Here is a 288,358-nt window from a genome sequence, read left to right on the forward strand (position 1 = left end):
CGTCTTCGCTCAAAATCGTTTTTTGTATACAATGATAGGTATAATATCATTGGATTCAAATTTAATTCCATCCATTACAGTAACCTACTGTACAGCAGAGCGACATACACGACTTACCCGCTTTTTTTTTTACTTCTATAAGTACCCATATGAATAAAAGCAATTTAAGGGCCTATTTAAGTGAACAATTCCAATGATTTTAGTACATAAATACGTGCATATTTTGATAATTTATAGTGCATAATATACTTTTGGGCCCTAGACTAATAAGTAATAAAAATATAATATTATAAGGTACATACTATATAATTTAATATAACACATAGATACCTTATTTTATATTAATTGTCGGATGTCAGCAGCCGCGCTATTCGTTGGAAATACAAAATATACGATGACAATACTACGATTTAGAAAATTTTAGTGAAATGTTCCTACGCGAGTGGTTCAAAAATACACTATTTATGCATGATTAAAAAAATATCTGTAGAGACGGATGCCACCAACCGGTGCCAAGGAAAAAAGTAAAAATGACTACGCCTCAGGGGCCACAATAACATTTTACATAACATACCAATATACAATATTATACACTAATTTTACGAGTATACCTGGGTTGATTGACGCTGTGAAATAAGGTATAACTGGTGAGCTCTTATAAAGTCCCACCGCGGTAATAGTCTATACCACATTACCTATGTGGCCATGCGTCTATAATATATTGGACAGACGGACAGACAGCCGACAGGCGACAGCTTTCACGCCAAATGCACATCGCGCGTCACGTGGATAACTACAAGGCTACAACTTTAAAGAATGCTACAGTGCTACATACATATTTATTTACTGTTGTCTACACCTTACAAGTACGTAACATAACAAATTGACGTTTAGCAGATCATGTTTAATTCCGTTAGTTTAAAAATTAGAGTAAATTAACCTAGTATAAAACTTGATGGTAAGAACATCATCTGTGTTTGTAAGTGGGTTTTTACGATAACTTAGTTTTTAAGTGAGTTATGAGCATTTTTAATTTAAGCCTTTTTATATATCTACGCATGAGTTATGTGTAGCAAGTTGCTACAAAATTTAAATATCGTAAAAATGTTTTTAACATCAAGTTTCAATAGTTTCATAACTAATCAATTCACTCTAATATTTAAACTAACGGAGCTAAGTGTGACCTGCTAAACGTAAATTTGATATGTTATGCACTTGTAAGACTGAGACAACAAATGGTTGTGTAGCGTCCTCTTAATAGTTTTTGCGGGGGTAAGAAGCACATAAATTAATATTATAATAAAATAAAAAGGACATCACACTCGCATGTGTTTCTACGGTTGAATACTTAGACTCACATTTTTTTTTAGGGAGGGAGTGAAATTATTGAGGGTTAATATTGCCCCCCTCCAAAAAAAAACATAATAGGTACATCTCATGTAAAATAAATTCTTTAAAATTAAGGGGAGAGGGATAATTAAAGTAATTAAAGGGTAAAATGTAAGAACTTTATTTAATTTATTTTTATTTTTAAAATTAAATGCCAAAACGCACTTGTTGTGAATTACTATAAGTAGAATATAAATAAAAAATGTACAATAATAAAGGTTGCAACAAAAATCAAGTATAATGAAATAGAATAGAAAATATATCACTTATTTACTCAATCTTTCAATGCTAAATTTCAAAAACCACAAAACTTTCAAATTCGCAATTTAGAATTATTATGATTTCTCTATAATGATCTATACGTGCGATAAGAGGATTTTAAAGAGATTAGGTTAGATTTATTTTTATTTTGTACAAACTCAAATCGGCTTATGACCTATACAAGAAAAAAGTGTGGAGATAGCTGAATGCTGATTGATGTAAAAACCAGTATTACATTAAATGAAAAATTAACATTTTAGTACAGCGTTTGTGTGTTTACAAACAAGTCAAAGGTTAGATGAATAGTAGATTCATAGATCTTTAATATAGTGGAGGCACAAAGAAGCAACATTTTGTTGATATTATAATAGAATTATCTGTTTTTTCACGGTGTTTTACAATATTTAAAAAACACTTCTAGCCAAAGAATATGTTGCTAATTTTGAGTTTGATAATAAGTAGTCAAAAAAGAATATTAAAAATATTAAGACCAAAATAATTTATTTTTTTTAATTCTACTAAATTAACTAGACACAATGAATATTTATTAAAGTATGTTAATAATTGGTTTTACTCAAGGTACATCATTATTTTCAAAACAAAATGTAATATGTTTAAAACTGTTTAAAATGAGATTAAACAAACATAATATTTAAATTTAAATATAATAAGCTATTAAAGCCACATAAACAATATCTGCAAAAACATAGTCTCAAATTATACAAGCAACAATAAAATTCTAATTTATATATATAACAGAACATACCAAAAAAAAAAAAAAAAAAAAATGAAATCAATAATAATTATTAAAAAAAAAAAATACTTAAAAAAATGTTCATAACGATAAAAATTGAAATTTATAATGGGACAATACATTATATGAATGTTATCTCTAAACCGAAGGTTTAAGTCTTAATTTTACTTTCTATAAAAATATTAGGTATTCATATTATTATGTTTGTATTTTTATATAAAATGTAGCAATGAAACATAATAAGTACACTTTGAAAAATAAACTGATCAGTGTCCCATTTTAATAACATAACCTGATCAATAAGGTTAAATAATATGTAATATAAATGAAAAAAAATCACCAAAATGAGATTGCTTGTAAACAGTAGAAAATTATCGATAATAATGACTTGTAATAATTTACACATAACTCAATAGTAAATGATTAGATTAAATCACTGGTTTTGAATAAAATTTAAAAATTATAAAATAAAAATGAAAATGACCAAAATGTATTAACATCAGTCTTATTTTGTTTTAATGTTGTCTGCAAGTTAAACAATCAATTTAGTAGGATGGTGAATCATAAAAATGTAAAGTATGTTAATATTGTTTATAATATTACACCCAGTATAAAAGATAATAGAAACAAATAAAGGAATATGTTTACATTAAAATTTCAATGAAAAAATAATTTCAATAAATTAATAGAAAAACACAACGATAAAACAAAAGCAAGATAATATAATGTTAATAAACGGAAAAGTAAAAAATCAATGATACGCATGTTTTGTACCTAAATTAATAACATTAATTAAATACATTCAAATATATTTAATTATTAATTAATGATTAACATTTAAAAAAATATACTCATATAGATATAATATGATTTCATAGACATAGTCAATTATTAGCGTTAGAAAATGTTTGCCAAAAATAAGTAGAAATAGTTGGATATAATGATAATCCCAATAGTTTTGTTTTAGGATTATGCAAGTTCCCATATTATTATTCATTATAAATGTAATAAAATAAGATTTCTAAATAATTATTCTTACCAACTATATAATGGACCATGCATTTTAACATGTTTTACTGTATTAGTATATTAAATTTGACTGTATAAACCATGTATTATGTATAGAATTTATTTTATTAAAATTGCTTACGTTATGAAACAATTTAATTTTAACAAAAGATATAAGATAAATAATAAATAATACATGAGTATGTATAATAGTCAAATTAAAAATAGAAATTAATTTAAACATAAACCATACTAAAACAAAAAATAAATAAATTTGATAATGTAAAATTATCTCAAAACAATTAAATGAAGGTTACATGTAATGTAAAATTATTAGACATTTAAAAAAATATATCACAAACAGACCATGAAAAATATGCTATTATGATAAATGCAGTGATGAAAATCATATGTACAAACAAAATAACTTATTAAGTCTACCACTACCAGTCAGAATTATTTGGCCGCATTAGTAGAAAATTACATTATACAGACAAATTGTTTATCTTCTATCATAGCAGTACAATAATAATTTTTTGAATAAAATAACAATAATAATGAATAGTTAATAGTATGTATTTAATAACATATCTTAAATTCAAAGCTTAATATACTTTAAAAATCTAATATACAATTAGACAATTACTTATCAACCATCATTAAAAAATAATAATAATAACCAACAGTAGAAGTTATAAAATTATTAATAATTAAAAAGAATTAAAATTGTTCAATACATTATAACATAAAATAAGAACAGGAAGTGAAGTCGAATCCATCACCAAAATGCAATTTTAGCCCAAACAAATAATTTACTTGGGGAGCAATATACTATAAATGTTGAAACTAAACATCTGAATACGGAATTTGTATAAAATATTGTAGTTTTAAAATCCGAAATCAATTGTAATTTTTAAAAAATAAAAAATTCATCACAATAGCTGAAACTCATTGTACTATTAAAAAAAACACCATACTGTCACCTGTGCACATTAGACAAGTTGTACCAGCGTGTAGTCTCTGAATTCAGATCAATATCATGGAGTTCTATGATAATGCCACCCAAAAACTCATTTTCTTGTAATGAGTCATGACTCCACACAGTAGCTTGCAAAATTTTATACCTAACCACATCCAATGGCATTCTATACTCTAACTGAAAATATGCAAAATACATTTTTTAATATTAAATAACTACTGGAATAAAATAAGTAACCTAAACATTAAAAAAAAATTAAGTAGACTAAATTTAACATCCAATGGTAAATTTAGAAAAACATAATTTCATATAGTCAATTCACAATTTTAGTGAGTATTAAGCTAAAATAATAGTAACAATTTATTTTTATATCATGATAAATTATAATTAATAAATCAAATGAAAATTTATATAAAACTATAAATCAATTATTGTTGAAATTTCAATATTTTTTGGCAGTTTGTGGAAGTGTTGATTGTGTATACTTTATTAATTTTTCTAAATACCTACTTTTATCTTAGATCTCACTAAATTTAAAAGAAGTAAGGTATGATATTTTTTCTATATTACCCATTGGAGACACTAAGACTAGACATCTTACCATTTCCATGAATGATGGATAGCAATTTTTTTTAACGACTTTTGTTTTGCGTTTAGTGGCTTTGGAGTGATCAGGTAACAAGTATACTTTTACGTATGTCGATGGTTCCTGATTTCCTGCTATGCGTGGCAAGTCTTTGGCATGATGTACCATAATCTAAGTAAAAGCAATACATTATTTTTAGTTAAAAATGGGTATTAATATTATAGTTTTAATATAGTAGAATTTACAAAATAATTTACTCTCACTTGACATAAGTGCAAACCTAATTGTACAAAATTTTCACAGAGTACAACAATTAAAATAGCTAGGTGTCCCTCTTAACTCAGGACAATGACTTAAAGGTACAATTGCCAAACAATTGCTATTTTGGTATGGGAAATCTACAAAAATCTAAATCGATACCTCTAAATTTGAAAATTTAAATGTACATGACATTAATATGCCCCATCATCTTATATGGATCAGAAACTTGTACACCAAGAAAGATAGAGGAAATACGATTAGACACATTTAAAAGAAAAGTCCTAACACAAATCTATGGTCCCTATTTCGACTCAAGAACCAGAGAATGGAGAATTCGAACCAATGAGGAACTTTTGAACATGTTCCAAAGACCATGTTTATCAAGGGAAGTCGCAAAAAGAAGACTGATATGGACCAGATACGTCTGGAGAAAAAAAGGACACAATGATAAATTCAGTAATTAAAGAGGAACGGGAAGGAAAAAGACCATTAGGCAGACCAAAACTTAGATGGGAAGACTGTGTGAAGGGAAAAGTTAAGGAAGTAAACTCAGGAACAAATTGAAGAGAAGTGGCAGAAAATAGGGAGAGATGGCGGGAAATTTATTGTACGGGATGATCTTAAAGGCCGGAAAAACCCCCTCAAAAACAAAAATAATATATATATATATATATATATATATATATATATATATAATATATATATTATAAATATTATTACTCACCATGAATGCTCCACGCTGATAATGTAATGTCAATTTTAATTGACCTAATATACGATTTTCTCTGACATAACCTTGTTGCTTTGGTTCTACAAATACAATAATTATTAATAGACAATAAATTATAATCAGATAATTTGTTGCCAACAATCTTAATTCTTCAATTAACTTAAGAGGACGTCGCACTCGCATATGTTTTCTCTGTCTTATATGCATACGATATAGCAAATTGTACGCTCAGCAAAACACGTGTAGCTCCGTTAGTTTAAAAATTATAGTGAATTTACCTCTTATAAAATCTACAAGGCAAGATTATTATCTAGACAACCTCATAAGCTTTTTGTTATATTTTAATTTTAAAGCGAGTTAAGACTATTTCAAGATGTACAAACAATTTACAATGTTAAAATGCTCATAACTCACTTTAAAATAAAAATATAATAAAAAGCCTATGAGGTTGTCTAGATAACAATCTTGCCTTTAGATTTTATAAGAGGTAAATTAACTCCAATTCTTAAACTAACGGAGCTACACGTGTTCTGCTGAGCGTACAATTTGATATGTCGTACGCATGTAAGACGGAGACAACATATGGGGGTGAGACGTCCACTTAAGTCATAAAATAGAATAAACTTTATCTAAAATCTTTTACTTCTTTATGTATTCCATTATTATGATGAAATCAAGATATTTACCTTTTAGTTTAGTATCTTCGATACTAGCTTCTTGCTGGTCTCTTAGAAGAGGATGGAAAAAAGTATATACTAAATCTGAATGGCTTACTTCAGGTGCCATTTGAAATAATGTATTCAAAAAATTTTGTATTTCCACGCGTCTTTTCTCTGCTACTTGCTTAATATGTGATCGTCCCATATGAATACTAGTGTTCAATAAACTATAAAAAGACCATTGATTTATTATGTTATGCTACATTGAAAATGTAATATTCAATGTCATAATAAATAAATTCACCTTAAAAATTTTGCTAATGGAAATAATAGTAGTAGTTTTTGTTGGAATTCAGATAATTCTTTATAAGACCTAAACAGATATGAAGGATCCCTTTGGTTTTCCCGAAAAACTTTTAAAATATACACATAATATTTTTCAGGATCATATCGCTTTTGGCATCCATACACTTCAACACAAACAATCTTTCCTTCTTGTGCCATCCTATGGCAATCATAAAACCATAACATTGATCAAATATAAGCTTTTAAAAGCTTAAATATTAACCAATAAAATTACTTACGTGTACACTTTTGGAACAAAACTTAACAATTCGGTACCATTTTGTTCATTATTAAATCTCATTTGAGCCAAGTTATGTAAGAAGAAATTAAACTGAGTAAAACGAGATTTTATTGAATTTTCAATCATTCGAGCAAAAGAAGCGGCTGCTTCTGGATTAGACAGTTCTGGGAGAAGAGCTTTCTGTACATAATTCACAGCATCCATTGTAACCCCAGGTATCCCAGATGATGCCATCTATAAAATGTTGAATTATAATTTATCGCTTTAATTTTTATTAATTATTTGTTGTCAATACTCAATAGAATAATAATATATTACCAATCCAAATAAATTCAACAGTAAATTTCCATGTTTGCGAACAATATTAAATGCCTGAACGCATGTATCGACAAAATGTTGAAACTTTGTAGATGGTTTATCGCCACCATTTATCACATATACCATATCAGAAGTCAAAACAAACGGGGTGCGATCTCTGTAAAAAAAAAATTATAAATAGAAAAAAAAATGCAAATGTATACATAAATATAAAATATATATAATAAAACCTTTTGAAGTTCCCAAATGTTTGTGCATCTCCTAAAAATTTGCCAAAATCAATGTGAAACAGATGCCCAGTAGTCTTCATCATTATGTTATCATTGTGACGATCACATATTCCAAGAATATATGTAGCAACACTATATCCAGCACATGATGCTAAGACATGTAATAACTAGTTAATAAATTTTAAATAATGACCAACTTTATTATGCTTTTTACCTGTAAAATTTGCAACTGCTCTTTCGTATTCCAGAGCAGATGGATTGTGTTTAGCCAACCATTCAGCTATAGGTCTATCTTTAAATGAACCAGTTAATCCTAATTCAATTTGTATTTTTCTTAAAGTTTCTGCATTTGTGACCATTTCAATCATACCTGAAATTTTAATAGAAGTAATTGTAAAATAATAAAACATCAAAAAAATTATTTTTTAAACATAATAATCATATAGTTGTAATACCTCTCTTTTCACCAGTTGGAACACAAGCAAATGTTACCATTTTTAGGTCCAGCCCTTCTTTTAGCCATAATTTGTCCATTAACCTTATAATCTGAATGGTTAACATATCTTGTTGTAGATCATCGCCTACCTGTAAAAAAAATAGTAAATAATATTACCATGTAGATAACATATTATATTGCATTGATATAATTAAATATAGTATACTCTATTCGGAATGATATCGTACCTCGGCGGCCGACTTCTGCGCATGGGCGTGGCTTCGTTCCGCAGTGATAGTCTGAAATAAATCTAATCTGGGGGAAGCGTCTGACCCTTTGCAGACCAAAAACTGGTTGACGCCAAGGTATGATCTCATTCCGAATAGAGTATAGGTTCTACTATATTTAAGTAGGACAAGAAGAAACAAATAACAATAAGAAACCAATTTTTGATTTTTGTGAGCAAAACATACACAAGCCAAATTTTGTACATAAAATTAAAATAGTAGGCATAGCAATAGACATTTTATCCATAAGTAATTTTATCACAATGTAGTTTATATATATATATTATATATATAATATATACTAGGGAATAGTAAGCGGGTGGCTGTATTACTTGACCCAGGCTCAAAATGTATCTTATTTCAGTTTTGCTTCAGTTGAAATGAATATTAAAACACAATCACAAAAGTTAATATTTATGAATTTATTTAAAAAAAAACCAAAGACAGTTTCAACTAATACTTAAGAGGACGCTACACCCGCATGTGTTGTCTCCGTCTTACAAGTGCGTAACATTGCAAAAACTGTTTCGCACGGGAAAGAACCAAGAAAGCTACAGTTATAACTCAGAAACGGAATTTTCACCACATAAAAAGAAGAATTTTGTCACGGCAATAGCGTTTTTATTTTTTCGATAACAGAACTACAAAAAAAAGTTATTCATGCTTAAAAAACATAAAATTAATGTATTATAAAACAATAAGAATTTTTTTTGTATAAGTGATATCGAAAAAATAAAAACGATATTGCACAGACAAAATTCTCCTTTTTATGTGGTGAAAATTTTGTTTCTTAGTTATAACTGTAGCTTTCTCGGTTCTTTCCCGCGCGAAACAGTTTCTGCAATGTTACGCCCTTGTAAGACGGAGACAACACATACGGGTGTAGCATCCTCTTAAATCCAATGTTAATCTAATGTAATAAACATTAGAATTCGTTTTAATGAGTTAACATCAAAGATAATATGTAAAAGTAATAAATTAAATTTTGTTCGTAAATATTTTATTTTAAGATTTCTTTAGAAAAAATACATTTGTAGACTTTTGAATATGCTATATTTATACAAATTATAATGAGTAGTAATATATTAAGTAGACAAAAAGATACCTAATAGCAACCTATAAGTGTAAAGTTAATAAGCTATAATAATCTTCAGTCTCAAATATTTCATTGATATAACTTTTATTAATTATTGAAAACAATTCTATATTTTATAAATCTATAATGTATAAAGAAACAAAGAAACAAAGAAATAATATATATACGAGTAAATGTATAGAAAATAAATATACATGTCTAAATTATGGTAAAACATTTGGTACAGCCTATAGGCAGGGCCTCCACAGGTGGATTGTTGGAGTTGGAGTTCAGGGACTTAACCATTTTAGAGGCCCATAGAAGTGAATTTGTTAGAGATTTTAAAATTTAGATGGAATACTTATTTTATAGAGCCCGCAAAAGCATTTAGTATAGTGGTCTAAAATTTGATGATGTGGGTTTGCCTATAGATCTTTGAACATATATTATGGATGCAGCCACAGCGTATTACACCAATACAAAAGAATGAAGCCAATATTAGCGATGAGTCATTGAATTAAGTGTTCAATATGTTCATGCGCAATATAATTTGTCCCTTATTTACCCATATGTTATATTGTTATATTTTGACCTTGGATACAGCCTATGGATAATTATACGTCGTAATAAATCGCACATACGCATATCGAACAGGTTAGGTACCTAACCTCGCTAATATCCGCTTCAAAATAATACGCTGTAACTCCATCCATAGTTAATTATCTAAGCTAAAGAGTTATCTTATGAACAATGGTAGATAAACTATAGATATCCAAAAGTGATAAAAATGAGATTGGTAAATCTACCTAGTGGATTTCCATTTTATTTTAATATTTTGAATTGACAATTTTAGTTAAATAGATATAAGAAATAAAAATGAAATACAATATTGCACAAGAAAATTAATTATATATTTCAATAATTTGCATTTTAGACTTTTTGTCCAACTTTTTTGAAAATTGTTGTTTTGTTAGACTTTTAATGTATTTGACTTTATATCCAGCATTGTATTAAATCATATTATATTGATATATTGTATCTTTTAGTTATTAACAAAAAGTTAGAAATTTCTATAATTTGATTTTGATTAATTCTATATTTCTATTAAATAGTAAATGCTATCTATATAATATATTTATACATTATTTAATTATGATTTTATTAATATTGGAGAAGATTCTTACCTTAAAAATAGCCGAAATTGAAACATTTGGTTCCAAGCAATTAAAATTGATTTTTAGTGGTAAAGTATTGGAAGGAAAATAATAACATGATTTTATTTGAATGCCACACACTTGCATACTTGGACTAAGTGGTAGACAAGTAGGAATATCCCTTAAACTTTGGTCAATATTAGTTAAATCTTGGATCAGTACTTTAAGTCTGTGAGATTCTTTGCTGACTTTAACATTTTCTGCAGTGTCATATAATTCCTGCAAACAAAAAGATAAGTATTTAAGATATTCATTATAATAATAAGTTTTATAATTCATTTATACCTTCATTAAAAGCTGTTGAGACAAAAAACACTTTCTAAGTGCTTCACCACAAGTTGCAATTAATGCCCTCAACAACAATTGCAATCTTCTATAATAACGTGACTCGCTCACTGTTTTATCATCAGGACTATGAATGTCGTAAGAATTCTAAGTTATCAAAATATATAATTTAAATTTTTAAACATATTTTATTTAAAACTTGAATTTGATGTACTAGCAGAAATAATTAACAGTACAATGTACAAAAAATAAAAATTTAATTTTCATTTAAAACAAACCTGAGGTGATTGTCCAGGAAGTGGCTGAATGAGAAACCAATAAAGATTGTGTGCAATAGTAGGTGATGACAGAGCTTTTTCTAATAAAAACTCAGCCAATGGAGAATTATCATATGTTTCATGCTTTATGGCCTGAACCAGTTCAGGAAGAAAATCAATTAGTTGATCATTACTCAGTAATCGTATTCGCTTAACAGCCAAACGACGTACTTCATTGTCAGGAAAACTAAATGGAATTAGAAAATATATTTTAATAAATCAACAATTTTGATTATTCTTTAATACTAACCATGGTAAGAATAACTGTAATGCATCTAAAGGTTCAATGGGTGACCAAGAATTGAGCATTGAATGTAGATCGGCCAAACATGCATAGTCCCAACTATGAGCAGCCAACAATACCTTAGGTAAGGCAATAGGTTTTGATAAAAGATAGTATCTCTTTTCCCACAAAACTTCCCTATCCTCCGACAAAGGTCTATAGATAATAATAAACATAATAAATTATTTATTATTATCATTTTTAAACCATAGTAATCTTAATTTATGTAAAATAATTTAAACAAATTACCTAGTAAAAGTATCTTGATAAATTATATGCAATAATTGTTCTTGAGTATTTAAATCTAAACTTGTAAAATCAAAACTTTCACTATTAATTATACGATTATCTTTAAATTCTGGAGGAAATAATATTTTAAAGTCAAACTCTTGAATTTCAATACCTAGAAAGAGAGGAATTATATCACTGAATTCTATTAGATAATAATGTAGTTTTTGAAGTATCTATACGTACTGAGAACCGGGTGTGAATGACTGTATGGGTGTGTACCAGGTGCTGGTGCTGGACCAAGACGTTTATCAGCACATGGAGGCCAAAGTGATAACAAATGTTTTCCTTGAGAAAACTCTCTAAAATATATTTGACAATTACATACTTAGATTTTTATACTACATGATTAATTAAATAACCGACCCTTCAACATTGAAAAACTGTATGGAACCCCATCCAAGTTCTGTTTGAGAAACTGTAGCTGATGTATCTTGTACTTCTGTATTAAATGTTCTGCCATAAACGACTAAAACCAATCGGCTCTCTCTTGGTAACAAACATAAACTCATATTTTCAAATTCCAGCCTAAAAATCAATTATACTTGCAATTTTTTAAAATAAAACAGCAATAATTATTTTTTAAATAAAATTTACCATGACTCAAAAACTACACGTTTATAAATTGAATGTTCAGCTATAACAGCTTTAGAAAGCACAGTGTTACCAATTGGTCTAGTACCGTGATATATTTGAGCAGCAATTAAATATTCATCATGACTCCATGAAGAAAATAATCGATGCAAACAGCTAGCATATATCAAAACATTATCTGGTATTTTTGAAGAAAATTTTGATCCTGTAAAATATAAATGTAATAAATTATCATTTTGTGTTTGCATAATTGTATTTCTATAATTAGCTATAATTGTTATACAAAAACCTAATAAAATAAAAATAATAATTTTAATCAACTTAGAATGACTACCAAACCATCAGGTTAGATTTATATTATACCTGTTAATTGTGAAGAATTAAAATTTAACTGAAAATCAACTTTGAAAGCTTTACAATAATTTTCAATTAATGTTTGCACGTTTTCTTTAATTTTTAAGCACACATCAGTAATATGATCTAATTTTTCAGTCTCATTGAATTTCAACCTCACAACTGAATAATCTGAACCATCATCAGAGATCACTTCAGTTCGAGAACCATACACATCCTAATAAAAAACGAAAATTTATAAGTATGTTATATTAAACAACTTATAGGTTTTTTATTTAATATCAAGTACCTGTATGACATTTGAAATTTCATTACACGAGGTAACAAAGTTATTTAATGTCAAAGTAATGTCCATTGGTTCAATATTTCCTAAGAAAGCAATCAATGCTTTCACAGCTTGTTGAACACCAGTAGCTTGTAAAGGTGTTTTAGTTCGCTTTTTAAAAAGAGAAACAGTATGGTCTTGAATTTTAAGCATTTCACCATCAAGCGTATCTAAAATTTAATGAATAATTAAATTAAATGTAAATTTGTAGTATTTTATCTAAGTATGATGGTTTTTAGTTTTTACCAAGAAGAATTTTCAATGTATCATGTGTGATCGGTTGAGATGGTTCATTGGGACACAAATCACTCAACTCTAATTCATTATCACGAACGTCGTCTTGAGCCTAAATGCAATGGAATAAAATATATAGTTTAAAGAATGTGTTTTTTACAAACAGTCTAGACAATTTTACCTGTCGAGCATAAATACGAACAACATCGTCCTTATGGAGAAGAGCAAGTTCAACATCTTTGTCAAGTTTAATACACTCATGAACACATTCAAAATTAATGACTGGAGTATTCATTGGCAGCATATATTCAGAAAACTGTTTTACTTTTAGAAAATAATCACTAGGATGTGCATCTTCCAGATCTAATTCACAAATCACATGTGATATGACGTGTTCAACACTACTCCCAACTAACCAAAAACAAATACAAAGTTATCCATAGTTTAGGTAAAATATGCAATTATATAGATGAAAAATGTAAGAAGCATACCATCACAAGTAAATATAATTGGTGTTTTCCTAGTTGGTTCGCAGTGAACTATAAATTTAGTACTTGTGTTTTGATGCAGATTGTTTTCAAATTTTGAACACACTACTATCCCTTCATTTGTGCTTAGATCAGAATAAATAAATGTTCCTTGAATTTAAAACATATAAGAATTTCAATTATTTACAAATTATATTCATGCTAAATCATGATTAAGTAATAAAATGTACGCACTTCTAACTTTCTTGACCATTGTATGAAATGCTACAATGTCAGGATCATAAAACACAGATGGTCTTTTTACTAGACCAACATTTTCATATGATAAACTTTTGCATGCCTAAAATATATTTAACATACAATTAAATTAAAAAAATATATTAAAACTAAAATAAACGTTAATAAGTATTTACTTTTGATTCTTTTGGAGTCAAAGAACTCCTAGGTGGTAATGGCGGAGGTGAATTTATGGGTGTCTTTATAACAGCGGCATAAATTGGGTCTGATAATTGAGACGATATTGATGGAGAATACATGTAATCAAACGGGTCATATGTGGCATATAACGACTCGTTTTTATCTTCAATAAAATTTAAAATATTAATATTAATAAATAATTATACGTCTGAAATATTTAAATAATAATACCTTGGTCAAATTCAGCAGAAGAACTTATATGTGATTGTCCGAAGAGAAGTGGATCAAAATCTTCAAGAACACTTGTCCTAACATTTGAACATTTTTCCTTAGGATTTTCAATACTATCAAAAAAGTTTAAATCAATGAGATTATTGTTGTTTTGTTTTTTTATGACACTTGGAACAAAAATGTCTGGTTTTATCCCAACTAGTGAATTCTGTGTTTGTATATTATTTGTGCTACTTGTTAATTGTTGAGTTTGAGTTACACTACTTGTAGACCAGCTACTGATAGTTTGCCCTTGCCAGAAGGTTTGAGGAGGAACTGTCATTTGGTGACCAGTAGGATATCCAGTAAAATTGTTTGAAGAGAAATAACCTTGGTATAATACATCTAAGTTTTGTTTAAGATCATGTGACCCACTAAATTGATTTTGGTTTAAATTAACATTTGGCGTGTTTGCAGTAACACATAGATTCTGGAATGTTGAGTTATTATCACTTGTGTGAGGCTTTTTATTCCTATAACACAAAAGAGTTAGTCAGCAATAAACAGATTTCTTTTATATCCACTATGGTTTATAATTACATTATTACAGACTAAATCAGAATGTATTTATTCCATAGTAGCGGCGAGATTCATACCACATTATCACACCTCAAGCTATTCTCAAATATCTGTCCAGTAATTCATCATTTTTGTATTGTTTGAACACAAAGGATTAAATAGAGAAGAACAAAAAGAAAATCAATTAACATTAGGCTGTACAAAAGTATTATCTAGATAAATTAGTTGGAAAAATGAAGATACAAATAGGATTTTTTGGATGTTCAAAACCAACCATTATGTAATCAGAAATTAATTAATAATTTTAATAGCATAGAATAACGAGGTGTAGACATTTTGTGATTTCTCAAACCGCACTAAAATATTTTTAATTTAATATTCATCATATTCAAATTCAATTTACAAAGATAACTATAAAAATATTCAGTAATTTTTTACCCATCTAAAAAATTAAATGGTTCCAAATTGTTCATGAGATCATTAATTGGTGGTGAGTCAAGGCTAAATAAATCTTTGATTGAATCATTAGTACTACTTTTTGGAATGACTGTAGTATTTCGGCGTGGAGGTGGTTTTATACGTGGTAATAATGGTTCACCTGTAGAATTGAAAAATTAAAATTAATCACACTTTAATAACTTGCATAAAAATAAAATGATTGAGCCAGAGCAATTGTAGTACCTGTGTTGAATGAGCCCGGTCTGGGCCGTGATCTAGATAAGTCATTAGAGTTAACTGTTTTTTCTAAAAATCAAATTAATTAAAAATTAATTTTCAATATATCATTAATGAAAAGTGTCATGTGTTATTGATTTTTTTCTAAACTCATATTTATTTTTAACTGTTGTATAATTTTTAGAGTTAGCGCTATAAAATTAATAGCTTATTAAAAATAATTACTCTAATCTGTATAAAATATACCAAATAGAATGTCATAATTAATATTAATAATAATATTAATTACTATGATAACTTCACACTTATCAAACTAAAATGAATGTATTTCAAAATTACCAGAATTTTTTTTTAATATTTTCAGCAAAATATTCTGCTTAAACATTTTTAATTAAAAAAATATATGATTAAAATAGTTATTATTGGTAGACAAACCTATAAGAGACATTGAACGTGTCTGAATTGTAGATGTTGATACTGCAGATTTTTCATTACATGTCGAAGATTCAGATTTCAACTTTTGATTTCGAAATTCTTCAAGAGCCAAAGTTTCCAAACTTAGAGCTTGGGCTTTTTCAAGATCTTCTTGGTACCTTCTGTCATAATCTGGTTTATCTGTAGACTTCATGTTGTGAAGTTTAAAACACTAAAATTTAGAAAATAACAAAGACAAATATTTAATGAAATAATACATGAATTATTATATAAATTACAATAACATGGTACTACGGCTACACAAATGATTGATTTCAAGAGACTATTATCCAAGCTATTTTCCCAAAAATACTTAGCAGTACTTTTAAATGTAAACAAGAATAGATCAGATTATAATTTTAAACTCAACCTGCTGCAATGAATTTCAAAATAAAACATACAAAATTGAGTAATATTATAGTTATTAAACTTAACTTCATAGTAAAATTAACACAAGTAGAACAGATAATTAAAAATTGTTTATGGTTGTCAGAGTACAATATATACTTTTTTAATATATATAAAATATGTCATTAAAAATAAGGTCCCAGTGCAAAAATCCATAAACTTTATTAACACAGCTGTGAATGCAGACATATTGTATGTAATTTATTAAATATTAAATATGATACATAACTTAAAGGAACAAATTTACCATATTTGAATAGATGGTTGCAAAATTGAATGAAAAATGATGCACCAAGAAAAAATTTTTAAAACATAACTTTTATTTTTATATTTTATAGGTCATACATTAAATTACTAGACTATGAAATTAAAATTAACCTTAATTTATAATTAGATACTAAATTCTATCATAGGTAACCTAAAATATGTAGAAACCCCATACTATAATTAGTTACCAAATAGTTCCTAATAGCTCATAACCACCAAATTCATTCTATGATTATGATAGAAGGATACTCAGCTGTTTAAATCAGATTTTAAATTATTGAAGGTAATAAACTGATTGCGCAATTTTTGTTATTTAGATTCTAAACAATCTAAGCCAATGCCAAAATAATTAACTATATCCTACCAAGAACCAAATATGAATAATTAACAGCTAAATTATAAAAAAAAAAAACAGAATTAGATACATATAACAGAATAATTGTTCAACATTAGCCAGCAAATATTTTTAAATTTAACTTTAGTTTTTCAGACATTAGGACATTTTCTTTGATTTTAAATAATTTTAAATTTCTTTTTATTTACTATAATGAGTATTTAGAATTAATATTTCATAAATGACCGCTTATGATTTTAGTTTAATATTCCAAGATGGAATATTGTTTTAAAAATATTAATGTAACATAATTAATGTAAATATAAAATATTGAACCAATAGTGAATCATTTACATACACAATACACTAAAGATTAGATAGTTGAATAATGTACCAAATTAAGTTGTATTAGTATAAAAAATATTAAGAAACAATAACAATTTATCAAAATTAGTTTTTCTTTCAAAATTATTTACAAATTCTTCTCATGTATAATCAATAATAACTATATCAGTAAGAAGAATATTATTGTAATAGACTTCAATATAAGAATATTGATCAATAACTCACTGTAATTATAGGTATTTGAGTAATTCAAACATTTTATTAGATTACAATATTCAGCTGATTAATATTCTTATTTTCATTAATCAACCATCAAAGTAAATTTAACATATAAATGCCTAACAAAATAAAAAATAATCTAATTCTTCACAGCATGTTATATCAGTAGTATTCATATTCATAATTTAATTCCAATGATAGTGAGAAAATTCAGAAAAATGTATAGTTATTTTTTTTTAATTTACGTAATTACTACAATTTAACTACATAACAATTAAGTCAATATTAGCATAGGCAAAAGGGTAACACTTAACCAGTAAAACTAATAGTTAAATATTTGATCATATTAAAACATTGGTAATTATTTAGTAATAATAAATTGGTATGCGTAATGTGTACAATTAAAAGAAAATATATATAGCAGTGGCGCAACCAAGGGGGGTGTTTTGGGTATCTGGAACCCCCCTTGAACCATATAATAGGAAATTTATACTTAATTATATTCAATAACCATTGAAAAAAAATGATCAATCTTTTTTTTAATCTAAATCTAGTGTTATAATTTATAACTGATAAATGATACTATGTATTCAGAAATAATTATGGTGGTGGTTTGATTCAAATTGTTTGAATAAAATAATATAATAGATAAATATTTAATAGTAGTCATGACGACTGTCACTTATACATATAGTATACTAACAAATTTGGAAATGAATTGGGGAAATACTGTATACGCTACTGGCGGACACCCCCCTTGAAAAAATCATAGTTGCGCCACTGATCTATAGTCTATAGGTACCTAGTACCTACCAGTGTTTCTAATTAAAATTTTTTTTGTTTTTGATTTTTAATCAACAATATTACAGTTAAAGCCAAGGAATTATGTACTACCTACCACAATTTCTACAAGTTCTTCCAACAAAGTAAAAGAAAAGAAAAAAGTGCAAATATAAATATATTATTCAAAAACATTTGTATTTTTTATTTACAATGAATATGAATGGATTAATTAAAGAAAGAATATAAAGCCATTAAATAATACACCATGGTGTATTAAAGACGGCATTTTATTTTGAAGTGCAGAACATTGATGTGTAAGTACTTGGAAACATATAATTATGTCGAAAACAATGTTTTAGATATAAATGATGAGCATAAAAAATAATCAAGTGGTAAGCACAATGTGAGGTCTTCACTTACTTTTTCTGTTTAAAAAATATGTGCGGACAGCGAATATGACGTGGTTGTGTGTTCGGTCAATTCTACTAAACAATTAGACAGTGAAAATCATGATTGCTCAACGTCCAATACGCAAATCGATGCCAATAAAATACAAGCGTTTCGTAGTAAATTTGTAATAATTAATAACAATAAAAAAAGGAAAAAAATATCTCAACACTAAAAAATAAAAAAAATTTAACACGAAAATACCTATATTTGAGTATATTTAATATTATCAATATAATTTATTATTATGTTCGTGAATAATTGTTATCATTGTAGTAGTTGCTGAAGTGAGTAACGGTTATCAGTTGTTATTTATTGGGAACCTTGGTACGGTTTTCGCATTATTTTAGTTAAAAGGTTAATAGTTATATAACCATAATAATACCACAGACTATATGAATGTAAGTTTTTTCCAATACCCAAAAGACGATCGTCTACCATTATGGATCAGAAATTGTGGTACAGAAAATCTATCTGAAAAACTATTTAAAAAAAATAGTTATAAAGTATGTGGCAATCACTTTGAAAATTCAATGTTTTTGAATTCTACAACCAAAAATCGACTAGTTTTTAATGCTATTCCAACAATGTTTAATGGTAAGTAAATAATAAAATTATTGAAACATGTTCAAAAATATTTTAATAATTTCAAAAACTAATTTTAATCTATATAAACTAATAATTGATTTAATTAAATTTTTAGATGAAATAATGTTTGAAAGATCAAAATTGGATAAATTACAATCAACAACACAAGTAGATCCACAATATTTTGATAATAGTTCAAAAGATCAAAGTAGTTGCAGTAGTTCAATTCAAGGCACTGAGACTGAAGGATTATCAAATCATTTAGTTGGGTCTATGAATACTTCTGATGTTTCAAATGAATCCTGCAGCTCAACCACAACTACTGATTCTTCATGTCAAACTCCTGGATACTTATCGGCAAACACACCAAGGAAACAAAAACTGGCTATGGAGATTATATCTGGAAAAAAAGAAATAAAAAATTTAAAGAAGAATATAGTAAGTCTAAGTCAACAATTATCCATGTACGATACAGTTGAACATTTTTTAAGATTAAGTGAAAAATATCTATCCCCTGGTTTATTTACTATTGTCAAGTCCCAAATTAGTTTAAAAAATAAACAAAAAGAAGGCTATCGATATAATAATGATATTAAACAATTAGCATTAAATATTTATTTTTTAGGACCTAGAGTCTATAAACTTTTATTAAATACTCTTTCACTACCATCAATTTCTACTTTAAAACGTATAACTCATAAATTTGAAATAATACCAGGCTTGAATGATCTTCCTTTTAATATTATTAAGTATAAAATTAAATATTTTGCTGAAGAAGCTAAAGAATGTGTTCTCTGTGCAGATGAAATGGCCTTAAAATCTAATCTCTATTATATGTTAAACAAAGATGAAATTATTGGGTTCCATCAAACAAATAAGACAAAGACTTATAATCCTGCTAAATATGCATTTGTTCTAATGGCTAGAGGAATAAATATAAACTGGAAACAACCGATTGCATAATTTTTAGTATCAGGTAGTTGTACCGGTTATGACTTGCAGGATCTCATTTTTGAAACTATTCACAAACTTTTTGATATAGGATTAAATGTAAAAGTATTTATTACAGATATGGGTTCTAACTTTGTTAATTTTAGTAAAACTGTTAATGTTACACCAGCTCGACCCTTTTTTAAAGTTTCTGAAAATAAAATAATATATATATTTGACCCTCCCTGATACGGCACAAACAACAACACATAAAACGGCCGTTCTCACGGCCACCAATTTAATGCACATATCAAGACAGAATCATACGAGCAACCGTACATACGGGTAAGAACTAGATGATTCTTCACAAGTATGCTCAACGATTATGACGAGCGAAAATGACATCAACGGAGCAGAATAGATCATAGGATCGAGGTCATATTCACTCGTCATAACAGAACTCTCCGTCAATGAAAACAGCCACAACAGCAAAAACTGGTATATATACGGGTGCATTTTACTGATCGTCACCCTATATACTATACTTGACGTACATTAACGACATTCCAACGACTCCTAAAGCCAACCTCTCACTCTTCGCTGACGACACGATGTTCTTTACTAGTAATAAAAACCCCAAACGTGCAACCATACAACTACAACACCAACTCAACCTCGCGTCCAACTGGTTCCACAGGTGGCGAATCAAAATAAACCCGACCAAAACAGTAGGCGTCCTCTTCAGGCGTTCTGATACAACCCACATTCCACCTCTAACCATCGATAACCAACCCGTTAACTGGTCAAAACAGGCCAAATACTTAGGCGTCACGATTGGACGTAAACTTACATTCAAGACGTAACCAAAAAAGCTACCCGCGTCCGTGGTATGCTTTACCCCTTACTTAACCGTACTAGTCCCGTTCCGCTGAAAACAAAACTTAACATACTTAAACTTTACGTGACCCCCATACTTACATATGCTGGCTCTTCCTGGGCACCCTTTATCGGCCCCTCCCATTGGAGACGTATTGAATCCGTCCAAAACATCGGCATACGCACGATAACCGGTATGCCCTCTATCGTTAGAAACTCGGCCCTTTTAAAATCAGCCAACTTCAAATCTATCCAAAATTCCATTTGCTCTCAATCAAAAACAATGTTCTACAATAACTCTTTTTCCGATTACGATCATATCCGCCTCTTAGGTAAAACCCACTCCCCTCCAACCACCAAACGTTTACTCCAACCATACCCATTAAATTGGACTGACTAACAAACTGAACCTACCAATCAACCCCAAAATCCATCCACTAGTAGAGGCACAAGCCTGGAATAGTAAACGGCATAGCCACCCCTCCCAAAGCAAAGCAAAGCAAAGCAGATCGTCACCCAGTACTCCTTCAACCTTCAAGACATCAAGAACTTATCAAACAAGATTCATTACTGTCTACAAGAAGGAAAAGGAGAACGACCGAATACGAAACACGTTGCAGTGCATTAAGAAGCGAATCGGACACGACTAGCCAGAGTCCAAACCCTCGAACGGCGACGATCTTTGAAGCCAACGCCGACCACACCGCATTATTAAAATAGCCCGTTTCCGGGCTGATAACACCGACGCAGCTTACGAGCCGAGACGAGCAAGAAACTTGCGGAAACCACGCGGCTCGTCGAGCATTACAGTCAGCGCCGTCAACAACACCAATAGAACGAGCAACGTAACGGCTCACCAACAGATCATCACCCGCAACTCAATCCGTAAAGTTGCCGGATACCTAAAACGGCCCTTTTAAGGGCCGATAACAAACGTGTACTGTCTCCCCAAGCGCGCCTGCCTAGGCCACGCTTCCCATCCGGAACTATAGATCGACGCCACTTATTCGAGCGGGCTGATCATAGTCAACCGGGTCGCCCCTTCATTGTTCAATTAAACCTATACCCAACTTTGTAAGGACCGCCGCGCATCCATACACAACCTTGTCGGTGTGGGAGCGCGAGCCGTCCACTCCCCTTATATTGTATATAAATATTTCCTTATCATAGAAATAAACCAGCAGATGATACCATAAAGGCATTTGTATACTTTATTTGAAGTAACGGATGTTCGCTTCCGGTGACTCCGTTACATCCCCATTTATTAAAATCAACTAGAAACATGTTTTTTCAACACAATTTTAAATTCAATGAGAACTTAATTGAAAAAAAACACTTGGTATCATTTTTTGAACAAGACACTAAATGTAATTTAAAAATAGCCCCAAAATTAACACATTCACATATTTTTCCTGGACCATTTGAGAAAATGAAAGTATTTTTGGCAGCACAAGTATTTAGTCAAAGTGTAGCAGCCGGCATGGAGACTTACCTTCTTAGTAATAAATTGGACTCTTCTGCAAAGGCAACAATAGATTTTATCGAAAATATGGACAAACTATTTGATATCTTCAATTCTTCAAGAAGGCCGACTTCAAAAAATTTTAATAGACCCTTTAAACAAACAAAATATCAAGAAGATCATTTAAAATATATGCATGATTTTTTTACAAATTTAATTATAATTACCAAAAAACAACAAACTAATGTTACTAACCGAATGAAATTTATTAATGGTTGGTTAGTCTCCATAACTGGCTTGTTGTTACTTTGGAAAGACTTAAAGGCAATTAGAACATTAAACCAACAAGAATCCAACTCCATATCAATTTTTGTTTGCATTTAAAAAACTTTTTTTACTTAATTATTTTCAACATTCAGAAAAAGCAAATTGCATAAATGATTTGGATGCAATTTTAACTCAAATACCCACTGATTCAGACATAGACATTAACACCCTATTCGCTGATAAAACACCTTTTAAGTTTAATAAAACGTTTCCTCTCTCTATTGGGCAAGTTGATTATAGAAATTTAGAAATTCCTGAACAAAATGCATTCATTTATGTTTGTGGATATATAATGAGTAAGTGTCTAATCAAACATTCATGTGAAATATGTTTAGAGTATGCAAAAACACCAAAAAATTTAGATCCTTCATTTTTGTTATGTTTTTTTAAAGCGTATGAAAATGCTGAAAAATCAACATTTGGGAATTTAAATATGCCCCATGAAAATTTTTACAATTACATTTATAATTTAGAAACTGAATTTATAAATAGTTTTCCTGTTGTATCAGTTGATGTAGGAGTAGGTGGTAAACTTAAAATGAAAATGCTTAATATTGATTTTGAACACCCATGTCCCAATTTTGATAAGGATTACCTACTTAATTTTTTTTTTGCGTTTTAGAATTTATGCTTCAATTAAATTTTTAAATAGAAATTTAGTATCTGAAAAAAAAATTAAAAATAGAAAGTTAGCAATTTTACAGCATTTGTGAAACAATATTTTGTGATTTACTAATTTTATGATAATTGTTACGTATTGTAATTTAATAAATACCTTATTTTATTAGAATTTAATATGCACTATTTGAATTGTATGGTAGGTACTTCATTTGTTTTATTTATGTTTGAATACCTGTAATAAATTATAAATTAAACATTAATTAATTATGTTTATATAATTTGTATAATATTTGTCTGTATATTGTAAATAAAACTTATTTAAGTTATGAAGAAAATAATGTTTTTTGTAATCATATAGATTACATATACAATATACATTATATATTATATGTAATTTTTATGTTTTAATATGTACTTACCGGATACCTTTGTTCTTACAGAGCATAGAAAACATCCAAATATTGAAATCAATATTCTTCTCATGACATATGAAGTATGATACCATCATTGTGTTACAGTTTACACTTTTACAGTACTAGCTAATGTATTGTAACATGTAGGTAACTTTAAATAGTAATTATGTTTATAACGTAATGAAATCTGGGTAAATACTTAGACCAAAAAATCGTTAGATGTAAAATTAAAAGCACAGACTACGAACTTGTGTTAAACTTAATTAATGATAACTATCGCCTTTTACAGTTTCTCGTGTCAATATGTCATTAACTTACTAATCACTAGCCACTTGGAAATAATAGGTCTATTTTTTCGTACTAAATTACTAATTAGGATAAGATATTAATAATTAAGATGATTAGTAAATGGAAGTACTAACAAATGTCAAATATACAATAATATTGTAAAACATCTGAACAATATTTTAGATAAATGCATGTAGCTACACTGATTAGGTCGCCGCCAATCAGAAAATCTTATTTTTTTTCCCATTGTTTTCGGCCGAGTGAGCTATCTGTTTTCATATAGTCTGTGATAATACACTTGACCAAATTTAAAAGTTTATTTAGGGCCGTTCTTACAATGTCCGGTTATAGTTAACGGGCAAACGGGCTATCGGTGCTAACGCCTTAACGGACACTTAATTAATCATTTAATTAATTAATTAATTTATTTATTTAATTAATCGGTGGAATTCTGCCGGTAAAAATCCCTCTAACCGTTGGTTAACAATTAATATACAATTAACCGGACATTGTAAGAATCAGCCTATGTCATGGTTTATGCTTATACGTCATGACGTGGTTTTACTTAGATTCAATGGAGAAAATAAATATTTGGATCAATAATTCAGAAATAAATGAATCATTCCTGCATAATGTCAAATTATACAATATAATACAGGGTGATTTTTTTATCATGAACCACTCATTATTTAAAAAAGTATTGACTTTTTTCAAAATATTTTTTCACATAGTTTCAAGTTGTTAAAAAACCAACGTTTTTATTAAATGTATTTTTTAAAAATTTGTATCCTTAAATTTTTTTAAGTTTTTTGCTTTTTTGAATGACAACATAGAGTTTAATTTCATATTTTAAAGCAGAATATTTTTCTAAGTATTTTGATTTATAGTAATCGAATTTAGGAGGAGTAGTTTATGAGTTATAATAAGTATTTAAAGTTTAGATTGGCAGAGTGGAGTGGTATGGGGTTACCCCGCAAAATATTTGTCCACTACTCCGCTGTCTAAATTTTAAATACTTATAACTCATAAACTACTAGCCCCAAATTCGATTTCTAAGTATCAAAATACTTAGAAAAATATTCTGCTTTAGAATATGAAATTAAAACTCTGTTAACATTCAAAAAAGTAAAAAACTTTAAAAATGATATGGATAAAAAATATTTAAAAATATAATTTTTTAATAAAACGTTAGTTTTTTAACAACTTGAAACTATGTAAAAAATATTTTTTTTAAACTTTTTTAAATAATGAGTGTTTGATAAATCAATCACCCTGTATATACCACGCGGATGAATAGTATTTTAGATTCTGAGCGGAGCGAGGAATGTATTGATTTTACAATGATGTGTGTGTTTTTTTTGTCTGTCGTCACGTCGACGAACTTGTTAGAAATCTTGTATTAAATTAGATTTGTAAAGAACATTTTTCATGAATTTCTAGCTTAAAATAATTTGCAAATTTTTGTGATTTTTACGTTTTTTGTCAAAATCCAAACTTTGAATGCTTATAAAAAAAATTTTGACTACGAATTTCTTTTATTATTCAACTGCTATAGTAACAATATGTTAGGAGCCTTGTATCAAATAAATTTTAATCGATATTAATTTTAAAAAAACTAATAATGATCGAAAATTACATATGCCTATAACTAGTTCAACTTAAGTCGATGAAAACTGCATGGTGGATAGAATATATTTATATACATGAATATGATATTGGGTTTAATGTTTCATCAAAAACCAAAACCGATTTTGTCAAAAACTGATTGTGCGTAAAAATTCCCGCTTTTTCCTTAATTTTTAGTTTGTTTATCCCGATTATTTAGAAAATTATTTTTACTTTGGACCCCCCCCCCCACCAAGTACCAACTAGATTTACTTTCTGATCTAGCAAAGTACTGAAGTTGAAAATCGAAAAATTTTTACTGCTCCAAAACATGATGACAGACAAAAAAACACATATCATGGTTAAGTTTTTAACTTATGAACTTGACTTATTTAATTGATAGTTTAAACAGCTAGGTTAGCTTGTTTCAGTTGATTTAAAAATAATCCATCAAGTTAAAAACACTTTGAAATTTTTCCTTTATATATGAATATTAATATAAAATAAATATAATCCAATACTAAAATAATACAAACATTTTTCTATTCTTTTCTTAACTTGAGTTAATTATTTTCATCAACTTGTCCACCTTTAAGTAGTTATATGTTATGGTGGCCGGTGGGTAGAGTGTACCAACTACCAAGTTAAAAAAAAAATATTTATTTTGATGATATTTGGTTCATATATAATTTTTTTTTTTTTAGGGTTAGGGCTTCGACAACTGAGGTCATTAGCCTGGGGAACTATAGAGTGTAGGGCAAAGTACTGTAGGTTTTAACACGTGGGTTTTTGACAGAAATTTGAATGGGCACCCTGGGTTTCAGCCATGTCCGGTTGGGGGCCGGCGGCCTCTCTCTTCATACACCGCGAAATGCCCAAAGAGTGATGCCACCCGTGACCGAGATTCGAACCGGGCGGCTTTCGTCGCAACCGACGCCTTAGTCCGATCGGCCACTCCACACCCCTATATATATAATTTGTTTTAATTTCAACCGCGGTTATTCTTTGCATTTTTCTCAACTAATCTTTAAAATAAAAATGCTTGTTTTTATAGTAAAAACAATTAATGTATTCTATTTAATAACTTATAGGTACATCAAAGTATCGAACATTTTAGAAAATTATTCCACTTCCAATTACAAAAGTATTAATACTGCGGTTGTTATGAACAGAGTTAAAATCACAACATTGAAAAAATAATGTTATAAGACAAAATTTATACTATTCAAATATTTTTTGAAAACTAGCAGTGAATTTAAATGGGTCGCCCTGTATACATAGAACCTAAACCTATAAAACTATAATCTATTCTATTGTAGACTGCATATTTATACATACATATATTTATATATTTATATATTTATTACATTGTAGTATAATGATTATGCTATTATAGAAAAATATTAGTTTAGATTTCTTAAACAATAATATTATGTTTGGGTTTGTCATATTATTACATCTTATGAAACATTAATTATAGTGAGTATATAGTAGAAGGGTACTATTATAGAACTAAACCAATGCATGTATAAAATCAACGAATAAAACCAACAACATTTTGGAAACAACTCTATAATATTACCGAGAGGTTATATTATAGTAAGGGGATAGCATCATGATATATATTATTATACAATAGTCAATAATATAACTATATAAATATATTATAATATACGTAGCCGGCGACGATGGTGCACACGATCCTCATAAGCCAAACAACCAGGTCGTACTCAAATAAGTAGTTAGTTCGAATTGTATGTATAAGTATATATGACTACGAAAGTATTATAAAATACTCATCCTGAAATATGCAGAATAATAATTGTGAGTATCTCTCGTTTGCGTATAATACTCTCCGATCAATCGGTGTGTTTTCTTTGAGTGACTCGACGAAATGGACTCGGCGGGCTTTCGACTTTTACCGGGCAATATTTTTTATCGTCTTGGCCTTGATCACGTTTCTGATGACGGTCCAGATGTTTGTCGCCACCGACCTTACACTGTTGGCAAGGACCATAGACATTTGGACCATGTTCTTCTCAGGATTGTACAAATGGTTTTATATGACGGTGTTTAACGACAAATTTTCTCAGCTCAAAACTGCACTGACGCAAATACAAGCTCAAGGATCGGTGGCGTACGGCCACTCAGCCGACGCGTTTACAGCCAACTACTTAAAGGAAACGCAAAAAATCAGCTTTTGGTATATGTTCAGTGGTATGGTCGCCACTTTTTTCATAATTGTCAGCCCCTTGTTGACATATCCTAAGGGGTAATGTTAATATTATTATCATTTATCACCAATATTATACTAAAATATTATGAATTATTATTTTGTTTCATTCAATTTCTGCAACAACAGTACAGCACACAATAGGCCATAGGCGTAACCTGGGGGGGGGACAAGAGGGGCAACTGCCCCTCCAGATATTTTATTGAAAAGGCAATAGTATCGTTTTGCCCCCCTTTAAAAGTTATAACTTATAATTCAATTTCTATTTTATCATAGCAAAATTAAACAGCATAATGGATTGTATAATAATAAATAATAATAGATTTATCGTTTTGACTTTTTAAGTGCCTAAATTTATTATTTATTAATAGTATCATTATAAACCGAGCGCCATCATATCGTAGGTTGGAGGTTAGGTTAGGTTACGACGACTGGTGTACTTTCCAAACACGCCAATAATTGTGCATTTGACCAGTGCACGAATATGATGGTGCATTGGTGCTCACACGTCTGGCATATTATTTGACAAGTACGCCAATACTGGAGAACTTGTACAAGTAGCCAAGTACACTATTCCCATTGCTGGCTGTTATACGAACCGGTCGTGGGATCAGTAGTACAAGTATAGTGGGTAATCGGAAAACAAATCCCTGGAAAAAAAAATCCCCGGAAAAAAAATCCCCAAAGCAACTATTTAAAAAATTACATAGGTAATTATAATAATAATACCTAATTAGTATATTAGACTATTAGAGTATGTATATTAGTTGGTAAAAAAAAAAATAATAAATAATAATAATATAATATTAGTTAGTTAAACAATAAAATATATATATATATATATATAATTAGGTATAGTAAAATTATAGTCAGATTCGGTTCAGTCAGTTCGTTTTCGTATATTGTTAGACACAACTGTCAAAAAGTCTCCAATGCTTAATATTTATCTTCACTTTGTCTTATAAAGTTATAACTAACTCTTTCAAACGAATATTTATTGTTTGATTTTGTCGTCTTTTTGTACGTCTATCGGCAATCGGCGTTAATTTCGTTTTTAATTTTTCTAATAAGTTTCCATATTGTAGGATGTTTTTGACCAACTAGTTTGGAAAACCTATTATTCCACCCTTCAACGATATTGTTGGTTCTGAGGGTGGTTTTATTTACATTCCACACAGCTGGTGGGAACATTGGTTGCAGTTTTCGAAACAAATTTTATCGTTCCCTTGATTAGATTTAACGATTTCCATAGTCGCACAGTCACACAAATTAAAGTTACTTAACAGGAACTGAAGATGTACCAACCGTAACCGTTATAATAACGTATAGATAGACGTGTAAATAATTATTTTATAACTTGTATATTCCCAATTTCAAATTTTATTTCTCTATGCAACTGGCAGCCCGCGAACCTTTTTTATCTGTAAAATGCTTTCTTATTGCACACTAAATTTGTGGTATGAATGTGAACATTTTGGTCGGTATCAGTTATATTTGTGTATTTATTTATACGTGTTCTTATTTATACATTTATATTTTATTATTTTATATTTTTTTCATACTTAGTACAACTTTGAATTTTTAAATATAAATTTTGTAAATACACATTTGTTGCATATATTAATGATTTTTACTACATATTTGTTGCATATTTCAATGATATATATATATATATATATATATATATATATATAATATATATATATATAATATATATTAATTAATAATATAGGTATAAAGATATAATATAAGATAATATTATTATTTTTATTATTATTATTTAAATACTAATTAGTTGCTTTGGGGATTTTTTATTATCATTATTATTTTTTTCCGGGGATTTTTATTCCGGGATTCGTACATTGGCCGTTCCTTTCACTTGTGCCACATTTACCGACAATCGCTGGGAACGATACCAGTGCCAAATAATTGTACAAGTACACCAGTCATGGGAATTCGGCTTAAGAGGACGCCACACCCGCATATGTTGTCTCCGTCTTACAAACTTATAAGTTATAACATTGCAAAATCTGTTTAGCGCGTTACAACTTTACTCCTTTTGTATTTATAGTAGAATTACCAAAATTCCACAACGCACAGGAAAGAACTTTATCTGTCTCGTTATTTTTTTGATAACATAAATATAATTAAAGTTATAACCTTAAGAAAATACATTTATTTTTTATTTTTTCATTAAATTACTTAAAATTATTGGTTTGTGCTATCAAAAAAATAACGACGCAGATAAAGTTCTTACCTATATGCGTTGTGAAATTTTGAAAATTCTAATATAAATATTGAGGGAGAAAAGTTACGTTCGTGAACTTAGGGGAACTCATGTAACATATTTCAATAAAACCTATCCAACAATTTTGTTGGACGTTGTTGGAAAGGTTTTACAATTTGTTGGACCGTAATTAAGAAGTTATAAACATTTTTCCAAAACCGCCGCTAAGTTCACACTAACGGCCAACATTAAATCAAACACATAACAAACTGTACAAAACTGTTCTCCATGGTTTGTTGGACGTTGTTGGAAAGGTCTCGCCATTTGTTGGGCACTTTTTCAAAAATTCGTATAAAATAAACAGAGTTCCAACAACGTCCAACCAACCATATAAAACCGTTTTGGATAGCATTTGGAACTTTTAAAAAAGTTGGCCGGGGGCACTTTTTCAAAAATTCGTATAAAATAAACAGAGTTCCAACAAATGGTGGGACCTTTCCAACAACGTCCAACAAACCGTGGAGAACAGTTTTGTACAGTTTGTTATGTGTTTGATTTAATGTTGGCCGTTAGTGTGAACTTAGCGGCGGTTTTGGAAAACTGTTTATAACTTCTTAATGACGGTCCAACAAATTGTAAAACCTTTCCAACAATGTCCAACAAACGTCCAACAAAATTGTTGGATAGGTTTTATTGAAATCTGTTACATGAGTGCCGCTAAGTTCACGAACGTAGAAAAGTTGTCCCGCGCTAAACAGATTTTGCCTTGTTATACGTTTGTAAGACGGAGACAACACATGCGGGTGTGGTGTCTTCTTAATACGAGGAATTTACAGAGAGATGACAGTGATGGCATGGCGGGTAATGCGGGTTATTAGTTATTACCGCAATAGCACAATGAGAACTAATGGGAAATGGCGTTTTCCATCTAGTTACACTATTGCACTAAGGGCGGACCGAGTGCCATTTGCGTTTTCCATCTACCACTAAGTGTTTGCACAATTCCAGTGTAATGTGTTCCATCTTAAAAAACTGCACGAGTGTTTTACACCCGCGTGGAACTGCAGGCACCATAGAGTAATTTCATTACTCTATGACTGGCACACGAGCTTTTTGAGACGGTTTTTGTTAACAGTTGTTATCACTACTGATAAAATATAAAAATTAAAAACTTGAAATCGTTAATTTATTGTACATTATACAAGTTCTACTAGTCATTGTGTTATAGGGGTAGGTGCAGTCTTAGGTAAAATACTTTTTAAAAGTATTTGGAATAAATACTCGTATATTCGTGAAAATTAGTATTCCGAATATGTATTTGAATACAACATTAAAAAAAGGCGGGTAAGTCGTGGTTCGTGGATGTTGCTCTGCTGTACAGTAGGTTACAAGTGGGTTACTGTAATGGATGGAATTAAATTTGAATCCAATGATATTATATCATTGTAAACGAAAAACGATTCTGAGCTCATAAAAATTTAATTTGAATTTCCGGTGGACATTTTTATTTTTTTTATTTTTGATAAAGACTGTCAAATTTGTAAGTAATCTGGTACTAAATTTTCAAATCTGAGATTTAAAAAGAAAATTTGTATGAATTTCTAGCTTAAAATAATTTGTGATTTTTCGTGATTTTTACATAATATGTTGTCAAAATTCAAACTTTGAATGCTTATAAAAAAAAATCGTGCCTATGTATTTTTAATATTTTTTAACTACTATTGTTGCAATGTGTTAAGAGCCTTGTATTAAATTTTCAGGCTTTTCTACCCAACAAATACATTTTTATCGATATTTAAAGAAAAAAAAACCAAAAAAGTTGAAAAATTAAATTGTCAGTAAACAGCTCAAAACAAATTTAAATATTTTGAAAATTTTATCAAATATAGAAAATGCCTAAATAAACATTTAGTGAAAATTTCAAGTATCTGCGGTCATTTGTTTTAGAGTTACACCAAAATAAGGAAATCGCTAAAAGTGAAAATCCAATGTTGTAAAAATTTAAATTTCAAATGCTCATAAAAATTTAATTTGAATTTCCGGTGGACTTTTTATTTGTGATAAAGATTGAAAAACTATTAAGGGATCTTGTATTAAATTTTCAAATCTTAGATTTAAAAAGAAAATTTTTTATGAATTTCTAGCCTAAAATAATTTGTGAATTTTCGTGATTTTTACGTATTTTGTCAAAATCAAACTTTGAATGCTTATAAAAAAAAATTGCGACGATGAATTTCTTTTATTTTTCAACTGCTATTGTAACAATATGTTAAGAGACTTGTATTAAATTTTCAAGCTTTTCTGCCAAACAAATACATTTTTATCGATATTAATTTTAAAAAAATTAATAATGATCGAAAATTTCAAATGCCTACGAATAGTTCAACTTAAGTCAAAATTTTTTGAAAATTGCATGGTGGATAGAATATACTTATATAAACATTCGGTGAAAATTTCATGTATGGTCATTTGTTTTAAAGTTACATAAAAAACCAAAATCGATTTTGTCGAAAAATGAGTGTGCGTAAAATTTCCCGTTTTTCCCTTAATTTTTAGTTTGTTTTTCTCGATTATTTAGAAAAGTATTAAGAATTTTTCATTTTTGACCCCCCAAAGTACCAACTAGATTCACTTTCTGATCGAACGAGGTACCGAGGTCAAAAATCGAAGCACTTTTACTGTCCCAAAACGTGATGACAGACACAAAAAAAAAAAACACACATCATGGTAAAATCAATACATTTATCGCTCTGCTCAGAATCTAATAGTATTCTGAATAAAGTATTTAGAATACTATAAAAATATTCCAAATACTTTTAAAATGTTTTTTGTTATAGATATTGATAATATAATAATTGCTTTTGGGAAACTATAGCCACTGTTTAAATATATAATATATTGTTTGTAAATTAAAATTATAATATACCTAACTATAACTATTTATGATTTACAATATTATATTATAATAATTTTTTATAATATTTATTAATAATTATCTGCAATATTTATCTTCTATGAATAATATTAATAATATTATTAAAGCATAACATCTTTCACCAGGACAGGCACAGTTGAAAACAATACATACTAAATAAGGAATGTAAAAAGTATTTATTTAAACAAAATAACCAGGAAATCGCAAAATATTAATTTTTTTTCCGATAGAATATCATCATATTTTTGTTTGAATGATGTGATAGATAGCCATAAATAACCAAAATACATGTGTTTTTCCTTTTGTAATACATCTAGACACACACACAGAGGCTCCATTACTAGTAAATACTTGTCCAAAAATTATATATCGGCTTTAGAAAAACGGTTAACAGTAACAGCATCACATATCTTATAAAATTTCTTATTATTCATTTTAAAATGAATAATAAGAAATTTCATAGCATCAAACCAGGTATTCCAACGGGTATCATTAGGAGTTTTTAAGTATACATTCAAATTGGTTTAACTATGTCAGCCGTTTGACTATAGAACGGTTTGTTCCAAATAGCTTGATATTTTGCGAATGTAGATGCTAAAATACTAAAATCCTAAAAAAAATATATTGTTATACTATTAAAGTATTCCGAATATAGTATTTGGAATACTTTCGAAGGTATTCTGAATACTGCATAAAATACTTTTAGGAAAAGTATTTTCAAAAGTATTCTGAATACTTAAATTGTATTCCGAATACTCGTAGGCGGTAGACTGCATAGCACCTACTTTTTAATAGAATTTAGAACAAAGAAAACTGAAAAGCGAAAAAAACAGACAACATAATTGAAAAACGAAAATATCTTTTGCAATTTGCATAAAATATAATTGTTATCAATAATTATGAGTGTACCAAGATAGTAATTTTTCGTGTTCCATATCTAGTGGTAAAATGTTGGTACTTGAGTTAACACCGAAAAACTCGCACAGTGACAGTGAAAACTGCCACAGTGCGAGTTCGACAAGGTGGAAAACGCTATAAGATTAGTGATATTATATACGCATTTTTAGTTTTAATACTGCTTGCCCCCCCCCCCCCCTCTAGGATTGACTCCAAGTTACGCCACCGCAATAGGCTATAAAATAATGGGTTCCTCTCAGGAAATAGATTGAATGTAAAAATTGCACATCTTATGACTTATGAGTTATGATTTTGACTCCAAATGTGTTGTTAGAAGAAAACTGCACACTATCGGTTCATAATTTAGGTACACCGAAATATCCCACAATGACACACGGTATTTTTAATAGGTGCAGATCAGATATTCTATGTACGTTAAAAACTATATTTGTCCGGTTTACAAAAAGCATTAGTAGAAACACAAAATTTTGTTTAAAATTTAAATAATCTTAAAATTAAATTTACGTGATCCTGTTGTCCCATATTTTATCTTATTAGTGTACGGGTATAGCGTCATCTTAACACATATTAATCGGCCCTTATACTTTATAGCCATTTTGATTGTATAAATATTAGGTTACAATGATGAAATCGCAAAAATTATATCTATAAACAGACCACAGTTATTGCTCAATGATCACAGTTAGATAGGTTACTAAAATTTGTAAAATATAATATTTTCTTATATATTGCAATTTCCCAATATTGCTTAATTTACTGACGCCTACGTAGGGTACCAAGCAATGGAACTTCATTGGTTCCCACGGGTCTCAAGGACCCGGGGCCCACCATGAAGTAAACACTATAGATGCATAACTACTTATTTTGATGATTGGATTATTAAATCGTTGAATGAAACGTTAGGTGTTGGCAGTGTCAAATATGCAAACAAATATGATAACATTGATAACTAATATAACTATATTAATTAAATAAATTTATAATTATAATTATAAATGCAGTACTGCACTGGTTACTAGAAAATCTGTGGGTGCCAATGTTGCTTATTTATAGGCCCATAGATCCGAATATTGTATATATTATTATTTAGTATATACAAAGCACTGAATTCTAAAAAAAAAAGTCCAGGAAAAGAAAGTATACAAAATAGGTATAAAATAACAAACGGAAAAAAGTTCGATTTGATTTTTTTTTTATTTAAGACCCGGCTACATTACATGCAGTGTTTTCGCTGTATAGTCTGTATAGAATCAATGGTTTTGTATCCCCGCGATTTTTACACTACTGTCTTAACAACTTTTTTTTAAATCGACTGAGTCATACTACGGGATGAATTCACAATATGGCAGTGCACTTAGACGCATCAATATGGAAGTTGTGATTTTGAAATAGAAAAAAAAATTATTTGTGTAATGGTTTATCTGTCTAAAAGTTTCCTCTGGGAATGCTCTCTAAGGCTCTAAACATATTTAAAATATATCCATGTGTTTTAATCACTCAAAAAGGTAAATTATAATAAAGAATTTATTTATACATAGATTCAATCAATTTATATGAATATATTGTTCATGAATCGAGACATATTTTAGGAAAAAATTTAATTAATTGGGCTTTTTCCAACCACATAATATTAATAAATATTAAATAACCATATTATATAATAATATATCTTTATAGTGATACACATCACGTTTTTTAAAGCTTATAGTACCAACTAGAAACTACATACCTACATTCCTACACCTCCTTCCCACTTCAAAAAAAAAAAAATTGTTCGGAACATTATTATTTATAAATAAAAATAATATAGTTTTTCTGTATAGAAATTAGGAAGCTTATAATCTTGGAAAGGTCTGAGTGTTTATGAATATAGGAACCTACTCCTGCGAATAGCAATGTATTTTTATTTTGTTTTTTACATTTAACCATTATACTATGAGACATTATAATATGAGTATCCGGGCAGTGGCGCAAATAGGTGGTGGCTACTTAAATTAACCTAACCGGGCTAAGCCCACCATCCTCTCAAAATCGCTCAAACCCCCCTCAAAAAATAATAGTTATGGAAAAAGAAAGCTTATTATTGTATATTATAGATACAATGATAAATATTTTTTAAAAACAAGATTTTTTGAAGAAAGCCTTCAAGTAGTTTCATCAGCAGAAAAATTGCTAAAATTGAATTTTGAAAATTCTACATTTTTAATTGATCATTACAAGGTATTTGTAAAATAATACATTATTAATTTTCAAGCATTTAATATTAATGTTTAATATTTGTTAAGAATTTATTTGGAATTTGTGACCAGTCACTGATGTCTGAAATGTCTGTTTAAAAAAACATTTTGGGTGGAAACTCTAGTTCATATAGAAAATAAAACAGCATTTGACATTTTTGTAAGATTTTATAAGTAACTGTTATTCTTCCCGTAAGTACCTACCTACAGCGACCTAAAATAAACCATTTTCTACAATTTGACGTATAAAAATATGGTTGCGTACTTATATGAATCAAGATAGGTTCAGCAATTTAATTATTTTGGATATAGAAAGGAACATTCATATTAATAATGAAGACATATTAAATATTTTTGAAAAAAACCGAGAGACGTATATAATTACATTAAATATATCTATTTAAATAAATGGTTAATGTTAAAGCATGTACTATGTACATTAGGTATTACTTACGATATATATGTATACAAGGTGTACCGCGAGGATTTACCCATTTTCCCATCTCTGAAAATAATGGAGATATCAAAATTTGGTTTTGTAATAAAACTCACATAGATAGAACTACAATTATTTCACATTTTAATTTATATTTTTATGTTTGGTAAAAAAGTTAAAAAATATATTTTAATTACTTCCAAAAAATTTGACTATTAGTCCGGTCAAAATAGACAAAAAAACATGCAAACTTCGGAATACTTCACGTCATAGAGCTGAAAATTGGTACACACCTTAAGTACCTCATCCTAAATAAAATCTCAAAAGTCCCCATCGATCCTATTGCTGCTAATTTTTTTATTCAAGGTCAAAGGCCACAAAAATTGGTTTTTTTTACTTATCTCTTAAAATTTAAATGTTTTCGTAAAAATAGCTTGTACAAAATTTGTAGATCAAGTAATAATTGTCTAAAAATTGTCCTTACACTTTTTTACCTAAAAGTAATAATTCATGAGTTATCTTTCGGTCTACGCTTAGTCGGGGGGGGGGGGGGGGGGTCGCAGCGCGCGAGGTGACTCTTGTCCGCGATCAGAGTTACTCAGAAATTCAGCACACAATAAAATACGCACCCAATATATTATGATTTCAAAAACTACGAATACTTGTACTTGATATATATAATAATAGTAATCGTTTGAGTTACTCACACATGAAAATGCAAATATTATGATTCTCAATATAACAGTTTATACTAAAGTGCTGTACCGATATCCGTATTATATTAAATTCGTTTTATATATTAAGATAGTTAAAAATAAAAATAAACACCACTGTCACGTCTAATGCATCGTGCAGTATTAAGTACCTATCTATATTCTATATAGTATCTTATCGTTACCACCTAACCAAAATTTTTCGAATATGAATTAGCAGTTTAGCACCTTATCCATTATCACTTTTCGATGCAATTGGTATGCGCAAAACACAAAAATCATCCATTTATGATTGTTTTAAATGTGTTAATATTGAAATATGATAACACAAATACTACCTACCTATATCATTGATGGAGGATATATTTTACATCGTGTCGACCGTGTCGTATGGGATCGAGAAGAAACATTCAATGTCATCTTCGAGAAATACATACATTACTTACATAGACATTTTGGTTATAACATAATTATAATATTTGATGGCTATACTGATTATAAAAATAACATCAAAGCTGCAGAGGAAAATCGTCCTAATACTAAAATAAATCCATGTTCTGATGTCCTTTTTGATAAATTTATGACTGTTCCTAGTTTCCTACAAACCAATTCGCGATTGAAACCGGAACAGGCGCTACCTTGTGAAAGTCATCAGAACTATTGTAACGGGGAAGATGTATACTAATTACTATTTTTTTTTATTACTATATAGTATACTCAATAACTCAATACTGTTATTACTGTATAGTTCAGTAATACAGTAAGTACCACACCGCACACGCGAAGTACGAATTATGATATTACATTATTTATTTATTGTAATTCATTGTAATATTGTAAGAATATATTATATTATTATTTTGTATGATGGATGATCATACTTATTACCTTAATAGTAGTCCAAAAGTACAAATTAATGAAAACCATAAGGCTTGTTCTGTTCCACAGTGTTCAAATAGGAAGGTAATTAATTCAATTATTTACATTTATTTTGTTGTAATTCAAAAACGAATAACTGTAGATACATGAGAATTTAACTGAATATTTATATTTTCATTTTCTACACATTATACAATTTTTAAAATATTTAAACTCGTTTTGAGCTGTTTACGGATATTTTAGTTTTCATTTTTTTTTCTTTAGTTGTCAATTATTTTTTGTAGCTAAAAATTTATAAAATGTTCAACTTTTATGGCTAAAGATTGAACATTTTAAAACAAGGTTCTAAGTACATACTTTTGCAATTTCAGCATTAAGCCCACAACATGTTTGCATTTCCCTGTTCCCGCTTTACATGAGCATTTTGTGGACAAAACATCCTTAGTATTTGAAACAATAACTTCAAGCTAGGTAAAAAAAATAACATTTAAAATATGAAATAGTAACTATTAACATTGTAAGAACCACTAAATTATTATATTTATATTTTACCAAAATGTAAAATGCATACAACTTAATACAGTTCAGCAACTTTCTAGTAATATTACAGACACACATTTTCTGAAAAAAAATTACTTACTTCGTGAGGTTTTCCATTTAGATTACTTGTTTGCAGACATAATCCTAAAATATGAATATATGCATCATTTCTACATTTTACACCCATTTCTAAAATATGATTGCATTTTAAAATCTGAGAACCTTCTATAAAAGGTCTTTTAAAATCGCCAATGTATTGCATAATGTCTGCTATTTCAATTATACCGAATTAAACATTTTAATAAAATATATTTAGATGTAAAACATAAATATAATTAATATTATAATTTATAATACTGGACACTGGACACCATAGATAAGTATACTGTATAATATAAAAAAAAAACAGTAAGAAAAAAAAGTGGAAAGTAAACTATACACTGTCTAAACACTAAACAGCACAGCCCTCGGCCGCTGGGCGATCATGTTCCCCGTTAGCGTTATCATTATTATCGACTAGTGCGCTACCTATATTTCCTTTCAATCGCGAATTCCTTGCTAATACCCATAACAAGTATCGCTTCATTGCAATGCTGTCTGAAAAATTAACATCTGCTAATGTTTTTGTGAAGCAAGCTAATAATGACGCCGATGTTCTAATAATAGAAACTGCTTTAGAACAGTTCAACACAAATACAACTATTGTTGTAGGTGAAGATATCGATTTGCTTATAATACTAACTGTACGAACTCCAACGAATAAGACTATTTACTATTTAAAACCCGGTAAAGCCCAGTCACCAACAAAAATGTATTCATCACAAAGTTTAAATTCATATCCAAAATTTAAAGATCACATCTTATTATTACACACAATAACTGGCTGTGATACTCCGTCAGCATTTTACCAAAGAGGTAAAACAAAAGTGTTAAAATTATTTGAAAAAAGTCATGATCTAGTTGATTTCGCAAAAGTATTTAAAAACACCGACTCTTCTTCAGACATAATTCTTATTAATGGAATTCGTTTTATTCTTGCTATATATGGAGCTCCAAAAAATATTGACTCTATAGACAGATTAAGATATTTGAGTTTTGTAAAAAATACACGGAGTAATAGGAGAGTAAATTTATCGTGTCTTCCTCCAACAATTGCCGCTACTTGTCAACATTTATATCGTGTCTAATATCAAGTCCAAGTATGGCTAGGTAATGAACTTAATCCTGAAGACTGAAGATGGGTATTAAAAGATGATGGTCTGGAGCCAATCCAAACTATTCTTCCTCCTGCTCCAGAAAGACTTCTGAACACAATTTTTTGTAACTGCAAAAAAGGATGTAACTACAATTGCAGCTGCAAAAAAGTCGGCTTGTTCTGTTCAATAGTACGAGTATGTAGTAGATGTCAAGGTCAGTCATGCTCTAATGTCGAATCAAATTCAACAGATTATGAAGAATTCGTCAACGAAAAAGTGTTTGATTTATCTCCTTTCGCAGAGCAACCTATCGAAGTTCAGCTACAAGAGGAAGAAGAAAGTGAAGAGGAACAAATTAATATTGCCGAAGAAGAATTTAAAGATTATTATTAATTATTATAAGACAATTTTAAAAATCAAATATATTTGCTTATTACCTATTGTACCTACTTAGTTTATAACAGAACACGAGACCGGCCACCCTGTCACCCGGCCACCCGGCCATACCCAACTCAATGCCATGTACGGGAACTCTTGCGTAACGCGCCGGACACTGCACCACGCGCAGCAGTTAATCGGACTGCTGTGGGCGTGGTTTCGAAGGTGGCAACAACCAATGCATTGGCCAGCGCCGTCACGTGACCGTACGCAATAACCAACCACAGACAATCATGGGCGGTTCATGTTAGTACACAGCGCCGCAGCAGGCGAGACCAAGATTATAAAAGGGAGTGCGGAGCACAAAATCAGTCAGTATTCCTTCCTATCTTACCATAGCAAGACCCACCCAGGGCAGACTTGCGTGGTACAACTTCACTCCTACCTCACCGTAGCAAGACCCACCCAGGGCAGACTTGCGCAGTGTTGACTCAACATCAGATTAAAAACAAAGGAATACAGTCCACTCAACATCAAATTAAGAACAGTTGGCAAAAAAATATGGATAATATTATGAAGATAAATTAAAATTGATAAATTTTTGAAATCACGATAACTGATGAATTATTACGTCTTATAGGTAAAAAAGTGCTGGATGCGTATTTTATTGTGTGCTGAATTCTGAATTTCTGAGTAACTCTGCAGATCGCAGACAAGAGTCACCTCGCGCGCTGCGACCCCCTCCCCCCCGGACTAAGTGTAGACCGAAAGATAACTCATGAATTATTACTTTTAGGTAAAAAAGTGTAAGGACAATTTATTTAGACAATTACTTGATCTACAAATTTTGTACAAGCTATTTTTACAAAAACACTTAAATTTTAAGAGATAAATGAAAAGAACCAATTTTGTGACCTTAGACCTAGAATAAAAAAAATAGCGGCTATAGGATCGATGGGGTCTTTTGAGATTTTATTTAGGATGAGGTACTTAAGGTGTGTACCAATTTTCAGCTTTATGCGAATTATTCCGAAGTTAAATGTCTATTTTGACCGGACTATATAGCCATCTTGTAGAGTTTATTTTTCTGAAAATAATGACGATTCAAAATTTTATTTTTATTAATTTTCTGATGTTAATTTTTTTTTAATTTCAAAAAAAATTGTGAATTATTTAACACCGGAGTGTTATTTTCAAATATGTGACGTTCTAGTATACAGCCGGCTGAATGCTTTCAGTATGCCTATAGTTATAAATACGTTTTATTTCTTCAAAACTAGAAAAAATATTAAAAATCAAGAAACTTATGAAAATTTTGAAACGTCAATATTTTCAGAAAAATAAACTCTACAAAATGGTAATCTTTAACGTTTTTGGAAATAATTAAATAAAAATATATATTTTTAACTTTTTTACCAAAACATTTAAAATTAAAAAATCATAGTTCTTATACCCAGAGTCTTATCGCAAAACCAGAATTTTGATATCTCCATTATTTCGTGAAATATCGCAATGCGTAAATCCTCGCGGACACCCTATATACCAAAGTTAGAAATGAAGAAATACAGAGGTATTTAATTACATAAAAGTACGTACCTATTTATTTTAATTTAAAAAAAAAATGAATGAGCCTGAGCTCCCCCCCCCCCAAACATTTTTCCTATTTGCACCACTGTATCTGGGTTGCAGACCAATCATGATTTGGTTGTTTGGGTTATGTTATGTATATTAAAAAATGATATTACAAACGCAATTTTTGTACATAATGGTAATTTATAATAATTACCTATATTATTGTTCATATTATAGTGAACGGTCTAATTTTCAATACTACAATGATCCAAAAAGCTACCCATTGAGCTGTTGGATACCATTCACGTTGGACGAAAATTGGTTGTTTATAGTGGTTTTTGTCTGCCATTCTATTGCGTTGGTGTTAATTGTAATAGTATACTTGGGTATTGATACATATTTGTTTGGCGCTATTTATGCTATCGGTGGCCAAATTGAATTACTAAAGACATCGCTAAATAATAACGAAAACACTTTAGAACAATGTAAGTATTAGGTACTGTATTAACTATTAATACAAAAGTATATATGGATATTAAAATCAAGTAAGTATTTTTTTATAAAATTATATTAGTACATTACTCCAGATTCTATGACATTTTTTAATTTTTATATTGTTAAACTACAGTAACTTATACAGTATATGAGGAACCTTTTGATATATGTTTAAGGTTTTTACTTAGATGCAAAAAGGAAATTTAACATATGTCGGAAAGAAACTATAAAAAAAAGTTGAACATTTCAATTAATGTTCATAAATAGCTATAAAAATAAGCAAACAATGCCTAAAAATACTTTCATTAATATTAGGTAAAAATTGCATGTTATTCGTTTTTGAATTACAACAAAAAACGAAAAGTGGGTACCGATTTACTGTACATCAGGTGTCTAGATGGGGGTCACTGTAATGGATGAGTTAAATTTTTTCGTTTTTATAGTTTTGTATTTATTTTTGGGTTTTGATATTTAATTTAGAACTGTTTATTTGCATAAAAAATCAGAGGCACCCGAACCCCCGTTGCAGTCCACTTTAGCATCACTTGTAACAAAAGCTTTTTACAGTTGAAAATTCTTCGAGTACAAATCGAATTTCTATTTACACTAGAAAACAACAAATACAATGTTACTCGTCACTCCGAGAATGTGTAAAACATCATATCTCAATTCTTGAGTATGTACCTATTATTATACATTTTTACATAAAACTGTATATTATACTTATATCTTATATGGAGCTATATTATAATGAATATGTTAATTTATAATTATTTTTAAACTATATATTGTATACAATAAATTTATATTTTTTCCGTTTGTTTGCTTTACAGTTATATAAAAAATATACGTAAACTGTTTAGTACACTTATACTTATGGACTATTTGCATGGAATAACTTCGATGACATTTGCATTATTTCAGTTAACGGTACGCACTATAATAATAATATAATATAATATATCATATGTATAGTTGTGTCAGATACAGTCCTCATATTTAAAAATTTAATGACATTATTAAATATTTAAATAAGCAATTCACAGTAGCAATGCCAGCATTCCCTATTCACTTTCTTCATATTCTTCTTAACTCCATCTTCCAAAAGCGGAAGTTTGGTGATCCATCAGTTGACGTTGTTAACAATATTCCTTTCCAAAAGCTCATAGTTTTCTGCCAATTGAATGGCCTTTCCCAGAAGATGCCGGCATTGATGATTTTGATCTAGTCTATCCAACGCGCATTGGTGTTCTTCCACGGTTTCTTTTCCCTTCTATTTTCCTTTCGATTATCAGCTTCTCCAGGCTCGATCCATCCCTTCTTATGATGTGGCCAAAGAACCTTGAGATCCTCTGCTTACTCGCCACTGCTAGTCTTGTTTCAACATTTAATATGACCAGAATTCAGAAGTTGGTTCTCCTTTCCATCAAAGAAATTAGGTTAGGCATCCGTCTCAAAGGCGTTTTACATCTTCTACTTTAAGTGTCCATATTTCGGATCCATAGAGCATCACTGAGAAGGTAAGTGCCTTAAGCAGTCGCAACATGTTGTTCCTGGAGATATGATGGCCGTTCCAAATAGGTAGCCTTCCGACTGCTTCCCTCCCAAGTCTAACCCGTCGCCTAATCTCTTGGATGATCCACCATCTGCTTGTATGCAATTTAACTTAAAAAATATGTAAACTTATTCACTTTTTGGTAGTCTATTCGCCTACTAAAGGTTAAATACGGATTACGGACCATGTCATTTGTGTAACACCTATATATAAAAATTTTATATATAAGTAATGAATTTATTGAAATTCTGATTTTTTGCAATTTTGTAATATACTAGTACATAATTATTGTGTATTAATAATGTAATACTTTACCTTTATTATATATACTAAGCATAGGTAAAGGTTTTATTATTTTTCTTATGAGATTTTTAAATATTTTAAATAAATATTATTTCAATTCTATAATAGGTAATAGTTTTCCACTTTTTTTCAGATCAGTGTCAGCATAATCGAAACAATCAGTGTGGTGGGTTTTATTTGTGTGAGCGTTTGGCATCAATATCTCAACAATTTTTTTGGCGAATTTATCATACAAAAAGTATGGACTATAAAGCTACTTAGCTACCTGCATAATAAAATGTAATTTTATATACCTATTTTTATTTATTTTATGGATATGTTCAGCAATCAAGTGTTAGCACGGTATTATATAACGTTCCTTGGTGGCGATGCAACAAAAGGGTACGACAATTACTGACGTTAATGATTTTGAGATCCAATAAACCAACTTTTATTATAGGATTTTATATGTACAAGTTAAGTTACGAGTCGTTCATTTCGGTAAGATTATTTTTATTTTATATTATTTTGCCTGGTCTTGAAAACACATCGACATTATATTATGTTAATCTATTCTATACTATAATAATAATATGTAGAACACTGTATATGTTCATTGTTCATCATTATCTGGCTATAACTTTTTATGTAATAATTTTCAGTTCGTAAAAGCATTATACACTTACTATATGGTATTAAGAAAAGTCAACGTCAAAGACAAAACTGCATGAGATCAGATTTGAATAAGTCGTTAAAATATAGTAAAAAGGTATTATGATTTTGAAAAAGTAACATTTGTAACAACTTATAACCATATGATATTTTTATTGCATAATTATTGTATGCTATTTATAATATTATTATTAATATTATCTTATTCATTCAAACATTAAAGTTTAAATTTTAGTCAAGAAATTAATTATTATTTTCAGAACCTAATTATTGTCCTAATCGCATTTTTGTTGGGTTTAAAATAGTAAAAGTTCAATAAATCAAGTTTTCTTTCTTTGATGACTGCCTAAACTTACCTATTTCATCAATAATTTCATCCATACATATATAGTTATAACTTTTGTTATGTTTTAAATTTAAACACATTTAATGGAATAACTTAATAGTTAGTAACGCCAGCGCCCAGTATATCACAAGGCGTCAAGGCATATATATATATAGGTAAGTCAAAAAACCGACCAAGATTAAAATAGAAGCCAATAGGTACTACAATAGGTTGTATATATATACTGTGTTAAACATAAATATATCTATAAGGTTTATATGTAAATAATATGTAATACAATTAATAATAATTAGATAATGTTTCGCCAAACAAAAACAAACTCGTTTGTGCCGTGACGTCCGACTGTGGCAGTTTTTTTTCCTACCCTCTGTAAAAAAGTTTCACTTAAAAAGAAAAGCTGGTAAGTGGATATCGCTCTGTTAAACAGGAAGTCAGGAAGTAAGTAGGTAAGTAGGTTACAAGTGGGTTACTGTAATGGATGGTATTAAATTTTAATTAAATGATATAATATATCATATGATACGAAAAACGATTATGAGCGGAGACGGTTTGTCTGTCTACTGTCTAGGATATTTACCTATAGGCTATAAAATAAATTCCAAATTAATCCAATCAAATTCATTATGCACACGACTCACTCGGTCATTCATAGTAGATATATACAATTTGAAGTATTCACAAATAATATTTTTAAATTCAATAATATAGCTAAAATTGTTATTTTTGGTTATTTAATTGGTAATTTCATCCAAATTTAAACTTAAAATAACTTTAAAGAAAAAACCCGTGTTATTTGTAGGTATGGTTTTTATATTTTTTCTGCCACAGAATTAAATACTTACATGGAACTTTGTTTTTTAATTTCAATTCTTAGCTATAAAATTTAAATGTCTTATACATTTTTAATAATATATTTTGTCAAAATTTGATCTTTAAATGGTTATAAAAAAAAATGTGCCTATACATGTATTTTTAATATTTTCCAATTGCTATTACATCAACTTACGGGGGAATCTTGTATTCAATTTTTTTCACCCAATGAATAAAATTTTATTTGAAATTTGTAGAATAAAAAAAAAGCTGGTTAGTCGTGGATGTCGCTCTGCTGTTCAGTAGGTTACAAGTGGGTTACTGTATTGGATGGAATTAAATTTGAATCCAATGATATGTTATATCATTGTATACAAAAAACGATTCTGAGCGGAGACAGTTTATCTGTCTAGGATTATATATTATTATAGGTACATAGATTAGTTCGTGGCTTCGTGTATAATATATTAAAATTTAAAATTTAGTTTATGTTATATTAATTATTATAAAGTCCATATGGTATTGTCTCTTACAGACCTGCCAATAGTTTGACTACAACTTAACTATGCATCTACACCTATATGGTTATATGATGTAACATATATCATTTAAGACGAAAACTAAATTAAAACAAATCGTGTAGTGATGCCTTAAAAAAAGTATAACCTTGATAACTTGTACTTTGTAGTAATTCGTAGTATAATACTCAAATATTGTGCCAACGCTATGTGATTAAATTGGATATTAAAACAACTATTATAAATTATACATATATATATATATATAACTTTTATGACATTTGAACATCTGACAATATAAATTATTCTAAAGGGTATTCCAGTATTTAGTGTTTATTAATATAATTAATTAATAAATATCAGTTATTTTAATACTATACAATGTTTTTATTTAATATATGCATACTATAATATAGTAATTAGTAACAAATGCAAATCTAATTATAACAAAAGATCTACGGATCTACGAATAAGGGACTTTGTATTTTTCTACTAGTTTTTAAATGGATTTATTGTTGATGCTCAGACATTAATAAGTAATTTAATTTTCGTGTACCGAGTACCCATAAGAACCACAATTTTAACCTAATATTCACACATTCAGTGCAGTAACGAATATTATTTTTTTTCAATTAGCTTTTATTTATAATTATAACTCAACAATCACATTACCTACATTAAAATACATAACAATACAATACAAAGAACAAAAAACATATCATTATAGTTATTTATTAGTAATTATCATTTGTCAATATAAATTGTCATCACTCATTTGTTACTTATCAGTTTTTATTTTATTCTTATTTTATTACCTATCTTCGTCCTTGTTTACCTTAGATCATATACTAGTATAGTAGTATATAACTATATAAGTTGTTTACCAAATGTCTAACTTATACCTTATATTTCATAAGACCTATGTATTATATTTGATATTTACTTAAAGGGTATTTATCCGTTTTATAAATAAAAAAATAAAAACAAATGTAAGTTTAATCATAAAAACATTATTTTAATATTAAATAACAGATTAGATATTTAGTTGAATACACAGGTGGTTTTTACACAACAAATAACATATGCAACCATGTCAAATTGTAGTCCAAATTTTCATATGCTTACAGTTCAAACAATTTAATTGATTAGCATCGGAACATCGTTTAATGACTGGACAGCTACCGCAAGGCAAATAACTCACAGCATTTCTGCTCAATAAAGTTTTAGTGGATCGGTATTCTATTTTTCCTTCGGAGTTAACTCGCTTTGCAGCCAAACCATCATAAACTAATAGGTCGAGAATTGATATTATGTCCTCCACGGTGAGCCTCACTTTGCTGACACCAGTTTTCGATATGAACTCCAATACCCGGTCTGCAGTTGCGTACGACGTATTATACTTGACTAAAGGGCTGCGTATAGTGGTGTTCTTTAGGGCTTTTGACTTTTTCGCTTCCAAGAACTTGTAGCTCTGCTTGGTGAGTATCTCAATGAATTCTGACTCAAATTCTTGATTGGAATACCACGCACCGCCTGTAATGGAGCTGTCCGGTTCCAGGTCGAACAACATGTACACGATTTTTCTGGCAGCTGCCACAGACTTGACGGCCTTGATGGCTTTTTTCGTCTCCAGCGACTTGAGGATCTTCTTGAGTCGTGGCAGCCCCAGATTGGACTTGATACGCACGTCCCGGATCCATATACCCTTTCTACCCGAATCGCGTATCAGATTGAACACGACTAGTTCCTCGGTGTTGGCGTCCCCAGGGGTTGACGCTGTCGGCCCTTTATACTTGTACCTAAGCGTGTCTTTTACCTTGTGCAGCGTGATCGCATTGGACGTGATCAGCTTGTTAACCACGTCTACGCGTTCCTCGATCGTCAGTACGGGACAGGCCCGAATGAGATCTTCGTCGGATACACCTTTGTTGCCGGAACACTTAATGATCTCGAGAACGCGCTGCTCGGCAGTTTCCGGCTCCCGGGCTTTCTTTGCCACAGGAGCGACATCGGCCAGATCATCCTTGTGGCCACGTTTAACGGCGACCGACATCAAAGAAGCGAGACGGAAACGGAAAAAAACGTGTTGATATTAATATGTTGAAAGCAATTTAATTTAAATGTTGTTGTTTCCTTGTGATAACTACTGATAAGCTCAATTTGGAATATCTAATAATCTTGTTATGATAAAATACCAGTGCCACCACAGAATAGGTGAAATTATTTTAATTAAAATTTCACCTATTCTGTGGTGCCACTACCAATTATAAGATATTTGACAATGTTACCAACGAATATCAACAATAACAACTTGTGTTGATAAGATAATGTTGAGGTTATGTTCCACTGAGAATAATTTTGAAAATCATTCAAAATAAAATATATATGTCATGATATTATAGGTATTTGTAATATTTGTTGATGGTTTATTGTTGTTTAAAGTAATTTAATTTATTTGTAATTATTAAATTCATCAAACAATCTAGAAATGTCTCGTGGAACTAGTGCTGGTTTTGACAGACACATAACTATATTTTCTCCTGAAGGAAGACTTTATCAAGTTGGTAAGTCAAAAGTATCAATGAATATAATTTATTAAATAAACAAATTTTGTATGATACATCAAGCTAATGATTTTTATGACTTCTTTTAGAATATGCCATCAAAGCAATATTACAAGGTGGACTTACATCAGTGGCAATTAAAGGAGTTGACGTTGCAGTAGTAGCTACTCAGCGAAAAGTTCCGGTTAGTGTTTACTGCTATTAATTAAATATAATAATAAATGCTAAAAAAACTAAAAGAATCATTTAAGATGTGTCTTTAAAAGTCTAAAAATAATTGTTATAAAATAGTGTTTTATTATGCCAAAGTTTTTTGGTCGCATTAACTCTTTAAGTGCTGGACACATAACCGTAAATACAAACCTGGCTTAATGTTTTAATATCATTTAAATTGCTTAAAATATATTGGCTGATAATAATTCTTCATAACTACTTTCAATAAGTGAAATATTTTTTGCTTTATTTTTACTTCATGATAAAATTTTTTTAATTGCTAATACCTTAAATACAATAAGTACTAATTATATAGTGACTGATGGACATAAACATATAAGTTAATAATTATAAATACTAATGGCCTAGTAGTCGACGTTTTTGTGTTTAATGAAAAAAAAATTTATAATTGTTATTTTAAATAACATATTCTAGCTATTTAAATCTTAATTTCTTCGATCTGCATTAAATTATGTGTACATATCCACAATTTTAATTTATATCTTAGAAATGCTAGGATTTTTAGAACTACATTTGTATACTAATATCATAAATATTAAGTACTAAATTCACTAGTTTTATTAAAATATATGTTGTAAAATGTTCACATATTATTTTTAAGTTTTATACTAACATCTAAAAATTTCTTAACCTATATTTTATTAATTTATTTTTTTCAGGATAAATTAATTGATCCTACAACTGTGACTCATTTATTCCGGATCACAAAAAACATTGGATGTGTTATGACTGGAATGACAGGTAAATGAGTGTTTCAATTGTTATATTATATACTTAATATAACAATTGAAATTAATTCTAATCTTATACATTAACCTATATGATTTAAATATGATGAAAAAGTTATATTTTTTTTAGCTGATGGTCATTCTCAAGTGTATAGAGCTAGAGCTGAAGCATGTGAATATAAATACAAAAATGGTTTTGAAATGCCTGTGGAAACATTGTGTAGTCGTATGGCTGATATTTCTCAAGTATACACACAAAATGCTGAAATGAGACCACTTGGATGCAGTAAGTATAACATTTATAATATATATTAAACTTATGAAAATACTATAAACTACTTAAATTATGTTTTTCATTTTTAGGTATGATATTAATTGGAACTGATGACAGAAAAGGACCTATGGTGTACAAGACAGATCCAGCTGGATATTATTGTTCATTCCATGCTATTGCGGTTGGAACAAAACAAACAGAAGCCAATACTTATTTAGAAAAAAAATTGAAAAAAAAGAAGGAATACTCAAAAGATGAAGCTATTGAAGTATTTTTTTTTTTTAATTATTTGCTATGTTATTTTGTACATTTTTTTACATTTGTTTAACAGCTTTTCAAAAAAAAATATTTTTTAGTTGGCCATATCGTGTTTGTCAAGCGTTCTAGCGGTTGATTTTAAACCTAGTGATATTGAAGTTGGTATTGTAACAACAGAGAACAAGGAATTTGAGTAAGTTTAATCTTAGTTTTAAAAATATGTGTATTTAATACCAGTAGTAACCTGCTAACTAGTATTGACACTACTTAAGCGATTCATAAGTATTATAAGTATGACTTCTAAAATGCTTATAATTTATAAGTCATAACTCACTAAAAATATTAAAATTATTGTTAAAACCAATCAGACAGTATAGATAACATTTTTCATATTTAAGTTTGTTTGACTCAAAAATATTAACTACCACTGAACTAGCCAAAACAATGTTTCCACCAAAATTTAAGCACTCATAAAGGTCGCCAAACACTTGCAGCGATAGTGGTGGCGGTGGCGGTTATGGCAAAATGATGCCGGACTCAATTTTACTGCCACCACTGCAGTGTGTGGCGACCTTTATTTTAATATCACACATGTCCTCCCTCACCCTCCCAAAAAACCCACCACGCAGACTAAAGCGAAAATGGTGTAGAGACCTATTAAATTAGTAAAGGAGATGTTACCATTGGGTTTCTTCCTCATCACATCATACATGCTACTTTATTCTGTTTTTATCTTATTTGCTTATTGTAATTATTGTGTATAGATTGTAAATTGTCTTTCTTAATGATAATGAAAAAAAAAGTTAACAGGTAAATTATCTCTAATATCTAAGTTAACTCTATGATGTTCATTGTTGAACATACATTTTGGTATGTTATATAATAGTTAAGTAAGAGTAAATGCAATAAATCATACATGTGGGCATAAAATATTCTTAAGAGGATTTTGCACTAGCATATGTTGTCTGTTTTACACTTGTACGACGTACCAAATTTCTGTCCACCAGTTTCAAAAGTGTGTTGTTAATTAACTTAGATGTTTTGTGGAGTGAATGGCATATTATAAAACTTAATTGTAAAATACCTAAGGTGGCCCCCCTGATAGGCTTTTATTGTTATTATTTTTTAGTAAGTTATGATAATTTTAAAACGTACAATTTCAAAAAGGTCATAACTCATAACCTATTTAAAAATATCAATAAAAGTCTTGTGTAGCCCTAGATATCAATTTTAACTTCCAATATCAAAACTAAAACCACACTACTGAAACTGGTGAGCAAAAATTTGGTATGTTGTATGCGTGTTAGACAAAGACAACACTTGCGAATGTCATGTCCCATTAATTATGTTGAGCAAAGACAAATAACTAAGTAATTCATAAGAAAATATGGAATAATTTTTGGAGGGATAGACTCCCTTCAGCTACTCTCCTTCTGATCAATTAAAATGATATGGAGTATACATTTTAATAAGTTTTTTTTTGTTCTTTAACACAGAGTCTTAAGCGAACAAGAAATTGACCGTCATTTAACGCAAATTGCTCAAAGAGATTAAGCAAGTACACTAAAATGAAGAATAAATCTAAAGGTATAATAATATTGTATTATTTGTCATGTAATACTTAAAAAAAAAACAATAAACAATAAAAATAATAATTCATAATTTTGTATGGTGAATGTTTTTCTTTCCAATAGATTAATGTATTTTTTATTCAATCAAAATACAATATGTACTTATAATTTTAAACATTTTTTTTACATAATATATTATATTATAACACACATATATTATATACACACAACATATTTTAATATATTTTTATTTGCTGGCTTTATATTACCAACCAAAAAATGTTCTAGTGTATTTATAATATTCATCTATGATTGTTTGTATGTTTAATTCTAAAAACCTAAAACTATTAAAATAAAAACTTTTAAGTAACCCACTACTTACAGTTTATAGTTTTTAATTTTTGAGTAAAAGTATATCAAGATGGCTTCCGAAATAGACTCAGAAAGCAACATAGATAGGTCTAGTACTCGTTCTGGGATGAGTCGTCAATCATCAATGTTTGGAAATCAACTTGAAAAAGTTGTCTGCGTTGCAAATGATGATTCAATTAACATTGAATTTGTATACTATACAGCAATGTTAAAGAAGTTTGCACCCAACTTGAGCAAAGAAAAGGATAAGGAGAAGGTAATACCTTGGATCAGGAAACTATATGCAGCAGAGTATGCAACAGAGTTCTTTAAAATAAAGCGTAACAGATATCTTTTTAACATGATATTATCTATTCTCAATGATGAAATGTACGGTGTATTTAAGTCAATACCCCCTATTGGTCCATTAAAATCACCGGAAAGTTTTACTGTACCTGCCATTCCATTGGCAATGTGGGAAGTCGATAATATGTGGGAAGAAATGTTAAGAGACGAAGATATTAATCCTTCCATTTGTAGCATTCACGACAAATGTCCCGAGGAGGAAGAAGAAGAAGAGGGTGATGATCCTGAGGTAGTAATAGATACAACAAATATGTCTCTAGAAGATAGGGATCAATTGACTGAAGATGCAAATGGCAAAAAGGACAGTCCAAAGATGAATAAAAATAAAAAAGCTTTACTAAGTTCATTACTTGATTGGGAATTTCAATATCTCCTTCATATTGCTCGACCTTATGCTGCCCTAATGACTACTGTTCAAGACAAGACCAGAGTAGCAAAATGGTTACAGAAATTGTGCGGTGTACGTATGGATATTGCATGTTCACAAATGAAAGGAGTACGGAACGACTACATGATGGCACTACTGGGCTACCTATATGATTTGAGACTCACTGGACCGTTTGAACACCCGCCACCTGACGGACCACTGGAAAATTTAGGAAACACCATGGAACAGTTAAAAGCTGATTATCCGATAACAGTACCCACTCAGTTTGATGTTAATGAGTTTTTGTCTGACCAACCAACACCAGCTGAGGGAGGTGCCTTTTGTTACATTGCCATAAGTGGTGATTTACAAGCAACAAATTTAATAAAATCAAAACCAGTACAAACAAAAGACTGTCAAAAATAACAAGACAAGTGTGATATAAATAATTCCAATATAATATACATATTATATTGAATAAACAATGCTAATTGAAATAGTGCTTTTATTAATAATGCTTTATAATATATAAATACATTTTAGTAAATCTAGATACTATGACCATTATATCTATCAAGTGCAAAATCCAATGTCTTTTGAGATATCTAAATATCTTATATACTATATTTATTATAAACATGTATTGTTTGGCTTAGAGGCAATCAATTCATATTTTTATAATATTACATTGAGTCCTAGTTGGTATGTTTGAGTGTGTGCTATTTCTATTCTGACCATACTTCCCTCACAGTATATTTCCTGCATGTGGCAAAATGCAAATTATTTTATTTTTATTAGCATGTGTGAAAATTAGCTAAGACAAATGTTATGATGCCCACAGTATATTATGCACAATTGAAGTGAGTGGCAATCAGGTACATTGTCACAATGATTAAAATACAATATTAAAAAATAATAAAACTTACCTATTTTTTTTATATTTTATTTTTAAACAAATGAATTTAACAAGAAAACAATAACACAGATTTTAATATTAAACATGTATGGAATTTATTTATTGGTCCTACGATTTTAATTTCAATTAAATTTGAATAGGCCAAATTACACCTAAATATTTAAACAAATTTTATTTGTTAAATTAATGTAATAGATTTAAATAAGGTTTAAACACCTAATAACTTTTTAGCAGCATCGACTATATTGATTACTTGTGGCAATGCAGCAATTTCTAACGATTTGGTATAAGGCATTGGTACATCTGCACCAGTCACTCTTATAACGGGTGCATCTAAGTGATAGAAAGCCTCACCTGAAATTAAAATCAATATTTTGTTCAGATAAATATAAACATGATAATAGTGGTTTTATATCTTACTTTCCATAATTTGAGCAGATATCTCTGATCCAATACCGGCATATGGCCATCCTTGTTCAATAGACATAATATGATTTGTTCGAACTACTGATTGTATAATTGTATTAATATCGAGTGGTCTTAACGATCGTAAATTTATAACTTCTGCCTCAATTCCAACTGAAGATAATTCTTTTGCTGCATCCAAAGCTAATTCAACTCCTTTGGAGTGCGCCACAAATGTAATATGGTCACCTTTCAATAAAAATTAACAAATAAAGCTATTATTTATTCTAAACAAAAACAAAATGCTTTAAGTCTTACCCTTTCTTTCAATCTTTGCTTTTCCAATAGGTAGTACAAAATCTTTGTCTAATACTTCATCTGTGATTGGATATTGATTACCATATAATAATTCATTCTCTAAGAACACAACTGGATCTGGATCTCGGATTGCTGCCTTTAACAATCCTCTAGCATCCTCAGAATTGTATGGAGAAATAACCTATAGTTAAAAATGACATCTATTATAAATTGTAATAACTAATAATATATATATATTTATAATTAATACTATATGTCTATATATATATAAGGTGTAACAGGACTATTTAACAAATTTCCATTAAAAATACTACTATATTTGTCAAATAGTACTGTTACACCCTGTATATATAAATATGTCCAGTTTCATATAATGTTGAATAAAGCATTATCTAGGCATACAAGTATAATAATAATATATTTATTTACTTTTAAACCTGGACATTGACTGTACCAAGCTCCAAAACATTGAGAATGTTGAGCAGCCACACCAGCTGCTGCTCCATTTGGTCCTCTAAATACAATTGGTACATTTACCTAAAATATCATTAATTTTTTCAAATCAAAATAGACTAATTTAAATTAGGATGTACTACCTTAAGAGGGTATCAAACAACTTTAGTTTTTCTCTTTCTGAACACACATTCAACTTAGACAAGATACATTTATGTCAAATCATTTTTAATGTTTTTGAGTTATTTTAATGTAAATTAACATATATTATAGAGACTAATACTTTGAAGGTTTGGATCAATCAATTCAATACTTTATTTATTGTTTAGTTTAACATAAAAATAAAAATTCTAAATTTAAATGGTAATTGGAAAAAAAGTACCTGAAAAAAAAGTTAAATAAACATTTGCCCAAATACTTATTACTAGGGAACGGATTTGAATGCAAATTGCATTTTTTTCTGAATGTCCGAAAACATTAGTTACCACGCAAAAAATTCATTTCATACATCAAGGAATTAAAAAATGTAACTTTTATTTTCAATTTTTTGCATTTTTAAGACTTTATTGCATTTTTTGATATTTTTATGGTTTTTAAGACATTTTTTCAACATTCATTCTAAAAAAAATAAAAATACCTAAATATATATTATGTTACGAAATTACACTATGAAACAAAAGGTAAAAGTATAACAAATATACCTAAATTGTATACCTATTATTTTTTTTCTTTTTTAGGATAAAAAGAAAATGAACAAAAGATAATTGAGGGTTAATTAATTAAAGTTTTATTTTATTTAAATATTTTTTTTTCAGATTTTTCATAGTAATGTGTTTTTTTTTATAAGTTTTAAATTCAAAATTGTGTTTTTATTGAATATAAATACATTTTTAAAGTTTTTTAGGGCATTTTTTTAAGGCATTTTTCTTGTTTTTTAGAGCATTTAAATCCGTTCCCTACTTATAACAAATACAAGCGAAAAATATAGCTGTTAACAGCCATAAATTTTAACATAAAAAAGAACTGTACCTATCAACTAATTAAAATATCAAAATTTTTTAGCATTATTATAATTGTACCTATATCTACTGTAATTGTATCAATTATTGTTTTAAATTTTATTGTTTTTGACTTGTATTTTATGTTTTATATTATATTTTAATATGTAATTTAAATAAATAATTAAATATTATGAATTTTATATGATTTTTTCATGCAACTATAATGTATTTTTCATTGCAATTTTAACATATTTATACTGAAAGTTTATAGTGCAAATTTTTTCATATTTAGAAATATTGTAATTTAAGTACATATTTCTTAATTTATTAATTCAATACCACAATAATAACAATAAAGATGAATAATATTTTATTTATTATTATATTAAATTTTATTATTTTAGAATTTTAATTACCTAATTTACATTTTTTTTTTTTTTTTGAGCGAGATCTTTTTTATCTAGATTTTTTTTCTACGATTCATTTAAATAGCTATAGAATTTTGTGGCCATATTTAAATAAAATTATATGCAAAACTTTCAATAGTGTTATTTTCTATAGTTTTTGAATAAATTAGAATCATTAATAGGATAATTCAATTATGCTTTAGAAGTATTTTTTCCTTGTTGCTCGCGAGACAGAGAAAAAAACAAAAATTTGACACCCTATTTAAATAATAATAACACAATGATTATTGATTTGTAAATAAAAAATTATTATTATTATTACCAGGCCAGCAGACATATAAAAAGTTTTTGCTGCAGAATTAATAACATGATCAATGGCTTGCAATGAAAAGTTGAATGTCATGAACTCACAAATTGGTCTTAAGCCAGCCTAAAAACAAAATAATATGTTTGATGTCTTTAATCATCACGGATAAATTAATAAGGAACTTTCTACATACATTTTAGATATTTATATTTTTAAAAAATAATACTTATATTAAATGTATTACCATTGCTGATCCAACAGCAATTCCAGCAAATCCAATTTCAGTAATGGGGGTATCAATCACTCGTTTTTCACCATATTTTTTGTATAATCCCCTAGAAACTTTATAAGCACCATCATACATTGCGACTTCTTCACCTAAAATGAAAACTCTTTCATCGCGTTCCATTTCATCATCCATTGCTGAATTCAGTGCATCTCTAACAGTCATCTACACAAAGCAAATAATACAGGCAATACAGCAAACAGTAAAATCTATTTTAATTAGCTATGTTATACCCTTTTTACCTGTTTATTTGCCAACACTCGAGTTGTGGTTAACGATCTTTTGAGAATTTTGACAGTGGTCTGAAAAAGTTAAATAATTTTACAAAATATTCTGCTAGAGATAAAGATCATTGGCATGGATTAAATACTTAATAATAAATATTAATTATACTAAATGTGGCAGATTTTTTGACACAATAATTTTAAAATAAGGGATCAAAATTCAATCAACGACAGGTCAAAGGTGTTGTCCATCTGAAGTTATATATGAATCTAATCTATGAATCAAGTAGTATCAGGGTGAGACATAAGAGTGAAAAAACTTAGTTGTTACCATTAAGACTGAAGACTTGTGGAAAGAAATCGAGAACGCCATATTAAGTATTGCGGTTGCAAAAGTTTATTTTTTACAATAGTAACGCACAACAGGGTATAAACGAGTTGTGTTGGAGAAAAAAAATCGAAGCTTCACCTTGGCGGGCGACTCGAACGGATTCGTGAAGGGCAAGGGTTAAATTTTTTCTACTTTTCCTTATACGAATAACAAAAACATTAATCACAAATTCATAACTATCATAATGGAAAATAATAATAATATGATAAGAAGTTACCGCATACCAAGTAACAGTGTGATGTTAGCGGTATACTAGTTTTCGATACATTGAGGTTATGTTCGATTATTTATTTTTTTTTTATGCCTCTCCGTCATCGGACGTGGACCAATAAGAACAAGACAAGTGATTGGTGGCTGACCAATCACAAGAGCCCACATGTCTGTATAACTGTATATATATATGCAACGAAGGCACCAATTCGTCAGTTTTCCGGTGTTTCGTTACTCATTCTCTTTAGCGTTGTGGGCTTGTGGCACACTCAGTTAATAGTTTAATACTTATTATTACATCGGTCAAGCTACTTGTACTTCGTCATCGTCATCACACGTTCGTCAGTTTTTGGTTCGAAATACAATTTAACTTTTATTAAACCTTAAGTCGTAATTCAATTTGATTTGTGGACATTGTTTTGGTAAATATATTTTGTTTGTTGTTAAATACCTATAGGTATTCTTTGAGTAACAAAATATCTCAATAGTTAATATTGTTGTAAATAGTAATAATACTTAACCGTTTTTATTTCAGACTTCCAAATCTGGGTATGGACCACCGAAAGTCCATTTGTGCTTTTTGGGCACTGTTATTCTTAATCAGCCCTATTGCGTCAAAGGATGGATCAAAATCCAAAGATGAACTTGGTACTGTTATTGGAATTGATTTAGGCACAACTTATTCATGGTAATTATAACCTATTAATATTTTGTTTGCTTATGTTAAATAAAATTAATCTATTTATATAAATACAGTTTTGGTTTTCCTACTGCTTATGTTAACATTTTGTTGTTTGCTAATACCCAAATTAAACATTATGTGTTTTCAAACCATATGCTAGATCAATAAACAATTACTTATAATTAATAGAAATTATTATTTAATTATACCTAATTAATAATTTTAACTGCTTTCACAATAAATTAATTATATTTTTAAAAGTGAGCTAACTTTTATCAGAACTTCATTTTGAACACTTAACCTGACATAAATCTGTGACATCATCAAAAATATTGTACAGGTGGCATTAGGTAGGCAAACATAGAAAATTGGATTATTATTTTCTTTTTAAGATTTTTATGTTCACAATTATTATACATTTATATCTGAAATGAATTGGCTTAGTTAATATCTTACAATTTAAGTAATTGTTTATTAATAGGTTAAAATATAGTTAATATATTAATTATTCTTTATATTCTTTCATTGTATAAATATTATTGAATTTCTTAAAATTGTGAATACTTCTTTTCTATCATGATATGTTTCTGTTTTAATTTAGTAAATCTTTTCAACTTCAACTTTCATTTTTGTCTATAATATTGATTTTCTTTATATATCAATATTAAATTTGGAACAAATGCACTTTACCACCCCCCTCAAAATTTTCGATTTTTTTTTTGGAACATACTTATATTAACTATTTAAGAATGATGGTGCAATCAGAATTTGTAGGTCAAACTTAGTTTCAAAGTTATGGGATTTAGAAGTTGGCAATTTTGCATTTTTTACGCATACCTACCCATAACGCTATAATTAAAGTATAGAGAGCAAGTTTGAGTCTGACAAGTAACAAGTAAAGTCACTCCCTACGCCTCACGGCTCGGCCCCCAAACCCCCGAGAATGGAAATAGCTAACCTTGGGGAGGGAAGGTAACAAGTGAACTTAACTTTGTTAATTAAAGTAACCTATGTATATTTTAGTAGTTTTCTTCCCCTACCGGCTCCGGCCTACCTGGTGTATCCAAATAATCTCATTATAGTTAAAAGTATCTATTTTGTGTTCTTATTATGGTAAATCCAAAATTAACTTGATTGTGCTGTGCCCGAGCTTAGCCAATGCGATAGTTATTAACAACAGCAATCTAGACGCTAGGGGCTAAGCGTATAAGTAAGTTAATTAGATAAGTAGTTTTTACATATAACCATAATTAAAAATCTGACTGCGACATAGTTTTTTACTCATTAATATATACGTAAGTTTTGAAAAAAAAAATCAAAAGAATCGTCCAAAGCCAATAACTTTGAAAGTAAGTCCGATCTACATGAACAATCGTTTTTAAATAGTTAATATAAGGATGTTCCAAAAAAACAATCGAACATTTTGTTGGGGGTGGGGTGGGGGGTGGTAAATTGCATTTTAGCCTTAACTTTAATCTTTCATAATTTGATTGATAATTTTTTTTTAATTTTTAGTGTTGGAGTGTATAAAAATGGACGAGTGGAAATCATAGCCAATGACCAGGGTAACAGAATTACTCCATCATATGTTGCATTCACCAAAGAAGGAGAACGTCTAATTGGTGATGCAGCTAAAAATCAGCTAACTACAAATCCTGAGAATACAGTATTTGATGCTAAGCGATTAATTGGTCGTGATTGGTCTGACGTCAATGTTCAACACGATGTTAAATTCTTCCCTTTTAAAGTAATTGATTATATTTTTATAATTTTACCATAATTTTGTATTTATGTTTGGTTGTTGTTGTTTTTTAGGTGATTGAAAAAAATACTAAGCCTCACATTGAAGTTGAGACTATTGAAGGTACATCCAAAGTGTTTGCACCTGAAGAAATTTCTGCTATGGTATTAGCAAAGATGAAAGAAACTGCTGAAGCCTACTTAGGCAAAACTGTAACTCATGCTGTCGTTACTGTACCTGCTTATTTCAATGATGGTCAACGTCAAGCTACTAAAGATGCAGGAGCTATTGCTGGTCTTACAGTCATGAGAATCATAAATGAGCCAACAGCAGCAGCTATAGCATATGGCTTAGATAAAAGGGAAGGAGAAAAAAATGTTCTAGTATTCGATTTGGGCGGTGGTACATTTGATGTATCATTGTTGACAATTGATAATGGTGTTTTTGAAGTAGTGTCTACCAATGGAGATACTCATTTAGGCGGAGAAGATTTTGATCAAAGAGTTATGGATCATTTCATCAAGTTGTATAAAAAGAAGAAGGGTAAGGACATCAGAAAAGATAACAGAGCTGTTCAAAAGTTGAGACGTGAAGTTGAAAAAGCCAAGCGTGGTCTCTCTGCTAGTCATCAAGTGCGCATTGAAATTGAAAGTTTCTTTGAAGGAGATGACTTCTCTGAAACTCTTACTCGTGCCAAATTTGAAGAACTTAACATGGATTTGTTTAGATCTACCATGAAACCAGTTCAAAAAGTCATGGAGGATGCTGATATGAATAAAAAGGACATTGATGAGATCGTATTGGTGGGTGGTAGTACTAGAATTCCTAAAGTGCAGCAACTGGTTAAAGAATATTTTAATGGAAAGGAACCATCGCGTGGTATTAACCCAGATGAAGCTGTAGCTTACGGTGCTGCTGTTCAAGCTGGTGTTTTATCGGGTGAACAAGATACAGATGCTATCATTCTTTTGGATGTAAATCCTTTAACTATGGGTATTGAAACTGTTGGTGGAGTTATGACTAAATTAATTCCACGTAATACAGTAATACCGACTAAGAAGAGTCAGATTTTCTCCACTGCTGCTGATAATCAAAACACTGTAACTATTCAAGTATTTGAAGGTGAACGACCAATGACCAAGGATAATCATCTTCTTGGAAAATTCGATCTCACTGGAATACCACCAGCACCTAGAGGAGTTCCACAAATTGAAGTTACATTTGAAATTGATGCTAATGGTATTCTCCAAGTTAGTGCAGAAGATAAAGGAACTGGTAACCGAGAAAAGATTGTGATTACCAATGATCAAAATAGATTAACTCCAGATGACATTGAACGTATGATCAAAGAAGCTGAGAAATTCGCTGATGATGACAAAAAATTAAAGGAACGTGTAGAATCTAGAAATGATCTAGAATCTTATGCATACTCATTAAAGAATCAAATTGGTGATAAAGAAAAATTAGGTGGCAAGGTAAGGATAATTTTTTATGATCTTTTTTTAATTTTTTTCTAATGTTCTATTTTTTTGTGTTTAGTTGTCGGATTCTGAAAAAACAAAAATGGAAGAAATTATTGATGCTAAGATCAAATGGTTGGATGAAAATCAAGATGCTGACCCTGAGCAATACAAACAACAAAAAACCGAATTGGAAAGCGTTGTTAACCCAATTATATCTAAATTATACGCTAGTACTGGTGGTGTTCCTCCTCCGCCAGCTGGAGATGCTGAAAAAGATGAACTTTAAAATGGAAATATTAATTAATTTATTTATTGTATATAAGACTGCTAAGGTTTTACTTCCTTTTGGATTATGTATGTTAAGCAGTTAGGTTAACAATTAGCTAATATATTTTTTTCTATGTAAGTAATTCATCATTTTATAAATGGTCGAGTTATTTGGTTTTTTGTACAATAAACATTAAAATCCATTTGATAACACCGTTAATTAAGCAGAATTAGTTTTATTATTGAAATTCTGTCAATAATGTGTACAAATTAATCAACTATATTAAAATGCATTAATTTGGAACAATAACTTAACATGTTACTCTGTTTAAAAATACTTAAAATGTATGATTGATTACCATGGTGAACTAATAATTTCTATTTGAGGTTTATTCTTAATATTATAATCTATATTTTTCTATAGTTAGATTTAGTCTTATTTATATCTGAGGTTTAACATTACTGCTGTCGCTGTTAATTTAAGTAAATAATAGCATATAAAGTTTTCACAATATTAGCTTGAGGTTGTATTCCTCATTCTTAATATCATGACTACTGTATCGTTATATAATTCAGATTTACTGAATTAAAGTGTCATAGTTTTCTCGTCATTTATGTGCAGCCACAATATATGAACAATTGATCGTGGGACGTCAAAAATGTCAAAAACGTCAAAACAGAAGCTTCTGGATCTCAAATATCAAAAGATTCAAAAATGAAGAGTTTGATGAAATCAATGATAATTGAACATGTGAAATATTGATATAAAATTAAAATACCTTTTTAATAATTTAATAATTAAAGAATTATAAATAATTTTATATTGCATATATACAGAAGAAAATAATAACATAAATATAGTTACTATATTATTACTTTTTGTTGTATTTCCAATCAGTGATGTAACTCTTCTCCAATAAGCATCATGGGTGAGTACCACTTATACGCATAAATTCCTCCCAAATTATTTTAAAATAATCATTATACTTACAGTTTTATAACACGAAAATTCACAAATAACGAATTTTTTTCCTGATAACTATTTAAAGATAAATAAATAGTAAATATACTCTGACTAGGATTTTTTTTATCAAATTATATAAATAATTTTATGGTAGTAAAATGATACTCTTGCGACCCCATAAAGATCACGACCGCTACCCCATAGTTACGCCACTGTTTCTAATTATAAAATAATGGATATTGTTATTTCAATATAAAAAATAAGCGGGTAAGTGGATGTCGCTCTGCTGTACATTTATAGCTGGTGAGGTGGACCTCTGACTAGGGTAGGTTAGATTTGAATGCAATGATAGGTATCATTGTATACGAAAAACGATTCTGAACGGAGATAATTTGTCAGTCTAGGATATATTATAGATAATTAAAAATTTTCAAATCTTTGATTTAAAAAGAAAATTTTTATGAATTTCTAGTTTGAAATAATTTGCGAATTTTCGTGATTTTTACATATGTTGTCAAAATTCAAACTTTGAATGCTTATAAAAAAATTGTGACTATGTATTCCTTTTATTTTGCAACTGCTATTGTAAAAATATGTTAGGAGCCTTGTAATAAATTTTCAAATCTTAGAATTAAAAAGAAAAAGTTTTATGAATTTATATCTAAGATAATTTGAACATAGCCGTAATTTTTATGTATTTAGTCAAAATTTGAACTTCAAATGCTAATAAAAAAAAATCGTGCCAATGTATTTTTGTAATTTTTCAATCACTATATGAATAACTTATGAGGAACTTTGTATTAATTTTTCAAGTATTTTGATAGGGCCAAAATAATTTTATCAACACTTCAAAAAAAAATTTTCATGAAAATTGAAAATTTCAGTTGTTTATAAATACCTCAAAAAAAGTCAAAATATTTTGAAAATTAAATCATGTAAAGAAAATGCCAATTTAAATAACTTACTGGTAAAATTTTCAAGTATCTACGACTTATATTTTTTGAATAATAACAAATGTTTAAAATCGTTTGAGGATATATCGTTATCGTTACGCTATTTCAAAAAAATTTAAAATTCAAACGCACTTAAAATTTTTCCTATAACAACGCTTTGATTTTTCTCTATAGCTATTTGAAGGAAAACTTAGTGTTATATTTTTAATCCTTAGTTATAAACAGAAAAAATTTTATGATTTTTAAACTTCAAAATTACTTGCAAATTTTCGCGTTTTCGACATATTTTGTAAAAATTTGAACTATAAACGCTTATAAAAAAAAAATTGTGACTAGCGATTTTTAATTTTTTTTTGCTACAATAAGAACAACTTATAAGGAATCTTGTATTCAATTTTCAAGTTTTTTTGGTCGTCCACATTTTTTTACCGGCACTAAAAAAAATCGAAAATTTCAGTGGTCTATAAATAACTCAAAAAAAGTCAAAACTTTTTGAAAATTAAACTGTATATATATAACACTAACATAAACATTTGGTGAAAATTTCAAGTATTTACAGTGATTATAGTTTTTGAATTACAACCATATAAAAAAATCAATTTAGTTGAAAACTGGTTCACCCCCAAAGTTTGAAATCGAAGCTTTATTTCGACTAGTTATGCTGTACACAGACACAAAAACAAAAAAAAAGCACATCATTGTAAAATCAATACATTCATCACTTCGTTCAGAATCTAAAAAGGGTTATTCATATTGATGCCTCGGTTAGGTGATTTTAAAATCTGGCGGGTTGCCTACCCTGATTGCCAAGTATGGACCATTGACATATTAATATGTCTTTGACCCAGACACTGATAATGTAATTCGTTTCGTTAATTACCAAGATGTAGGAAATGGTATGTTCGGTAACTACATCGGTAACTGGTAACACTCATAGACCTAAATATAGTATAATTTATAGGTCTATGGTAACACTAAAGGTACCTGATACCTGTATTAAAATTAGCAAGACCACCTGGTATGTTTTACACTTTATACTTTTATAGGACTTACTAGATTCTTGTACGATGCCATTCACAATAATTTTTTTTAAAGTTTGATTTCTCGACATTACTATATTAACATTTAATTAATTTAATGATGATTATAGTAAATACTTGATAATTATAATTACACGGACAACCCAAATTCAAATTATTTCAACATACAGACAGGACCCGCGCAAATCATATTTTTGGCCCTGGTAGGTAAAGAACTAAATTTGGTCTCCAAACACTTTCTAATATATATTGAATTAAATAATTACATGAACGCCCGGCCCCAGTACCATGGGTTCTTCTGACCCCCCACCCCACCTCTTGTGGTGGACCTACTCATAAACACAGTGCTTTGACCACTTCAAGGAATATCTTGGAAATTAGAATTGTGATTGCTTGAAGAGCATTTAACACGGACTAAGATATATATATTACCTAATCCCTGCTTAGACTTGCAGGGGCCTTGATTATAACCATACTGCATAGTGTATATTACTATATTAAAGTGAATTGGAAAATCTATTGGTTATGAATAGGTACGTCTACATAGTTGTTCCATAGTTGATTGAAAATATGTTTCATATAAATTTGTATTAATTTTAAGGATTTATTTTACATGGTTACATTGATTTATTTATACAAGTAAAAGTATATTATATTTAAACAGAACAGTATGCAAGTTAAATCCGTGGTGACGTGTTATTGTGTTAATCTAAAAACACTATTGACTAGTTATAATTATAATTATTGTAATTTTTACCGGATTTTTTTGTAGAATACCATACAAGCTATATAATAGATACCTACTACCTAGCATATCACATTATGAATTGCTCAATTTAGCAACTATTGTATTCGTATTTCGTGTGATGATGATAACAATTTTAGATTGATATTGCAATCAAATGACGCGACGAAACGTCACATTTATGTTGAGAAAAACATTATTAAATTATTTTCCACGTGCAGACATTTTCAGTCTATGAAAACTATATGATAATATATCATTGAATTCAAATTTATTACCATCCATTACAGCAAGCCATTTGTAACCTACTGGATACTGACATACAGTAGGTACAGCAGAGAGACATCGACTTATTGCCTGCTTTTTCTTTTCATGGCTTTAACATTGACAAAATGTTAAAGAATTTTCCAGTCTATCAAAAAAAAAATCACCAACACAATATTACGATTTTTAAAATCATAAGATTTTCCATTAAATTTTTTTTTCTTATAATAGCTTTGATTATAATTAAGTTTAGATTAAGTTATTTGAATGGCACTACGCCTCCGCTCAGAAACGTTTTTCGTATGCAATATTTTACCATTAAATTCAAATATAACATCCATTACGATTACCATGACATACTCGACAACTACTGTGCAACAGAACAGTACCCAATCGTCCGCTTTTAAATTTTGTTAATATTTATTTTAGATTTTAATCTTTTGAATGATAACACGTACATATAATTTCTAACTTTGCTAAATAATATATTTTTATAGATTTATGATAATTTTGAAGTGTTTTGCCAGTAATTTTTTTTTTTTGTTAAAATCAGAAAAAACTTTTGGTAAATTTCCATTAACATTTTTATGCAAACTATGAAAAAAAAACTTATAAATTTGTATCAGAAGGTTATAAGTTTATGAGTTACATTAAAAGTTACCATCATTTTGGAATTTTTAATATTAACCTCTCAAAAATACCAACTAGATTCACTTTTGCATCAGAAAATATGATGATATTGAAAATTGGATTATTTTTATAAGCCCAAGTGTTGATAATGGACAGAAAAAAATACATAATTGTTAATGTACCTATAACTCTGCTCAGAAAATAATAATACATTTATATGTAATTCCAAAACCTACATTAAAACCATGCACTATACCTAAATTTGGTAACCGCTGAAGTACTGGATTCCAATACTTACATTTTTATTTAAGATATGTATTCAATAATAAAAATTTGGATTAACACTTAATTTTAACCTTGGTCGTAGTTATATTGAATGAAATTCATCGAGGGAATCATAATTTGAATTTAGTATCATAAGAGAAATAAGAAAATTATTTGAATTAAAAAATATAATAAATCGTTTTGTTTCATCACATTTATTAAATCATTTGGATAACAAGAACCTAATAATAGATCAATATATTTATCACAACTGTTAATTTTTTTTTTTAAACTTATATGTCATCCAACTTTTATGATTACTACATTTACACAATACAAATATTGTTAATTCAAAACTAAAAATATTGCAATTTATACAATTACACCATTACTTACAATGTTCAACAATAAAAAAAAAAAATAATAATAAAAAATAAATAAAATGCTTATAAAAGTAATATTTTTGTTTAACCTATTATTTACACTTACCTAAAAAAAAAATGGAGGGAATTTACACGTTAAAAAAAGATTAATATACATTGAAAGTTATTATTGGTTTTGCAATACATACAAATAAAAGCTTAATGATTAAAAAAACAAAACAAAACAATGTGTTGCTAATTAACAGTTTTCAGTTAGTAAAAAGTTAACTATTTTATGATAATCGAATAATATATTGATGAATAAATTAAACAGTTGACACAAAACATCATTATCACGGCATTATTATTTGGAACATAATTTTGTTCTTATACACTACATGATCTATTGTTTTCACATAACAAATCTAATAATTCTACATTTGGTAGTGTGATTTAACGAACAAAACATAGTTAAGACTTAATACAAAATTTGCATTTATTAATTATTTTGTAGTATAATGGATTATTGATTTAATTAATTTAAATAACAATATTTAATATTAATTAATGTACTTAATTAAATTATCATTTGATCAACTGTCGTGAATCGTAAAATCAACTTCCTAATTCAAGGAAATGTTTGATGTCAGCTTTAATCAAGAATAAAAAATTTAATATTTTTAGTTTATGAAACTAAAAAAATATAAATTTATCAATAATTTACAGTTAAATAAAAATAAAGTATTTATAATTTTATAAAAAAAAATTTATGTTAAATATTACAACATAAATGATTCCATTTATGATACCAAAACAATTATTCATCTGGACATTGTGTAAGGTATTTGAAAAATAAATAAATTCAGACACCCAAATCTATGTGCAGTTGGTTTTTCAGGGGTAGTCATAAAAAATAAAATTTAATTTATAAGCATAGGATTTTCTTTATAAAATACACACAAAATTATTTTGAAAAGACACAATTAACAAACAAATATTAGTACAAATAATATTGTAGTATTAGGTTAAATTTATTAAATATTAACAAATGAGCTGTATAATTAATTTACTTTTTAAGCATATTAAAAATTTGAATAAGACAATTATGCATTGTGTCAACTAATCGGTTATTTTAATATTACAGAATACAAATGGTTGTTTTTAATTAATTTCTATTGTGTCCCAAGAATCAGTAACCATTTAAAAAACTATTATGATGATTACATGAAATATATTTATGCAGCAATACTTATTTCATAAGTACATATTATACAACAAATATAAAATGTAATGTAGACAATGATATACTTACTTAACAAGCAATACATAAGTAAGTTTTGAAGTAGAATTACTTTGAATGATTATTAATGTGAAATTGGGTTAACAAGTAAAAAATAAAAACAAACTAGACTAGATTTTTAAACATAAAAATCTTTTTAAACACATATGTACCCTGTGTTATGGAAGAACTAATCCTCATCAGACATTGGCTCATATTGGGCTGTTAACATAGATCCACCACCACCACCATTTGGATCAGATGATTCATTATTTTTTTGTGTAGCCGATGCAGACATATTAATTGCAGCTGAAAATGGATAAGTGTAAGCCTGTTCATTTTTGTTGTCGTCATCTGATGTGCGCATTACTTCAACAATCCGATTTTTAACATAATCTAAAGGCGATAAAGGTTTATCCGCTTGAGTTGGGTAAAAGCGAACTCGACTATTGTCATCTTTCATTTGTTGTTCAAATTCTTTTTGTTGTAGAGCACGGCGAAGCTTCCAAGTATGAGGCTCAAAGCCCGCAGCTAACATGTTATTAAAGGGATATTCTTTAAAAGGATGTTCTAGTGGATATGGTTCTCCTGGACGACTCATTTCTGGACTACCTCGTGGTTTTAAATTTTGTTTTTCATTTGCTTCTGGGAATGACTAAATATTATAAATAATTAATAAAAATTATTTTATATATTCAAGTTTAAGATATTAAAGTAGTAGGTAATTATTTTATTGAACTCACTTGAAATAACTTATCACCAGCTCGTTGCTGTTGATGTGCTTGCTGATTGGTGACTGGAGCAGCACTAGGAAGATGTCCATTTCCATCATTACTCTGATTTATTTGATGTGTGATGATAGCATCAATTAAATTAGCTGCAGTTAACGCATGGGATTCTGTGCCTTGTCTTGAAACTCTACCACTACCAGCATTATCTCTACTAGAAATGAAAAAATGTACTTATTAGTCATTTAAACAACATATAAAAATTTAATAATTTATACTTTTGTATATTGGGTGGTGGTTCTTGATTCCTAGATACGGGAGTATTTGATCTTGATTGTTGAAATGAAGAGACAGTAGAAGGTATTTGCATAACTCTAGGTTGTTCTTGCTGTCGTTGATGTTGTTGTTGAAACGAAGCAGCGACCATTCTTGAATGTTGTTCAGGAGTAAGCCGATGATGCATCATTTGCTTATCTCTAATATACTGATCTCTTTGCTGCTGTTCTCTAATTTGTGCAACTGCTTGCATTTCTCGCTCTCTTTGCACAGCTATTTCACGTTCCCTTTGCATATGCTCATGTCTTTGTTGCTCTCTGTACATATGAGGTTTTGGAACTGGAGAACCTCTTACATAGCGATCTTGTTCTCTATGTCTATCGTCAGAATGATTTAAAGGTACTGGTAAGCTGGGCTGTCTTATTGCAACATCAACCAAAGATCCTAGGGCTTCGTGTCCTGGAGGATAAGTTTGTGGAGATGCTGCTTTAGGAGCCGTATTATGACGTTGTATTACACCTTGACGAGTAGGTTGATAGTACATCTGACTAGTAACTGGAGGTTTTTGAACTCGAGGAAATTGAGCAGCAACATTAGAATGCATTTGTTGTGAAGTAATATAGTCATTCATTATGATTTGTCGTTGCTCACTATAATGAGGCTGTCTCGATTGATATTGAGGCTGAGGATTGCGTTTTTGATAATAATCTGCATTCATGTTTTGATTTGAATTGTGTAACATACGTTGGTGAACAGGAGTACCTTGAGTAATAGAACCACCAGGAGCTTGTGATGGCTGAGAATAACGGTTAGATTGTGGAGGCATGTATAAAGTTGCAGCTGAGACAGGAGTACCATGCATGATGGATCCAGTAGCTTTTGAATTATTCAATATGTTAGGGGATAACTTTGATGAAACAACATTCGCTACAGATAATTGAGGCGACGTTACCTATTACAAACAAAAATAGTTTTACTAACTTTATTTAAACAAATATTACACATTTTAATAATCAAACCTTATTTGGTAATTTTATGTGCGATGTCTGTTTAACAGTTACATGGGGAACAGATTGCGATGGATGGACCATGACATGATTACTTGCTGGCGATATTTTTGTCCAATATATTTCACCTTGCTTGCCACTTCGTCCCAATTCAGCATACTGAAATATGTTTGCAATGTATTAAGACTTTTACAAATGATAATACTGAAAGTTACCTGTGGAGAATAAAATGTATTTGTTTCATGAATTTGTGTGGGAGGAGTTCTGTACATTGCACCAGGTGGTGGTGGGGGTTGTGCATGTTTGATTGGCAGAGGATCGGAATAAGAATCTCCTTCTCTGGGTCTTTTGATACTTAAATCAAGAGTTACACCTTCTGGAACTCTAACTTCAGAAACTTTAGAAGATTGTACTTGAACAACAACTAAACCATCTTTATTGTGAAGTTCCCGAGGTGGTGTAGGAACCATTGATATTGTAGCCATTGACTGTTGTTTGTTTTCATTATTGCTAGATCCTGTATTTCTATCTTTAATAGGATACTCAGGATCCAAAAGTATGGATGATATTGTAGGCATAGATCCATTCTCCTTCTATAAATACATAAAAAAAACGAATAAGAATAATAAGCAAAAAATAATAATAGTATAAAAACAAGATTTTTTACCTCTCGATTAGAATGTTCTTTAGTAAATTGTTTTTCAATTACATCAGATAAAATATCTGACACACTTAAATCAGTTACAATCTTTTCTTTTTCCTCAGATTCGTTATTGGAATGTTGCAACACATTAGACTCATTTTCAGCTGTACCTCCAATCCCTTCATCAGCAGTTTCAGTAGCTGAACTATCATAATCTTCTTTGACAACAGTAGATCGAATAGAATTTTCACTATCACGAGCCTCTTTAGCAGTCAATTTCGCTTGAAGCGGACTATTGGTATCACGTGGAGGAGATAACTGTGGTAAAGTATTTGTTGGTGAAGGTGCACTTTGAGTATCACTGTCACACAAAACAAGGTTAGTCTCATCACAGCTAGAAGTACTAGATCCTGACTCTTCTTCATCTGTTAGAGCAGGTTTTTGTTCACTACCATTTGTCTAAAAGAAAAGATCAAATATTTTTAGTTTTTGATTTTATTTGAAATTTAATAAAAATGATAAATTTTACCTTTTTATACTCCTGTACTAAAAGATCTAAACCTAGTTTTTTTCTGAAGCTAAAATAAAACTCTTTGCACTGATAGTGGCTCTTATTTGGTCCAACTAATTTACTTATTTCACTCCAACGAGTGCCATGTTCTCGAATTCCTTTCTTTAATGCATTGGTTTCTTCATCAGTCCAGCCATCTAAAGTATCAGTACTAATATTGCTTGATGTTCCTACTACTCCAAGTGCCATTAATCGTCTTTGAATACGATTAAAGCAAGCTGAACAACATTTTGTTGTTGTCGGACCAATTTCTAAACAAAATAAAAATGTTCTAATTTAAATAATAAAACAATTATAAATTATTCACTAACGAAATTCTGAAGCTATGATATCTTGAGCAGTATTCCATTTGGCAGGTAAGGGTCGTAATCTTTTAACTGGTCTTCTATTATTTGACTGAACAGTAGGGCAAGATGGTAACGGACAATATATTACACGACGATTTTGGGATCGAACCACTTTACAACGGCAAGTGTTACAAACCCTAGCACCAGGAATAATATCTTCTGGTTTCACACCATATTGTGCTGCATCTGATGGATTAAGAGTCCTGGGACATGCAACATTTTCTGCTTTACAAACCGCACACATACCTTTAGGTACATCTCCTTTAGACCCAGTTTCATCTATAAATATATATCAATAGTAAAATAAATGGATGGTTGATTATTTAATTTTATTATTATTATTTTTTTTTTTTAAACAATAAATTAATCTAATAATGAGAAGTTGATATTTTTATTTTCCATGGTTATTTATTTTGATAGTTAACTTAACATTTCATAACAATAAATACAAATCAAGTTATGTCATAGTTGAATAGAAATTACATAATATAGTATTTAATTTACAACAATTATAATTAAAACTTTATTAAAAGATAAATGTTATATTTATAGCACTAGTTATAAAGAAACTATTAATTCAAAAAATTAAAATAAACAAATAATGATTGAATCACACGTTGTACTATTTAATTCTCACATTCAAAAATTATGTTTATATTGGAAAATTATTGCATACAAACATAATATTATGCGTTTAAATGACACTATTACCATCAGAAATATGCTTCAGTTAGATATTGATGAAATTCTCTCAACCAAATAAAATATAAAGAGTAGTTTTTTAATATTAGAATATAAAAATTGAATAACCTTGCTTCCAAAACATATAAAAAATTCCTATGTAAAAATTATATTTTGATCTAAATGGTATATTTTTGAAGAGCCTTCTACAGCGTGATTCTTTTATCGTTAAATACTCATAATTTCAAAAAGCATTAACTTTTTTTCAAGTTTTAGATTCTGAGCAGAGCGATGAATGTATTGATTTTACCATGATGTGTGTGTTTTTTTTTTGTGTCTGTCATCACGTTTTGAGGCAGTAAAAATGCTTCGATTTTTGACTTCAGTACCTGGTTCGATCAGAAAGTGAATCTAGTTGGTACTTAAGGGGGGGGGGGAATTTCAATATTTTTCTCAATAATCGGGATAAACTAACTAAAAATTAAGGAGAAAACTCGAAATTTTATGCAGTTTCAGTTTTCGACAAAATTGATTTTGGTATTTGATGTAACATTAAAATAAATGACACCATAGATACATGCAATTTTCAAAAATTTTCGACTTCAGTTGAACTATTCATAGGTATAGGTATTTGCAATTTTCGATCATTATTAGTTTCTTTTAAATTAATATTGATAAAAATGTATTTGTTGGGTAGAAAAGTTTGAAAATTTAATAGATTCTGAACGGAGTGAATGTATTGATTTTACAATGATGTGGGTTTTTTTTTTGTGTGTTTCTGTGTACCGCATAACTAGTCGAAATAATGCTTCAATTTCAAACTTTGGGGGTGGTTTCCGATGGAAAATTGAATACACCTGGTGCATTATAGAGGTCAAAAATAAATATTTTCCAACAGTTTTCAAAATATCGAGAAAAACAAAAAAAAAGTGACAGAAAAATGTGAATTTTTACGCAAAACCAGTGTTCGACCAAATCGATTTTTTTATATGGTTGTAATTCAAAAACTAATCACTGTTAATACTTGAAATTTTCAACAAATGTTTATGTTAGTGTCAAATCTTAGATTTAAAAACAAAATTTTTTATAAATTTCTAGCCTAAAATAATTTGTGAATTTTCGTGATTTTTACGTATTTTGTCAAAATTCAAATTTTGAATGCTTATAAAAAAAAATTGTGACTGAATTTATTTTTATTTTTCAACTGCTATTGTTAAAATGTGTTAAAAGCCTTGTATTGAATTTTCAAGCTTTTCTGCCTAACAAATAAATTTTTATCGATATTAATTTTAAAAAAACTGATAATGTTCGAAAATTTCAAATGCCTATGAATAGTTATATAAATATATATAATACTTTTATAAACATTCTGTGAAAATTTCATGTATCTATGGTCATTTGTTTTAAAGTTACATCAAAAACCAAAATCGATGTTGTCGAAAAATGAGTGTGCGTAAAAATTCCCATTTTTTCCTTAATTTTTAGTTTGTTTATCCCGATTATTTAGAAAAGTATTAAGAATTTTTCACTTTTTACCCGCCAAAGTACCAACTAGATTCACTTTCTGATCGAACCAGGTACTGAAGTCAAAAATCGAAGCATTTTTACTGCCTCAAAACGTGATGACAGACACAAAAAAAAAAAACACACACACATCATGGTAAAATCAATACATTCATCGCTCTGCTCAGAATCTAAAACTTGAAAAAAAGTTAATGCTTTTTGAAATTATGAGTATTTAACGATAAAAAAATCACTCTATGTACTTTTAAATAATAGAAACATTAGATGGTGATCATACTCTTTGATAAATTTGGTTTTATTTCATTTGTTGACAACTGGCCACAGCAAAAAAATTGCTTAATCGTTGAAATTTCAGCAAAACCATAGTAAGATGGTTGTTGAAAAATGAAATTGATGCTCTAGAAGGCAAAACACTTGCATGTTAGTCTGTCCCCAAGTACAGAAGCCTATCCCCTAAGTTACTCATAAATATGAGGATATTAAACAGATAATGGTTTAAAATACATTATTTATTATCTTTAGTTTCTTTATTTCTTTTTGCTATTAACAATTTTAAAATATAAAATACATTTATAAAAAGTAATTCACTTTTTAATGTTCACTTGAGGTAGTAAATACTGCACCACAAATTGATTCCCAGGAGAGTAAAAATACAGTCCCCCAACTGTAGAAACATTTGTGTTAGCAGTGCATAATTGAACAGACTTTTCATAATCCAGAGGGTATAAAACTAATTGAAGAGTATAAATTGTTGGGTAAATAATTTTTCATTTTCACAGTTTGCCAATTTAATTTAATAGGTATTTAACATTTTTGCTGATTTGCAAAAACTTAAATAATTTAGTGCATATTCTTTTAACTAATTAACTAGGTTGGTAATGTTGTTTTGAATCCCTGGAGTTTTGGAAAACTTTTATGTTTGAAAACTATTAATTTATACTGTAGCACTTATATAAACTCAGTAATAATGTAAAATAAATAAGTACAACATTTAATTATTAATTAAAAAAATATTTTCACCTGAGTAAAATAATAAAATATTATATATAAAAATAATTTTATAATTATAATATAAAAATGTTTAAATATGCTTGAAAGTACTTCATACTAAGAAATATAGCATTTAATATTTAAATCTATATGTGTGTTATTCAACAAACATTTTTAACTTTTGTAAATTGCTTTGTACTATTTGAATTATATATTAATTCAATATAATATGTAATTTAATTATTGTATGTTTAAGGAATCTTTTTTTTTCATTGTATTTAAAATATGATATTATCTGATATTTATTTTTGAATACTGATAGAATATAATTTTACTACTGTAATTAATTTAAGGTTAAAGAAATACTCATGGGAAAACAAGATAAACAAGGGTACATAACGAGGTAGTAAATATTGCCAGAACGAGAAACAGATATGAGTGGTATTAAAATCAAACGGACCGGAAAAGCTGCTAGAGAGAGCGCCTCTCGTCAACCAATAGGGGCCACAGCTTTACACAGATGAATATTTTACAACAATCATTATTTCAGTTTCATTACGATACTACCAACAATCATGTACAGTTATATGGCACCTGATATAACCATCTATGTGATGTCTTTAAATAACAGATTTCGTGCTTTTATATCTCATAGAGAACTTCTTGCACAGTATAGTGGTTATTTTAAAGCATTAAAAAATTGTAAAACAAATAAAGTTTTTCTTCCTAACATTACGGATGAAACTTTTTCAATAATATTATCATACATTTATACAGGAGTACTTAAAATAAATAATGAAAACATACATTCTGTCCTTTTAGCTACACACACTCTTCACATCCCACAAGCATCAGATATGTGTAGACAATTTTTAATAACTCAAGACCAAAATATAATAAAACCCATTGCAAAACTACCATCATTCATAGATACATCAATAATACAGCAGCCAAATGAAAATAGGACATTAAAAATATCAGAAGAATCAAATTTCAAACCGCCAATTCGCAAAGAAAATATAATTTTTGACATAGCAAGTTGTGATGGTCCAGTTCAGTTTTATAGAGTGATTAATGAAAACTACAAAGGCAATGAAAAGAGATCAACACTAAAACAGTCATATAACTGTGAATATTGCAATCATCCATTTAAAAGTAAGTACTGTTATGAAAAACATATAAATAGACACTTAAATATAAATATGATTGATAAAAAAAATAATTCTTCAATTCAATATTACCCATGCAGACAATGTGGATCAAAATTTCCAAGTTATTATTTTGTTCATAAACATAAAAAATTTTGTAAAATAAATAACTTGTAAATTTGTTTTCAATAAAAAAAAACTACTTAAAATAATTAAAAATAAATATTTATTCAAATTCACTTAAAATCAAAAAACATGACTTACGTTGAGAATCCATTAATTCTTCATCAGTCGTACTTGTATTTTCTCCTTTTAATTTATCATCTTTTCGCCTTTCTTTCTTTTTGGATTCAGGTTTTAATTCACTAAAAATGATTCATATCATTGTTGTGTATTAATTAAGTATTTAAGCAAAAGAATATAATAATTAATTAAATAAGATAAATTTAATTGTAGGGTAGTACACAAAAACTAAGTAGTATGATTAAAATTAAATGAATATTTTTTTTTTATTATTATTCTAATATCACTTAAATAAATTATTTGTGGAATTCATTAATTAATGTTTTGTTAATTTAAACACAAATGTATTAGATTCTGAACGAAGTGATGAATGTATTTTATATTTTATGTTTATATAGATTTAATTAATGTATTCAAAATGATTAACTATGAATTATAATAGTCAACAATGTAAGTAGAAATTAATATGTAATCATAATTGATAAGCTTGTTGAATTAAATTAATGTACTGTTAATATTGTAGTATCAAATCAAAATACAATAAACTATTATCATGAAAAAAAAAATAAATAAATACTTCAGATACTACTCATGGATTATTTCAAACCAAATAATGTTTTTTTTTTATTAGTTATTATATAAATTGTATTATTATACCAACAAATCTTTGATACAAAGCAATCAACCAAAATACCAGAATAAATAACAGGAAATTTGAGGTGACCATTAAGTTCTACTGGATATAATAGTTCATCCATAATTTAATAATTAAAATTAAAATATTGAATAATCTTATCAAGTAATATTGGTCATTTTTTAACATAACATTAATTGTATTTACCTTGTGTGTGACGTTGTAACTGATGTCTGTATCAAATTTTTAACAGATTCATTATTTTGATTTTTATTTGTTAGTGAAGTTTCGATTTCATTATTAGCACCTTGTTCAATAGCAACTTCTACTTCTACAGATGCAGGAGTCTCTTCATTTTCAGCTATTGTATTTTGAGCTGCAGAAATTTGTGCTAAATTTGATGATGCTGCTTCACTGCCCTGGCGCTCTCGTTGGAGTCTAGTTGTAACACCAATAGAAGTTGAATTTAAAATGTCTAACGAATTCAATGAACTATTAGCGGGTGTCCGATTTTGAGCAGTACGGCGTCTTGCTTGCCATTTAGCTTTGCCTACAAAATTAAATAATTTTAAAAAGGTTTAATGTAAGTTGTACCTGGTTTAATGTCAATGCTTACGTAATAATCTTTTGTACTCCTCTTTGGGTTTGCTTAAATAATAATATTGTACGCAGTCAGAAGGACATTTTTTATCCAGAAAAGATGCTATTGCACCAAAAGTTTTTGGATGAGCAATAAAGCGATCTTTAAACACTTCTTTTTCTTGCTGTGTCCAAATATTGACATATTTTCTCTCATTATACTCTGTTTTATAATCCAACACAAGTCCATTGTTGTTTAAGTAAGTTAAATGTCGTTCATGAGGGTCTAACATTAGTGGTGGTATAACAGCGTAAGACCTCATTTTTTTGTCTTCCATCTAAATGAAATTATTTAATTTAATTATTTAGAACTTACAGTACTTTATGGTCATAAAATATCACAACTCTTTGATAATGTAATGGACTGTAGTAAGTAATAATTATTCAGTAATCATAATTAGTAATTACTATACTTGAAAACTGTATAGTATTACAATGTAACATGACAATTGACAATCCTAATTACCAGACATGGATTTATAAATATAATTAGTTTAAATTAATTTTTTAATGTAACTATTAAATATGAATGTAACACAATATAATATAATATCAATAGTAAGTACAATAAAATCGTACTTGTAACAAACTAAAATAAATTTAACTAGTATAAAATCAAATATTTTTGGTGAGCTGTTTTAGTGTAGTCACACTAACCAAATTTAGATAATCAATGAATCATAAATAAACATGATAATTTAAAAAAACTGAATTAATTAGTAAAAATGTAAATTTACTTTACTACTAACTAATAAAAATTATTTTGCTTTTATAGAATTTACCTCTTGTTCTTGTAAACCGTCCATGATCTCTTCTAAATCTGCTTCACTTTTAATACGAGCACCAACTCTATTAAATCTTTCTTTATCTTCACGTGCTTTTCTTAACTCTGGGAATACTTTCTCAAATAGTTCTCTATGTTTTGCTTCTTTGGCTTTTCTTTTTTGTGAGCTTTCAATTTTTTCAACTCTACGTATCCATTCCTTATACAGTTTAGAATAAGTTTCAGTAATTTCAGTTTTCTTTTGTAGTTGCTCCATTTTCTTTTTCCTTAGATGTTCCAATAAAGTGGATTTAAATAATGAATACCTAAAAATAAAATTATTATTATAATGCAATAAATATAAACTCAGGCAAATTATTATTTTGCATAAGCACATAGCAACTTCTTTTCAATAATTCTTTACTAGAGAAGTTAAACAGGGTATTTAGACACTTTTTATAAAAGTTAAGTGAGAGGGCACCCACGTGTTTCATCTCTGTCTTACAAATGAATCTATTTCACTCCATTATTTATAATATTAAGTGTAGTAACTTAACATTTAATTGAAATTAAAGTATACTATATACAGGGTATCCTATGAGGATATACCCATTAGCTGTAGGGGGACTCGCTGCCCGGATAAAAACCAATTTTTTGCCGTTTTGTCTATAAGCTAAAAAAATTATTAAAAATCATAATATTAATAAAAATAACTTTATAAAATAGGTATCTTTATATTTTTATAAAAATTGAATTTAAAAAAAATTAAATACATGTAGCCCTTGTCTATATGAGTCTAATAAAAAAAAAAGATTTATGATATATGTATTATCTCAGGAGATATTGCAATGGGTAAATCCTCGGGGACACCCTGCAGAACCCCCCCCCCCTCCCCACAAGCATTATACATTTTATTTTGAAGTAATGAAAATATAAAAATGTATAAAAATAAAAATTTAATATGATCATAATTTCCTTCAAAATTAAAATACCATAAAAATCCTATTTACCTTTAAATTATATACAAAGTCAAGTCATTCTGATTTAAAAAATAAATTGAGTAAAATGGATTCTTTCCAAAGTTAAATTTGTTATGTTATGCATTAGTCTAACAATACATGCGGGCACTACAACATGTTAAGAGAACTTTCAACCTTTGTAACCTAAAAATAGCTAACTTATAGAGAATAACAATTGAGTATATACAATTTTTTTTTCTTTAATTTTATACAAAATCATTTAAAATTTGCATCTAGTGAAATCAATTAAAATTGATCAACTTTAATATGGTAGATCGACATGTAATCAAACTTATAGAAATGAATGTTAGCTGTGTAAAATGGTAGTTTTTAGTAAAATATTTATTATTAAAAAAGTTGTAAAATTGCATTGAAGATTAATACTACGATATTAATAAACACAAATAATAGATAATAGTTAACAAATTATAAAACATTAAATTCACTTAATGTTATGAGGATACTATACCTAACTCAAAAATAATGATTTTTTAAAACTTGATTAACTTTTTTTGAATTTGTGATCATAAACAATAAAAACAAATTTTTCAGAGCCAGAAGTTTCATTTTAAAGTGGTAAAAATTTTGCTTCATAGTTATGAATGTAGCCTTCCAAGAACTTTCTCTAGCAAAACAGTTTTTACTTTGTTAGACATTTGTAAAACAAGAATAACACACAGGTATGGAATCAGCATCCTCTTAAAGGAAACACAAAATAAGTCACAGTATAAAATTTGTGAAGTGGTACACCATAATAAATGCTGGTGTAACATCTAAACATAATGATTTTTTAAGCATGTCCAGTGCACACCTTATGTTTATACTTAATTTGTGCATTTATTCAAATTCTGATTAATAGAATTTTTAAATACACTTTAAGACCATATTTTTAAATCCTTGAAATTCTTTTAATTACTTAAAAATCAAAATAATACAAACTGTCATCTTACAAATAGAAACACCCCCACCCTTTGAATTTTGAACTAACTTATTGTTTTGTTCAGAATTTTTATGTATCTAAATCAGAACTCAAGTAAGTAAATTTGAATACCATAATTAAGTAGATAATATGTGGGCTTAGATAATTTGAATTAATTAGTAATAACTATTGGTTTGTAGCATAAATAATTTTTAAAAATAATCTTATTATAATATATATATTACATTTAATATTAAATATAGATTTAATTTTATAAAATCATATTTAAGGACTATTATCCTTAAAATAAACATTTTAATAACCCAGAAACTACTCATTATAATTTTCAATTAGATGCATACATTTTTTTAATAATAACATCTGTTAAATCATTTTCAGAATAAAAGGAATGGTTCTTAATTAAAAAATATTAATTTATACTACACTTTTTAAGGAGAACCAATTAACAGAACTTTGAAATTATGGTCAAGGTATATTTAACAATTCTAAAATTCAGGATTTGAATAAATTTACTACTTATGGAAAAAATTGGGTTTAATTATGCATAAAAAATTATTCTGTTTGCAAGCAAATTAAAAAAAAGTTGTATTCATAAATTATATTCTGTGCATTTTTTAAGACAACAAAATATCATTGTAACATTACATAGGTACATCATTTTTTTTAAAGAATTATCATGATTTCAAATTAATATTATCAATTAATTGTGTAACTATAATATTGAAAAATATTCTTACTTTCTTCTATTCTCATGATAAATATCAGCATCTGATGGTTGATTATACAAAGGCTACAAAACAAATAATAAAATAAACTTTAAAAACAAGAAAAATTAACATATTTATTTTGAGACAACCACATTATAACTTGTTTATTTAAAGTGTAGTATATAGAAAAATCAGAAATAATAAATTATAAATTTATAACATGTATATAAAAACATAAAAATAAATTTAAAGAGAGTAAAATTGGTATACACTTTAAAAGTAAATTCTCTATTGATAAAAACTATTACAACAAAACAAAAATATACTTACAAGATCAGTTTTATTGGCAAATTTTTCTAGGCTCATTCTTGATTCTAATGCTTTTTTCTAAAATTTAATTTTAATTAATTAATCATTAAAAAAAATATTAATATTAATAACAATAATAATAAATAGATAAAGCATATTATTTTAGTTTAAGAATAATAAACTATTTTTGGAAGATTATTTCTACATAAATGCAGAAGTTCCAATAAGTTCTGAACCATGCAGGCTATTATAAAACAATATTTACTCTGTTTGATGCATAAATTCGTTGAACTGGAGTCAAAAAGTTTATTTGGTCTTCTTCTTCACATTCTTTTAATGTATCTTCTTCGGGTTCTATTTTAGTAACTTCTGAATTCAATTCTTTTTGTTCATAATTTTCCTAATAATAAAAAAAAACCCCCATATTAGACAAATAAATGTTTGTTAAAAATGTTCTATACTTTTACTTTTAACTTGATCAAGTCTTCTATTTCTTGATTAATACTATTTATATCACTCTCAAGTTTATTTAATTTTGGAGTAATATCATTAACTTTAGTAACTTTATATTCTGGCATTGGTTCATCAATAGTAGGTGAAATAGCTTCTACTTGAGGATTGTATGCACTTGTAGAAGGAGGATCCTGTGAGCAGTTTAAAATATATTATTATGATTTAATAATATGAAAATTTACTAATTATAATACTGAATGATAGCTTAAATTAACTTATTTATAAATTTAAATCTTGAACGACATCACATTATACATATGTTCAAAATAGATATAAAGAAAAATGTATACATACGGATATATCAATTTTTAGAGGCGGTTGAGGCGAAATAGGATGAAGTAATTTTGGTTTTTTCATAGGAGGTGGGGGACCATGATCTGGTCTTTCTCTCATAAAGTTCATAGAAACTGTATTGTGAGAGTTATGATTCAATGATTCATCTCGATAATGTTCCATTCTAAATAGTTTAAAATTAATTTATGAGACATAATATATAATTATATAAGTAAGAAAATTATTACACAATACCGTGTGTTCACCAATTTAGGGAGCACTTAATTTATCAGCCTGGATTATGTTAGAATAAATCAAATTTTTTTTCACAAGCTAGTGGTGTATAAATACACATTTTCAGATAAATTTCAAACTTTTAACCCTCTCAGTACTCGCATGCCGCAATGCAAATTATTATTTTTTTTAATAACAACCGGTATTTTTGATATGAAATTCGAATAGACTGATTTTCATAAAATTATTTTGACCAACTAATCATTGCTCTAAAACCAAAATTGACTGAATGAGAGCCATTCAAATTTTAATAAATAATACATTAATAATCATACAAGTCATTATAAAATGCATAAAACCATTTATTTATTATTGGTTACTTTTTGAATATTTTTACCTATTTATTTTTTATTTATTTTAAACGTTATAATTAAGATTAACATAACATGGATATAAAATTATTTAATTAAAATGTATTACAACTGTACTCGTAAAAATATTCAAATAGTAACCAATAATAAATAAATGGTTTAATGCATTTTATAATGACTTGTAAAAATGTAATATTTATTAAAATTTGAATGGCTCTCATTTAGTTAATTTTGGTTTTAGAACCACAGTTAATTGGTCGAAATGACTTAAAAAGAATTCAGTCTATCCGAATTTGGTATCAAAAATACCGGTTACTATTAGAAAAAATAAATAAATTGCATACGCGTACCGAGAGGGTTAAAAATTTGAAAGTTATCTGAAAATGTGTATTTATATACCACTAGCTTGTAAAAAAATTAAATTTATTCCAACACCAATCCGGCCGAGAAATTCAGTGTTCCCGCAATAGGTGAACACATGGTATATCTTATTCAAACTTACTGCATACGACTTCGTTGATAATAATCACTTGTTGCAGACAGCAAAGATATACGATTTTGCCTAGCAACGGTAGGCATCATATCGCTTCTGGCTAATTCAAAAGGAACACCAATTGTAACTCCTCTATCAGATATCTAAAAAAAAAATATCAAAAGTGTATTATTTATGAAAACACTATCAGTTTAAATTACATTTTTTAAATAATAAAACATCTAAATTATTTAATTAAATTTTATAGTTTAACTAATGAAAATCCACCAAAATAGTACCTATAGATAAAAAATTAATTTAAATATTGTTGTTCAAAAACTTACATTTAATGCTCTAGAATGAAAAGGCGCATCTCTATACACATTTGATGCTGTAGTTGTAGACGACATGTACACAGGTTGAGAAACATATCGTATATTGGCAGGGTACCCAACAAAATTATTATGAACTTGGCCAGTACCAGCAGAGGGCTTGTATGGCCCATTTTCACCTGGTACTTGAACTACACCATGATTAACATTTCTCCTGAAAAGAAAATTGATAATTTAACTCAATAAACCACCAAATACTATAGGGATTCATAATAAATAAACAAATCATTAATTTAATAAACCTTAATGCAATTATAAATACTAGATTTAATATTTTTCTATCATCAAATATATCTATCTAATATAGGTATATAACAAAAGCAATAGCTGTATATTGTTTAAGAGCCTCTTTAAAGATTAATTTTATCTAAATAATTAACTTATTAGAATATGAAGTGTTGGGTAACTGGAATTAGTTTTGATAGCTAATGAAACTTATAAATCTTTTGATACAATTTATAACCAATAATTTCATGAATATTATTTAGAACATCCTAGTCACAAAGATAATAAAATTTACAAGATGGATACTATACGTTATAATCATGAAGTTGCATATTTGGTTAACTTTTATTCACAGTAAATATTAGACAATACCAACATAAAAAGGGTTAAATTTAAATATTATTCTTTGTGTATACTTGTATTTAACATAAAAAACAAATATAATAGTTTATCCTCGAGTTTATCTAAATAAAATTGTACTTAAGATATTTATTTTTAGGCGGCAACCTCAAACAAAAAGTGGAGATGGGTATCCCAAATTCCCAAAAACTCCAGTTTCCTGAATCTAGATGGCTGGATTAATTTATAATTTAAACTCACACAGTCCATATACAACTTTAGTTTAAAATATGTGAAAAAGAGGAGTGTAAAGTTTGAAAAAATTGGTGGTTGGTTACTTATTTATTGTAGTTGCTTTATAGGGAAAAAAAGTTTATGCCACCACGGTTTATTACTTTATTTTATAAATTAACTTCTAAAAAAGAATATTAAAATACACTTTTATATCATTAACACTTACCCGTGAATTTGAGGATTTCTTTGAGGATAAGCCATTTGAGCTTGTGAAGGCATTGCAGCACGATCCAGATGTATAACTGTTTGTTGTACAGCTTCCATAACAGTTTTAACTGAACCAAATCTCTTTGTTTGCCACTAAAAATCAAATAAAGGCTGTTATCTTCTAATTTATTTATCGATACAATCAATTAGTTAACAGCCACTGTAGACAGTCTCTTTACATAAAATCAAACAAAAGAATGAAACTTATGAAAAAAATCATATCTATAAATAAAGTTTATTAAGATGTAAAATAAGATTAACTATAAAAACTTTATAATCTTGTTATTTTCTTTTTAATTTAATATAAATTAAACAATATTAAGAATGTTTCTATCTGGATTAAGATATAATATTTAACATTTCATACCTTTTGTATTATAATGTATTGATGTCTACCTAAATAAAAAATAATTTATAACTTTTGTAAATTGCAACTTATCAAAAAATAGATACTACTAAAAAATAAAAATAGATTCACAAATTTAACACTAAAATCTCAAGTTACACATTAAATATAAGGCCAATTAAAAAAAAAAACCCCCCCCATTAATAGGTACATTTCTTATATGGGTTTTTATCTTCATTATAAATTAGTCTTTATAAAAATTACAGTTAACTTCTAATCAATAACAATTTGATTCAACTAATGTACGTACATTGTATGTCCAAGACAAAAAATAAATCATTGAAGTAATAGGTATGCAAACCTAATACTAGGTATACAAAACTAATGTTTTCATGTTAAAATATTTCAAGTTCATCAAAAAATCATGCACAATTTAAAAAAGTTGTGCAATACTATTTTTTTACAAAGCCAAGTAAAAATATATTTATATTGATAATAATGAATATAATTAATTTTTTCATACATTAACTGTTAAAATTGTGATGTAAAATATAAATTAATATTAGATAAAATTATGTATTTATGTAAAGGTAAATCTAGTGACATTGATGTTTTAAATATCATTATAACTTAATAAGAAAGAAATAAAAACTACATTGTCACACAAGGATAACATAAGTATACCACAGTTAAAAAAAATAAATAAGTAATTAAAAGGTCTATGAATAAATGTTTGCCAATTTATTCAATCGTTTACAACTGCATACATTTTAATTCTAGTTTTTACTCTAATTATTAGAGCTTAGTATTTTAAAAATACAAAATGAATAAAAAAATTGTCTGCAATAAGCAAAGTACACCACTAACTAAAACAATGCTCTTTTTAGTGTTAAGATTATAATCTATGTATAATACTACTTTACAATCATTTTACTAAATACAGGCAAAGTTGAAATATTAACTATTTTATCAATTTTTAGGTTTATTATACAGTTATGATTATAGTTAACATTTATAAACAATCTAATAAATATATATTATATAACAAATTCATAAATATGTTTGATGATGAAGATAAATAATTATAATAAAAATAAATAGTTTTAAATCAATTCAAGGCATATTATTCTACATAACTTTACAGTTAAAAAGTTTGTATAAATTTAATGAAATAATTATTAAGCAACAAATTAGGTACATTTTCTATCAATAATTTTTATCAAAATACAAAAGGACTACAAATTAAGTGATAGGTATTTAGATATTTTAGAGAATCTTTGAGCTACTCATATGAAAAATCCTACCACCAACCTGGCTTAGATTAAAGTGATAAAAATTTGGATGAAAATAAATAGGCATGCCGCCATGCCTACATTTATTAAGTTTGAATTATGATGACAATAAAACAGATTTTTAACTACAGATAATTATTTTTACACAATAAATAAAAAAAACTAACAGAAATGAGTAAAAGCAAGAATGAGGATTTAAATCCAATTAAAAAAAACAATATAAACTTGTTATTTGTATCATTTAATTATTAAATTATAATCAATATACTGATTTCTGAGGGATGTTTAATGGTACATAATATATTATCTATAGGTATCAGATACCTATTATACTAATGAATAATTAATGTTATAACAGGTCATAGCTTTAAACATTAAGAGGACGCCACACCTGCATGTGTTGTCTCCGTTGTACAAGTGCGTAGCATGACAAATTTTACGTTCAGCACATCACGTATATCTCCGTTTGTTTAAAATTTAGAGTGAATTAACCTATTATAAAAATTAAAGATAAGATTATTATTTAGGGCATCTCATGGGCTTTTTATTATATTTTAATTTTAAAGTGAATTATGAATATTTTTAGATATGTAAACAATTTACAATTTTAAAATGTTCATAACTCGCTTTAAAATTAAAATATAATAAAAATCCCAAGAGATGCCCTAAATAATAATCTTATCTTTAATTTTTATAATAGGTCAATTAACTCTAAATTTTAAACAAACGGAGATATACGTGATGTGCTGAACGTAAAATTTGTTATGCTACGCACTTGTACAACGGAGACAACACATACAGGTATGGTGTCCTCTTGATGAAAATTCACTTTCAATGAAATATAAATAAATAATTAGAGGTATCCAATTGCAGTATTTAAAATTCAAAATGTAAATAGAACAAAAGAAAAAATAGATCCAAATATTTATGAATTAAAAGTTGCTGTTTTGCAATATTAATTTTAAATATTTTAAATACAAAGATAAACACAAAATTATTTCAAAACAAGATTTTGATTGTAATCTAAATATTTAAAGATTATACACCCTCGTAGACCAAGCATTATAATTTATAATATACAAAAATATTTTGTTATATAAATATTAATGGTACCTACAGATATGTACTCTACACCTATCTAAAATCAAAATACTTTAGATAAATTATTAAAATCCATGATATAATTATAAATATCATACATAATATGTGAACATATTTAAAAACTAGTAAAACAATAATGATAAATTCCGTCTGAGTAGTGAATAGTAAGTAATTACTTTGTTCTAAATTACTGTTGTATAACACATCTGCCGTCACCTTTTACATTTTCACTAACAACACGTCATTTGAGACACAATATTCTAATTCCTGACATTTACTAGGTACCCAAAATTCAAAAACAGCATGACAATAAACAAAATTTAAGCTGGTCACACTCTATGGTTATATTTATGCATCAACATTATTTGGTTTAGTTTGGATAATATAGGTGCATCAACAGTGCGGTGAGATTGAAAAGAGAAACAGTAAATCACAACAGAATGAAAATTGAGTAGTTTTTATTTTTTTGCTCTGCGTTTTATGTTCAAAATTCAAACACCTATGTAGAACGATTGCCAAAGTATGTACCATGGAATATTCTAATTTTTTTTTGGTCAAAAAAATATTTTTTTACTAAAAAAAAAATTTACCTAACCTAGATTCATACAGTGGGACATTCTCAAGGGTTTGGACATAAAGAATGTAAGAATGAGAAAATTATTTTATATTAAACTTGAAGAAAAAAATAATAGTAGGTAGGTACTTAAATAATAAACATTCATTATTTTAATAAATTTGAATAAATAAAAATCACGAACAATACCTACCTAGGTATCTTTAAAACATTTTTAGGTGTTGGTTTTTCAATTAATAATTAAAAAATTGGGGTTGAGTAGGAAGAGACATTAGAGATCCACAAAATAAAATCTATTTCAAAAGGGTGCTTTGTCGTAAGTTTTGGAACCTGCTGACGTAAAACATAGACTGATCATAATATAATTTATTAGGTCATAATGGACGGACCACGTGAGGAAAAAATATCAACGTCTATGACCAAAACCGATAGTAATAAAAATAAATAATGCGCAAATATTAATTAAGCAAAAATAGGCGTACGTAAGTGTGGCCGTGTAAATACGTAAAAACTAGCACCGATAATTACTTTTGTATATTTTTTCCCAGCGATTTAAATCCTCAACATCAGATCCGGGTGTCGAATATTTCGGATAACAACGACGAAGTACCGAAGATTTCCAACCGACACATCTGCACTGTTTTTTAATTTTCTTATTATTATTATTATTATTGTTGTTGTTGTTGTAGTTGTTCCTGTTGTTGTCGTTATCCGTACGACCACGCGTCGTACATCGTCGTCACAACTCCTCCGTGCACGTCGCACGCGATACGCGATGGACGATAAAGATTACCACACTTTGAAAAAATACGGTCGGTCGGTCTGTCTGTCTGTCGGTCGGACAGACGGCACACGAGACACGATGGTATGGTATCGGGTCGCGGACGCGCCGCGGGGGTACACTGACTACACTGCGAACGATCGTCGAGTTTCGAGAAAAAACGTAACGCGAGAAGGAAATTTTAAAATTTTTTCTTCCTCATTTCGGCTGTTTATTATTTATCTTCGTGTTCCGCCTACGGGAAAAAAAAAAAAAACTTCTCCGCTGGGGACACGGCCGTCGCGCTCGCTTGACATCAACCGCACGGCTCCAAACAGGTTCGGGCAAATCCAATCGGCCGCTTCGAGTGAGGTAGAGTACCTCGGTCAATCCCGCGGCGTCCGCTGCGTTTTGTAGACGGGCGGTTACCTGATCCGAGGTGAGGGGGGCCCCTCGATAGCGCCATCGCAGACCAAACAAAACACGATGGATTTGCCGAGCTCACAGTGTGGCCTGACTGTACGGTAATTATGGCGTCCGCGTAACAAAGCCTCACGTTAAAAACCGGGAGAGAAGAACAGAGGAAAATAAAGCTAACGTCACGCGATTCGCGACTGCGACCCGGCCCGACCTGAACCGACGACGTCCTCACTTTTCACAATAACAATAATAAAATTCGGCATGTCAAAGTATACTAGTGTAGTAGTGTGTGTGTACTGTGTATGTATATGACATAAATATATAAAGACACACACACACACATGTTCACGTACGCCAGACGTATATGTTATTAATTTATTATATTATTTTTATTATCATATTTATATATATTACATGAAATACGCGATGATTAAATACGTAATGTCGTACACTGCAATAACGTTTCCGCGTTCTGTAAACTATAAATAAGAGCAGTTCCGTACGAGAATATATTCTCATCGAAGCATATGTTATCTATGATTGTATATTTGTATCAATCGGCCCATAATATTATATCTTTATATCACCATCGACGATCAATACGACGTATATTCATAGACCTTATACTAAAAGATCTATGCGTATATTATAATATTATCGTGCGATAATACTGAAACACTCGTAGTAATATTTTGTTATTTTGTTAAAAACGTGGATAGTGTAGACTTTTATAGCTGTACATCTTATTTATATTATTATATTAGTGATACAGTTGGAAGTTGGATCATTACTTGTATAGCATGTATTTCCATAAAATGTCGTATAATGATTTTATATGATGTGTTGGCAAACTTATCATCATTTAATTATTAGCGGCGGATCATTGCGGGAGGGGGAAGGATCTAAGAAGGATCATGCTCATTCACTCGGACCCCTCGTAGACTAAAAAATTCTATGCCCGAAAATCGTAGAGGAAATTGTTTTATAAAAAAGTAAAAAATCTTTTTATACATAGTATTTAGTGTACACATTTCATAATAGTATAATGCATAATAATAAATATGTTTAAGGTTTAACTCCCCTCCACTGACATGAAAGAATCTTAAAATACCACCGACGAGACGAGTACATTCGATATATCGATTTATTGAATTGAATTGAATTTATAATTTTTTTTTTTTTATTAATTGAAAAACACAATACAAACAGAGTATTAAAGAAATAATAAAAATATTACCTACATTTTTAAGCTATAAGCTTGTGGTGGTGTAGGGAGTAACAGTACAACAAAATGAGATTTCATTTAATTATTTAAATAAAATAAAAAACTACTAACAAACACAGTAAAATTAATATAAAGACTAGATACGATAAGTATACATTTTCTTATTATAATAAACACTGCCTTAGTTCAGTAAATAGAACATTTTTTATACATTTTTTTATATTAATTTTATACTTTTTTTAACATCAATTGACAAAGCGTTAAAGATGACAGGATATTGTTTGAGAACGTGATGAAAAACATACAAGAAAACCATTGTTTTTGTGTTCAAATGTACAATGTACATAATATTATAATATGTACATATGTACAATTTCAATTATAATATTAATTATTATTATGTGTATTCGTTGTACGGAGTCCAATATATCGATATATTATGTACAGTGTACACTACTACACTATATAGTACACTTCGTTATGTGTAAACATTGATACAATTAGATAAAACAAATTATGTCGTGCCTCATCATCAGTCCTCTCAACGACCAACGTTCTTTTATGACGCATATAATGGGAGTGTTTTATCTAACCACGTTTTTTTCACAATAATATATCATAATATCACTATCAAATGTGTAATACGTAAATTCCTTGTGCGGAGTAATCATTATAATCATTCACATTTATGCAAATTAACGAAAAACAATTTCTTAATAACAATTCTTTAACACATGGGTATCTATAGTATCTAGCACCTACTAAACAGTACAACACTATAGCCGACAATCACATATTATTATAGCATTTATAGCCAAACGCAAAAATAAAGCAATAAATTATTTTTCGTTTAACTTATTTAATAACTCGTTATAAAACTCCTACCAGGCACCGTTCCACCAAAACTTCTTTGGTATATTATACAGTTACTCTATAACAAGACAATTTGAATATAATCATAATATGAATCAATTGATTTTGATTTCATTATTTTTGATATACCAAAATCGTTCCAGTTTATTTAAAATATGAACAGTCTAAAGAAGTATACGTCATACACTATACAGTATATTGTATACTATAGTAGGTACTATACATTTATACTGGCATACTGCTGATTAACAAAATTGTCAATTAAACTAGAAATATGATTTTATTGCCTATAATTTTCATATTTACTGACTAGTTAATATTATTTAATGTTAATAGTATCTAACTTCATATTAACAATAAAGAGTATTCGAACATTTGAACTATCTACCACCGTATTATTGATTATTTCTTAAATATGTTGTTTATTCAGCTATAACGCTATAAGACATAATATGGACATAATGTGGCCTTTATGATGTTTAACAATTTAATGTAAATATCATAAGGAATACAATTTTATTGAAAATTGAAAGTATTTATTATAAACAATGTTGTAATGATGTAACGTAGTATAAATATAATCATATTATATAAAAATTTAAAACTTTAAATAATAGCAATTGATTCGCGTTTTTAATATGTACCTATGTATAATACTGTATACAAATACTCAAGTCACAATATTATAATAACCATTAACCATAATGCATGAATAAATGTTAGTAAACAAAATAGTAGTTAAACTAATATTGTTTTATGTTGAACTTCTAATATTCGTTTTTTGAAATATTTATGCAGTATAATATTAATATATTTTATTTTCGTAGAATATTAAAAGCATACTATTTGATTAACAATTATAATAATGACACGATACCTAATAATATAAAAATATAATATATAAAAACTTAAATAATAAATTCATTAATTGATGCTTACTGTTTATAAAGCAAGATTTAAAAAAATTATATATATAAATCTTAAGAGGACGCTACACCCGCATATGACGTTGTCACTTGTCTTCGTCTTACAAGTGCGTAACATAACAAATTGTATGCTCAGCAGATCACGTTTAGCTCCGTTAGTTTAAAATTAAGAGTAAAATGACCTTTCACAAAAATTAAAGGTAACATTATTATCGAGCACATCTCATAGGACTTTTATTATATTTTTATTTTAAAGTGAGTTATGAGTATTTTAAGATATACAAACAATTTATAATTTTAAAATACACATAACTCACTTTAAAATTAAAATATAATAAAAAGCCTACCAGGTGCTCTCGATAATAATGTTACCTTTAATTTTTGTAAGAGGTAATTTTACTCTAAATTTTAAACTAATGGAGCTAAACGTGATGTGTTGAACGTAAAATTTGTTATGCTACGCACTTGTACAACGGAGACAACATATGCGGGTGTATAATAGTGTGTTATAGCGTCCTCTTAACCAATTTGGAATTGTACGTGAATACGTGAGATATAATAAAAAAATCAATACTTATATAAAATGTTATCAAAAATATTTTAATAACGTTTCTTTTTTCAAATAAGCTAAACAAAACATCCCGTTATAAATACCTTACTTATAACTCGTATTTGAGTATTTTAGTCTTCCACTGGTTAAATGCGTTTAGTTCTTAATGTAATAAAGGTAGGTTGTACGTAGTTAGGTATACATTAGGAGTTTATTAATTTTTTTATTGTAACAAAAGAAATATAGTTTAATAAGTAACCTACCTAAACATAATAAGTTCATGATGGATGTTGTATTTAGTACAGTTGTTATTATTCCAAATCATAAAAATACATACCCACCTAAATTAACAATTTTTTCATAATGTTAATATTGTTGATATTGAATTACCAAAGACTGTTCAAAATAAATATTAATATTATTATTTTAATTAATATGGTTTGTTTTTTTTAAATTACATTAGGTTTGTTTGAAAATATAATATTGCATTGTTATAAGTTATAGTTAAATGGCTTGAAAAAAATGACAACAGCCTTTAGTAGTTTATTCTGCCAATCCTGTATAACGGAAATGTAGGTACAATGAAAGTTTTGAGGCAGAATCTCAAACGATTTATTAAGCTATTTTCCCTAAGCTACTTGTTTTACACATATTATAATTTAAAAGCATGTCTTTATAATATGATCTTTACCATGACATTATGCGTTTTTTAATCGTAATAAAACCTTCGAAGTTAAAGTGTTTAACATTTCCAGTCGTGTTCAGTCAGTGAGATACTAAAAAACGTCCACGTTGGTCCATTATAACTTGTAAAACTTGAGAGAAACGGTTTCTCCTAGTCTTATTCATTTATGAATTCGTTAGTTCAGCGCCATATACTAAAAACACGACACCTGCTATAGCGACGTTGCCGCAGTACCCTTCACCGCTTCAGGCCGTAGGCAAGGTTACTTTGAAAATATTTGTAGGTCGCCGAAAACTCTTGGCAACATTGTAATTTCATTATAAATATTAGCAGACGGCACGATATATTTTATTGTTCGTAGCGCATGCTCCAATGCGTGTATTATATAAGTAGAATAATAAAAATATAATATAGTATTATACATACAAATAAAATACGTATAAATGTATAATACACCATTACTGCATTAGACACATAATATTAATATGTATATATAACATGTTATAAGTATTAAACGTATATTATTATGTACTAAATAGTATAAATACAGACATTTGCAACTTACACATGTAAGAGTATAATACTATGATTGGCTATAATTTAAATAACTAAAATAAACTGAATATAATATGTATAAATACGATATATGTATACGATACTAGTATACTATTAACTACGTAAGCATGACTATAAGGATGACAATGAGATATCCAAGAAACTGCGTAGTTTTGACGAGATTATTAGATACTATTAATAAAACTTTAAAATATGATGATTTTAATTTTCAAATGTAGCGTGCCATTATTGCTCAGTCAAAATTTAATCCACCATTAACGGGCATTAACATATATTTTCTAATATTATATGCAGTAACATCTCATATTTAGTTAATAATTAATAACACAAAACCTTAAAACTTTCTGTGATACGTACCTAATAAAGTAATAAATTAATTTCTACTACGAATTTATAAATTATTAGTTTATTACTTTCGGGCGTAGGCTATAATACACTTAACTGCTACCTGAAGTTTGGTATAAGTTATAACTTATAAAGAAAATATCATAATATATCATATTTTATTGTTATACTCAATTAAATATATAATAATCTAATAAAATATTTTTATAATTGTATCATATTATACATATATCTAATAACTAGTTACTAGTACATAGAAAATAAAAAATGTATAGTAATAATATAATATAATATAATATAACCTATATGGTTGAGAATCGAACTCCAGAAATTAATTTAAACTTAATATTTTCTATCTTAATTAAACAAATTAAAACTTTTTAATTGTTAAAAATTAACTATAAATTGTTTAAACATATAATGATCCTTTTTTAATATTTAATAAAATACTTTTTGTTAGTAATATTTTTGTAAAACACGATTACTTGTTTTCCCTGATTTCAGTAGGTACTAGGTACCTATTCGCTGATCAGTGATCAGTAATAATTAATACTATACAATAGGTAATAACCCATTTATTTAAAAACCCTAAATACTATAAAGAAATTGTTAGGTATAAAAAATTCTGATGTTATAAATTAAGTAATGTTATTAATACGTTATTATAAATTATAATTATATATTATACATTTTATAATATATTTTAATATTCGTTACTTACATTAATACTCTAACTATATTAACGATATACATTTTTTTGTAAATAATATGTTCTTAAATCTTGAAATATTTAAAATAAAATGAAACTAATAAATAAAACAATTGATATAAATATTTGTCTTCAGAGATATTTGTACGAATGGCAACGTTGCTCAAAATCGATCGGCAAAAGGAAATAACAACAGTGTTGGTGAACTTTAAAAGAAGGGTGAAGTCCACAATTGTAATTCTAATTTATTGCGATTCGGGGTTTTAACTGCTTATTGTATACTAAACTTTAAATTCAAATATCACAACTTAATATTTGTAACTAGGTACTATTAGCATTGTATAAATAATAAATCAAGTATACCCAACTTACCTACTTAGATTCTACTTATATATATAAATATAAATGAATAATATATTAATATGTATTAATTACAATTTGTATAAATAATCTAACTTTTTAATTAAATTATATTAATTTGTAATAATAGTAGGTACTTGGTAGTAGGTACACAAAATTATTTTCATTTTTGTATATCATTTTATTAAATATTTTTTGTTGAAATATTATAATTCTTTCAAAACATGTTTCTTGTTTCTTATATTTTTTAATTATTGATTTCATTAATTTATAATAATTTTAACAATATTTGCTGTTGTTATTAATTGTGTAATAAATAAAATTAAAATAAAGACTGTAGTCTATATAGTATTATACTTGATAAATCTATGTTAAATATAAATAAGTGATGAACTGTTGACATTATTATTCAGAAAACTAATAAAATTATATAAACCTTGCAAATAATTAATAAATATTAGGTATGTATGTAATTTTTTTTGTATTGTTTTTAATCTTGAAAATTAATGATTACTTTCATATTTATATAGGATCGACATTAATAATTTAATAATTAACATTTATGATAAATAAAATTATGCGTAATGCAATAGGTCTGGTTATTAACACTTTTTCATTACATACAAGTATAAACATTTCTGCTCTATGCGACTATGCTAATTAATGTAAAAATATGGTTTTAAATTATAATACAAAATTAGAAAGTGGAGTATGTATGTACTATAAGTTACTTATAAAAATACAATAACTAAATAATTTGACAGTGTTATGTGTAGTAAAAAATGTAATTACAATTTTTCAAGAGAGCGAGATAAATATGTACCTATTTATTTATCAACGTCATTTTATTTTTAGAGGTTCTGTACAGTATTGTTTATTATATAAATAAGACATCGATATATACCATGTTCCATTGCTATGGTAGGCGGGTTGGGCAACGTTGTCAAGTTGAGAACCGTGAAATACCACCTCTTTTTCTGTTCGATTACAAACTATCGTATACATTTTTTATAAATTTATAATAATAGAAACGAAATATAAGTTCAAGGTAAAAATTAGGTATGATATATGAACATTGAAAAGTATCAGACATCAGCATGGCGAAATTTAAATTGTAACGAGTTATTAGTTTATGACTTATGACTTATGTTTGGTTTTTGAAGGATATCACTGAAGAAAATTATATCATGAACTCGTGACACACGCAGTGGCGTCCGTAGGGGGAGGGCCCCCCCTATTGACCGTATTATTGTTTTTTGTTTTTATATTTACCTCGACTTAATATAATTTCTTAAATCGTGTGTTTACCTATTTATTGCAAGCAATGCAAACCAGCCAAACCATATTGTCCTAAACTTGCTAAACTCCTAAGGTTCATTAGTCAATATTTTTATACATTCCATGGTCACTAGTCATGATTAAAGATACTATCTTAGTGTTTATCTTTGGCCGTGCCAGTGCCACAGTCCATATAAATTATAAATTTATATTCTATGATAACAATTGAACTGATGTTAGCAACACTATCTGTCTACCCAAGCTCTAAGCATCGTTATTCCCATGAAGACTAGAGATAAGGAGGCCAAACTCTGCTGGTCGCCTGCACAAAAATTGGTTCTATAAAACATCGCAGACTAATTAGTAATTTCTCCACCAGTCTGTGTGGCGGTCAAATCCGAGGCTGGCTTGGAGTATAATTAACCCGTATTAGATAGGGATATACTTGACTTTATTACCTTCAAAAAATTACAATTAAAAAACTAAAAGTGGTATTTTAATTAGAATTTCACCATCGTATTCAGCGCAAATTTATCTTTAAGAATAAATTACAAAAAATAATATTCTGTATTTACGTTATACATTTTATTTTTAAATTAAGTATTTTAATTATTTATAGACATACTGGTGCATATTATTATTTTATAGTAGTAGATTCATATTTACGATATCGATTGATTCACCAAATTGAGGAAAAAATTGCACTTAAAGTTTACGATATTTTTACGTGTTATGCTAATTGTTAATTATTAAATTAAATTAAGTTTTACATAAAAATATTTAAAAATGAGTCGAAATTGTTATGCCCCTGGTTGTTCAACTGGAAAGTATCCAAACTGTAATAAATACCTAATATAGTAATATGTACCTAATGTCCTAATACCTACTGTTACATTTTTACCCATTTTTACTATTTGTATGTACATTTATTACGTAAATATAGAACATTAATATTATTTTTGTAATTTAATCTTAAAGATAAATTTGCGCTGAATACGATGGTGAAATTCTAATTTAAATACCATTTTTAGTTTTTTAATTATAATTTTTTAAAGGTAATAAAGTCGAGTATGTCCCTATCTAATACGGGTTAATTTTACTCCAAGCCAGCCTCGCATTTGACCGCCACGCAGACTGGTGGAGAAATTAGTCTGCGATGTTTTACGGGACGGTTTTTGTGGTAGAGTTTGGCCTCCTTATCTCTAGTCTTCATGGTTATTCCTATGCCGAAGTTAACCTTTGACAAAAAATTTTGCGTACGCTACTGGAGACTGGACACACGAACATGAGCATTTTATAATATTTCTAGAAGATTAATGATCTCTAAAACATCGAAGCATTGCCGTTATAAAGAGTTAATTAAATAATAATATACATATAGTTTAAATAATTTAATGAGAATGAAAATGAATGATTTAATAAAATGTTTAAATAAATGATAATATATTGTAATATTATATTTATTTAATTATTGAATAATTAATATTTTATGTTTGTTACGCATTAAATTAATAAATATAGGTATTACAATAAATATCATGTATATTTTGTAATAGGTTTTTTTATTTTGTAATTAATTTATTATGTTGCTTTTATAAATCATAATACCTATTATGTATTATTTAGTTTTTTTAATAGTCAATATTTTGAAATCTATATTTGAATGTAAATATTATTATCTTGTAGAATTATAAAAATTATACTACTCTCATTATCATAAATCGTAATCTAATAATTCTATAATTCTATTATTAATTTGTACTTAAAACGTATTTTTAATTAGGAAGGTGCACTAGGATATTGTGAACTTATTCTATTTCTCACATACAAATAGTAAGTGCGAGTAGTGGAAGACCGGAGTTGGTAGTGGGCAGTGGCCAGTAATTAAAAACTTTACAGTCTTGGCCGTGTCATTATCATTTCAAGGAATAAATCGTACAATGCGGTGCGTTAAATTAAATTATTATGATTATTATTATAATGATGTAACAATATTGTTTGTGTTATAGGCGTTAGGAGGACGGTGTGTGTGTGTTGCGGGCGCGTGAATACAGTATAGTATAGTTATAGCTATAGCATAATATGTTATAGTATATTATATTATATATAATTAATGTGACGAGACGAACGATGACTGTCAGGCGGCTGGTGGGTGAGGCAGGCGGGCAAGCACCGAACACTGAACACTGAACAGTGAGTGGTGAGTCAGTGAACGGTCGGACGGTAGTCGTTGGTTATTCGATGGTGGCGTGGTGCACGGGGAGAGGGGTCACGTTATTTCGACGCGCAACTGGATTATAACGCATATATGCGGGCGGCATGTAAGCAATGAGCAATGCGACAACGTCGCACCCTCTTCTCGAGGGGGTTCGGCCCACGCCATGACCTGGCAACGGCCGCGGCGTAGCTGCGGATACACCGTGCGCGCGTTCAACGGTCGGCCGCCTTCCCCTGTACGCTCTTGTGACAGTCACATTCGAGACCAGCCGGGCCCATGCGACGACGGCGTGCTCGTTGCCTCCCCGCACCGCAGCACGGAACGAGTGAATGACTGAACAGTGAACGATGCTCGCCGACGAGCTGCCCGAGACCCGCCAAAGCGTCCCACCGAAACACGTTTAGCACGCAGCCCACAAACCCAATCTTTTTTTTGTATGATATACCTAGGTATATACAATAATATTATAAAAATAATAATAATAACGTACAAGCGTGCGCAGTGCGCACGCGGCACACATAACGCGATTGCCCGCCGAAAACGATCGGTGACGGGGAAAATTCCCTCGTCGAAATAGTAATGCAGTTCAACGACTGTGCGCGGCTAGCTGACCCGGTGCAGACCATACAAACCGTGACTAGGATAATGCATTCTTATCGACCCGCCAGGGGCTGCCTGACCACTCGGATTTATTTCCCGTGTCCCATAAGTCAGACGGGATCGCAACCACCATGTCACCTGCCAACCAGTTCTTGTTGACACGACCGACTTGGAACTATATGTCTATATATTATAATATATCGATAAAACGCGCTCCTTAAGTCTGGCCTAAACGCTCTTTTAGATGTACATCGGTAGGTGATTCCAGGAGTTTTCAATAAATTCCCTAACTATGGACCCCCTTTTAGATTCTAAACGGAGTGATGAATGTATTGATTTTATAATGATGTGTGTGTTTTTTTTTGTGTGTCTGAGTACAGCATAACTAGTCGAAATAATGATTCAATTTCAAACTTTGGGGGTGGTTTACGATAGAAAAGTGAATATCCTTGGTGCATTATAGAGGTCAAAAGTAAACATTTTCCAACAGTTTTCAAAAAAATCGAGAAAAACAAAAAAAAAGTGACAGAAAAACAGGAATTTTTACGCAAAACTAGTTTTCGACCAAATCGATTTTTTTATATGGTTGTAATTCAAAAACTAATCACTGTAAATACTTGAAATTTTCACCAAATGTTTATGTTAGTGTTATCTATATACAGTTTAATATTCAAAAAGGTTTAATTGCTATGTTTATTTGTGTGTGCGTATGTATGTATTTATATGTGTGGTAATGATATTAGGAATTTGGTATATAAGTATTAAGTATAAGTATAATTTAATGTGCTGCACCTGATGTAAATTCCTGGGACCGCTTATGCAGCTATGTGGGATGTTCATGTGCGGATAACCTAGGAAGAACCAAAAACTATATTGTGTATCCAAATGTACTTTAATAAATATCATTCAATTGAAATATTGAATACTTGAATAGTCAGATTTTTCTCGATAAAACGAATAAATTTACATAATGGTATACTAAATTGAATATCGTTGCAAAATTATTACTTAATCGTTATCTATCTATATGTAAACAATTATACTGCTAGCATATAATTACAGGAATCGAATTTAACACATAGTTTGAGCCATAAAAGAGGTAGACTTTTTAACGGGTTACGAAGTGCACAGGTTCAGCTATAGTATTATTATATAGCAGTCTTTTAAAAGGTGCTTTTGAAATTGTATTTAAATACAGATACATATACATCCATTCAGAAAGTATTTAAAATACATTTCAAATATTAAAAAAAAATGTATTTAAGATGCAAACAAATACTTGGAATGTATTTAAATACTATTTTTATTTTACTTTTATACTAGTCAGTTAGCCAAATTAATATAATTTTTTAAATTTTGTAGTTACTAATTTAAAATTGTTATGTTACATTCAATTAGGTATTTTTAGAATTATTATTTGTTCCATTTTCTTAAATGTACACTGGAAAATTAAAATAAATAAAACTTGTCATATTATAGCAATTCTTTAATTATTAAGTAAACACTTGTTAATGAAAATTAAAATGTTGTAACAATCTCATTCACAAATGAATAAAGATACGGCAATAGGAAACCGGGGTTCTCAACATTTATGAACAAAAACATTTTATAAATAAAAACCTAAAAATTTCACAAAAAAAAAAAAGTGACAACTGACTAATAATTCGTGTTTGAATTTATAAAAGTATTTGATTTTCAAATACAAATAGGTAGGTACGGTACGTCTAAGATAGTATTTAAATACATTTACTCAGATACTTTACAACCTTATAATAGGTATATAGTTATAGTAACAATGTAAACAACAGAATTGATTAAACTTATGATGTGATTATAATTATATAATTTATACAATTATACTATTAAATAAACAAAAATATTTTTTCATGTGTGTTACAATGTTTATTTTAAATAAAATCACTTTTTAAAGAACTTATAACAAAATGAAAAAATTCTGTAGGTTTATACTCAACTAAATTTAACATAATAAAATAAAACAAATTACTTCAATATTAAAATTTTTAAACTTTATTACCTATACAAATAAAATGAATAAAAATTTTTTTTTATATAACCACGTTTCACATAATAAAAAAACAAGTTACTTCAATATTTAAATCTTAAATCTTTTTCAATACAAATAAAATAGATGTATTGATTTTAATTTAAACACTATTTTAGATTCTGAACGAAGTGATGAATGTATTGATTTTACAATGATGTGTGTTTTTTGGGGGTGCATTCCGATGTAAAAGTGAAGATCCTTGGTGCATTATAGAGGTCAAAAGTAAACATTTTCCAACAGTTTTCAAAAAAATCGAGAAAAACAAAAAAAAAATGACAGAAAAACGGGAATTTTTACGCAAAACCAGTTTTCGACCAAATCGATATTTTTATATGGTTGTAATTCAAAAACTAATCAGTAATCACTGTAAATACTTGAAATTTTCACCAAATGTTAATGTTAGTGATATCACTGATATCTATATACAGTTTAATTTTCAAAAAATTTCTACTTTTTTGAGTTATTTATAGACCACTGAAATTTTCGATTTTTTGAGAATTTTTTTTTGAAGTGTCGGTAAAAAAATGTTGGATGACCAAAAAAACTTGAAAATTTAATACAAGGTTCCATATGAGTTGTTCTTATTGTAGTTAAATAAAATTAAAAATCATTGGGATCAATTTTTTTTTATAAGCGTTTATAGTTCAAATTTTTATGAAATTTATCAAAAACGCGAAAATTTGTAAGTAATTTGTAAGTTGAAAAATCATAAAATTTTTTGTGTTTATAACTAAGGATTAAAAATACAACACTAAGTTTTCCGTAAGTTTTCCTTCAAGTAGTTATAGAGAAAACTCGAAGCATCATTATAGGAAAAATTTTAAGTGCGTTTGAATTTTAAATTTTTACGAAATAGTGTAACGATAACGATTCATCCTGAAACGATTTTAAATATTTGTTATTATTCAAAAAGTATAAGTCCTAGATACTTGAAAATTACACCAGTTATTTAGATTGGCATTTTGTGTACATGATTTAATTTTCAAAATATTTTGACTTTTTTTTGAGGTATTTATAGATAACTGAAATTTTCAATTTTTCTGAAAATTTTTTTTTGAAGTGTCGATAACATGTTTTTGGTCCTATCAAAATACTTCAAAATTTAATACAAAGTTTCTCATAAGTTATTTTTATAGTGATTAAAAAATTATAAGAATACATACGCACAATTTGTTTTTATTAGCATTTGAAGTTCAAATATTGACTTAATACGTAAAAATTACGGCAATTTTCAAATTATCTTAGATCGAAATTCATAAAAGTTTTTCTTTTTAATTCTAAGATTTGAGAATTTAATACAAGGCTCATAATATATTTTTACAATAGCAGTTGAAAAATAAAATAAATGTATAGCCACAATTTTTTTTTTACATGTATTCAAATTTTAATTTTGACAACACACGTAAAAATCACAAAAATTCCGTAAATTATTTTATCCTAGAAATTCATAAAAAATTTTCTTTTTAATTCTAAGATTTGAAAATTTAATACAAGGCTCCTAAAATAGTTTTACAATAGCATTTGAAAAATAAAAGAAATATATATTGTCACACATTTTTTTTTAAGCATTTACAGTTCAAATTTTGACTAAATACATAAAAATTACGGCAATGTTCAAATTATCTTAGATCAAAATTCATAAAAGTTTTTCTTTTTAATTCTAAGATTTGAGAATTTAATACAAGGCTCATAATATAATTTTGTAATACAAGTTTTGCTTCAAATAGCTATAGAGAAAATTTGAAGCGTCATTATAGGAAAAATGTTTTGAGCGTTCAAGTTTTAAATTTTTATGAAATCGCGTAATGATAACGATTTATCCTCAAACCAGGTATTCGTATATCTAAGGTATTATGAATTATGATAACTATTAGGTGATAACTACACTAATTGATTAACCATGCCTTATGCAAGATGCGTCTTTATTGAAAAATAAAATATTTGTTTCAAAATAGAATATATGACAATATTTAAATATAATATATCCTAGACTGACAAATCATCTCCGTTCAGAATCGTTTTCCGTATACAATGATACCTATATCATTGCATTCAAATTTAATCCCATCCATTACAGTAACCAGCTGCTGTACAGCAGAGCGACATCCACGACTTACACGCTTTTTAATACTAATTACTATAATTGTTTTAAAAAATTAATAAATTACACATATTCTAAAAATGAATCTAAAATAACTTTCATAGCCTTTGCGGCTGCAGTCTGACTGTTTCAGTTACTTGAGTTACTTAATTTTTGTAAATAGTACTTATTGTAATATTGTAGTTTTCGTTTTCGTGGTAATGATTACTGTGTGGAATTGAAAAATTATTAAACACAACAAAATATAGCTCAAGGCCCAAACATAAAATGTCTAGAGGGCCTGGGTGGGTATGGCTACTTAGGTAATCGGATAAAAAAGCCATCGACAAAAAAGCCATGGATAAAAAAATCATGGATAAAAAAGCTAGGGGATAAAAAATACATGGGATAAAAAAGCCATGGATAAAAAAGACACGGATTTATTTTTATGCTAAAACAATTTAGGTACTACAATAGATTATTATTTATTTTAAAATTGAATACAATTAATATAATTTAAAAATGTTTTAACCAAAAAAGCGAAATATTTCGAAAATTAAGCTATGTGAAGAAAATAACAAAATACGTGTATTTTTACTTTTTAATACAAAAATATTACACATTTTAAATCCTCCTAAAATTATTAGTAGACTATACACTAAATAAGCTATATCGTCTGATTATTTTTCAATAATAATTGGACTAATCTTATCGCCATATCGTAACGTAAATGTTTGAATGGCAATCGAACAATACCTATACTGTGTAATTGTGTCTATAATCCATTATATAGGTTTATATATTATATAATATATAATATTAATATTAATATAATTTAATATATATATATATATATTATTAGGAATTGGGTAAAATTTTATCTTCTATGCGCTATTTGGCACCGTTATACTCAGTCTGTGTCGTGAAAGTGTCGTGAAATAAAATAGTCTAAGGTGTTAAATTTGTGGTAATATATTTATTAGTTTATTCACGGAATTTTTTTGAATTTTGTATAATGGAAATTGTCAAAACTAATAAAGGAAGCAATAAAATTTGTTTTAATGGTCATATGTACGTCATCAAGCTTTTGGGAAATTTATCTTGATCCTCTCATATGTAATGATGGCTTAACTCTACGAACAACGGATGAGTATTTAACAGCTATTGCTTACACAATACGATTATTTTAATAGTTTTTTTATTTTTATATTACCCACATTTTTAAATCCTACATTTTAAATTTTAACTTTTTTAAATAATTTTAAATTATATTGTATTCAATTTTAAAATAATTCCGTGTCTTTTTTATCCATGGCTTTTTTATCAGTGGCTTTTTTATCTAATGTATTTCTTATCCCCTAGCTTTTTTATCCATGACTTTTTTATCCGTGGATTTTTTGTCCGTGACTTTTTTGGTCGGTGGCTTTTTTATGTAAAAATATATTATGAGCCTTGTATTAAATTCTCAAATCTTAGAATTAAAAAGAAAAACTTTTATGAATTTCTAGTTTAAAATTATTTGCGAATTTTCGTGATTTTTATGTATTTTGTCAAAATTCAGACTGAATCCTTTTAAAAAAAAATTATTCATATATATTTATTTTATTTTTACAATAGCATTTGAAAAATAAAATAAATATATAGGCACAATTTTTTTTTACATGCATTTAAATTTAAATTTTGACAACACACGTAAAAATCACGAAAATTCGTAAATTATTTTATCCTAGAAATTCATAAAAAACTTTCCTTTTATATCTAAGATTTGAAAATTTAATACAAGGTTCCTAAAATATTATTACAATAGCAGTCGAAAAATAAAAGAAATGCATAGTCACATTTTTTTTTTACAAGCATTTAAATTTAAATTTTGACAACATACGTAAAAATCACGATAATTCGCAAATTATTTTAAGCTAGAAATTTATACAAAATTTTCTTTTTAAATCAAAGATTTGAAATTTTTTATTAATTTATAATATATCCTAGACTGACAAATCATCTCCGTTCAGAATCGTTTTTCGTATACAATGATACCTATCATTGCATTCAAATCTAACCTACCCTAGTCAGAGGTCCACCCCACCACCTAATGTACAGCAGAGCGACATCCACTTACTCGCTTTTTTTACGTTTAAAATGTTATTTATGTGTTGAGCTAATACCTTAGTATAGATAATTATTTAAATGATTTTTTCACGTATCTACTTACAGCTCCACATATTTTTGATTAGCTTAGCACATATTTTTCATTAGTTTTTTCGATTTACAGGGGAATTGTTATTTATAAATGTTGAACTGACCCAACGGACGACCGAAGATTTCTCGATGACCAGGCCTGATAGTTATATTATTGGTTGACTGGCTATGAAAAAATAAACCTTTTTTTTCTTTAGATCTTCGTAAACAGAAGAAATATTTTCTCAGTTCTCCCTGGTTAGAGATTCAGTTTTTTTTTAAGTTAATAAACTTAACCACGTTCTATGTTTATTTCTACCAAAGCTTGCGTTTTATTTATATTTTACGTAACAATATTAGTGAGGCTATTTTCAACTTTCCAATATAGCCAATATTTCCCAAATATATTACTCGAAAATTCTGAAAGTGGACTCGCAAATTCTCGCAAATAACTCTACTGAGGTATTAGCTCAACACATAAATAACATTTTAAACGTAAAAAAAAAAGATGAAACATGGAAGTCAAAAAATACTTTACGCAAAATAAGCAAAATAAAAAAAAGCCATTTTGAATATAAAATAACATAAAAAACAACTAAATTAATCAAATAAACTAACTTAATTTTTTAATTCAATTAATATTACCTAATTAAATTCCCTTTAATATATCAACCAATATTATTTTTATTCAATTAATATTTTTTTATCAACTGAGGTAGATATATTTATTTAATACATCATGTTTTTAGTTGATTATATTTTTTATACACGGTTTTTTTAATTCAATTATTATTTTTTATTTAAATTATATTTTTTGTATCAATCAATATTTTTTAATTTCATTATTAATTTTTAATTAAATTGTATTTTTATATCAACCGATATTTTTTTTATTCAACTAATTTTTTAAACCACATTATATTTTTATATTACTGAATTTTTTTTATACTTTATTATTTTCTTTCGTTAGATTATATTTATTGTTATCCTCAGTTTTTTTAATTCAATTAATATTTTTTAAACAAATTATATTTTCATATCAACTAATATTTTTTAAATTAAATTTTTTATTTTTAATTAAATTACATTTTTTATATCAACCAATATTTTTTAAATTTAAGTGGACTCGCAAATTCTCGCAAATTAGAGGCTATCATTTGATACCAATTTCAAAGTTTTAGGACAACATGGGTGGGCTACGTGAACTTGGCCCACCCATCAATATTTCACAAACGGCTTACTCGCAAATTCTGAAAGTGGACTCGCAAATTAGAGGCTTTCGTTTGATACCAATTTCAAAGTTTTAGGACAACATGGGTGGGCCAAGTTCACGGTCAAAAAGTGGGTTTTGTGGGTAAATGGTCGACTCGCAAATTCTGAAAGTGGACTCGCAAATTCTCGCAAATTAGAGGCTATCATTTGATACCAATTTCAAAGTTTTAGGACAACATGGGTGGGCTCCGTGAATTTGGCCCACCCATTTTTATTTTGCTTGCTGCTCATACGCGGCTAACTCGCAAATTCTAAAAGTGAACTCACAAATTCTCGCAAAATATTGGTGAAGATTTTAAGTCGCTACTCCAAAGTGGGTGGGCCAACTTCACGTACGTAGAGTGTGGCGCAAACATTTAGATTAGATCTGTTGCTTTTGTCAAATCTATACTTAGTGTTAAAGATAAAATTGTCCATATTTGCTAAATAAAATTAATTGTCTGTTAAGAATCAAGTACTTCTATGTTTTTCTTTTATTAGTGGTTATTATTTCCCAATATTTTAATAATGGTGACCATAGGTGCAATTTGTGGGGTGCATAGCACCGCCAAATGTTTATCGGTTATACACTTATAACTTATAATTTTATGTCATAGCCATTAGGAGATAAATTTATCACTTTGGTCAACTTAAATCTAGCACCCCCATAAATCTAACCCAAATTGCACCTATGATGGTGACACAAAGATGTAGTAATATTTTATCAATCGATAAGAAAATATTAATTCTACTGATGTCCTTAGTATACATAATATTTTGCTCATAAACTCAGTTTTTTGTATTGCACCATTGGGTTGGTGGTTAGTCTGGTAAACTTTAAATTTTTATTTCAATTGATCTACATAATGTATTGATGCATCTCAAGCCTGGATTCCATCCAGTCCGTGACTTTTTTATCCTAGATCCGGCCACTTACCCGCCCTGCCAGTCCGCCCATCATTAGAACACAACATAAGGTTAGCAGATGTGTAGCACTAACAAAAATTTCCTGAAAGGGACATCTTAATGTATATTAATATTGCAGTTTTCATGAATAGCAAATAAAATGTATTACTTAATAATTAATATAAATAAATTCAAATAGGGCTCAAGATGGAATCCAGGCTTGAGATGCATCACTGCTGATAGGTGATACTGTGGGATCTAGGATAAAAAAGCCACCGACAAAAAAGTCACGGACAAAAAATCAACGGATAAAAAATACATTAGATAAAAAAGCCATCGATAAAAAAGACACGGATTTATTTTAAAATTGAATACAATATAATTTTAAATTATTTAAAAAAAGTTAAAATTTAAAATGTAGGATTTAAAAATATAGGTAATATAAAAATAAAAAAAACTATTAAAATAATCGTATTGTGTAAGCATAGCTGTTAAATACTCATCCGTTGTCCGTAGAGTTAAGCCATCATTACATATGAAAGGATCAAGATAAATTTCCCAAAAGCTTGATGACGCGTACATATGACCATTAAAACAAATTTTATTGCCTCCTTTATTAGTTTTGACAATTTCCATTATACAAAATTCAAAAAAATTCCGTGAATAAACTAATAAATATATTACCACAAATTTAACACCTTAGACTATTTTATTTCACGACACATCATCATTCATTATCAGGGGTATCGGGGGGAAGTGAGAGGAGTTGCCTACCTAGATTAACTTCGGGCGCTCTACACATCGGCCTATGGCAAGTGGTCCCGTTCGGCACCACATAAAGCCAAGTAGTCGTCCTCGTAACACTAAACATTCAAGTAATGTTAAAATATGTCTTTGTAAAAATATGCATTAATCTTAATATTGTGGATTGAGTGTTCTATCTTCATACAAATAAGATATTTTAAAAAGTAATTTATAAACAATTATAATTAATCGCATACTGCATAAGTGCTTAATCTTGGCGAATGTTTTAGTAATTTTTTTTTATTTTTATAAAAATTGTAGATTCAGGTATTATGATATAATTGTAAGAAGTGTGAGTGGCATACAAAAGATACAGTTACCCATTTGTAATACATAATAAGAAAATATTTAATGATTTATTGAATAAGTTATAATATAATAATTCGTTAAAAACAATCTTATCTCTACATGTTTAAATCATTTGCAAGACTGCAAGAGTAGTACATAATATTGTTATATTTGTTTATACCAGTTTTTAAAGTAACCTACTCCATCACTTCTTATCTTATCAACAAATGTATGCTTATATTATTATATTCAAGTATAAATTAATAATGGTATTTATAAACTATAAGTACAATATTTTATATTGACGATATTCATATATTTTTAGAAATATAATTGACTTTTAAATATGAAATTAAAAATACGTATAATTTTTTAAAAATAATAGAAAATGTACAATCAAATAATAATATAATATATATTTATACCTTTTAAAAGCAATTGATATAGTATATTAGATGATAATAGATACTAATTAAATTTAGTTAAAATAGTGAGTCTCAACTTAATATAACTTTAAATAAGAAAATATAATTCAAACAATACTAAAGAAGTATAAATAATTTCTTAGCTACAATAATTATATAATATGTTTAACATTTAAACATTGACTAGAGTGAATAATATGTGTGCATTAAATAAATAATATAATTAGTAATAACTAATAACTTAGTTAATAAATAGGAATTAATTATGTGATGGACTTAATATTGGCTGGCAAGCTAAAAGCATTCTCTGTCGTGCTCTTTTGAAGCTAGCCATTACATTGTTGACACTTTTTACTAGTGCTTGACCAGATACAATGTCATTTGTATTCATATTATTATTATTTACAATACTTTTACGGCGCTGCATTAGATTACTTAATGTAATATTCAGTGTACCCTTATGTTCTACTTCCATTCCAAATTTACTCAACAACTTTTCCTAAAATGTTTAAATATATTATATAAAGTCATACAAACACAAATAATATTATTGGATATTATAATTTACTTTGAAATTGCTGGGTATACTTATATAATTAACTTCAGCCAACTTTACAGTTCCACCAATGAAATATCTACGTAAATTATCAACATAATTTCTAGATTTTGGTAACCACGCTTCTAATTTAATATTGTTTTTATAAGATATTGATGTAAAAAACTGTGGAATTTGATATGATGCATATCCTTCAACTCGTTCCTTGTTCCATGAATCAATTGAATAGATAATAAATGTTATAAATGCAGAGTTAATATGTTGATCTGAAATATAAAATAAAAACAATATAAATTATTATTTCAATTATCTTTACAAAATTTTACCTTTAGCCTGATCAATTGTTTTTGGTAATATTAATGTAACATTGAATAGATATGAAAATATAGATGTCATTTTGTTATTTCGCCGACATGTATGAGTAGATCCATTGAGTGAATTAGTATTCGCACATTTCCATCCTATATTGTACATCATTTATGCTACTTATCAGTTTTGAAATGGATTAATAAAAATTAAGTATGAAGACTTTTTTATAAAATTTTATACTAATTATTTAAAGTATCAATAATGAGTGACTGCTTAATTCTAATATGCATGTATAATCACATACACTAATTGTGCTAAAAAGTACAAGAGTATTTGAGTAAGATCCAATTTTCAACTTACCTGAAGGAAGATCAATAGAATAACAAATAAATAAATTGTCATATTCAAATCCACTGGCAGAAGTTATTTCACCCAATATTTCAATAGTATCAGTCTTTGGTATATAAAAGTCATAGTGATTGATATTGAGTAGATGAAACTATAACAAATAAATGCACAACATATTTTATTTATACATTTAAAAATAAATAATTAATTATAATTTACATTTACAGTATCAGTTTTAAGTTCTAGGGATTCATTTGACAGATTTTCTATCCAAAATCGGTACTCAAAACATGAATCTTTCACTGTACTAATTGGAAGTATATATCCTGAACAATTGTTAGTTGTAAAATTAGGAAATATTGTCATAATACGACTGTTTGGATTCCAATACAACGATGCCAACACAAGATTATTATTTTCATTTTCTGTACTAAAATAATTTTAGAAAAAAATTAAGAATTTTACAAATATCAGTTAATAAGATAAAATAATTAGGATATAAGATTGAAGGGATTCCAGAATAGGTGATTTTCTGTTATTGTCTAAACACATGTAACTTAAATATTTAAGTGTGTTCTATTTCCAATAAATCGATTGATTTAGCTGGATTTACTTATCCTACTTATATATAAGATCAATAAGATCATATTTATGTAATCCCCTAAATGCCGAAATTTTTTTAAATTTAAATTGTTGAATAAGTCAAAGTCCAAAAATAAAAAAAATATGTGAGCCAATCTCAAGTAAGATTTTACAATAAATTCAAATGCATTTTAAGTTTTAATAACTAGTAGATCAATTGGTTTGTTGAAATGTTGTATGTAATAGACTAAGAGAAAAAATCACATCTTCAATTCTTCTTGAATCTATTTTCTTTTAGTAAACATGTAAATAATTCATTGAAAATTTAATATTATTCTTACTAGTTATTATACCCATTATTTCCTAGGTCTAAAAGAACGTGCATTATTTGATTGAGATTTGGTAATCTATTTTGCAATTTTGAAATGTCAGATGGTGAATTATCAATAATATTTTTAGTAAAAATATGTATATTTTTTTTAAAGTCTTTCATTAAGCTCATTTTCTTAAATGACTCGTTGAGTATACTGCCATGATCCATAATATCATGCAAAATTGTACGACCATTCTAAAATTTAAAATTTTGTATCATTTATTTTTACATATCAAATTATTTGATTTTAAAAATTAAAATCTAACATATTGTTGATTAAATTCTGTTATCAAATGGCTATCTAAAAGTTTTCCTTCAATGGACGATGAAGTTTCTTCTAAATCGTTTTGATTGTGTGGCTCATCTGATGTTTTTTCCATCCAATGAAATACTTTATCAATTCTTTTTGTGTATTTTTTTTCGATCTCAGTATTTTTATGGTGAAATGAAGTACGTGATATTTCTAAACATATTCTGAATATAAAATAAAATAATGATGTTAATAATATTCAAACCAACCACAAAGTTTAGTTCAAACAAAACTTAAATTAAAGGTAAATAGAATTAGATTTTGCCTAAAATGCACTTTACCAACCCCCTCACGATTTTCAAAATTTTTTTTTTTAAAAGACTTGTTTTTTATGTTGAAAACGATGGTGTAATTTTTTTATCGGAAACTATTAGTTTAGAAGTTATAGCCTTCCAAAGTTTGTGGTTATACTACAAATAGTACGTATGCGAGCGGCGCGCGTAATAATAATAAATTAATAAATAAATACTGTAGGTAGGTACAACATATTTAATGATATTACTTATTTATACAATTTATAAAGTTTTTATATCACATAATCATCAATCATCGTCTAGGTAGGTAATTTTATAATTGGGTCACTCGTTTGGTAAGTTTAGTTATAGTATATACTATATAGGACAAAGGTACCCAATGCAAGCTGTCTACCTGAAGATAATAGCAAAACAACTTAATATAGTTTATTCTGTTATCATAAAGATAATTGGTATATTTATACTCTGTCGCATAGGTTTGCTATTTTAGCCCCGGTGGTGGATGGCGGTCCCTTGAGTTCGGCGATCGGAGTCATGTTACTTTTACTAACAAGGTTAAATTTATTTGTTAGGTCGCCCCCTCCCCCTCCTCGCAGGTTTGCTATTTTAGCCCCGGGGGGTTTGGGGGCCGAGCCCCCATCCAACTCGAGGTCCAGAGGATCCGGCGACGGAGTTTGGCAACCGGAGCCGGTAGGCGTAGGGAGCTACTATACTTGTCATACTCTAACAAAAACTTCAAAAAAATTCGAAAAAATCGTGTGAGAGCTAAAGTACAATTATTCCATTTTTTTCACCCGAAAATTACTATGTCCCACAACAGGTTATAATACATAAAAAAAAATAATAAAAATTTGTTATAGTGGCTGTCTTATAGCTTTGCGCGCAAACACATGAGCGTAAAATCGTAAACTTTGGAAGGCTATAACTTCTAAAATAATAGTTTCCGGTAAAAAAAATTACACCATCGTTTTAAGCATAAAAAAAAACAAGTCGGTTAAAAAAAAAAATTTGAAAATCGTGAGGGGGTTGGTAAAGTGCATTTGTTCCTAGATTTTAAACTTAATTAAATAATATAATAATCCAAATACAACAAGATGGACATCATTAGATATATAGTAAATTAAATTACCTGAATTTGAAATGCTCTATAGAGCCTTCACATCTGTAGCTACCTATATCATAATCTATATCATCTTTATTAGACATTTTTCTTTCAAATCAACTTTTAAATAAATTTGTCTTCTGAAATTATCAATTAAATTTGAATAATAAATCAATACGAAATTGTTATTGTTATTTGTTATGGTTTAGTCAAATTCATATATGATCTATAGTATAATATCAATTGACAATATTATCAATATCCGTGTGAACTGTGACTTACCATATTGTTTACAACTTGGATTCGGGTAGTAGGTACATATATTTTGGTTACGGTAATAACCGTCAATTAATTATGGTATGCTTGAACTATCATTACATAGAAAATTACCTAACCTAATAATATTCTATGGTTATTATCCATAGACATATAAATATTTATAAGTTTATGTTATTATCTTTAGTTCTTTTTCTTCCAGGTACATTCGGTAAACGTAAATGCAATCAATGGCCCAATCCCATTCATCATTTATATAAATATTTATAAATTCCTTGATATAAACAGTTTACCAGTTAAATATGTAATGCGCATGCGCATTTTTGCTTATTTCCATGTACTCAAAACCAAATGGACGCTTGGTCGTCGAACGTCCACCCTATCGTCGATGCTCCGCCATTTTGTTACTTATTTTTTGATGTTGCTGCGTCCGTGAGTCAATACTAATTACCAGTTAGCAGTTTTTATTCAGTTTAGTAAATTTGAGTTATACTGTTTCTGATTTGTTTTATTAACCACCGTTCTTTTTTAAAGGTTTGTTTTTAACTATTTTATGGTTTTATGTTTTCGAATTACTTTTGATTTGTACTTCCCTGCCATGTGTTTTTATAATAGTTAGGGTTGGCATACTCTCGGTAATGGTACTTTCATTTACTCTATGCTTGTGTATTTCACATTAACATCTTTTTCGTTTTTATCGTTAAATATCTTATTTATATATATTACACAGATATGTCTACAAATCTGTTCATTTGACTTAGTGAATACTTAGTAGGTTTTTTTTATATTTGAGCACATTAGCATTGTTTATACTTTGCCCCAACTAAGATCACAATACTAAATTATTCAATGCGTAGAGATTTTTATAACATTTTCAATTCCTTTACATAATGTAAAATTAATTATATTAACTATATTGTTATTGACGCAGGTTGGTACTAAGGTATTAATAATACAATTTTATATTTACTAATCAATTATTATTTTAGGTACAGGCATGTTTATATTAAATAGTTAATAATGTATCTATATTTTAAAACAACTTAAATTATATACTTTTTGAAGGTTTGACATTAATGCATAAGCCTATTTACTGATCATATTATACTTAATTTATATAAGGTTAGTATTTCCAGTTTGTTCTGATATCTACATTTTGTTCAGACAATTTTTCCAATAGTAATGTTAAAAAATAAATGTTAGCTGCTCTTATAGTAATGATTAAATTAACCATGGTTTATTTGTTAAGTTACCTACCAACCTATTTGCGCACTCATAGAGCTAGTTTTTTAAATAAATTAAAATTACAAAATAATTATCCCAATCTTATCAGGATTTTAAAGGCAAATAATTAAAGGCCTTTAATTATAAATTAATTCCATAATATAGTTAGTCAAATTATAATTTAAAGTCAACTTGTATTTTTTTACAATTTATTTTCAGTCAGGCATTTATATTTTTTAATTTGGGATCACTATTGGGTATGATTTGTTTGGTGACTTTTAAGTAGCTTGTGTTTAGTGGTATCATTTTGACCACTACTATATTATTAGTTTTTCCATATAATCTCAAAGAATAAGCTTATTTAATTTTTGTTTTGCCTACATATAAAATAGTATATTTTTTGTTTCATATGGTAATTTTATTTCTGTGAATTAAATTTTCCCACTCAATTATGTATTCACTTTTAATGTAACAAATTAGCAACTATATAGTTATTCTTTTCTCTGCCAATTTTTATTTTATTATTTGTTTTGTATTTTAATGTATCACAAATTTATATGATGTTTCTAAAACCTTGGTATCCTAATGACGTCCGTCGGCGACACCACTAAACATTTTGACAAAATTTAATGACTTATGCATAAACAATAAGTTACTTTTTACAAGTTTAAATAAAAAAATTGTCTTTTCTTTGTTTACAATAGTACAATTTCTATTTTTTTTAATCTTTACTAATCTTAATTGACTTGACCAAATGTTGTAACAATCAAAATATTTCTTAAAACCAGTTTTAAAAATTAGCTATTTTGAAATAGATATGAAAAAAAAATTTCAATCAGATTTAAAATTGTTTATTTTCGGTATTTAAAAATAAAATATAGTGTAGCGTCAGTAAGTCAATAAACAATTTATTAAAAAAAAAAGAAAGATTATCTACAACATAAATTATGTTATTTGTCAGGTCTTCCTTCTTTCTGTTACACTCTTAAATATTATGAAGCATTGGGCTCAAATTGGTTTCGTTGTGTGTAATATTATAAGCTTTAAATTTTTTTTTTTTTAAGTTTTCCTGACAGTCATCATCTAGTTTTCATTTCTTATTCTGTCATCTCTGTTAATTTAAGAAGTTGTATTCTTTTATAACCCCCCACACAAAAAACAATGGAAATTTATGTTTATAATACGTAAACTTATTAGTGTGGTTTTATATTATATGATGTTTATATGGTGGTTTTTATCAGGAGCTGGGTAAGTCTATTCAGCTGTAAAAGTTGTTTCAAAGCATTTGGTGACTTACACCTAAAGAGGTCAAAATGAGTAATGGCACTAGGGTGTTTGTCGGCGGCCTGTCTCATCGCGTTCGCGAGAGGGATCTCGAGAGGTTTTTCCAGAAAATTGGCAGAGTCAAGGATATTGCTATGAAAAATGGATATGCTTTTGTGGTAAGTGTAAATTATTTATTAATTTATTTTCAGCATGGGGAGTGGTTCAAGAATATATATTGGTCATTTGCCTTATGGTGTGAGAGAAAGAGATATAGAAAAGTTTTTCAAAGGATTTGGCCGTATTAGAGAAATATTGCTTAAAAATGGATATGGATTTATTGTAAGTAGTATTGAGTGTTCAGTTTTATATGTACAATATTTGATAATAATATCAATACAAAATAGGTAACTTAGTAATTTTAAGTATTTTGTTTGTATTGTTACAATTATTTTTATATATCTTACACATGAAAAATAATTTTATAGGAATTTGATGACTACCGTGATGCTGATGATGCTGTATATGAATTGAATGGCCGTGAACTCAATGGTGAAAGGTATAATTTTTTATCAATTTACTATTATTTTATCATCATTACAACTCTTCTTTCTATTTTGAAGCTGTAAAATAAATTGCATATTATGCTTAAATAAAGTATATCAATGACGAGCTTTATAAAAAATTGATTAATTTATTGGCTCACTAAAGTGTAATGGATCATTCCTAATTCACTAAATCTTTGTTCAGGAACTTAGCTCGCTGTTGATACATTAAATGATAGTTAACTTCCTAACTTAGTTGTTGTATTACAATAGAATAGTTGATAATTTTATATTTTTTAAGTAAATAAAAATGTATAATACCTAACAGTAACACATTATTATAGGGTTTCTGTTGAACGAGCTCGTGGAACACCAAGGGGTAGCGATGTTTGGCGTGGTTCAGGACGAGGTGGTGATTTACCACCACCTCCACCAAGGCGTCCTCGTCGTGATGCTAGGTATGTATTAAGAGTTTGGTGCAGTTGTCCAAAAAATTATAAAGATTCTTATACCACCATTGATCAATAATCCATCAGTGATGTATTATCTATGTCCAGGATCTGTACTTGATGCACTTAAAAAGTACTAAATATGTATGCAATTATGTGCTTAAAATAGTACAAATATGCTCTTATATTTTATTTTTTTTCACAAATATTTTATAAACTTATAAATATTTAAAAAGGAAATAACATTATGCCGTATTACAACACAAGACTATTTAAACAATTTGTCGCAGATTGTTTGGTTTTTGACATAATGAAATAAAAATGTATAGGTAATTGAAACAAAACAACGAAGTGTGCAACTACAGCTTAACATGAAAGTGTAAGTCAAAATATCTAGGTGGGATAGGTCTAATTTTGCTATAAATATATAATCATTAAATAGCTAACCTAACTAGTATTTACTAAGTATTTACAGAATCATCATATTTTGATTGCAGTTGTTTCTATTCTAGATAAATCTAGCTGTAGTTGTGATTTATAAAAAAATATACATTACATTACTCAATAGGGAAAAAACATTGTTTTTAATGTTAAATAAAAATTTGAAAAATACTACTAGGATATCTATATAATACTAGTAAGTTTTCTCAATATGAATGTATTTATTTTTATATACACGCATTTTCATACTGAATCATCAGAAATAATAAAATAGGTTCTAAAAAAAATGTAAAATTAAGAAATATGCTCTATTATCTAACAATCACAAAGTATGCACTATAAACTTTTGATATGTTTTTCTTATTGTCTTGGAATGAATTTCTGACTCATTTAGCAATAAATCTAATGCTTTATATATATATATATGTATATGTATATACAAACGCAACAACTTACGAGCCCTACTCTACTACAAACCTACCTATCAGATTCTTTCAACGTCTTCACTTGAGAAGGATAAAGCATATTTAGCACACAACTCCCGGGAAGTGGCATGTCCAGATTTTTTTTTGTTCAGGATTAGATTTAGATATGCCCAATAATCTATTGATAATTTAAAACATCCATACAAATTTAGTGTAGGGTGCTGCAAACAAGAATAAAGAAGACCACTGATATAAATAATAATAATTTCATAATCTTATTTATTTATTTACTTATCTTTTTCATTTATTTCATAATAATAAATTCATAATTTCATATGTTTTTGTATAATGTTTTATTGTTGGTTGATTTGTATGTTTAGGGATGACAGAAATGATAGGTATGGTCCACCAACAAGAACAAATTATAGATTAATTGTTGAAAATTTGTCAAGTCGTGTTAGCTGGCAGGTAAGAAATCATATATATGTTGGTTTATGTTAGGTATTTAATGATTAATTTATTTAGATCTGTGATGTTTTAGAATATTTTTTTGTTTTGCCAATTGTTAATTTTGGAAATTATCTTATTTATTTGAATGTCTTCTGAACTTTTTTTCACATATGGTTTGTTTTTGTGAGGTGCTGATAAACGTTCAATCATTAAATTATCTGAGGAAAGAGCCTGCAATTCTATTAAGGTTTAACAATATTGTAATAAATAGCTTTGCTATCTATAAAAAATCAAAACTATTTTGCTGTTCACTTTATTACTCAATTATTACAAAAATAATAAATTGTGTATGTTATACTAATATTTATTTTTAGTATAATCAAGTGAATGGTAGTTTAAGTTTGTTTTAAGAAAACAACTTAATTTAATCGTAATAAAAAAAAAAAAATTATAAAATTTAAAATTAAAAAAAAAAAAATCAAAAAATGTAATATTATTTTTCTAAAGAGCCACCACAATGTGTTGGGTTCGATCGATGTCCATACCAATGACATTAAACGCTTGATCGTTGGCCGATAACATAAGAGTGGCACTATGAGGTACATAGGCCAATACCACAAAAGATCAAAGTACAATATCACATTCCATTCCGGGCCTAGGATGATCGGCCTAACCACAAAAGGTGTTCCCAACCATACAAGCCGATCAGCTGCCTAATTTGGTTAACCCCCCATTCATGTCGCCCCACACATGGTCCGAGACCGAGTCGCTTTTCAATACCATTCCATGTGTTTAAGAGGTATGTATTTAAATAATAACATAAACAATGTTTGGTATTTGCTAGGCTATTAAAATAAATTTTTAAACAATATTATTTTAAAAATATTAAAAGAAATTAATAACAAGTTAAGGATCTTAGAAGATGCAGTAATGAAAATTCTTTATCAGTCATCAAAACAACAAGGCCACACGATCATCAAAAGCACTAAAATCAAAATCAACGTAACCCATTATGTGTAAAACCATCTTCAGTTCACTAACAGCAAATGAGCACTTCCCATCATTAATTCATTTCAAGTGAAGTCTTCCGAAAGCAATCCCATTTTAAACTTTATAAATTGTTCTTGGCGTAGAATTATTAATTTAGTAATAAGAATATAATTTGTATATGTAAATGTATATTTATAACTACATAATGTTCCGTATTTTTTTATTCTTATTAATTTGTTTGGTCATAGGATTTAAAGGACTTCATGCGCCAAGCTGGGGAAGTTACTTATGCTGATGCTCATAAACAACGTAAAAATGAAGGGTAAATATTTGAAAAAAAAAAAAATCATAAATTATTTAAGATTTATATTAATTTTTTTTTTTTTTTAGTGTTGTTGAGTTTGCATCTTATTCGGATCTTAAAACTGCATTGGATAAGTTGGATGATACAGAATTGAATGGACGTCGCATAAAGCTCTTAGAGGACAGAAGTAGCAGTCGCGGTCGTGGTGGAGGCAGACGAAGTCGTAGTCCTTCAAGTTCTCGTTCTCGTTCAAGATCTAGGTCTCGTTCTCGTCGACGTGTACGCTCTCGTTCAAGGTGAGATCTAATGCTTTAATTAACTTAATTAATTTTACATTTATTTTTTATACAATTATTATTTTTCATTAGAAGCAGGTCACGAAGCCATTCCAAGTCAAAGTCTGAGTCTCGTTCGAAATCTCCTTACAAGTATGTGTACCATTAAACATATTAATTTTTTTTTGTCTTAGGTTCAAAAGTATTGATTACTAATTTTGTTCTCACTTGAATTCTATCATAGAGTTAATAATTAAATTATACTTATATTTTAATTTTAATTTACAAATGTAAATTGGTTATTTATCATGTTTTGATTAAAAGTGCTATTTTAAATACAAATATTTTATATATCATACTTAAAATGTGTCCTTAAAAGAGTTATAATTTATATTTTATGTTAAAAATTAGATCAGCAGTTCATTCTAAGTATGTGTACTACTAAACATAATAATTGAATTATACATTTTAATTTTAATTTACCTATATGACTGTATCAAACTTTAGACTAAAAATTTAGTTTTGAATATGAATATTATATATATTATACTTGAAATTTTGACCTTAAATAAGATAACTTAAATTTTATTTTAAAAATTTAGATCACCAGCTCATTCCAAATCACGTTCCCGCTCAGGTTCTATAGATAAAAAGAGGTCTCAGTCACGTTCACAATCAATATCTAATAAGCGTATTAAGTAAGTCCCACTACACTTCACTAAAAAAATGTGTAATACAATTTATTTATAGTTTTCTATTTTATTATAAATGTTTTTAGAAGGGTAGATTACAAAAATCTTTCATACTCCATAGATAATAGATAATAAATAATAATTATCTTTATAGGAATGCTACATAGACATTTGTTGTTTTTGTTTTACAAAAGCGTAACATAAAAATTAACCTTGTACATTTTATAAATTAGAGTGAATTTAATTTAACTGTAAGCACATTGTTTGTATGTGAGTTTTTACAATAATTCAGTTTTTAATTTACAGTTAATTGTATATGTAACAAATTTAGGTATTGTAAAACCCCATTTTTATAAACAAATAATTTTCTTACTGTCAAGTTTCATAATAGACTAATTTACTTAAAGTTGTCCAGTTATTCATTTCTTAGATTAAGACTGAATATGCTTGTGTAATGTCTTCATTAAAATATGTATGTGTTTAGTATATTATGTCATGTGATAATCTGTAATAATTTAATGATAAGTTGACGGTAATCAAAAGTAGCATTTTATTAAAATTAAATTGAGCTGTTTTATCTTAATATTCCATAAATATTTGTTGAATACCTAAAATTTCTGTCCAAAAATTAATTTTTATGAAATTTTTCGATAAATACAATGTTATTGATTTATTTGAGTAAATGAACTTAAATATTTTTTTTTATTCTAGGCGTGATTCACGTTCACCTGATGAAAAATCTCGCTCTCCATCAAGAGAAAAGAATGGTGATGCCAGTCCACAGTCAGGAGACGATTAGAGATACACATTGAATCCTCTATTATTATAATTTTTTTATATTTAACAATTCAATCTTTTTCTATCCAGTTTAACTTAATTTACACTTAATCTAACCATTTGACTAGGTAATATTTATGTTCAATGCCGTAGAGATAAAGTACCAATTATCGATTTTACAGAACATTTTGTATTTGAGACTTAAGATTATATTTGAAGAAACATTTATGAATGTTGGTGTTTGACAAAAAACCCTATTCATTTGCGACAAAATGAATTGAAAATGTAAATGGTATTTTTTTTCATATAAGTTCTAAAGTAATCACTTATTTTATTTGTATGATGTGTGTATGAAGATTATATACTTATAAATAAGACATAATGTGTTCTATAATGATTAATTAATAGTATTCCCTTCCATTACACTGATAAGATTATGTATAATAATCTTGCCTCTTTCCTACCTGGTCATTAATTTAATACTTCAAGGTGGGGTCAGTTTAAAAACTTGTTTTTAATAAATACGTAGAAGTATAGAACCAGTTATTCAGCTATTAGTGAATAACAAGGTTCATCTTGCCGAATATTATTAACCAAATATATATTGTAGTTGTTTTATTTATTTGTACTTATGCATACTTTGTTACTTCCGTGTGTCTTTTAACTTTTTTAATTAATAAAACACCTTTGGATACAATGAAAGGCAAGTGATTTAATTTAACTCAATATAACTTATTCAATTTTTAAATACAACATTTTTATTTTTTATTTTAGATATTTTATTTTTTATCATTTGTTCGGTTTTTGCTGTAGTAGTACTTTCTGCTACTAGTAGATCTCAAGTTAATGCTAATGCAAAAGACAAATTACAAACTCAAAAAGTGTCTGATAACAATGTGCCAGATTTTCATGCTTTTAATTGGAGATTGTGCAAAGTACTCTAAACAATTAAAAAGTGATTTTCGTGATAATCAAATTCATTTTCTTAATCAATAGGCTTTGCATGATGTTGAGAAAAATAATGCAGTTATATCTTCTATAAGTGTTAAGTTGGTGCTGTTGATGTTATATGAAGGAGCTCTAGGAACTACAGCTAAACAGATAGAACAAATTGTTGGAATAAGTGGTCGTAAGCAAAATATAAGAGAACGTTATTCACAAAAATTGCAGTCATTACAAGTAAATTATTGATTTAACATCATTATTACACTTAAAGTATTCAAAAACCCAACGTTTTAATTGTTTAATTGAAGGGTACTAATATGTGATGATTTTTAGTTGTGTGAAACACCGACACAAGTAATTTTTGAAAAAAAATTGATATTTTTCAAATAAACAATTTAATATAATATAATGTCAATACAATCTAATACCGTACCATAGTGAGGCATGTGAGAAAAAGTCTCATTCTGTATTATATTCATTTAGTTTGAATAATTTAATACTATTTTGTTAGTAAACAGCTTACAATGTTGCTGAGAGGTCGAATCAATGTGTCACATATTGTATCTGCAAATCTGTTGTCTCGGTCTCAGTCTTACAAATACTTAAAAGAAAATTTGCGATATACCGTTCTTATTTAACTTCATTAATTTTTAAATTAGAATGAATTTACTTAAGGTGTAACAATACATCAAGTGGTTTGTTGATTTTTCCAACAGTTTTTACGATATTTTGATTTTGAAATCAGTTATTGTCGTGTAAAAATTAAATTTTAGTATGTTACCACAGAATTTGTTATTAGTTATTACCCTTAAATTTGATGATTTGTAAATTAACTTAAGAAGTCTCATAGGTATTAATTAGCTACAAAATTAAATGTTAATTTTTTACGTTACACCACATATGTAAGATACAAACACCGCTTGAGGTCTTTTACAATACTTCTTTATTCATAAGAAACAGGTTTACAGATCGGAAAAAAATATTATATTTTTTTATTTTGAAGCTAATTTTAAAAGAAAATCTTGATTGGATTGAATCTATATTACAATTTGCTTAACGGATTTTCTTTATAATTTTTTGTGAGAGATTTGTATTGTGTTTAAAAAGGATGCTACTCGTGTATTTGTCGTATCCCGGTATCCGTCTTACCAAACGTTGTTGGCAAACTATCGTTCACTATTTAGTTTTAATAGTGTTTCGTTTGTTTTTGTTATAATGTAACCTAATATTAAAATTTTTAGGTTATGACATTATCGGCGCATCAGTTTTGTATTCGATATTTTATTTTTTAAGCGAATACGACCATTTTTTATTCATGAAATTTCACATACTTGCATGCTACTTGAAAATAATAATGTTCATACCTAAAAGTGTGATAATAAGTCTAATAAAACAATCTTAATAGCACACAATTTTAATTAGTGTGCGAAAATGTGGTATGCTTACGTTTTAAGACATTTATTTATATACTGTACTAAGACAGATAACAAACACTTAGGCAGTATCGTATTCATAATATTATGTTTTGACTTTTGGCGTCATAACTAAAATTGATAGTTTATCGTAATTTTATCATTGAAATTGTAATATCTTTAAGACTAAAGCAAATTACAAGGTATAATTATATCAGGGTTTTTAAAGTTTGTGTCTTAAACGATGAAAAAACCTGTTTGAATCATAATATAAACCTGTTCTAATTGTATATCTTAACATTCTTAACCCTGGCTCTAATAATAATTTAAATATCAGAAATCAATTTCTGCAATAATATTATGTTTAATAAGCGTTGTCCAATTTATATAATAATCCGTTTTAAAAAATGTAAATCGTTTTATGAGTTAAAACGCTCGCACTAGTTAAAGATATTAAAACTGATTTAATTTCAAACCGTTTTAACACCATCATATAAACGTAGTACATAATGTTTTGTGTTAGTGGAATAATTTTTTTATAAATACATTTTTTAAATTTTATATGTTTATTTAAGATTTATTTCAAAAATAGTTGAGATTAGACATATTGGTATGGTTTGACCATAATTGTTAGTATGTTTTAAAAATCAAAATCTAATAAGAAAATAAATGGTATAATAGAAAGATAGTATAATCGTTAATGAGGACTCAAAATTTGTTGTTTAATACATTGTACATAAATTCTATTGGATTTTTTCATTTGATATTATTTTACTTGTGATTTTTAATAATATTGTATTAGACCTTGAAATTGAAGAATTGTATACGCTACAGATTTAATACACAAATAGAAGGCACTTACTTAAAATTTTAGAATTGTAGGTCAGAGGACATTAATCAAATGTCTTAGGAATATTAAACTAATAATTATTTTAATAACTTAAAAAAAGTGGTGAAATTGAAGAATATAAATATATTATAGAACATATCTCTTTAAAAAAGTCTGAACCAGTTAGTGAATTGTTTCTTGCAGTGCCAATATTTGTGAGATGATTTTTGTGATCTGAATTATTATGTATCAGTTACAATAATTATTAATTATTTATTGTTCTATCATGTAGGTATTATTTATGATTGCCTTAAATTTAAGATTAGACTATCGAATTCATTAAATATTGATAACGGTCATTGATTAAGTTCTTTTATTCCGTTTTAATTATTATTCATGCTTAAGATTAACTGCGATTTAACAATAAATTCTGCTACCTATTTAAATATACAAACACAAACGCTATAAAAACAATTTTTTATATAGCAAGCTAGAAAGGATACAGAAACCGAACACTAGTCTATACTCGTCAAGTTCAATCATTTGATACAAAATCTATGTTTTAATACATCATTTTAGTTGAAAAATGATTTTTAATAGTACATACTAGGTTATAAAATGTCTTCTTTATTTTTATTTGGAGAAAAGAGATAAACTATTGAAAATATTTAATCATAATTAATATTCGAAGTATCTAATACTGTGTAGCCTCGATTTACGATCTGTTATGCAATTTTATCAAATCTGAAACGCAGTGCTCGGATGCTCGGAAGAAACTCGTTCCAATGATTTCGTTTGGTTTTAATTTTGCAAGATCTTAATTGGAACTTGTAGTTCCTTTTTCGTTTAGTGAAAAAATTGAAATTTTGTTAATTTTTCTTGCCGATAGTGAATTTAAAACATTTTATGGCAAAAGTTTATATTATCATATATATTTTAAATTTAGTCTGTATTATAATAAACTGCCTATATAATTAAACCCATATATTATGACAATATACCTACGTTAATATTGTCAATGTTAACAAAATATGAAGTCAGTCACTAGGGCAGCTTTGCCCCCTAAATATTTGTCTAGCCCTCCCAAATATTATTATTATTATTATTATTATTTCAGTTATTATCAATGTATAACATTTCGAAAACAAAATATACACGAGTTAAAATTCTAGCCCCCTCCACCAAAAAAAAAAAAAATTCGACCTAGTTGCGGCCTCTGCTGTCACGGTGTGTTCTTATCGGTCTTAACTTGCATGAAATAAACAATTAAACATTTTAAATATAAAACAGCTAGAGCTAGGTATCTAATTTAATAATTAATTACTAAAAAGTTTTACCTAGTATAATTTTAAAATTATTGAAGAACAAAACATTATTTTTATCTTTAAGGCTAAGCTATACCCGCATGTGTTGTCTCTTTCTAAAGTTTAACCTTTCCCACACACTGCATCGGTAGCGATAAAATTCTTTTGTCTTGGCATTGGCGGTAAATTGTGACCGGCTTAATTTTACCGTTACTGCGTCCAATGGTAATCGCCACCGCTGCAGTGTCTGGAGACCTTAATAAAGCCGGTAAAGTAGGGGTCTTCCACCTTTTTATGCAGTGGGCCACATATCATTTTTTTAAATCTTGCGGGCTGCATTCGTAGTAAAAATATGTATTTTATATAAAAATTCAGTTTTATTTTAACAATTTTTAAAATTAGGTAGGTAAGTAGGTACATTTAAAATTACAAATTATTATTATTATTAAAACATGTATAGATAAACATTTTTTTTTAAATTACAAATGTTTTATATCGCATGTTTCCGTTAGCAATAGCTCAACTGTTATAATTTTATTGAACTAGAAAATGTACATGCTCAATGTAAAATATGATCGTAGGCCGCATATTATGACAGGGCGGGCCGCGGTAAAGCATTACGATTGTCGATTATTCGCCAAGTACACAAACCTGAATAACTTTTGGATTCTGAGCGGAGCGATGAATGTATTGATTTTACCATGATGTGTGTTTTTATTTTTATTTTTTTTGTGTCGTGTCATCACGTTTTGGAGCAGTAAAAGTGCTTCGATTTTTTACCTCAGTACCTCGTTCGATCAGAAAGTGAATCTAGTTGGTACTTTGGGAAGTCAAAAGTAAAAAAATTCAATATTTTTCTAAATAATCGGGATAAACTAAAAATTTATAAGCATCATAAAGATTAAGGGAAAAATAACGGGAAATTTTACGCACAATCAGTTTTCGACAAAATCGATTTTGGTTTTTGATGTAACTTTAAAACAAATGACCATAATAGATACATGAAATTTTCACCGAATATTTATATTCTATCCACAATGCAATTTCAATTGCAATCAACAAATTTCGACTTAAGTTGAATTATTTATAAGTAATGCAATTTTCGATAATTATTAGTTTTTTTTAAAATTAATATCGATTAAAATTTATTTGTTGGGTAGAAAAGCTTGACAATTTAATACAATGCTCCTAACATATTGTTACAATAGGAGTTGAAAAATAAAATCAATTCGCTGTCACAAATTTTTTTATAAGCATTCAAAGTTTGAATTTTGACAAAATACGTAAAAAATTCACAAATTATTTTAAGCTAGAAATTCATAAAAAATTTCTTTTTAAATCTAAGATTTGAAAATTTAATACAAGATTCCTTACAAGTTTGTTAATCTTAATCACAAAAAAAAAATGTCCACCAGAAAGTCAAATTAAGTTTTTATGAGTGTTTGAAATTTAAATTTTGACAACATTGGTTTTTCACTAGAATTTTCATTTAGCGATTTTCTTATTTTGGTGTAACTCTTGAACAAATGACCGCAGATACTTTAAATTTTCACTCAATGTTTATATAGGAATTTTCTATATTTGATACAATTTTCAAAATATTTAGATTTTTTTTTTGAGCTGTTTATTGATATTTTAATTTTTCAACTTTTTTAGTTTTTTTTCTATAAATATCGATAAAAATGTATTTGTTGGGTAGAAAAGCTTGAAAATTTAATACAAGGCTCCTAACACATTTTTACAATAGCAGTTGAAAAATAAAAGAAATGCATAGTCACAATTTTTTTTACAAGCATTCAAATTTTAATTTTGACAACATACGTAAAAATCACAATAATTTGTAAATTATTTTAAGCTAGAAATTCATAAAAATTGTTCTTTTTAAATCTGAGGTTTGAAAATTTTTAATAATCTGTAATATATCCTAGACAGATAACCCGCCTCCGTTCAAAATCGTTTTTCGTATACAATGATATAATATCATTGGATTCAAATTTAATTCCATCCATTACAGTAACCCACTTGTAACCTACTGTACAGCAGAGCGACATCCACTTACCTGCTTTTTTTTTTGTATTTTTGATATCGAAAAAATATAACGATATGTTTCTCGGTAAATTTTCTATTTTTATAATGTGAAAAGTTTGTTTCTTAGTTATGACTATGGCCTGAGTGGTTCTATCCTGCGCAGTTTTTTCTAAGTTGTACGTTTGTAAGACAGATAACTGCACACATGTGGATTAACGAGAAACGATTTAGTTCCCTTTTAAGTTTTGACTAGATAAACATATAAACATGAACTATGTACGTGAACTAATTTCTTATTAAAGAAACTTCTCAAACATTATATAGATAATTAAATAGTACTCTATTTCAAAGACTTGTTCAACGGTAGAATTTTGGGGTGATATCATCTATGATTTTTAGTAAATCCTGCAAGGTCATTTTAAAATTTTTGGAAATTACTTATCAAATAAAAAATAATGTAAGATACCAGAAATTGAGTATAAAGCTATTACACTTTACCATTATTACATAAGTATCAAACGCGCGTGATAGTTAAATAGTTAATAGCGGATTTAGGGGGTTTAGTCGCACCTTAAATTAAATATGTGTAATGTGTTAACTAATGGAATTTTTTCTTAATGTATTGAAAATACATTAAAACTCTTGTTTTTTACCTAAAGGTTAGGATTTCTTACAATGTTAGAATACTTTAGTATAAAATATAAATATATAATAAATTTATCCCTTAATTATAATTAATATATACAATATTTTGATTGTTTTAAACCTGGTGTAACAAAACATTATATCTACCTTTTTTCCTTTCACACTATTTACATTGCACTTGTAATTTTAATTAATTTAATTTTTACCTACTTATAAGTACCTATAGCTCGAGTTGGAAGTCGCGATGATTTCCAGGGATTACCAACAATAATTAAGAACTGAGACTTCACTTGAGTTCATCCACAATCCCACCAACCATCTTAACAAGTTGACTACCAATTTCATTGAACTTACCACAAATGCCTTCAGTATCATATCAGTCCTGGGTAGTTTTTTCACCCGGGCTGAGTATCATATTATATGATAATCACTTTTTTTTAGTGTCTGACATCGGTAAATCCCTGGATATAAATAAGTCAATAATATCGAAAAACGAAATTGGCAAGTATAAGTACAATTTTAATGGCAATATAAATTGCAATAATTGAAAGTTTTAGGAACGTGTATCAAATATGATACACAACGCTGTCAACTTGTAAACAAAGAGGCCCTTATTCACATATATATTTTATATTATGCACAAACATAATAATAGGTAGGAGAATACCTAGTTCTTTGGTTTAACCCGAAATATATCATCTTATCGGCATTTATCAATCATCATTCATCATTATTCACATTATGGAATTATTACTCAATTTAATGATTGGTAAATCAACGTTTTGTGAAAGTATTATTTTATTTTTAATTTTACTAATTTAATCATTTGTAAATGTATTGATTTGCATTGCGTGTGTTACTTTATATTTTATACTTTTAGTTTTATGTCCGGTGTATAGGAGCCGTTCAGGAAGAAACATTCTATTATAAATGTTACGATTTTTCTCTCTGTGGGTACCTAGTGTTTGCCGTTTCTGTTTGAAAAGTAGATTTAAGTGATTGTCAAAATTTAAAATTTTCAGTATGTAATGTTAAAAATATTAAAAATTAATCAAGGAAAAACGGGAATTTTAACGTAACGTCAGTTTTTGACAAAATCAGTTTCGTTTTTCTTGGTTAAGGGCCCGTATTACAATAGTTAAACCCCGGTATTCGGCCGGTAAAATCAGTGGTTCAAGAAAAACCGAGGTTTAAACTATGATTGTAAAACGGGTCCTAAGATGTGCAACTCACAAACGAATAACTGTAAATATTTAAAATATTCACCAAATGTTTACTTTATCGTAAATAATACAATTTTAAATATACATAAAAAATAAAAATATAATATATTATTATTTTAACAGATATTTATAGACTTTTAAAAATTGTTATTTGTTTTCGTTTATAAATGTTGATCGATATTATAATTTTTGCTTGGTCAAAAATTAAAAAAATTCAATACAAGGTTTGAAGGTTTCTCAATAGGTACTTGTTTATTTGGTATATTATACCAAATAAAAAATGTAATCATAATATTGTTTTATATGCATTTAATGTTATAATTCACGAAAATAATTTATCATAAGTTTTTGCATATTTTACATAAAAAAAAGGTTGAAAAGTCACATTACACTTTTTGAGTGTTAGAATTTCATTTTGTTGGGATATTGGATATTCACCCTTGAATTAACGATTTTCTTATATCCTTGTAATTATCTTGATATCCACAAATACTTGAAATTTTTGTCAAATGTTAATATTAACATTTTCTATGTATTGTATAATTTTTAAAATATTTTACCTTTTTGAGTTATTTATAGACATTTTTAATAAAAATGTTTTTCTAGGTCAATTAACTTATATTTTTATTTAAGGCTCCTAATATGTTATCATAGCAGCAGTTCAAAAATATTAAAGATATCTTGTCATAGTTTTTTTTTTTTTTTAAAGCATTTAACGTTCATATGTTGACAAATTTCATTTAAATTAACACATTTTTTTTATAGTTTAAAATGTATAAAATGTTCAATTTTTATAACTAAGTATTTAATATTTGAAACAAGGTTTCTCTTGAGTACTTTATACTGTAACTGAAGTCTAAAAAATTAACTTTTTTTTTAGATATTTTAAGTTTGAGCAAATTAAGATATTCAAATGAAGAATAACAATTTTTTTTTTTTTGTTTTAACATTGGCTTTAAAACTTATGTCATTTGTTATTGAGTTTAATAATTGTTAAGTTTAAAATTAAAATGTATTGCTTAGAGCCATGGTAAAGATGATTATGAATTGGATATTGGCACTAAATTATTTATGGATATATCAGTTCAACCAAAATCTGATTTTATAGAAACTATATCTAGGTGGTATAATTCAAGTTTTGAGGTGGTTGACTTTAGTAAACCTGCTAAGGCTGTAAATTCAATAAATCAATGGGCAGAAATCCTTACTCATGGCCGTATTCAACAACTAATATCTGAAGGTTTATATCTAATTTAGTAACCATAATATAATATTTGTCATATGAAATTTAATAACAAAATTTTAATATTATGGTAATATTTTTTAGCTGAAACTAAAGAAAGTACAGTTCTTCTTTTATTGAATGCTATATATTTTAAAGGATATTGGACAATTCCATTTGATAAAGATCTTACCAAAAGAGGTACATTTTATTTAAACTCGAAAACTGCTGTTGATGTTCCATTAATGACTGCTTACAACTATTTTAAATTATCTACCATAGAATCACTTAATGCTAGATTAATTAGTTTGCCATATCAGGTAAAGTATGACTTAATGTTTTTATAGTAATTTCTAATTATCTACTTACTTGACAATATTTTCACAGGGAAATAAATTTGTTATGTATATAATATTGCCAGATGAAATTAATGGTTTAGATGATCTAATTAATAGAATTAATCCATCATTATTGGGAGAATCAATAAAAAATATGAAGATGTTTTCTACTAAAGTTGTGTTACCAAAATTTAATTTTGAATATACATCAATTCTTGGACCATTATTACAAAAGGTTGGATTTTTTTCATAATAGTATATTTTGTATTCCAGTTATCTGTGTTTAGAAAAGTTAGCAAGATTTTCAAGAAGAAACATTGGATATTTATAAATTAGGAATAGTTACGTACCATCTAGTATCAAAGTCTGAGTCTGATACAGGTTGGTATGTACAACATCTTGCAGATATACTGCATGTATACCTTCTTGAACGCTCAAAATTGATCTGATACGTATCGATTCACTCCAATTTCTTCCTTGAAAATCTTGCAAGTGATTAAAGGACTTGTATAATAATATAATTAAAATAATGATTCTTTGTATTTATAAAGGTAATTTAGTAATTTCGATAGTAGTAATGTAGTACTTAACTTGACTTAAATATTTATTTTTACTTATTAATAGTTAGGTATTACCGAAATGTTTGGACCAAATGCAAATTTAACAAATTTAGGAAATGATGGCCAATTTGGGAGTCTTATCGTGTCTAATATACTTCAAAAAGCTGGACTCGAAGTAAATGAACAAGGAAGCACCGCTCATGCAGCTACTGGTTTGCTTTAATTAATAATTATAAAATATTAATTTATTTATGTCTACAGAGGTAAAATTAATAGTTTTTTAATTATATTATAGAAGTTGATTTAGATCACCGTTTTGGAGCATCAATTGATGCTTATTTTGAAGTCGATAGACCATTTTTGTTCATGATAGAAGATATTACAATGGATACCATAGTATTTGTTGGACAAGTCATGAATCCACTTTCACAGGGCTCACCTGTAGTTACTATTCCAATGGCCAACACTCCAACTCCAATAAAATGTAAATTTATAATCTTAAATCTTTTTTTTTAATGTATTTATTATCATAAATTGCTTCAATACACCAAGTATTTTTATAATACTTTAAAAATATTATATAGTTAATTAATTAAGGTTTATAAATAAGTTTACGGTTACATTTTAGCTTGATTATGAGTCTGGATAGTCTTCTTGAGCTTTAACTGCTTCAAGTAAAACATCTTAGGATAGCTGTGGCTTTAGTCTGCGGTATTTGGTTCTTTTCCCAATGTTAAAGTGAAGGGCACCTTCTGTTTTTAATTTCGAATGAAATTTTTAAATTGTTCATTGATCTAAGTGATAGTATTCCAGTGTCATTGTGGAGTTGTGTGTTTCGCATGTACCATGAGACTTTAAGAGCTATTCTGAGAAATTTGTTTTGTATCGTTTGTAATTTTTATTTGCATACGACTGGCGACTGCCAATATTGGTAATGGCATATACAATTAATGGTATTAGTATTGATGTGTATATTAGAAGTGAGAATTTAGTCTGAAGTGTTAAACTGTATTTATTAGGGGGTATAAGATTTTCGGATCTAGGATAAAAAAGTCACGGTCAAAAAATCCACGGATAAAAAAGTCATGGATAAAAAAGCTAGGGGATAAGAAATACATTAGATAAAAAAGCCACTGATAAAAAAGCCACTGATAAAAAAGCCATGGATAAAAAAGACACGGATTTATTTTAAAATTGAATACAATATAATTTAAAATTATTTAAAAAAGTTAAAATTTAAAATTTAGGATTTAAAAATGTAGGTAATATAAAAATAAAAAAACTATTAAAATAATCGTATTGTGTAAGCAATAGCTGTTAAATACTCATCCGTTGTTCGTAGAGTTAAGCCATCATTACATATGAGAGGATCAAAATAAATTTCCCAAAAGCTTGATGACGTACATATGACCATTAATAGTATATTGTGTGGCAAGGGCGGGAAGTGAGCCATTTCAGTCGCGGGCGTCGTGAAGAAAAAAAAAAAAAAAAAAATCGCCCAAGACTGAAATGGCCTTCCCGCGCGAGCCACACATACTATTTTTTGTCACGCCCCTGCGTTCATGGAAAAGGTTATGCAGGGATCTATGCAACAATTATAGACTATTCTACAAAAAAAATTTCATGGAAGACATTTACTAACGCATCGTTCGACGCACTTATCTAGGAACAGTGCAAATTAAATATGTTTAAATGTTTATGCGTCATGCAAGGAGGTTATACTATACATTTAAGATGTAACCAAAAGTTTATGTTTTGTAAGAACCGTGGTAGGTATACATTTTAATTTCTGGTTGTGCAGGGGATACGCGCCCGGCGGTCGGCACTTTTGGGGATTTCTTCTTTTCCGCCCGGCACTTTTGGGGATTTCCTCTTTTCCGCCCGGCACTTTTGGGGATTTCCTCTTTTCCGCCCGGCACTTTGGGGATTTCCACTTTACCGCCCGCTGGACGGAAAAAGGACGCTTTCGAACGCTTCGACCGTTGTCGAAAACCAAACTTTCGGTGCAGGCGTGACAAAAAACAAATTTTATTGCTTCCTTTATTAGTTTTGACAATTTCCATTATACAAAATTCAAAAAAATTCCGTGAATAAACTAATAAATATATTACCACAAATTTAACACCTTAGACTATTTTATTTCACGACACTTACACAGTTACACTGTAGGTACACAGACTGAGTATAACGGTGCCAAATAGCGCATAGAAGATAAAATTTTACCCAATTCCTAATAATATATTAATATTATATAATATTGGATTATAGACACAATTACACAATATATTGTTCGATTGCCATTCAAACATTTACGTTACGATACGGCGATAAGATTAGTCCAATTATTATTGAAAAATAATCAGACGATATAGCTTATTTAGTGTATAGTCTACTAATAATTTTAGGAGGATTTAAAATGTGTAATATTTTTGTATTAAAAAGTAAAAATACACGTATTTTGGTATTTTCTTCACATAGCTTAATTTTCGAAATATTTCGCTTTTTTTGGTTATAACATTTTTAAATTATATTGATTGTATTCAATTTTAAAATAAATAATAATGTATTGTAGTACCTAAATTGTTTTAGCATAAAAATAAATCCGTGTCTTTTTTATCGGTGGCTTTTTATCCCATGTATTTTTTATCCATGATTTTTTTATCCGATTACCAAGATTTTCAATTGTGTATAAGCTTGGTTTAATTTTTCATTTATACATATGCATTTTCCATGTTAATTCTTCATTAAAGTAAACCCTGAGATATCTAATTGATTAATCTTTATTATTCCATAATATAGACAGATTTTTGATTTTTAATTGAGTTGGATTTGTATATTTCTTTGGCATAAATATTTTCTCTTCACTCATAATTAGGTTAAGAGAGAGTTTCCATTTTATGAACCAGTATGAAATTTGATCTAAAGAAATTTGTAGATCTGTTATTAAGTTTTCAAGATTTTTATGTTGTGTTAAGATAACAGTATCGTCTGCGTACATTGCTAATTTACATTTTTTTTGGAACTGGGATATCATAACAAAACATTAAACAAGGTGGGGCCAAGGACTGGCCCCTGCTTTTATTGGGTGTTCTTTAGAGGTATCAGTATCTATTCATACTTTAAATGTGCAATTTGTGATAAATGAGAATATTATATTATATAGATAGATTGGCAGTTTTAGTTTTGTTAAATTTGACATGAGACTTAGGTGCCAGACCTCGTCGAAGGCCTGTGCGACATCAAGAAAGGCAGTGGTTGTGTATTTTTTATTTTAAAATCCATCTATTATTTCTGAGATTCACTGAAATTGATAACATGTGGAGGTGAGGTTCAAAGCCGAATTAGTGAAGTGGAATAATTTCTAGGTATGGTTTCATTCTGTGTAGCAGTATCCTTTCTAATAGTTTGGAGAGCATAGGTAGTAAATAAATAGGTCTATAGCTTTCAGGTAAACTGTTTAATTTCCCAGGTTTGTGTATAGGAATGATAATTGCTTGTTTCAAGGGGTTTGGAAAATATCCTATTCTTAAAATGTAGTTTAAAAGGCTGCATATGAACTGAGTCCCACTATAACCTTTAATGACGAATTGAGTCCCGGGTTGTTTTAGGATATATACAAATTGAGTGCAGTGAAATTTTAGGTATAATACTAACTGAGTCCCGTCAAATAAAAAAGAAAACATTTTCTTTACCATTTTTACAGATTAAGGAGACCGTCTGTAATAAAAAATTCTACAGGTATGGTTAAAAATGTTTTACAAATATATTGTATAAATAAAATAAATATAGATGATAAAATAACATTTTTTATATTGGTTAAAATGTATGGGATAAACATTGTATTTGTTCAAATCTAGTTATTGTGCTCGATTGCAACAACTGCATTTAATTATTGATTTCTTTTACTTTTATATAATTTCTTGTATTAATTATATGAACACTTCTAATTTTTATATACGTTTAGCATTGTACATTCAACGAAATGTTTATAAATTGGTAAATATTTGGATGGGCTGAATAAAACATAGTATTAAATATAAATAAAAATGATACGTATTTAATATATACAGGTATCCATCTGGAGGGGCCTTGATGCGCGGCATAATTTTTGCTGTTTCTATACTTTGGATGATTGATTTTATATTTTACTCAAAATAATCCTCGGACTCAACTCTTATACTATTACTTTTCTAACTCCAGGCTCAATTAGTATATTACTTTTTTCCAGTTCAGGTATAGGGACTGAATTAGTTTACAGCAGTTTAAAAGATTGACTAAGAACGCAAGGGCTTTTGGGGTAAAGTTTTTTAGAATTTTATTGGTAACAAGGTCATGTCCAGGACTTTTTTTATTTGCAAGTCTGTCTATCATCTGTTTTATTTCCTTAGGACTGCATGGATGGATAGTATTTGTTTCCGTAGAATATTTTAAATCTTAAAAATAATCATCTACAGTTTTTAGTTTAATTAGAAGAGATCTTTGACCCATTCAAAAAAATTAGGTTGTATAATTGAAAATAGAAAAAGATATTGTATTTTCTAGTTTAATAATTATATGGACTCGTTAGTATTTTAATTTAAATGCTAGGAGCAACCAATCATTATTCTGATTAAGTGGTTTTTAGAAGGTGTTTTTATGTCATTGTCAAGGAACAATCAGTTTGGTTTATAAATATGCTCCCCAACTACCACCAGATTTAAAAATTGAAATACATTTACAGAATGTAACAGAAAGACCTGACTAAAAAAAAAATAAAAAAATTTGATAATTAAACATATGAAAAAAATTGTTAATATTATATGATAAGTAAATAATTTAAGAAATATACTCATAGCAGCAAATTCTTAAAAATCAAAAAGTTATTACGTTCTAAATTAATTTAACCAAAAAAATTGAATTTAAAGAAAATTCTAAAAAAAATTACTTGATTTAGATCAATCTTTTTACCATAAAAATTGTTCTTATAACCAGATTCACAAATAGGCTATTTTGAATTTATCCAAAAAATTTTTATTGAATTAAATTTTTTTTTATTTTCAGTACTAAAAAAAAACATAAAAAAATGTACTATACATGTAGCGCTAGGGTCACTTAATGAATAAAGAAAAAAAAAATTTAATTTGAACTAAAGTTATTCCAAAATTCAGTTCTATCTGTTACACCTTTTATAGTGTATACATTATATATTATAGCTGTAGAAAACATTGAGTTGAAAATGAAAATGAATTTTGAACAAGAGGTTGATTTCCAGCGGTTTAGTTATTTCGACAGAGAACTATTTCAAGTAAGTATATTTTGATATTTAACTTTTTAACTTTTTATAATATAATTCACTATCAGTACTTTCAATAAATTTTAATCAGCATTTTTATTGTTTTTAAATTGCATAGGAACTTAGCTTAAATCAACCAGATTCAAATGTTGTAGTTTCTACAGCTAGTATTAAAACCATGTTAACATTGCTATCGGAAGGGGCTCGCGGAGATACGTTAGATCAATTAAATAGGGTATTACGTTTACCAACTGACCAATCAACATTTCATAATGTATTACATGCAAATCAATTATCTATGGAGAGTGATGTAATTGATATAGTAGTTGTCAACTACATGTTTGTTAAGAATAAAAACAGTATATCTAACTATTTCAAAGATACTGCACAAGATAAGTACTCCGCTAATATAACTGAAATTAATATTCTTAATATTGAAGCATCAGTTAAAATGATCAATAAACAAGTTTCTGATGTAACACAAGGACTTGTAAACAGTATAATTTCTAAAGGTTTGTGCGTTTTTATATTTAAAATTTTGATTATTTTAATATTCAAAATATTTTCACTATTTTAATACAAAACCATAAAATTATTATTTATTATTAAACTTTTAGATTCTGAGAAAATGATTGGTTGATTTTTGCAATGATGTGTGCTTGTTTTAATTTATTTTTGTATTTGGACAAACTATTTTTATTAGAAAAAATACTTTGATTTAATTAATTGTTGTTCAAGAACTTAATTAAATTTAAAATAATGTTATAGATGATTTTGATGAAAACACTGAACTTTTATTGGCAAATGTACTTTATTTCAAAGGAGATTGGTTAGTAGAGTTTAATAAAAGTAGCACTAAAAAACAGTGTTTTTACACAAAACCTGGTATGTGCATTGAAGTCAGTATGATGAATTTACAAAGCCAAGTAGGATATGGTTATATATCAGATATTAAGGCCCAAGTTGTTGAGCTTCTTTACAAGGTAATTAAAAATTAAAAATAAGTAATACAATTGGATAAAATAACTTAATTTGTGATAAAAAATTAAATATAGTTAAAAATAAACTTCAGTTTTTTCATAGAAAATCAAATTGACTATAATTTATACAACAATAAAAAGTTTTTTGAAACCTCAATAATATGTAATTATAAACATATTAGTTGGTTTGCTTAAAAAAAGGGTTTAGAAATGTTATTGAAATGATAAATAATTTAAATACAAAATAGTTAGTAGGTACAACAATATTTTATATTATATATTTTATGTAATTTAAATATATTATATTTTATATATTTTTATTTATTTATAGGACACAAATTTTTCTATGCTTATATTATTGCCAGATGTAAATACTTCAACTGTACAAGTATTGAAAGACTCACAACATAATCCTTTTTCTAAAATATTGAATTCAGTTTATCAAAGAACTATCAATTTGCATTTGCCACAGTTCAAAATTAATTTCTCGACAAAGTTATCATCTGTACTTAAAAAGGTAAGAGTATAAATATTTGGATATTAAAGTTAATAATTAGAATGTTACACCGGGGCAATATCTGAAATTTTGTTGGTAGATACCTATTGATATTGCTGGGATAATAACATAGGCATAACTAGAGAGACTTTGGGGGGGGGGGGCTTAGCCCCCCCTGTCCTAATTCTTAGTTCTGCACTTCCCAGCAGTACTTTTAAACTAAGTATCGTTTTATTTTTTTTTATTAATATTTTGGAAAAATATTTATTTTATTGGTTATTAAAGTATATATTATTGTATGTAATGAGTAATGACTAATGACTAGAGCTCGGAAGTTGTAGGAGTTGCATATTTTTCTGTATGCTTTAAATTTATAGCAGACCAAGCTAGAAATCCAATGACAACTTTAAATATAAAAATTAGAAATGCATTTTTTTGCATATTTTGTCAATTTTAGAAAAAAATGCATATTTTTCAATTTTCATGTGCTTTTTATGCATATTTATATATTTTTATTGGATTTTTTATGCTTTTTTAAATATTTTAGTAGAATATTTAGCCCAGTTACTTAATCACTGGTAGTTGAAACATGAACTAAGCCATGATCTGGTGGGCTCTAAAGATTTGGGAGTTATGTATAAAATTCCTTAAACTATCATAGTTTCACATATATCTGAAGAAAATTTAACTTAAAATAATACTTAATAATACCTAAGTTCATATTTTAATGTTTCCACAATATCACCTTGTTTATTACTTGTTTTATATTACAATCATAATCAATTAATGTAATGTGTTTGGGGGTCAGTACCCACACTTAATTTGCCAATTATTAAAATTCTTGGGCTTAAGCCCCCCCCCCTTCACTTTAGGGTCTAGTTACGCCTATGGATAAAAATATTGTGTATTGTGCCTGATAATAATGTTATACCTTCCTGTCATATACCTCTTTTTTTGGATAGTACACTCAATAATAATTACAATAAATAATTTAAACTATTAGAATGTCTTTTTATTATTTTTAAAACAAAAACACAGAAAACGATTTTTTAACGAAACACCACAAACATAAGTCTCGTACTAGACCAGCAGGTAGGTACTAGGTACTGCCCGTCTGCCCCGTTACCACCATGTTTTTACAAAGTGCTGCCTCAGCTTATTTGCTTCATTTGTCTATTATTAATGAATTGGTATTACCTATCTTTATTTTTTATAATTTAATAAAATGTTTTTGTGTGTGTGCACTAAATTAGTTGCTGAATACAACATACCTAATTCATTTTTATGGGCATTTCTTTTGCTGTTCTATTTATTTATTTATTTAAATTAAGTAAATAATTTATAAGTGCTTATAATTCTATAAACCTTTTCTAATATAATGCAAGACTTTTTAAACACATTTGTGAATATTTTACACATATATTCTACTATATTACTAATAATAAATAATATAATGGTTTTACTATAATAATATACACTAAATAAATACTTACAATTATTTTCAAATTTAAAACTAAATATAAAGAAGTGAATTTTAGAACATAATTTGAGTGAATGAGTAAAAAAAATGTACTCTAAAATGGTGCATCACATGTTTTTAGGTTAAAGTTTTTTTAATTTGTGATTAGTTTTTCGTTATATTAATTTATTTGGTATTAAAAACCAAAATGTGTACAAAATATAAATCAATATTTTTAAAACTATATTATGTTTTATTAAAAAATGTTTGCAATATCTATAGGTATTACATTCATTATTTTTATACTAGCTCCCATTTTGTAAAAATAGTATACACCACATGACTCGATCCTTTCGGATAGATATTCATTTGAATATTTGATCATCCTACGTGTTTATTTTATATTAAACGTTATAAATGCTTAATAATAATTGTAATTAATTATATATTTAGATCGGATTAACATCTATCTTTAGTAGTAGCGCAAATCTAACATCGATATTTAACCCAGCAAAACAAGTGTTAGTGAAGGATATTACACATAAGGTAACAATGGAAATCAATGAAAAAGGCTCTAAAGCTAGCGCAGTTACAGGTATACCTATATAATATATATTTTATGGTTATGTCTGTTATTTATATTAACTTTATTAAAACTATTATTATATTGATTATGAGCAGGGATCGAGACTATTGTTTTTTGTAGTAGACCGTATCACATACATATTAGTTGTCCTTTTATTTGTTTATTTTATGATATTTTTGTCATAATGTTGATGTTTTTTTAATTTCCATTTCCGCCGTATTTATATTATAAGTTCATGCCTAAGAATTTTCTTTATGAATCATTTTGCGACCGTTTTGCCGTTGTAATTCTATACATTCCTTATGGCTAAATTATTTCCTTGACCCACGATGTATTTTTATGCTGTCAGATAAAATTGTATTGGTGTTTTTTCCAAAAATACTAAATGATTATCGGTTGTTACTTGTTTTAACTGATTTAACAACGTCTTACATCTTCAGATGTCAAAGCAGTACACTGAATTGATCCATGTTCTGTGCGTGGTTCTTTATGATAAGACTGAAGTTAGAGCTTAGAACACAATAAAAATCTGTCGATAATGTTATATATTATCAGTATTAAAACATATTTAACAAAGCTCCAATTCGTGAAGATATTTTTAAACATGGAGCCCCGTATATTTATATGTTTTCCCAGAACTAGTCAATACCCGTTGGCATACATGAATTAAGAAAATTATATTATTTTGCATATTTTACGGGTTTTCTAAGCATATGATAATGCTTATTTAGGTGTTTTATAGTGAAGTATAACTCATAACTCTATAAGTCTCGAGCCATAGTACGGACCCGGACATTTTGGCATGGCCGTATTGGCGAGGCCACTTTGGCGTAAACCATTTTGGCGTAAGACTATTTTGCCATTTTGGCGTAATACTTTTTTGGCGTATATTTAAAATTAATAAGAATTTGAACATGTATGATATAAAATGTCTGTATACTAGAAAAGTAGACTAATGTGACTGTATATCTGTCGTCTGTGCGGGTATGTTGCGTGTAATCAGTAATCAGATGTCATAAAGTTTAATATTCACTAATCAGTTGTAATCGGCAATGGCTCAAATAAAGAGCACTTGAGGTCGAGGTATATAGTTTTTTAAGATAGCTCAAAATATAAGTTGTTACTAAATTATACTTAAATTACATTTATATTTTTTATATATATGAACTAAACTACTAGACTATTGATTAAAGTCAATTACTTTTTATTTATACACATTTATATCAATTGATTTTTTACTCCACCTACACTTCATTATTTAATAATTATTATACATAATGATTATTAATTATTATATTATTATTTATTAATTATTAATAATAATTTATTATATTACTCGCACAGACAACTACTGATATACTAGTCATATTAGGTCAAAACTTAACGCCAAAATAGTCTTACGCCAAATTGATTTACGCCAAAGTGGCCACGCCAAGGGCTGGTACCAAATTCCGTCCCGGGCCACTTTGGTTCCATAACTGAAGACCGAATTCCGTCCCGGAGGCTGTCTATGTCTGAATTCGTCCTACTACCTGTAACTATGATATAGCCGATATAGGTGGCAGTAACATTTTCCTTCACATTCAAGTATTCAACATAGTTTCGATATTAATACGATTTCGTAATGCGGAATATCTACTATTAAGAGGACGCCACACCCCGCATGTGTTGTCTCCGTCTTACAAACGTATAACATAGCAAAATCTGTTTAGCGCGGGACAACTGTTCTCCCTCAATATTTATAATAGAATTAATATCAAAGGAAATAAAAACAAAAGGAAACCTACATACGATTGAGCAATAACAACTGCAATGTTGTCACTTTAAATTTTAATTTATATTACTCAAAAAGTATTTATTTAAATAATTATAATAATTCAATATATAGTATGATTTTAAAGTTACCGATAAAATTATTATAAAACATTGTTATATTATTTATATATCTCTTAAAAAATAAACTGATTTTTTTTAACAATGTGACTAAATACTACATAAACTGAATTATTTCTATAAACATTTTTGGATTGTTAATTATCTTATATTTTCCTCCAATGATAAATATTTAAAACGTCGCATCTTCAACGGTCAGTATATTACGGTTAAAACTAATATTTATTGCTTAAAAATGAATTTGTTAATCAATAGGCTCGGCTCACTGCTCATTTAAGTTTGCTATCATAATAATAATAAGTGTAAATAATAAATTTCGACTAGGTATGTGAATATGACTACGTCACTCGTTGCATAAAATATTTTATATTCAATTGTGTTGCTAAAAAGGCATGCTCAATTGAGCTTTACCGTCCAAGACAAAATCTATATAATACGGCTTTGCTTTAGTCATCGTTGTATTTGTGTTTTTTTAAGTTAAAACATTTATACCAATATAAGGTACATATACAACTATCAATATTGTTAATGTATGTATTTATTTTTCAGTTGTTTCTGTTATACCTTTGAGTAACATACCTCAACCATCACCTGCGACTGTCGTTGTAAATCGGCCTTTTATTTTTTACATTTTTAACCGTGCTACTAGAAATATTTTATTCAGTGGCCAAGTATATGATGTAAATAGTAATATTTCAAATTAATGTAATCAAACCTTTTGGATGTGTGACGCAAACAAATCATTATGATGTACGATATGTATATTGTATACCCTGCATCTTTACAAAAACTAAGTCAATAAACATCATTAAAAGATAGTTGTTAAATTACTTTTATAGAAATCAATTTAATTTTTAGGTTCATTCAGTAAATAGTAACATTCAAAATTAATTTGTATTTTAAAAAATAAAAAATAAATATAGTTTTAAAAATTAAAATAATTTGTAATGAATTTTTAATTTCACGCCTTACCGCTTGCTGAACAGTGAGTACTTAATTTTCCATCTTATGTCCAACGATGGATTTAATAAATAATCTATTATGAGCAACTAATTTAGCCTTTAGTACCTTTATAGGTTTTACTCCAGAATAGTTCTCATGTATAAAAAAAGCGGGTAAGTCGTGGATGTCGCTCTGCTGTACTGTAGGTTACTGTAATGGATGGGATTAAATTTGAAGGCAATGATAGGTATCATTGTATACGAAAAACGATTCTGAACGGAGATGATTTGTCAGTCTAGGACAGGCACGTATCCAGGGGGGGGGTCCATGGGGTCTGGACCCCCCCAACCCACCCACCGAAATTTTTGTGCACCGGCACATAAAATCATTAGGGCTTAATAGCAATAGGTTTTATATATCAATTAAGTATAAAAATTGTACTAACAATTTATTTCGACCCCCCCAATATAAAATCCTGGCTACGTGCCTGGTCTAGGATATATTATATTTAAATATTGTCATATATTCTATTTTGAAACAAATATTTTATTTTTCAATTAAGACGCATTTTGCATATGGCATGGTAAATCAATTAGTGTAGTTATCATGTAGTTATCATAATTCATAATACCTTATATTATCATAGATATACGAATAACGAATACCTGCAGGTTTGAGGATAAATCGTTATCATTACACTTATAATGACGCTTCAAATTTTCTCTATAGCTATTTGAAGCAAAACTTATGGAAAACTTGGTGTTAAATTTTATAACCTTAGATATAAATTCAAACAAAATTATGAATTTTGAACTACAAAATAATTTGCAAATATTCATGGTTTTGACGAATTTTTGTCAATATTTGAAATTCAAATGCAAATAAAAATTTAATTTGAATTTCCGGTGGACATTTTTTTTGTGATAAAGATTGACAAATTTGTAAAGAATCTTGTATTAAATTTTCAAATCTTAGATTTAAAAAGAAAATTTTTTATGAATTTCTAGCTTATAATAATTTGCGAATTTTCGTAATTTTTACGTATTTAGACAAAATTTGAACTTTAAATGCTTATAAAAAAAAATGTGACTATACATTTCTTGATTTTTCAGCTGCTATTGTATAAATAATTTCGGAGCCTTGTATTAAATTTTCAAATCTTAGGTATAGAAGGAAAATTTTTTATGAATTTCTAGAATAAAATAATTTACGAATTTTCGTGATTTTTACGTATGTTGTCAAAATTAAAATTTGAATGCATGTAAAAAAAATGTGGCTATATATTTCTTTTATTTTTCAACTGCTATTGCAAAACTATATTATGAGCCTTGTATTAAATTCTCAAATCTTAGAATTAAAAAGAAAAACTTTTATGAATTTCGATCTAAGATAATTTGAACATTGCCGTAATTTTTATGTATTTAGTCAAAATTTGAACTGTAAATGCTTATAAAAAAAATTTGTGACTATATATTTCTTTTATTTTTCATATGCTATTGTAAAAATATTTTAGGAGCCTTGTATAAAATTTTCAAATCTTAGGTACAAAAGGAAAAGTTTTTATGAATTTCTAGGATAAAATAATTTACGGAATTTTTGTGATTTTTACGTATGTTGTCAAAATTAAAATTTTAATACATGTAAAAAAAAAATTGTGGCTATACATTTATTTTATTTTTCAACTGCTATTGTAAAAATATGTTAGGAGCCTTGTATTAAATTTTCAAATCTTAGATCTAAAAAGAAAAATTTTTATGAATTTCTGTCTAAGATAATTTGATCGTTTCCGTAATTTTTACGTATTAAGTCAATATTTGAACTTCAAATGCTAATTAAAAAAAATTGTGCCTATGTATTTTTATAATTTTTTAATTACTATAAGAATAACTTATGAGGAACTTTGTATTCAATTTTTAAGTATTTTGATAGGGCCAAAAAGTTTTTATCGACACTTCAAAAAAATTTTTCAGACATTGAAAATTTCAGTCGTCTATAAATATCTTTAAAAAAGTCAAAATATTTTGAAAATTAAATCATGTAAAGAAAATGCCAATCCTAATAACTGGTAAAATTTTCAAGTATCTAGGCCTTATACTTTTTGAATAATAACAAATATTTAAAATCGTTTCAGGATAAATCGTTATCGGTACGCTATTTAGTAAAAATTTAAAATTCAAACGCACTTAAAAATTTTCCTATAATGATGCTTCGAGTTTTCTCTATAGCTACTTGAAGGAAAACTTATGGAAAACTTAGTGTTGTATTTTTAATCCTTAGTTATAAACGCAAAAAATTTTATGATTTAACTTCAAAACTACTTGCAAATTTTCGCGTTTTCGACAGATTTCGTAAAATTTTGAACTATAAACGCTTATTAAAAAAATCGTGACTTACGATTTTTAATTTTTTTTCGCTACAATAAGAACAACTCATAAGGAACCTTGTATTAAATTTTCAAGTTTTTTTGGTCCTCCAACATTTTTTTACCGACACTTTATCATACTTTATGACAAATTATCAAAAAAGTCGAAAATTTCAGTGTTCTATAAATAACTAAAAAAAGTCAAAAAAATTTGAAAATTAAACTGTATATAGATAGCACTACCATAAACATTTGGTGAAAATTTCAAGTATTTACAGTGATTACTGATTAGTTTTTGAATTACAACCATATAAAAAAATCAATTTGGTCAAACTGATTTTGCGTAAAAATTTCCGTTTTTCTGTCATTTTTTTTTTTGTTTTTCTCGATTTTGAAAAATGTTGGAAAATGTTTACTTTTGACCTGTATAATGCATAATGCACCAAGGATGATATTCAATTTTACATCGGAAACCATCCCCAAAGTTTGAAATCGAAGCATTATTTCGACTAGTTATGCTGTACACAGACACAAAAACAAAAAAAAAAAAAAAACACACATCATTGTAAAATCAATACATTCATCACTTCATTCAGAATCTAAAATGCAGATTTGAACTTTGAACCAATTCTCGATTAATTTTTTAAAAATAACTAACTTAAGGCCACGCCACACTACTACGGTTTCACCGGACCGGTGAAAACGCTCATTATAAACCGGTCCGGACATTGTCGGCACACTATTGCGGTTTGCCGCGTAAATGGTTACCCTTTTCACCCTTTTAAAAATGTCCACCTATACACCTAATATGAATTATGAAGTTGTTATGATCATTTGTTCACAAGTGCACTTTGAGTGAACATACCTACTCTAGTTATTATTTTAATAATTTTGGTATACAGGGTGATTCTTTTATCATGAACCACTCATTATTTCAAAAAGTATCAATGTTTTTGAAAATATTTTTTTACAAAGTTTCATGTTGTTAAAAAAAACAATGTTTTTATTAAAAAACTATTTTTATCCTTATAATTTTTTAAGTTTTTTACTTTTTTGAATGACAACCTAGAGTTTTAATTTCATATTTCAAAGCAGAATATTTTTCTCAGTATTTTGATACGTAAAAATCGAATTTTGGACGAGTAGTTTATGAGTTATAAGTATTTACAGTTTAGAGAAGTGGAGTAGTGGACAAACATTTTGCGAGGTAACCCCGTATCACTCCACTTCACTTCTATAAACTTTAATAACTTTTACTCATAAACTACTCGTCCAAAATTCGATTTTTACGTATTAAAATACTGAGAAAAATATTCTGCTTCGGAAAATGAAATTAAAACTCTAGGTTGTCATAAAAAAAGTAAAAAATATTTAAAAATATATTTTTTAATAAAAACGTTGTTTTTTTTAGAACATGAAACTTTGTAAAAAAAAAATTTCAAAAACATTGATACTTTTTGAAATAATGAGTGGTTCGTGATGAAATAATCACCCTGTATAATATTAAACTTGAATATTAAAAATGAATAAAAAAATAAAAGCTGTTTGTGTTGCGGAAGCACTTGGACTACTAAATGAGCCCCTACGACGTAAATTTTGGGTTCATCCACTAAATGTTAATCGTGAAAAATCGCAAAGATTTTCATTATTTTTTGAAAATTTAAGAAAATTTCCAGTTCAATTTTTTGATTATTATCGGATGTCCATAACATCGTTTGATGAACTTTTGAAATTTATACGTGAATATATTACCAAAAAAATAAATACATAATAACAAAATAATGTAAAAAATACATCATTTCGAAATGCAATTACGGCTGAAGAGCATTTGACAGTGACACTGAGGTAAGTGATATTAAATTATTTTTTTCTTATTCAAACTAAGAAAATATTAAATAATATAATATTATAATAACATAATACATAATATACTGCCTACACATATTTTCGAAATTTAAATAGTTACATTAAAATAAAAAATCAATTTTTGTTCAGAAGTTCAGCACTACACCAATACCAAGCCAGTCTTGTAAAGTACTTCAGTGAAAGTATTCCAAATAGTATTTTAAATATTTTCTCAAAGTACTTATGCTTCTATGGCTCTATATCTAAAAAATTTATCATGGCTTATCATTATATTTTGATTAGTTTATTACGATTTTTTCGAGTATGGGATACCTTAAAATAAATGCTCCAGGGGTCTTTGGTGTGCAAAGCCATCACAAAAGCCGACACCGATCACACATAATTGAAAAATGTACTTAAATATTTTAGATTAAAACATAATATATGTTTATTTAAGTATTATTATTATAATAATTATGTAGAAAAAACAATTTTTTTTAATACAACATATAAATAATATTAATTATTTTGACTAATTTTTAACATGATAATATAAGTAATTACAATTACAATTAAGAGCGATAATTACAGTAGTGACAACAGTTATTTAATAGCATTATCGAATAAGATCTTGCGGGCGACCGCGTTTTAGACGTCTTTGAGGTGGTGGACGTATGTGTAAATTGAAGTGTATTGAGCCAGTTGATTTGTGGAGTGAAGTATGGAAATTTTTAGCAAGAGCTTTTATATGATCTTGAATTTTGATGATTCGGAGGTCTTTATGTAGATTTTCGTTGCGTATGTTATGATTCTTAATACTTTGTTTTGGAAAATTTGTATTTTTCTTAAGTAGTGGTGGCTTTGAGGGGGGTGACGTGGCGATTACCCCTCCCTAGGGAATTTTTTTACTTAAATTATAGCGCCGTATGATAAAATGAACACGAAATTCATAAGTCATAGCACTCATAGCTATCTATAGCATTAAACTTATTGATAAATGATAGGTACAAAAAAGGTATTTTTTTTAATATGATAATGGGGAATATGTATTCAGTTACGTCTTTGTTATTACCTATCAATGTATGATACCAATTCGCCCCCCTCCTCAAATGATCTTCAGAATTTCAGATCCGCTACTGTTCTTAAGTGTGTCGCTGAGCAGTTTCCCCAGATAGGACAAGCATAGGTAATTAGTGAGCGTAATAATTGCTTGTAAATTAATATTGAGCATTTTTTTTGTATAACTGATTTTTTGTTTAGGATAGGGAATAACATTGAGAGGCGCTGGTATGCTTGTTGTAATTTAGAAGCTATGTGAGGCCCCCAGGTTAACCTCTTGTCTAGCGTGACACCAAGATACTTGACAGAAGACTGCCAAGGTATGGAATCGTTACCGAATCTTAGAGGTGGTGGAGTGGAATAGCGACGTAAACTAAAAATGACTGCTGAGCTTTTTGAAGCGTTTATGTGTATTTTCCAGCTATTGCACCATGTTGCTAATCGATTTAGGTCACCTAAACACCGTGCACCGGAGATGTGTTGAGGTTTTACTCCATATCGTTCTTTAGAACGATATCCAAATAAAATATATTTTGCACGTGGAGCTGGTTCCGTGTACATGCGTCGAGTACGGTGACAAAAACAAGACAAAAAAAATATTGGCCCATATTCATATTAAGTTATAATTGTTTTCGCGTCGGTTATAATTATTCGAGATCGCGGCAGTGGGAGAGGGCTTGCAGCAGACGAATGGCTCTTAGCAGGAAAAATTTTTTGTAGAATCCATGACGTCATAAAGTTATTAAACGTAACTTATACACATGCAATGATTGTAACGAAACTTTTGACTTAAAAAAGGTTTTGATTCAGCATGTCAAAAGCCATTTGATGAAAAATGTACAGCGTCAATCATTATGTTCGTTATGTCTGAAATCCTTTTCATCAATGTCTGGATTGATTGTTCATTTACAGAGTATACATAATGTAAATATTGAGACGAAATTGTTACATTTTGAAAATATAGAAGGTAAACTAATTTATTACTACATTGTTGGTGTTGTATGTATGTGCTCTGACTCAGTGAATACCATTATTGCTGGTAAATATCGTACTTGGTAATTTTGTTATTTGTGTCTAATATTGTTTAATTCTGCCTAGGATAACGATATAAGTACCTGGAGAAATGTTGTGTTTTTTGTGTTTTATTGTGAAACTGTCGATGACTGGATCAGTTTTATTTTTATAAAGTATTCATTATGTGAGCGTTAAATTAAAGTAGGTAGATAAATATTCTGGGTACCTAATAAGTTAATTTTTTTTTACTTTATCATATTTTGAATCTGTATGTACTATTTACCAAGGCTGGGCAAATTAATGATTTTTGTAACTACAATTAATTAAAATCATTCAATATTTAAACTTGTTAATACCCATTTTTATAACCACTAAAACTTAAGAGGTAAGTTATTTTGATATAAATATGGGGAGAATATCTATTGGTCAGTTATACATTTTGGTTACAATTATAATATACAACTCTAAGAATATTTATGTATCTACTTTTATTTAAGTCAAATATTTACCAGCAATAATTGTATTCTCTGAGCCAGACCACCTGTATACAACACCAACAATGTAGTAATAAATTAGTTTACCTATCTCCTCTTCATCGTTTAATATGTTCCGGAGTTCTCACCCTTTTTGGATTATCAGGATTATCTTTAGTTTCACTGTTCATTTTAAAAGAATTAATAATTTAATACAACATAAAATATGATTTAACAATAGGCAAACGATGGAAGAACTGAGAACTGACTGATTAAGATCAATAAAATAGTACTGCTCTTGCTAATTATAAATAATAATTGCTATTAAAATAGTCGTTACTCCCTATTTACTTATTTGCAGAGAGGTAATAGTATAGTAAAATACTTTAATATACCATTTTATAAAATAAAAATAATATTATATAATATTATATTACAATTTACTATTTTGCTATTAATAAACATTTATTTTAATAGGTAGTATTATTATTTTTAATGGTTTGGTGGGGGATCGTACCAAACTTTAAATTATCGTATTTTCCCACCAAGATCGTATCATCTGGCAAGGTCATCAAGTTTCAGACTTTCAGTTGAAGTTTGAAAAACAAAACATTGATATTCTCGTTATCATTGTTATCATAGTCCGTCTTATCACAGTTTCATGAGATTTGACGTCATGGATTCTACAAAAAATTTTTCCTGCTAAGAGCCATTCGTTGCAGCACGGCTGTGTTATCGTCATATCACCAACCAACGGAGGGAACATCATATACCCACTAGAATACTGAATAGATATATTTATGATACAAATTGACGATCCTGGTGTGATGTGTGTACGTGGGTATAATTTCGAACGTTACAACACCTAGTTTAATTTTTTTTACTTAAAAAAAATAATAGTAGGTATTTGTAATTTGTTTTACATATATTACTACTTAATTCAGGCACGTCGCCAAGGGGGGGCCTTAGGGGGCCTGGCCCCCTAAGAAATGTCAGTGGCCTTAGACTGGCCCCCTTGATTTTTATTTTTAAATATGGTTAAATTTATGGTGTGTAATATTGTCCCAAGCCGGTTAAATCCTAAATGTATACATGGTGCTCCATAATATAGTTAAGTTAACGATCGTATAACAAAAATTAAATTCCAAAATTTTAAAAATATTCGTCAACTATACAAGATAGACAATAAGACGTCTATTAATAAATTGAAATCTAGGAATGCCAAATACGGGTATCGAACGCACATTTAATAAACACAACTACAGACAATACTATTTATAATAGTGGACCAATACGGTAATCGTATAATAAAATAAACATGCCTAACAAAATGATATGTCCCCAGGGGCGGAGTGGCCCATCAGGATACTGAAAATTCCCGGTGGCCTGGAAGCTAAATGGCCCGTTTACCTAAAGTATAGATAGAAATAAATAATGCAGAGTAATGATAATGAAAGATTTTATTTATCTATATACGAAGACGAAATCGAATTTAATTGATTATTTCTTAATTATTTTGATATTTTAAATTATAATAAAGCCATTATTATAATTATATCTAAAGCTAAAATAGTTTATTCTTTGTAAGTTGCTATATTTATTTTAATTTCATTAGAACATATTATGATTTATTATTATTTTGGTTTGTGTACCTAATTTTATTTCGGTTTTATAGTTTTGTTAATTGTTTTATCTGTAAAATACATACTCTATAATATATAATTTTACTTACCTATTTGTTGTTTTCCTGCCTATATACGTATATTTACATACAAAATTAGATAAAATACTATTTTTAACCAGGAGATGAAAATTTTGGGTGGCCTGGAGGAACTTAATTTTCCTGGCCTAAATTTTTTTCCCACTCCCGCCCTGTATGTCCCAATATAATATTATTATCTATCGAGTTAGAGACTTAGCACTAAGCAGCGAACCTAGAAATAAACGACTTGTCCTAATATAGTTTAGTTTTTTAAGATGTATATTGTATACCTATATTAATATTTAATAAATAACAAAAATATAATGCTTAACTCATACAGACAATACATTGTGAAATGTAGTATTATTTTTTATAGATATTGTCTGATAAGGAGAGGAGTGGTATTGGGTACAAAAAACAGAAAGGGGCCAAAAAATATTGGCCCTCTTATAGAAATATGTCTAGTTACGTGCCTGACTTAATTACTAATAAATATGTTATAATTTAATAAATGTATATACATATATACAATAACAACATAAGTACGTCAAATTATACAATAAAATACAGGATGATTTTTTTATCATGAACCACTCATTATTTCAAAAAGTATCAATGTTTTTGAAAATATTTTTTTACAAAGTTTCATGTCGTTAAAAAAGCAACGTTTTTATTAAAAAATTATGTTTTTAAATATTTTTTTATCCTTATAATTTTTTAAGTTTTTTACTTTTTTACAAATTTTACGCTCAGCCGATCACGTTTATCTCCGTTAATTTAAAATTTAGAGTGAATTGACCTATTATAAAAATTAAAGGCAAGATTATTAATTACTATTATATTTTAATTTTAAACCAAGTTATGAGTATTTTTAGATATAAAAATAATTTACAATTTTAAAATAGTCATAATTCAGTTTAAAATTAAAATATAATAAAAATTCTATGAGATGCCCTCGGTAATAATCTTGTCTTTAATTTCTATAATAGGGCAATCACTCTAAATTTTAAATTAACGGAGATAATCGTGATCTGCTAAGCGTAAAATTTGCTATGCTACGCACTTGTACGATGGAGACAACACATGTGAGTTTGACGTCCTATTAATATTGTGGCGGTCCTGGACGGATCCCACAAAGGTAAGTGTGGAAGAGTGTTACACAATAAAGAAAAAGAACACACTCTTTGAGTCGCAGAAGTGCGGTGGTTGACTTGTTTATTTGCAAATAAGAAAAACTACAACGAAACAAAAAAACGAAGGTGTGAAAAAAAAAGGAGACACAAAAGAAAGCACAATTATATGGGAGGGTACGACACGTGCGAGAACTATGGGTGTGTGTTGGTTGTCACTGCAAGCGCGGTCGCAGCTCGCAGAACTAATTTGCTACCAGCGACGAGCCGGTTCGCGGTACGAACGGTCGACATTTCCAGGCGCGCTTATCGCGTGTCGGTGTCGGCCGTCGTCGACTGACGGTTGAACAGAGAAGTGATAGCGCGGGTTTCCGCGCAAAGGCCGTTTGAATTCAAACGGCTATTACGCGGGACCGTGTCAATATAATATAGGTAAATACGCGTACGTTCTTATAATGCATATAGCTGTATATATTATATATGTAATTAATATCAGACAATTATCAGTGGTTCTTAACCTTTTTTGTATGACCTCACCCTAATTTAGATTTATAATATACTATGATACACTTAAAACAAGTAATATGGATTTTTTAAAAACCAATGTAAATTGTAAATTATTACATTTATATGTTAACATTTAGACAGTAGGTATTATAAATAAACTATTTATAAAGGGAATTAGTGCAATATTTGTGATTGGCGAACTGAACTGCGTCTTCGATTCATATTCATGATACCTTAATGGGCAAGTAATTGAAAAACTTACGCGTATTCGCTTTTAATTAGCTAAGCATAGGTATTGTTTTGTTTTTTTTGTTATTTCTAATGTTGATTCACACATTTGTATTTTTAAAAAGTATAATCAAAATTTATAATGCTTTTTGTTCACTACGGCGCGCGGCGTATTCGTTTTGTAAAAAAATCCAAATGAATCATTTTTACTACCTATTTTTAGACATTTAAAATTTAGATTTTAGCATTGTATTTGATAATATTTATCTTATTTTTCAGTAGACGTTAAGTTTGTATTTTTAGATTCTGAGTGGGGCGAGGAATGTATTGCTTTTACCGTGATTTTTTTTTTGTGTCTGTTATCACGTTTTGGGACAGTAAATGTGCTTACCATACATTTGGATTTGGTTGTATGTTGTTATTGTTCTATGATATTTTTAAAATTAAATTTCAGAAAATAGTACTTTCCACCAATCCAGCACCACAGTGTGGCCCAAATTCATTGATTGTTTATCCAGAACTACAATTAATATAAAACCGTCCCATGCATAATTCATTCTAATATTTTTAAATAAAATTTAATTTCAAGTGTTCAAACTGTAAATAATATACACGTAAACAATTAATAATAAATATCCAAAAACCAAAAATAATGTATTCATATAATTTAATTAATTCGTCAACTGTAAAAATATAGTATAAAACTAAAAATATTTTTCGTATTACATTTTTGAAATCAGTACTTATATAGGGGGAGGCTTACAATTCTAATATTTATATTAATTTTTTTTTTTATTGAGAAATTGCTAAATTTACAATCTATACAAATGAGCACAATAAATACATGAAATGAATGAAATAATGATGACTTAACTACTTGAGAGAGGAAACAGTTTAGCAACAGTACATTTTACTTTGATTTAAAATCAATTTTTAATTGTTTATTTTGTAAGTATAGTGGATTAAATTGATGTTTTTCTATTTTGTTTAATTAAAAATATTTTGACTGTCATTGTTGCTATAAATGAATAAAAAATATTGTATTTCAATAAAAAAAATAATATTAATATAAATTAATGTAATTAACGTGTTTTGTAGTTAAAATATTTTATTTATAATATGTATACACTTTTTAATTGTATGAGTAAGCAAAAACAAAACTCAACATTTAATTATTGCATTGGATTACATTTGGGGCTTCTTTGCTATAAAGAAACCTTTCTATACACTGCTTATTTATAATTCATTGTAATAAAAAGGTTCTGTAGTCAGTACAGTACGCATGCAACAAAATATTGTAAACTGTTACTTGAGGTAGCACTGAGCGTTTTACTCCATTTCTCCGGAGTTTTCCTATTCCCGAGCCGCTAAAACATAGCATAATAATACAGTTTTCATCGCAGTGCGCTCGTGAGATTTTCGTTGTTCTTCTGATCATCGCTGCAATAAAACTATGTCTGGTGCAATTTTCCAATCGTCGTTCAAGATCAGCACCAAAGTGTCTAATATGGAAAGTTCAATATCAATTAAGTAAGTAAAATTTATATTGCATATAATTTTAAATTTATACATAGGTAATTGAAAATTCAAATTAAAAAAAGTGTAAAGTTCGAATGGATGTTTAATTTCAAAGTATTTAGTATTCATTTAACTTAAATATTTTCAAACAAATGTACCAAATAAGAAATTTATTTTACAAAGTATAGGTAATGTTATATAATTTCGTATATAAAATATTCTTAAATATCTAGTTGTTTGTAGGTTCCATTATTTGGAGTAGGTACATATTTTTTTATATATTTTACAAAATTATATATGTACATATTTAATTTAGGGAACTTGGAAATGAAATGCCCATTTTGATGTGGGTTTTTAACATAAAATTGATCATTATGGTTTAACAATATCATTAATTATTTTTTCTTGAAAGGAACTCTTATTGGAAATATATAAATTTAAATTTGGGGTATAATTATTATTACAGTCACTAAATTGAGTGTTAAACTAATTTTATTTTCATGAAGATGTCGGTTATTCTTTGAGCCTGAAATTGTAAATAACAATGTGTAATATTACTCAAAATATTTAAAATATAAATAAAAACATAAACATAAATATTTCTATAAGGTTGTATGAATGTTTGTCGTTAACATAGAAAATACCACCTTATATAATAGATCATGTAAGGTATAGAAATACATTATAACTGTTCTTGCGTTTGTAATATTTTGATCTATTGAGTTACAATGAAGGTGTACGCTTGGATTCAGCTCCCCCATTCATATAATATATTAATATATTATGAAGTTTGACAATGTAATGATGTCCGGATGACAATATTATTTCGTCATGCCTAAAACGAGACTATATACTATTATGTCAAGTATAAAAAAGTATGAAAAATATGCTTCCAATCATATGATATGACAACCTCGGGGTACTTTTATAAAAACGTGATGGACACTTTTTTCTTACAGCCACATATGTGTTAAAATTAATTTTGAAAAAATACGTTCAGATTATTGTTGTCATATACCTTCTTAATATTTGTTGTCGTTGATTGTAATTAGTATTATTACATATAATTCTAATTAATATTGAAAAATTTTATTTTTAAATCACATATATACTGGGTGTTTCTGAAGTGTGTGAGGTAATTAGTATACGCATACTCACTGTGATTCTACAATGAATATTTTTTGGAATTTTTTTTCTAACTTCAAAATCTGGGTTTTTTTAAATTATTTTTAGAATATTATCTTGAATTCATTACAATTTCACCAATAATTGTTGGTGAAAAAATCAACCTATCAGGATAGTCACGTGGTAATAGTTCTTGAATTCGTTTTCGATGATAAGGGTGCATGTGATTTTGGTGTAATATTCTCCATACTACTGATGGCGAAACCAGTTCTTAAGGCTATGCGTCGGACACTAAGTTCCGGATCCTCATGTACTACATCAAGTACCAATTCTTCATTCGATTAAAAATAAATATTAATATTTTAAATGTCGTTCAATGACAAGTATTGGACTGAGCTCTAATCAGACCAACTAATGTTCATCATGTACTCTGTAAGGAGTACGGTCAATTCAATATCAACGACTAGGTTCACTAATAAATAATAATAATAGTATAAAATAAAATGTTTATCTTATCGAGTCAAAATAATTTTATTAGGTACTGTGATATCCAAAAACTGGAATTTCAGTATAAACACACAAATAAGTAGTTTCTTTTATCTCTAACTATTATAACTTTATAAACTTAAAAGTTATTTAATAAAGGTATTACATAAAAATATGATAGTAAATTTGATCGTTTAAAACTCTGTTAACCCTAATTTTGTTATTATTTCATAATTTTTATTAGTTGACAATGTAAAACAATGTGTTCATTAATTGTATATTATCAATGACAACAAATGATAAAATTATCACCACTGGTTATCTTGCAGTATTCTCATACAAATCGATGTGTCGCACGACTTTTTTTTTAGTTGGCGATTCGAGCGCCAAAAACGCGCGACAAGCGCAAAAATGATGCGTTATCTCGATTCGTATGAGAATCTTGCAAAAAATACGACTAGTGTTCATTTTTACATTCAAGATAATATTCTAAAAATAAATTTAAAAACCCAGATTTTGAAGATAGAAAAAAAATTCCAAAAAAATCTTTATTGTGGAATCACAGTGAGGCGTATACTAATTACCTCACACAATTCAGAAACACTCTGTATATACATATAAGTATATTATATTTTATAAATAATGTGTAGTAAAATTAATAGATTCTTGCTAGTTACTATTATACTGACCTTAAATTATTATTTTTAAATAAATACATTTATAAAAAAGTTTATAATTTAATTGGTCTAGTTGATATATATATATTATTTTCATAATTCATATCTGAGTTATATATAATTAATTTTAAATTTTTTAATAAAACTCAATACTCATAGATACTAAGGTATACCATTGCTTATTTGCTTATAAATACTAGTATTTATAATCAATGGGTATACGTAACATGCAGTGGTGCTGCTAGGAATATTATATAGGAGGGGGGCTATAGTTTACTTACCCCATAGTGACGACGCTGGTTATATATTATGTACAGCTATAGGTAAATGCTTCTTCCGTACAGGTGGGTACACTTAATATTAATTTTTATTGAGCATAAAATTATTTGATGATTATAATGATTAGGTAAATTTAATTTTTGGTAGACAATAAAGTAAAAGGTTATCATATTATTATAAAAAAAGTTGCTCAAATACGTAGCTATATTTTTTCACATACATTTTCTTTTAGTCGCAATTAAATTTGAACATTTTATTGTAAAAAATATAGGTCAATTAATATAATATGATCTGTGGGAAACCGAGCGTTTGATAGGTTAGTTAGGGTGACTACTGACACAATCCCGTGCTAGGTAGACCGTACAGTGCGAAATGAACCTACCTACAACAATAGTAACCGATACGTTTTTCTTTCCAGTATCAACACAATTCTACCATGTTTTTATACATTTTATTGATAGAAAATAGATTCAGCCGAAACAAATTGATTAGTAGACACTTTCTAAGTATTATTTGCAATGGTATAATGTTATATAAAATATATATATTATATATATATATATCGAATTTTCATTGCACAACGGTAAACTTAATTTACTGATTAGGAAAAACCATATCCATACTGGATTAGTAAATATTTGTTAAAAAAAAATATTTTAATTACAAATTACATTTGTATATAGGCACTGCAGGATAAGTCAAACATATAATTATTTATAAAACGTATAGTAAAATTGAAAATAATTTTAAATTAATATTTAATGTTAGTTTCCAAATTGTTTATCGTAAATATTATATCAGATGAGTTGTAAATTTAATTTTAACTAAGTATTTTTCTCAAAAAAAAAATATAAAAAAAATAGTGCTGACTTAACTCAGATTAATGTGCAAAGTTAACTCATTTTTTCAATATAAAATAATAGAATATATCTAGATAATCTACGGAGAGAACAGAAAACAGTACTTATGAAACAATTTTTTCTAAGTTATAGACATGTATAAAAAACAGGTTCCTAGTATGACTAATTCAATAACCCAGAACAGAAATTTGAAAGAGTTGGATAATGGATTGATAGCATTAAAGCACATGTCACATAGGTATTGTTGTATAATGTGAATTGTATGATTGATATATGATATAAAAGAAAAATTTAAATTAGGAAGTATACTAAAATTGCACATACAAATATAAAATGTAAAACCCGAGTACCTGTATATTTTAGATTTTGAACAACTCGTTTTTAAAGTTAAAATAACCTAAGTAGCCACTTTAAATTTGTTATGCAGTTATTTTAAGAGGAATTTAAACTATTTCTATTTTTTAGACAGGAATGAATACATTAAAAAAATGTGTTTTTTGAAATCAATTATAACCAGAATTTAAATAGCTTTAGGTATGAATTTTAAAACACATTCATTGAATATAAATTTAAAAAGAATAGAATTAGTAGAAGTTATTATGGAATGTAATAAGATTTGTTATTTTAATTTACCATAGAACAACTAAAATAATATTTTAGTTAAAAATGAGTATTTGTTATACTTATTACAGAATGTAGATATATTTTCCTACTGGAGGAACTGCGCCAATTTCTTAATCAATAATATTAGTTGAATAAATAATAATAATAATAACTCTCAAATAACTCAATTTATTATTATTTAGTAAGGTAGGTACCTACATTAAAAAGACCACTAGGCAGACCACGCCTCAGATGGGAAGACTGTGTGAAGAGAGAAGTTAAAGAAGTAGACCCAAGAGCAAACTGGAGAGAAATAAGTGAAGACAGAATAAGATATAAATTTGCCCCCCCCCCCAAAAAAAAAAAAAAAGGTACATTAAAATGTGTATAAATACCTAGCAATACGGTGATATTGTATCCAATGCATATCTATTATTAGCTACCTACCAAACTAGTAACTTACCTACTAAAAAGTGTGGCAATTAATTTTTTTAAATGAATACTTGATTTGTACGATTTTATAATGCTGTTTGGTTTAGTAGACCATCAAATATTTATTACGCTTTTCGCTTTTTCATTTTCACCAAATTGTTAATTGTCCATGACAACTGGGTCAAACGTTCACTTAACAGCGCCCGCATATAGAAATTAAAAATTACTATGTTTAATAAAAAGGAAATATAAGATTGGTGAAGAACTATTGTAGTTTAATCATTTAAGCCATAAAGCAATTTGATATTGCCACGAACAAGTTAACAGTTAGGGTATGAGTCGTACGAGTCGTATCAGTTTGTTATATTATGAAATGGTAATAATAAATTAAGAACGGATTTGAAAAAATAATTAATACAATGATATTTCATTCAAATTTCAAATAAAACGAATTATTGTTAAATTTATATAAGTTGTTAATTTAAGAGTAAAACATAGAATTAATAAATAATATATAATATTATTATCGTTGCCAAATATTATGATGAACGATTTTGAACGAAGCATATTAAACCACCCTACTAACATCGAAGAAGCGCTTGGAGAGACCAACACTGATGTAATATTCAATTTTTTCCATTCCACTAATCTATCCTATCTATTATAAACCAATATTGTAAATATTTTCTATGTATATAACCATGTAAAAATACGACTAGCTAGGTAAGCTATCAAACACTAATTGTATAATGTGAAACTTTTACAGGCTAATTACCTCTGCTGTTGAAGCCTTTACTCTTAATAAAAAAATAATGCCCTACAGGAACAGGATCGTGTCTAGACATTTTTTGAAGGGGCCAAGGCCCAAGGGGAGGGGGTCCGCATTTTTTGACATGTGTAAAAAAATGTGAGTTTACGAGAGCAGAGGAGACCGATTGGGAGGGAATATTGCAGTGATTACCGGAGGATATACCACCACATTCCATATAGCAACTATATTATACAATCATTGATTTTGCATTTTAAGAATTTTAAATTCTGTCAATCAATGGAGGGGGGTCCAGAATCCGGACTCCTTTTTGATACGCCCCTAACGTCTAATCAATGAATAGTTATTAATTAAATTCTGTGAAATATCAGATTAAATTTTTTTTTTAATTTAAAGTTTGGTATCAAAAGACAGTTAGGTGGGTATATCTACATAAAATTATATTAATGACTATAATATAGTATGTAATATAAATATATTTATAATAGAATTGATTAATGAAAATTATAGAAATTATTATTGCTACTATTAGGATTACCTAACCTAATCTAACGCCTAACCTTAGGAAAATGTGTGAAACATATCAAGATTCATGAAAAATATTATTTTTAATAAATATTATTAGGTATTATATTACTTCTTATCATTAGTTTATTGTAAATTTGAAAAGATTATACAAGAATCGTGGTAAGTTTTTTATAGTAAGAAAATATTTGCGTTAAGTCATATAAAATGTTTATGATTGATTAATTTTCACATATTTGACTTAATTTGTTATTTAAACGCATAATAATAATTTATTAACGATGTTTGTTTGTAAAAACATTCCACGTTCACTTTAATTATAATTTTCTGTAAATAATATTTATTTTAAGCTATTTATAAGCATCCTTGTTACTAGTAGTTAGCTACTTATTGTTATAGATTAACAATAAAATATCCTTAGAATTAAAGATTGATACATTGTTTTCGCTCAGAATCGTTTTCGTGTGTAATGATTTATCATTGAATTCAAATTCAATACGTCCATTATAATAATTTATACTTAATGACGAGTTATACTCTGGATACCTATTATACAGCAAGGCGACTTTCTCGGTTTTTTTTGTTTAAAAATACGTGAGTGTACGACGAAGAAACACGTTTTAAAGGATGAATGATCATTCCACTAGAAAAATTTTGATTTGTTAATTAAAATAGAAATAAAACAGATTATTCTGATTAATACTAAATAAATTCTAGTGCTTATATAGTTATAACATAACTTATCTATTTATTATTTATTCACGGAAACATATAATATAATAACAAAAATGTTCTGCATAGGTAGTACCTACTTAGTCTTTTTATCTTATATTTTATAGTACATCCATACAACAACAACATTTATGATCCAAGATTCCTTCGCGTTCATCACTTAAGAAAATGGACGCGAAAAAAAAGGGTATCCTCATTGATCATAGGATCCCATCAACTGATACGGATCAAGAATATTTGGAACAGTATCAAGGCAAAATAGTAGACAGTCAAAATCGTCAGCTTCTACCATTAAAAGAAGATTTAGCGGATTGGATAAATAAATCTTTAGGTAAGTAAAGATTTTTTATGTTATAAGTCAAAGCTGCCGAACCTTTTTTGGGTCTAGGGCCAAATTTAAGATTACCTACTTTGGATGTTATAAATTAGTGATATATAACTAATATAGTACCTATGGTACTATAGTTTTATAGCCTAACCATATAGGTACATGCCCTGGCCTACAGCTCGATAGTGCATTACTAAATTATGTAGCAAATATAGCTTATAAGTTATATTATTATTAGTTAAAATAATAATATTTGATAAATATTTAAATGTATAAAATCACAAAGTATCAACACGGATTTTCAACCAGTGCTGAGGTACCTATATCGTGCCATATTATTCAAATTAAACTGTGTTTAAATAATGTCTATCTACGCCGCCCCCTTATACTTAATACTTATATACGCATTTCTAAAGAAACCATGCTGAATTAAATTATATTATTTTGTTATACTGTTTATTCGATTCGGGAGGAGTCACGCGAATGGGATTCGTCAATAAATGAGAAACCAGAAATCTTGTAGGCATTCATATAATGTTAAGGTAGGTATAGCTACGTACAGGTACGAACCCATGAATATCATTTATTCATTTTTACGTTGTTTCTGAAACCATTTGTCACGCTATATTTCCGTATTAAGTATCGTTATATCTGAAAAACTGCTTACTGTTGTCATAATATATAATAAAATGTAGTGTATAGGTATAATAATGTATAAAATTGCTTATTTACGTGGTTGTATTTAGCAATTTATAGCTTTAAGTAGAATGGTTGCCTAACATGTAACAAATCACATAAAATATGTTTATTTATCATTTATAAATTAATAATATGTTATAAATAGGTTATAGGTACATCAATGGATAAACAAAAATAGACATGAATAAAGATACACACAATTTTGATATTTTATATGAACTTAATTTTATTTATTATATTAGTATTAAAGTGTTTTTGTCTTGTTAAGGAATGTTGAACATAAAGCAATCATTGTTAATAAATTAATCTTTGAGCTTTGCACACCAAAGATAAAACAATATATCACGTAATTTAAATTATAAAAATAAGTACGCCTATAGCTACTAGATACATATATGATATATAGGTACACGCAAATAAACCCGTAAGAATAATTTATTTCTTGAATTTTTCATAAAATAAACGTTATGATTAAGAATATAGATTAGAGATATTAATACACAATTATATACATTTAGTAACTATCTAATCATCGTATAATTTTATACTGAGTGTGTATATTATTAAATAAGTGTTTATTCTCATTTTATTTCAAATTATATGATTCTATGTTAATTATCATTTGTCTAGTCTCTACCTATATATTATGCTTATGCAGTTTGATTTACTATACAGAGTTATGTATTATAATTAATAAACTAAATTAATTGCTTGAATGTTTATATTTAAATTACATTAGGTGGATACTAGTTATTTTTACTGCTTATCTATTATAAATATATATGTTAATACTTAATATTTACAATATTTTATAATAGTCAATTTATATTAATTTTTTACACATTTTCACGTTTATGTTATTTCTTCTTCATATAATATCTACAGTCTACACGTAAATATGTATAAACAATTTGTAATTTTGTTCAAACACTGTAGGGACTAATCAAGAGTTCGTGACATGACATTGGCATTCGTTGGCCTAAATAGTTTGTATAGTCACCTCCTGTTTCCCCATTCTAACAAAAATCGATCTTGCAACTATTCCAGTCTGCAAATAGGTTACATCATTTTTGACTAGAATATATTTTGAAGGTATAAACTATAAAGTTCCCATACAAACATATTACAATATGTTTATGACGTCGTACCGAGTTTATAGTATAGGTACAGATGGTAAGGAGAGTATTCTTTATAGGTATATCTTTAACTAGGTTGTATTTTCAATGTTGGTAGACTTTGAATGTCACGTATAAAAAAATATATATAATAATAATAACAACAATAAGAAAAAATAAAAATAAAAAATGAACACAGCCATGACAAAAGAGGCCTTCATGATTTACTATTCTATCCTTCTCGCCTATCTATTTATTATTAGTGGAATAAAATGATGAATATTTTTATACATAATATATATATATATTTTTTTTTTGTAGATTTATAGAGGTTTTTTTTTAATACTGTGAATCTGAATTCAAAGATTCCACTTACAATTAATAATCTACGTAGTTTCGAATACTTTACAAACAGTAGCAAAATAGTGAAAATATGAAGTCCAGCCAAGAGGGTGGAATCAATATTATTCTGCTTAACCCTGTCACAGCATCCATGGGGTGACGTCACCAACCCCACCCATTCAAGGTCAAATAGAAAATAGAAGTGAAAAAATGTTTAACCACTCTTCAACAATGGATGAACCACATAGGGAAAATTAAAACACCTACGAGTATACATATAATTCACGAATTTTTCCAAACCATCGGTATTGATACTAAAATATAAACATAAATACATAATATGTCACATATTTATGTAAATAACTTCAAAAATATATATATACCTCTTATATTATATACTAGAGCAAAAAAAGGATGTATTTACTTAGGTACCTAAGTTTACGTAAATTTTTGCTAATGATATACCTACTCTTATTTCTTATATTAATGTATGAATATTAAATACTATATGTTATATAATGACGACGATCGTGCATTTAAATAATATATCCGTTAAAATTTACAAAAACATATTATAATATTGAAATTAAGCATAGTGCATACACACCATAAATGTTATACGTATAATAATTATACACGTATAACATTCAAAATAATTATAACTCTTACAAGTAATTTATGTAATATTATAATCAGGTGATAAATTATTAATATGACGTGATTTTTTATTTCCATAGATCAATTCATTTTTTACGTTAGGTAGGTTATCTAGAGATGAACATTTATAAATATTATAGGTGGTACCTCGACCTACTTATTAAAAATTGTACCTATGTTACGGCCGATAATGATTGATATTATAAATTATCTCTCATACAATTATTAGGTTATTATCATTTTATTATTGTAATTTTTTATAACTAATAATTATCTATAAGTAAGATTTCCTTCAGCTATTATTATGTCTCCCAATTATTCAATCAATTTATTTATTTTATTTTCCGAATAAAAAAAAAAGTAAATATGGGGTAAGCATGCTTGATGAACCACCTTAATAGGTACAGGATATCATGTAATTATTAACATTTTTTTTCATTTTTATTTTATCTTCTAAGTTATAAGTTCTATTCCTAGAACTTCTTACCAAAATGTATTGTATTTCAATGATTAATTGAATATACACTATACACATAATATAGAGATTCAATTAATATTAATTATATGTATAACTAAAATAAAACAGAGTTGGTATGTAGTTGTCTCGTGCGTAAAATTCTATTCATTATATTGTGCTATTTGTGCCTATAAAGTATAACTGTATACAGTGGCGTAATTACGGGGGGGAGGGGATTTGGGTGTCGTATCCCCCATGACCTTTTTTTTTTTAAGACTGGTTAACTACATTCACCTATGTACTTCTTTATCTAATAATATTATTATTTATTTTTTTTTTATAAATATATATTATATTATTAACCTATTCAGTATTTGTAAATTGAATATTTTGTAATTATTTATTCCATGACTCATGTGTACATAAATATATTGCTCTGAATTCTGAAAGGTGCTTATAATAAATATTTATTTTTTTTGTGGAGGGGGTATAAGTAAAATTTTGCCCCCCCCCCACAAACATGGCCAAATTACGCCACTGACTGTATAAGGGATACAAATTATGTTTACCTGAATCAACAAATTTAAGAATAAATAAATATTTTTTATAATTATTGTTGCCGTATAATAATAATAAATACCGGTTTTTGAAGTAAATAGTGTATAAACTATAAACAATATTTAACCAACTTATAATTTACAAGTATTTCAAAGTTTACAACAACATCATCGTAGGTAGTTAATGAAGTAGATACCAATTTATTGAGATAAGATAACTTTTAACAGCACAATTACATAATCTATATTTATTTATTACAATTATTGATTCATAAGAATAGGTGCATAAAATAATACGATAAAGACAGCTTAAGAATAGGATGATAATTTATTGATAAAATAAATGTTGTTCACATTTTTCCGATTAGGCCAGTTTTAATTACCCAATCATTGATATTACATAAGTTTTTTTAAATAAAATATTTGCTTGAAAAATATTAAAAATAGCTCTTAACAAACTGATTAAATCATGTCTTATTATCTTCTAATGTTCTAATATGTTTATATTATGTAATATGTAAAGATTGATTAAATGTTAGTTATTCGTCCTCAACCTCAATAGACTCAAAAAGATAAAAAATGAAGGGATTTTAATACAAGTTAGGTATATAAATTGATTTATTGAGACTTGGGGAGGGTTTAGGTCGCTATAGTGTGGCTCACACAAGAATTTTGTTTCTAATCACGAAAATCGAATATATTTTTATTCATATATTATAAGAATACTTTAGGTTAGACACCTAGTAAATATTTGGTATAATTGTATATAATATAGTTTTAATATATTTTATAATATACTGTGATTTTGGCTAATAAAGCTATTCCATAAAAATATAAAATTGAATAGTAGCTATTATATGTATAATGTATGTACAATCCCATCAAAAACATATAATGGGAAATGAGAACCAAGTTCTATATTATGATATACCTATAACCTATGCCTTGGTTTTTGACTTCAATGACAAAAGAAATGAGATCTAAATGGGTGCCAAGTTCAATGGTAAGTCCTGAAATTTATTTATAACAACATAAAATATTTTATAACAACTTAAAATCTCATTTTTTCTTATAACTTAAGATAATATATTGAAGCCTAAGGTCTGACTTGGCTAGTTCTTATAAACGAATTATTATTGAATACCTATTAACACAGTCATGGAAGATTCCTATATGGTCGATGGCTAGTTTCTACCAGCCAGCCAAATTTTCAGAAGAATAAAATAATAACTCACAGCTTTAGAACTTGCGAAGGCTTTAATATAATTCGTATATAAAAACCAGCCAAGTCAGACCTTAGGCTCCAATATATTATCCTAAGTTATTATATATGAAGAAATAATATTTTAAGTTGTTATAAATAATTTTCAGGACTAACCATTAAACTTGGCACCCATTTAGATCTCACTTCTTTTGTCGTTGAAGTCAAAAACCAAGTCAGGTCATAATATAGAACTTGGCTCTCATTTCACATATATATTTTTGATGGGATATCATTACTTTTTGTCCAGAAATTATAGGTAGGTACATATTCGTAATAAAATTAATATTAAATGGTTTTTATTTAACTACTGTGTTTTTTTTCGTTTACGAGGTATAATTGTCTTTTTGTGTTATTTTCTATATTTTCTTGTTTCTATATTTACAATATACTAGAATTCAGTTTATAATATTAATGACATTTATTATAAAATATTTTCTGTTCTGTTGTTCCTGGCACATATTCGACAGGACGTATTTTTGGCGTGGCGATACGGGAAAAATTCTGTCTAGTTCTGATAGTACTAGCGGAGCTCAACGTGTTAATAACGTAATCAATACGATAAATACGAAAGCTACTATAATTCTTATTGCTAACTCTTATATCACATTACATTACAGGCACTATAAGTATTAAGTGTTCCTATACTAATAGAATCAATTAATTGAAAAATTAAACATTTTTAAATAAAAATAAAAATTTACTAGTTTCTGATTTATCCCTTTGTATTCACCCAACTACCATCCAGAATTTTCTAAGTCATCTGGAGCTGGGTTAGAGTTTTGATCTATATGTTAGTCTGTGATAAAAATGACGATTTTTGGACGTTAATATATATAAATAACTGAGGCGTGTTTATGAAATTTGGAGCACTTATGTATCTCGCAAGTCTCAATACATGAGCCAAATTTGGCATGTTTATGTGAAATAGTTTTTGAGTTATGAGGGGGTCAAAAGTGGCTCCAGATTTGTCGTGTAATATATTACATAAGGTACTGTTCGCCAGTTCTGAACTAGTTTGAACTTGGCATGACACGCTACAGTGAATCTAGATTGCATTAACCATAGCCCCATATTTTCCACATCCATTATCATCCTTAGTACACATAGTTAACTCAATGCCTATACGTAATAGTTTTTTGATAGTAAATTCTGTTAAAATTTTCGGAACAATTATTTGCTAAATAATTTACAGTAGAAAATTTTAGGGAGTTCTCATTTGAAAAACATGTAAATGTAATATAAAAAATCTCAAATACTTTAATATAATATAGCCTTTAAGACTTAAGTAGTTACCTATATTTAAAAGTTCCTGACATCAGATTATATAAAAGCAAAGTACGTATGGCTGAAGCCGAAGGCTTATATTCTAATATAATTAAAAAATACTCGACCGATTTTTACGATTTGAAAAAGGTTCAGATAATAGATTGAACTTGTTATTTTAGAGTGGCTTACCTGCCAGAAATATTTAAAACATAACCAACCCCAAAATTATTTTGAAAATAATATTTTCTAGTTAAGCCATTCATATTCGTGACGTTAATTTCTGTTCGAAATCAGGGTTCACTTAATAAAAAAATTTACTTTAATAACTATCCACCGTAGCACGTAGCTGCGAGTTTCTTCTTGCATGCTTTCATTCATTCTCAAGGGATGTTACTTATTACTTATACTATTATATATTATGAATTATAAATTAAAATAAATATCAATGTACTATTTTTATTTACATTTTGATGTCGATTTTATCGATTTTTTTGGGACGCAATTAGGTTATAAAAAAAGGTATACCGACGCAAATATACTTTGACAAATTTTTAATCTTTTTTTGCGGGATGAAACTCACTTATACTGATAATAATTTCGGACGCGAGTAGTATGCTCCTACGGCCCTGATCAACTGATGTCCAGACGGTGACCAAATTCTAGGGTTCGTCACTGCAGTGACCTATCATGACGGGTTTACTGCAGGGTGTCCAAAGAGATCTGACATTCTGACAAATTAAATAACTTTTGTTCTAATCAATATTTTTTTAAAATTTCTTTTAAAAATAATCCATAGACACTTGCGCTACATTTTTAGAATACATTTTTTATTTTTTATTTTTTAATACTGAGAATAAAAAACTTAAAAATTGATAATTTTTTTTTCGAAATATTCAATATAGCCAATTTGTAAATTTGATTTTCAGAAAAATGTATATGGTAAAAACACTTATTTAAGTCAAATGGCTGATTTTTTACAATTTTTTTTAATATCAATATTTTCGTTAGGTAAATTATAGGTAGTAATTTATAGTTTATACATCACATATTATTAAAATAAATACAATAAAAAAAATAATTAGATTTTAACATGCACTTATTTAAAAATGTTCTTATAAAATATTTAAAAAAAAAAAAATTATTATTATTTGAAATTACAAGGTTTCTAACATAGACTAGATCGTAATTTACTTAACGATTATATTGATATTTAAAAAAATTGTAAAAAATCAGCCATTTGACTTAAATAAGTGTTTTACCATATACATTTTTCTAAAAATCAGATTTACAAATAGGCTATATTGAATATTTCGAAAAAAATGTTTATCAATTTTTAAGTTTTTTATTTTCAGTATTAAAAAATAAAAAATGTATTCTAAATATGTAGCGCACGTGTCTATGAATTATATTTAAAAGACATTTTTAAAAAATATTGATTAGAACAAAAGTTATTTCATTTGTCAGAATGTCAGATCTCTGTGGGACACCCTGTATATATAAACGTATAATACCTATTGAAGTCATGTCACAAGATGCTACATAGTACTTACTGTTAGTAGTGTTAGTACTACCACTTATTGTTCATGCTGAATCTAAAATGTAGGTGTTAAAATACAAGTTGCTACTCATAAAGTCGTAACTCGTATACTATAGTCATAAAAAACGAAACAAATAATTTTTATTGTTTTATGATGTATTAAAGTATATATTATGTAATACAAAATAAATCACACAATCCAAATAAGAATAATATATATATATATATATATATATATATATATTACACTTTAATTATTTTATAAACATGTTTGATTTTATTATTTTATTTTTAGATATTGATTGGTTAAATGCGAATAATCTTTTGGATATGTTGGACAATGGTGTCATACTGTGTCGATTAGCAAAGACAATCGAGTGCTTAGCACATGAGTCCATACTTATAGGAAATTATAAAGGCGTACGTTGATTTTTATGTTTATTGAGAACTTAAATAATGTTTTAAAACTAGCGTGGTCCAACTCGAATTCGCACGCATTTTAAACAATTGTGACAATTTTTGAAATTAATTTACAGCAATGATGCTTGTTTAATAAATTTTGAATGAATTCAAAGTGGCTCATACATTATATAGGTATACCCAGTGCATAAAGAGGTTTAGACAGTGTAGGGTGATGTTTAGTTACCCTTTTTTACTATAATTATCCCAGTCAATAAGCAATTTAATTCTTTAGATACGCGTATTTTATGATAGTTTGGTACCCCTTCTATTTTTTCTCCAATATTTAAGCACTACATTATAATATATATTTTTTGAAAAGTGTTAACTGGCAAACTGTTTAAAAGTAAAAATCATTGGACCACTCTATTTTAAACGATTATAGTAGTATAATTATTCAGTTATAAATTTATAACGCGTTTAAAATTTAATTTAATTCTTTTAAAATATTAATGTATTGTTTGAAAAATGATAAGCTATTAAATTAGAAATATTTATTTCATTTTAGGATTTGCCGACGATATCTTCACGTTGTTTTGAGTCGGCGGCAAGGCACAGTTTTTTCTCAAGAGACAATACGGAAAAATTTATTCAATTTTGTCGTCGACTTGGTGTACACCAACACCTTCTGTTTGAAAGTGACGATCTAGGTAGGTACCTTACTAGGTATATCTACTGCAGTGAACAATGGTTATAGCGTGAACATTTATGGATGCTCTGATCAGCATAGAAATTAAACAATCAATGATAAAATAGCTAATAATAATATTAATAATATAACAATTCTAGTTATATTGCTGAAATTTTAAGTATAATATCCTAGATAGACAAACCGTCTCCGCTCAGCATCGTTTTTCGTATACAATGATATTATATTATATTTATATAACTGAATTCAAATTTAATACCATCCGGCATCCATTACAGCAGAGAAACAGCCACTTACCCGCTTTTTGTTTTACATAGTTTTACAGAACAAACCTCGTAATGTTGTATTGTGTCTGATGGAAGTATCCCGCTTGGCTTCTCGATTTGGTTTGGAGCCCCCAGGCTTGGTGCAAATGGAAAAAGAAATCGACGCCGAAGAAGCCAGAGATCAGAACGATGGTCCCGATACTAAATTATCTACTCCTAACATTAGACATCGGTTTGTTTTGTGTACAAAAACAGAAACATCAATATAAATAATAAAAATGTACGTACGAATTTTACAGCTCAACCAGCGCAATACCAATGGCTATCAGATCGGTGAGCAAATTGAGAAGAACTGAGAGCCTCGGAGCAACATCTTTGGTTACTTTGAAATCGGAATCAGACACTACTGATGACGATTATACGATCGAAGGCGGAAATAACTTCAGTGAACTCGATTACAAAGTAAAAAGGGAAATATTATGTATCATTCTTGTAAGCAAGGTCTTAAGTATCACCACACAACTGCAGCTATTGCAGGGGTGTTAACAATATCACGCGAAATATAAAATAATTGCTAATGCCAAGGTTAGGCCAAATTGAATATTATAATAACCGAGCCGATCGCCAGTCTTATAAAAAACACTTTTTAAAAGTATTCAAGTGCCTACCGTTTGTCTATACAGTCATCCAGATTATTTTATTTTGGAAACTATTTAAAATAATAGTCATTTTAATAATATGCATTTTTCGGCTTTGGAATTTGAAATTAAAAATATTGTCAATTTTAACTTAAAAAAGTAAAAAAACTTACAATTTGAATCCAATGATATATTATATCGTTGTACCTATACGAAAAACGATTCTGAGCGGAGACGGTTTATCTGTCTATCACTCAGAGAAATGTGTTGTAGGATTAATGAAAAACGACTGTAAAATCAAAGTAAAAAAGCGGATAAGTCATGGATGTCGGTCTGCTGTACAGTAGGTCAGTGGCGGCTCGAAGGGAGTATATTTGAATCATGTGATTCACAAAAATATGGGTGGGTGGGTCTTATGGTTGGAAAAGGTAGACCGAACCATTTTTGCAGGTTGGTAATTTGAATATTAAATTATAAATAATAAATATAATATATAGCCGTAATGTGTACTCAGCAGATAATTTACAGTAATAAGTAATAACTTCTATATTTTATGATGGTTAGTGTAGAAATATTAAACGTGATTCGGGGGGAAAAAAGTTCAAGCCGCCACTGCAGTAGGTTACAAGTGGGTTACTGCAATGGGTGGAATTGAATTTGAATCCAATGATATTATATCATTGTATATACGAAAAACGATTCTGGGCGAAGACGGTTTATCTGTCTAGGATATATTATAGATTATTAAAAATTTTCAAATCTTAGATTTAAAAAGAAAAATTTTTATGAATTTCTAATTTGAAATAATTTGCGAATTTTCGTGATTTTTGAGATTTTTACATATGTTGTCAAAATTCAAACTTTGAATGCTTGTAAAAAAAAAATTGTGACTACGCATTTCTTTTATTTTTCAATTGCTATTGTAAAAATATGATAGGAGACATGCATTAAATTTTCAAATCTTAGATATTAAATTAAATTTTTTTATGAATTTCTAGCATAAAATAATTTATGAATTTTCGTGATTTTTACGTATGTTGTCAAATTTCAAACTTTGAATCCTTGTAAAAAAAAAATTTTGACCATGAATTTATTTTATTTTTCAACTACTATTGTTAAAATGTGTTAGAAGCCTTGTATTACATTTTCAAGCTTTTCTACCGAACAAATAAATTTTTATCGATATTTATAGAAAAAAAAAACTAAAAAAGTTGAAAAATTTAAATGTCAGTAAACAACTCAAAACAAATCTAAATATTTTGAAAATTTTATCAAATATAGAAAATGCCTATATAAACATTCAGTGAAAATTTCAAGTATCTGCGGTCATTTGTTTTAGACTTTTAGAGTTACACCAAAATAAGAAAACCACTAAATGTGAAATCCAGTGAAATCCAATGTTGTAAAAATTTAAATTTCAAATGCTCATAAAAATTTAATTTGAATTTCCGGTGGACTTTTTATTTGTGATAAAGATTGAAAAACTTGTAAGGAATCTTTTATTAAATTTTCAAATCTTAGATTTAAAAAAAAGACAATTTTTTATGAATTTCTAGCTTAAAATAATTTGTGAATTTTCGTGATTTTTACGTATTTTGTCAAAATTCAAACTTTGAATGCTTAAAAAAAAATTGTGACTATGTATTCCTTTTATTTTGCAACTGCTATTGTAAAAATTTGTTAGTAGCCTTGTATTAATTTTTCAAATCTTAGAATTAAAAAGAAAAACTTTTATGAATTTCTATCTAAGATAATTTGAACATTGCCGTAATTTTTACGTATTTAGTCAAAATTTGAACTTAAAATGCTTATAAAAAAAATCGTGCATACATATTTTTAATATTTTTTAACTGCTATAGTTACAATGTGTTAGAAGCCTTGTACTAAATTTTCAAGCTTTTCTACCGAACAAATAAATTTTTATCGATATTTATAGAAAAAAAAAACTAAAAAAGTTGAAAAATTAGAATGTCAATAAACAGCTCAAAACAAATCTAAATATTTTGAAAATTGTATCAAACATATAAAATACCTATATAAACATTCAGTCAAAATTTCAAGTATCTGCGATCATTTGTTTTAGAATTACACCAAAATAAGGAAATCGCTAAAAGTGAAAATCCAATGTTGTAAAAATTTAAATTTCAAATGCTCATAAAAATTTAATTTGAATTTCCGGTGGACTTTTTATTTGTGATAAAGATTGAAAAACTTGTAAAGAATCTTGTATTAAAAATCTAAGATTTGAAAAGAATAACTTTTATGAATTTCTAACTAAGATAATTTGAACATTGCCGTAATTTTTACATATTTAGTCAAAATTTGAACTTTAAATGCTTATAAGCTTGGCTCTACGGCATTCAACTATGGGGGCCAGCTAAACCATCAAACACTAAAACCTTCCAAGCATTCCAATCCATATGCCTACGGCTAATAACCTCTGCCCCTTGGTATGTTACCAATAAAAATCTACATAAAGACCTGAACATACCAACCCTAAACGACTTAGCCAAATCCTATTACTCAAAATTCCGGGCAACCGGGAATTGGGCCACAATTCACCTTTTTTTTTCAAAGGCATACGGTAATTGGGCCACTAAAATTTTATATTTATTACAGGTAGGCCCGGTAATTGGGCCACTAAAATTTTATATTTATAATAGGAAGACCCGGTGATTGTGCCACTATTACATTTTAAATTGTAATAAAATAATATTTGGGGGTGGAGTGGCCGAGCGGACTAAGGCGTCTGTTGCCATGCACGCAGTCCGGAGAGAGAGGCCGCCGCCCCCCAACCGGGCATGGCAGAAACCTACGGGTGCCCATTCAAAATTCTGCTAAAAATACCCACGTGTTTAAAACCTACAGTACCTTCCCCTACAGTTCCTCCAGGCTAATTACCTCAGTTGTTGAAGCCTTAACCCTAATAAAAAAAAAATAAAAATATTTAAGAGGATGTCAGCGCACTATTTTTCTATCTCTGGTCCACGCACAACATAGACAAAACGCATTTGCGCAGAATCATTTTTTCTATGAATTTACAACATTATTTTGTTTATTTTGAAAGTCAAATAACAATGAACTATAAAATCGATGTGTCATTCCCTCAAAAATATTATTATCTATCTTTTTTGTAATGAGTGATTTTACTCTACGATTACTTAAAAATATAGAAAAACTGATTCTGCGTAAATGCGTTTTGTGTTTTGTGTATGTAACGCGTAGAGCTCTGCACGGTCCGGTTTAGACCGGTTTTTTTGGTCTTTATGCATTGTAATTTAATGTGGTTCGGTCCGGCTCGGTCCCTTCGTCTAAAAAAAAATTGGTCTGGTTCGGTCCGACTTCAATTCAAATTCGGCCTCGCTCGGTCCGGTCCCGTGATCTTAATTTTATATAATTTTTAAATTTATATGACGTAGTAAAATAAATAACTTCATAATATCATATTATTTTAATTTTAATTATAACGTTTTGGGACACAAAAATAGCCGTGCGTCACGTATTTATAATTTAGTCTTGTTGTTGACATAATATTTATACCCATTATATTATACTTGTAGATCCACAAATATAATGCGAGGACCCGAAATAATGATATTACCCGCATTGTGTTAAGTATTATATTGTTTCAAAATATAAAATTTATCGGTCCGGACCGGTCCTGGTCTCTGTTAAAATGTATCGGTCCAGTCCGGTCTAGAAAAAAACGGACCGTGCAGAGCTAAGGCGTGGGCCAGAGAGCCTTTGTATTATATTTTTATATACCTATATTATATACCTATATTTTTTTCATATTATTTATTTTTTGACAAACTTTATGGTCCTTATATTATATTTGTAAAATGAGTATTGGCATTCTTTATAAAAATTATTTCATATTTGACTAATTTTATGGACCTTGTTGTACCTATATTAAAATTTAATAATTAAATTAGTTAATCTGTATGGAAGTATTTAAAAAAATATTAATTATTTGACGAAAAATATTTTTATATGTTAAAACAATAATAATTAGTTAATTAACATTATATATTCGTATTAATAGCGTGCTATACTTTTATGGCCCAATCTCCGGGTACATTTTAAAAATATAGATTTAATTAAAAGTTTATCCTCTACCTCAATCATTCCTAGAAGGTTAAAAAGGCAATGGCCAAGATATCTGCCCAATACCTAATTAAAAAAAAAATTAAAAACCCTAATTATAAAAAGCGGGTAAGTCGTGGATGTCGCTCTGCTGTACAGTAGGTTACTGTAATGGATGGGATTAAATTTGAATGCAATGATAGGTATCATTTTATACAAAAAACGATTCTGAACGGAGATGATTTGTCAGTCTAGGATATATTATATTATATATATTATATTTAAATATTGTCATATATTCTATTTTGAAACAAATATTTTATTTTTAAATTAAGACGCATTTTGCATAAGGCACGGTTAATCAATTAGTATAGTTATCATATAGTTATCATAATTCATAATACCTTATATTATCATAGATATACGAATACCTGGTTTGAGGATAAATCGTTATTTTATATTATTATTTTATGAATTTCTGTCTAAGATAATTTGATCGTTTCCGTAATTTTTACGTATTAAGTCAATATTTGAACTTCAAATGCAAATAAAAAAAAATTGTGCCTATGTATTTTTATAATTTTTTAATTACTATAAGAATAACTTATGAGGAACTTTGTATTCAATTTTTAAGTATTTTGATAGGGCCAAAAAGTTTTTATCGACACTTCAAAAAAATTTTTCAGACATTGAAAATTTCAGTCGTCTATAAATATCTTAAAAAAAGTCAAAATATTTTGAAAATTAAATCATGTAAAGAAAATGCCAATCCTAATAACTGGTAAAATTTTCAAGTATCTAGGACTTATACTTTTTGAATAATAACAAATATTTAAAATCGTTTCAGGATAAATCGTTATCGGTACGCTATTTCGTAAAAATTTAAAATTTAAACGCACTTAAAATTTGTCCTATAATGATGCTTTGAGTTGTCTCTATAACTTCTTTAAAGGAAAACTTATGGAAAACTTAGTGTTGTATTTTTAATCCTTAGTTATAAATGCAAAAAATTTTATGATTTTTCAACTTCAAAATTACTTGCAAATTTTCGCGTTTTCGACAGATTTCGCAAAATTTTGAACTATTAACGCTTATTAAAAAAAATCGTGACTTACGTTTTTAAATTTTTTTTTAGCTACAATAAGAACAACTCATAAGGAACCTTGTATTAAATTTTCAAGTTTTTTTGGTCCTCCAACATTTTTTTACCGACACTTTATCATACTTTATGACAAATTATCAAAAAAGTCGAAAATTTCAGTGGTCTATAAATAACTCAAAAAAAGTCAAAAATTTTTGAAAATTAAACTGTATATAGATATCAGTGATATCACTAACATTAAAATTTGGTGAAAATTTCAAGTATTTACAGTGATTACTGATTAGTTTTTGATTTACAACCATATAAAAATATTGATTTGGTCGAAAACTGATTTTGCGTAAAAATTCCCGTTTTTCTGTCATTTTTTTTTGTTTCTCTCGATTTTTTTGAAAAATGTTTACTTTTAACCTCTATAATGCACCAAGGATCTTCACTTTTACATCGGAAACCACCCCCAAAGTATGAAATCGAAGCATTATTTCGACAAGTTATGCTGTACACAGACACACAAAAAAAAAAAAAAAAAAAAAAACATCATTGTAAAATCAATACATTCTTCACTTCGTTCAGAATCTAAAAAAAATAAAATAAATAAATTCAAACCCTAACTTCTTGTCAGGTGGCATTACTGGGAGCCTTCCTTCTCTGTAATTAATGTTATTTTTTTTTCTTTTTAAGTCACCACACTTACTTATTATACACTGTATGTATAGATTGTAAATAAACTTTTATCTTCAATAAAAAAAAAAAAAAAAAATGCTTATAAAAAAAAAATCGTGCTTATGTATTTTTAATATTTTTCAACTGCTATTATAACAATGTGTTAGGAGCCTTGTATTACATTTTCAAGCATTTCTAATCAACAAATAAATTGTTATCAATTATGGTAATTTTAAAAAAACTAATAATGATCGAAAATTGCATATGCCAATTTTCTTAAGTTCAACTTAAGTCGACATTTTTTGGAAGCTGCATGGTGGATAGAATATTGGGAATATTTTACTTTTGCCCCCCCCCCCCCCCCCAGAGTACCAACTAGATTCACTTTCTGATCAAACGAAGTACTGAAGTCGAAAATTGAAGCACTTTTACTGCAATACTGCCCCAAAACGTGATGACAGACATAAAAAAAAAAAATAAACACATCATGGTAAAATCAATACATTCATCGCTCCGTTCAGAATCTAAAACACACATTATGTTAAAATGATGTCGCTTCGCTCAGAATTTAAAATGTCTAAAATCATCAACATGGTAACTACCTACTGTGTTGGAAAAGTATCTATCAATTTCAAAAAAATATATTCAGCTAAAATGTAAAATAAGAATCCGTGTGGAATACAAACGTAAAAACCCTTGCATCCATAAAATGATTCCTGTGTTTCTATTTACTATATACAGGGTGATTCATGAGGCGTAAAACACTCATTATTTATAAAAACTATTTACTTTTTTCAAAATTTTAGATCTATGCTGTTCTAAAACTACATAAATTCTTAATATTTTTCACCCTTATATTTATTAGGTAAACCACTATCAAATTTTGATTTTTAAATGGCAACCTATATTAACAATATCATAAATTAATAAGGCTATTTTTTAAACGAATTTTCACGTTTAAATTTTAATTTAGTCTCCCAAATTTGGATGGTTTTGAGGTGGTGTTTGTGTATAAATGTGTTATATCATGTCAGTACCACGGCCGCAGCAATTGGGATTTTTGTACTCTAGCGTAAACCATAATACACTTTTCAAATAAATTCAGCAAGTACGATAGTTAAGCCTAAGTTGTGTCCCAAAATAGGTAAACATATTTACACAGGACAAACACCAAACCATCCAACTTTGGGAGACTATATCTCGTCAACGGATTAACGAAAAATTAAAATTTAAACGTGAAAATTCGTTTAAAAAATAGCCTTATTAATTTATGATATTGTTAATATAGGTTGCCATTTAAAAATCAAAAGTTGATAGTGGTTTACCTAATAAATATAAGGGTGAAAAATATTAAAAATTTATATAGTTTTAGAACAGCATGTATCTAAAATTTTGAAAAAAAAAAATTTGAAAAAGTAAATAGTTTTTATAAATAATGAGATTTTTACGCCTCATGAATCACCCTGTATTTAACCCGGTAAATTATAGTTTTCAAATGACGAAAAATGTTCATAAAAGATTTAGTATTCACTTGTAAATGAATAATTTTCTAGGTGAAACAAGCTAGTCGACAAGCCCTCGCACAGTGTCGTTGTCAAGGGAAAAAATTGAAATTGAAAAAAATAGGAGAAGGAAGATACAATATACACGGTCGAAACGTTTTTATCAGGGTAATGATTGTTTTACTATATTGAATTGATTCCGGTTATTGTCAAAAGAAAAACTGTTTCTAGAGCTGTACTTACTACCTACGTAAGTGCGTATAGGTACATTGTAAATTTTAAGCAAAGTGAAGAAAAGTTTTATTTTCGTTTCCGTTAAATTTAGGCATGCCTACATACAGGACGATTCACCAAACAGGCTCACTCCCATTTTTTCCTTTAATAATGAATTTATTCAAATTATAATTTTTGGAATCTTCAAATATACCCAAAGACCATATTTTCAAATTCTTGAGATTTTTTGTAATACTTACTTAAAGAGTGTCCTGTGGCGATACAAACTTCTGTTTTTCAAATGAGAACCCCCTTTTTTACTGTAAATTATTATTATTATTTTTTTTTTATTTAATACGAAATTATTTGCTGTAAATTATATAGTAAATATTTTTTTTTATTTTGATGTACCTACCTAATTAAAAATTTAAATGTGTAGTTTCTTAGTTATTAAGTTGTTTGTACTAAAGAGTAAGAGGATAATAATAATTCTTAAAAATCGTTTTATAAAAGTATAAAATACACGTAGGTAGGTACTATTAAAACTAGTATATTTATGATATTTGGGTAGTTTTTACAAATTATTTATGTTCATAGATTAATAATAATGACTAATATTTTCAGATCCATCATCATAGACCACATTTCTTATAAACCTAAAACTATGGACCTATTATCCTTAAAACACAAAGTTAAATAACTCAACAACTACTCATTAGTCATTAGAATTTTGATTTCAGTACATCAAAATTCTCAAAAAAATTATCCAATCAATAATTCACAGTAAAAGCAAAAGTTTGTGTCATTACAGGACACTCCTTAAATGTTACAATAAAATCTCAAGAATTTTAAAATTAGGTGTTCGAGTATATTTAAAGATTCCAAAAATCAGATTTTGAATAAATGCATTATTAAAGAAAAAAAGGGGGTGAGCATGCTTGGTGAATCACCCTGTATAAGTACTGATTTCAAAAATGTAATACGAAAAATATTTTTAGTTTTATACTATATTTTTACAGTTGACGAATTAATTAAATTATATGAATACATTATTTTTGATTTTTGGATATTTACTATGAATTTTTTACGTGTCTATTTACAGTTTGAACACTTGAAATTAAATTTTATTTAAAAATATTAGAATGAATTATGCATGGGACGATTTTATATTCTTAATATTTAGTTCTGGATAAACAATCAATGAATTTGGGCCACACTGTGGTGCTGGATTGGTGGAATGTACTATTTTTTGAAATGCAGTTTTAAAAATATCATAGAACAATATTAACATAAAACCAAATCCAAATGTATGATTAGTGATTCTCAAAATCCATACAATAATTTTAAAAGAAAAATTTTTCGGCAGAAACAAAAACCAAACCTTTTATTAGGAAATTTGGCAGAAACGATAAACACCTAAATTTTTAAATCATAAATGATTTGTTAACAGTTTAAGTTAGGTGCGCCCCCCCACAAATCTTTTTTTCATATATATTTGACAGATGATGTCTTTTTCCACAGATATACCCCTTCCCCCATATAAAAAAATATTATTTTGTCACTGTCGCTTTAATTACTACAGTCTATTTGTGTCCGATTGAACTGATGAGCACCAGCTTTAGCTATAGTTTGATATTTTTATTTTTTCCGGAAAGCTGTTAAAAGGAACACACATGATGGTCCGCGTTGGAGGTGGATGGGACACATTGGAGAACTTCTTAACACGTCACGACCCTTGTCAAATTCCTGGCCGACCGACTATCCGGATTCCACAGTCAACCAATCACCGGACGCCATCAGTGGCGCCACCGAACAGTCGGGTCCAGTCACCGTCACAACGCAAGTCGTCTATTCCAAGATATCTTGGGTCAAAGCTTAACTCGCCAAACGCATTCAAAACGCTGCCCGAATCCGCACTTTTAGCACGCTAATGTTTTCCTATACCTAGTTATGTTGTACATCAATTAAATAAATATTTTATTATTATTTTTATTGTATTTTTAATATAACACATACATGTATATATAATTAGATAAATATAACAGAACAAAAATATCATGTAATTAGTTAAATATTGTCTACACATAAATACACAACATAATTCATTTTATTATATTCTTCTCTACTATAAAAACTAAATGGCAAGATCATTCATAAAAAATAATAACTGTTATAACTTATAATTATTATAATAACAACAAAGTTACATATTACCATATAAAATAACTGTACTATAATATGAACAGAACAAAGACAACAATTTAGTCTTGAGTATTACAAAAATATTAACTTGCAAAATATGTAAAAACGAAATAATATTTAACAACTGCAACATAGCTAGAGTAGGTAACTAACAATAAATACAAAATTACAAATAATTATCTGATAGGAAGCTACAACAGAAATGTTCTTTCTAAACTTTGTGTTAATTAACTATATTGTGGTACAAATAATTTTACAAAAAAATATCATTCTCAGATCTCAGAGATTATTAATATATATAATTATTAATACATAGAATTGATTTTTAGTTGGTATAAATGTATACTTTTAAAAAAGGACACAAGATAGTTGAACCTTAAACAAAATACAATCACATTATTGTATTTGTTAGTATGAATTGTTGTAGACGTGTTTTGTACTATAAATAACATTGACATCAATAAACATGTAAAGTTAATGTTAATTTATAAGATCATATTTTTGCAAACAAAAATAAAAACAAAAATATATAATATAAATGTCTATAAATTATAAGAGTTACTCTTAGTATGGCGGAAGATGACATAATATTTTGTGCATTTCAAAATGTAAGATTATTAATTTTGGTTTCTAATAAAAATACAAATATGAATATATTATATAAAAGACTTTTTTCTAAACTTTGAATATTATATTATGTTAAAATTAAAAAGTAACATGGTTTTAATAAAAGTTACAAACAATTTTTAAATAAGCAATAAAATATTTCTATCGGAATATCAAATTTGTACGCGCAATTTTAAGTACAGCAGTCTGTTGCGATATAAATGCATGACATAAGTTGTTAATATTCACATAATAACAAATTTTAAATATGGACGGAACATTCATTTATTTCACGCGATATTATTATTTCATAATATCTAATTTAAATTTCAACAATAAAAATGAGTAAAAAATAATTCACAGATCTATAAATTAAAACCATAGCTTGAGCAAAACAATTGAGTTAACAATTTAATAACTTTAAAAGAGTTAAAACTTTGAAGTTCACATTAAAAAAATATATATATGCACTAATAATAATATGAGTAATATTAATAATATTATAGTTAATGTTATAACTAAATGTATGTATACTAACTAGCTAATTGTGTGTTCTTGACAAACGGCCGACAGTTCCTTCAGCCATTCTCCCAGAATAATTGCATTTATTGCCAAGTCTAACGACTCGTTTTCGTTTTCTTTGTAATACCTAAAATTAAATTTCAATATATACATTAAAAAAGCCAATATTGGATTTTTATGAATTATAAAACTTATTGTTTTAAGTTAATGTTTATACCTATAACCGTTGCTTGTGGATTCTAATATGGCTTCCTTGTTCCCAGAATTTCTTCTGAACATTGCTCCAAATGCTACTGATATACTGCGTCGTTTTGTTTCACCTAAAACCCCATTAATTTGAAAATTGTAATTTAATATTTTCTGGGTTGAAAAAGACATTTTTTTTTTATCGAAATTATTTTATACCTCTAGCAAATGGATCAGGAATTTTATCGTTAGCTGAACAACTGCATTTAGTGTTGCAGAGTTTATTTTCTCGTTCAATTAAAAATGCTTCAGCTTCTATTATTTTTTCCACATGACTACATAATTTTGATTCTATGGTCTGTTTTAAAGAACGCAATATCTGCAAGGAAAAAGCTAGGTTAGCAAAATTTTTAGATTTTGAGCGGAGCGAGGAATGTATTGATTTTACCATGATGTGTTTATTTTTATTTTTATTTTTTTTTTGTGTCTGTCATCACGTTTTGGGGCAGTAAAAGTGCTTCAATTTTCGAAAGTGAATCTAGTTGGTACTTTGGGGAGTCAAAAGTAAAAAATTCCCGATATTTTTCTAAATTATCGGGATTAATCAAACTAAAAATTAAGGGAAAACGGGAAATTTTACGCACAATCAGTTTTCGACAAAATCGATTTTGGTTTATTATGTAACTTTAAAACAAATGACCATAAATACATGAAATTTTTGCTGAATGTTTATATAAGTATATTCTATCCAGCAAGCAGCTTTTAAAAAATTTCGACTTAAGTTGAACTATTTATAGGTATATGCAATTTTCAATCATTATTAGTTTTTTTTAAATTATAATTGATAACAATTTATTTGTTGATTAGAAAAGCTTGAAAATGTAACACAATGCTCCTAACAAATTTTTACAATAGCAGTTGATATATAAAAGAAATACGTAGTCACAATTTTTTTTTACAAACATTCAAAGTTTGAATTTTGACAAAATACATAAAAATCACGAAAATTTGCAAATTTTTTTAAGCTAGAAATTCATAAAATTTTTTTTTTAAATCTAAGATATGAACATTTTTAATAATCTATAATATATCCTAGACAGATAAACTGTCTCTGCTCAAAATTGTTTTTCGTATACAATGATATAATATCATTGGATTCAAATTTAATTCCATCCATTACAGTAACCCACTTATAACCTACTGTACAGCAGAGCGACATCCATGACTTACCCGCTTTTTTATATAATGCATTTATCGACTAATAAACTAATCCTATCTATAGAAGTATAGAGTATAGGACTTTAAGTGCTTACTTGAAACAGAGAACGTATGCATGGCTGAAAAATCATAGAATGATTAAGCAACAATGATTGAATTAGTGGTTTGTTGTACATGGACAGACGAGTCATAACGGCAGTTAAACGTAGGTTTATCCGAAAATCTTGTTCAGGCAAATTTTCAAGATTTGAAAATAGCGCCTCGAGAAATGGACCTAAAAATTGAACATTATAAAACAAAATACTTATCTTATGTATTGACACAAACAAAATTAGACTATTGGTATGCAAATATATATCTTACCCAAACAAGGGTAATGGGTAAATGGTTCTTTTGTCTTGAATGTTGACTGTCTTATAAAGCATGTTGGTGAATCACTTCCACACGGCGAAGAAGTGTTTGAAAAAATTTCATCAGCTGGTCTACTATCTTCAGATCCAAGCATTCTGAAAAATTAATATATTTATTTTATTCTACTTTTTCAGATTTCAAACAGTACTTGTCAATGTCTTTAATGGCTTTAAAACTTTCATATCCACTTGAACTATCGTCAGCTGATAATATGCTGTTTTGATCATTCTCCACTTCATTTATTTTAGTATCAACTAAAAACCAAATCATATTGAAATTATAAAAGTTGATTAGTGATTGTGTAACATAGATTTAATAATTATTATTAAATATGTAACGAACAGTATTTAATAATTAAGATATGAATGCAAGGTACAAAAAGAGGTAACTAAATATATTATATTATTTGAAATTTTGAAAATGAAAAATTGCAAAAATGTATTCATTGGAATAACATCCAATGATAAATTAAATTACCAATGTCTGGAGGGCTAGTCAAATACAGTCTGTACTACAATAAATAAAAAAAAAATTCTATAAATAGTATAAATCAATGTAAGAATGTAACTAAATTTTTTACGCTAAGTAGATTTTGAATTATCAAAAACTATTTTTAAGCATAATCAAGCTTAATTTTTAAAACTTAACTATCAACAAATAAATCAAAGATAATTTGAACAAAATAGAATTTAAAACATAAATGTTGTGCTGTTTTTATTTTAGATTCTGAACGAAGTGATGAATGTATTTTTTTTGTTTTTTTTTGTTTTTGTGTCATGTACAGCATAACTAGTCGAAATAATGCTTCAATTTCAAACTTTGGGGGTGGTTTCCGATGTAAAAGTGAATATCCTTGGACCTTGGTGCACTATAGAGGTCAAAAGTAAACATTTTCCAACAGTTTTCAAAAAAATCGAGAAAAACAAAAAAAAAAAAATGACAGAAAAACGGGAATTTTTACGCAAAACCAGTTTTCGACCAAATCGATTTTTTTATATGGTTGTAATTCAAAAACTAATCACTGTAAATATTTGAAATTTTCACCAAATGTTTATGTTAGTGTTATCTATATACAGTTTAATTTTCACAAATTTTTGACTTTTTTTGAGTTATTTATAGACAACTGAAATTTTCAATTTTTCTGAAAATTTTTTTTTGAAGTGTCGATAAATTTTTTTTGGCCATATCAAAATACTTGAAAATTTAATACAAAGTTTCTCATAAGTTATTCTTATAGTGATTAAAAAATTATAAGAATACATAGGCACAATTTTTTTAAATTAACATTTGAAATTCAAATTTTGACTAAATACGTAAAAATTACAGCAATTTTCAAATTATCTTAGATAGAAATTCATAAAAGTTTTTCTTTTGAATTCTAAGATTTGAAAATTTAATACAAGGCTACTAACATATTTTTACAATAGCAGTTGCAAAATAAAAGAAATACATAGTCACAATTTTTTTTTTTAGATGCATTCGAATTTTAATTTTGACAACATACGTAAAAATCTCGAAAATTATTTTATTCTAGAAATTGATAAAAAATTTTCCTTTTATATCTAAGATTTGAAAATTTAATACAAAGCTTTTAAAATATTTTTACAATAGCAGTTGAAAAATAAAAGAAATGCATAGTCACATTTTTTTTTTACAAGCATTTAAATTTTAATTTTGACAACATACGTAAAAATCACGAAAATTCGTAAATTATTTTATCCTAAAAATTCATAAAAAATTTTCCTTTTATACCTAAGATTTGAAAATTTAATACAAGGCTCCTAAAATAGTTTTACAATAGCATTTGAAAAATAAAAGAAATATATAGTCACACATTTTTTTTATAAGCATTTAAATTTTAATTTTGACAACATACGTAAAAATCACGTAAATTCGCAAATTATTATAAGCTAGAAATTCATAAAAATTTTTCTTTTTAAATCTATGATTTGAAAATTTAATACAAGATTTCTTACAAATTTGTCAATCTTTATCACAAAAAAAATGTCCACCGGAAATTCAAATTAAATTTTTATTAGCATTTGAATTTCAAATATTGACAAAAATTCGTCAAAACCATGAATATTTGCAAATTATTTTGTAGTTCAAAATTCATAATATTGTTTTTATTAATATCTAAGAATATAAAATTTAACACCAAGTTTTCCACAAGTTTTGCTTCAAATAGCTATAGAGAAAATTTGAAGCGTCATTATAGGAAAAATGTTTTGAGCGTTCAAGTTTTAAGTTTCTATGAAATCGCGTAATGATAACGATTTATCTTCAAAGCAGGTATTCGTATATATAAGGTAATATGAATTATGATAACAACATGATAACTACATTAATTGATTAACCGTGCCTTATGCAAAATGAGTCTTAATTGAAAAATAAAATATTTGTTTCAAAATAGAATATATGACAGTATTTAAGTATAATATACCCTAGACAGATAAACCATCTCCGTTCAGAATCGTTTTTCGTATACAATGATACCTATCATTGCATTCAAATTAACCTATCCTAGTCAGAGGTTACCCCACCCCCTAATGTACAGCAGAGCGATACCAACTTACCCGCTTGTTTTATTTTGTATACAAAATAAATAAATTTTTTGATATTGTTTTACTAACCAAAAAAAAAAAAAAAAAAATAATGGATTTAAATATTTTTACCCATTACGTGAGATGGATTTTCTCCATCATATAAGTATGTCCAATGTTTGGTTTCTATAGCACATTCAGCTATCTTGAGCCGTGCATAATTCAAGTAACCTCGATATTCAGAGTATAAAGTTTGATAGTTAACATTCCGATGTCTAAAATCCATAATAATGATCAAAATAAAAAGTAACAATAACATAAAATTTTTAAAACTTACTTTAAGACATCTGGTATTAAGGACAAAAATATGTCAGCGGATTTACAATAAGAATCAACTTGTTTAATACGTGAACGTTGGCTAAGCATTATGTGATTGCAAGGCACTAAATACTTGAATACTAGTTCTAACATGACATCCTCGCAGTTTAAGTCTAAAATTGTTTCCATCAATGCAAGTGTAGCAACACAAACCTAAACAAATTTGTAACAATTTTCAAGACATAAAAAATAATGAAATAAAATAATATTTCGGTATAATAATTGCATATAATTTATCAAAAAATTATATGAGTCAAGATTATAAGCTAAAAAATGAATATTATAGTGTATAAACAGATTACCTTAAAAGATTTGTTATTAATTCGATTGATAAGCAATTCAATTATTTTTATTTTTTCAAATCTTTCACACAGCACAAATTTTACAAATGTTTGCAGTAGTCCTGGATGGGTGACGCTACGAAGTAGTAAATCTAAGTATACTGTTGCTGTTGCTACTTCTTCTTCTGCCACCTTCAAGTAGTATAAATTATACAAATCAAAATTTGGTAAATGCTATTTATTATAGTTATAAGGTGTATAAGTAACATGTACACAGATATAGTAAAAGTTTGAAATTTTCAAATTATATACAACAAAGTAAAAATAGAAAAATAAATTTATAGTTACAATTTACAACTACAAAACTAATTATTGCTACAATAGAGATGTATTGGAACAAAGATAGTTCTGCATTTTGAGCATTAAATAACACATGCCTGGAGTTATTTTATTATTGTCACATCAATAACTTTACAAAATATATATTATGCAAATAAAAATAGATCATTTTATAGAAATATTAGAGATTAGATTACTCTAGAAAGTATCAAACATTCTCAGTATTTTTTTTACATTATCATGCAAAATAAGTACTCAATATCAGTGATAAAACGCCCAAAAACATCAAAGCATCTAAAATATTCAATAAATCTACCTTGCTGTAACATCCACTCAATGAAGAAAATTTATAAAGTATTCCATGGTGTAAAATTAAGTCAAAAATTGAAAATACAGTCATTTGATTTAAATTTTGATTATAACTTAATTAGCCTTATAACCTTAGTTGTTATTGCTGTTGAAGATAAGAAAACAAATAACTCAATAGCCAAATATTAAATTTTGCAACATGCAGAGCCACAACCACATCCAAATAAATTTTACCCGCATTAAATGTGCATTGATACAGCAATTATTTTCAAAGTCCTAAACAGAATAAAACATAATTTGAACAGTTTTAAAAGTCTTTAAAGCTTCTATAAAATTACAATTGATCACTTTAAATGTAATGTGCATTCATTTTTATTTATAGATTTATCAAGCAAAATAAGGGACGGCAAAATATGTTAGTGGGAATACGAGTAACAATAAGTAATGTTTATATGTTATACTAAATACTAATTATTATTTTATTGAATATGAACTTTTAAGATATTAATTATTTCAGAATATTATCAATAATACAAAATGTTCTTTCTATTATGTAAATTTGTTTTCTAGTTTCTACGCTTAATAGTTATTAATAAGCAGAAAGATTTTAAAGAACCATCCTTTTGATGACCATAATGTATATGTCTAATAATTTAGTTATTTAAGTACTAAAATTAAATTTTTAATAACTAATCTGTTAAGTTTATCATTATTCTAATTACATAAATGATAAACATTGCAACTTTAGCTATCACTGTAATTTATGTTAATGTTATTATTAAATATTACCATACTAGTTAGAAGCACGGACTACTACAGTAGTAGTCCGTGGTTAGAAGTTATACATTTAAAGTAGTGAAATAATATGTAAATAAAATACTATTTTAATTTTATTAAAAAGAGAACTACAAACTCGTATTTATGTTCCTACAAATAATAATTTATTGTTTTACTAAAAATAAAAAAGCTAGAGTAGAAACGTAGACATTTTTTTTAACCGAACACACAAATAATATCATATATTAGAACCACATAGTTATGATTTAGAATATTTAGATATTTTAAATAATTCTACTTCACAATAATATAAAATTCTATAATTTAAATTAAAGTAATTGAATATTTAAAATATAATTTTGAATATACCTGCATTAATGCTGGCCCGACAACGGGTAGAAGAAACCCATGGTATAAGTAATCCAAAAGTTGATCATATACAGTTTTATGACATATTTTAGCAACAGCATTACACAGTTCTACTGAAGCTAAGAAATTATTTAGCTCTGGTACATCTTCAATATTTTCTGGACTCAGTCTGTAGCAATCATTTCCAAAATCTAATTTTCGCGGCAACACTGAATATAGACCACTTAAACCAGTTGCCAATACAGGACTCACATTCGATTTAGACGTTATAATATAAGCTAAAGTATCATTTTGACGAGATAATGATACAAATATTAATAAAGCATCACGAGCTTCTTCACCAATAGATCCTTCACGATGTATGAATGCCATCAACAATGACAATATAACACATCTAAAGGAATATCACAGTATTTAAATTAATCGAAAAAACAAGTAAAATAATAACAATTACTTTGAATTTTTAGTGTTATCTTTTAAGATATTGTATAATATACTTGGCTGATGAGAAAGCACCACACAAAATTGTCTTAAAACTGAAACTAAGTGTTTTTCGATTTCTACAGACAAGCAATCACCATCATATGAGTTTAATATTAGTATTAAAGGATTTAATATAGAATCATCAGAAAGTAACTGATGTCCTCGAAGTTCTGACAAAAGAACTCCAAAAACTTTTAATTGTTCCAATTTTAAATAGTTTTTGAATCTAAAAATAATCAAAATATTTGAATTAAAAATAGTTTATTATAAAAATAAATAATAATAATATAATCTATACATTTGAATAGAAAAATATTTATAAAAGAAAAAAATTTGTATTGTCAGCTTAAAAATACTTTGTATTCATAAATCCACTTTCGGTTCATAACTACACGATTGAAACAATACCTATATTAAATTCAATTGATGATAATTTCTCATAGTATATTAGTATCTACTAATTATTTATAAATAATATTATTGTTTATTGTTATTTATTAACATAGCAAGGACTTGTAGAACATTTTTATGAACTCCTTCAAGACATTATCTATCAATGTATCATATCAGACTAATTCAATTAAAAGCTAAAATTATAAAAATAAAAATCTAAAACTGTGTGTACCTAAATCTACAACATAAGTAATTAAAATACAATTACTTGTCTGTTTTTAAGCTCCATGAATATAATTTTCCTAGTAATTGGTTTTTCAAAAAGTATTCAAGACACCGTGATTGATTGGTTGATTTGACAGATTGTATATCAAGTAACAATAGCTTTATTAATTGATTTAAATGATTTATAACGGCTACAATATCATCATACTTAATAACACCTTTTGAAGCCTAAAAATAATTTTTTAAATGTATGTATATTATTCAACATCAGTATTTAAGAATATAATATGCATGTAGCATAAACATTTTAACTTTCATTGGCGCCTCAAGGATATGATATTAGGCACCCTTATTAAACATAAATATTTTAACATTTGCCGCCTTTTAAAATGTTAAAAATATTGTTAGTTCAGGGTATTTGACTCATTTTCCATGGCTCTGGTAAATATATAGGCATAATTTCACTAAGTAAAATTGCATTACTTTAAAAAATCTACTCTATTTCAATACATAAGTAAATAAAATTCATAAAAAATACACTATATACCTACTAGTACAATATTTAGTTATTAATTAACCAAACCTAACAGACATTGAGTGGATTATATATTTTTGGGATAATTTTGAATACCAGAAAAAATGAATTATAAAATGGATAGGTATATGTCAACTTTGTCTTATGATTTTAAAAATGTTAGAATAGGTAACTATTTCAGTTTTTCTATATATCTAATACAAGGTTTATGGAAATATATAATTTCCTATAACAAATATATTTTTTGTAATAAAATACACCAGATTACATACATTAAGTTGTATTGCAAACTACCTAATTCACTTAGATTGAACAAATCAAATTACATAAATCCAAAGTTTAATACTTACTTGAAATCGATCAATAATTTCAAAAGTTTGTTGCCAATGTTTGTTAAAGCTATCATAACATGCAGACAAATCAAGATCGTCAGTTTTTTCAATTCCTTTATTTCGCTTGAACCAACTCATATTATAAGCATCATATATATTTAATATTTAAATGTGCGCGTTACATTACACACTGCAGTATGAGGCATTACGTGAATTAACGATTTTTGAACAAAGGTAAAAAGTATGGTAGACACAAACCTTTTTATTTAAACATAGAAAGTATACTAAGATCACAATTATTAAAATGTACATCGAACAACGTCAATAAATTAATGAAAACAATGTTAATTAATTAGGAACATTAAATAAGGTATTAATTTACATTTTATTAACCTATATTTACAATACTGACAACAACAAAGATCAGAACATATTTTATAGATGCAAACATTTTCAATTTACCCAAATTGAGCATCGGCCATCGAGTAACATTATCTGGTTAGGTAGCTGATATGATAGAAATAAAACTGTGATAAGACTTGAAGCACAGACTATAATATGACTACATTTTCATGTCTGTGCTCGAAGTTACCATCCGCCATTTTAAAAGAGGCCATGGGTCTTATCACACGTATTTAATATTGATAATAAATAAATTTATTTTAACACCAAAATCATATTTTGTTTTGTTTTTCACTTTCTACAATTTTGTGAATTAATTTATTTTAATTATGCCTTACAAGGTTTGATTAGTCTATTGTAATATAATATTATGTCTTTTGTTTTAACCTGATATTATGTTGGGCTAAATGGACTAAATGTTTTAACTATTACCTATGTCTAAATGTGTAATTATTGCTTGTTTAAAATATACGCTGTGGCTATATCCCTGACAGTCGGGTCTTTATTAAACTATGATAACAAATGCGCATGCGCGGAAAATATACATGATAACAATATAACAATGATAATGCGATGATTAGCGGCTTTTACAATTTACAGTTTTATACCTATTCGATTACATTTGTTTAATGTTAATAATGTTTAATTGTTTTTATTGTTTTACATTATTTTAATAATATTAATTCATAATTAATAATTAATATAATATTATAGGCTAGAAAGGTAAACATATTACTGTCATTTTAATATTTTAGAAATATGGTATTTGTGAATTATGTGAATTATTGTAAATATTATTGAATGTGGATATTATACATTATAAGGAAATTGCAATGGTAAATAGGAAAATAATTATAAATAAAAAGTCCTTCTATATTACTATTAGAAAGACTTCCTACCGCCCGCATCGATCTCTGAATGCTTTTATCCGAGATCCATGCGGGCTGTAGAATATTTCTCTCTAGCAATTAAAAAAAAATTATGAAATTTGGTTGATTCTTCAAAGTGATATCATTATTCCCGAAGAGTGCATTTTTGAGGACAAAATGGCACCGGGCGCCTTAAGTCACCATTGCAATGGTTAAGAGGGAAATGGTGATGGCTAAATAACCGGACATTTAATCCTGGGGATGTATGTGACATGGAGATATCATGTTATATATTTGTTAGCAATGATTAACACATGTAGTTTACACAATAAACAGAGCAAAGTGCAGTGGTACATTCGGTTTACCACAAATTAAGAGAAAAAAAAACCTACAAAATTAAAATGCATTCCTCGCTTTACTCAGAATCTAAAAACTATGAGTAGCTTGTGTGGCATAAAATCCAAGATGAAGAAGAAAAAGAAGATATTAATATAAAAATAGAACCATCCACTGATGACCTAGGTAAATAATATGTTTTATGTTCAATTTTATGTTTCTGTGTCTAATAAAATACATTTTTATTTTTATGTGAATTATTGAATATGAACTTGCAAATGAAATGAGTCCGTATAGATGTTACTATTAAGGTAATTTTGTATTAAATTAAAATGTACCTTAGCTACCTGGGTTTCATTTATTTTAGATTAAAATGGCTCTGCAAATAGGAGATGAATTTAACTCTTTTGAGCAATTTCAACAAGCATTAATTGCTTACAAAAATGCAAAATTTATGGATTTTGCTATTAGTGACTGCAGAACGCTGACTGCAGCAAAAAAAACTTGTCCAAAAAAACTGGAAAAAACTCCGGAAAGTTTAAAATATTATTTTGTAAAGTATATGTGCATTGTGCATCCATGGCGGGGTTCATAAAAAACGAAAAACATGTTTAGAGCAAAGAGCTACATCGTTAGTATATAATATATTTATTCTATATTATTTATTTTTGTTTTATAAAACATTATTGCAAAACATTATTTAGGACAATAAAACAAGAGTGTCCATCATTTATTTATTTAAAAATAAATAATATGGATAAATTGGTAGTAGATAAAATGTGCGATACTCATAACCACGAAACCACTGAAACACTCTTTAATAATTTACCTAACCAACGCCGTATGACTCCTAAGGATAAGTCAGACATCATTCAATTGATGGACATGTGGGCAAACAAAAAATTAATCCAAGATAAGTATTTAACAGAAACGGGAAAAATTATAATTCTGAAAGATCTCTCTAATATCCGAACTAAAGGTATTTATATTATGTGTACTCTATTTTTCTTTCTTTAAAGTTAAGTAAAAATTATATTTTAATGAATCGTATATTTTTGTAAGGAAAATAAATAGTAGGAAAAAAAGACTTTGAACAAATTGTTGAAGAGCTCAGAGTTAAATACAAATGCAATATAGAAATCTTAACAGACAGTGAACAAAAGTTACAGGGTATCTTCTTACAAGACAAAAGAATGAAAACTGTATTTGAAGCCTTCCCAGAAGTAAATATAAGTAACTGTTTTATTATTAACTAATTTAGACATAAAATCACAAAAATCGATTTTATGTGACTCATGTCTTGAGTGGTATGATTTGAAATGTGCAGGTTTGAAAAATAACAGAGTAGGCAAATATTGGTTTTGTCAAAGTTGTAAAAATGTGTTTGAGTGACTACCTAATGTGTTGATTTATTATTGTATATTTTTTTTTTAGATTTTAAATTTTTACTTTTTAGTGAAGACAAACACAAACGACTGTGATATAAACTTTTTTATTTTCAGATTTTCAATTGAATATGTAAAATTTGTGAGGACTGGTAAAACTGAATTATTATTTTTTAGATTTTAGTTAGTTAAGATAAAATGATTATGATTGTTTTTGTTTAATTTTGGTACATAATATCCACATTAATATTTATTATGATTCACACAATTCACAAATAAACTATTTCTAAAATATATGATATTATTACAAATTGGCAATTAGTAATAATGTAGCGTCCCAGCATACAGGAGGACAAACGACTGGTGTTGAGGTAGATGGATTGGGTGTAAATGTGTAATAAGTATAACAACTTAATTTGTGATTAATTTATTAGATATTTATTTGATTACTATGTAAATAAAACACTTTTACTGCACAAAAGGATTTGGTTGCAAAATATTCTAAGTCCGAATAATTAAATTGGACTGGTGTCTGGCGTGAAGGTGCTTGTTCTGACTCTGGTGGCTCACGTCTGAATTGGGTCTAATCGGGGCTCTCCTATATAGTCCAGATAGTCCTATTTAGAGTGCCTTGATAGAGATAGCCTCTATCAAGGCACTCTAGTCCTACTCTCTGCATTTCCTCTCCTATCGATAAGATACGTATGTGTCCATGGCCGAGTCGTGCAAAAGCGTACGCGTGTATTATTTTAATATCGCAGCTTCCCACGCCCATGCGACCGGTCGGCCACATCCTGGTTATTCGCGATACGTAATCTCCATAACCCGACGACATTCATCATATCTCTAGTTACGCCTGTCAATACTACGATTTCATATTTAATATTTCGTATATCTAATTACTATAGTAATATTTTGGAAAGGCTAGAAGTTTGGCCTTCGATATAACTATTGATGTCCTACACAATAGAATTGGTTGGCGAAATCATACGCCCCAGGGTCACTTATACATATCTACGTGTATATGCGTGTTTAGATGTCTCAGCGGGACGTCAGTACATAGCAATAATTAGTAATTACTAATTACTAATTATTATTATAATCAATGAATAATAATCATCGAATTATCACAGGTGTTATCATTGTTATAATGTTATCATGTATATTTTCCGCACATGCGCATTTGTTATCATAGTTCGGGAGATAGTCGGGGATAATATAGCCACCACAGAATAGGTGAAATCAGAAAGGACACTCGATGCCAAGAACGTTTTGCGTGGAGTGGGGACGGAGGCCGCCATCTTCTTATTTATGCTGTTTTGTTAGGTTATGAAATTAAGTTGTTATGAACACTATGAAATATTGTGTAACTCGTGTATGTTTAGTAAACATTGTTTACCTTTCGCTGACTCCCTATTTTACAAATATTCAATTTTACATATTATTCTTTGCTAATTCTTAAAAAATTGTGATTTGTATTGATATTTTTGTTTTTGTCAATTGTTTATAATAGTTGTTGTGTTTGGTCAATTTTAATTTTTACTTTTTTTCTATTTATTATTATTGTTCCAATTAATTAATTATACTAATGAAGTATTGTTTTAAAAACAAAAGTTTTTGATCACAATAAATAAACAAAATTGAAAAATAGATATACTATATTTGAATTAAATTGTATTGTAATTGAATAATATACTTACCTATAGGTACTATTTATTATTTAATTAAAAATAAGCCGAAATTCCAAAAAGCTTGAAGTAAGTCTATGGCCAAAAGTTGGACTTCAAGATTTTTAACTTTAACCGTATCATTTTGTGATTTTATTTTTTAGTTAGGTAATTTATTTTTCATTGTATGGACACACTGATTCATAAATAAGAATATGGCCGCCACGTTTTTGTGTGATAAGTATGATTACTGTGTTATAATTTTTAAGTGTCCACCCCTTGTAGCCACAGCGTAAAATATATGTATATACTATGTTTGTTACTTGTAATTTATTCTTGTTATTTTATGTAGCTAATGATAATTGATTATCTATTGTGTTAGATATTGCTCGTTAAAAATGTTAAACATCCATGCTTTATTATACTAGTAAATTATTTTGGTGATTTTATTTTATTAAAATAAAATAGCAATTGATGACATGATTAACAAATTATTATTTATTTAAAATAACAAGCCTAGTATTTTGTAATATAATATGCCCATAGTTTTAATCAAATATGTTTGTCTGATTTTATTGGACTAAATGTTAAAACTATAATAATATGTTATTGCTTGTTAAAAATATATGTATGTTTGTTTAAATAAGATAAATAAAATAAAGATTGATAAATAAATATAAAAAGAATTCAAGGATTTTCTATTTTTTAGCAGTAATTTAGGTCTGTAAACATAATTAAATTGTCCATGTCACTATAGGAGTTGATATCAACAATTAAATCTTCAACCTATACAGAAACCACCAACGTAATAGGAAAAAAATGTACCACTTTATTTCTTAAAGATTTGATCCAAACAGCAAAGTAGAGCCTACGGCACGGCGTTACAGTGATGTAATAAAAAAGTTTGCCACAACAATTTACTTTTACTCTCCAAAAGCTTATAGTTACATCAGGTATACACAAACATTATATATTTATATTTGATACTGGGTATATATCTCCTATATAAGCATAGCTTGTAATGGGAATGTTGAGTTCAACATTTACAGAATATTAAGAATTTGAAATTGTTCTTAAGAGGCCGTCACAGTAGGAAAAAATCGACCGTAAAAACATACTTTTCTATTTCCAATAGTACTCAGGCCTCATTGATCGTAGAAACATGATTTTAGTCAAAATAATCACGAGAAGTTTTACTTAAAAATCTTGGAACAGATTTTTGATTTATGTTTTCTAACCAATTTTATTTGCATTTGAAGTTTGTGACAAATTTTAATTTTTTTAAAAAATTATATAAAATCAGCAAATTGAGGTATCGAAAATCTGTTACTAGATTTTTAAGTACAACTTCTCGTGATTATTTTGATACTAAAATCATGTTTCTACGATCAACGAGGCCTGAGTACTATTGGAAATAAAAAAGTATGTTTTTGGCAAAAAAATCATGAATTCGCCGTCGTCATGTGCTGCTCTAGTGACTACAGTGGCAGCATTTTGAACAGTACTTCTGCCACCACCCCGCGTTCATAAGCAGCGGTACCGCTCAATAGGTCAAAACTGGTTATCTATCTCAGCCGCGCGCTGGTTATAAATAGCCAAACTGTCAATATGAAAATAATAATTTTGTCATTGAATAATATTATTTTACATTTCCAATTTTCGTATTCCTATTACTATCGTATTTTACGCAAAATGGAACCAAATCTTAAAACTGTAACTAATCAGCAAGAAAACGTCCGATTCAAACAAATTTTTTTTTAAACTGTAGTAAACTATTCGATAAAATTGGATATTTGATATTTCAGATGATTTTTTTTACATTTAAATCAGTATAACTGTATATTATGTAAAAAACTTTAAATCATACGCTGTGAAAAAAATTATTAACGATGGATAAATAAATATGTAATATTTCATAATACTAAGTACACAAATTATTGTTATTGTATATTAATTAACATTTAATCAGCATAATATACGCCAATTTTATTATTGTCTGTCAAACAAAATTTGCTGAAACATTAAACGATTTATATAATATTACTAATTTACGAATATATTTTTCAAGATTACATATTACATTGTTTATTAATTTATATTGTATTTGTAAGGTGCAAGTACTGTAGTAATTATATTCTAACAATTATTTAACTATTTAATTATTAATGATAAAACATTAAATATTGAAATAAATGGATTCAAATATTGACATCCTGCATATCTAACTGTTCACGCCAGTAATTATTGGTAGTAGTAAACTAGTAACTAATACATTTTCGCTAGATTTTTATTACGGTTTATATATTTATATATTTTCAAAAATTTTCGACTTTTTTGAGTTATTTATAGACCACTGAAATTTTCGATTTTTTTGAGAATTTTTTTTTTGAAGTGTCAGTAAAAAAATATTGGACGACCAAAAAAACTTGAAAATTTAATACACGCTTTTTTTTAATAATCGTTTACAGTTCAAAATTTTACGAAATCTGTCGAAAACGCGAAAATTTGCAAATAATTTTGAAGTTGAAAAATCATAAAATTTTTTGCGTTTACAACTAAGGATTGAAAATACAACACTAAGTTTTCTATAAGTTTTACTTCAAGTAGCTATAGAGAAAACTCGAAGCATCATTATAGGAAAAATTTTAAGTTCGTTTGAATTTTAAATTTTTACGAAATAGCGTAACGATAACGGTTTATCCTCAAACGATTTTAAATATTTGTTATTATTCAAAAAGTATAAGTCGTAGATACTTGAAAATTTTATCGGTTATTTAGATTGGCGTTTTCTTTACATGATTTAAATTTCAAAATATTTTGACTTTTTTTGAGATATTTATAGATGACTGAAATTTTCAATTTGTCTGAAAATTTTTTTTTGAAGTGTCGATATGATTTTTCAAGTATCTACGACTTATAATTTTTGAAATATAACAAATAATATTTAAATTCGTTTGACTCGTTTGAGGATAAATCGTTATCATTACGCGATTTCATAAAAATTTAAAACTCAAACGCTCAAAACATTTTTCCTATAATGACGCTTCAAATTTTATCTATAGCTATTTGAAGCAAAACTAATGGAAAACATGGTGTTAAATTTTATAACCTTAGATATAAATACAAACAATATTATGAATTTTGAACTACAAAATAATTTGCAAATATTCATGGTTTTGACGAATTTCTGTCAATATTTGAAATTCAAATGCTAATAAAAATTTAATTTGAATTTCCGGTTGACATTTTTTTTGAGATAAAGATTGACAAATTTGTAAGGAATCTTGTATTAAATTTTCAAATCTTAGATTTAAAAGGAAAATTTTTTATGAATTTCTAGGATAAAATAATTTACGAATTTTCGTGATTTTTATGTATTTAGTCAAAATTTGAACTGTAAATGCTTATTAAAAAAATGTGTGACTATATTATATTTCTTTTATTTTTCAAATAATATTGTATAAATATTTTAGGAGCCTTGTATAAAATTTTCAAATCTTAGGTATAAAAAGAAAAACTTTTATGAATTTCAATCTAAGATAATTTGAACATTGCCGTAATTTTTATGTATTTAGTCAAAATTTGAACTTCAAATGCTAATAAAAAAAATCATGCCTATGTATTTTTGTAATTTTTTAATCACTGTATGAATAACTTATGAGGAACTTTGTATTAAATTTTCAAGTATTTTGATAGGGCCAAAAAAATTTTATCAACACAGAAAAATTGAAAATTTCAGTTGTCTATAAATACCTCAAAAAAAGTCAAAATATTTTAAAAATTAAAACTTGTAAAGAAAATGCCAATCTAAATAACTGGTAAAATTTTCATGTATCTACGACTTATACTTTTTGAATAATAACAAATGTTTAAAATCGTTTGAGGATATATCGTTATCGTTACACTATTTCGAAAAAATTTAAAATTCAACGCACTTAAAATTTTTCCTATAACGACGCTTCGAGTTTTCTCTATAGCTATTTGAAGGAAAACTTAAGGAAAACTTAGTGTTATATTTTTTATCCTTAGTTATAAACAGAAAACATTTTATGATTTTTCAACTTCAAAATTACTTGCAAATTTTCGCGTTTTCGACATATTTCGTAAAAATTTGAACTATAAACGCTTATTAAAAAAAATTGTGACTAACGTTTTTTAATTTTTTTTAGCTACAATAAGAACAACTCATAAGGAACCGTGAATTAAATTTTCAAGTTTTTTTGGTCGTCCAATATTTTTTTACTGACACTTCAAAAAAAAATTCTCAAAAAAATCGAAAATTTCAGTGGTCTATAAATAACTAAAAAAAAGTCGAAAATTTTTGAAAATTAAACTGTATATATAGATAACACTAACATTAACATTTGGTGAAAATTTCAAGTATTTACAGTGATTAGTTTTAGAATGACAACCATATAAAAAAATCGATTTGCTCGAAAACGGGTTTTGCGTAAAAATTCCCGTTTTTCTGTCATTTTTTTGTTTTTCTCTATTTTTTTGAAAACTGTTGGAAAATGTTCACTTTTGACCTCTATAATGCACCAAGGATCTTCAATTTTACATCGGAAACCACCCCCAAAGTTTGAAATCGAAGCATTATTTCGACTAGTTATGCTGTACACACCCAAAAAAAAAAAAAACACACATCATTGTAAAATCAATACTGTATATTCCTATATTAAGTTTAAAAATAAAATAAGTAAACAGGTATGTATTTTATACTAACAAAAATATTTAAAACGTTATACTAATATTGGAGATGAAAATATCGTACGATAAGTACTTCAGGTCACTAATAAGTAATATCGTAAAAAACGTGACACAGTTACTAAAAAAACCTATTTAATCGTAATGAAATTATTGTTACTACATGTTATTACATGTATTTTAAAAAGTAATTGGGTTAGAAATACAAATCAAGTTTTGGTGTATTATTATTTGTATGCTTTATTTATTGATTAATATTCTTAAGTAAGCAGGGGCTTTAATTAATAAATAGGTCGCGACTCGTGACTCGTGAACTAGGAGCCACGTACCGTGCGCTAGTACATAGTAAGAAATAGTGGATGACAATTTACGCAACGGTCAACTACATTGACGCGAAACGTCTATAACGACAGTCCGTGATATAATAATGTACCGCTCCCGCGATTATAACACACGCGCCGCGGCGCGTAGATGATGGACGTGGTTACGGCCAGCCGCGACGGCGGCGATACGGAATACAACGCCATCTCTTGAGCGTTGTATGTTTTTCACTTTTACCACGACGGCCTCTTAACAGTTATAGTATGTTACTTAATACAAATTAAAATATTTCAATTGTGACATTGCATTTATCTTTTATAATTATTCAAATTAATACTATTCTTGTGTCTTGTGGTATAAATATGGGTACAAGAGTTAAGCAAATGCTTAAACTTATGAAGAAGTAACATTTACCTAGTACAATTCTTGTAATAGTTTTTATTGTTTTATTAATTATTATTATTATATTTATTTATTCATAATATCTGTGTTTTTAAATAATAAACAGTGATAGCGGATCAATCCAGATTCAAAATCAACCAAATTAATTATTCTTTACATGTTCGCGCAAACTATTATCAGTTGTCGTGTTATCGATAATTACGAACACCCCCCTTGATCGAGAGATCAAGCGCCGTCAGTTCAGCTGGAACGAACGGCGTCCGGCAATACTGCGTCGGTACGGACACACTAGTTCGTTGTTGTTACCACAGATTAAATGAAACCAGATAGTGCACTTCGGAATATAACAATAGATTTCTAAACAACAGGATCTGATTGGTTACTGCGCGATGCAGTAGGTCCAAAAAGGAGTAACAAAAATATTGTAATACAATAATTTACAAAAAATATTGTTCACAGATAAAAAGACACAATTTTATTCCAATTAATTAATTTGTTTATTTATTAAAATTACACAACATACAAACATTTACAAGTAGATGAAAAAAAACTACAGTTAAATTATATTTAAAACAAAATTCTAACATAATTATTCTATTTTTATTGTGCTGTAGTGTCCACTAGTTTTCAGTCGTTTGGCTCCAAATTGTATAAACCACAGAAATGTGCAAAATTATATCTAGATAATTATTCAAATACATTTTTATTTGAATAATTTGAAAATATTATTATTGGAATAATAATGTTTTCAGATTACTCAAATACATTTTTATTCTAATAAATATCTAGATACAATTTCATTGGAATGACGCCCTACTCTGGTAGATCATTGTTCCATATTGATCCATGTTGATCCATATTGATACATATTAACAAATACAAAATAACAGTTATTAATAATTATAAATGTTTTAATGTTGCTAATTTTCTATTTTTCCTTATTTTTTCAGAAGCCATCTCTCTATTTAAAAATTTTAATGATGAATAAATCCTAAATCTTATGAATAAATTTAAAAGATAGTCTTTATTAAAATGTTCACACGGGTGAGAATAGTAAATTTATAGCATACTAAGTTTCAATTTTTCACCTACTTTATTCTCAGCTGCTAATACAGGGAAACGATTAATAAACACTGTTTCTAAACTATTTATATAATTATAAAATTCTGAATGTGGCATTGATAGGTTTCCAAAAGTGGATTTTTCAGAATTTTCATAAGCTTTAAAATAAGAAAATAAAAAGGATGGTTCTAAATTTTTTTGAAATTTGGCATAATTTAAGCAAATATCGCAAATATGTGTTTCCAAACATTTTTTAATCAAATAGCCACAAATATAAGTTAGTATATTTTGATCAGGCAATTCTAAATCCCGATAATCAACAGATGTTACCGGTATTGAAGATTTAAATTTAAATGGAGTTTTATCTGGAAACATAATATTTTGAACCTCAGAATTGGTAGGGTCTTGAATATTAGATAGAATGTCATCAAAATCTTGCAGGCAATTAGCATTGTTGGAATGTTTAAAATAATTCATGAAAAATATATTTTTAAATGAATAATAGAATTGTACTGGAGTTGGATTGAAATTATTTCCTTGTCTCTGCCTAAACGTGCAAAACAAGTACTCAAGACAATTTTGTTTGATCCTGTTCGTAAATAAAACATAATTTTGCCTAGTATTTACAGAAGATAAGGATTGCCACAATAAATTTAAGCTAGCAATAGAAACTAACCATCCTCTTATAAACTTCATTCTATTAGTTACATCTATATTATTTTTGTCTAAAACTATTAAAGAATTAAACATTTTTTTCATTAATAATAGGTGTGATTTTTGAAGCTGAGAATTGATAAATGGTCTATTATAATCTTTTGAATTCGGCCTTTTATAAGAATTAAAAATGTCAAATAATTTATCAATATTTTCTATAAATTCAATTGTAGGCCTAGAATTAAAAGGAAGTTTATCTAAGGCTAAATATGTTTTCATGCCGGCTGCCACTGTGGCACTAAACAATTGTGCCGCCAAATATACACGCATCTTCTGAAATGCATTAGGATAGACATGTGAGTTAGTTAATTTGGGAGCTAATCTTAAATTGCTTTCACTATCTTCCTTGTAAAACGACACAACATATTTTTTGTCAATAATATTGTCATCTACTTTAAATTTATGTTGTAAAAACATATTTCTAGTAGCCTTGAGAAGGTGTGGTGGATCAAAAATATAAAAAATCTTTTTGTTATTGATTTCAAAATACGGACGAGAAGGAGAAATATTAAGATGATTGCTTAAGCCTATAAAATTTGATCCCATGTCCGCAATGAAGGCTTTAACATCCAATGGTGTACTTTGTAGTTTTATTAGTGTTGTAAAAATTATGTCTTGTAAATCATACCCGGTACAAGTACTTGAAACTAAATAATACGCTAAAGGCAACTTCCAATTCACATTAATACCCCTGAGCATTAATACTAATGCAAACTTCGCAGGTTCATAAGTCTTGCGATAGTTTGTTATGTTGAATCCCATAATTTCATCTTTTTTTATCAAATAGTATAAATGACTTTTTATAGACATTTCGTCTGCACAAAGTATGCACTGTACTGCTTCAGAAGAATAATTTTTGGTTTTAAAGTTTATAAAGGAAAATAGGAAATCATTAAGACCTGGTTGAATTTCAAATTTTGAGGTAGATCGCTTAAGTGTACTTATACTAGGCAACGATAAAGTTGATTTTTTAAAGTTATACACTCTGGGGCCTAAAAAATAAATTGTTAAAGCAAATTGTTTTAGAGATTTTGAATACCTGTAACCTTTTTTTCCCTAAATTTACACATTAAATGAGACCTGACAATTAAGAGTAATGAAGGAGATAAAAATTTTTCGCATTGTTTTGAGAAAATATCTGTGGAATCATTATCTGCTAATACATTACTTAGAGTTGCAACAGTTTTTTCCAAATTCTTAATTTTTTCCTTTGCTTCTTTCAATTCCGATCTTAACAAAATTTTCCTGGGTGTAGAATATGACAAATGATCTGGAGTCTGAGAAGAAGAGTCAGATGTATTAATTAAAGATGAGCCTAAAAAAAAAAAAAAAATACAAATTAATAACATATTTATGAAAGAAAAATTATTGACTAAATAACCTAGAACGAGGAGCTTACATCAGCTCTGTTCTTAGAAATCTTTAATTCATTATCATATCAACTCACTTGTACTAGGACATGAAATTGGGCTTGAGCATGCCATTGGTGTTGATAGATAATTTGATTCATTCATTGTTGAATCACTCTCGGATTCTCTTTTCGCAAGAATTTCATCTAAAATTAGTGAGAGCTAAATTAATACATTAATAAGTAATAAGTACCTATTTTAGCCAAATATTATACAGTGAGCTATCTAAACTATATATGTTTTAAATGATAATATTGAATTGAGGTCCAAGATACATCTAATGATATCTCACCACTGAATAATGTTGGAACTGCAAAATCAGTCAGCCTGTTTTTTTTGTGAACATTAAGGAACATTTTGTCTTCAAAATGTTCACTACATATTCTCAGGTTCTGAACAAATGCATTTTTATCAACATATTCGGGCAAACATTTCTTAATCCACTGCCACTCGGAACGTCTAAAAAATTAAATAATTAGTAAGTTAAGTTAAAATTAAAATATACAATATAATGCTATTTACCTTTCTGTATTTTTTGGCATAGTAAAATAACTAACACCAACAGAGGTTCTCGACTTATTGTTGCAGTATTTTACTGCGCATGATGAGCCATTTCCCTTTTTTGTTTCCATCATAAAATAGTTATGAAAAGTTAACAAAAATTTTGAAATTTGAAAGTACTTTTAAAAATGTAAAATTTAAATTTTAAGCACGTGACCAAACACATAAACTAGAACATACACGCGCCAAGTCACATAAACAAAACATTATCATGAAATATGTTTGATAACATATAGCGTACAGTATGACCAGTTTTATGAAATATGGTAAATTTATTTTTTCCATTCCTAGCCAGACTGATTTGAGTACAAAAAAGTACAAAAATTTGTTTACATATTACCGACTTTCATGAGTGCACTATCTGGTTTCATTTAATCTGTGTTGTTACGCTCCCGCTCGTGAGCTCGCTCGCTCGGTCGTTTATCTTGGATACGATTCTACCAGCTCCGATAGTTCAACAAGAGTCGGTTTCTTCGTTGAATAAGTTTTTAAATATTTTTGATGAAAATGTTGGTATCCTTGGATCTCTTGAAATTCCGGATTTTGGCGATTTTCTTTTGTTTTCGATTGCCTTTCGATCTTTGCCTGTGTCGTCACGTCGTCTGTTTGAGATGACAAATTCGGAGGAGTACCCGAAGGCACAGGAACTTTTCAAATTTGTGAAGAACCGAATCCAAGTGTTGGAATTGGCAGGAGGAACTCCATCTTCCTCTGGTACCAAAGAGGGACATTTGAAACCGCCTGACTTCAAGAAAGAATGGAAGAAAGGTCAAAGGACATCTACATCTCTAGTGGCAACGCAATCAACCAGTGCTCCAGCTACAAAGTCTGTTAGGTGCCCAAATTGTGATGGATCACATCAGATAAGCAATTGTCCCAGTTTCAAGGGACTGTCGGTAGATGACCGATATGCGGTAGTATCAAAACAAAGACTTTGCATGTCGTGTTTCAGCAATCAACACTGGTCGAACAAATGCAAGGGAAGCTGTCCCAAATGCAAACGTCGTCACCACTTGCTTCTGCATAGGGATGTTGAAACAGGTCAGGGTTCTGCAGCTCAGCAACCACCCGCCGTAATGCTTGGTTCTCAAACTTCTGTATCCGTGTTACTCGGCACTGCAATAGTGATGGTTAGAGACGTTAGCGGGGAACTTCAACCTGTCAGGGCTCTTCTCGATTCCGGGTCACAAATCAGCATCATTAAAAGGGATTGTTTAGATCGGCTTGGTCTTAGGCGGTCAAGATGGACGGCCTCACTGACAGGGCTCGCTGGTCAGTCTGTTCCTAAGGTTTTAGGAAAAGTGCATTTAGAAATGCAATCCTGTTATGAGCCAGTTCCGGTCATAACAGTCACGGCGTGGGTTTTACCTACCATAACGGCAGATCTGCCAAGCCAACAGTTGATCGTCGGCGTAAGGGAAGGCCGTTCCCATTTGCAGTTTGCAGACCCCTCCTTCGATACCCCAGATCCAGTGGAATTGTTGTTAGGAGCTGACGTTCTACCACAGGTGTGGATTGGTGAGCAATGCTTCCTCGGTTACGGGCTCCCAACGGCATATAGCTCTGTCTTTGGTTGGGTGCTAATCGGTCCGGTTTCACAGGATGCTAACCCTAGTGCACATTGTCTATTAACGACGTTCAACCCCTCCATAGAGTCACTGATGGAGAAATTTTGGGAGGTGGAAGAAATCCCTGAGATCAAGGCAGTTAATGGTTTGACAGATTTTCTTCGTATCAACATATGCTTCGAGTCGTAGTTTGGGTAAGACGTTTCGTGTCGTTGTGTAAAAGAAAACCTGTATCTCTTGGGACTTTGACGTTAGATGAATTGAACGAAGCATCAAAGGTGATCGTTAGACACTCTCAGCTCGTTCATTTTCGTTCGTTGTATTTTGATCTCTCTCGGAATGCCCGGATTTCCTCCAAACCGTTACCTCGACTTTCTCCGTATATTGATTCAGTTGAATTATACGTGTAGGAGGATGACTTCGCAACTCTCAAATATCGATTAATCAAAAACATCCGATCTTCGCATCTCTAGGTTACTGGTACGTCATTGGCATATTTTCTCTTGTCATTCCGGGGCACGCTTAGTGGCTTCTCTTATTTCGAAGCAGTTCTGGATCTTGTCAATTCGTAGAGTAATTGGCAGTGAGTTGAAAGGATGTGTTACCTGTGTCCGGTTGGCAGCTGTTAATCCTCAACCAGTGATGGCGGACTTACCGTCTTCTCGTGTTATACCATGTCGACCGTTCTCAAAGGTAGGGATAGATTTTGCGGGCCCCTTGACCATGCGTGAACTTAAACTTCGGAAGGCACGAGAATATAAGGTCTATATTTCGGTATTTATTTGTATGACGGTGAAAGCTATTCACCTAGAAGTTGTTACTGATCTTTCAACACCGGCCTTTTTGGCAGCTCTAGACAGATTCGTTGCACGACGTGGCCTACCGTCCGATATCTATTCGGATTGCGGTACGAATTTCGTAGGCGCGTCAAAGCAACTTCGTAAATTCTTTTCTGAGGTGAAAACTCGAGATCAGCTTAGCTCACACCTCCCATGCAGTTGGCATTTTAACCCCCCTAGTGCTCCACATTTCGCAGGGAAGCGGCTGTGAAATCTATGAAAAGATTGTTAGTCCGAGTAGTAGGAGTTCATACTTTGACGTTTGAGGAACTCAACACCGTCATTTGTCGCATCGAATCAGTTCTGAATTCAAAACCCCTTAACACCGTTGTCATCTGACCCAGGAGATTTGGAAAGTTTAACTCCAGGGCCTTTCCTAATAGGTCAGCCTCTCTTGGGCGTTCCAGAGCCAATCGTCTCAGACACTCCTGGTCGTTTAACCTCGAGGTGGAAGCTCCTCCACCAGTGTCATCAGGCGTTCTGGAAAAGGTGATCCTCGGAATATCTAAATAGTCAACAACTTCGTTCAAAATGGACCTCCACCGACACTCAGCTCGGAGTCGGTGATTTAGTGCTAATCAAAGATAATGTGACTACTCCGTTATGTTGGCGATTAGGTAGAGTAATAGAGTTATTACCCGGCCAAGACGAGGTTGTTCGGGTGGTCAAGTTGATGATCGGACAGGGTGTCTTAGTTAGACCTGTGGTGAAGCTGGTCCGCTTACCCACCGAATAACGAATATATTTTTTAACTTGCGGGTTCCCTTACTGACGCAGTCGCTTCAGGGGCACTCCGGTACAGCTTAACGCCTTTGTTCATCCACACATTCAGAGTCAGTTCTGACTCGCTCTGTTACCGGTGTATGGGCGCCGGTGACTCAGTCTGGTGGGATGAGGGGGTGTTAAATTTATTATTATATTGTATTTACTGTGTTATTATTATTTTAATTATATGTATATCATATCAGTTGACTCTATTCGATATACCTGTTATATCGTATTCGTTATTATATTATGTGCTTGTTTATTATGTTAAAAAAAATGTAACTAGGGAATCCTTTGCCTTTATCCATTTCCTTTCTGGACGTGACCACACCAGCCATCCATACCACGACGAAGATTTACTGGTTCCAGTTTTGTGAGACTACGTCTCCCAAGGGCGGAGTATGTTCGCGCAAACTATTATCAGTTGTCGTGTTATCGATAATTACGAACACCCCCCTTGATCGAGAGATCAAGCGCCGTCAGTTCAGCTGGAACGAACGGCGTCCGGCAATACTGCGTCGGTACGGACACACTGGTTCGTTGTTGTTACGCTCCCGCTCGTGAGAGTCGTCCGTTGTTGTAACCTTTTTACTTTTTTTTCGTGCAAAACAAAAACCACGTGAGTTCCTTCAGGTTTTTGCCGTTTTGGTTATTTGTCATGCAACGGATGATATCGACGATCAGTTTTGACCCTGATTACATCCAGTTACGGCTTCATGTGTATTGATTTTGGTGACCAGTTCTGGCTCCGTCAGTTTTGACATCAATATTGTATTGCCATCAGTTCCGGTGCCATACATCATCCATCGTTCGTCTCGTCGTCGGCAGTTCCAGCCCAACGAAGAAAGGTGGTCTGAATCCTCATCATTCCTCACGGTATCGTTCCTTAAATTCTTTGTATTTATATGTTAAGATAATATAATATGTTAAAGTGCCAGTTAGGCAATTATATGTTTAATTTGTTCGAACATGATATTTATGCGTTATGACCTATATGGCGTAATTTATTTATATATATATATTATTGTGTATACCCTATCCTTCCCGTCAGAGCACGAGTCATCGTCGTCCACGAGCCAAACACGGTAAGTTCGACGTTGGCGAAACATTACATTTTATAATGAAATAATTTAATTTTAATATTTAATTATTTATTATAAAAATGTTTACAAAGTATCAATAATAATAATAATAACATAATATTTATTTTTGAAAAAAATAGTTAAATTATTTTAATGTATTTTCAAAATGTCCACCGTTATTTGATACACATTTTTCATATCGTGTTAATATTGATGCCGTCACAGACTTCAACAATTCCGATGTTATGGACGAGCATGCCGCAATGATAGGAACGCTCTTTCAAATTTTCGAGTGAAGAAGATTGCTCAGTGTAAACACGATCCTTTAAATATCCCCATAAAAAAATCCAGTGGAGAAAAGCCGGGTCCACACGATGATAGTTACTCTCGCAAGAGTCGCTATCGTGAACTAGAGTCTAGAGCATAGACATATTAATATGTCAATGGCATAGACATATTAATAAATGGTCTGCGCCATTAGTCTGTTATAATCTTCGGGCTTATGTTTATCAAACCTACTTGTATTTTTTTAAACTTTAAAACAGATAATCATGTTAAGCACACAAATACTTCCCCAACATTTTTTGAGAAGTGATTTTTAAGTATTTAAAATACTTTTATGTGCATATTATTCAAGAATACTAAATTTGTTTTATCTTTTTCGATATTTTTATTTACACTTCAAGAAATAGTGACTCTGTTACACAATTTAAAAATATTTTACTGTGTACATCACAAAGACAAGGAGGAAATACATTATTTTTAAAATAAAAACAAATTTTGGTCTGTGGCAGGAGTGTTAGCTCATTTACTATAATGTTCTTCACAAGTTCAATACACAAAAGATAAATAAATAAAAAAAATTATAGGTAGAGAAGATTAAAATCAAATTCCGTAAGAAGCCTTGGGAAGTTCCCATAGACCTCGAATAACTGAAGTTGGAATGAAATCGTGGTATTGTGATTTATCTGAGAGGCACCCTGGTATTAGGACATCTCTATTTGCGTAACCCCGGCAAGTTTCATTTAGTGAATTGATTCCAGCTCCTTCCAGGATATGATTTTTGGATTCTTTGTCTTCACTGAAGGTGATAAATTATGAATCGTTATTTGTCACATACAACCACTCATTCTTGTGTCGTAATTTGTGAAACACCGTTGTCGCCATTTCTATATGACGTATCTCACAACTTTCTGGTACCTCTCTCGGTTCTTGCATTAGGAGTATTTCACACATAGGTCTCATACTCCTAGAATGTAGAGGGTGCGTTTCGGGACACACCAGGAATTCGTAGACAGATTTACAAATAGCGGGATTAAAATTATCATAAGTCGAGTAGAGCTCTTTTGATTTTGTAACAGCTAAAAATTCATGCTTAGGTCTAATATACATACATTTCTTTTTGTTTTCCGACAAACACACCGGAAGTGGTATTAATTTATATAAACTCAATTCATGCTGGTACACTAACGGAATATTTAAAATAAAAACAATGTAATTATTATTATAGTATACCGTCAAATCTGATAATTTAACCAAATCATATACATTACTGTACTGTACTTCCAGTGGCATATTGGTCCCACTCGGGAGAATCAGTTTAATGTTTTTAAATTGTTCTAGTAATTCTCTCATACTTATCAAACTTGGATGTATCTGACCTGTTCTTGCACTTTGTAATATCTCGACTTATGTATTTATCCTCATAATTTGTATCAACATAACCTGGTTAATTACCGTAAACTGTTTATTCGTCTCTATCCTTGGAAAAATAGTATTGGTTAAGTTAACTAATTCTAGGGCAGTCTTCTCCAAACGTCCTATGTGTTCCTCATTAATTTCATGTTTAATATTTAAAATTCGCATATTTTCATCTAACATATTGGTCTGTTCTATTTTTGCTTCCCTTAGCCTGTTTATTGAAAAATCGAATTTCTTTATACAATCCCAATTACATAGTCGATATAATACTTGTGCGACTTGTGATACGTATAGCATCACACCCCGACGAACCCTAAGTTCTATAAAATTTATCAGCAACTCCTTTCGCTTAATTAGTTTTTTATTTAACAACAGAGAATGATTAAGTAACGGTTGACAATTTGGTATCACGTCAGCATACTTATCTAATTCGACACACATGCTTTTGACCCAAGATTTATAGATTATAGAGGTTGCCTCATACCAAAATCGTTTGTTTATCATAGCTCGTTATAGTACGTTGGTGGTTGATTTACGTTTTACACTGTATTTATTACTTAACTATTAGCTAAATTAATTTGTTTTAATGGCAACTCCAAAGTCAAAAGGTGGTTCATGTTGTGCAGTTGCCTCATGCAAAAATTATTCAGGCAAAGCCAAAAATACTGGTAGAACCGATTTGTGCTTTCACAGGTATGTTATAATTTTTTTTTAACTACATATTCATAAAATATACATACCTATCTTACATACATATCTATTAGTTTTTATATATTATAATAGAAGTTTATTTTAATTTAAAAGGTTTCCAAAGGATGATTTGCTTTTTAAAGTGTGGTCGAATAAATGTAGGAGAAATGATGCATGGAATCCTAGTAAATCATTTATATGTTCTGATCACTTTAAGCAAGATGATTATGTTAGAGATTTAAAATCTGAACTGTTAGGGTATGCTCCAAGAATAAAAATTTTAAAACCTGATGCTACACCTACACTTAATTTACCTGATGGCCATGACAAGTGTGTTTCAGAGTCAGGTATTCAGCGTCAAAAACGAATAGAGACTAAATTAATTAGACAGGTAAATATTGTTAAACATAATTGTATGCTTTTATTTTAACTATACAATCTGTACCTGTAAGAAGGTACTATAAGAGATACACACATTACAATGAAACTATATAATTAAAATATTCTAATTATTCTATAGTACCATGTCATGTTTATATTTAATATCTGATATTTTTTCCCTTAAGTTATCATCACATTACAGACTTGTTTCTTTATTCCTTTTTTTACTTATTCAATGATATTATTTTAATAAATAGTTTTTATTTTAGGCGCATAATGAGATTATCACTTTGGCTCTAAATGATAATGAACTATCTTCTTCTACTCAACATTCTGAATGTGACCTAGAGTCAACTCAATCATTGGGATTATCACAACCTCAAGATTATGAACATCTTTACAATAAACTACTTCTAGAACACGAAAAACTGTTAACTATTAAAAAATCTGAAGTTGACTACAAAAAAATTAATGAAAATCTACGGTTTCAAGTCAGAGATTTAGAGAAAAATTTAAAAGTAACAAATTTAATTTTAAAAAATACAGAAAAAAATAATGCAAGACAAATACAATTATTATCAAAAAATAAAAGACTTATATTAAGCAAAGAGTACTCATCCAGATGAAATATTTGAATGAGCATTCCAGCAAATTATTAAAAAAAAGGAAAGCAAAATCTCAACTTTACAAGCTCCAAAAACTAAAAAGACTGATACTTAATTGTGACAATATTATTATGTATTTTGTATTTTTGTATAATAGTTTTATAATAAACCATAAAAAATATCCTATTTGTATAGTTAAATTGATTTCAGTTCCTACAATCTGCAAAAAAAAATATACATATAATTTTAAATTACCTAAACTAGGTATATTTAGTAGTTTAATTTCTTGATACTATTCATAATGAACAAAAATCATTCATAAGAATGGTATTAAGGGGATAAATTCGATTATGTTATTAAATAATTCCGTAGGAGCGCGTTACTAGTAATTAGAAGCGCGTAGTAACCCCTACTCTGACTACTACGGACCTGGTGGCGAGACTCGGCGACAGTCGGCAGAACAGTCCCCACTCCCACCGCGCTGGATTTCTAATAATTAATATATATCTCCGCGACAAAAATACTATTTTATTACCGTGTTATTATTATCTGACTTTGATACTGGCGCACGACATGTATTAATAAAAATTCAAAACATAGAATGATCGTATAGGTATAATAATATCTTATCGATAATGTACAATTCATAATATTATATTAGCTTATTGCTTGTAATACTATTGTACATATTTTGTCATTTGTTATTCTACTTTCAATGTGTGCACACGTTTTATTTGATTACCTATCTACTTTTATTGGATAAATTATGGCAAACAAAAAACATGGGAAACAAAGTAAATGCAAAAAGAGAAGTGCAAAGTCGAAATGCATACAAAATTTACTTTTGAATAGGTATAAAAAAACTGAAAAAATAAATAATGAAGATAATACCAATAATCTTGAAGAGGATATGGATATCCAAAAATCAAATGAAACGTAAGCATAAAAATATGGGCAAATGGATACCACTCATATTATATATAATATATAGGTATATACTAATTTCAAGTAAAATTATTAAAAGTAATTCAGTTTTCAAAGGTAAAAAGTAAAAATGTTTCAGTATTTTCATACAAATCGGAAAAACTGGAAAAAAAGTGTAGGAAAATAAGAATTATGACGCAACACCAGATTTCGAATTTTCGACAAAATTGAATAATTTTTTTGTATTACCTAACTCAAAAACGAATTAACATAGATACTCGAAATTTTCACAAACATTTTAAGATTGCATTCCCTGTACATGATAAAATCTTTAAAATATTTTGACTCATTTTGAGCTATTTATGGATTTATAAAAAGGCTTGTTATTTTTTTTTTCCATAAATTATGCGAAAAAAAATTTGCTTGGACAAAAACTTTAAAAACTCAATAGAAGGTTATAATCATTATTATGTGATATAATTACTGTATTTAAAAATATCCTAGACTGACTGACCATCTTCGCTTAGAATCGTTTTTCATGTACAATTATACTTTTTTCGTATTTTATACATAATGTACCGCAGAAGTCAACTAACGCAAGTCACAAAAAGTAGATTTTTCGAAGAGGCAAAACAAAGTTTTTAACATGGATTTTTGGTAAAATTGTTTTTCTGTGTCTTTATTTTTGAACATATTTCATCAAAATTTTTTTATAAATACTAATACAATATATTTACTTTTATTGAAATATATTTATAACATTATATATAACATTTTATAATACTTTTTTTAAATTCAATTGTTAACATTATAAACTAAAATCACTTTTCCTCTGATTAAAATATAATTATTTCATAACAATATAATATAATTAAATAACATAAGAACACAACTATATCAAAATTAAAATTTATTTTATAATACTTCAACATAAATAGGAAACTTTTTTTTATAAAATAACATTTAACTTTTATTGAAATATTTTAAAACATTTTATAATACTTTTTTTTTTTAAATTCAATTGTTAACTATATAAACTAAAATCACTTTTGCTCTGATTAAAATATAATTATTTCATAACAATATAATAATAATACATAATATAATTAAATAACATAAGAACACAACTAAAACAAAATTAAAATTTATATTATAATACTTTAACATAAATAGGAAACTTTTTTTTATAAAATAACATAGTAATGATTAATGACTATTTAGTTCTTATTATTATAATAACTGACTAGTTTTATTCTGGATAATCAGCAATTTTATCATCATATTTCATGTTTGTATAAAAGTCATGAAATATTCTTGGCACCCATTTAAGAGCTGTTTGTAAATCTTTGTATTTTAATTTACTTATAGGCTTAGGCTCACTTGTTACTTGTGGTAAATGTTCTGGCCAAACTGAACTTCTAGTTGTTCTGTTTAATGACACAGTTTTAAATTCTTTTTCAGCGAAGTCTGTTTTAAACATTAATAGTCTTTCCTTTTCTTTCTCTAAACGCAAATGAACAATTTCAGAAATCTTTACTTCTTTTCTTCTGTATATTAATGGAGAATTTTTAGAATTGTATAGACATTGAAAATCCAAAAAGTCTTCCAGTTCCATATTTATTACCTCAAAAGGGTTTTTGTTTTTGCAAGACCTAATAAATTGTTGCCAATCCCATGGTGTCATTATACTTGAATGTTCAATTTTTTTTTTTGCTATCTTTTTTTGTATCTCTCATCTTCCTAAAACAATAAAAAATTACTATTACTATTACTATTACTAATTTCATATCATAACAATATTTATTATTTATTCTGATATAATAAATATTATTATGATATGAAATTAGTATTAGTAATATTAATTTTTTTATTGTTTTAGGTAGATGAAAGACAAAGATTCTTTATTACTAAACATGGTTTCTTACTGTTATACTGTATACTGGTAAATTACTGAGAGTAAGAACATCATCACCATTATTGATATTATTTGTTGTATGTACCATGCTAACAGTAGTTGGTATTGAGCAGTCATACATAATATGTGTGTCTTTAAATACCTATAATTAATATTACAATAATTCATATAATATTATTAAAATAATTAATAAGAGCCTTTTTTGATAATAAACACTATTCATGAAATTAATATTTATACTTACATCATGAACACCTTTTTCATTTGTAGCTAGTTTAAAAATGCGTTTTGCACGACTTTATTGCATTCTTACACGTAAAATATACAATATTATACTATAAAATAGCTAATAAAATATAATTTATAACAAATTTATGCTTAATCATCTAACAAAATAAACAATAATGACGTTTATAATCAATAATTTATATTAAAAAATATAAATATGATAAAAATATTACATTTGGCGGGTTGATTACTGATTGATAAATGGACTTACGATAAGAAAAACATGTGATGTTAGCAGTGTGCCATTCTTATCAGTGCTAGAGGTAAAGTATCGTAAAGGGACTTACGTTTGTATACTCCAACACTATTATTTCGTCCTACTATTTTTACCCAGAAGTAAACTATCATGCTGGACTTACGTTTCAATACTTCTATCATAGTTTAGGATTTAAGTTAGTATACTTCTAGGTAACTTTGAATTTATTGTACATAGGACTTACGTTTTAATACCTTTAAAAATATCATAAAACGCACATTCTGATTATATAACGAACTCAAAATGTCAAAAAATGGACTTGCGTTAGTTGACTTCTGTGGTACAGCCGGATTTACTCAGACACCTACCGTGAACAGTGTGGTATGGCGGTACGTACCCACTTGCCCACATTTTTTATCTATAATTTTTTGTATAATATATGTATATGAATATATTAATATATAATATAATACATATTTATACAGAAATATTCAATGTTTTTATGATAGTGTCAATAACGATGATAATGACTACTTACGACTATCAGACCATTCGGGATTAGATGAATCTACATTACCAAATTTGAATGTTGAGTACGTAAAATCTAATGAACCTACATTATCAGGGCGCCGAGTAGTAGACATAGAACATTTTATGAAACAAATGATGGAACTGGGTAAACATGGTAGTAAATGTACTATGGGACGATTTGTACTAATCAAAGAAGCACAAAATGGTGTAGGATTTAAACTTTATTTCAAATGCCATGTTTGTGACCGTCGCATCAAATTGTCACATCAGACAGAGAATCATCTGTAGATAATGTCAATAATGCGTTAGTTTGAGGAGCATTATCAATCGGTATTGGACATCGTCAGATTGAAGATTTACTCGCAGTTATGGACTGTCCATCACCATCGTTTAAAAAATTTAAACGACATGAAGTTATTATAGGAAAGGTAGATAAACATATAAAAGATAATTAAACCTTGTTATTCCAAAGCTAAAGGTAATATAGTGATTTATGGTAATTTAATTTACCATTATTCAATTATAGGTGTGGGAACAACAAATTTCAGAAATGTTGAAAAAAAATGGAGAGCAGGAAAAAAAAATTGCCATACAAAAAGGAAATTTATATAAAGGAACCCCTTACATCACAGTGATAGGTGATGGTGGTTGGGCTAAAAGAAGTTACGGACATGGTTTCAATTCTCAATCAGGCGTGGTAATTTTAGAAATCTTATAAGTTATAACTAGGGATCGGATTTATATGTATTTAATATTTATGAAACCAAAATATGTATTTTACTAATACTTAATTTTTTTTTTTTTTAAATGTAAATATAGGTATCTAGATAATTAGTCGAATATTTTATGTCAAAGGGGAAATATGTATTCGCATATGCATATAAATAAGCCCTATAGATATAAAATTTATATAATAATATAATATATAATATATTTGTATATAATAATATTATAGAAAAAAACGGTAGTTTTTGCCAAAAACCAGCTTTCTACTAGTTTTAGATAGGTAATCATTTTTAGATTCTGAACGGAGTGATGAATGTATTGATTTTACAAAGATGTGTTTTTTTTTTTATTAATTTTTGTGTCTGTCATCACGTTTTGGAGTAGTAATAATGCTCCGATTTTTGACTTCAGCCCCTCTTTGAATAGGAAAATTCATCTTGTTGGTACTTTGGGGTAAAAATAAACATTTTCCAACAGTTTTCAAAAAAATCGAGAAAAACAAAAATAATGTTTTTTTTAATTTAAAATCCTTATATCACGAAATACATATATGTATCGAATCTGATTTATTTTATCTTAATTTTACGTATGATATATATATTTAACTATACGCAAGAACTATTAAGAATAGTTTTTATTTTATAGGGAATAATTATTGGTGCAGAAACAAAAAAGCCCGTATATGTAGGTGTAAGAAACAAATATTGTAGTACATGTTCTTCTGCATCCAAAAATAATAAAAAAATAGATCATTTGTGTTTCCGAAATTATGATGGTTCTTCAACAGGTATGGAACAAGAATATATTATTGTAGAAGGCTTTCGCCAAAGCTTAGAACAACATGGTTTAATATATAAATATTATATTGGCGATGGTGATTCAAGTGTGTATGCCAGAATAGTTGAAAAAGTATCGTATGGTCGAGATGTTATCAAATTAGAATGTGCTAATCATATAACTCGTAATCTCCACGATGGCCTACGAAAATTGGTGGCAAATAAACATTTCCCATTACACGTGCTCAAAGTTTTAACTTATGGTTCTCCATCTCCCTTAGAAAGATTGGTTAAAGGGGTACGGACTGCAATTAAAGAGTGTGGAAAATCACATAATGTAAACATACTGCGAGAAGATTTAAAAAATGCACCATATCATGTTCTCGGTTCTCATAAAAATTGTCGTCCTACATATTGTACACGGTCAAATATGAATGAAAAGGACAATGTGCCATTAATGGAAAGTGGCAAAATAATGTCAGAAATTTTAGCAATTGTTGATAAAGTAACGAGAAAAGCCGATCGTCTAGTTTTCAACTCTACAACTAATATAGCTGAAAACTTTATGAGCTTAGTTGCAAAATTTACTGGCGGTAAAAGAGTAAATTATACCAAAACAGGCTCATATCAAAGAAGAGTATTAGGTGCAACCCAAGTTCACTCTAGGGGCCAGTCTTGGCATTTAAGTCCATGGAAAAAATTATCAGGAAAAAGTCCCGGCAAGTTTTTTAAAAAAAATTTAACGAGGCGTATTGCAATGACAACTTTAAATTCAAAGTATAAAAAACAAAAAAAAATTAGATTTAAAGTAAGTGGAGGTGACAAAAGTACAGTGAATCATGATTTTGATTACGGTCCAGACGCTGCTGGGCTGGATATGACTGAAGAGGATTTTAAATTTAACGTCAATAAAAAGTTAGAAGAGTTAAAAAAAGATTCTTTTTCAACCGAAACAATCGAACAATTACAAAAAAACACTATTGGTCAACATGATAATGTAGTCTGGCACGAAGCAAAGAAAAATAGACTCACCGCTTCTAATTTCGGGGCAGTTATTTGTAGAAAATCAACTACATCTTGTCATAATTTAGTGAAAACATTATTATACAGTAAAAATATTATTTCGAAACATATTGAATTTGAACGACAAAATGAAAAAGTGGTTATCCGACAATTCGAAAATCAGTATAACAAAACTGTAAGACCATGTGGGTTGTTTGTTGATGAACAATATCCATTTTTGGGCGCAAGTCCCGATGGTTTAGTTGATGACGATAAAATAATAGAGGTCAAGTGTACGCCGTCTATAGGACAAAAAACCTTAGAAGATGCAGCTCTTGATAAAAAGTTGCAGTTTTGTTTAGAGCTTACAGAAACAGGTCAACTTAAACTCAAAGAAAACCATAAATATTATTGGCAAATTCAAGGCCAACTAAACATTACAAAAAAATAGAATGTATTTTTATTTTATTCAGTATGGGAAATAATCTTTATGTGCAGAATATCAACAGGGACGAATATCTTTGGACAAATAAGATGCTTCCAATATTAGTCAATTTCTACATGGACTGTATGTTGCCTGAAATTGTAGATCCTCGAGTTCCAAGAGGTTTACGAATACGAGATCCGGCGAAAATAACGGAAGCACAATTTCAAATAAAAAAGAAATTTAAAAATTTAAAGTAAGAATTGAAAAATGTCATATTATGTAATTTTAAATGTGTTATTTATAATTTTTAATATTTTGTATTTTTTTTTAATTGCATTGATAACTATACTGTTATAATAATATTATACATTTTATTAATAATACCTTATATTTATTTATATAGTTAATTCTACCGATGATTACCTTAATTTATTTAGTCATGGCTACATTCATATCAAAAAACTAAAATTAATAATCACTTTCCTAAAAGGGTTAGTACAATACACCATAATTTTTTAACACGGGAGATGAGACCAATTGTCGATTGCAGGCACTCATAGCGCAGAATAAAGAGTGTTTTTCTGTCACCGTAGGCCTATAGGCTATATGTCGCTTCGGCGTCGACAACCAACAACCGATTAGTAGCCAGCGCGCGGTTGCGCTTTGCCGCCGCCGCTACGCAGCGCTAACAGTGGAATACGATAAATTGCGTGCATGCGTTGGGTATTAGGGGAGGAGCCAACAAAATTGAATAAACCAAATCTTAGTTCCTTTCCAAATAACTCAATAGTTAAAATATTTTTGATCTGAAAAAATAAACTGATTCATAATAGTAATACCTATATACCAACGTTGATTTTTTTTTCGTATTTTGATTATTAAAAAAAATATTTAAGAAAAACCATTTTACCACTAAGAGGTAAGTTTGAACCCAAATAACCTTTAAAAATAATCTTCAACAAAGAAACAGCCAACGACAGTATTCTAGGCAATATGTCAATATGATATATTCAAAGTTACAGACTCCTAACTACAAAACTCAGACTAGTAGGAAGGAACTCAAAATGCGAAATTTCAATTTTTGAACTGTATTTATAGCCAAAAAAATGAACAAAAAATTTTTTTTAATATTTTTTAGTTTCATCTTAAGTCATGTTTTAACTTTAGGTATACGCATTTCAATGATTTAATAAAAAAAAAGATCGGATATTGCCCCTTAAGTGTAATCTTAACAATTTTAGGTAATCATAAAATGTTATAAGAAATTGTATTTTCTAATTCATTTAGAAACTACAACTTTTGGTTATAATGGTTCATCCACCTAACAGAAAATATAATTAATGATAATATGTTTTATTCATAATAAATAAAAAGATAAAATGTAATGGAAATCCTAAATATTGAAGATGAAACTAAACAATTTTTTTGAATAATTTCTGATTAATTTGTAGGTATAACAACTATATAATCATATTTTTTATTATTTTTTTTTTTGAGGGGGTAGGGGCGGCAAAATATGTTGCCCCGGGCGAAAATGCACCCCTGTTTGTAGTAATAAATTTGTTTTTTGTAATAATATAGAGTACAAAATGCAAAAAACTCGTCATAATCAATGCGCCGCCTCAAAATGTGTACGACGGGTGACGTCACGGTCACTATAGGCGCTGCGGGGAATCTAAAATGTTTACATGACTATGAGGCAGTGGCGTACCCAGGGGGGGGGGCTTAGGGGGCTTCAGCCCCTCCCATTGGCCATGTTTTGGAATACATTTTATATTAAAAAAGACAAAGTACAAACCATGATATTTCTAAAAAACGGTATTGAATACAACGTATTATCTTTAGTAACAATGACCTAGTATAAGTAAAGCATAAACGTTGTGTTTATTATGGTACCGAATACCGATATAGATTTAGCCCCCCCCCCCCCTATTACAAAAAATAGAAAAAAAATTTGGGAAAAAATTTGGTAACAAATGGTGATAATTTCGCTAAATATCGTTTAAAGTCATTTGTATTAAACTAATATTAATTTTTATATTTTTATCGTTCAGTTCACATAATTTTACATCTAAAACACGCCTTTACAATACATTTGAGTGAATATAAAAGGTCGTAAAAAAAATTTGAAAAACAGGTGTTGAATCCGCTAAATATCGTCTTAAGTCATTTCTATTAAACTAATCATACTTTTTATATTTTGAATTTTAAGTTCACATTATTTTACATCTAAAACACGTATTTACAATACATTTGGGTGAATACAAAAAATAGAAAAAAAATTTGGTAAAAAATTGTAATAAATCCGCGAAATATCGTTTAAAGTCATTTGTATTGAACTAATCATACTTTTTATATTTTTATCGTTATGTTCACATTATTTTACATCTAAAACACCTTTTTACAATACATTTGGGTGAATACAAAAAATATAAAAAAAATATGGGAAAAAATTTGGTAAAAAATGGTAATAAATCCGCTAAATATCGTTTAAAGTCATTTCTATTAAACTAATCATACTTTTTATATTTTTACCGTTAAGTTCACATTATTTTACATCTAAAACACGTATTTACAATACATTTGGGTGAATACAAAAAATAGAAAATAAATTTGGGAAAAAATGGTAATAAATCCGCTAAATATCGTTTAAAGTAATTTGTATTGAACTAATCATACTTTTTATATTTTTATCGTTAAGTTCACATTATTTTACATCTAAAACACGTCTTTATAATACATATGGGTGAATATAAAAGGTCGTAAAAAAATTTTGAAAAACAGGTGATGAATCCGCTAAATATCGTTTAAAGTCATTTCTATTAAACTAATCATACTTTTTATATTTTTACCGTTAAGTTCACATTATTTTACATCTACAACACGTATTTACAATACATTTGGGTGAATACAAAAAATAGAAAATAAATTTGGGAAAAAATTTGGTAAAAATGGTGATAATTCCGCTAAATATCGTTTAAAGTCATTTGTATTGAACTAATCATGCTTTTTATATTTTTATCGTAAAGTTCACATAATTTTACATCTAAAACACGTCTTTACAATACATTTGGGTGAATATAAAAGGTCGTAAAAAAAATTTGAAAAACAGGTGATGAATCCGCTAAATATCGTCTTAAGTCATTTCTATTAAACTAATCATACTTTTTATATTTTGAATTTTAAGTTCACATTATTTTATATCTAAATACGTATTTAAAATACATTTGGGTGAATACAAAAAATAGAAAAAAAATTTGGTAAAAAATGGTAATAAATCCGCTAAATATCGTTTAAAGTCATTTGTATTGAACTAATCATACTTTTTATATTTTTATCGTAAAGTTCACATTATTTTACATCTAAAACACCTTTTTACAATACATTTGGGTGAATACAAAAAATATAAAAAAAATTTGGTAAAAAATGGTAATAAATCCTCTAAATATCGTTTAAAGTCATTTCTATTAAACTAATCATACTTTTTATATTTTTACCGTTAAGTTCACATTATTTTACATCTACAACACGTATTTACAATACATTTGGGTGAATACAAAAAATAGAAAAAAAATTTGGTAAAAATGGTGATAATTCCGCTAAATATCGTTTAAAGTCATTTGTATTGAACTAATCATACTTTTTATATTTTTATCGTTAAGTTCACATAATTTTACATCTAAAACACGTCTTTACAATACATTTGGGTGAATATAAAAGGTCGTAAAAAAAATTTGAAAAACAGGTGATGAATCCGCTAAATATCGTCTAAAGTCATTTCTATTAAACTAATCATACTTTTTATATTTTTAACGTTAACATCACATTATTTTACATCTAAAACACGTATTTACAATACATTTGGGTGAATACAAAAAACATAAAAAAAATTTGGTAAAAAATGGTAATAAATCCGCTAAATATCGTTTAAAGTGATTTGTATTGAACTAATCATACTTTTTATATTTTTACCGTTAAGTTCACATTATTTTACATCTAAAACACATTTTTACAATACATTTGGGTGAATACAAAAAATATAAAAAAAATTTGGGAAAAAATTTGGTAAAAAATGGTAATAAATCCTCTAAATATCGTTTAAAGTCATTTGTATTAAACTAATATTAATTTTTATATTTTTATCGTTCAGTTCACATAATTTTACATCTAAAACACGCCTTTACAATACATTTGAGTGAATATAAAAGGTCGTAAAAAAAATTTGAAAAACAGGTGTTGAATCCGCTAAATATCGTCTTAAGTCATTTCTATTAAACTAATCATACTTTTTATATTTTGAATTTTAAGTTCACATTATTTTACATCTAAAACACGTATTTACAATACATTTGGGTGAATACAAAAAATAGAAAAAAAATTTGGTAAAAAATTGTAATAAATCCGCGAAATATCGTTTAAAGTCATTTGTATTGAACTAATCATACTTTTTATATTTTTATCGTTATGTTCACATTATTTTACATCTAAAACACCTTTTTACAATACATTTGGGTGAATACAAAAAATATAAAAAAAATATGGGAAAAAATTTGGTAAAAAATGGTAATAAATCCGCTAAATATCGTTTAAAGTCATTTCTATTAAACTAATCATACTTTTTATATTTTTACCGTTAAGTTCACATTATTTTACATCTAAAACACGTATTTACAATACATTTGGGTGAATACAAAAAATAGAAAATAAATTTGGGAAAAAATGGTAATAAATCCGCTAAATATCGTTTAAAGTAATTTGTATTGAACTAATCATACTTTTTATATTTTTATCGTTAAGTTCACATTATTTTACATCTAAAACACGTCTTTATAATACATATGGGTGAATATAAAAGGTCGTAAAAAAATTTTGAAAAACAGGTGATGAATCCGCTAAATATCGTTTAAAGTCATTTCTATTAAACTAATCATACTTTTTATATTTTTACCGTTAAGTTCACATTATTTTACATCTACAACACGTATTTACAATACATTTGGGTGAATACAAAAAATAGAAAATAAATTTGGGAAAAAATTTGGTAAAAATGGTGATAATTCCGCTAAATATCGTTTAAAGTCATTTGTATTGAACTAATCATGCTTTTTATATTTTTATCGTAAAGTTCACATAATTTTACATCTAAAACACGTCTTTACAATACATTTGGGTGAATATAAAAGGTCGTAAAAAAAATTTGAAAAACAGGTGATGAATCCGCTAAATATCGTCTTAAGTCATTTCTATTAAACTAATCATACTTTTTATATTTTGAATTTTAAGTTCACATTATTTTATATCTAAATACGTATTTAAAATACATTTGGGTGAATACAAAAAATAGAAAAAAAATTTGGTAAAAAATGGTAATAAATCCGCTAAATATCGTTTAAAGTCATTTGTATTGAACTAATCATACTTTTTATATTTTTATCGTAAAGTTCACATTATTTTACATCTAAAACACCTTTTTACAATACATTTGGGTGAATACAAAAAATATAAAAAAAATTTGGTAAAAAATGGTAATAAATCCTCTAAATATCGTCTAAAGTCATTTCTATTAAACTAATCATACTTTTTATATTTTTAACGTTAACATCACATTATTTTACATCTAAAACACGTATTTACAATACATTTGGGTGAATACAAAAAACATAAAAAAAATTTGGTAAAAAATGGTAATAAATCCGCTAAATATCGTTTAAAGTGATTTGTATTGAACTAATCATACTTTTTATATTTTTACCGTTAAGTTCACATTATTTTACATCTAAAACACATTTTTACAATACATTTGGGTGAATACAAAAAATATAAAAAAAATTTGGGAAAAAATTTGGTAAAAAATGGTAATAAATCCGCTAAATATCGTTGAAAGTAATTTGTATTGAACTAATCATACTTTTTATATTTTTAACGTTAAGTTCACATTATTTTACATCCAAAACACCTATTTACAGTACATTTGGGTGAATACAAAAAATAGAAAAAAAATTTGGGAAAAATTTGGTAAAAAATGGTGATAATTCCGCTAAATATCGTTTAAAGTCATTTGTATTGAACTAATCATACTTTTTATATTTTTATCGTTAAGTTCACATTATTTTACATCTAAAACACCTTTTTACAATACATTTGGTTGAATACAAAAAATAGAAAATAAATTTGGTAAAAAATGGTAATAAATCCTCTAAATATCGTTTAAAGTCATTTCTATTAAACTAATCATACTTTTTATATTTTTACCGTTAAGTTCACATAATTTTACATCTAAAACACGTCTTTACAATACATTTGGGTGAATATAAAAGGTCGTAAAAAAAATTTGAAAAACAGGTGATGAATCCGCTAAATATCGTCTAAAGTCATTTCTATTAAACTAATCATACTTTTTATATTTTTAACGTTAACATCACATTATTTTACATCTAAAACACGTATTTACAATACATTTGGGTGAATACAAAAAACATAAAAAAAATTTGGTAAAAAATGGTAATAAATCCGCTAAATATCGTTTAAAGTCATTTGTATTGAACTAATCATACTTTTTATATTTTTATCGTTAAGTTCTTATTATTTTACATCTACAACACGTATTTACAATACATTTGGGTGAATATAAAAGGTCGTAAACAAATTTTGAAAAACAGGTGATGAATCCGCTAAATATCGTCTTAAGTCATTTCTATTAAACTAATCATACTTTTTATATTTTGAATTTTAAGTTCACATAATTTTACATCTAAATACGTATTTAAAATACATTTGGGTGAATACAAAAAATAGAAAAAAAATTTGGGAAAAAATTTGGTAAAAAATGGTGATAATTTCGCTAAATATCGTTTAAAGTCATTTGTATTAAACTAATATTAATTTTTATATTTTTATCGTTCAGTTCACATAATTTTACATCTAAAACAAGTCTTTACAATACATTTGGGTGAATATAAAAGGTCGTAAAAAAATTTTGAAAAACAGGTGTTGAATCCGCTAAATATCGTCTTAAGTCATTTCTATTAAACTAATCATACTTTTTATATTTTGAATTTTAAGTTCACATTATTTTACATCTAAAACACGTATTTACAATACATTTGGGTAAATACAAAAAATAAAAAAAAATTTGGTAAGAAATGGTAATAAATCCGCTAAATATCGTTTAAAGTGATTTGTATTGAACTAATCATACTTTTTATATTTTTACCGTTAAGTTCACATTATTTTACATCTAAAACACGTTTTTACAATACATTTGGGTGAATACAAAAAATATAAAAAAAATTTGGGAAAAAATTTGGTAAAAAATGGTAATAAATCCGCTAAATATCGTTGAAAGTAATTTGTATTGAACTAATCATACTTTTTATATTTTTACCGTTAAGTTCACATTATTTTACATCTAAAACACGTATTTACAATGCATTTGGGTGAATACAAAAAATAGAAAAAAAATTTGGGAAAAAATTTGGTAAAAAATGGTGATAATTTCGCTAAATATCGTTTAAAGTCATTTGTATTAAACCAATATTAATTTTTATATTTTTATCGTTCAGTTCACATAATTTTACATCTAAAACAAGTCTTTACAATACATTTGGGTGAATATAAAAGGTCGTAAAAAAATTTTGAAAAACAGGTGTTGAATCCGCTAAATATCGTCTTAAGTCATTTCTATTAAACTAATCATACTTTTTATATTTTGAATTTTAAGTTCACATTATTTTACATCTAAAACACGTATTTACAATACATTTGGGTGAATACAAAAAATAAAAAAAAATTTGGTAAGAAATGGTAATAAATCCGCTAAATATCGTTTAAAGTCATTTGTATTGAACTAATCATACTTTTTATATTTTTATCGTTAAGTTCACATTATTTTACATCTAAAACACCTTTTTACAATACATTTGGGTGAATACAAAAAATAAAAAAAAATTTGGTAAGAAATGGTAATAAATCCGCTAAATATCGTTTAAAGTCATTTGTATTGAACTAATCATACTTTTTATATTTTTATCGTTAAGTTCTTATTATTTTACATCTACAACACGTATTTACAATACATTTGGGTGAATATAAAAGGTCGTAAACAAATTTTGAAAAACAGGTGATGAATCCGCTAAATATCGTCTTAAGTCATTTCTATTAAACTAATCATACTTTTTATATTTTGAATTTTAAGTTCACATAATTTTACATCTAAATACGTATTTAAAATACATTTGGGTGAATACAAAAAATAGAAAAAAAATTTGGGAAAAAATTTGGTAAAAAATGGTGATAATTTCGCTAAATATCGTTTAAAGTCATTTGTATTAAACTAATATTAATTTTTATATTTTTATCGTTCAGTTCACATAATTTTACATCTAAAACAAGTCTTTACAATACATTTGGGTGAATATAAAAGGTCGTAAAAAAATTTTGAAAAACAGGTGTTGAATCCGCTAAATATCGTCTTAAGTCATTTCTATTAAACTAATCATACTTTTTATATTTTGAATTTTAAGTTCACATTATTTTACATCTAAAACACGTATTTACAATACATTTGGGTAAATACAAAAAATAAAAAAAAATTTGGTAAGAAATGGTAATAAATCCGCTAAATATCGTTTAAAGTGATTTGTATTGAACTAATCATACTTTTTATATTTTTACCGTTAAGTTCACATTATTTTACATCTAAAACACGTTTTTACAATACATTTGGGTGAATACAAAAAATATAAAAAAAATTTGGGAAAAAATTTGGTAAAAAATGGTAATAAATCCGCTAAATATCGTTGAAAGTAATTTGTATTGAACTAATCATACTTTTTATATTTTTACCGTTAAGTTCACATTATTTTACATCTAAAACACGTATTTACAATGCATTTGGGTGAATACAAAAAATAGAAAAAAAATTTGGGAAAAAATTTGGTAAAAAATGGTGATAATTTCGCTAAATATCGTTTAAAGTCATTTGTATTAAACCAATATTAATTTTTATATTTTTATCGTTCAGTTCACATAATTTTACATCTAAAACAAGTCTTTACAATACATTTGGGTGAATATAAAAGGTCGTAAAAAAATTTTGAAAAACAGGTGTTGAATCCGCTAAATATCGTCTTAAGTCATTTCTATTAAACTAATCATACTTTTTATATTTTGAATTTTAAGTTCACATTATTTTACATCTAAAACACGTATTTACAATACATTTGGGTGAATACAAAAAATAAAAAAAAATTTGGTAAGAAATGGTAATAAATCCGCTAAATATCGTTTAAAGTCATTTGTATTGAACTAATCATACTTTTTATATTTTTATCGTTAAGTTCACATTATTTTACATCTAAAACACCTTTTTACAATACATTTGGGTGAATACAAAAAATATAAAAAAAATTTGTGAAAAAATTTGGTAAAAAATGGTAATAAATCCTCTAAATATCGTTTAAAGTCATTTCTATTAAACTAATCATACTTTTTATATTTTTACCGTTAAGTTCACATTATTTTACATCTACAACACGTATTTACAATACATTTGGGTGAATACAAAAAATAGAAAATAAATTTGGGAAAAAATTTGGTAAAAAATGGTAATAAATCCGCTAAATAACGTTTAAAGTCATTTGTATTGAACGAATCATACTTTTTATATTTTTATCGTTAAGTTCACATAATTTTACATCTAAAACACGTCTTTACAATACATTTGGGTGAATATAAAAGGTCGTAAAAAAATTTTGAAAAACAGGCAATGAATCCGCTAAATATCGTCTTAAGTCATTTCTATTAAACTAATCATACTTTTTATATTTTGAATTTTAAGTTCACATAATTTTACATCTAAATACGTATTTAAAATACATTTGGGTGAATACAAAAAATAGAAAAAAAATTTGGGAAAAAATTTGGTAAAAAATGGTGATAATTTCGCTAAATATCGTTTAAAGTCATTTGTATTAAACTAATATTAATTTTTATATTTTTATCGTTCAGTTCACATAATTTTACATCTAAAACAAGTCTTTACAATACATTTGGGTGAATATAAAAGGTCGTAAAAAAATTTTGAAAAACAGGTGTTGAATCCGCTAAATATCGTCTTAAGTCATTTCTATTAAACTAATCATACTTTTTATATTTTGAATTTTAAGTTCACATTATTTTACATCTAAAACACGTATTTACAATACATTTGGGTGAATACAAAAAATAAAAAAAAATTTGGGAAAAAATTTGGTAAAAAATGGTAATAAATCCTCTAAATATCGTTTAAAGTCATTTCTATTAAACTAATCATACTTTTTATATTTTTACCGTTAAGTTCACATTATTTTACATCTACAACACGTATTTACAATACATTTGGGTGAATACAAAAAATAGAAAATAAATTTGGGAAAAAATTTGGTAAAAAATGGTAATAAATCCAATAAATAACGTTTAAAGTCATTTGTATTGAACGAATCATACTTTTTATATTTTTATCGTTAAGTTCACATAATTTTACATCTAAAACACGTCTTTACAATACATTTGGGTGAATATAAAAGGTCGTAAAAAAATTTTGAAAAACAGGTGATGAATCCGCTAAATATCGTCTTAAGTCATTTCTATTAAACTAATCATACTTTTTATATTTTTACCGTTAAGTTCACATAATTTTACATCTAAAACACGTCTTTACAATACATTTGGGTGAATATAAAAGGTCGTAAAAAAAATTTGAAAAACAGGTGATGAATCCGCTAAATATCGTCTAAAGTCATTTCTATTAAACTAATCATACTTTTTATATTTTTAACGTTAACATCACATTATTTTACATCTAAAACACGTATTTACAATACATTTGGGTGAATACAAAAAACATAAAAAAAATTTGGTAAAAAATGGTAATAAATCCGCTAAATATCGTTTAAAGTCATTTGTATTGAACTAATCATACTTTTTATATTTTTATCGTTAAGTTCTTATTATTTTACATCTACAACACGTATTTACAATACATTTGGGTGAATATAAAAGGTCGTAAACAAATTTTGAAAAACAGGTGATGAATCCGCTAAATATCGTCTTAAGTCATTTCTATTAAACTAATCATACTTTTTATATTTTGAATTTTAAGTTCACATAATTTTACATCTAAATACGTATTTAAAATACATTTGGGTGAATACAAAAAATAGAAAAAAAATTTGGGAAAAAATTTGGTAAAAAATGGTGATAATTTCGCTAAATATCGTTTAAAGTCATTTGTATTAAACTAATATTAATTTTTATATTTTTATCGTTCAGTTCACATAATTTTACATCTAAAACAAGTCTTTACAATACATTTGGGTGAATATAAAAGGTCGTAAAAAAAATTTGAAAAACAGGTGATGAATCCGCTAAATATCGTTTAAAGTCATTTCTATTAAACTAATCATACTTTTTATATTTTTACCGTTAAGTTCACATTATTTTACATCTACAACACGTATTTACAATACATTTGGGTGAATACAAAAAATAGAAAATAAATTTGGGAAAAAATTTGGTAAAAATGGTGATAATTCCGCTAAATATCGTTTAAAGTCATTTGTATTGAACTAATCATGCTTTTTATATTTTTATCGTAAAGTTCACATAATTTTACATCTAAAACACGTCTTTACAATACATTTGGGTGAATATAAAAGGTCGTAAAAAAAATTTGAAAAACAGGTGATGAATCCGCTAAATATCGTCTTAAGTCATTTCTATTAAACTAATCATACTTTTTATATTTTGAATTTTAAGTTCACATTATTTTATATCTAAATACGTATTTAAAATACATTTGGGTGAATACAAAAAATAGAAAAAAAATTTGGTAAAAAATGGTAATAAATCCGCTAAATATCGTTTAAAGTCATTTGTATTGAACTAATCATACTTTTTATATTTTTATCGTAAAGTTCACATTATTTTACATCTAAAACACCTTTTTACAATACATTTGGGTGAATACAAAAAATATAAAAAAAATTTGGTAAAAAATGGTAATAAATCCTCTAAATATCGTCTAAAGTCATTTCTATTAAACTAATCATACTTTTTATATTTTTAACGTTAACATCACATTATTTTACATCTAAAACACGTATTTACAATACATTTGGGTGAATACAAAAAACATAAAAAAAATTTGGTAAAAAATGGTAATAAATCCGCTAAATATCGTTTAAAGTGATTTGTATTGAACTAATCATACTTTTTATATTTTTACCGTTAAGTTCACATTATTTTACATCTAAAACACATTTTTACAATACATTTGGGTGAATACAAAAAATATAAAAAAAATTTGGGAAAAAATTTGGTAAAAAATGGTAATAAATCCGCTAAATATCGTTGAAAGTAATTTGTATTGAACTAATCATACTTTTTATATTTTTAACGTTAAGTTCACATTATTTTACATCCAAAACACCTATTTACAGTACATTTGGGTGAATACAAAAAATAGAAAAAAAATTTGGGAAAAATTTGGTAAAAAATGGTGATAATTCCGCTAAATATCGTTTAAAGTCATTTGTATTGAACTAATCATACTTTTTATATTTTTATCGTTAAGTTCACATTATTTTACATCTAAAACACCTTTTTACAATACATTTGGTTGAATACAAAAAATAGAAAATAAATTTGGTAAAAAATGGTAATAAATCCTCTAAATATCGTTTAAAGTCATTTCTATTAAACTAATCATACTTTTTATATTTTTACCGTTAAGTTCACATAATTTTACATCTAAAACACGTCTTTACAATACATTTGGGTGAATATAAAAGGTCGTAAAAAAAATTTGAAAAACAGGTGATGAATCCGCTAAATATCGTCTAAAGTCATTTCTATTAAACTAATCATACTTTTTATATTTTTAACGTTAACATCACATTATTTTACATCTAAAACACGTATTTACAATACATTTGGGTGAATACAAAAAACATAAAAAAAATTTGGTAAAAAATGGTAATAAATCCGCTAAATATCGTTTAAAGTCATTTGTATTGAACTAATCATACTTTTTATATTTTTATCGTTAAGTTCTTATTATTTTACATCTACAACACGTATTTACAATACATTTGGGTGAATATAAAAGGTCGTAAACAAATTTTGAAAAACAGGTGATGAATCCGCTAAATATCGTCTTAAGTCATTTCTATTAAACTAATCATACTTTTTATATTTTGAATTTTAAGTTCACATAATTTTACATCTAAATACGTATTTAAAATACATTTGGGTGAATACAAAAAATAGAAAAAAAATTTGGGAAAAAATTTGGTAAAAAATGGTGATAATTTCGCTAAATATCGTTTAAAGTCATTTGTATTAAACTAATATTAATTTTTATATTTTTATCGTTCAGTTCACATAATTTTACATCTAAAACAAGTCTTTACAATACATTTGGGTGAATATAAAAGGTCGTAAAAAAATTTTGAAAAACAGGTGTTGAATCCGCTAAATATCGTCTTAAGTCATTTCTATTAAACTAATCATACTTTTTATATTTTGAATTTTAAGTTCACATTATTTTACATCTAAAACACGTATTTACAATACATTTGGGTAAATACAAAAAATAAAAAAAAATTTGGTAAGAAATGGTAATAAATCCGCTAAATATCGTTTAAAGTGATTTGTATTGAACTAATCATACTTTTTATATTTTTACCGTTAAGTTCACATTATTTTACATCTAAAACACGTTTTTACAATACATTTGGGTGAATACAAAAAATATAAAAAAAATTTGGGAAAAAATTTGGTAAAAAATGGTAATAAATCCGCTAAATATCGTTGAAAGTAATTTGTATTGAACTAATCATACTTTTTATATTTTTACCGTTAAGTTCACATTATTTTACATCTAAAACACGTATTTACAATGCATTTGGGTGAATACAAAAAATAGAAAAAAAATTTGGGAAAAAATTTGGTAAAAAATGGTGATAATTTCGCTAAATATCGTTTAAAGTCATTTGTATTAAACCAATATTAATTTTTATATTTTTATCGTTCAGTTCACATAATTTTACATCTAAAACAAGTCTTTACAATACATTTGGGTGAATATAAAAGGTCGTAAAAAAATTTTGAAAAACAGGTGTTGAATCCGCTAAATATCGTCTTAAGTCATTTCTATTAAACTAATCATACTTTTTATATTTTGAATTTTAAGTTCACATTATTTTACATCTAAAACACGTATTTACAATACATTTGGGTGAATACAAAAAATAAAAAAAAATTTGGTAAGAAATGGTAATAAATCCGCTAAATATCGTTTAAAGTCATTTGTATTGAACTAATCATACTTTTTATATTTTTATCGTTAAGTTCACATTATTTTACATCTAAAACACCTTTTTACAATACATTTGGGTGAATACAAAAAATATAAAAAAAATTTGTGAAAAAATTTGGTAAAAAATGGTAATAAATCCTCTAAATATCGTTTAAAGTCATTTCTATTAAACTAATCATACTTTTTATATTTTTACCGTTAAGTTCACATTATTTTACATCTACAACACGTATTTACAATACATTTGGGTGAATACAAAAAATAGAAAATAAATTTGGGAAAAAATTTGGTAAAAAATGGTAATAAATCCGCTAAATAACGTTTAAAGTCATTTGTATTGAACGAATCATACTTTTTATATTTTTATCGTTAAGTTCACATAATTTTACATCTAAAACACGTCTTTACAATACATTTGGGTGAATATAAAAGGTCGTAAAAAAATTTTGAAAAACAGGCAATGAATCCGCTAAATATCGTCTTAAGTCATTTCTATTAAACTAATCATACTTTTTATATTTTGAATTTTAAGTTCACATAATTTTACATCTAAATACGTATTTAAAATACATTTGGGTGAATACAAAAAATAGAAAAAAAATTTGGGAAAAAATTTGGTAAAAAATGGTGATAATTTCGCTAAATATCGTTTAAAGTCATTTGTATTAAACTAATATTAATTTTTATATTTTTATCGTTCAGTTCACATAATTTTACATCTAAAACAAGTCTTTACAATACATTTGGGTGAATATAAAAGGTCGTAAAAAAATTTTGAAAAACAGGTGTTGAATCCGCTAAATATCGTCTTAAGTCATTTCTATTAAACTAATCATACTTTTTATATTTTGAATTTTAAGTTCACATTATTTTACATCTAAAACACGTATTTACAATACATTTGGGTGAATACAAAAAATAAAAAAAAATTTGGGAAAAAATTTGGTAAAAAATGGTAATAAATCCTCTAAATATCGTTTAAAGTCATTTCTATTAAACTAATCATACTTTTTATATTTTTACCGTTAAGTTCACATTATTTTACATCTACAACACGTATTTACAATACATTTGGGTGAATACAAAAAATAGAAAATAAATTTGGGAAAAAATTTGGTAAAAAATGGTAATAAATCCAATAAATAACGTTTAAAGTCATTTGTATTGAACGAATCATACTTTTTATATTTTTATCGTTAAGTTCACATAATTTTACATCTAAAACACGTCTTTACAATACATTTGGGTGAATATAAAAGGTCGTAAAAAAATTTTGAAAAACAGGTGATGAATCCGCTAAATATCGTCTTAAGTCATTTCTATTAAACTAATCATACTTTTTATATTTTTACCGTTAAGTTCACATAATTTTACATCTAAAACACGTCTTTACAATACATTTGGGTGAATATAAAAGGTCGTAAAAAAAATTTGAAAAACAGGTGATGAATCCGCTAAATATCGTCTAAAGTCATTTCTATTAAACTAATCATACTTTTTATATTTTTAACGTTAACATCACATTATTTTACATCTAAAACACGTATTTACAATACATTTGGGTGAATACAAAAAACATAAAAAAAATTTGGTAAAAAATGGTAATAAATCCGCTAAATATCGTTTAAAGTCATTTGTATTGAACTAATCATACTTTTTATATTTTTATCGTTAAGTTCTTATTATTTTACATCTACAACACGTATTTACAATACATTTGGGTGAATATAAAAGGTCGTAAACAAATTTTGAAAAACAGGTGATGAATCCGCTAAATATCGTCTTAAGTCATTTCTATTAAACTAATCATACTTTTTATATTTTGAATTTTAAGTTCACATAATTTTACATCTAAATACGTATTTAAAATACATTTGGGTGAATACAAAAAATAGAAAAAAAATTTGGGAAAAAATTTGGTAAAAAATGGTGATAATTTCGCTAAATATCGTTTAAAGTCATTTGTATTAAACTAATATTAATTTTTATATTTTTATCGTTCAGTTCACATAATTTTACATCTAAAACAAGTCTTTACAATACATTTGGGTGAATATAAAAGGTCGTAAAAAAATTTTGAAAAACAGGTGTTGAATCCGCTAAATATCGTCTTAAGTCATTTCTATTAAACTAATCATACTTTTTATATTTTGAATTTTAAGTTCACATTATTTTACATCTAAAACACGTATTTACAATACATTTGGGTAAATACAAAAAATAAAAAAAAATTTGGTAAGAAATGGTAATAAATCCGCTAAATATCGTTTAAAGTGATTTGTATTGAACTAATCATACTTTTTATATTTTTACCGTTAAGTTCACATTATTTTACATCTAAAACACGTTTTTACAATACATTTGGGTGAATACAAAAAATATAAAAAAAATTTGGGAAAAAATTTGGTAAAAAATGGTAATAAATCCGCTAAATATCGTTGAAAGTAATTTGTATTGAACTAATCATACTTTTTATATTTTTACCGTTAAGTTCACATTATTTTACATCTAAAACACGTATTTACAATGCATTTGGGTGAATACAAAAAATAGAAAAAAAATTTGGGAAAAAATTTGGTAAAAAATGGTGATAATTTCGCTAAATATCGTTTAAAGTCATTTGTATTAAACCAATATTAATTTTTATATTTTTATCGTTCAGTTCACATAATTTTACATCTAAAACAAGTCTTTACAATACATTTGGGTGAATATAAAAGGTCGTAAAAAAATTTTGAAAAACAGGTGTTGAATCCGCTAAATATCGTCTTAAGTCATTTCTATTAAACTAATCATACTTTTTATATTTTGAATTTTAAGTTCACATTATTTTACATCTAAAACACGTATTTACAATACATTTGGGTGAATACAAAAAATAAAAAAAAATTTGGTAAGAAATGGTAATAAATCCGCTAAATATCGTTTAAAGTCATTTGTATTGAACTAATCATACTTTTTATATTTTTATCGTTAAGTTCACATTATTTTACATCTAAAACACCTTTTTACAATACATTTGGGTGAATACAAAAAATATAAAAAAAATTTGGGAAAAAATTTGGTAAAAAATGGTAATAAATCCTCTAAATATCGTTTAAAGTCATTTCTATTAAACTAATCATACTTTTTATATTTTTACCGTTAAGTTCACATTATTTTACATCTACAACACGTATTTACAATACATTTGGGTGAATACAAAAAATAGAAAATAAATTTGGGAAAAAATTTGGTAAAAAATGGTAATAAATCCGCTAAATAACGTTTAAAGTCATTTGTATTGAACGAATCATACTTTTTATATTTTTATCGTTAAGTTCACATAATTTTACATCTAAAACACGTCTTTACAATACATTTGGGTGAATATAAAAGGTCGTAAAAAAATTTTGAAAAACAGGCAATGAATCCGCTAAATATCGTCTTAAGTCATTTCTATTAAACTAATCATACTTTTTATATTTTGAATTTTAAGTTCACATAATTTTACATCTAAATACGTATTTAAAATACATTTGGGTGAATACAAAAAATAGAAAAAAAATTTGGGAAAAAATTTGGTAAAAAATGGTGATAATTTCGCTAAATATCGTTTAAAGTCATTTGTATTAAACTAATATTAATTTTTATATTTTTATCGTTCAGTTCACATAATTTTACATCTAAAACAAGTCTTTACAATACATTTGGGTGAATATAAAAGGTCGTAAAAAAATTTTGAAAAACAGGTGTTGAATCCGCTAAATATCGTCTTAAGTCATTTCTATTAAACTAATCATACTTTTTATATTTTGAATTTTAAGTTCACATTATTTTACATCTAAAACACGTATTTACAATACATTTGGGTGAATACAAAAAATAAAAAAAAATTTGGGAAAAAATTTGGTAAAAAATGGTAATAAATCCTCTAAATATCGTTTAAAGTCATTTCTATTAAACTAATCATACTTTTTATATTTTTACCGTTAAGTTCACATTATTTTACATCTACAACACGTATTTACAATACATTTGGGTGAATACAAAAAATAGAAAATAAATTCGGGAAAAAATTTGGTAAAAAATGGTAATAAATCCAATAAATAACGTTTAAAGTCATTTGTATTGAACGAATCATACTTTTTATATTTTTATCGTTAAGTTCACATAATTTTACATCTAAAACACGTCTTTACAATACATTTGGGTGAATATAAAAGGTCGTAAAAAAATTTTGAAAAACAGGTGATGAATCCGCTAAATATCGTCTTAAGTCATTTCTATTAAACTAATCATACTTTTTATATTTTGAATTTTAAGTTCACATAATTTTACATCTAAATACGTATTTAAAATACATTTGGGTGAATACAAAAAATAGAAAAAAAATTTGGTAAAAAATGGTAATAAATCCGCTAAATATCGTTTAAAGTCATTTGTATTGAACTAATCATACTTTTTATATTTTTATCGTAAAGTTCACATTATTTTACATCTAAAACACCTTTTTACAATACATTTGGGTGAATACAAAAAATATAAAAAAAATTTGGTAAAAAATGGTAATAAATCCTCTAAATATCGTTTAAAGTCATTTCTATTAAACTAATCATACTTTTTATATTTATACCGTTAAGTTCACATTATTTTACATCTACAACACGTATTTACAATACATTTGGGTGAATACAAAAAATAGAAAAAAAATTTGGTAAAAAATGGTAATAAATCCGCTAAATATCGTTTAAAGTGATTTGTATTGAACTAATCATACTTTTTATATTTTGAATTTTAAGTTCACATTATTTTACATCTAAAACACGTATTTACAATGCATTTGGGTGAATACAAAAAATAGAAAAAAAATTTGGGAAAAAATTTGGTAAAAAATGGTGATAATTTCGCTAAATATCGTTTAAAGTCATTTGTATTAAACCAATATTAATTTTTATATTTTTATCGTTCAGTTCACATAATTTTACATCTAAAACAAGTCTTTACAATACATTTGGGTGAATATAAAAGGTCGTAAAAAAATTTTGAAAAACAGGTGTTGAATCCGCTAAATATCGTCTTAAGTCATTTCTATTAAACTAATCATACTTTTTATATTTTGAATTTTAAGTTCACATTATTTTACATCTAAAACACGTATTTACAATACATTTGGGTGAATACAAAAAATAAAAAAAAATTTGGTAAGAAATGGTAATAAATCCGCTAAATATCGTTTAAAGTCATTTGTATTGAACTAATCATACTTTTTATATTTTTATCGTTAAGTTCACATTATTTTACATCTAAAACACCTTTTTACAATACATTTGGGTGAATACAAAAAATATAAAAAAAATTTGGGAAAAAATTTGGTAAAAAATGGTAATAAATCCTCTAAATATCGTTTAAAGTCATTTCTATTAAACTAATCATACTTTTTATATTTTTACCGTTAAGTTCACATTATTTTACATCTACAACACGTATTTACAATACATTTGGGTGAATACAAAAAATAGAAAATAAATTTGGGAAAAAATTTTGTAAAAAATGGTAATAAATCCGCTAAATAACGTTTAAAGTCATTTGTATTGAACGAATCATACTTTTTATATTTTTATCGTTAAGTTCACATAATTTTACATCTAAAACACGTCTTTACAATACATTTGGGTGAATATAAAAGGTCGTAAAAAAATTTTGAAAAACAGGCAATGAATCCGCTAAATATCGTCTTAAGTCATTTCTATTAAACTAATCATACTTTTTATATTTTGAATTTTAAGTTCACATAATTTTACATCTAAATACGTATTTAAAATACATTTGGGTGAATACAAAAAATAGAAAAAAAATTTGGGAAAAAATTTGGTAAAAAATGGTGATAATTTCGCTAAATATCGTTTAAAGTCATTTGTATTAAACTAATATTAATTTTTATATTTTTATCGTTCAGTTCACATAATTTTACATCTAAAACAAGTCTTTACAATACATTTGGGTGAATATAAAAGGTCGTAAAAAAATTTTGAAAAACAGGTGTTGAATCCGCTAAATATCGTCTTAAGTCATTTCTATTAAACTAATCATACTTTTTATATTTTGAATTTTAAGTTCACATTATTTTACATCTAAAACACGTATTTACAATACATTTGGGTGAATACAAAAAATAAAAAAAAATTTGGGAAAAAATTTGGTAAAAAATGGTAATAAATCCTCTAAATATCGTTTAAAGTCATTTCTATTAAACTAATCATACTTTTTATATTTTTACCGTTAAGTTCACATTATTTTACATCTACAACACGTATTTACAATACATTTGGGTGAATACAAAAAATAGAAAATAAATTTGGGAAAAAATTTGGTAAAAAATGGTAATAAATCCAATAAATAAGGTTTAAAGTCATTTGTATTGAACGAATCATACTTTTTATATTTTTATCGTTAAGTTCACATAATTTTACATCTAAAACACGTCTTTACAATACATTTGGGTGAATATAAAAGGTCGTAAAAAAATTTTGAAAAACAGGTGATGAATCCGCTAAATATCGTCTTAAGTCATTTCTATTAAACTAATCATACTTTTTATATTTTGAATTTTAAGTTCACATAATTTTACATCTAAATACGTATTTAAAATACATTTGGGTGAATACAAAAAATAGAAAAAAAATTTGGTAAAAAATGGTAATAAATCCGCTAAATATCGTTTAAAGTGATTTGTATTGAACTAATCATACTTTTTATATTTTGAATTTTAAGTTCACATTATTTTACATCTAAAACACGTATTTACAATGCATTTGGGTGAATACAAAAAATTGAAAAAAAATTTGGGAAAAAATTTGGTAAAAAATGGTGATAATTTCGCTAAATATCGTTTAAAGTCATTTGTATTAAACTAATATTAATTTTTATATTTTTATCGTTCAGTTCACATAATTTTACATCTAAAACAAGTCTTTACAATACATTTGGGTGAATATAAAAGGTCGTAAAAAAATATTGAAAAACAGGTGTTGAATCCGCTAAATATCGTCTTAAGTCATTTCTATTAAACTAATCATACTTTTTATATTTTGAATTTTAAGTTCACATTATTTTACATCTAAAACACGTATTTACAATACATTTGGGTGAATACAAAAAACATAAAAAAAATTTGGTAAAAAATGGTAATAAATCCGCTAAATATCGTTTAAAGTCACTTGTATTGAACCAATCATACTTTTTTTATTTTTATCGTTATGTTCACATAATTTTACATCTAAAACACGTCTTTACAATACATTTTGGTGAATATAAAAAATAGAAAATAAATTTGGGAAAAAATTTGGTAAAAAATGGTAATAAATCCGCTAAATATCGTCTTAAGTCATTTCTATTGAACTAATCATACTTTTTATATTTTTAACGTTAAGTTCACATTATTTTACATGTAAAACACGTATTTACAATACATTTGGGTGAATACAAAAAATAGAAAAAAAATTTGGTAAAAAATGGTGATAATTCCGCTTAATATCGTTTAAAGTCATTTCTATTAAACTAATCATACTTTTTATATTTTTATCGTTAAGTTCACATAATTTTACATCTAAAACACCTATTTACAGTACATTTGGGTGAATACAAAAAATAGAAAAAAAATTTGGGAAAAATTTGGTAAAAAATGGTGATAATTCCGCTAAATATCGTTTAAAGTCATTTGTATTGAACTAATCATACTTTTTATATTTTGAATTTTAAGTTCACATTATTTTACATCTAAAACACGTATTTACAATACATTTGGGTGAATACAAAAAATAAAAATAAATTTGGTAAGAAATGGTAATAAATCCGCTAAATATCGTTTAAAGTCACTTGTATTGAACCAATCATACTTTTTTTATTTTTATCGTTATGTTCACATAATTTTACATATAAAACACGTCTTTACAATACATTTGGGTGAATATAAAAAATAGAAAATAAATTTGGGAAAAAATTTGGTAAAAAATGGTAATAAATCCGCTAAATAACGTTTAAAGTCATTTGTATTGAACGAATCATACTTTTTATATTTTTATCGTTAAGTTCACATAATTTTACATCTAAAACACGTCTTTACTATACATTTGGGTGAATATAAAAGGTCGTAAAAAAATTTTGAAAAACAGGTGATGAATCCGCTAAATATCGTCTTAAGTCATTTCTATTAAACTAATCATACTTTTTATATTTTGAATTTTAAGTTCACATAATTTTACATCTAAATACGTATTTAAAATACATTTGGGTGAATACAAAAAATAGAAAATAAATTTGGTAAAAAATGGTAATAAATCCGCTAAATATCGTTTAAAGTGATTTGTATTGAACTAATCATACTTTTTATATTTTTACCGTTAAGTTCACATTATTTTACATCTAAAACACGTTTTTACAATACATTTGGGTGAATACAAAAAATATAAAAAAAATTTGGGAAAAAATTTGGTAAAAAATGGTAATAAATCCGCTAAATATCGTTGAAAGTAATTTGTATTGAACTAATCATACTTTTTATATTTTTACCGTTAAGTTCACATTATTTTACATCTAAAACACATATTTACAATGCATTTGGGTGAATACAAAAAATTGAAAAAAAATTTGGGAAAAATTTTGGTAAAAAATGGTGATAATTTCGCTAAATATCGTTTAAAGTCATTTGTATTAAACTAATATTAATTTTTATATTTTTATCGTTCAGTTCACATAATTTTACATCTAAAACAAGTCTTTACAATACATTTGGGTGAATATAAAAGGTCGTAAAAAAATTTTGAAAAACAGGTGTTGAATCCGCTAAATATCGTCTTAAGTCATTTCTATTAAACTAATCATACTTTTTATATTTTGAATTTTAAGTTCACATTATTTTACATCTAAAACACGTATTTACAATACATTTGGGTGAATACAAAAAATAAAAAAAAATTTGGGAAAAAATTTGGTAAAAAATGGTAATAAATCCTCTAAATATCGTTTAAAGTCATTTCTATTAAACTAATCATACTTTTTATATTTTTACCGTTAAGTTCACATTATTTTACATCTACAACACGTATTTACAATACATTTGGGTGAATACAAAAAATAGAAAATAAATTTGGGAAAAAATTTGGTAAAAAATGGTAATAAATCCAATAAATAACGTTTAAAGTCATTTGTATTGAACGAATCATACTTTTTATATTTTTATCGTTAAGTTCACATAATTTTACATCTAAAACACGTCTTTACAATACATTTGGGTGAATATAAAAGGTCGTAAAAAAATTTTGAAAAACAGGTGATGAATCCGCTAAATATCGTCTTAAGTCATTTCTATTAAACTAATCATACTTTTTATATTTTGAATTTTAAGTTCACATAATTTTACATCTAAATACGTATTTAAAATACATTTGGGTGAATACAAAAAATAGAAAAAAAATTTGGTAAAAAATGGTAATAAATCCGCTAAATATCGTTTAAAGTGATTTGTATTGAACTAATCATACTTTTTATATTTTGAATTTTAAGTTCACATTATTTTACATCTAAAACACGTATTTACAATGCATTTGGGTGAATACAAAAAATTGAAAAAAAATTTGGGAAAAAATTTGGTAAAAAATGGTGATAATTTCGCTAAATATCGTTTAAAGTCATTTGTATTAAACTAATATTAATCTCAACAAAAACACTACGTCAACTCCGTGTAAAAAAACGCTAAGTAAAAAAAAAAAAATATATAAATGCAATAAAATGTGTGATATAAGGTGGAATCTAAGTAAATAGTTTAATGAATAAAATGTATGTATAAATAATTAATTCAAATTTAATAAAAATTGGTTATTTATATTAATTTATAATATGAATTATTTTAACTCAAATTGATCCAATTTTGGTTTACTTAGCCGGAAACAATTTATTTATTGTAATGGTGCTTTCATTATTTATTACATAAACTATTAGTACTTGGCTATACATTTTTTAGACTGAATCTTCCGGCCAAGTAAACCAAAATTGGATCAATTTGAGTTAAAATAATTCATATTATAAATTAATATAAATAACCAATTTTTATTAAATTTGAATTAATTATTTATACATACATTTTATTCATTAAACTATTTACTTAGATTCCACCTTATATCACACATTTTATTGCATTTATATATTTTTTTTTTTTTACTTAGCGTTTTTTTACACGGAGTTGACGTAGTGTTTTTGTTGAGATATCATTAGTTTTATTAGGGTCAAGATATTTTTTATTTTTTTTTCCATTATTATGATGTAATGTCTTATTTATAATTTTTTTAAGATGTTTAAACATATCGTTCTGTACAAAAGTACATTTTGTTTCCTATACTTCAGCACCCATTTTAATACTCTATCTGCAGTACACCTACCTTGAACCAGAGGCATTTTTAATTTACCAATTGATCTATTGGTACATTTTTCAATATTTAATAAAATGGAAATAACTGTTTGGATTTTGGATTCTTTCTTTTTAGTGGTACTTCATGTACCGTGTTAATACTGCACTGTTTAATAGTAGTACTATTATAACTTTCAACTACGATTTTAGATTGAGTAGACTCCTGATATTTTTTTTCCTCATATCTCGCGCCTTTTGGAGTTAAGTTACCATTTTTAATGTAGACACAATTCGACACAAATATGAAGACAGTCACAATAAAGTATTATAAATTATAATAAAGACTGTTATAATAATAATTATTATTATAACGACTATATATTATTTAACAATAAAATGCTCAATGGAAAATGATAGATAGTCGATACGGTTAGGTTTGGTGATACCACGTGCATTGAATAATAATATTATGTACACGAGACAATAACGCCGACAACAAGCTCGTACGCAGGACGCGAGACGAAAGAACGAAATTTCAAATTACGAAAACAGAATGCACCGATACCGATAACTGATAAGCGATTGTGGACCATGTTCGCGTGTTAGTATGTTGTATGTGTCTAGCGGTGGGGGGAAGCAATAGTAGTGGGAGACACACGCCGCCGTCGCAAGAATCCTCTCACTCGTCCCGTCAACATGACGCGTTTAATACGGCAGCCGGCGGCGAAAGTAATATAAAATGATCACTTAAATATCCACAGTTTTTTGATCATAACTAAAATACTATTCAACCGATTCTATTTAAAATTATAAAAGCACGTAGCCTATGATTTTCTCGATCGATTGATATCTCATTCTAACTATTTGGTTCATTTATTAGACCTACAGCCTTTAATAAAGAATACCAAAATATTAACACGTATTAAATGGGAATGTTTAGGTTTCTGTATATATACACGGTCGAGTGCTTCGCCTTCCTTTTTTTTTTACTTAGCTCGCGACACTACCGTGTCGCTGGATTTTTATATTTTTATCGTTCAGTTCACATAATTTTACATCTAAAACAAGTCTTTACAATACATTTGGGTGAATATAAAAGGTCGTAAAAAAATTTTGAAAAACAGGTGTTGAATCCGCTAAATATCGTCTTAAGTCATTTCTATTAAACTAATCATACTTTTTATATTTTGAATTTTAAGTTCACATTATTTTACATCTAAAACACGTATTTACAATACATTTGGGTGAATACAAAAAACATAAAAAAAATTTGGTAAAAAATGGTAATAAATCCGCTAAATATCGTTTAAAGTCACTTGTATTGAACCAATCATACTTTTTTTATTTTTATCGTTATGTTCACATAATTTTACATCTAAAACACGTCTTTACAATACATTTTGGTGAATATAAAAAATAGAAAATAAATTTGGGAAAAAATTTGGTAAAAAATGGTAATAAATCCGCTAAATATCGTCTTAAGTCATTTCTATTGAACTAATCATACTTTTTATATTTTTAACGTTAAGTTCACATTATTTTACATGTAAAACACGTATTTACAATACATTTGGGTGAATACAAAAAATAGAAAAAAAATTTGGTAAAAAATGGTGATAATTCCGCTAAATATCGTTTAAAGTCATTTCTATTAAACTAATCATACTTTTTATATTTTTATCGTTAAGTTCACATAATTTTACATCTAAAACACCTATTTACAGTACATTTGGGTGAATACAAAAAATAGAAAAAAAATTTGGGAAAAATTTGGTAAAAAATGGTGATAATTCCGCTAAATATCGTTTAAAGTCATTTGTATTGAACTAATCATACTTTTTATATTTTGAATTTTAAGTTCACATTATTTTACATCTAAAACACGTATTTACAATACATTTGGGTGAATACAAAAAATAAAAATAAATTTGGTAAGAAATGGTAATAAATCCGCTAAATATCGTTTAAAGTCACTTGTATTGAACCAATCATACTTTTTTTATTTTTATCGTTATGTTCACATAATTTTACATCTAAAACACGTCTTTACAATACATTTGGGTGAATATAAAAAATAGAAAATAAATTTGGGAAAAAATTTGGTAAAAAATGGTAATAAATCCGCTAAATAACGTTTAAAGTCATTTGTATTGAACGAATCATACTTTTTATATTTTTATCGTTAAGTTCACATAATTTTACATCTAAAACACGTCTTTACTATACATTTGGGTGAATATAAAAGGTCGTAAAAAAATTTTGAAAAACAGGTGATGAATCCGCTAAATATCGTCTTAAGTCATTTCTATTAAACTAATCATACTTTTTATATTTTGAATTTTAAGTTCACATAATTTTACATCTAAATACGTATTTAAAATACATTTGGGTGAATACAAAAAATAGAAAATAAATTTGGTAAAAAATGGTAATAAATCCGCTAAATATCGTTTAAAGTGATTTGTATTGAACTAATCATACTTTTTATATTTTTACCGTTAAGTTCACATTATTTTACATCTAAAACACGTTTTTACAATACATTTGGGTGAATACAAAAAATATAAAAAAAATTTGGGAAAAAATTTGGTAAAAAATGGTAATAAATCCGCTAAATATCGTTGAAAGTAATTTGTATTGAACTAATCATACTTTTTATATTTTTACCGTTAAGTTCACATTATTTTACATCTAAAACACATATTTACAATGCATTTGGGTGAATACAAAAAATTGAAAAAAAATTTGGGAAAAATTTTGGTAAAAAATGGTGATAATTTCGCTAAATATCGTTTAAAGTCATTTGTATTAAACTAATATTAATTTTTATATTTTTATCGTTCAGTTCACATAATTTTACATCTAAAACAAGTCTTTACAATACATTTGGGTGAATATAAAAGGTCGTAAAAAAATTTTGAAAAACAGGTGTTGAATCCGCTAAATATCGTCTTAAGTCATTTCTATTAAACTAATCATACTTTTTACATTTTGAATTTTAAGTTCACATTATTTTACATCTAAAACACGTATTTACAATACATTTGGGTGAATACAAAAAATAAAAAAAAATTTGGTAAGAAATGGTAATAAATCCGCTAAATATCGTTTAAAGTCATTTGTATTGAACTAATCATACTTTTTATATTTTTATCGTTAAGTTCACATTATTTTACATCTAAAACACCTTTTTACAATACATTTGGGTGAATACAAAAAATATAAAAAAAATTTGGGAAAAAATTTGGTAAAAAATGGTAATAAATCCTCTAAATATCGTTTAAAGTCATTTCTATTAAACTAATCATACTTTTTATATTTTTACCGTTAAGTTCACATTATTTTACATCTACAACACGTATTTACAATACATTTGGGTGAATACAAAAAATAGAAAATAAATTTGGGAAAAAATTTGGTAAAAATGGTGATAATTCCGCTAAATATCGTTTAAAGTCATTTGTATTGAACTAATCATACTTTTTATATTTTTATCGTTAAGTTCACATAATTTTACATCTAAAACACGTCTTTACAATACATTTGGGTGAATATAAAAGGTCGTAAAAAAAATTTGAAAAACAGGTGATGAATCCGCTAAATATCGTCTAAAGTCATTTCTATTAAACTAATCATACTTTTTATATTTTTAACGTTAACATCACATTATTTTACATCTAAAACACGTATTTACAATACATTTGGGTGAATACAAAAAACATAAAAAAAATTTGGTAAAAAATGGTAATAAATCCGCTAAATATCGTTTAAAGTCACTTGTATTGAACCAATCATACTTTTTTTATTTTTATCGTTATGTTCACATAATTTTACATCTAAAACACGTCTTTACAATACATTTTGGTGAATATAAAAAATAGAAAATAAATTTGGGAAAAAATTTGGTAAAAAATGGTAATAAATCCGCTAAATATCGTCTTAAGTCATTTCTATTAAACTAATCGTACTTTTTATATTTTTAACGTTAAGTTCACATTATTTTACATGTAAAACACGTATTTACAATACATTTGGGTGAATACAAAAAATAGAAAAAAAATTTGGTAAAAAATGGTGATAATTCCGCTAAATATCGTTTAAAGTCATTTCTATTAAACTAATCATACTTTTTATATTTTTATCGTTAAGTTCACATAATTTTACATCTAAAACACCTATTTACAGTACATTTGGGTGAATACAAAAAATAGAAAAAAAATTTGGGAAAAATTTGGTAAAAAATTGTGATAATTCCGCTAAATATCGTTTAAAGTCATTTGTATTGAACTAATCATACTTTTTATATTTTTATCGTTAAGTTCACATAATTTTACATCTAAAACACGTCTTTACAATACATTTGGGTGAATATAAAAGGTCGTAAAAAAATTTTGAAAAACAGGTGACGAATCCGCTAAATATCGTCTTAAGTCATTTCTATTAAACTAATCATACTTTTTATATATTTAACGTTAAGTTCACATTATTTTACATCTAAAACACCTATTTACAGTACATTTGGGTGAATACAAAAAATTGAAAAAAAATTTGGGAAAAAATTTGGTAAAAAATGGTGATAATTTCGCTAAATATCGTTTAAAGTCATTTGTATTAAACTAATATTAATTTTTATATTTTTATCGTTCAGTTCACATAATTTTACATCTAAAACAAGTCTTTACAATACATTTGGGTGAATATAAAAGGTCGTAAAAAAATTTTGAAAAACAGGTGTTGAATCCGCTAAATATCGTCTTAAGTCATTTCTATTAAACTAATCATACTTTTTATATTTTGAATTTTAAGTTCACATTATTTTACATCTAAAACACGTATTTACAATACATTTGGGTGAATACAAAAAATAAAAAAAAATTTGGGAAAAAATTTGGTAAAAAATGGTAATAAATCCTCTAAATATCGTTTAAAGTCATTTCTATTAAACTAATCATACTTTTTATATTTTTACCGTTAAGTTCACATTATTTTACATCTACAACACGTATTTACAATACATTTGGGTGAATACAAAAAATAGAAAATAAATTTGGGAAAAAATTTGGTAAAAAATGGTAATAAATCCAATAAATAAGGTTTAAAGTCATTTGTATTGAACGAATCATACTTTTTATATTTTTATCGTTAAGTTCACATAATTTTACATCTAAAACACGTCTTTACAATACATTTGGGTGAATATAAAAGGTCGTAAAAAAATTTTGAAAAACAGGTGATGAATCCGCTAAATATCGTCTTAAGTCATTTCTATTAAACTAATCATACTTTTTATATTTTGAATTTTAAGTTCACATAATTTTACATCTAAATACGTATTTAAAATACATTTGGGTGAATACAAAAAATAGAAAAAAAATTTGGTAAAAAATGGTAATAAATCCGCTAAATATCGTTTAAAGTGATTTGTATTGAACTAATCATACTTTTTATATTTTGAATTTTAAGTTCACATTATTTTACATCTAAAACACGTATTTACAATGCATTTGGGTGAATACAAAAAATTGAAAAAAAATTTGGGAAAAAATTTGGTAAAAAATGGTGATAATTTCGCTAAATATCGTTTAAAGTCATTTGTATTAAACTAATATTAATTTTTATATTTTTATCGTTCAGTTCACATAATTTTACATCTAAAACAAGTCTTTACAATACATTTGGGTGAATATAAAAGGTCGTAAAAAAATATTGAAAAACAGGTGTTGAATCCGCTAAATATCGTCTTAAGTCATTTCTATTAAACTAATCATACTTTTTATATTTTGAATTTTAAGTTCACATTATTTTACATCTAAAACACGTATTTACAATACATTTGGGTGAATACAAAAAACATAAAAAAAATTTGGTAAAAAATGGTAATAAATCCGCTAAATATCGTTTAAAGTCACTTGTATTGAACCAATCATACTTTTTTTATTTTTATCGTTATGTTCACATAATTTTACATCTAAAACACGTCTTTACAATACATTTTGGTGAATATAAAAAATAGAAAATAAATTTGGGAAAAAATTTGGTAAAAAATGGTAATAAATCCGCTAAATATCGTCTTAAGTCATTTCTATTGAACTAATCATACTTTTTATATTTTTAACGTTAAGTTCACATTATTTTACATGTAAAACACGTATTTACAATACATTTGGGTGAATACAAAAAATAGAAAAAAAATTTGGTAAAAAATGGTGATAATTCCGCTTAATATCGTTTAAAGTCATTTCTATTAAACTAATCATACTTTTTATATTTTTATCGTTAAGTTCACATAATTTTACATCTAAAACACCTATTTACAGTACATTTGGGTGAATACAAAAAATAGAAAAAAAATTTGGGAAAAATTTGGTAAAAAATGGTGATAATTCCGCTAAATATCGTTTAAAGTCATTTGTATTGAACTAATCATACTTTTTATATTTTGAATTTTAAGTTCACATTATTTTACATCTAAAACACGTATTTACAATACATTTGGGTGAATACAAAAAATAAAAATAAATTTGGTAAGAAATGGTAATAAATCCGCTAAATATCGTTTAAAGTCACTTGTATTGAACCAATCATACTTTTTTTATTTTTATCGTTATGTTCACATAATTTTACATCTAAAACACGTCTTTACAATACATTTGGGTGAATATAAAAAATAGAAAATAAATTTGGGAAAAAATTTGGTAAAAAATGGTAATAAATCCGCTAAATAACGTTTAAAGTCATTTGTATTGAACGAATCATACTTTTTATATTTTTATCGTTAAGTTCACATAATTTTACATCTAAAACACGTCTTTACTATACATTTGGGTGAATATAAAAGGTCGTAAAAAAATTTTGAAAAACAGGTGATGAATCCGCTAAATATCGTCTTAAGTCATTTCTATTAAACTAATCATACTTTTTATATTTTGAATTTTAAGTTCACATAATTTTACATCTAAATACGTATTTAAAATACATTTGGGTGAATACAAAAAATAGAAAATAAATTTGGTAAAAAATGGTAATAAATCCGCTAAATATCGTTTAAAGTGATTTGTATTGAACTAATCATACTTTTTATATTTTTACCGTTAAGTTCACATTATTTTACATCTAAAACACGTTTTTACAATACATTTGGGTGAATACAAAAAATATAAAAAAAATTTGGGAAAAAATTTGGTAAAAAATGGTAATAAATCCGCTAAATATCGTTGAAAGTAATTTGTATTGAACTAATCATACTTTTTATATTTTTACCGTTAAGTTCACATTATTTTACATCTAAAACACATATTTACAATGCATTTGGGTGAATACAAAAAATTGAAAAAAAATTTGGGAAAAATTTTGGTAAAAAATGGTGATAATTTCGCTAAATATCGTTTAAAGTCATTTGTATTAAACTAATATTAATTTTTATATTTTTATCGTTCAGTTCACATAATTTTACATCTAAAACAAGTCTTTACAATACATTTGGGTGAATATAAAAGGTCGTAAAAAAATTTTGAAAAACAGGTGTTGAATCCGCTAAATATCGTCTTAAGTCATTTCTATTAAACTAATCATACTTTTTATATTTTGAATTTTAAGTTCACATTATTTTACATCTAAAACACGTATTTACAATACATTTGGGTGAATACAAAAAATAAAAAAAAATTTGGGAAAAAATTTGGTAAAAAATGGTAATAAATCCTCTAAATATCGTTTAAAGTCATTTCTATTAAACTAATCATACTTTTTATATTTTTACCGTTAAGTTCACATTATTTTACATCTACAACACGTATTTACAATACATTTGGGTGAATACAAAAAATAGAAAATAAATTTGGGAAAAAATTTGGTAAAAAATGGTAATAAATCCAATAAATAACGTTTAAAGTCATTTGTATTGAACGAATCATACTTTTTATATTTTTATCGTTAAGTTCACATAATTTTACATCTAAAACACGTCTTTACAATACATTTGGGTGAATATAAAAGGTCGTAAAAAAATTTTGAAAAACAGGTGATGAATCCGCTAAATATCGTCTTAAGTCATTTCTATTAAACTAATCATACTTTTTATATTTTGAATTTTAAGTTCACATAATTTTACATCTAAATACGTATTTAAAATACATTTGGGTGAATACAAAAAATAGAAAAAAAATTTGGTAAAAAATGGTAATAAATCCGCTAAATATCGTTTAAAGTGATTTGTATTGAACTAATCATACTTTTTATATTTTGAATTTTAAGTTCACATTATTTTACATCTAAAACACGTATTTACAATGCATTTGGGTGAATACAAAAAATTGAAAAAAAATTTGGGAAAAAATTTGGTAAAAAATGGTGATAATTTCGCTAAATATCGTTTAAAGTCATTTGTATTAAACTAATATTAATCTCAACAAAAACACTACGTCAACTCCGTGTAAAAAAACGCTAAGTAAAAAAAAAAAAATATATAAATGCAATAAAATGTGTGATATAAGGTGGAATCTAAGTAAATAGTTTAATGAATAAAATGTATGTATAAATAATTAATTCAAATTTAATAAAAATTGGTTATTTATATTAATTTATAATATGAATTATTTTAACTCAAATTGATCCAATTTTGGTTTACTTAGCCGGAAACAATTTATTTATTGTAATGGTGCTTTCATTATTTATTACATAAACTATTAGTACTTGGCTATACATTTTTTAGACTGAATCTTCCGGCCAAGTAAACCAAAATTGGATCAATTTGAGTTAAAATAATTCATATTATAAATTAATATAAATAACCAATTTTTATTAAATTTGAATTAATTATTTATACATACATTTTATTCATTAAACTATTTACTTAGATTCCACCTTATATCACACATTTTATTGCATTTATATATTTTTTTTTTTTTACTTAGCGTTTTTTTACACGGAGTTGACGTAGTGTTTTTGTTGAGATATCATTAGTTTTATTAGGGTCAAGATATTTTTTATTTTTTTTTCCATTATTATGATGTAATGTCTTATTTATAATTTTTTTAAGATGTTTAAACATATCGTTCTGTACAAAAGTACATTTTGTTTCCTATACTTCAGCACCCATTTTAATACTCTATCTGCAGTACACCTACCTTGAACCAGAGGCATTTTTAATTTACCAATTGATCTATTGGTACATTTTTCAATATTTAATAAAATGGAAATAACTGTTTGGATTTTGGATTCTTTCTTTTTAGTGGTACTTCATGTACCGTGTTAATACTGCACTGTTTAATAGTAGTACTATTATAACTTTCAACTACGATTTTAGATTGAGTAGACTCCTGATATTTTTTTTCCTCATATCTCGCGCCTTTTGGAGTTAAGTTACCATTTTTAATGTAGACACAATTCGACACAAATATGAAGACAGTCACAATAAAGTATTATAAATTATAATAAAGACTGTTATAATAATAATTATTATTATAACGACTATATATTATTTAACAATAAAATGCTCAATGGAAAATGATAGATAGTCGATACGGTTAGGTTTGGTGATACCACGTGCATTGAATAATAATATTATGTACACGAGACAATAACGCCGACAACAAGCTCGTACGCAGGACGCGAGACGAAAGAACGAAATTTCAAATTACGAAAACAGAATGCACCGATACCGATAACTGATAAGCGATTGTGGACCATGTTCGCGTGTTAGTATGTTGTATGTGTCTAGCGGTGGGGGGAAGCAATAGTAGTGGGAGACACACGCCGCCGTCGCAAGAATCCTCTCACTCGTCCCGTCAACATGACGCGTTTAATACGGCAGCCGGCGGCGAAAGTAATATAAAATGATCACTTAAATATCCACAGTTTTTTGATCATAACTAAAATACTATTCAACCGATTCTATTTAAAATTATAAAAGCACGTAGCCTATGATTTTCTCGATCGATTGATATCTCATTCTAACTATTTGGTTCATTTATTAGACCTACAGCCTTTAATAAAGAATACCAAAATATTAACACGTATTAAATGGGAATGTTTAGGTTTCTGTATATATACACGGTCGAGTGCTTCGCCTTCCTTTTTTTTTTACTTAGCTCGCGACACTACCGTGTCGCTGGATTTTTATATTTTTATCGTTCAGTTCACATAATTTTACATCTAAAACAAGTCTTTACAATACATTTGGGTGAATATAAAAGGTCGTAAAAAAATTTTGAAAAACAGGTGTTGAATCCGCTAAATATCGTCTTAAGTCATTTCTATTAAACTAATCATACTTTTTATATTTTGAATTTTAAGTTCACATTATTTTACATCTAAAACACGTATTTACAATACATTTGGGTGAATACAAAAAACATAAAAAAAATTTGGTAAAAAATGGTAATAAATCCGCTAAATATCGTTTAAAGTCACTTGTATTGAACCAATCATACTTTTTTTATTTTTATCGTTATGTTCACATAATTTTACATCTAAAACACGTCTTTACAATACATTTTGGTGAATATAAAAAATAGAAAATAAATTTGGGAAAAAATTTGGTAAAAAATGGTAATAAATCCGCTAAATATCGTCTTAAGTCATTTCTATTGAACTAATCATACTTTTTATATTTTTAACGTTAAGTTCACATTATTTTACATGTAAAACACGTATTTACAATACATTTGGGTGAATACAAAAAATAGAAAAAAAATTTGGTAAAAAATGGTGATAATTCCGCTAAATATCGTTTAAAGTCATTTCTATTAAACTAATCATACTTTTTATATTTTTATCGTTAAGTTCACATAATTTTACATCTAAAACACCTATTTACAGTACATTTGGGTGAATACAAAAAATAGAAAAAAAATTTGGGAAAAATTTGGTAAAAAATGGTGATAATTCCGCTAAATATCGTTTAAAGTCATTTGTATTGAACTAATCATACTTTTTATATTTTGAATTTTAAGTTCACATTATTTTACATCTAAAACACGTATTTACAATACATTTGGGTGAATACAAAAAATAAAAATAAATTTGGTAAGAAATGGTAATAAATCCGCTAAATATCGTTTAAAGTCACTTGTATTGAACCAATCATACTTTTTTTATTTTTATCGTTATGTTCACATAATTTTACATCTAAAACACGTCTTTACAATACATTTGGGTGAATATAAAAAATAGAAAATAAATTTGGGAAAAAATTTGGTAAAAAATGGTAATAAATCCGCTAAATAACGTTTAAAGTCATTTGTATTGAACGAATCATACTTTTTATATTTTTATCGTTAAGTTCACATAATTTTACATCTAAAACACGTCTTTACTATACATTTGGGTGAATATAAAAGGTCGTAAAAAAATTTTGAAAAACAGGTGATGAATCCGCTAAATATCGTCTTAAGTCATTTCTATTAAACTAATCATACTTTTTATATTTTGAATTTTAAGTTCACATAATTTTACATCTAAATACGTATTTAAAATACATTTGGGTGAATACAAAAAATAGAAAATAAATTTGGTAAAAAATGGTAATAAATCCGCTAAATATCGTTTAAAGTGATTTGTATTGAACTAATCATACTTTTTATATTTTTACCGTTAAGTTCACATTATTTTACATCTAAAACACGTTTTTACAATACATTTGGGTGAATACAAAAAATATAAAAAAAATTTGGGAAAAAATTTGGTAAAAAATGGTAATAAATCCGCTAAATATCGTTGAAAGTAATTTGTATTGAACTAATCATACTTTTTATATTTTTACCGTTAAGTTCACATTATTTTACATCTAAAACACATATTTACAATGCATTTGGGTGAATACAAAAAATTGAAAAAAAATTTGGGAAAAATTTTGGTAAAAAATGGTGATAATTTCGCTAAATATCGTTTAAAGTCATTTGTATTAAACTAATATTAATTTTTATATTTTTATCGTTCAGTTCACATAATTTTACATCTAAAACAAGTCTTTACAATACATTTGGGTGAATATAAAAGGTCGTAAAAAAATTTTGAAAAACAGGTGTTGAATCCGCTAAATATCGTCTTAAGTCATTTCTATTAAACTAATCATACTTTTTACATTTTGAATTTTAAGTTCACATTATTTTACATCTAAAACACGTATTTACAATACATTTGGGTGAATACAAAAAATAAAAAAAAATTTGGTAAGAAATGGTAATAAATCCGCTAAATATCGTTTAAAGTCATTTGTATTGAACTAATCATACTTTTTATATTTTTATCGTTAAGTTCACATTATTTTACATCTAAAACACCTTTTTACAATACATTTGGGTGAATACAAAAAATATAAAAAAAATTTGGGAAAAAATTTGGTAAAAAATGGTAATAAATCCTCTAAATATCGTTTAAAGTCATTTCTATTAAACTAATCATACTTTTTATATTTTTACCGTTAAGTTCACATTATTTTACATCTACAACACGTATTTACAATACATTTGGGTGAATACAAAAAATAGAAAATAAATTTGGGAAAAAATTTGGTAAAAATGGTGATAATTCCGCTAAATATCGTTTAAAGTCATTTGTATTGAACTAATCATACTTTTTATATTTTTATCGTTAAGTTCACATAATTTTACATCTAAAACACGTCTTTACAATACATTTGGGTGAATATAAAAGGTCGTAAAAAAAATTTGAAAAACAGGTGATGAATCCGCTAAATATCGTCTAAAGTCATTTCTATTAAACTAATCATACTTTTTATATTTTTAACGTTAACATCACATTATTTTACATCTAAAACACGTATTTACAATACATTTGGGTGAATACAAAAAACATAAAAAAAATTTGGTAAAAAATGGTAATAAATCCGCTAAATATCGTTTAAAGTCACTTGTATTGAACCAATCATACTTTTTTTATTTTTATCGTTATGTTCACATAATTTTACATCTAAAACACGTCTTTACAATACATTTTGGTGAATATAAAAAATAGAAAATAAATTTGGGAAAAAATTTGGTAAAAAATGGTAATAAATCCGCTAAATATCGTCTTAAGTCATTTCTATTAAACTAATCGTACTTTTTATATTTTTAACGTTAAGTTCACATTATTTTACATGTAAAACACGTATTTACAATACATTTGGGTGAATACAAAAAATAGAAAAAAAATTTGGTAAAAAATGGTGATAATTCCGCTAAATATCGTTTAAAGTCATTTCTATTAAACTAATCATACTTTTTATATTTTTATCGTTAAGTTCACATAATTTTACATCTAAAACACCTATTTACAGTACATTTGGGTGAATACAAAAAATAGAAAAAAAATTTGGGAAAAATTTGGTAAAAAATTGTGATAATTCCGCTAAATATCGTTTAAAGTCATTTGTATTGAACTAATCATACTTTTTATATTTTTATCGTTAAGTTCACATAATTTTACATCTAAAACACGTCTTTACAATACATTTGGGTGAATATAAAAGGTCGTAAAAAAATTTTGAAAAACAGGTGACGAATCCGCTAAATATCGTCTTAAGTCATTTCTATTAAACTAATCATACTTTTTATATATTTAACGTTAAGTTCACATTATTTTACATCTAAAACACCTATTTACAGTACATTTGGGTGAATACAAAAAATTGAAAAAAAATTTGGGAAAAAATTTGGTAAAAAATGGTGATAATTTCGCTAAATATCGTTTAAAGTCATTTGTATTAAACTAATATTAATTTTTATATTTTTATCGTTCAGTTCACATAATTTTACATCTAAAACAAGTCTTTACAATACATTTGGGTGAATATAAAAGGTCGTAAAAAAATTTTGAAAAACAGGTGTTGAATCCGCTAAATATCGTCTTAAGTCATTTCTATTAAACTAATCATACTTTTTATATTTTGAATTTTAAGTTCACATTATTTTACATCTAAAACACCTATTTACAGTACATTTGGGTGAATACAAAAAATTGAAAAAAAATTTGGGAAAAAATTTGGTAAAAAATGGTGATAATTTCGCTAAATATCGTTTAAAGTCATTTGTATTAAACTAATATTAATTTTTATATTTTTATCGTTCAGTTCACATAATTTTACATCTAAAACAAGTCTTTACAATACATTTGGGTGAATATAAAAGGTCGTAAAAAAATTTTGAAAAACAGGTGTTGAATCCGCTAAATATCGTCTTAAGTCATTTCTATTAAACTAATCATACTTTTTATATTTTGAATTTTAAGTTCACATTATTTTACATCTAAAACACCTATTTACAGTACATTTGGGTGAATACAAAAAATAGAAAAAAAATTTGGGAAAAATTTGGTAAAAAATGGTGATAATTCCGCTAAATATCGTTTAAAGTCATTTGTATTGAACTAATCATACTTTTTATATTTTGAATTTTAAGTTCACATTATTTTACATCTAAAACACGTATTTACAATACATTTGGGTGAATACAAAAAATAAAAATAAATTTGGTAAGAAATGGTAATAAATCCGCTAAATATCGTTTAAAGTCACTTGTATTGAACCAATCATACTTTTTTTATTTTTATCGTTATGTTCACATAATTTTACATCTAAAACACGTCTTTACAATACATTTGGGTGAATATAAAAAATAGAAAATAAATTTGGGAAAAAATTTGGTAAAAAATGGTAATAAATCCGCTAAATAACGTTTAAAGTCATTTGTATTGAACGAATCATACTTTTTATATTTTTATCGTTAAGTTCACATAATTTTACATCTAAAACACGTCTTTACTATACATTTGGGTGAATATAAAAGGTCGTAAAAAAATTTTGAAAAACAGGTGATGAATCCGCTAAATATCGTCTTAAGTCATTTCTATTAAACTAATCATACTTTTTATATTTTGAATTTTAAGTTCACATAATTTTACATCTAAATACGTATTTAAAATACATTTGGGTGAATACAAAAAATAGAAAATAAATTTGGTAAAAAATGGTAATAAATCCGCTAAATATCGTTTAAAGTGATTTGTATTGAACTAATCATACTTTTTATATTTTTACCGTTAAGTTCACATTATTTTACATCTAAAACACGTTTTTACAATACATTTGGGTGAATACAAAAAATATAAAAAAAATTTGGGAAAAAATTTGGTAAAAAATGGTAATAAATCCGCTAAATATCGTTGAAAGTAATTTGTATTGAACTAATCATACTTTTTATATTTTTACCGTTAAGTTCACATTATTTTACATCTAAAACACATATTTACAATGCATTTGGGTGAATACAATAAATTGAAAAAAAATTTGGGAAAAATTTTGGTAAAAAATGGTGATAATTTCGCTAAATATCGTTTAAAGTCATTTGTATTAAACTAATATTAATTTTTATATTTTTATCGTTCAGTTCACATAATTTTACATCTAAAACAAGTCTTTACAATACATTTGGGTGAATATAAAAGGTCGTAAAAAAATTTTGAAAAACAGGTGTTGAATCCGCTAAATATCGTCTTAAGTCATTTCTATTAAACTAATCATACTTTTTACATTTTGAATTTTAAGTTCACATTATTTTACATCTAAAACACGTATTTACAATACATTTGGGTGAATACAAAAAATAAAAAAAAATTTGGTAAGAAATGGTAATAAATCCGCTAAATATCGTTTAAAGTCATTTGTATTGAACTAATCATACTTTTTATATTTTTATCGTTAAGTTCACATTATTTTACATCTAAAACACCTTTTTACAATACATTTGGGTGAATACAAAAAATATAAAAAAAATTTGGGAAAAAATTTGGTAAAAAATGGTAATAAATCCTCTAAATATCGTTTAAAGTCATTTCTATTAAACTAATCATACTTTTTATATTTTTACCGTTAAGTTCACATTATTTTACATCTACAACACGTATTTACAATACATTTGGGTGAATACAAAAAATAGAAAATAAATTTGGGAAAAAATTTGGTAAAAATGGTGATAATTCCGCTAAATATCGTTTAAAGTCATTTGTATTGAACTAATCATACTTTTTATATTTTTATCGTTAAGTTCACATAATTTTACATCTAAAACACGTCTTTACAATACATTTGGGTGAATATAAAAGGTCGTAAAAAAAATTTGAAAAACAGGTGATGAATCCGCTAAATATCGTCTAAAGTCATTTCTATTAAACTAATCATACTTTTTATATTTTTAACGTTAACATCACATTATTTTACATCTAAAACACGTATTTACAATACATTTGGGTGAATACAAAAAACATAAAAAAAATTTGGTAAAAAATGGTAATAAATCCGCTAAATATCGTTTAAAGTCACTTGTATTGAACCAATCATACTTTTTTTATTTTTATCGTTATGTTCACATAATTTTACATCTAAAACACGTCTTTACAATACATTTTGGTGAATATAAAAAATAGAAAATAAATTTGGGAAAAAATTTGGTAAAAAATGGTAATAAATCCGCTAAATATCGTCTTAAGTCATTTCTATTAAACTAATCGTACTTTTTATATTATTAACGTTAAGTTCACATTATTTTACATGTAAAACACGTATTTACAATACATTTGGGTGAATACAAAAAATAGAAAAAAAATTTGGTAAAAAATGGTGATAATTCCGCTAAATATCGTTTAAAGTCATTTCTATTAAACTAATCATACTTTTTATATTTTTATCGTTAAGTTCACATAATTTTACATCTAAAACACGTCTTTACAATACATTTGGTTGAATATAAAAGGTCGTAAAAAAATTTTGAAAAACAGGTGACGAATCCGCTAAATATCGTCTTAAGTCATTTATATTAAACTAATCATACTTTTTATATTTTTAACGTTAAGTTCACATTATTTTACATGTAAAACACGTATTTACAATACATTTGGGTGAATTCAAAAAATAGAAAAAAAATTTGGGAAAAAATTTGGTAAAAAATGGTGATAATACCGCTAAATATCGTCTAAAGTCATTTCAATTAAACTAATCATACTTTTTATAGTTTTAACGTTAACATCACATTATTTTACATCTAAAACACGTATTTACAATACATTTGGGTGAATATAAAAAATAGAAAATAAATTTGGGAAAAATTTGGTAAAAAATGGTAATAAATCCGCTAAATAACGTTTAAAGTCATTTGTATTGAACGAATCATACTTTTTATATTTTTATCGTTAAGTTCACATAATTTTACATCTAAAACACGTATTTACAATGCATTTGGGTGAATACAAAAAATAGAAAAAAAATTTGGTAAAAAATGGTAATTAATCCGCTAAATATCGTTTAAAGTCATTTGTATTGAACTAATCATACTTTTTATATTTTTATCGTTAAGTTCACATAATTTTAAATCTAAAACACGTCTTTACAATATATTTGGGTGAATATAAAAGGTCGTAAAAAAAATTTGAAAAACAGGTGATGAATCCGCTAAATATCGTCTAAAGTCATTTCTATTAAACTAATCATACTTTTTATATTTTTAATGTTAACATCACATTATTTTACATCTAAATCACGTATTTACAATACATTTGGGTGAATACAAAAAACATAAAAAAAATTTGGTAAAAAATGGTAATAAATCCGCTAAATATCGTTTAAAGTCACTTGTATTGAACCAATCATACTTTTTTTATTTTTATCGTTATGTTCACGTGATTTTACATCTAAAACACGTCTTTACAATACATTTGGGTGAATATAAAAAATAGAAAATAAATTTGGGAAAAATTTGGTAAAAAATGGTAATAAATCCGCTAAATATCGTCTTAAGTCATTTATATTAAACTAATCATACTTTTTATATTTTTAACGTTAAGTTCACATTATTTTACATCTAAAACACGTCTTTACAATACATTTGGGTGAATATAAAAAATAGAAAATAAATTTGGGAAAAATTTGGTAAAAAATGGTAATAAATCCGCTAAATATCGTCTTAAGTCATTTCTATTAAACTAATCATACTTTTTATATTTTTAACGTTAAGTTCACATTATTTTACATGTAAAACACGTATTTACAATACATTTGGGTGAATACAAAAAATAGAAAAAAAATTTGGGAAAAAATTTGGTAAAAAATGGTGATAATTCCGCTAAATATCGTTTAAAGTCATTTCTATTAAACTAATCATACTTTTTATATTTTTATCGTTAAGTTCACATAATTTTACATCTAAAACACCTATTTACAGTACATTTGGGTGAATACAAAAAATAGAAAAAAAATTTGGGAAAAATTTGGTAAAAAATGGTGATAATTCCGCTAAATATCGTTTAAAGTCATTTGTATTGAACTAATCATACTTTTTATATTTTTATCGTTAAGTTCACAAAATTTTACATCTAAAACCCGTCTTTACAATACATTTGGGTGAATATAAAAGGTCGTAAAAAAATTTTGAAAACAGGTGACGAATCCGCTAAATATCGCCTTAAGTCATTTCTATTAAACTAATCATACTTTTTATATTTTTAACGTTAAGTTCACATTATTTTACATGTAAAACATGTATGTACAATACATTTGGGTGAATACAAAAAATAGAAAAAAAATTTGGGAAAAAATTTGGTAAAAAATGGTGATAATTCCGCTAAATATCGTTTTAAGTCATTTCTATTAAACTAATCATACTTTTTATATTTTTATCGTTAAGTTCACATAATTTTACATCTAAAACACCTATTTACAGTACATTTGGGTGAATACAAAAAATAGAAAAAAAATTTGGGAAAAATTTGGTAAAAAATGGTGATAATTCCGCTAAATATCGTTTAAAGTCATTTGTATTGAACTAATCATACTTTTTATATTTTTATCGTTAAGTTCACATAATTTTACATCTAAAACACGTCTTTACAATACATTTGGGTGAATACAAAAAACATAAAAAAAATTTGGTAAAAAATGGTAATAAATCCGCTAAATATCGTTTAAAGTCACTTGTATTGAACCAATCATACTTTTTATATTTTTATCGTTAAGTTCACATAATTTTACATCTAAAACACGTCTTTACAATACATTTGGGTGAATATAAAAAATAGAAAATAAATTTGGGAAAAATTTGGTAAAAAATGGTAATAAATCCGCTAAATAACGTTTAAAGTCATTTGTATTGAACGAATCATACTTTTTATATTTTTATCGTTAAGTTCACATAATTTTACATCTAAAACACGTCTTTACAATACATTTGGGTGAATATAAAAGGTCGTAAAAAAATTTTGAAAAACAGGTGATGAATCCGCTAAATATCGTCTTAAGTCATTTCTATTAAACTAATCATACTTTTTATATTTTTATCGTTAAGTTCACATAATTTTACATCTAAAACACCTATTTACAGTACATTTGGGTGAATACAAAAAATAGAAAAAAAATTTGGGAAAAATTTGGTAAAAAATGGTGATAATTCCGCTAAATATCGTTTAAAGTCATTTGTATTGAACTAATCATACTTTTTATATTTTTATCGTTAAGTTCACATAATTTTACATCTAAAACACGTCTTTACAATACATTTGGGTGAATACAAAAAACATAAAAAAAATTTGGTAAAAAATGGTAATAAATCCGCTGAATATCGTTTAAAGTCACTTGTATTGAACCAATCATACTTTTTATATTTTTATCGTTAAGTTCACATAATATTACATCTAAAACACGTCTTTACAATACATTTGGGTGAATATAAAAGGTCGTAAAAAAATTTTGAAAAACAGGTGACGAATCCGCTAAATATCGTCTTAAGTCTATTCTATTAAACTAATCATACTTTTTATATTTTTATCGTTAAGTTCACATTATTTTACATCTAAAACACGTCTTTACAATACATTTGGGTGAATATAAAAAATAGAAAATAAATTTGGGAAAAATTTGGTAAAAAATGGTAATAAATCCGCTAAATATCGTCTTAAGTCATTTCTATTAAACTAATCATACTTTTTATATTTTTAACGTTAAGTGCACATTATTTTACATCTAAAACACGTCTTTACAATACATTTGGGTGAATACAAAAAATAGAAAAAAAATTTGGTAAAAAATGGTGATAATTCCGCTAAATATCGTTTAAAGTCATTTGTATTGAACTAATCATACTTTTTATATTTTTAACGTTAAGTTCACATTATTTTACATCTAAAACACGTCTTTACAATACATTTGGGTGAATATAAAAAATAGAAAATAAATTTGGGAAAAATTTGGTAATAAATCCGCTAAATATCGTCTTAAGTCATTTCTATTAAACTAATCATACTTTTTATATTTTTAACGTTAAGTTCACATTATTTTACATCTAAAAAACGTCTTTACAATACATTTGGGTGAATATAAAAAATAGAAAATAAATTTGGGATAAATTTGGTAAAAAATGGTAATAAATCCGCTAAATATAGTCTTAAGTCATTTCTATTAAACTAATCATACTTTTTATATTTTTAACGTTAAGTTCACATTATTTTACATCTAAAACACGTCTTTACAATACATTTGGGTGAATATAAAAGGTCGTAAAAAAATTTTGAAAAACAGGTGACGAATCCGCTAAATATCGTCTTAAGTCATTTCTATTAAACTAATCATACTTTTTATATTTTTATCGTTAAGTTCACATAATTTTACATCTAAAACACCTATTTACAGTACATTTGGGTGAATACAAAAAATAGAAAAAAAATTTGGGAAAAATTTGGTAAAAAATGGTGATAATTCCGCTAAATATCGTTTAAAGTCATTTGTATTGAACTAATCATACTTTTTATATTTTTATCGTTAAGTTCACATAATTTTACATCTAAAACACGTCTTTACAATACATTTGGGTGAATACAAAAAACGTAAAAAAAATTTGGTAAAAAATGGTAATAAATCCGCTAAATATCGTTTAAAGTCACTTGTATTGAACTAATCATACTTTTTTTATTTTTATCGTTATGTTCACATAATTTTACATCTAAAACACGTCTTTACAATACATTTGGGTGAATATAAAAAATAGAAAATAAATTTGGGAAAAATTTGGTAAAAAATGGTAATAAATCCGCTAAATAACGTTTAAAGTCATTTGTATTGAACGAATCATACTTTTTATATTTTTATCGTTAAGTTCACATAATTTTACATCTAAAACACGTCTTTACAATACATTTGGGTGAATATAAAAGGTCGTAAAAAAATTTTGAAAAACAGGTGATGAATCCGCTAAATATCGTCTTAAGTCATTTCTATTAAACTAATCATACTTTTTATATTTTGAATTTTAAGTTCACATAATTTTACATCTAAATACGTATTTAAAATACATTTGGGTGAATACAAAAAATAGAAAAAAAATTTGGTAAAAAATGGTAATAAATCCGCTAAATATCGTTTAAAGTGATTTGTATTGAACTAATCATACTTTTTATATTTTTACCGTTAAGTTCACATTATTTTACATCTAAAACACGTTTTTACAATACATTTGGGTGAATACAAAAAATAGAAAAAAAATTTGGGAAAAAATTTGGTAAAAAATGGTAATAAATCCGCTAAATATCGTCTTAAGTCATTTCTATTAAACTAATCATACTTTTTATATTTTTAACGTTAAGTTCACATTATTTTACATCTAATACACGTATTTACAATACATTTGGGTGAATACAAAAAATAGAAAAAAAATTTGGGAAAAAATTTGGTAAAAAATGGTAATAAATCCGCTAAATATCGTCTTAAGTCATTTCTATTAAACTAATCATACTTTTTATATTTTTAACGTTAAGTTCACATTATTTTACATCTAATACACGTATTTACAATACATTTGGGTGAATACAAAAAATAGAAAAAAAATTTGGTAAAAAATGGTGATAATTCCGCTAAATATCGTTTAAAGTCATTTGTATTGAACTAATCATACTTTTTATATTTTTAACGTTAAGTTCACATTATTTTACATCTAAAACACGTCTTTACAATACATTTGGGTGAATATAAAAAATAGAAAATAAATTTGGGAAAAATTTGGTAAAAAATGGTAATAAATCCGCTAAATATCGTCTTAAGTCATTTCTATTAAACTAATCATACTTTTTATATTTTTAACGTTAAGTTCACATTATTTTACATCTAAAACACGTCTTTACAATACATTTGGGTGAATATAAAAAATAGAAAATAAATTTGGGAAAAATTTGGTAAAAAATGGTAATAAATCCGCTAAATATCGTCTTAAGTCATTTCTATTAAACTAATCATACTTTTTATATTTTTAACGTTAAGTTCACATTATTTTACATGTAAAACACGTATTTACAATACATTTGGGTGAATACAAAAAATAGAAAAAAAATTTGGGAAAAAATTTTGTAAAAAATGGTGATAATTCCGCTAAATATCGTTTAAAGTCATTTCTATTAAACTAATCATACTTTTTATATTTTTATCGTTAAGTTCACATAATTTTACATCTAAAACACCTATTTACAGTACATTTGGGTGAATACAAAAAATAGAAAAAAAATTTGGGAAAAATTTGGTAAAAAATGGTGATAATTCCGCTGAATATCGTTTAAAGTCATTTGTATTGAACTAATCATACTTTTTATATTTTTATCGTTAAGTTCACATAATATTACATCTAAAACACGTCTTTACAATACATTTGGGTGAATATAAAAGGTCGTAAAAAAATTTTGAAAAACAGGTGACGAATCCGCTAAATATCGTCTTAAGTCTATTCTATTAAACTAATCATACTTTTTATATTTTTATCGTTAAGTTCACATTATTTTACATCTAAAACACGTCTTTACAATACATTTGGGTGAATATAAAAAATAGAAAATAAATTTGGGAAAAATTTGGTAAAAAATGGTAATAAATCCGCTAAATATCGTCTTAAGTCATTTCTATTAAACTAATCATACTTTTTATATTTTTAACGTTAAGTGCACATTATTTTACATCTAAAACACGTCTTTACAATACATTTGGGTGAATACAAAAAATAGAAAAAAAATTTGGTAAAAAATGGTGATAATTCCGCTAAATATCGTTTAAAGTCATTTGTATTGAACTAATCATACTTTTTATATTTTTAACGTTAAGTTCACATTATTTTACATCTAAAACACGTCTTTACAATACATTTGGGTGAATATAAAAAATAGAAAATAAATTTGGGAAAAATTTGGTAAAAAATGGTAATAAATCCGCTAAATATCGTCTTAAGTCATTTCTATTAAACTAATCATACTTTTTATATTTTTAACGTTAAGTTCACATTATTTTACATCTAAAAAACGTCTTTACAATACATTTGGGTGATTATAAAAAATAGAAAATAAATTTGGGATAAATTTGGTAAAAAATGGTAATAAATCCGCTAAATATAGTCTTAAGTCATTTCTATTAAACTAATCATACTTTTTATATTTTTAACGTTAAGTTCACATTATTTTACATCTAAAACACGTCTTTACAATACATTTGGGTGAATATAAAAGGTCGTAAAAAAATTTTGAAAAACAGGTGACGAATCCGCTAAATATCGTCTTAAGTCATTTCTATTAAACTAATCATACTTTTTATATTTTTAACGTTAAGTTCACATTATTTTACATGTAAAACACGTATTTACAATACATTTGGGTGAATACAAAAAATAGTAAAAAAATTTGGGAAAAAATTTGGTAAAAAATGGTGATAATTCCGCTAAATATCGTTTAAAGTCATTTCTATTAAACTAATCATACTTTTTATATTTTTATCGTTAAGTTCACATAATTTAACATCTAAAACACCTATTTACAGTACATTTGGGTGAATACTAAAAATAGAAAAAAAATTTGGGAAAAATTTGGTAAAAAATGGTGATAATTCCGCTAAATATCGTTTAAAGTCATTTGTATTGAACTAATCATACTTTTTATATATTTATCGTTAAGTTCACATAATTTTACATCTATAACACCTATTTACAGTACATTTGGGTGAATACAAAAAATAGAAAAAAAATTTGGGAAAAATTTGGTAAAAAATGGTGATAATTCCGCTAAATATCGTTTAAAGTCATTTGTATTGAACTAATGTCTAATCATACTTTTTATATTTTTATCGTTAAGTTCACATAATTTTACATCTAAAACACGTCTTTACAATACATTTGGGTGAATATAAAAGGTCGTAAAAAAAATTTGAAAAACAGGTGATGAATCCGCTAAATATCGTCTAAAGTCATTTCTATTAAACTAATCATACTTTTTATATTTTTAACGTTAACATCACATTATTTTACATCTAAAACACGTATTTACAATACATTTGGGTGAATACAAAAAACATAAAAAAAATTTGGTAAAAAATGGTAATAAATCCGCTAAATATCGTTTAAAGTCACTTGTATTGAACCAATCATACTTTTTTTATTTTTATCGTTATGTTCACATAATTTTACATCTAAAACACGTCTTTACAATACATTTTGGTGAATATAAAAAATAGAAAATAAATTTGAAAAACAGGTGATGAATCCGCTAAATATCGTCTAAAGTCATTTCTATTAAACTAATCATACTTTTTATTTTTTTAACGTTAACATCACATTATTTTACATCTAAAACACGTATTTACAATACATTTGGGTGAATACAAAAAACATAAAAAAAATTTGGGAAAAAATTTGGTAAAAAATGGTGATAATTCCGCTAAATATCGTCTTAAGTCATTTCTATTAAACTAATCATACTTTTTATATTTTTAACGTTAAGTTCACATTATTTTACATCTAATACACGTATTTACAATACATTTGGGTTAATACAAAAAATAGAAAAAAAATTTGGTAAAAAATGGTGATAATTCCGCTAAATATCGTTTAAAGTCATTTGTATTGAACTAATCATACTTTTTATATTTTTATCGTTAAGTTCACATAATTTTACATCTAAAACACGTCTTTACAATACATTTGGGTGAATATAAAAGGTCGTAAAAAAATTTTGAAAAACAGGTGACGAATCCGCTAAATATCGTCTTAAGTCATTTCTATTAAACTAATCATACTTTTTATATTTTTAACGTTAAGTTCACATTATTTTACATGTAAAACATGTATTTACAATACATTTGGGTGAATATAAAAAATAGAAAAAAAATTTGGGAAAAAATTTGGTAAAAAATGGTGATAATTCCGCTAAATATCGTTTAAAGTCATTTCTATTAAACTAATCATACTTTTTATATTTTTATCGTTAAGTTCACATAATTTTACATCTAAAACACCTATTTACAGTACATTTGGGTGAATACTTAAAATAGAAAAAAAATTTGGGAAAAATTTGGTAAAAAATTGTGACAATTCCGCTAAAAATCGTTTAAAGTCATTTGTATTGAACTAATCATACTTTTTATATATTTATCGTTAAGTTCACATAATTTTACATCTATAACACCTATTTACAGTACATTTGGGTGAATACAAAAAATAGAAAAAAAATTTGGGAAAAATTTGGTAAAAAATGGTGATAATTCCGCTAAATATCGTTTAAAGTCATTTGTATTGAACTAAACATACTTTTTATATTTTTATCGTTAAGTTCACATAATTTTACATCTAAAACACGTCTTTACAATACATTTGGGTGAATATAAAAGGTCGTAAAAAAAATTTGAAAAACAGGTGATGAATCCGCTAAATATCGTCTAAAGTCATTTCTATTAAACTAATCATACTTTTTATATTTTTAACGTTAACATCACATTATTTTACATCTAAAACACGTATTTACAATACATTTGGGTGAATACAAAAAACATAAAAAAAATTTGGTAAAAAATGGTAATAAATCCGCTAAATATCGTTTAAAGTCACTTGTATTGAACCAATCATACTTTTTTTATTTTTATCGTTATGTTCACATAATTTTACATCTAAAACACGTCTTTACAATACATTTGGGTGAATATAAAAAATAGAAAATAAATTTGAAAAACAGGTGATGAATCCGCTAAATATCGTCTAAAGTCATTTCTATTAAACTAATCATACTTTTTATTTTTTTAACGTTAACATCACATTATTTTACATCTAAAACACGTATTTACAATACATTTGGGTGAATACAAAAAACATAAAAAAAATTTGGGAAAAAATTTGGTAAAAAATGGTGATAATTCCGCTAAATATCGTTTAAAGTCATTTCTATTAAACTTATCATACTTTTTATATTTTTATCGTTAAGTTCACATAATTTTACATCTAAAACACCTATTTACAGTACATTTGGGTGAATTCAAAAAATAGAAAAAAAATTTGGGAAAAATTTGGTAAAAAATGGTGATAATTCCGCTAAATATCGTTTTAAGTCATTTGTATTGAACTAATCATACTTTTTATATTTTTATCGTTAAGTTCACATAATTTTACATCTAAAACACGTCTTTACAATACATTTGGGTGAATATAAAAGGTCGTAAAAAAATTTTGAAAAACAGGTGACGAATCCGCTAAATATCGTCTTAAGTCATTTCTATTAAACTAATCATACTTTTTATATTTTTAACGTTAAGTTCACATTATTTTACATCTAATACACGTATTTACAATACATTTGGGTTAATACAAAAAATAGAAAAAAAATTTGGTAAAAAATTTGGTAAAAAATGGTGATAATTCCGCTAAATATCGTTTAAAGTCATTTGTATTGAACTAATCATACTTTTTATATTTTTATCGTTAAGTTCACATAATTTTACATCTAAAACACGTCTTTACAATACATTTGGGTGAATATAAAAGGTCGTAAAAAAATTTTGAAAAACAGGTGACGAATCCGCTAAATATCGTCTTAAGTCATTTCTATTAAACTAATCATACTTTTTATATTTTTAACGTTAAGTTCACATTATTTTACATGTAAAACATGTATTTACAATACATTTGGGTGAATACAAAAAATAGAAAAAAAATTTGGGAAAAAATTTGGGAAAAAATTTGGTAAAAAATGGTGATAATTCCGCTAAATATCGTTTAAAGTCATTTCTATTAAACTAATCATACTTTTTATATTTTTATCGTTAAGTTCACATAATTTTACATCTAAAACACCTATTTACAGTACATTTGGGTGAATACTTAAAATAGAAAAAAAATTTGGGAAAAATTTGGTAAAAAATGGTGACAATTCCGCTAAAAATCGTTTAAAGTCATTTGTATTGAACTAATCATACTTTTTATATATTTATCGTTAAGTTCACATAATTTTACATCTATAACACCTATTTACAGTACATTTGGGTGAATACTTAAAATAGAAAAAAAATTTGGGAAAAATTTGGTAAAAAATGGTGACAATTCCGCTAAAAATCGTTTAAAGTCATTTGTATTGAACTAATCATACTTTTTATATATTTATCGTTAAGTTCACATAATTTTACATCTATAACACCTATTTACAGTACATTTGGGTGAATACAAAAAATAGAAAAAAAATTTGGGAAAAATTTGGTAAAAAATGGTGATAATTCCGCTAAATATCGTTTAAAGTCATTTGTATTGAACTAAACATACTTTTTATATTTTTATCGTTAAGTTCACATAATTTTACATCTAAAACACGTCTTTACAATACATTTGGGTGAATATAAAAGGTCGTAAAAAAAATTTGAAAAACAGGTGATGAATCCGCTAAATATCGTCTAAAGTCATTTCTATTAAACTAATCATACTTTTTATATTTTTAACGTTAACATCACATTATTTTACATCTAAAACACGTATTTACAATACATTTGGGTGAATACAAAAAACATAAAAAAAATTTGGTAAAAAATGGTAATAAATCCGCTAAATATCGTTTAAAGTCACTTGTATTGAACCAATCATACTTTTTTTATTTTTATCGTTATGTTCACATAATTTTACATCTAAAACACGTCTTTACAATACATTTGGGTGAATATAAAAAATAGAAAATAAATTTGAAAAACAGGTGATGAATCCGCTAAATATCGTCTAAAGTCATTTCTATTAAACTAATCATACTTTTTATTTTTTTAACGTTAACATCACATTATTTTACATCTAAAACACGTATTTACAATACATTTGGGTGAATACAAAAAACATAAAAAAAATTTGGGAAAAAATTTGGTAAAAAATGGTGATAATTCCGCTAAATATCGTTTAAAGTCATTTCTATTAAACTAATCATACTTTTTATATTTTTATCGTTAAGTTCACATAATTTTACATCTAAAACACCTATTTACAGTACATTTGGGTGAATACTTAAAATAGAAAAAAAATTTGGGAAAAATTTGGTAAAAAATTGTGACAATTCCGCTAAAAATCGTTTAAAGTCATTTGTATTGAACTAATCATACTTTTTATATATTTATCGTTAAGTTCACATAATTTTACATCTATAACACCTATTTACAGTACATTTGGGTGAATACAAAAAATAGAAAAAAAATTTGGGAAAAATTTGGTAAAAAATGGTGATAATTCCGCTAAATATCGTTTAAAGTCATTTGTATTGAACTAAACATACTTTTTATATTTTTATCGTTAAGTTCACATAATTTTACATCTAAAACACGTCTTTACAATACATTTGGGTGAATATAAAAGGTCGTAAAAAAAATTTGAAAAACAGGTGATGAATCCGCTAAATATCGTCTAAAGTCATTTCTATTAAACTAATCATACTTTTTATATTTTTAACGTTAACATCACATTATTTTACATCTAAAACACGTATTTACAATACATTTGGGTGAATACAAAAAACATAAAAAAAATTTGGTAAAAAATGGTAATAAATCCGCTAAATATCGTTTAAAGTCACTTGTATTGAACCAATCATACTTTTTTTATTTTTATCGTTATGTTCACATAATTTTACATCTAAAACACGTCTTTACAATACATTTGGGTGAATATAAAAAATAGAAAATAAATTTGAAAAACAGGTGATGAATCCGCTAAATATCGTCTAAAGTCATTTCTATTAAACTAATCATACTTTTTATTTTTTTAACGTTAACATCACATTATTTTACATCTAAAACACGTATTTACAATACATTTGGGTGAATACAAAAAACATAAAAAAAATTTGGGAAAAAATTTGGTAAAAAATGGTGATAATTCCGCTAAATATCGTTTAAAGTCATTTCTATTAAACTTATCATACTTTTTATATTTTTATCGTTAAGTTCACATAATTTTACATCTAAAACACCTATTTACAGTACATTTGGGTGAATTCAAAAAATAGAAAAAAAATTTGGGAAAAATTTGGTAAAAAATGGTGATAATTCCGCTAAATATCGTTTTAAGTCATTTGTATTGAACTAATCATACTTTTTATATTTTTATCGTTAAGTTCACATAATTTTACATCTAAAACACGTCTTTACAATACATTTGGGTGAATATAAAAGGTCGTAAAAAAATTTTGAAAAACAGGTGACGAATCCGCTAAATATCGTCTTAAGTCATTTCTATTAAACTAATCATACTTTTTATATTTTTAACGTTAAGTTCACATTATTTTACATCTAATACACGTATTTACAATACATTTGGGTTAATACAAAAAATAGAAAAAAAATTTGGTAAAAAATTTGGTAAAAAATGGTGATAATTCCGCTAAATATCGTTTAAAGTCATTTGTATTGAACTAATCATACTTTTTATATTTTTATCGTTAAGTTCACATAATTTTACATCTAAAACACGTCTTTACAATACATTTGGGTGAATATAAAAGGTCGTAAAAAAATTTTGAAAAACAGGTGACGAATCCGCTAAATATCGTCTTAAGTCATTTCTATTAAACTAATCATACTTTTTATATTTTTAACGTTAAGTTCACATTATTTTACATGTAAAACATGTATTTACAATACATTTGGGTGAATACAAAAAATAGAAAAAAAATTTGGGAAAAAATTTGGGAAAAAATTTGGTAAAAAATGGTGATAATTCCGCTAAATATCGTTTAAAGTCATTTCTATTAAACTAATCATACTTTTTATATTTTTATCGTTAAGTTCACATAATTTTACATCTAAAACACCTATTTACAGTACATTTGGGTGAATACTTAAAATAGAAAAAAAATTTGGGAAAAATTTGGTAAAAAATGGTGACAATTCCGCTAAAAATCGTTTAAAGTCATTTGTATTGAACTAATCATACTTTTTATATATTTATCGTTAAGTTCACATAATTTTACATCTATAACACCTATTTACAGTACATTTGGGTGAATACTTAAAATAGAAAAAAAATTTGGGAAAAATTTGGTAAAAAATGGTGACAATTCCGCTAAAAATCGTTTAAAGTCATTTGTATTGAACTAATCATACTTTTTATATATTTATCGTTAAGTTCACATAATTTTACATCTATAACACCTATTTACAGTACATTTGGGTGAATACAAAAAATAGAAAAAAAATTTGGGAAAAATTTGGTAAAAAATGGTGATAATTCCGCTAAATATCGTTTAAAGTCATTTGTATTGAACTAAACATACTTTTTATATTTTTATCGTTAAGTTCACATAATTTTACATCTAAAACACGTCTTTACAATACATTTGGGTGAATATAAAAGGTCGTAAAAAAAATTTGAAAAACAGGTGATGAATCCGCTAAATATCGTCTAAAGTCATTTCTATTAAACTAATCATACTTTTTATATTTTTAACGTTAACATCACATTATTTTACATCTAAAACACGTATTTACAATACATTTGGGTGAATACAAAAAACATAAAAAAAATTTGGTAAAAAATGGTAATAAATCCGCTAAATATCGTTTAAAGTCACTTGTATTGAACCAATCATACTTTTTTTATTTTTATCGTTATGTTCACATAATTTTACATCTAAAACACGTCTTTACAATACATTTGGGTGAATATAAAAAATAGAAAATAAATTTGAAAAACAGGTGATGAATCCGCTAAATATCGTCTAAAGTCATTTCTATTAAACTAATCATACTTTTTATTTTTTTAACGTTAACATCACATTATTTTACATCTAAAACACGTATTTACAATACATTTGGGTGAATACAAAAAACATAAAAAAAATTTGGGAAAAAATTTGGTAAAAAATGGTGATAATTCCGCTAAATATCGTTTAAAGTCATTTCTATTAAACTAATCATACTTTTTATATTTTTATCGTTAAGTTCACATAATTTTACATCTAAAACACCTATTTACAGTACATTTGGGTGAATTCAAAAAATAGAAAAAAATTTGGGAAAAATTTGGTAAAAAATGGTGATAATTCCGCTAAATATCGTTTTAAGTCATTTGTATTGAACTAATCATACTTTTTATATTTTTATCGTTAAGTTCACATAATTTTACATCTAAAACACGTCTTTACAATACATTTGGGTGAATATAAAAGGTCGTAAAAAAATTTTGAAAAACAGGTGACGAATCCGCTAAATATCGTCTTAAGTCATTTCTATTAAACTAATCATACTTTTTATATTTTTAACGTTAAGTTCACATTATTTTACATCTAATACACGTATTTACAATACATTTGGGTTCATACAAAAAATAGAAAAAAAATTTGGTAAAAAATTTGGTAAAAAATGGTGATAATTCCGCTAAATATCGTTTAAAGTCATTTGTATTGAACTAATCATACTTTTTATATTTTTATCGTTAAGTTCACATAATTTTACATCTAAAACACGTCTTTACAATACATTTGGGTGAATATAAAAGGTCGTAAAAAAATTTTGAAAAACAGGTGACGAATCCGCTAAATATCGTCTTAAGTCATTTCTATTAAACTAATCATACTTTTTATATTTTTAACGTTAAGTTCACATTATTTTACATGTAAAACATGTATTTACAATACATTTGGGTGAATACAAAAAAAAGAAAAAAAAATTTGGGAAAAAATTTGGTAAAAAATGGTGATAATTCCGCTAAATATCGTTTAAAGTCATTTCTATTAAACTAATCATACTTTTTATATTTTTATCGTTAAGTTCACATAATTTTACATCTAAAACACCTATTTACAGTACATTTGGGTGAATACTTAAAATAGAAAAAAAATTTGGGAAAAATTTGGTAAAAAATGGTGACAATTCCGCTAAAAATCGTTTAAAGTCATTTGTATTGAACTAATCATACTTTTTATATATTTATCGTTAAGTTCACATAATTTTACATCTATAACACCTATTTACAGTACATTTGGGTGAATACAAAAAATAGAAAAAAAATTTGGGAAAAATTTGGTAAAAAATGGTGTTAATTCCGCTAAATATCGTTTAAAGTCATTTGTATTGAACTAAACATACTTTTTATATTTTTATCGTTAAGTTCACATAATTTTACATCTAAAACACGTCTTTACAATACATTTGGGTGAATATAAAAGGTCGTAAAAAAAATTTGAAAAACAGGTGATGAATCCGCTAAATATCGTCTAAAGTCATTTCTATTAAACTAATCATACTTTTTATATTTTTAACGTTAACATCACATTATTTTACATCTAAAACACGTATTTACAATACATTTGGGTGAATACAAAAAACATAAAAAAAATTTGGTAAAAAATGGTAATAAATCCGCTAAATATCGTTTAAAGTCACTTGTATTGAACCAATCATACTTTTTTTATTTTTATCGTTATGTTCACATAATTTTACATCTAAAACACGTCTTTACAATACATTTGGGTGAATATAAAAAATAGAAAATAAATTTGAACAACAGGTGATGAATCCGCTAAATATCGTCTAAAGTCATTTCTATTAAACTAATCATACTTTTTATTTTTTTAACGTTAACATCACATTATTTTACATCTAAAACACGTATTTACAATACATTTGGGTGAATACAAAAAACATAAAAAAAATTTGGGAAAAAATTTGGTAAAAAATGGTGATAATTCCGCTAAATATCGTTTAAAGTCATTTCTATTAAACTAATCATACTTTTTATATTTTTATCGTTAAGTTCACATAATTTTACATCTAAAACACCTATTTACAGTACATTTGGGTGAATTCAAAAAATAGAAAAAAATTTGGGAAAAATTTGGTAAAAAATGGTGATAATTCCGCTAAATATCGTTTTAAGTCATTTGTATTGAACTAATCATACTTTTTATATTTTTATCGTTAAGTTCACATAATTTTACATCTAAAACACGTCTTTACAATACATTTGGGTGAATATAAAAGGTCGTAAAAAAATTTTGAAAAACAGGTGACGAATCCGCTAAATATCGTCTTAAGTCATTTCTATTAAACTAATCATACTTTTTATATTTTTAACGTTAAGTTCACATTATTTTACATCTAATACACGTATTTACAATACATTTGGGTTAATACAAAAAATAGAAAAAAAATTTGGTAAAAAATTTGGTAAAAAATTTGGTAAAAAATGGTGATAATTCCGCTAAATATCGTTTAAAGTCATTTGTATTGAACTAATCATACTTTTTATATTTTTATCGTTAAGTTCACATAATTTTACATCTAAAACACGTCTTTACAATACATTTGGGTGAATATAAAAGGTCGTAAAAAAATTTTGAAAAACAGGTGACGAATCCGCTAAATATCGTCTTAAGTCATTTCTATTAAACTAATCATACTTTTTATATTTTTAACGTTAAGTTCACATTATTTTACATGTAAAACATGTATTTACAATACATTTGGGTGAATACAAAAAATAGAAAAAAAATTTGGGAAAAAATTTGGTAAAAAATGGTGATAATTCCGCTAAATATCGTTTAAAGTCATTTCTATTAAACTAATCATACTTTTTATATTTTTATCGTTAAGTTCACATAATTTTACATCTAAAACACCTATTTACAGTACATTTGGGTGAATACTTAAAATAGAAAAAAAATTTGGGAAAAATTTGGTAAAAAATGGTGACAATTCCGCTAAAAATCGTTTAAAGTCATTTGTATTGAACTAATCATACTTTTTATATATTTATCGTTAAGTTCACATAATTTTACATCTATAACACCTATTTACAGTACATTTGGGTGAATACAAAAAATAGAAAAAAAATTTGGGAAAAATTTGGTAAAAAATGGTGATAATTCCGCTAAATATCGTTTAAAGTCATTTGTATTGAACTAAACATACTTTTTATATTTTTATCGTTAAGTTCACATAATTTTACATCTAAAACACGTCTTTACAATACATTTGGGTGAATATAAAAGGTCGTAAAAAAAATTTGAAAAACAGGTGATGAATCCGCTAAATATCGTCTAAAGTCATTTCTATTAAACTAATCATACTTTTTATATTTTTAACGTTAACATCACATTATTTTACATCTAAAACACGTATTTACAATACATTTGGGTGAATACAAAAAACATAAAAAAAATTTGGTAAAAAATGGTAATAAATCCGCTAAATATCGTTTAAAGTCACTTGTATTGAACCAATCATACTTTTTTTATTTTTATCGTTATGTTCACATAATTTTACATCTAAAACACGTCTTTACAATACATTTGGGTGAATATAAAAAATAGAAAATAAATTTGAAAAACAGGTGATGAATCCGCTAAATATCGTCTAAAGTCATTTCTATTAAACTAATCATACTTTTTATTTTTTTAACGTTAACATCACATTATTTTACATCTAAAACACGTATTTACAATACATTTGGGTGAATACAAAAAACATAAAAAAAATTTGGGAAAAAATTTGGTAAAAAATGGTGATAATTCCGCTAAATATCGTTTAAAGTCATTTCTATTAAACTAATCATACTTTTTATATTTTTATCGTTAAGTTCACATAATTTTACATCTAAAACACCTATTTACAGTACATTTGGGTGAATTCAAAAAATAGAAAAAAATTTGGGAAAAATTTGGTAAAAAATGGTGATAATTCCGCTAAATATCGTTTTAAGTCATTTGTATTGAACTAATCATACTTTTTATATTTTTATCGTTAAGTTCACATAATTTTACATCTAAAACACGTCTTTACAATACATTTGGGTGAATATAAAAGGTCGTAAAAAAATTTTGAAAAACAGGTGACGAATCCGCTAAATATCGTCTTAAGTCATTTCTATTAAACTAATCATACTTTTTATATTTTTAACGTTAAGTTCACATTATTTTACATCTAATACACGTATTTACAATACATTTGGGTTAATACAAAAAATAGAAAAAAAATTTGGTAAAAAATTTGGTAAAAAATTTGGTAAAAAATGGTGATAATTCCGCTAAATATCGTTTAAAGTCATTTGTATTGAACTAATCATACTTTTTATATTTTTATCGTTAAGTTCACATAATTTTACATCTAAAACACGTCTTTACAATACATTCGGGTGAATATAAAAGGTCGTAAAAAAATTTTGAAAAACAGGTGACGAATCCGCTAAATATCGTCTTAAGTCATTTCTATTAAACTAATCATACTTTTTATATTTTTAACGTTAAGTTCACATTATTTTACATGTAAAACATGTATTTACAATACATTTGGGTGAATACAAAAAATAGAAAAAAAATTTGGGAAAAAATTTGGTAAAAAATGGTGATAATTCCGCTAAATATCGTTTAAAGTCATTTCTATTAAACTAATCATACTTTTTATATTTTTATCGTTAAGTTCACATAATTTTACATCTAAAACACCTATTTACAGTACATTTGGGTGAATACTTAAAATAGAAAAAAAATTTGGGAAAAATTTGGTAAAAAATGGTGACAATTCCGCTAAAAATCGTTTAAAGTCATTTGTATTGAACTAATCATACTTTTTATATATTTATCGTTAAGTTCACATAATTTTACATCTATAACACCTATTTACAGTACATTTGGGTGAATACAAAAAATAGAAAAAAAATTTGGGAAAAATTTGGTAAAAAATGGTGATAATTCCGCTAAATATCGTTTAAAGTCATTTGTATTGAACTAAACATACTTTTTATATTTTTATCGTTAAGTTCACATAATTTTACATCTAAAACACGTCTTTACAATACATTTGGGTGAATATAAAAGGTCGTAAAAAAAATTTGAAAAACAGGTGATGAATCCGCTAAATATCGTCTAAAGTCATTTCTATTAAACTAATCATACTTTTTATATTTTTAACGTTAACATCACATTATTTTACATCTAAAACACGTATTTACAATACATTTGGGTGAATACAAAAAACATAAAAAAAATTTGGTAAAAAATGGTAATAAATCCGCTAAATATCGTTTAAAGTCACTTGTATTGAACCAATCATACTTTTTTTATTTTTATCGTTATGTTCACATAATTTTACATCTAAAACACGTCTTTACAATACATTTGGGTGAATATAAAAATAGAAAATAAATTTGAAAAACAGGTGATGAATCCGCTAAATATCGTCTAAAGTCATTTCTATTAAACTAATCATACTTTTTATTTTTTTAACGTTAACATCACATTATTTTACATCTAAAACACGTATTTACAATACATTTGGGTGAATACAAAAAACATAAAAAAAATTTGGGAAAAAATTTGGTAAAAAATGGTGATAATTCCGCTAAATATCGTTTAAAGTCATTTCTATTAAACTAATCATACTTTTTATATTTTTATCGTTAAGTTCACATAATTTTACATCTAAAACACCTATTTACAGTACATTTGGGTGAATTCAAAAAATAGAAAAAAATTTGGGAAAAATTTGGTAAAAAATGGTGATAATTCCGCTAAATATCGTTTTAAGTCATTTGTATTGAACTAATCATACTTTTTATATTTTTATCGTTAAGTTCACATAATTTTACATCTAAAACACGTCTTTACAATACATTTGGGTGAATATAAAAGGTCGTAAAAAAATTTTGAAAAACAGGTGACGAATCCGCTAAATATCGTCTTAAGTCATTTCTATTAAACTAATCATACTTTTTATATTTTTAACGTTAAGTTCACATTATTTTACATCTAATACACGTATTTACAATACATTTGGGTTAATACAAAAAATAGAAAAAAAATTTGGTAAAAAATTTGGTAAAAAATGGTGATAATTCCGCTAAATATCGTTTAAAGTCATTTGTATTGAACTAATCATACTTTTTATATTTTTATCGTTAAGTTCACATAATTTTACATCTAAAACACGTCTTTACAATACATTTGGGTGAATATAAAAGGTCGTAAAAAAATTTTGAAAAACAGGTGACGAATCCGCTAAGTATCGTCTTAAGTCATTTCTATTAAACTAATCATCCTTTTTATATTTTTAACGTTAAGTTCACATTATTTTACATGTAAAACATGTATTTACAATACATTTGGGTGAATATAAAAAATAGAAAAAAAATTTGGGAAAAAATTTGGTAAAAAATGGTGATAATTCCGCTAAATATCGTTTAAAGTCATTTCTATTAAACTAATCATACTTTTTATATTTTTATCGTTAAGTTCACATAATTTTACATCTAAAACACCTATTTACAGTACATTTGGGTGAATACTTAAAATAGAAAAAAAATTTGGGAAAAATTTGGTAAAAAATGGTGACAATTCCGCTAAAAATCGTTTAAAGTCATTTGTATTGAACTAATCATACTTTTTATATATTTATCGTTAAGTTCACATAATTTTACATTTATAACACCTATTTACAGTACATTTGGGTGAATACAAAAAATAGAAAAAAAATTTGGGAAAAATTTGGTAAAAAATGGTGATAATTCCGCTAAATATCGTTTAAAGTCATTTGTATTGAACTAAACATACTTTTTATATTTTTATCGTTAAGTTCACATAATTTTACATCTAAAACACGTCTTTACAATACATTTGGGTGAATATAAAAGGTCGTAAAAAAAATTTGAAAAACAGGTGATGAATCCGCTAAATATCGTCTAAAGTCATTTCTATTAAACTAATCATACTTTTTATATTTTTAACGTTAACATCACATTATTTTACATCTAAAACACGTATTTACAATACATTTGGGTGAATACAAAAAACATAAAAAAAATTTGGTAAAAAATGGTAATAAATCCGCTAAATATCGTTTAAAGTCACTTGTATTGAACCAATCATACTTTTTTTATTTTTATCGTTATGTTCACATAATTTTACATCTAAAACACGTCTTTACAATACATTTGGGTGAATATAAAAAATAGAAAATAAATTTGAAAAACAGGTGATGAATCCGCTAAATATCGTCTAAAGTCATTTCTATTAAACTAATCATACTTTTTATTTTTTTAACGTTAACATCACATTATTTTACATCTAAAACACGTATTTACAATACATTTGGGTGAATACAAAAAACATAAAAAAAATTTGGGAAAAAATTTGGTAAAAAATGGTGATAATTCCGCTAAATATCGTTTAAAGTCATTTCTATTAAACTTATCATACTTTTTATATTTTTATCGTTAAGTTCACATAATTTTACATCTAAAACACCTATTTACAGTACATTTGGGTGAATTCAAAAAATAGAAAAAAAATTTGGGAAAAATTTGGTAAAAAATGGTGATAATTCCGCTAAATATCGTTTTAAGTCATTTGTATTGAACTAATCATACTTTTTATATTTTTATCGTCAAGTTCACATAATTTTACATCTAAAACACGTCTTTACAATACATTTGGGTGAATATAAAAGGTCGTAAAAAAATTTTGAAAAACAGGTGACGAATCCGCTAAATATCGTCTTAAGTCATTTCTATTAAACTAATCATACTTTTTATATTTTTAACGTTAAGTTCACATTATTTTACATGTAAAACATGTATTTACAATACATTTGGGTGAATACAAAAAATAGAAAAAAAATTTGGGAAAAAATTTGGTAAAAAATGGTGATAATTCCGCTAAATATCGTTTAAAGTCATTTCTATTAAACTAATCATACTTTTTATATTTTTAACGTTAAGTTCACATTATTTTACATCTAATATACGTATTTACAATACATTTGGGTGAATACAAAAAATAGAAAAAAAATTTGGGAAAAAATTTGGTAAAAAATGGTGATAATTCCGCTAAATATCGTTTAAAGTCATTTATATTAAACTAATCATACTTTTTATATTTTTATCGTTAAGTTCACATAATTTTACATCTAAAACACCTATTTACAGTACATTTGGGTGAATTCAAAAAATAGAAAAAAAATTTGGGAAAAATTTGGTAAAAAATGGTGATAATTCCGCTAAATATCGTTTAAAGTCATTTGTATTGAACTAATCATACTTTTTATATTTTTATCGTTAAGTTCACATAATTTTACATCTAAAACACGTCTTTACAATACATTTGGGTGAATATAAAAGGTCGTAAAAAAATTTTGAAAAACAGGTGACGAATCCGCTAAATATCGTCTTAAGTCATTTCTATTAAACTAATCATACTTTTTATATTTTTAACGTTAAGTTCACATTATTTTACATCTAATACACGTATTTACAATACATTTGGGTTAATACAAAAAATAGAAAAAAAATTTGGTAAAAAATTTGGTAAAAAATGGTGATAATTCCGCTAAATATCGTTTAAAGTCATTTGTATTGAACTAATCATACTTTTTATATTTTTATCGTTAAGTTCACATAATTTTACATCTAAAACACGTCTTTACAATACATTTGGGTGAATATAAAAGGTCGTAAAAAAATTTTGAAAAACAGATGACGAATCCGCTAAATATCGTCTTAAGTCATTTCTATTAAACTAATCATACTTTTTATATTTTTAACGTTAAGTTCACATTATTTTACATGTAAAACATGTATTTACAATACATTTGGGTGAATACAAAAAATAGAAAAAAAATTTGGGAAAAAATTTGGTAAAAAATGGTGATTATTCCGCTAAATATCGTTTAAAGTCATTTCTATTAAACTAATCATACTTTTTATATTTTTATCGTTAAGTTCACATAATTTTACATCTAAAACACCTATTTACAGTACATTTGGGTGAATACTTAAAATAGAAAAAAAATTTGGGAAAAATTTGGTAAAAAATGGTGACAATTCCGCTAAAAATCGTTTAAAGTCATTTGTATTGAACTAATCATACTTTTTATATATTTATCGTTAAGTTCACATAATTTTACATCTATAACACCTATTTACAGTACATTTGGGTGAATACAAAAAATAGAAAAAAAATTTGGGAAAAATTTGGTAAAAAATGGTGATAATTCCGCTAAATATCGTTTAAAGTCTTTTGTATTGAACTAATCATACTTTTTATATTTTTATCGTTAAGTTCACATAATTTTACATCTAAAACACCTATTTACAGTACATTTGGGTGAATACTTAAAATAGAAAAAAAATTTGGGAAAAATTTGGTAAAAAATGGTGACAATTCCGCTAAAAATCGTTTAAAGTCATTTGTATTGAACTAATCATACTTTTTATATATTTATCGTTAAGTTCACATAATTTTACATCTATAACACCTATTTACAGTACATTTGGGTGAATACAAAAAATAGAAAAAAAATTTGGGAAAAATTTGGTAAAAAATGGTGATAATTCCGCTAAATATCGTTTAAAGTCACTTGTATTGAACCAATCATACTTTTTTTATTTTTATCGTTATGTTCACATAATTTTACATCTAAAACACGTCTTTACAATACATTTGGGTGAATATAAAAAATAGAAAATAAATTTGAACAACAGGTGATGAATCCGCTAAATATCGTCTAAAGTCATTTCTATTAAACTAATCATACTTTTTATTTTTTTAACGTTAACATCACATTATTTTACATCTAAAACACGTATTTACAATACATTTGGGTGAATACAAAAAACATAAAAAAAATTTGGGAAAAAATTTGGTAAAAAATGGTGATAATTCCGCTAAATATCGTTTAAAGTCATTTCTATTAAACTAATCATACTTTTTATATTTTTATCGTTAAGTTCACATAATTTTACATCTAAAACACCTATTTACAGTACATTTGGGTGAATACTAAAAATAGAAAAAAAATTTGGTAAAAAATGGTGATAATTCCGCTAAATATCGTTTAAAGTGATTTGTATTGAACTAATCATACTTTTTATATTTTTATCGTTAAGTTCACATAATTTTACATCTAAAACACGTCTTTACAATACATTTGGGTGAATATAAAAGGTCGTAAAAAAATTTTGAAAAACAGGTGACGAATCCGCTAAATATCGTCTTAAGTCATTTCTATTAAACTAATCATACTTTTTATATTTTTAACGTTAAGTTCACATTATTTTACATCTAATATACGTATTTACAATACATTTGGGTGAATACAAAAAATAGAAAAAAAATTTGGGAAAAAATTTGGTAAAAAATGGTGATAATTCCGCTAAATATCGTTTAAAGTCATTTCTATTAAACTAATCATACTCTTATATTTTTATCGTTAAGTTCACATAATTTTACATCTAAAACACCTATTTACAGTACATTTGGGTGAATTCAAAAAATAGAAAAAAAATTTGGGAAAAATTTGGTAAAAAATGGTGATAATTCCGCTAAATATCGTTTAAAGTCATTTGTATTGAACTAATCATACTTTTTATATTTTTATCGTTAAGTTCACATAATTTTACATCTAAAACACGTCTTTACAATACATTTGGGTGAATATAAAAGGTCGTAAAAAAATTTTGAAAAACAGGTGACGAATCCGCTAAATATCGTCTTAAGTCATTTCTATTAAACTAATCATACTTTTTATATTTTTAACGTTAAGTTCACATTATTTTACATCTAATACACGTATTTACAATACATTTGGGTTAATACAAAAAATAGAAAAAAAATTTGGTAAAAAATTTGGTAAAAAATGGTGATAATTCCGCTAAATATCGTTTAAAGTCATTTGTATTGAACTAATCATACTTTTTATATTTTTATCGTTAAGTTCACATAATTTTACATCTAAAACACCTATTTACAGTACATTTGGGTGAATACTAAAAATAGAAAAAAAATTTGGTAAAAAATGGTGATAATTCCGCTAAATATCGTTTAAAGTGATTTGTATTGAACTAATCATACTTTTTATATTTTTATCGTTAAGTTCACATAATTTTACATCTAAAACACGTCTTTACAATACATTTGGGTGAATATAAAAGGTCGTAAAAAAATTTTGAAAAACAGGTGACGAATCCGCTAAATATCGTCTTAAGTCATTTCTATTAAACTAATCATACTTTTTA

The 288,358-nt window shown here is 27.1% G+C and overlaps 19 protein-coding genes, 4 long non-coding RNA genes and 2 pseudogenes across 38 annotated transcripts; 14 read left to right on the forward strand and 11 right to left on the reverse strand.

Annotated features, from left to right (window-relative positions):
* Positions 1 to 2,132: 2,132 nt before the first annotated feature.
* Pi3K68D (phosphatidylinositol-4-phosphate 3-kinase catalytic subunit Pi3K68D) lies at positions 2,133 to 19,313 on the reverse strand. Its single transcript, XM_015515592.2, has 30 exons — positions 19,073 to 19,313; positions 16,258 to 16,468; positions 15,829 to 15,891; positions 15,586 to 15,745; positions 14,590 to 15,101; positions 14,355 to 14,521; positions 14,176 to 14,281; positions 13,945 to 14,091; positions 13,635 to 13,864; positions 13,466 to 13,565; positions 13,184 to 13,389; positions 12,904 to 13,111; positions 12,544 to 12,745; positions 12,313 to 12,474; positions 12,133 to 12,248; positions 11,908 to 12,061; positions 11,626 to 11,814; positions 11,337 to 11,562; positions 11,059 to 11,205; positions 10,744 to 10,992; positions 8,217 to 8,346; positions 7,976 to 8,131; positions 7,762 to 7,912; positions 7,532 to 7,688; positions 7,212 to 7,447; positions 6,932 to 7,132; positions 6,655 to 6,854; positions 5,963 to 6,048; positions 4,993 to 5,148; positions 2,133 to 4,568 (listed from the first exon to the last, which is right to left on the reverse strand). Exons 2-30 carry the CDS (start codon positions 16,448 to 16,450, stop codon positions 4,392 to 4,394), a joined length of 5,187 nt encoding a protein of 1,728 aa, XP_015371078.2. The 5' UTR covers positions 16,451 to 16,468; positions 19,073 to 19,313; the 3' UTR covers positions 2,133 to 4,391.
* A 132-nt stretch (positions 19,314 to 19,445) lies between these two features.
* LOC149056468 (uncharacterized) lies at positions 19,446 to 22,690 on the forward strand. Its single transcript, XM_089227996.1, has 2 exons — positions 19,446 to 19,696; positions 19,803 to 22,690. The coding sequence occupies exons 1-2, from the start codon at positions 19,495 to 19,497 to the stop codon at positions 20,648 to 20,650; spliced, it is 1,050 nt and encodes a 349-aa protein (XP_089084122.1). The 5' UTR covers positions 19,446 to 19,494; the 3' UTR covers positions 20,651 to 22,690.
* A 1,376-nt stretch (positions 22,691 to 24,066) lies between these two features.
* LOC149056469 (uncharacterized) lies at positions 24,067 to 24,863 on the reverse strand. The gene is made up of 2 exons (XR_016191802.1): positions 24,323 to 24,863; positions 24,067 to 24,135 (listed from the first exon to the last, which is right to left on the reverse strand). It is a non-coding gene; the product is annotated as an uncharacterized LOC149056469 (long non-coding RNA).
* A 3,095-nt stretch (positions 24,864 to 27,958) lies between these two features.
* Positions 27,959 to 45,720, forward strand: LOC149056470 (odorant receptor 70a-like). The gene is made up of 7 exons (XM_089227995.1): positions 27,959 to 28,481; positions 42,711 to 42,958; positions 43,536 to 43,644; positions 43,802 to 43,898; positions 44,960 to 45,064; positions 45,151 to 45,306; positions 45,468 to 45,720. Exons 1-7 carry the CDS (start codon positions 28,018 to 28,020, stop codon positions 45,534 to 45,536), a joined length of 1,248 nt encoding a protein of 415 aa, XP_089084121.1. The 5' UTR covers positions 27,959 to 28,017; the 3' UTR covers positions 45,537 to 45,720.
* LOC149056471 (uncharacterized) lies at positions 34,119 to 39,616 on the reverse strand (the record flags this gene model as incomplete). Its single annotated transcript, XM_089225618.1, has 3 exons — positions 34,119 to 34,206; positions 39,145 to 39,247; positions 39,424 to 39,616. Coding segments are annotated over 3 exons (384 nt in total), but the record flags the coding sequence as incomplete, so codon positions are not given.
* A 2,425-nt stretch (positions 45,721 to 48,145) lies between the features above and the next one.
* On the reverse strand, positions 48,146 to 49,287 carry Polr3F (RNA polymerase III subunit F). Its single transcript, XM_015515583.2, has one exon. It carries the CDS (start codon positions 49,202 to 49,204, stop codon positions 48,245 to 48,247), a length of 960 nt encoding a protein of 319 aa, XP_015371069.1. The 5' UTR covers positions 49,205 to 49,287; the 3' UTR covers positions 48,146 to 48,244.
* Positions 49,288 to 49,509: 222 nt separating this feature from the next.
* Positions 49,510 to 52,871, forward strand: LOC107166794 (proteasome subunit alpha type-6-like). Its single transcript, XM_015515595.2, has 7 exons — positions 49,510 to 49,715; positions 49,805 to 49,899; positions 50,609 to 50,690; positions 50,808 to 50,963; positions 51,041 to 51,219; positions 51,308 to 51,402; positions 52,706 to 52,871. Exons 1-7 carry the CDS (start codon positions 49,640 to 49,642, stop codon positions 52,761 to 52,763), a joined length of 741 nt encoding a protein of 246 aa, XP_015371081.1. The 5' UTR covers positions 49,510 to 49,639; the 3' UTR covers positions 52,764 to 52,871.
* A 192-nt stretch (positions 52,872 to 53,063) lies between these two features.
* On the forward strand, positions 53,064 to 56,456 carry LOC149056472 (uncharacterized). Its single transcript, XM_089227792.1, has one exon. It carries the CDS (start codon positions 53,202 to 53,204, stop codon positions 54,288 to 54,290), a length of 1,089 nt encoding a protein of 362 aa, XP_089083918.1. The 5' UTR covers positions 53,064 to 53,201; the 3' UTR covers positions 54,291 to 56,456.
* Pdhb (Pyruvate dehydrogenase E1 beta subunit) lies at positions 54,353 to 58,721 on the reverse strand. Its single transcript, XM_015515594.2, has 8 exons — positions 58,513 to 58,721; positions 58,200 to 58,259; positions 57,916 to 58,122; positions 57,687 to 57,794; positions 55,933 to 56,040; positions 55,504 to 55,684; positions 55,201 to 55,434; positions 54,353 to 55,134 (listed from the first exon to the last, which is right to left on the reverse strand). Exons 1-8 carry the CDS (start codon positions 58,552 to 58,554, stop codon positions 54,989 to 54,991), a joined length of 1,086 nt encoding a protein of 361 aa, XP_015371080.2. The 5' UTR covers positions 58,555 to 58,721; the 3' UTR covers positions 54,353 to 54,988.
* Positions 58,722 to 58,990: 269 nt separating this feature from the next.
* Positions 58,991 to 63,245, forward strand: Hsc70-3 (heat shock protein 70 cognate 3). The gene is made up of 5 exons (XM_015515585.2): positions 58,991 to 59,204; positions 59,318 to 59,470; positions 60,980 to 61,211; positions 61,280 to 62,680; positions 62,745 to 63,245. Exons 2-5 carry the CDS (start codon positions 59,334 to 59,336, stop codon positions 62,952 to 62,954), a joined length of 1,980 nt encoding a protein of 659 aa, XP_015371071.2. The 5' UTR covers positions 58,991 to 59,204; positions 59,318 to 59,333; the 3' UTR covers positions 62,955 to 63,245.
* Positions 63,246 to 67,994: 4,749 nt separating this feature from the next.
* Smr (nuclear receptor corepressor smrter) lies at positions 67,995 to 90,296 on the reverse strand. Of its 2 annotated transcripts, none has more exons than XM_015515591.2 (21): positions 89,767 to 90,296; positions 85,885 to 86,018; positions 84,813 to 85,014; positions 84,499 to 84,632; positions 83,413 to 83,575; positions 83,073 to 83,249; positions 82,871 to 83,005; positions 82,627 to 82,683; positions 82,327 to 82,379; positions 79,650 to 79,956; positions 78,845 to 79,145; positions 78,436 to 78,778; positions 77,616 to 77,716; positions 72,973 to 73,287; positions 72,620 to 72,912; positions 72,115 to 72,549; positions 71,663 to 72,040; positions 71,460 to 71,606; positions 70,443 to 71,392; positions 70,180 to 70,375; positions 67,995 to 70,091 (listed from the first exon to the last, which is right to left on the reverse strand). In XM_015515591.2, the coding sequence occupies exons 2-21, from the start codon at positions 85,980 to 85,982 to the stop codon at positions 69,627 to 69,629; spliced, it is 5,250 nt and encodes a 1,749-aa protein (XP_015371077.2). In that variant the 5' UTR covers positions 85,983 to 86,018; positions 89,767 to 90,296; the 3' UTR covers positions 67,995 to 69,626. The 2 variants fall into 2 exon arrangements, with proteins under 2 accessions (XP_015371077.2, XP_015371076.2); XM_015515590.2 differs by having other exon boundaries at positions 70,180 to 70,378; positions 89,767 to 90,295.
* Positions 76,638 to 77,622, forward strand: LOC149056473 (uncharacterized). Its single transcript, XM_089225409.1, is given in 1 exon segment — positions 76,638 to 77,622. A coding segment is annotated over 1 exon segment (891 nt). The 3' UTR covers positions 77,529 to 77,622.
* A 20,088-nt stretch (positions 90,297 to 110,384) lies between the features above and the next one.
* Mks1 (Meckel syndrome, type 1) lies at positions 110,385 to 114,832 on the reverse strand. Of its 3 annotated transcripts, none has more exons than XM_015515581.2 (8): positions 114,622 to 114,832; positions 113,195 to 113,402; positions 112,909 to 113,123; positions 112,193 to 112,403; positions 111,986 to 112,124; positions 111,643 to 111,777; positions 111,329 to 111,582; positions 110,385 to 111,259 (listed from the first exon to the last, which is right to left on the reverse strand). In XM_015515581.2, exons 1-8 carry the CDS (start codon positions 114,696 to 114,698, stop codon positions 111,020 to 111,022), a joined length of 1,479 nt encoding a protein of 492 aa, XP_015371067.2. In that variant the 5' UTR covers positions 114,699 to 114,832; the 3' UTR covers positions 110,385 to 111,019. The 3 variants fall into 3 exon arrangements, with proteins under 3 accessions (XP_015371067.2, XP_015371066.2, XP_015371064.2); XM_015515580.2 differs by having other exon boundaries at positions 112,199 to 112,403; positions 112,897 to 113,123; XM_015515578.2 differs by having other exon boundaries at positions 112,897 to 113,123.
* Positions 114,833 to 115,218: 386 nt separating this feature from the next.
* Positions 115,219 to 123,087, forward strand: B52 (serine and arginine rich splicing factor B52). Of its 6 annotated transcripts, none has more exons than XM_015515589.2 (10): positions 115,219 to 115,404; positions 117,570 to 117,699; positions 117,846 to 117,916; positions 118,247 to 118,360; positions 119,598 to 119,685; positions 120,906 to 120,979; positions 121,048 to 121,257; positions 121,336 to 121,389; positions 121,839 to 121,934; positions 122,640 to 123,087. In XM_015515589.2, the coding sequence occupies exons 2-10, from the start codon at positions 117,571 to 117,573 to the stop codon at positions 122,725 to 122,727; spliced, it is 924 nt and encodes a 307-aa protein (XP_015371075.1). In that variant the 5' UTR covers positions 115,219 to 115,404; position 117,570; the 3' UTR covers positions 122,728 to 123,087. The 6 variants fall into 6 exon arrangements, with proteins under 6 accessions (XP_015371075.1, XP_089082879.1, XP_015371074.1 ...); XM_089226753.1 differs by lacking the exon at positions 117,570 to 117,699 and adding an exon at positions 117,336 to 117,536 and having other exon boundaries at positions 115,222 to 115,404; positions 121,333 to 121,389; XM_015515588.2 differs by lacking the exon at positions 117,570 to 117,699 and adding an exon at positions 117,336 to 117,536 and having other exon boundaries at positions 115,222 to 115,404.
* Positions 123,088 to 123,238: 151 nt separating this feature from the next.
* Positions 123,239 to 144,838, forward strand: LOC107166783 (serine protease inhibitor 2-like). Of its 2 annotated transcripts, XM_089226749.1 has the most exons (14): positions 123,239 to 123,408; positions 123,480 to 123,640; positions 123,702 to 123,884; positions 132,115 to 132,331; positions 132,419 to 132,633; positions 132,701 to 132,886; positions 133,276 to 133,423; positions 133,507 to 133,695; positions 138,404 to 138,495; positions 138,602 to 138,995; positions 139,252 to 139,466; positions 139,795 to 139,980; positions 141,872 to 142,013; positions 144,447 to 144,838. In XM_089226749.1, the coding sequence occupies exons 1-14, from the start codon at positions 123,402 to 123,404 to the stop codon at positions 144,599 to 144,601; spliced, it is 2,490 nt and encodes an 829-aa protein (XP_089082875.1). In that variant the 5' UTR covers positions 123,239 to 123,401; the 3' UTR covers positions 144,602 to 144,838. The 2 variants fall into 2 exon arrangements, with proteins under 2 accessions (XP_089082875.1, XP_089082877.1); XM_089226751.1 differs by lacking the exon at positions 141,872 to 142,013 and having other exon boundaries at positions 144,447 to 144,602.
* Positions 144,839 to 150,872: 6,034 nt separating this feature from the next.
* Positions 150,873 to 151,464, forward strand: LOC149056474 (uncharacterized). Its single transcript, XR_016191670.1, has 2 exons — positions 150,873 to 151,144; positions 151,204 to 151,464. It is a non-coding gene; the product is annotated as an uncharacterized LOC149056474 (long non-coding RNA).
* Positions 151,465 to 156,528: 5,064 nt separating this feature from the next.
* LOC107166787 (growth arrest-specific protein 2-like) lies at positions 156,529 to 182,948 on the forward strand. Of its 4 annotated transcripts, none has more exons than XM_089225180.1 (8): positions 156,529 to 156,689; positions 163,273 to 163,496; positions 171,683 to 171,807; positions 172,355 to 172,496; positions 172,813 to 172,993; positions 173,061 to 173,253; positions 180,801 to 180,917; positions 182,618 to 182,948. In XM_089225180.1, the coding sequence occupies exons 2-8, from the start codon at positions 163,334 to 163,336 to the stop codon at positions 182,891 to 182,893; spliced, it is 1,197 nt and encodes a 398-aa protein (XP_089081306.1). In that variant the 5' UTR covers positions 156,529 to 156,689; positions 163,273 to 163,333; the 3' UTR covers positions 182,894 to 182,948. The 4 variants fall into 4 exon arrangements, with proteins under 4 accessions (XP_089081306.1, XP_015371068.2, XP_089081307.1 ...); XM_015515582.2 differs by having other exon boundaries at positions 173,061 to 173,223; XM_089225181.1 differs by lacking the exon at positions 180,801 to 180,917 and having other exon boundaries at positions 173,061 to 173,223.
* Positions 182,949 to 183,051: 103 nt separating this feature from the next.
* On the reverse strand, positions 183,052 to 193,597 carry LOC107166795 (FHIP family protein CG3558). Of its 4 annotated transcripts, XM_015515596.2 has the most exons (14): positions 193,090 to 193,597; positions 192,248 to 192,432; positions 191,558 to 191,812; positions 191,104 to 191,497; positions 190,192 to 190,233; positions 189,331 to 189,501; positions 188,988 to 189,181; positions 188,783 to 188,925; positions 186,256 to 186,361; positions 186,060 to 186,202; positions 185,792 to 185,970; positions 184,698 to 184,857; positions 184,510 to 184,612; positions 183,052 to 184,419 (listed from the first exon to the last, which is right to left on the reverse strand). In XM_015515596.2, exons 1-14 carry the CDS (start codon positions 193,207 to 193,209, stop codon positions 184,308 to 184,310), a joined length of 2,307 nt encoding a protein of 768 aa, XP_015371082.1. In that variant the 5' UTR covers positions 193,210 to 193,597; the 3' UTR covers positions 183,052 to 184,307. The 4 variants fall into 4 exon arrangements, with proteins under 4 accessions (XP_015371082.1, XP_015371084.1, XP_015371085.1 ...); XM_015515598.2 differs by lacking the exon at positions 192,248 to 192,432 and having other exon boundaries at positions 193,090 to 193,594; XM_015515599.2 differs by lacking the exon at positions 191,558 to 191,812 and having other exon boundaries at positions 193,090 to 193,594.
* Positions 193,598 to 194,852: 1,255 nt separating this feature from the next.
* Positions 194,853 to 195,273, forward strand: LOC149056475 (uncharacterized). Its single transcript, XR_016191308.1, has 2 exons — positions 194,853 to 194,989; positions 195,046 to 195,273. It is a non-coding gene; the product is annotated as an uncharacterized LOC149056475 (long non-coding RNA).
* A 158-nt stretch (positions 195,274 to 195,431) lies between these two features.
* LOC149056476 (uncharacterized) lies at positions 195,432 to 196,174 on the forward strand. The gene is made up of 2 exons (XM_089225183.1): positions 195,432 to 195,657; positions 195,741 to 196,174. Exons 1-2 carry the CDS (start codon positions 195,432 to 195,434, stop codon positions 195,746 to 195,748), a joined length of 234 nt encoding a protein of 77 aa, XP_089081309.1. The 3' UTR covers positions 195,749 to 196,174.
* Positions 196,175 to 205,259: 9,085 nt separating this feature from the next.
* Positions 205,260 to 206,980, reverse strand: LOC149056477 (uncharacterized). Its single transcript, XM_089227086.1, has 7 exons — positions 206,868 to 206,980; positions 206,638 to 206,804; positions 206,384 to 206,491; positions 206,003 to 206,251; positions 205,758 to 205,928; positions 205,427 to 205,706; positions 205,260 to 205,281 (listed from the first exon to the last, which is right to left on the reverse strand). Exons 1-7 carry the CDS (start codon positions 206,978 to 206,980, stop codon positions 205,260 to 205,262), a joined length of 1,110 nt encoding a protein of 369 aa, XP_089083212.1.
* Positions 206,981 to 212,045: 5,065 nt separating this feature from the next.
* LOC149056478 (uncharacterized) lies at positions 212,046 to 213,365 on the reverse strand (annotated as a pseudogene).
* Positions 212,701 to 214,558, forward strand: LOC149056479 (uncharacterized). The gene is made up of 3 exons (XM_089227087.1): positions 212,701 to 213,554; positions 213,666 to 213,942; positions 214,202 to 214,558. Exons 1-3 carry the CDS (start codon positions 213,448 to 213,450, stop codon positions 214,556 to 214,558), a joined length of 741 nt encoding a protein of 246 aa, XP_089083213.1. The 5' UTR covers positions 212,701 to 213,447.
* Positions 214,559 to 215,303: 745 nt separating this feature from the next.
* Positions 215,304 to 221,579, forward strand: LOC149056480 (uncharacterized; annotated as a pseudogene).
* On the reverse strand, positions 216,520 to 217,661 carry LOC149056481 (uncharacterized). The gene is made up of 3 exons (XR_016191648.1): positions 217,621 to 217,661; positions 217,387 to 217,518; positions 216,520 to 216,928 (listed from the first exon to the last, which is right to left on the reverse strand). It is a non-coding gene; the product is annotated as an uncharacterized LOC149056481 (long non-coding RNA).
* Positions 221,580 to 288,358: the final 66,779 nt, after the last annotated feature.

This window comes from Diuraphis noxia, unplaced genomic scaffold, assembly GCF_037042655.1.
Source record: "Diuraphis noxia isolate RWA-SAM2 unplaced genomic scaffold, SU_Dnox_SAM2 contig0004, whole genome shotgun sequence".
NCBI classification, from domain to species: domain Eukaryota; kingdom Metazoa; phylum Arthropoda; class Insecta; order Hemiptera; family Aphididae; genus Diuraphis; species Diuraphis noxia.

Excerpts from the sequence above, each read along its gene's own strand:
- Pdhb (XM_015515594.2), bottom strand. The coding sequence starts at position 58,554 with ATGGCGTTCTCGATTTCTTTCCACAAGTCTTCAGTCTTAATG. Across the intron at positions 56,041-57,686 it reads TTTATATGTCTGCTGGCCTG|GTAAATGTACCAATTGTATT; the intron begins GTAATAATAATA and ends ATGATATTTTAG. Across the intron at positions 55,135-55,200 it reads ATCTGCTCAAATTATGGAAA|GTGAGGCTTTCTATCACTTA; the intron begins GTAAGATATAAA and ends TTTTAATTTCAG.
- LOC149056468 (XM_089227996.1), top strand. The coding sequence starts at position 19,495 with ATGAATGTAAGTTTTTTCCAATACCCAAAAGACGATCGTCTACCATTA. Across the intron at positions 19,697-19,802 it reads TATTCCAACAATGTTTAATG|ATGAAATAATGTTTGAAAGA; the intron begins GTAAGTAAATAA and ends TTAAATTTTTAG.
- LOC149056476 (XM_089225183.1), top strand. The coding sequence starts at position 195,432 with ATGGATAAATTGGTAGTAGATAAAATGTGCGATACTCATAACCACGAA.
- LOC149056470 (XM_089227995.1), top strand. The coding sequence starts at position 28,018 with ATGCAGAATAATAATTGTGAGTATCTCTCGTTTGCGTATAATACTCTC. Across the intron at positions 42,959-43,535 it reads CGAAAACACTTTAGAACAAT|TTGAAAATTCTTCGAGTACA; the intron begins GTAAGTATTAGG and ends AGCTTTTTACAG. Across the intron at positions 43,899-44,959 it reads TTGCATTATTTCAGTTAACG|ATCAGTGTCAGCATAATCGA; the intron begins GTACGCACTATA and ends ACTTTTTTTCAG.
- LOC149056477 (XM_089227086.1), bottom strand. The coding sequence starts at position 206,980 with ATGATGGAAACAAAAAAGGGAAATGGCTCATCATGCGCAGTAAAATAC. Across the intron at positions 206,805-206,867 it reads ATGCCAAAAAATACAGAAAG|ACGTTCCGAGTGGCAGTGGA; the intron begins GTAAATAGCATT and ends TTAATTTTTTAG. Across the intron at positions 205,282-205,426 it reads AATATTTCTCCTTCTCGTCC|GAAGATAGTGAAAGCAATTT; the intron begins GTATTTTGAAAT and ends TCGTTTTACAAG.
- Hsc70-3 (XM_015515585.2), top strand. The coding sequence starts at position 59,334 with ATGGACCACCGAAAGTCCATTTGTGCTTTTTGGGCACTGTTATTCTTA. Across the intron at positions 59,471-60,979 it reads TTAGGCACAACTTATTCATG|TGTTGGAGTGTATAAAAATG; the intron begins GTAATTATAACC and ends TTTAATTTTTAG. Across the intron at positions 62,681-62,744 it reads AAGAAAAATTAGGTGGCAAG|TTGTCGGATTCTGAAAAAAC; the intron begins GTAAGGATAATT and ends TTTTGTGTTTAG.
- LOC107166787 (XM_089225180.1), top strand. The coding sequence starts at position 163,334 with ATGGACGCGAAAAAAAAGGGTATCCTCATTGATCATAGGATCCCATCA. Across the intron at positions 171,808-172,354 it reads TTATAGGAAATTATAAAGGC|GATTTGCCGACGATATCTTC; the intron begins GTACGTTGATTT and ends ATTTCATTTTAG. Across the intron at positions 173,254-180,800 it reads AAATATTATGTATCATTCTT|GTGAAACAAGCTAGTCGACA; the intron begins GTAAGCAAGGTC and ends ATAATTTTCTAG.
- B52 (XM_015515587.2), top strand. The coding sequence starts at position 117,571 with ATGGGGAGTGGTTCAAGAATATATATTGGTCATTTGCCTTATGGTGTG. Across the intron at positions 121,258-121,329 it reads CGTGTACGCTCTCGTTCAAG|AAGCAGGTCACGAAGCCATT; the intron begins GTGAGATCTAAT and ends ATTTTTCATTAG. Across the intron at positions 121,390-121,838 it reads CGTTCGAAATCTCCTTACAA|ATCACCAGCTCATTCCAAAT; the intron begins GTATGTGTACCA and ends TTAAAAATTTAG.
- Polr3F (XM_015515583.2), bottom strand. The coding sequence starts at position 49,204 with ATGTCGGTCGCCGTTAAACGTGGCCACAAGGATGATCTGGCCGATGTC.
- LOC107166794 (XM_015515595.2), top strand. The coding sequence starts at position 49,640 with ATGTCTCGTGGAACTAGTGCTGGTTTTGACAGACACATAACTATATTT. Across the intron at positions 49,716-49,804 it reads AGGAAGACTTTATCAAGTTG|AATATGCCATCAAAGCAATA; the intron begins GTAAGTCAAAAG and ends GACTTCTTTTAG. Across the intron at positions 51,220-51,307 it reads CAAAAGATGAAGCTATTGAA|TTGGCCATATCGTGTTTGTC; the intron begins GTATTTTTTTTT and ends AATATTTTTTAG.
- LOC149056479 (XM_089227087.1), top strand. The coding sequence starts at position 213,448 with ATGGCAACTCCAAAGTCAAAAGGTGGTTCATGTTGTGCAGTTGCCTCA. Across the intron at positions 213,555-213,665 it reads ACCGATTTGTGCTTTCACAG|GTTTCCAAAGGATGATTTGC; the intron begins GTATGTTATAAT and ends TTAATTTAAAAG. Across the intron at positions 213,943-214,201 it reads AGACTAAATTAATTAGACAG|GCGCATAATGAGATTATCAC; the intron begins GTAAATATTGTT and ends TTTTTATTTTAG.
- Pi3K68D (XM_015515592.2), bottom strand. The coding sequence starts at position 16,450 with ATGAAGTCTACAGATAAACCAGATTATGACAGAAGGTACCAAGAAGAT. Across the intron at positions 13,865-13,944 it reads AATTATATTTACTTGTGATG|TTGGGAGTAGTGTTGAACAC; the intron begins GTATGCTTCTTA and ends GTTTTTGGTTAG. Across the intron at positions 13,390-13,465 it reads TACATTGAAAATTCTTCTTG|ATACGCTTGATGGTGAAATG; the intron begins GTAAAAACTAAA and ends ATTAAATTTTAG.
- Mks1 (XM_015515578.2), bottom strand. The coding sequence starts at position 114,698 with ATGTCTAATAAAGATGATATAGATTATGATATAGGTAGCTACAGATGT. Across the intron at positions 112,404-112,896 it reads AATAATGGGTATAATAACTA|TACAGAAAATGAAAATAATA; the intron begins GTAAGAATAATA and ends AAATTATTTTAG. Across the intron at positions 111,260-111,328 it reads GTATACCCAGCAATTTCAAA|GAAAAGTTGTTGAGTAAATT; the intron begins GTAAATTATAAT and ends TAAACATTTTAG.
- LOC149056472 (XM_089227792.1), top strand. The coding sequence starts at position 53,202 with ATGGCTTCCGAAATAGACTCAGAAAGCAACATAGATAGGTCTAGTACT.
- LOC107166795 (XM_015515596.2), bottom strand. The coding sequence starts at position 193,209 with ATGAGTTGGTTCAAGCGAAATAAAGGAATTGAAAAAACTGACGATCTT. Across the intron at positions 191,813-192,247 it reads TGGAGCTTAAAAACAGACAA|ATTCAAAAACTATTTAAAAT; the intron begins GTAATTGTATTT and ends GATTATTTTTAG. Across the intron at positions 184,613-184,697 it reads TCCTGATCCATTTGCTAGAG|GTGAAACAAAACGACGCAGT; the intron begins GTATAAAATAAT and ends ATGGGGTTTTAG.
- Smr (XM_015515590.2), bottom strand. The coding sequence starts at position 85,982 with ATGGAAGCTGTACAACAAACAGTTATACATCTGGATCGTGCTGCAATG. Across the intron at positions 79,146-79,649 it reads ACGGTTTACAAGAACAAGAG|ATGGAAGACAAAAAAATGAG; the intron begins GTAAATTCTATA and ends AATTTCATTTAG. Across the intron at positions 71,607-71,662 it reads ATACATTTTATTCTCCACAG|TATGCTGAATTGGGACGAAG; the intron begins GTAACTTTCAGT and ends AACATATTTCAG.
- LOC107166783 (XM_089226749.1), top strand. Across the intron at positions 132,887-133,275 it reads TTGGACCATTATTACAAAAG|TTAGGTATTACCGAAATGTT; the intron begins GTTGGATTTTTT and ends ACTTATTAATAG. Across the intron at positions 138,996-139,251 it reads AAACAGTATAATTTCTAAAG|ATGATTTTGATGAAAACACT; the intron begins GTTTGTGCGTTT and ends ATAATGTTATAG.